The sequence below is a fragment of the Pinus tabuliformis genome, chromosome 8 (genome assembly GCF_031772625.1).
Source record: "Pinus tabuliformis cultivar Carrire ecotype Pingquan chromosome 8, CPIR1, whole genome shotgun sequence".
NCBI classification, from domain to species: Eukaryota; Viridiplantae; Streptophyta; class Pinopsida; order Pinales; family Pinaceae; genus Pinus; species Pinus tabuliformis.
Window position 1 is genome coordinate 1,754,425,642 of NC_142294.1, and position 288,358 is coordinate 1,754,713,999.

The 288,358-nt window shown below is 38.9% G+C and overlaps 1 protein-coding gene and 2 pseudogenes across 1 annotated transcript; 2 read left to right on the forward strand and 1 right to left on the reverse strand.

Moving 5' to 3' along the window:
* The first annotated feature begins 79,629 nt into the window (after window positions 1-79,629).
* Window positions 79,630-182,512, forward strand: LOC149243125 (uncharacterized; annotated as a pseudogene).
* A 179-nt stretch (window positions 182,513-182,691) lies between these two features.
* On the forward strand, window positions 182,692-209,206 carry LOC149243126 (LRR receptor-like serine/threonine-protein kinase RGI1; annotated as a pseudogene).
* Window positions 209,207-210,857: 1,651 nt separating this feature from the next.
* Window positions 210,858-212,555, reverse strand: LOC149243127 (uncharacterized). Its single transcript, XM_089371128.1, has one exon. It carries the CDS (start codon window positions 212,553-212,555, stop codon window positions 210,858-210,860), a length of 1,698 nt encoding a protein of 565 aa, XP_089227254.1.
* Between the last annotated feature and the right edge of the window lie 75,803 nt (window positions 212,556-288,358).

A 288,358-nucleotide genomic window follows, 5' to 3' on the forward strand; every position in this document is an offset into this window, starting at 1 on the left:
AAACAATAAGCAAAATATGGTAAAATTGCATGCAGACTTTCTACAGGAAGCTCTGTGTTCTACAGGAAACTTCCTGTAGAAGGGTTGAAGATGTTCTATGGAGGAGAGGAAACCCTTCAACTCAAAACCAAGGGTCCATATCATACTGTCAGGGGACCTCACCAGCACCTCCTCCAAGGATACCCATGTTTTTTTCAAGGTATGTGCAATTTTATCATGGTTTGAATCTTCTACAGGAAGATGCAGTCTTTCTACAGGAAGACGCGGATTTTCTACAGGAAAGTGCAGACTTTCTACAGGAAGCTCTGTGTTCTACAGGAAACTTCCTGTAGAAGTTTGGGACGGCCCAGAATTCATTGTAAAAGGAGATCTAGCAACTACGGATTGGTTTGGACGCATGCAAGCCTCTGTTGGCACCCATGCACAACGCTGTTACCTTGCTCCACCATCCTTGTCGACATGCAACCAAGTCCCCTGCACCAACAAAGCAGATCGATGAGTTCTCGCGGGAAAAGCCATTTTCAAAGATAAACAAGTGCTGAGATCTCATACCACAGGCATCAGAAGCTCCGGGAGCGTGATCGAAAGGCCAGATCCTCCGTCGTGCAGCATGCACCCAAGGAGGAAGAACTGTTACGAGACACCCCGCGGGAATCCTGTAACAGTTCAACCTGCTAGAGTGGATACCGTTCACAGCACCGCCATCTACAATGAAACGCGGGCGCACGCAACCAAAGCATCCACTCCATCGTCGGCAGCCTGTAACCATGAGCTTCCGGGTCTGTGTAAGTTCGCATGCAGCAGGTAGATCCACTCACCATCGTCCAAAAACTGGAAAAATCGTGTGCAGCCACGCAGGTAAGTGTCTCGACCCTTCCTTCCATCAAATCGCATGGATTTTACTTTGAATTGTTTGCACAACATAAAAGTGAATGGTTGAGCGGCCGTATGGCCAGTCGACTGGCCACGTCGGCTAGTTATGGTATAGTTGGATGTTTGGGTGGCGGCCACGACAAAGAGAATGAGCAGCACGCACGTGAGAACACTCCCGTCGGAAGCAATGAGTTTAACAGAAAGAAGCGGCGGAAGATCTGTGGGAATGGATGCGGCAGCAAGTGAATACGCAGGCGAATGATGGATGACGTCGCCCAACGGTCCGGCGGGGACAGCTCACCCCCCGCGCCACGGATTGCGTCGATTCAAAATCTAATCGGCTAGATTATGCGCATGCATTTATCAACCACCACTTCAAACTCGAGTGGCTATTCTGATCTCCTCTGCACTTTGATACGCCGAGCTTTTGGCTACCAGAACGCCGGTGAAGCACACCTCGAGCGCAGTCCAATTACAGTCCTCCCCGAAATTTGCGCACTGCTCCTACAGGAACACAGTTCTACAGGAACGCAGTTTCTACAGGAACGCAGTCTCTACAGGAACGCAGTCTTCTACAGGGAAGCGGGTGCCTCACGAAAAAGGTGGCCAATTAAAGAGGTAACCCTGAACTCTTCATGCAACTGGTTAGTAAGAGTGGCAAGATCGTCGTCCACAGTCTGGTCATAAAGATATCGGTGAAATTGTTGTTTGCTGTGCCTATACTGTCGTTCTACAGGATGTCAGTATAATTAGACTGTGTTGAATTTTGTGGATTATGTGCATGCTCTGTCTCAATAGACCAAATCTCTTTCGCATTTGCCACCTTTAGTTAAAACAACCGTGTTCATCATGCCGGGTGGGTTTATAAGACGGGAACCCACTGATTCAACCAAATTAAGGGAAAACCAGGAAGTGGTAGAGCTCTTTACACGAGCACAGTGGATGTCTTTTTGTGATAAGCTGCAGGGTTACGATGATGAAGTGGCCGAAGAATTCTTGCAGGCTCTGAGGCCGAAATCCCAGACACTGGCCACAGTGAACTTCAGAGGCCTAAGCCTCAAGCTCACCCCGCAACATATCAGTCAGATCACAGAACTTCCTATGGGTTTGCCATGGGATAAGGACGAAAGAAAGCTGAGCCAGCAGGCAAAGAAAGAATTCTTTCCACCTGAGGAAGAATTCTCGAAGGACAAAAATGGGGTGCGAAGAACGAGTCTATTGCCACCATGGAATGAAGTCAGTTTGCAAATCATGAAATATATCAGTTGTGAAGGCTATTTTAGCATCGTGTATGCATATCACTTTCAGTTGCTCACTGAATTGAGGCACCGGATTGATCTTCCTGTAGAACAGAAACTGAGCATCCCCTATTTCCTATTGCAGTCTCCAATGGAGTGTGCCACAAAGCTAAGAGAGGGCATACCAGATCAGATAGCCCACCATGGGTTGATCAAGCTTCTTGTGGAGGATGCGCTGCATTCATATAAGGTTCCCCTCTCATGGGAATCCTTCCGTAATTTGACAAAATATGGAGACATTAAGATGTTGATCGAAGAAACGGGTTCCTCCAGCAGTGAGGAACAAGAAGCAGTGGCCGAGGGACAGAGAGAAAAAGGCCAGAAGACCCCGACCACGGTGCAGAAGAAAGAACAAAAGAAGAAGCATGAGGAAAAGGAGGACAAAGAAAAAGGTGGCACACCGATCTTGTCGACAAGAGAAAAGAGGCTGAAGAGCAGAATGGACAAAGCTGAGGTGGTCCACGTCAGCCCAAGTACCTCAACAGTACCTGCAACCAAAGAAAAAAGCAAAACTCAGGCAGGTAAGTAAGCAAAGACGGAGAAACCTGTGCCTACAGGAAAGCAGAAACAGGCTTCTACAGGAAGCCCGAAAATCATTAAGAAACAGGCTTCTACAGGAAGCCCGAAAACAGAGACAAGGGCTTCTACAGGAAGCCCGAAGTTGGAGAAAGGGGCTTTTACAGAAAGCCTAAAAATCATTGAGAAACAGGTTCCTACAGGAAGCCTGAAGACAGAGAAAGGGTCTTCTACAGGAAGCCCGAAGATTACCAAAGTAGGGGCTTCTACAGGAAGCCCGAGAGTGGCTAAAACCGGGTCTTCTACAGGAAGCCCAAAATCGGGAAAGAAAGGATCTTCTACAAGAGGCCCGAAAGTGGGCAAAGCAGGGGCTTCAACAGGAAGCCCGAAATATGAAAAGGAGGGGCCCTCTACAAGGAGCTCTGAGAGAGCAAAACACAAGAAAGAGAAAGCTGGTATTCTCGAAAAGGAGGCAGCAGCGGCACTGGCCGCCCTCAGTACACCTCCAAAGCCAAAGGAGAAGAGAGAGAGGGAGACCCCTCTACCATCTGAAGCCAGGAGAAGCAAGAGGATAAACACGGGCAAGCCACAGCCTCCACCCAGCAGCCAAACCATTTTAGGGGATGTCCCTACTTCACCCAGTGCAAGAACCCCCTCTAAAACATCAGCCACCCCCGAGAGGGGAAGCCCAAAAATAACTTCCTGGACAGGAAAAATAGGCCAATTGCCTTCCAAAGCCCGGCTCAAGGAAATGGAAAAGGGGGAAGAAGCACCACCCTCGTCACCACCAGGGGCAGAAAAGGCAGGGCCACCAAAAGCAGGAAAGGAAGAGCATGCTCCTGGCTCTAGTTCTCGGCCAAAGACGAGGAGCCAGAGCAAAGTTGCTCAAGGATGAGCAAATATTTTAGCTGGGGGGTGATGATGAGCCCCAATTTTTGGTACAATTTGGGCTCATTTGGCCTACTTGCTTTGCTCAAACCATTCATCTTTTATTGCTTATGCATTCATTTCTTGGTTTATTCGTGTTGTTTGTAGGAAGAAGGGTAGGCATTCTATCTACGTGACTAATACATGATGCTTTCAGGTTTTTGGCATTAAAAGGGAGCAAAGACCACGAGAAAGGATAAAAGGAGACAGTAAGGTGGCACTGCTGGTTTTTAGGAGAGGATGTCCACAGTCTTGGGGACCTTCCTCCTGATTCCCACCATAGCTCCGAGCTCCAACCAATCTCCCCACCGAGCTTAGAGGCAGCCAACCGTTCTACAGGAACAACAGTTCCAACTGTTATACAGGATCAGCAGTTTAACCTTCAGTTGGACAGTCGAGCTCCACAAATCAAGGAAACCTGTTGGATTATCATTTTGCATAAATACTGAGGCCGTAGCCTTTGATAGGAGCTTTTTGAACTTTTGTATTACTCTTGTAATTTCGAAGTACGAGCTACAGCTCGGTGTTGGTTCTTTTTGTAAGCCAGTTTTGGCATGACATCAGATTTTTGGTTATGAATAAAGGCAGGCAGATTTTGATCTCATTCTGAGTTTCTAAGGGAGCTATAGCTCTCAGGTTAGGGCCCAACCTGAGAGCAATAGACCTCCTCTGTGTTGTAATGTTATTTTCCTTTCGTTCCAGCACTTCGTTCTTTACTTTGACATGCAATTTGAATTTACAGTTTGCTGATTTAGTTTTTATAAGATTGAATAGGCTTAGTTTATGGTGAATTTGCTTCCAGTTGCTTAGGTTAGAAGAGGATAGTTATAATTCATTGGAGCTCTAGAAAAAGGTTGTTAGAGATCACTGCCATCTCTGCTTAGGGATTGGGGTGAAGTCTATATCAACCACCAAAAAGAAACGCAGTTCTTTCCACTTCCATGCAAGCTGCAACATAGTCATTTTCGTTGAAGATCCATCCATGCACTGTTGATATTGAACCATACTTCTTTATTCCACTTCCATGCATGAATTTCCTTCACAATTTACATTGCTGTTCACTGAGTTTATATCACAAGTAGCTTAGGTTAATGAACTTTCGTTTTGGTGACATTCATAAGCAATTTGTTTCATTTACACTGCTCCACATCATTCCACTTCCTTCCTCTTCTTTTCAACCACACCTCAAGTCACCTTCTCGACCTCTGTTCAGCTCGTTTACCTTCCAGCTCTTCCATTACTCACGTAACTCCATTTACTTGACCTTTCATTGATCCCATCCTTCCAGCCATCAACCTACAACATGCACTCTTTCTCCATCTGACTTCTCTGCTCCTGAGCCATCACCAGGTCCATCTCCATCTCACCTATCCTCCCACACCACTCCATCACTTCACCATCTCCCAAAACTCCCACGGTCGACCATCCTGTAGAATTTCACAGACTTCCTGTAGAACCCCTGAGTTTCCTGTAGGATCCCCTGCAGACTTCCTGTAGAAGCCTGCAAACTCGGTTGCTGAGCATCCGAATGTGGTAGACTTCTGTGGACTGTTGCTAGAGACCCTCTGGGACCTCCCCTAGCCATCCTAACCTTGCCCATGCTTTCCTTCCATTTGAACCGCTCTTGCACAGTCAAACCCTAATCAAAAGCACCATCACAATAAATCCAACCACTTAATGACAAAATACAAAAACATGTCTTTTCAGATGAAAATAGCTTAGATTCTTGTATTTCAACTCACTGCAAGTAATGGCATCATTGGTAGAAGTTTCATTCACATTTTTGCATTGTAAGGGTCAAGCTAGTTAAATTAGGGTTTATTAGGGTTTCCATGCTTTGTTGGCTTTCAATTTCCTTTTTGCAAAGTAGGTTAGCTTCCTTCAAGATAGCTTTCGTCCATCACTCATAAAGCTTCTTCTGAGAGCATATAGAAGTTGGCTTGAGCCCTAGCGGACTTGTGCCAGCTGACCAAGTGACAGCTGCAACAAGAGCTAGTACTTGTGCATACAACACCGTCGCTTCCAAGTTTGTACGAACTACCGGGTTGATAAAATTAGAGATAGGGAGCTCCAGGAGTTGTAGCATTATTGCTACAATACTGGAGCCCACCAGTACTTCAAGAGTCAACATAGCGGATGGCGATTGGGCCAAATCTTCCACTATGTTATAATGCTGCGCCGCTCTAGCGCGAGGATTAAATGTCAACTTAATGTACTACCCCCTTTGGCAGTTTTATTGTCAATTCAGGGATGGTGGGTGGTACAACTTCTGTCGAAGTTGTTGTCGAACTACTTGGTTGATCTTTATCCTTATTGTTCGACAGCTGAGGATTCCCGTAATCTTTTTTCCTTGTCTAAATCAAAGCATCATTTTGTTGCTTCGAAATTGACAACATTAGCACTTGAGACGGGGAAGCATTTCCTCTTTCAACCATATTTGTTCCTGGATTCGGAAACGGATCGGTTAACACTGCTGAGGTTTTCGAACTTTTAAAGAATCTCTTAAGCTCAGCTTTGTATGGACATTCTCTTGTCCAATGATCCTCATCGCATATCATGCATCTTGTAGAGGGTTTCCTATTTCCAAGAGGGTTTGAAGAAGATTTTTCGGGAGATCGCTCATCCTGTCTCTTTTTCTTCCCTTTTCCTTTCTTCTTGCTTCCTGGTTGTTTGGTTTCTTTGCCTTTATCTGTCGATACAACATTTGCTTCCAAAGCAAGAGGTTCGTCTTTTGCATTTTGACCTGAAACCTTACGGGCCTTTTTGGATGTGGCCCTTTTCAATTTCATGTCTGTCGTGCCAATCACGCCATCGCCGACATGAGAATCATTGTTTGATTTAGGAGAAGGAGGAATCGAGGATTCCGGTCTAGGGGCATCAGGTATTTTGTCGTAGAGCGTGCCGGACTGAGTGTAAATCAAATCCAGATATTGTGCACGAGCGATCACTTGCTCTTCTGTTACGACTCCCCCCTTTGCGACATCTTCCGTGATGGATGGCAGTAATGATTTGATAAACCATTCAGCTAATAGCTGATCGGGAACGTACGTTTTTACCATCCTACGACGACGCCGCCACTCATGTATATGATCTGATATGTGTGTGGCTGTTGTCTGTTTAAAGTTGGTAAGAAGTTATGTTCCCGTTTCATACCTTATCGGTAATTGAAAATGGGTTTAAAAGGTTGTGGCTAAGGAGCTGAAGTTGTCGAACGAAGCTCTAGGCAATTCAATGTACCATTTTGCCGCTGGACCTGTTAGTGTCCTCTGAAAAAGGCGAAGCCTTATCGAATCATCATTTAAAGTGTTTGATGAACACCATAGATGAAACGTCATCACTGTTAGGACTCCAATATGTACCATTTTGTTATATATTTTGATATCATTTTGCCCTCAAAACTATGAGCTTCAATGTCTTTTTCATTCACTATATCCTAAGGTATATGGAAACCTTCTCTTTATTATATGGTTAATCTGTTTTACATTTAATTCCATAATACTCTTATATTTTATCAACTATTGAAGTGCATTGTTGCTAACATAAGTTGAAGATCGCAGATAAAGTTATATGCCTTGATGAGAACGAGCGGCTGTAGCTGAAACAGCTGACTAAGTTGCGGGAACAGCCAACTACTTGCTGAAACAGCTGGTCCCGTTGCTGAAACAGCTGGTCCCGTTGCTGAAACAGCTGGTCCCGATGCTGAAACAGTTAACTCAGCTGCTGAAACAGCCGACACAGCACGCAAATTCCATTTTGCGTAATTTGCGATTCTGAAGAACTTTTTGTGGATAATAGTAGCAAGCCGAGGATATGGTTACCGGAATTATTGTAAAGATAGCATGACTGTTGTAACAGTAACTCTTTCTAAAGAAGAACAGAGTAGTTTTGTTTTGAACAGAATCAAGATATCCGCTCTTGTGTAAATTTGTAAATGATGTCTCCTCTTTAAAAAGAGGAGACATCATCATTAGAAGGGAGCGAATTGTATTTTTGAGAACAGCATTGTGTGAACAGGAGCTAGTCTCCTTCTTGTATGTACCAGTTTTCTTGACAGATGAATAAAGACTTGTTTTGAGCATTCTCGTTTAATTCTTTCTCTCGGGGAATCTTGTGAGAAGGAAAGGGCCCGCCTTCCTCACAAGATCCACCCCTTTATTCTGTAGTTGTTTATTTCTTTGCATTGTAGTTAATTCTGTTGCTGAAACACTAGTTACATGGTTTGTGATGCTCTGTTTCTTAGCGCTACATGTATTGATTGCACGAGTGGATGATGAGAGCATGTGCTGAAGATCTCTGTACATAGAGATAGGGTCTTGCTCCCATTGATTGCCTTCTTTTACTTGCAGTGTGATTGGAACGAGAGGCTAAGTGCTGAAGATTCCTGTTCCTGGGAATAGGGTCTTGACCTCTTAAGGTTACTTCTTTTGCAGTGTGATTAGTGCCAGGCAGCAGGTGCTGAAGTTCCCACTAAGGAATAGGGTCCTGTTCCTGCTATAGTTGAATGATTTCTTTTTCCATACATTTATTTTCCCTTTGCTGTAACAGAGAAATCGTGTCTGCTATAAGTTAATTTACTTCAGCTTTAATTAAGTAGACTGTGAATTAGTAGATTGCTGAATTTAACAGTTGTGTGTGACTTTCTCTTACTACAACATTGAACTGCTTTCGAAATTGAGCATATCCAGTGCGTTATTACCTTTGGAATAAAAAGACCTTCTCGGGTTGACAATTTATGTGGAGCTCGAATTGTGAAAACAATTAGAGCGGCCAACATTTTGGCGCCGTTGCCGGGGAAGGTAATTATAGATTTCAAAAAGCATTTATCTATTTGTCCTAATGTGCAGATTGTATGAGAGGACGAGGAAACCAGAAGAAAAATAACCGCGCAGGTGGCAAGGGCTGGGGAGGACGAAAAACGTTTATTGACGAGATTGTATCAAAAGCTGAATCATCACAAAGATTGAGTTCTCGGAAGTCGAAATTTCAGCGTTCCCCTCAGTCGGATTACAATACAGAAGAAGTTGTGGGTCCTGAAAATACAGAAGAACCAGCAGTCAGCGCTGAAGAACCAGAGGAAAGTAGCAGAATAGAAGAATACATCGAGGAGATAGTAGAAAGCGCTGGACGACCAGTAGTAAATATTGAAGAACCAATAGAGGATTCTGACGATCGAGAAAGTGCAGTAGGAGGACCAACAATGGAAGACAACAATGAAAATCTCCTCTTTGGAGGAGGACGTACAGGTCCTGAAGAAGAGAGAAGGGATGAAAATTCTCTTTCTACCTTGGGATTTCCCATCAGTGATCTGCCTGCAGGAACAATGAAAAATATCCCATTGTCTACCCTACCTAACTTTCATGGTTTATCTACTGAGGATCCTGATGAGTTTCTTTTTGAATTTGATATTTTATGCAGAAGCTATGATTATGTTACTAATGCTCAAAAGTTGAAACTGTTTCCAGCCACCTTAAAAGGGAATGCCTTGAGATGGTTCATGAGCCTTGGAAGCCAGGTAATCACAACATGGGAGCAAATGAAACAAAAATTTCTGCTTAAATATCAGGACTACTGCCGGACGAGAGAGAAGAAGGATGAATTATTCAATATGGCACAAAAATCGGACGAAAGCTTGGAGGACTACATCGAAAGATTGCAATACAACATACAGAGATCCGATCATCCAGATATAAGTAAGGAAATTCGCAAAACAATATTACTTAGAGGGTTAAGGGATGATTGTTTAAATATGTTAAATATGCTTGCTAAGGGAGATATATCTAAAGAATCATATGATGAGATTTGTGAACTTGCTAAAAGATGTTCTAGGGGAGCTGCAAGAAACAGAATAAGAGATTCCACCTATTCAAGGGTACAGAAATCAGCCAATGGAGGAGCAACAAGAGCAGAGATAGGTAATTTGCTTGAAGAATTTAAAACCGAAATGCTAAGTTCTTTTGCTTCACAGATTGACACTTTGCAGGTTAAGAAGAAGCAGGCTGAGGCAGAAGCAACTCTGGCTGTTTACTGCCCGAAATGTAGAGATAAACATCCACTAAGGGAGTGCCCAAGAGATAAAGCACCAGTTTGCACCCTTTGTGAGAAAGATCATGAGACAGAACAATGTCCATCTCTACCAGGGATAAAAGCAGCGATGCAGCCAACAGAGGAAGAAGCTGAAGCAGTCTACCTTCTAACTCAAAGAAGACAGTGGCAACCTAAAGGGCAAGGTACGAATTCTGGTATGCCATTTAATCGTTGGAACAATTATTCTGCTTTTGGCCAAACAGGCTATCCCCCCTTCAACCAAATGCAATATCCACTTTTCAATCAAATGAGTTTCCCACCCATGCAAATGCAAAACCCTCCCTTTGTTGATCCTTCCATGTGGACTCCTTGGCCTCCACAGCAACCACCTCCTTTCAATCCTTGGAACCCAAGTTGGAATAATCAATCATACCCAAATCAGATGCCGCAATTCCAACAATCACTCTCTCTGCCATCAAATGCCCCACCAAACAACCAAATGAGACCCCAACTACCTGCGCAACCAAATCCTAACCCCAACAATAAAGCTGTGCAAGTTATTGAAATTCAGAATCAGTCTATATCCCCTACTATGCAATGTAATGATATTCACTTGAGATCTGGAAGAGTAGTAGAGCCTATTATTGATGATGTAACTGATTCAGATAAAAATGAAACCGAAAAGCAAAAAGAAGCTCAACCACCGTCTAACAAAAATGTTGAATTAACTGAACCTCCATTCCCCGAGCGTTTGGTTTTAACCAAAACAGCTGAAACACCTGCTTTTAATTTTATGGGGGAATTGCAAAATTTGTATATTAAGATTCCACTTTTACAAGCATTAAAAGATGTACCAATTTATGCCAAAACATTAAGGGATATTTGTGTGAAGAAACCTGGTAGGAAAACCAAGGATCCCCTTACAGTACATGTGATGGGAGACTTGTCTGCATTAATGTCTGGAAAAACCCCTCCTGTAAAATATGGTGATCCTGGCCATCCTACTGTTACAGTTCAAATAGGTAAAGCAGTAATCCCCCGAGTTTTGGTAGATTTAGGTGCAGCAATTAATATAATGACTCTGGAAACTTCACAATTGTTACAACTGAATAACACAATCAGAGATACACCCACCATTCTAGAGTTAGCTGACCGTTCCACAATTAAGCCAGAAGGGGTTGTTGAAGACCTGCTCATATCAGTTGAATCCTGGAAATATCCAGCTGATTTTGTTGTATTGCAAACTAAAACAAAGCTGGGGGGACATCCCTTAATTCTAGGAAGGCCATGGTTGGCCACAGCTGATGCATTTATAAGTTGTAGATCTGGTTCAATGACAATTTCTAATGGTTATGAAACAAAGCAGTTAACTCTTTATCCTCACGCTACGCCAGTAGTTAATAATGAAGATTCTATATGGATGGATTATGATGATAATGCTGTTCAGCCAATTCTAACTATAGGACAAGCTTTAACTCTTAAAGACAATACAGAAGATGAAATAATTAATAACTTTATTTGTGAACCTTCTTCTGTCATTGCTGAAACACACAATCAATTAACTGCAATTTTTGAAACTGATATACAAGAAAAGATTGAACCTGAAGATTCAGCTCAAACTTTAAACACGATCCCATCTAAGAGCGTAACGGTTGAAATTGAACCCGGTAAGACATTAAACATAAATCCTGATTTAACAGACACTGAAACAGAGCAGCTAATGAAGTTATTACACAAATATAAGGGGGCATTTGCCTGGGATTACACGGACATGAAAGGTATTTCTTCTGAATTATGTACTCATAGAATTTACATTAAAGAAGGATGCCGACCTGTTTGTCAACCCCAAAGACGAATGAATCCTAATTTACGAGAAATTGTTAAAGAAGAACTTCAAAAATTGCTTAATGCAGGGTTTATATACCCCATATCTGACAGTGAATGGGTTTCCCCGTTAGTAATTGTTCCTAAGAAAAACGGGAAATGGAGGGTATGTGTTGACTATAGGGCTTTAAACAAAGCTACCCAAAAGGATCACTTTCCCTTACCTTTCATTGATCAGGTGTTGGACAGTCTTGCAGGGAAGAAATTCTTCTCTTTTCTAGATGGATTCAGTGGTTATAATCAGATAAAAATTGCACCCCAGGATCAAGACAAGACCACTTTCACCAGTCCTTGGGGAACTTTCGCCTATAGAGTTCTCCCATTTGGATTATGCAATGCACCAGCAACCTTTCAAAGAGCTGTTATAGGAATTTTCTCAGATATGCTGAATGACTGTATGGAAATATTTATGGATGATTTTACCCCCTATGGTGTTTCTTTTGAAGAGGGATTACAAAACCTTGAGAAAGTGCTAAAAAGATGTATTCAAGCCCACCTTTCCTTAAGCACCGAAAAATGCCACATGATGATGAGTGAGGGAATAGTGCTTGGACATTTTATTTCATCTCTAGGTATTCAGGTGGATCCATCTAAAATATTAGTCATTCAGAATCTTTCTGTTCCTAAAACTCAAACTGATGTGAGAAGTTTTTTAGGACATGCTGGTTATTATAGGAGATTTATTAAAGATTTCTCTAAAATAGCTTCTCCATTGTTTGTATTGCTTATGAAAAATGCTGAATTCAAGTGGAATAGCTCTTGTCAAAAAGCTTTTGAAGAATTGAAGCATCAGCTGTCTACTGCTCCTATTTTGAGGGGGCCTGACTGGAATCTTCCATTTCACATATCCTCTGATGCTTCAGACAGTGCTATTGGAGCAGTCCTGGGACAAGAGGAAAATCATCTTCCTTATGCTATATACTTTATCAGTAAGAACATGACCTCTGCTGAGCTGAACTATACAGTTACCGAGAAAGAGTTCCTTGCAGTAATCTATGCCATTAATAAATTCAGACACTATATTACTGGTTATCCTACGTTTGTGCACACTGATCATTCAGCTATTAAATACTTAATGAACAAATCTGTTACAAATGCTAGAGTTACCAGATGGCTATTACTATTGCAGGAATTTGATATTACAATTATAGATCGGCCTGGTAAAGAAAATGTGGTGGCTGATTTTCTTTCACGGTTAAAAACTGATAATGATATTCCAGTAGATGATAGTTTTCCTGACGAATATTTGTTTGCAGTTTCTGCTCATTCTCCATGGTATGCAGATATTGCTAACTACTTGGTTGCAGGGAAACTACCAGCACACCTGTCATATAGGGAAAAAAGAAGAATTGTTCAACAAAGTGCCAGGTATAGCTGGATCAGCGGATGTCTCTTTTATACTGGGCTTGATCAGGAGATTCGAAGATGCATTAGAGAAGATGAAGTGTATGACATACTGAAAGCTTGTCATGATGGCCCTTGTGGAGGCCATTTTGCTGATAAAAGAACAGCGCATAAAATTCTGAGGATGGGTTACTATTGGCCCTCACTATTCAAGGATGCAAAGAAGTATGTAAGGGCTTGTGATAGCTGCCAGAGAATGGGTCAACCCAATCATAGAGACCAAATGCCACTTAACCCCCAGGTAGTTTCTGAACCATTTGAAAGATGGGCCTTGGACTTCATAGGACCCATTAACCCTCCATCCAATCAAAGAACCTATATATTAGTCTGCACAGACTATATGACTAAGTGGGTGGAAGCCAAAGCACTTATTAGAGCCAATGAAGAGGCTGTTTTGTCCTTCTTGTTTGAAGATATTTTCACTAGATTTGGAATCCCCAGAGAGCTAGTTACTGATGGAGGACCTCCATTCAATTCTCATGGTTTTAAATCTACTCTTCACAAATATCATATTCAACATAGAATGACTACACCATACCACCCCCAGGCCAATGGGCAGGTGGAAAGCACAAACAAAGTTTTAGAGGCCATTCTAACTAAAACAGTGAAGGACAACCGAAAGGATTGGTCCCAAAGGCTCCCTGAGGCATTATGGGCTTACAGGACTACTTGGAGAAACACTACCGGTTTTTCTCCCTATGAATTGGTTTATGGTAAAAATGTTATTTTTCCTGTGGAATTTGAAATTAAAACTTTAAAGACTTCCTTAGCTGTTAATCTTGATTTGAATGATGTGCAGACAGCTAGATTGCAGCAACTTTTGGAGTTGGACGAAAAGAGATTGGATGCCATTCACCAAACAAACATGATTCAGCAACAAAGGATGAAATGGCATGACAAAATTATCAAACACAAGCAGTTCCAAAAAGGTAATTGGGCCTTGCTGTATGATTCACGGTTTGAAAATTTTCAGGGAAAGCTACGCACACGTTGGCTTGGACCATATGAAGTAGAAGATGTCTTTCCAAATGGAACGGTAAGACTTGTAACAATTGATGATGCTAAAACACCTCTACTAGTCAATGGCCATAGGCTCCGTTTATATGAGCGCCCTGTTTCTAGAGAAGATTTCAAGACTGCTTGCATGACTGATATTCATTATCTTTTTCCAGGGGAGTCTTCTGCTCCTCACAGCACTTAATTTTCTGCACTATATTTTTAGTAGTAGATTAGATTTAGCACTAATAATCCCTGTCAAGGATTGGCATGTTACAATTGAATTTTGCAGATTCTGGAAAGGCAATAAGGAGGACTGATTCATCATGAGAAGATCTGAAGCTTTAAATCAAGAAGCTTCCGCCCATCATTTTATCCTCTTCCCTAATCATTCCCACCACTCCCGAAATATCTTCTTTCAGTCTGCGTTACCCATCCCTTACTGTTGAAATAAACCCTTATCATTCACAGACCTAAGTCAGTTATCACAATTTCCTGATTTTTCCCGTGGCTGAAACACCTGTTTTAGCAACGTAACACCAATTTTTCCCGTTGCTGAAACACCTGTTTCAGCAACGTAACACCAATTTTTCCCATTGCTAAAACTCCTGTTTCAGCAACATAACACCAACTTTTTCCGTTGTTGAAATACCTGTTTCCGCAACATACCATTGATTCTACCCATTGCTGAAACACCTGTTTCAGTAATACATTATCAATTTCCCCCGATTGATGAAACACCTGCTTCAGCAATGTATCGTTCGTTGTCAGTTGCTCAAACATCAGTCTCAGCAACTTGATTTTATCAAAGCAACATCTCTCTTTGACGACATATAAGTTTTCTGGTCCTTCATAACCATATTTCAGATCCTTTTGGTGAAAAATTACTTGCAGTATACCAGAATCAATTACACAGACTCTTCTATGATCATTCAAGGCTATTGCAACCAACACTTCGAGTTATTAATTAAAGGTAAAGTATGAGGTATATGGTTTTAATGTAATTCGGTTAAAACATATTAAAAGAGAAGATTTCATGTCATAAATGATTGCATATCTCCCCGCGTCCAATCACTATCATACCATACGTAGGAGGGGGAATTCCAAAAATGGAATGATTATTTCGCATGCACCAACCTGCTGCCGGCTATCATACCCATTTTTGCCGTCATTTAGACTACGCAGCCATTGTTGCAACTACTAAGTCTGATCAGGGTCTGAGAGTACTGAATTGTGCTTCTGCGGAAAAACTCAGAGCTTTAGCCATGGGAAAGGCGGCCATTAGAAATGAGCCCGGCTCCATAAGTCTTCTACAGCTCTTTCCTGAAGCATATCAGATCTTCCAACGAGCAGGGTGGACAGCATATTTCGAAAGGTTGGGAGATTTTAACGCAGAGGACGTATTAGAATTCGCACAGAACTTTGAAGGCAATTTCTCAGTGGTCCGAGGGGTTCGAATCTCAGTGACAGAGGATGACATAGTTCAGGTATCAGGGTTGCCAGCTGAGGGCATTCGCTGGTTCAGCAGGAAGACGGTCGTTCTTAACGCGCAACAAGACTTTTTGCGCCCGGACGAGCAAGTGGAACCTAGAGGCCGCGGGGTCAGTCTGCATTCACTTCCTCAACCATGGCCATCAGTGGCAGAATTCGTCAAACACTACCTCACATGCGAAGGGCGTTATCAGGTAGTGTACAATCACGACTTTGTTCTGCTGAATCATTTGAGAAATGGAAGATTGGTTAATATACCCTATTACCTGCTTGGTTGTATTAAAAATATGTCGTATTACTGTAAGCAAGCCAAAACTCCCATGACATCCCTTACCCATCATCGCTTATGTCAGCTGTTAATACAGAGGGGTTTTGCTCAGCAAAATCCCCCTCTGCAGGTCCTACCTGAAATTCCTCTCCAGGCCCTACCTGAAATTCCTTTGCAGGCCCCACCTGAAGCTCCTCTGCAAGCCTCACCAGAAATTCCCCAACCACCTGAAGCCCCACCACAAATTCCCCAACCACCTGAAGCCCCTTTTCAAGCCCCACCCGAAACCCCTCAACAGGAGAAAACGTCCCAATTGTCTGAAAATCCTCATGAAAAACAACAGGAGGAAACCCTGAATTCTCCCGTCAACCCAACCCCGAGCTCGCCACAGTTAGCAGAGCTAACACCCTCTACTATTCCTGTCCCTAGTGATGATTCTCCAACACCCCCTTCTTCACCCATTAAGAAAAAAAGGAAAACCCCAGCAGTCACAAGTTCTAGACCACGGACAAGGTCCACATCCAAAATTCCTATCTCTCCGCAAAACCCTGTCCTGAAGAAAAAGCACTCCCATTCGAGAAAAAGGAAAGGCAGCGATTTTGCTGCCTTCCTACCAAAAAGAAAGAGGACAAAGACTGTTGAGGCAGAATTTACCTCCATTTTCCCTAACCCTGCCACTATTGTATTGAAACCCTTATCCCCATCCCGAACTCCTCAGCCGGCTTCGTCCGAAGACACTGTCCCACAAAAATCAGTACCTCGGGATAATACGACAATGGTTATGAATCAAGAAGTGACTGCTCCACAAGAACCAGTCACTTGCCCAGCGACTGTAACACAAGAACCAGTCGCTGAGGAAGAAGAATACACCAAGCAGGTTGATAACGGGAAATGCCCAGTGACTGTTCCACAAGAACCAGTCACTGAGGCAGCAGAATTTACAGAGCAGGTTGATATTGAAAAATGCCAAGTGACTGTCCCACAAGAACCAGTCACTGAGGCAGAGGAATTTACAGAGCAGGTTGTTAGTGGAGAATGCCCAGTGACTGTTCCACAAGAGCTAGTCACTGAGGCAGAAGAATTCACAGAGCAGATCAATACTGAAGAATGCCCAGTGATTGTTCCACAAGAACCAGTCACTGAGGCACAGGAACACAACAAGCAAGATGATAGTGGGAAATGGCCAGAGATTGAAATGACAGAACTAGAGACTGAAATGCCAGAACTAGAGACTGAAATACCAGAGCTCGAGATGGAAATACCAGAATTGGAGATTGAAGTGCAGGAATCCATTCCTAACCCGGTGGATGAAACACAAGAACCACCCACTGTGGTACCAGAACTGGAAACCGGAACACAAGATTCCATTCCTAACCCGGTGGATGAAACACAAGAACCACCCACTGTGGTACCAGCATTAGTCACTGAGAAGCAAGAATTCATAGGGGAAATACAAGCACCACTCACCGTGGTATCAGAACTAGTAGCTGAGGAACAAGGATTCATTCCTGACAGAGCACGAGGACTATTTACTGTGGTATCAGAACTAGTTTCTGAAGAACAAGAATCCATTCCTGGCACGATGGATGAAACACAAGAGGCACCCATTGTGGTGCAACAACCAGCTACCACTGGGCACCAGCAAAATATTCCAGCAGAAACAACTAGCATACAAGGCCCACATACGATGGCATCTCTACTGCAGGAAAATGAGTTCCTGAAGTCTGAAATAGAAGCCTACAAAGCTGAGTTAGCCATGGCTCGAGAGGCTTTTGAAAAAGAACTCAATCTCCATACATTAGCACAAGTAGCCTCAATGCAGAACAGGGAGACATGTATAGAATATATGTGCAAGGAGTGTGGCACAATTTATCAGAATGCAGGCTATAAAGTAGTTGAAATTTCACTCCCTGAGACAATTATGACAGAGGGAACACAAGAGGAATGCCCCACTGCTCCACAAGAACTAGTAGGACCTCCTGTGATGCAAGAAGAAGAAGAAGAAATCGAACAAGAGATATCTCATCCCTTGGGGACTGATGCAACAATCCCGGCAGAAGAAACACTGCCAGAGCACACCACTATTGATTCAGACATTCCAGCAGAAGAAACATTGCCAGAGCACATGACTATTGATTCAGATATTCCAGCAGAAGAAACATTGCCAGAGCACATGATTATTGATTCAGATATTCCAGCTGAGGAAACATCGCCAGAGCATACTACTACTGAAACAGCTGTTTCGGCAGAAGAGACACTGCCTCAGCACACTACTGGTGCAAGTATCCCAACAGAAGAAATAATGCCTCAATGCATTTCCTCTGAGGCAGCCATACAGACAGAGGGAATAGTGCCTAAGCCTACTACTTCTGTTAAAAAGACACAGACTCGGCTATGGGACCCATTGGAACAATTCAACAGATGGAAGAAGGAACATGCTGAGAAACAGGATATAGTATTACAACAGCATAAGTTGCAATGGCAAAACTTTGTATACACTAACTGGGAGAACTTAGAGCAATTACTGCAAGAGCACAGGGAACATAAGAAGGAAGCCAGACAGTCTAAGGAACGGATAGCCCTGATGTTTTCATTGGTAAGGAAGTTGATGGTCACACACAAACCTTCTGTAAATTATGCTCTTTTTCTTGCTGAACGACTAGCTTATTTTCAAATTAAATCACTAGCACATGGTAGACCACATGACGTATTGACTTCAGAAAATTTTGTTGAGACCTTCAAGGAGGCCCCTGAAAGCGACCAACATCTGCTGTGCGAACTCTACCTTCATAATGAAGCCATGCCTGAAGAAAGAAGAATTAATCTTATTCCAATTGCAGGGGACATACAAATTAGGGCATTTTCTTCATTTTTGTCTAATCAGCTCACTTGGTAGACTGCATTCAATACAAGCAGTCATAATGAGGAGAATAAACTCCTGTGGATTAGGCCAGAGCCGGCAAGCCCAGCCATGTTTATAGCACAGTACTATGAGTTCTTGCAGAAGCCAGGTATGAGCGAGCACATAGAGAAATTACAGGCTTCAATCCTTTTCAAGTGTCAAGAGCATATTCGAATGAAGGGTCCTGCTGCACTAAAGGCCAATGATCTCTTTTGGCAGCATTCAGATAAGGAAAGACAGGACTATCATCCTTTTAACCCTCTCAATTTTCATGCTGCATTGTATAGAGTCCCTAAGTATATTGATTGCATTCAGCATTGTGGAGTCAACTGGATTGGGTATCATTTCCGTTTTCCAAGCTTATGGCTGCCTTCTGAAAAATATCAAAATCATTACTTGTTGACTGACGAAGAGGACGCCTCGGCATGGCAACAGTTGCAGACCAACAGCGGATTTCGAGCTCCTACAGATGCCACTTTCTCCAGCTACTGCTTGAGTAATCTGCATTGCCAGTCCCAGTACTCAGACTCTGATTCAGACGAAGGGGTTGCCTGAGGACATGCAACATTTTTAGCTGGGGGGGATGTTAGGACTCCAATATGTACCATTTTGTTATATATTTTGATATCATTTTGCCCTCAAAACTATGAGCTTCAATGTCTTTTTCATTCACTATATCCTAAGGTATATGGAAACCTTCTCTTTATTATATGGTTAATCTGTTTTACATTTAATTCCATAATACTCTTATATTTTATCAACTATTGAAGTGCATTGTTGCTAACATAAGTTGAAGATCGCAGATAAAGTTATATGCCTTGATGAGAACGAGCGGCTGTAGCTGAAACAGCTGACTAAGTTGCGGGAACAGCCAACTACTTGCTGAAACAGCTGGTCCCGTTGCTGAAACAGCTGGTCCCGTTGCTGAAACAGCTGGTCCCGATGCTGAAACAGTTAACTCAGCTGCTGAAACAGCCGACACAGCACGCAAATTCCGTTTTGCGTAATTTGCGATTCTGAAGAACTTTTTGTGGATAATAGTAGCAAGCCGAGGATATGGTTACCGGAATTATTGTAAAGATAGCATGACTGTTGTAACAGTAACTCTTTCTAAAGAAGAACAGAGTAGTTTTGTTTTGAACAGAATCAAGATATCCGCTCTTGTGTAAATTTGTAAATGATGTCTCCTCTTTAAAAAGAGGAGACATCATCATCAGAAGGGAGCGAATTGTATTTTTGAGAACAGCATTGTGTGAACAGGAGCTAGTCTCCTTCTTGTATGTACCAGTTTTCTTGACAGATGAATAAAGACTTGTTTTGAGCATTCTCGTTTAATTCTTTCTCTCGGGGAATCTTGTGAGAAGGAAAGGGCCCGCCTTCCTCACAAGATCCACCCCTTTATTCTGTAGTTGTTTATTTCTTTGCATTGTAGTTAATTCTGTTGCTGAAACACTAGTTACATGGTTTGTGATGCTCTGTTTCTTAGCGCTACATGTATTGATTGCACGAGTGGATGATGAGAGCATGTGCTGAAGATCTCTGTACATAGAGATAGGGTCTTGCTCCCATTGATTGCCTTCTTTTACTTGCAGTGTGATTGGAACGAGAGGCTAAGTGCTGAAGATTCCTGTTCCTGGGAATAGGGTCTTGACCTCTTAAGGTTACTTCTTTTGCAGTGTGATTAGTGCCAGGCAGCAGGTGCTGAAGTTCCCACTAAGGAATAGGGTCCTGTTCCTGCTATAGTTGAATGATTTCTTTTTCCATACATTTATTTTCCCTTTGCTGTAACAGAGAAATCGTGTCTGCTATAAGTTAATTTACTTCAGCTTTAATTAAGTAGACTGTGAATTAGTAGATTGCTGAATTTAACAGTTGTGTGTGACTTTCTCTTACTACAACATTGAACTGCTTTCGAAATTGAGCATATCCAGTGCGTTATTACCTTTGGAATAAAAAGACCTTCTCGGGTTGACAATTTATGTGGAGCTCGAATTGTGAAAACAATTAGAGCGGCCAACAATCACATGATTCGATGGGTCTTCACCCGGATTTCCATTAAATTTAGGAATATTCGATGGAAGTTTGTGTGGAATCGCTGGCCAACAAGGGGCGTAAGCAATTGGATCGTTTGTTAGCTGGTTTAAATCAGGTAACTCTAAAGTTGCCACGAATGGTAACTGCTGATTCAGGTTAGGTGAAGCATACCCAGGATACGATGGAATCGCCTGAGCAACTGGTCTTTGCATACCGGCATAATGCATTTGATGCTGGTATGTTTGGTAAGGTTGGTGGACTTGACCATTATAAAATGGTTGATATTGACCATTTTGAATGTATGGCTGTCCACTGTTTGCAAAGATCTGTTGCTCAGCACCTTGGTATACTTGCTGGAATTGTGGTTGTTGGTATTGCACCAGCCACGGTTATTGTTATAGACATTTTTGTGCCTCGCAGCATGGAGCATGAAATGTCAATAATTACAGGGATCCAAAGTCCCTAAACATGTTGTTCTTACCCCTAGAAGAACAAGGTCAGCAAACCACAGCACTTCCTATCAGTTCTCCACCTGAAAACACTCAAAAACAGGTAATTTTAAGTTCATGTCAACTGCTCCACTGAGCATCTGCGCTGAATGTCAACTGTCCCACTCTGTACCTGCGCTGAATGTCAAAAGAGCTGAAGGCTACCTGCGCTGGGCGAGATTGGCCAAGTGGCACAGCCATTCTGCAAGGTGTCAGATGCCCAGGAAGCTTCCAGAAGACACTTGGATCAGCAAATTCGCCCTATGATGAGTAAGAGGTACTTGATCTCCATGTGGAAGCAAGGATCTCCAAGTGGACTCAAGAACTGAAGTTTAACTGAAGAGAGAGAGGACACAAGGCAGCTTCATGTCAGTCTCAAGCTGACTCATCCTTTCTCCATTTACCCTATATATAGAGCTCTCTTATGAGGTCTAGGGAGGCTGGAATTTTGTGCAAAGTAAGGAAGTGCTGTTGGTTTGAGTTTATAGCTATTGGGTGATTGCTTTGAAGGAGGACAAGAGGAGATTTCTTGCTGCTGGGAGGTGCTGCTGGATTGGGCCTTTATGGTTGTAACCCTCTCAGAACTTTACTTCTTCCATTAATAAAGCTTTTGAGGTTCCTCTATATACTTGTATTACAATGATGTATTGTTTCTATCTGTATATTTGATCCATTCTAATCCATGAATTAGTTATGAATACATGCCTCTTGTAGTTTCCCTCTCTTGTTTTTGCAGGATCTTTGTGTAGCTGGGCCCGTGAAAGAGTAAGGAGCTGGGAGCAAGCGGCAAGGAGAGAAGACTGGATCAACACTAGCGAAAGACATCGGTTGGTGGATCTCTTTCTCCTCTCTGTATTCTCATAAAGAAGAAATATCAAATAGCTTTGCTTTCTGTTGTTGCTAAGGAACTATCACCCTTAGAGTAGGGATAGGGTCATTCCGAGTCGGATACTTTTCCCCACAACAAATTGGCGACTCCGCTGGGGACAAGCTGTATCTTGTTGGTTAGTTGTGTTTCTTGCTATTCATTTCATAAACAAGGGGAGTACTGAATCGAACTGCAATTGAGCCTTTCAATTGCAAAGTAGAGGGCAGCTACTCTAGCTCAGTTTCTGGGCAAGTTTATGATTTGAAGAGCTGATCCACAAGGACTCTTGAGCTCTTTGTGATAGCTTTTCATCCTCCTAATTGTCCCTTAGTGTGTACTTGACTGATAGCTTCTGATTTGAGCAAAAACTGTGAATTTTTGAGCATTTTATGACCCGGAAACTGTAGAAAACGCAACTCTCGTTCTTCAGTGCAGGCTGTCCAAAGGCAGTCTGCATTTCAGCGCAGGTAGCCCCTTCGGGAACTGCGCTGAAGGTCAATCTGACAGACCAGAGCCTGCGCTGAACCAGTTAGGCAGTGTCTTACTGAGGTTTCCCACTGTGTCTTTGCCCTGTTTTCACTGTTGTTTTGCTGCTATTGCTTGTCATTGTACCTTGCTGAAACCAACTGTCCTTGCCATTATTCCGCCTCAATTGTGTGATGAAACTGTGATTGTTCTTTTAGTATTTCTTGTTTCATTTACAGTTTCCCATTGTGAAAGGCGAACCAGTCTAGCTGTGGCCTCTTAGATCCAGATCTGTGAAAGTGTCGTAGTGGTCTTGAGAGTTAGTAGCTGGTTGAGTTTGTTTGCTTTCATCTTATGGTTTGAGTTCATACATTTCTAGTGTCGAAACAAGTCAATCTTAAGGTGTCTTTCGATTTTGGACAAGCTTGTTTGTTTTCACTTGAAATTAGATTCAAAGTTATACAACAGCTTTCTTTTTGTAATACATCAACATTAAGAAAGAGAAAAGAAATACCTGCATTGTGCATATGCATTATTGACAGCTTGCATGTTGATTTAGGGAAAAGTGCATTTAGTGTGTGTTCTATGATCTGTGTGAAAAGTTGATGTCTTTCTTTTCCCTCAGTAGTTAAGATTTTCAAAGTTGAAAGGTTGAAAAGCTTGCTTCTCATCTTAGATTGCATCTAGGAAGTTGTATATACATCTCGTGGTGATCCTTAAAGGCAAATTGCTAAGCAAGATCAACATTAAAATGAATTGAATTTACATAACAATGCATTGAAACATAACACAAACACATAGAGGTCTAAGCTAGAGACGTGTTCCGGCATCGTTAAACGTGATATCTTAGCGTTGAGTGGTTGGGTGATTCCTCCACGGTGAAGCGATAAGTATCAATACGGACTTGTGCTCCCGCGTACCGTCGCGTATATTGGGAGACCCCTATAGGAACAAAGCCTTTATCCTTAGGAAGCCGTGTCGGCCGCCCTACTGATCGAGATGCAGTGAACACAGCATTCACGAAGATCGACCACCCGTACCATAAAACGTATTCTGTGGTTTCGCGAAAGGTTTGGCACACCCTCTGCCTAGATCTCCAGAGCAGTTTCTTTTGGCCTTTTTCAAACTCTATAACTGAAAAAGTCCATCCGAGCATTTGTCACTTCGGGCTCGTTAAAACATCGAAGGAGACTAGAGTCATCTTTAGCTTTTTCTCGACTCTTAAAAAGTGAAAAAGCAAGTTGTGTCTAAAAAGCGTCGTTATAAAATTCATTTTAAACGGAACATAATCACCTCTTATTCCCGCGTTGATCTGTAGGTTGAGAGCATGGAACGCCCCAACCAAGGAAGTCCACAAGATGGAAATCCTAGTCCTTTCTCCTCTTGGGGAGAAGTTGGTGCGCCCCATATGGCCACATTGTCGCTTCCAGGACTGACAATTGGCCTGCCAGTTTGGCTTTTCTCAACCAATGTAGTTCAGGCCACCATGGTTCCTGATCAATCGAGTCAACAATTAGATCAGTCTAGAGCTGCCCACCAGCCTTCTACTTCCAATGACTCTTCCTCCAATCCTTCATCTTCGCAAGGTAGAGCCGGCAAAAGCCAGCCTCCCAAGGAGAAGAAGGAGAAGAAGAAGAAAGAGAAGAAGAAGAAGGAGCCTAAGGCGACTGGGGGCAAGCAAAAGACATCTGACAAAAATCCACACACAGCACAGACCGGGCCCAAATCGCCATGTGTCATATGTAGAGGAGACCATTTCCATAGAGATTGTCCCTGTATTCCCCGGATACTAAGGGACTGGTCCCCTCGTCTGCACAATTCGGGGGCATCAACCTCTGACAGTCAGGTTGAATGCTTACCCTCAACCAGCGAAAGTGAAGGATCAAGACAAAAGGGAGGAGTAAGATCCCCCTGCAGATTGTGTGAAGGCGGTCACGCCATCCACCGTTGTCCCTTCTTAGACGAAGCGAAGAGAGTTTTGGAAGATCGTCCGGTTTCACCGGTAAGACTTCCTCCTGGATACAAAAAACTCGTGCCAAGTCCTTCGTTGGTTGAAAATACAGCTGGCCCGCTCAAGTGGTCGGCTGAAGCGTCAGTCACTGAAAATGAACCTACTGAATCCAGACCGGACGAAAGTCCAAAGGTCGATACGACAGTTGACCCGGTTCTACCTTCAGAAGTTTCATCTTCAAATGACACCGTCGCTGAAGAGTCATCTTCAAGCGACACCCTCACTGAAGAGAATAAGGATGACACCATCCAGGTTCTTTTCATCAGCACCGACTCTGATGAGCGTCAGGGAAATGCGCCCATTCCTTTATCGCAGGAAGGAACATCATCAGGGTCATATCCGGCCGTATATTCGGTCCCACCACCAAGCAACCTGGTTGTATCCTTTGATTGGAATCAACTAGGCAGACCCCGGTTACCAGCCAGTATACCATTCAGAATCATTGTCCAGATCTATAGAATGATTATGGCTGGTACTATCATTGATGAAGGGGCGTCTGTGAGTATCCTTTCCTCTGTTGCTTGGAAAGCACTGGGTTCCCCGGCGTTTTTACCTGAGTTAAGAAATCTCTCAGGTTTTGATAAAGGAACCAGTCGACCATTAGGGATCCTCCCCAATGTGCCTGTTACATTGAAAGGGAAGACCGTTAATATCAACGTGATGGTCGTCCGAGGACCCTTGGATTATAACCTACTCCTTGGACGTGACTATATTTATTGCATGGGAGCGATAGTCTCCTCACTCTTTAGAGTAATGTGTTTTCCACACAAAGGAAGGGTGGTCAAGCTCGTAGACCAACTTTCATTTCCGGGATCACGCATCGCAAATAGTCAAATACCAACCCTTAATGGTCTATTCACTCAAGAAATGTCTCCACCCCCAGTCCTCCTTACCGATGAGTGCGAGTGATTCGGAAAGATGGACTGGAACCTAGGGGGCATGCATCCTAGTCTGCTTCGGGCAGAAGAAACCCTGGGTATAAGGTAGAATTTTCGCAGAAGAATAAGACTAGTCCGTACCCCGTCCGTGGATGGAAGAGGGGTTGCTCTAGAATAGGATTCTTTTGTTAAAGTTATGTGTTTGGAAAAAGAGTCATTCACCTTTGTCTAAATAGGTAGGCAATACCAAAGAAGGCCATTCCCTTATTGCAACGATCTTTGAATAAAAGGCAAGCCTCACCCATTAAAACAAATGTTTTAAAGGATAAGTAGGGGCAGCCTCCAAAGAAAGGGGTTCCTTTGTTGCGACAGAGGGTAACCATCTTTGAGTAACCTAATGATAGACATCGCCGAAGAAAGAGATTGATTTGCGGCAGCAAATAGAACCGTCTTTGGATAATAAGAAAGAGGCAAGCCTCCCTCAATAACACCAATGATTTGTCTTTGAGTAGTGTTCTTCTCTTGTCACAAATAGATGTTCATTAAAGTTTAAAATAACGAGAAGACAAGTATCGTTAACATTAGATTGGCAAGATGACAAGTAGCTGGGAACACCCAAAGAAAAGCAGAAGTGGGGGAGAGGAGGGGCAGCCTCGAAATTCTATCCTATACCTGGGGGCATGCAAACCTTTTGGAGTGCAAGCTAGGGGCGGTTATTTATCTGGTTTTAAGATTAGCCGTTTTCCGAACTTGCATAAAGGAAGGATGAGTTGGAGCATAGCTTTGGTAAGGCGCAAGCTCTATAAAAAATGGAATCTTACAGGAGACATTCTTATTTCATGACTGGTATTTCGAGCAGTTTTAGCATAAAGTTCATGCTCGTTAAAAAATAAATGCAAGAATCGAGCAGTTTTACCGTGGAATTTATGCTCGTTAAAAAATATAAAAGCGTGAGCAGGAGTTTCCACCAGAGTTCAAGCTCATTAAAAAATGAACCTATCTCGGTAAATAACCATTGCGATCGTAAATTTGTTAGCCTTGAAAACCTTGGTCGTGTTTTCATCCACCACCTCCACCGTCATTTGGCCGATTGTTCACCCCCATATGATTGTTTACCCATTTTGAGGAACATCTGCGAAGAGTGATTTCACCTAGCCATCCTTGTGACACTGCCGTGATTGGAAAATTCCAACTTGTACCTGGAATCAGTTGCTATCCCTGTTTATCACTCGTTCCTCAAAAGACGAGTCTTCTTTGAGCTCTTTTCTGACTCGTAAAATATGAAAAGTTTGCCGAGTTTTGGCCTTCCAGCTCGTTAAAGGGACCGGAAGAGCTATCCCTCATTTAGACTTTAATCTTTTTGGACTTGAGGGATTATTACACAAAAAGATCGAGCGCTTGTTTTGTTCGGCTCGTTAAAAATACCGAACATCCATCCCTTCTGTATTGTTTTATACTTTTTCGGACTTAAGGGATTAGATGACGAAAAAGGAATTTTGGAGTTAACTTTTTGTACCTTTTCAGCCTCTCTAAAAATGAAAAGGACCGAGTTTTCCTTGTCGTTAGACTCGTTAAAATGATTAAATAGCGACAAACTTGTCTTTAGACGAGAACGAGTTTCCCTATCGCTAAGCTCGTTAAAACATAGTGATGGGCTTGCCCGAAGGGCAGGTTATAGAAAAAGCATATGTTATCCTCCTCAAGCTTGACAAAAATAAAGAGGTACTGGTCAGAAATGACTAGGGAAAAATTGGGAGAACCTCAAAGCTTTAATGGTAGCAAGTCGCTCTTGAACATGACACTTTTCCTCTGTACCACATCGGGTTGGGTTGTTTCATTCACCGGTCTCATCACCATGGTCTTCGCCAAACCATCCACATTTGGGGTAATGCTACCGATCCATCGCATCAGTGTCGTTATATGTTCAAGAGAGGTCATTTTGAAAGTGTCAACCGTGTCCCATCCACTGCCATACATTATCCTTCATCCGTCCATGATCGCCACCCTGAATCATACGTCACAGTTTGTTTTCACCTCCACTAAAATCATTAGCTCCGTTCCGTGTCATTGATGGGGGATTCATTAAGGCCCTCCTTTGACGGATCGCTTATTGTCGACTTCAGCTCATTATCCAAGAAGTTGATCTAGGAACAACCCCTTCAGTACTTTGAATCTTGCATGCCTCAATGGAAAGTTTCTCACTTCCGGTGACAGGTATACATCAATGACCTTCGACCAGAAGATTTTGCGTGGCGTTCGACGCCAAGTCCTTTATTCACGCCACGTGAATTGTACTGCAGTACCTTGAGGGTCATTATCATTATCGGTGATTCCTCTCGCGCTTGTTAACGGTTTTCATCATTGACTGGTAATCAAGCGATGTCTTTCCATGTTCGACTTCAGCGCAATTCTCACATGGATCGACTTGTACTTAGAGTGAAGATCAAACGAGTTTGAAGACCCCGGATCTAGTTTCATCCATCCGGGCTGTGATATATATTCAGGAAATATAAAAGCATTTGCTATATACATCATTGCAGCAGATGATCATCCTATCCAAAGGATGATAATTTCAGCAGAGAATTATCAGTCTATCATCAGACGATCATCTGTTCTATGTACCAAAATGTATTTATAAATCTGAGCATGGGAATGCCCGCCTCAGCTAGATCATGAAAACAGAATGAAAAAATAATGTATTGTATTGTATTGTATTACAGGGCACCTCTCAGCACTTGAATGAACTTCGGATCCTCTGGATAAAGCATTTCACCCGATAAACGACCTCATACTTTAGGGGGCAACTGTTATAGACATTTTTGTGCCTCGCAGCATGGAGCATGAAATGTCAATAATTACAGGGATCCAAAGTCCCTAAACATGTTGTTCTTACCCCTAGAAGAACAAGGTCAGCAAACCACAGCACTTCCTATCAGTTCTCCACCTGAAAACACTCAAAAACAGGCAATTTTAAGTTCATGTCAACTGCTCCACTGAGCATCTGCGCTGAATGTCAACTGTCCCACTCTGTACCTGCGCTGAATGTCAAAAGAGCTGAAGGCTACCTGCGCTGGGCGAGATTGGCCAAGTGGCACAGCCATTCTGCAAGGTGTCAGATGCCCAGGAAGCTTCTAGAAGACACTTGGATCAGCAAATTCGCCCTATGATGAGTAAGAGGTACTTGATCTCCATGTGGAAGCAAGGATATCCAAGTGGACTCAAGAACTGAAGTTTAACTGAAGAGACAGAGGACACAAGGCAGCTTCATGTCAGTCTCAAGCTGACTCATCCTTTCTCCATTTACCCTATATATAAAGCTCTCTTATGAGGTCTAGGGAGGCTGGAATTTTGTGCAAAGTAAGGAAGTGTTGTTGGTTTGAGTTTAGAGCTATTGGGTGATTGCTTTGAAGGAGGAGAAGAGGAGATTTCTTGCTGCTGGGAGGTGCTGCTGGATTGGGCCTTTATGGTTGTAACCCTCTCAGAACTTTACTTCTTCCATTAATAAAGCTTTTGAGGTTCCTCTATATACTTGTATTACAATGATGTATTGTTTCTATCTGTATATTTGATCCATTCTAATCCATGAATCAGTTATGAATACATGCCTCTTGTAGTTTCCCTCTCTTGTTTTTGCAGGATCTTTGTGTAGCTGGGCCCGTGAAAGAGCAAGGAGCTGGGAGCAAGCGGCAAGGAGAGAAGACTGGATCAACACTAGCGAAAGACATCGGTTGGTGGATCTCTTTCTCCTCTCTGTATTCTCATAAAGAAGAAATATCAAATAGCTTTGCTTTCTGTTGTTGCTAAGGAACTATCACCCTTAGAGTAGGGATAGGGTCATTCCGAGTCGGATACTTTTCCCCACAACAGTTATGAAGCCATGTGTTGTTGCCCGATACTAACCGTTTGACCAAGGTGAGGGGTAATTGTACCCGTTCGGGCCTATGTCGACCCACTAGTAGGCGATTGTGGTTGAGTCGCAGGGTCAATAGGCTGTTGCATTACAACCTGAGAAACTTGAGGTTGACACACAACAGGTAGTGCTTGAACTTGCGACACAGTCACAATAGCTGGCGTAGTGGGTATGTTCGACATAGGTACGCATTGTTGCATCGAATATACAACCCTTGGTTGTTGGGGTAGTATAGGTACCCAACCACTTGATGTAATTCCAGTATAACCTGAATGCTGTTGTGAACTCCCGTATGGATATCCTCCCGGAGGTGGTAATGAAAGGGCGTACTGCCCCCCATACGGTGGTAATCCAGAACTAAAGGGAATTGTTTGCCCTTGGGGACTGGACTGCCCAAATTGACCTCCAAATGGATCAATTTGTTGAGACTCAACATAAGAGTTTCTGGGTATAATTCCGGATGAACAAACAGGAACGGACCAGAATGTCGAAATAGTCCCTAGATGGACTCCTTCTAGCGGTTGTGAGCTAGTCGGGACAGGTGGTACGCCGACAAACATTGTCGGAGTGACAGCAGGGAGCTCCACCGTCGCTGTGTCAGAAGACACAGTCCTAGATGTTGACGGTTGTTTAGACATTTGTAGTCTATCCAAAAGATTACCTAGCAATTCTACAGGAACTTCTGTTGGTGGTAGACTAACTTCTGATGTCGAAGGAAATAGAGTGCCCCGACTCCAAAATGTGTTGGAGTACTTGCTTGCAGATCTTCTACAATTTCCTCTATCGCAATAAAACCAGGTGGAAGGGGAAGACCGTCAGGTCCGTAAAATATTTCTGGTGCCGAAGAGGCAGCGACAAATGTTTGAAAAGTAAGACTCTCTGAACCGGTTATGGATGGAACTAGTTCAGTAACACAAGTGCTTGATCTCAAACTAGGATCAATATCACTATCCTTCTGTGGCTATCGAACTTCTTCTGTTGAGGCAGGGATTCCAGAAATGCTTGGAGTAACCGGAGTTTCTAATGTCATTGGAACACTTGTTCTAACTTTGATTGGAGACTTGGATCCGGTTAAACGAGTCCACTTTGTCCGTACTGGTTTCACTTTCGGAGACAAAGACGGTTGACTCGTAAGCCTCCGCAAACGATGGGGTTTCAATTGAATTTCTTCCACGATTGTGGATTACTCGATCAACTAAAATAAAAGGGGAAGTATGTTTCCATGTTAAATGAATTTTAGACGCTTTTGACACAACTTGCTTTTTCAGTTTTAAAGAGTCGAGAAAAAACAAAAGATGACTCTAGTCTCCTTCGATTTTTAATGAGCCTGAAGTGACAAGTGCTCAGATGGACCTTTTCCGTTAAGGAGTCTGAAAAGGAACGAAAGGGACTGCTTTGGAGATCTAGGTAGAGGGAGTGCCAAACCAATCGCAAAACCGCAGAATACTTTTTAGGGTACGGGCGGTCAATCTTCCCGAATGCTGTGTTCAGTGCATTGCGATCAGTAGGGCGGCCGACACGGCTTCCTATGGATAAAGGTTTTATGCCTATAGGGGTCTCCCAATATATACTCGATGGTACATGGGAGCACAAGTCCGTACTGGCACTTATCGTCTCAAAGTGGAGGAATCACCCAACCAACAGTGAGGACAACAGTTACCAGGCTTTACGATGCCGGAATACGTCTCTAGCCTAGACCTCTAGATGTTGTGCGTTAAGTTACAAAGCGTTGTTAAGTTCATTGAATTTATTTTAGGTTGATCTTTCTTATGAAGTTTGCCTTTTGGGTTCACCACGCGATGTAGCTGTAATTCCTAAAATGCAGTCTAAAGATGATAAGCAAGCTTTTATCTCTTTTCAGCAATGAAAATCCTAGCTACAAGGGGAAAAGAAAGACACAATCTTTTCTCAAAGAGCAAAGAGCACACTGTAAATGCACTTTTCCTAAATCAAGCCATACAAACTGTCAATATGCAAATGCAATTGTGCATGTATTTGTTTTTCACTTTCTTAATATTGATGCCTAAAAAGAAAGTTGTTGTACAAATTTGAATTCGATTTCAAGTGAAAAACACAAACAAGCTTCTTTTCGAAATCAAAAAAGTAGAGACGATTACGACACTTTATGATTTTGAAGTAAACACTTGTTTCGACACTAGAAATTCACAAATTCAAACCAAAGGCAAAAGTAAAAGCGCAATCAACTGTAAACAGCAAATAAACTTTCTCCTAAGATCAAAACGACACTTACGACAGATCTAGATCTAAGGGTGACAGTATGACCAGTTTACTTTTGCAATGGGAAACTGTAAATGACGTAACAAATACACAAAAACAAATACAGTTTCTTTTATACAACTGAGGCGGAATTAAGGCAAAGAAAAGGGGCTTTTAGACAGACAAACACACTGATCACAGGCTACAAAAATTAGAGGCAAAACTGGAAAAGATGAGCAAAGAACCTCAGCTAGACAGGGCTAGGCTGATCAACGCACCTGCTACATAGAGAAACTGAATTGCAACGCAGGTAGCCCTCTCGGGAACTACGCTGAAATGCAGAGTCTCTTCACAGAGCCTGCGCTGAAGCAGAAACGAGAATTTTCTCTGGGTTCTGGGTCACGGTTTGCAATTTAATCTATGGTTTTTGGCCGGATAAAAGCAATCAAATGTGCACAATCAGAGGGTTGATTTACAAGAGGTTTGAGAGCTATCACAAAGGGTAATCAGATCATTTGTGAGTCAACTGTTCAGATCATAAATAGGCCCAGTGAATGGACTAGAGTAGCAGATGTCTACTTTGCATTTGTAAATGGCAAATGCAGTTCGATTCGCCACTCCTAAGTTTATGAGATGAACAACAATAGAAACACAAATAAACTAACTAGACACGATTCCCCAGTGGAGTCGCCATTTTGTTTTCGGGAAAAGTGTCTGTTCAGAACGACCCTATCCCACAGGGTTGTGACAGAGACCTCAGAAACAAACAAGGAAAACTACTCTTGTATTCTTCTTTATGAACTATAAACGAAGATGATTAAGATGAACCGACCTGTGTCTTGCACTAGTTGTTCGATCCAATATATACTCTCTTTGCCAGCTTCCACCGATCTGCTCCCTCACTTGCCCAGCGTCACCAAGTTCCTACAAGTTCACAGAAAAGAGAAACTACACAAAGACATAGATTTATGTTCATAAAAAGCTTAGGATCAGATTTAAGCTAAACATACAAATATAACACACATCAGATATACAAGCATGTAGGAGAAACTCAAGTAGTTTTATTGATAAAACAAGAAGATCCAGGAGGAGTTACAACCGATGAGTCCTGATCCAGCATCAGCCTCCCATCATAGAATCCTTTCTTCACCTCCAACAAAGCATAAATCACCCAATACTCTGATATCAATCACAAAACCAACAACAATTCTCTGCAATGTACAAAATTCCAGCCTCTGGATCTCTTGGTGAGGGATCCATATATAGATGTATGCAAAGGGGATGAGTCATCCCATGAGTTGATTAGTGGCTTCTCTCTGTCAGTTCTTGCTTCCACTTGGAGACTGAGAGCCTCTTACTCATCACTGGTCGAATTCAGTGAGGCAAGTGTCATTGGAGAAGATTCTGGAAGCTTCCATTATCTCTCCACCTCGTTGAATGACTCTGCCACTTGTCATTTCCCGCTCAACGCACCCTGGTAGTGCATTCAAGTGCGTTGCAACGCACCTAGCCAGTGTATTTGGGTGCTTTGCAATGAAGGCAGCTAGTGGAGCACTTGAAATGATCCTGTTTTGACTAGTTTTGAGCAGTTTCTGGTGGAGAACTTCTGGGAGAAGCTGTAATTTGTTGACCTTGTTTCTTTAGGAGCTGGAACAACATCTTTAGGGACTTAGGATCCCTTGGTTTATGGACATTTCATGCTTATAGCTGTAAGGCACAAAAATGTCTATAACACATAGAGACAAAGGAAATTGTCAGATCCATCCAAGAAAGACCTTCCTGGAGTTCCTTTCACAGAATATTATAAATCAATAAGAGATTTCAACAGCCGTTGTTTCTTCAGTGCTTCTATAAACAATAACCTGCCATGCCACAAGATGGTAAAAGCATTCCTAGTGTCAGTGCTTCTATAAACAATAACCTGCCATGCCACAAGATGGTAAAAGCATTCCTAGTGTCGTCTCAACGCACCACCACTCGCAATAAAAGGATAGAGAAAAATTACTGCAGTCCTAAAATATGTTTGAAAATATCAAAGGTAAAGAATTTGGAGGGCTACGCTTGCAAGCACGAAAGAAAGAGTGTCACAAACGCCTCAGGTTCGACCCTGGCGCAACTTACACAATACCTTCAAATATTTCTAAACTACAACAAGTATACAAGATTTTAGAGGCTGAAAATTTTCCTTTAACAGTAGACATGCACATATTACAGATTACAAGGTTTCAGAGAATACGATTATAATGAGAGCTAGAAAACTGAAATGAAAACTTAAACTACACCGCCACGCAAAGGATCGCCAGAAATTCCCATTATTAACCAACTCTGAAGTAGGAAACAAAGTATCAAGGATCCGTCTGAACACAATAAAACAAAATAGTTAGACAAGTACCACCGCCAGAACAGAGTACCAAGCAATTCATTTAAATGGGTCGCCAATTAAGCTAACATTTTAACGAGAAAAGTGACACATTACCTTGAAGTCCTGGGAAATTTCCCTCACAAGCCTTTGAAATGGCAGCTTTCGAATTAGCAACTCCGTGCTCTTCTGATACTTTCGAATTTCTCTGTTCAGTCGATTAAACAATTTGCAATAAGATACATATACTGTAAAGAAAACATTGTAAACATATCAATAGAATCCAAAGCAAATTTACACTGCGTGTACATACTGAAGAGCAACTGTTCGGGGACGATATCTATGAGGCTTCTTCACACCTCCAGTTGTGGGAGCAGATTTATGAGCAGCCTAATTTAAAAAAGGAGCTTCAGAATAAAATGCCACAATAAAAACAACACGCCTCAATTAACTCCACCAAAGATGCAACGGAAGAAATATAGGAAAGTCGTTACCTTTGTTGCGAGCTGCTTCCTCGGAGCCTTTCCTCCTGTAGATTTTCGTGTTGTCTGCTTCGTACCAGCCATGATTCATAGAAAAGAGCGATCTACAGCACAGAGAACAAGAACGAAAGCATAAGACCAAAGCCCAAACATCAAAACAGAAATTCCAAAACCACAACAAAAAAATACTATCAATCTCTTTCAAAAAAACCACTTTTAGGCAATGCAATCGCGATCACACCGCCTTAAATAAAATGGAGATTTTTACTGGAGTTTCCGCAGGGGCTTTGACTGGGGAAAAAATAAACATACATATATGCGATTTACATAGCCTTGCTTGTTATGAATTTCATGCAGTCCAATGTGGAAAAATGTCCACTGCTTGGAGTTTCTGTTGGGGATTTCACTGGGGAAAAAGTAAACATGCATATATGGGATTTACATAGCCTTGCTTGTTATGAATTTTATGGTCAGTAGACATATCGACTACCTCATAGCAAAAACAGTATAAGCAGAAGAGATCTGGAAAGAGCCATTCAAGTTCTGTAGGGCTTTGATGATCATATGTAAATCGTTGTTACTATCTCTTGTGTATTAATAAAAACAGACATTATATCTAATAAATCCAGGGGATGTTAGTGGGTCCATTGGGTCATGGTGCAACAGCGAGTTGCACAAGGATGACCCAGATTCAAAACCATTCTATCCTAACACAATTTTGACATGAATTGTCCATAGAAAACTCTGATGGAATAATCATCCTTTCACGCCCTCTCTAATCAATAATAATACACTAACGAAGAAGAAAGTTCATGGAAATTTGTGCACTTACATCTTGGAGCCAAATTCTCTCCGAGCTCGAAGACGTAGTGTCCATCTTTATCATCTTCACGCCATGGAGGAGAAATACCGCGCTGAACCGCAGGTCCCTTCTGACCACCGAACACAGAAGGCGGAGGATGAGGAGGAGGAGCACGCTCTAACCCTAGCCCTGCCGAAGAGGAAAGGATTCGAACTTGGTGCTGGGCATCATGGGCGCCACCATTATAGAGTAGCATTGGCTGAGCCTACACACAGCCAGCGACCCGTTTCCCACAGTCAAATTTGACCCACTAGCAATCCAATCCAATCCAATCCAAACAACATACACAGAGTGAGTGAGAGCAGTTCAGTTGAGTTGGGGGTTTCCCGGTCTCTAAGAGGCTCGAACCCTTGACCCAATATCTGGAGAAAACCACAAAGACACCACAACACACAGACCAACCTCTTCTTCGTCATGGGGGGCAACGTCCCACGTCAATCTGGCGCGTTTCCTCGGCCGTTTCTCCATTTCTGCAACACATTCCGTGGCCATCTACAAAACACCCACAAGATTAGCCCTGCCTCAAATGGGTAAAATAAATATACTTCGCATAAACCCTCGCTGAATTCTGAGGGAGAACGGCTATTTTTATGGGATTTTCAGAGCATAAAACTTCGAGCTACGAATTCAATACCAAGTTGCTCCGGAACTTCGTGGTGGAGGCTATTCAGTGGGAAATCAAGAACCGGCTAATGGTGGTGCTCAAGAGCGCATGCGAAGGGGGAGAGATCATAGACTTGCAGGACGTTTTGATGAGGTTTGCAGTCGACAATATCTGCAAGGTGGCGTTCGGTGTCGATCCCGCTTGCCTCCACCCTTCTCTGCCTAGGTCCCAATTTGCATAGGCTTTTAACGATGCTCTTGATATTAGCGCTGGCAAGTTTTTTCCATTTTCCCCTTTCTGTGGAGAATCAAGCGAAAGCTTGACATCGGTTCTGAGAGGCGGTTAAGAGAAGCCATAAATGTAGTGAACAAATTTGCCATGGACATTATTCGTTCCAGGAGAAGTGAGATCTCTGAAGGGCATCTGAGGGAAGACTTGCTTTCAAGATTCATGGCGGCAGCTCTGTCTGATTGGGAGCTATTTGAGACAGAATGCGATCAGAAAGGTTCGCAGAAGATGGCAATGGCGGGCGAAAAATCGGAATTATTCATCGGAGATATGATGGTTAGTTTTATGAACGCTTCCGAAGAAAACGTCACGAATTTCTCAAACGCCAACTAAAAATTAAGTAGCCGTAGAACCGCCTTCATGAAACGACGAGTATAATCGCTCGCTTTCAGAACTCTACGGTTATGCCCGCTCTATGCTCGACACCAGGTGTGAGCCTGAGAAAAAAAGGGACAACGAAAGTCCCTATCAAAGGAAGGCCTATCGGCCTAACAAGTACATATAAGAGTGAGGCAGGTCAGTTGAGTAATAACAAGACTAGATAAGAGTGACGGTCATACGAGGTCACAAGATAGGGCTTTGACGATAATAGACACCACTAATTCTTTGAAGGACAACCCTTTAAACAATCACACTCGCAGGCCAAAACGCAATTTATCAAACATAATATTGTGGGTAGTGAACTTGTACCAATTAATATTCTCGCACCCATAACCAGCATTAGCAGGCATAACCTGTAACACAAAAAATCATCATCTTTACATGGACTGGAACTTTACAACAAAAAAAATTTATAACTCATAAATATAATAATCTACAATCTAAATAAACATAACAATTCTCAACTATTAAGCCTACGGCCATTTACTCTGACATGAAAATTAAGTGCACATGAAATTAAACCAAGTTTAAAAATTACGAGCTCATGTGCAAAACCAGTCCATCCGTGTGCTATTATTAGTTGAGTGTCCTCTTCTTATTAATAAGACAACAATGTAGTAGCTGGCGACTATGTGTTTTTCTTCGTTGGTGTATGAGCCACGGATCTAATAGCTCTGAGTGTAAAGAAGTTGAGTGTGCAAGAGGGCGGAGATTTGGAGATGCCATTGGTGGTAAAAGTTGGCTTGATTTCTGCTTCTCGCTTTTTGAGAACTATTATTTCATGCAGAAACAAGATTTGGAAGGAAATATTAATTACAATTTAAATAATGTTTCTGAGGAAGTTGTGGTTGTATGGAAGAATGTGCTGAGGAAGTATGTCTGGAGAAACAAATGAAGGTCAAATGCTAGATTTTGCTTTCATTAATTGGCAATAGGGTAAAGGCATGGACTATGTTGCATTGAATCTATTAATCTTATTATAACTAATATTTTATTTTTAATATAATATTTTTTATTATTATATTCTGTTATTAGTTGGAGTTGAATTTGGGTAAAATGGATAATAACAATTTCTCTAAACCACTTAAAATGAATTAAATGGTCTAATATATTTATTATATTATGTTATTAGTGGGAGATAAATTTTGATTAAATGAATAATAATGATTTCTTTAAACCACTTAAAATGAATTTAGTTGACTAATATATTAATTAATATATGTAATACTATAATGAGTATTGATTTATATTGATTTATAGAAAGAAATTATAATAAATAATTTTTAATTATATAATATTTTTCTTTTCTTTTCTAGATAGTGGGAAAATTTATTATAATTCTGTTGTCAAATTAAGAATGGGGACAAGCATAATTTGCTACTATCAACGAATTATTCTAAGAAAACCACTTCACCTAAATAATTGATTAGTGATTCCTAAGAAAGCAAGTTTTTCACTAATGCCTATGTCCAAAAATATGCTCTTACCCAAACCAAAGCAATGTTAAAGAACATTCCAAAACCAGTTATACAACCTATTATAGTGTTCGTATTTTTCTTTAAATTTTAGTTATTATTTTTAAATATTAATAATAACTTATAATCACAACTTCCTCATATATTATTATTATTATTATTAAATTAAAATTGTTCACATCAATTTTTATAAAAAATTAAAATATAAATTAAATATATATTATATTTATAAAATTAAATTTATTCTATATATTAGAACTTTAATCCATTCAAGAAGCTCTAAGATTTATTTCTAATCCATTCAAGAAGCTCTAAGATTTGATATAGAAATAAATAGTGATGAATGAGTCCATTGAATAATTTTATAGGTTCGTCACTAGATCCGAGTAAAACAATGAAGGTGACGAAATTGTTTCCATGTAAATTAACTATCTCATATATGTTATGAGAAGATGAGCCTAACATGCACACAACTATATTTTTTGCGAAAACATATTGACTTAATTTAAAGGACAAATATAACTTGTCAATGGAGTATCATGGTAATTTAGGAAAATTGATGAAAGGTTGAGGTAGAGTTATGTGAAGAGCATAAATAAGTAGAAGAAAAAAGTAAAAGGACTAACATGAATGTTGCAAATCAAAACTTTAGAGGAAATTATGAAGTTCTTAGATGTAAAAGAAATTTTAGAGGTAGAGGACTTTGATGGTTCAATGGAACTTAGTTCAAGTGTGGAGAATAAGGGAATCAATTTTATGAGTGTTAGAAGAAGTTAGAATCTAGATGGAAATAGAAAGTAAGTGAGAAAGAATAGTACACATCACTCAATGAGTCATGATTGTAACTAGATTTATTGTTGAAAATAACATCAATGGATTCCAACAAGGGTATAGAGAGAATCTCATGTTCTACAAAGTGTTGTTCAAGCTAAACAGGTAGAATAAAGAAGGGTTAGAAAAACCAAAAATTGTCCTTAAAATTAAATGTAAGATAAAGGAGTATTCATTTATTATTGATGGAGGTAGTACAAATAATTTAGAATCTGGAGAGAATATGATTATAGAGTCTCTTATTTGCAAAAGGGAATCTCACCACTATCTCATTGCAATGCTTCATAAGTTTCCATGTAGGGAATGACTTGGGCCAAGTTCTCTGTGATACTTTTTTAATGGATTCTGGTGACCTTTTCTTAGGAAGTTTGTGGCAATTTGATCACAAAGTTGATAATTTTTAAAGTAATAAGGTTCTAATGGATAAGGGTGGAAAATTATTTAGATTGTTTCTCATGAAATAGGAAAAGGGGATGACAACAATAGCAACAAAATTACTAGAGTTATCTTATGTACAACAATGGATTTTTGGAAGGAGGAAAAGAAGGCATAATGTTGCTTTGCACTTATGCTCAAAATATTTTAGTAAGTTGGAATTGGAGAAAGGTGAGATAGTTCACATAGATTGAAAAGCTACTAAGAGAATTTGTGGTAGTTATTTCAAATGAATTTATGAAGGAATTACCACACATGAGGAGTATTTCTCATCAAATAGACTTGATTTAGGTTCATGTTTGTGAAACAAGGTACCACATTGATTTAGATACTAAAGGTATCAAGAGGTAAGTACAAGAAATATTGGGATCTAGGATCAATCTTGAAAATATTGAGTCCTTGTGTAGTGCCTATTATATTAACATTGAATAAAGGAAGAGAATGAAATATCTGCATTGATTCAAGGCCATCGAAAAAATAATTATTAAATACCAATTTATTTAAAAAGGGAATATCACCAATCTAAATTTTAAAAAGTGATATATGGAAGACATCTGGGCAACACTACTAACCCAGAATTCAAAATTCACCAAAACTTCCAAACCTTGGCTAAATTCCAATGCCAACTAGGTATAATTGTGCCTAGTGGCCTATTGTGACCAATAATTGCATCCAATTACACCGCAATACCTCATTTATGCAAAAATGAGCCCATAATGCATGATACCCATGAGTTGTATAATGGAAGACTTAGCAATTAACCTAGATGTGTAAAATTTGGCACACCACAAACATAGGAAAATATACATATATATAGATTGTCATAATAATCATAAATGAAGCATGGTCCAATATTTGTTGCACAAACCCTAGGAAGCATATCCAATATTGATATAACCAAAAACAATTAGAGCAGGTTCAAACCCAAAAAAAGTCAAACCCAACAATATATTCAATATGCAGGGAATAATTTTCAAGCAATTAACCCCTTGGAGCCCATTTTCAGCATAACCAGGTACCATATATGAATTCAACATTTAATCAAACATTATATTAGAAACTATGTACATTAATTATTTCTTTCACAATGTAATTATCATAAATTCAAAACCCATACAAGGGTTTACAAGAAAACACGACACATGAACCTAAATCATTACACATGGTAGATGAACACATGTCTATAATAGAAATCCAACTGGATGTGGGCTCCCACATTCCTCCTAGTCATAGACCACGTGGTTCATAAATATCAACTAAGAGTTAGCCCCGAGTCAAGGCTACAACTCCATAAGAAATGATATGAAACTAGATAACCATCATTACATCATTGTTCAAGGTACCAACCCAGTAGCCAGTTCTCCAACCATAGGCTCATGCTTCCCTTGAAACTTGCCCCAAAGTGGCACACCCCTTCTCTGCACTTTGTAGTCCCTTGATAATGGCCACCCTCTAGAGAACCTTATAGCTAGAAAGGAATGGTCTCAACTCTAGGATTCTAGAAGCTCATGCTACTCTCAAGGCTTCAAGTTATCCTTCTAAGCCATAAAACTGACACGACTCCTAGTCGGTTCTAGAACCTAAGCACAAGGTTGACCAACTGGTCAATAGAAACAAAACAGCCATCAACCAGTTCTAGAGTTCAAGCACATGACTCACTAGTTGATCACCAAAATCCATGTTCACTTGAACTCTAGTGAGTTCGAAGACTAAACCCAAGACTTACTGACTAAAACTCATATTCAGTTACAAAACCCAAGTGCAAGGATTGATGATTGATCCATAACCATCAATCATTATCCAACTGAATGCAAGAATGAAAGAATGAATTACCTCATAGGAAAACATACACCATTAAATATGCATGACCTTCCTCTGCCATGTGGCACCCCCTGAAAACACGTGGGCCCCAGGTGTCCTTTTCACTAATGCTTGTCACATCACACCATTTTCTTTGCTGCTATGGAGTTGCTTGCCCCCCATACTCTTTATTGTGGAGTGGTTTCCACAGCCAAATTATTTTATTAATAAAATATGAGTACAAATGTTTACATCATTTTTAGAATCTTGGTCCTCTAGCCACACAACCAAAATGACATATATACCTAGGCACAATGGCCCCAAAATGTATCGAACATATATACATGGGAACACAGACCATATAATATAACTCGACTCACTAGCCTATATCATATGTATCTAGCTCACCAGCCTAAATATCATGGTCCTCAGACCCATTACATAGGAAATCAGGCCTTAACATGTCATAAATTGGACCATCGGCCTAATTATGTGGGATATTTAGATAGAAACTCTAGCTTCAATATCCACATGTGTACATTTACAACATAAGGGTTGGGCAGGGCATTACATCCCCTCCCCTTAGAAAAACACCATCTTTGGTGTTCCTTTGCCTTTAGCAGTAAACACCTACTATCAGGTTCCTGGTCTTTAATGTTATTCTCTTCACATCCCTTAATTTATTCCATTATTGCGAGATGCCTCCCAATGGTCATAGTTTCTTAGCATAGACCTACAACATCTAATAAGTAAAAAACATATTACAACCATGTCTATAAGAAAGTAATCTATCTACAAGTATTCTATTACTAAGAATTTCAATTCATAATTCATATGTTCATAACACAAAATAAGGCATGCAAATTGAATCAATACTTATCTATATGAGTATATGGAACATTGACTTCATGGGGCATTTACTTTACCATCACTAGGTACATACCCAATACCTTTCATTGGCTAGGTACCAAATCCCTACAACCTCCAACCTATAGATTCACACCCACCATCAACGTGCACCCAAGTGGTGCACCCCTTCGCTTCCCCCAACAATCCCTTGGGTTCCATGCCACCATCTCTAACCAAAATTATTGTCAGATAGGTTTGTTCGCAAAGTCCATGGCTCCAGGAGTTCTCGTTTCTTTTTCGGGGCCTACAAGTATGTTTCAGGCCCTCAAGTGATCCACTTTGTGTTCAAGCACATAGAAGGTTCAATTAAATCATATTTTATTTCAACACTCGCCCTTATAGGTTTAGGCATCCCCTTCATTGGTTAACAGTCCTTCGGTAAATCTATCTTGTCAAGGCCTTGACATAAAATAAGAGTGTAGACCTATAAGGCCAGTTGTCTGTAAGGTTGTTGTCTCACAGTCGCATCAACAACACAACAACAATGATTAGTCCTTATGTAAAATATTCCACTGATACCACAACATATCATTGTCAATTAGCATGGAATCATCACACACATCCTCAACAAGCTATATACACACGCAATACATCCTTCAAAATGAAAAATAAATTATAAAGATAGTTGGCTTGATAAACAAACCTAACACTTTTATGAATTTAATTAATAAAATTTGATAAGATAAAATTAATAGTATTACCATCATAACATAATCAACCATACATTTTAAATCTATTCAAATGTATGTATCACCATTATACATTTGAGATAATTTCAAGGGAAACTCATAATATTATGAGCATGCAACACTTGACTGTTGGGCAACTTTCTTTGCTAGAATCATATTAATTATATCTTTGATCTAGCCTACCTTGCTCATAACCAACTACAATTGCACTCACCATACTTTACTTTTTAAACTTAATCCATGGGTAAACCAAACCTCAATCCTCTTTTGAAAATAATTATGTTTCAAATTTGGTGAAATTTTCTTAGATGCATATTGCAACTTTCTTGATTTGACTCTGGTTGAAGATTTTGGCCGATTATAAAACAAACTGAAATGTGAATTCCTCTTTTGAAAAGTTACCTCTCATGTTCTATCATTTCTCCTCATACGAGAAACAACATGAGTACCATGTAGTTAAGACTTTTTGGTTGTCAAATTCATACTACAGATCCAATAGAAACACTGAGAATGAATTGATGCAGGTTTCCTAACTGCAGAAATGTTTTGGGTTGGTGCATGTATTCCAAGAAAATATTGTTGATGTCAAAGATATCTTATGTACTAAAGGGACATCAAAAAAATCTAGAAAACAACAAGGACTCGACATTGACCATGTAGATCCCCAAATATCTTAACATGATCCTTAATTTTCAAAACACTAGGTTCTCAAACAAAATTTCTTTCAACACTTTCACAAAGCAATTGCTTGCACATAGGGGTTTCTAGACATGTATCATTAATAAATATGTTCAAAATTTATTTCTACACTTTTACACAAGGGTGAATGCATGAAGATGGGTTACACTTTTGGGCCAAATGTGGCGATGAAATTTCAAGTTTTTCCTCTTTTATCGAAATGGAGCCCTCAAAATTCATATAAGCACTATGAATTTTGGTTTGGTTTAAAAAGATAAAATGTGGAGAATTATGTTATTATCCTAATTATATTTTTTGAAAAATTATTTAGTGTCGTATAATATGTCAATTTTCCATTAAATGAAATGTTTGTTCTTGCAGATTTTTGCACACCTTAAGAGTTGTGTGTGTTCATGTAGAATAACTTATTCTAAAATGTGTACTCTAAAAACAGATATATATATATATATATATATATATATATATATATATATCTATATATATATATATATATATATATATATATATATATATATATATATATATATATATATATATATATGAGCATGATCTACATGGAGAGAGGTGAGATTTTCATATTAAAAATATATTTTTTCTGCAAAATTACAATTTTTATTATTTTTGAAGTTGTAAAAGTAATATTTCAATTGTGTTTTGCATACACGTGTTCACGTAAGGTTTTTTTCAACTATTTAAATAAATTGATAAACCAAGAGTACCCTTTTGAAGAGAATTCGTAAACAAAGATAATCGTATTTTTTAGTTTTCTTAGTTGTGTATATTTTATGATATTGATTTTTTATTCAACCTCTTTAAAACTCTTTAAAGAAATTTCAAGCGTTATATTTAAAAGAAATTATATAACAAATATCATATGAATTTGAAAATGTCAAACTCATATGCCATCGGGTAGAGGGTTCCTTCCTGAATCCAGCATGATCAACTCCACCACATAAAGACAAATTATGCTTGGAGTCTGCTAGGGTATAAAATAGTGTTGCAAATAAATCTTCATAAGATGAGCTAAAAGTCTATTTTTTAGGCCCTCAATAGCTCAATCAAGCCCTTAACATGGTTAAACAGAGGCTTGATCAAGCCTAAAAGTCAATCGAACTATCATAATTATCTTTAAAGAAATAAGAAGAAAATGAAGCCGCTCAATAAAAAATTATTCATTCCACAAAAATATTTTTTATAAATATTCAAATATATTTCAAACTCTAATTTTCCTTAATTATAAATCCATATTATTTGTTTATTGTTTTGATTTTAAATATAAATAAAATTATAATAAATAAATAACAACGAACTAAACTATACTAAATTTTATAATATTATTATTTTGAAAATAATTTCATACGCACATTTAAATCTAGATTACTCAAATTCAAACTAGTCAAATAATGTTTTAAAAATTGTGATTTCCTTATGTTTTTATCATTTTAAAAATATATATTGCAACCCTAAGTTAAGAGTAAAAAATTCTATATATACTTCGCACTTGTGCAAAATGGGGACATAATTGAGTGCAATTACACTTTACTGGTTGAGAGAGATTTATAACTGCGGATACCATTGCATCCATTACAACTATATTAGTTATAACTTATAACTATTACAACTATGCTTATCATTACCACACACATTTCTTTTTCTGAACAAGTTGATATTATTGTGTTGACGGTTCTATACCCGCCAACATGTCAGGAGATCTCCCCGGTAAGAAGTCCCAACTAGACCTCAGACCATTTCATGTAGGAGTCCAAGCAGTGGGTTGTACAATATTGCCTTGATCGATGTTGCGTGCAGAGGTAAGTAATATGTCCTTGTTGGTAGAAAGGGTCTGACATATGCAGCAAGTCAAGGAATGTGCATTAGCGGTTATAACACATGGAGGGTGAGGTGAGTGTGCCCCTTGGAAACCTGTGAAAGCACAGAGTTAAGAAGGGAACACACGAGCAAAGATGCATCACAAACTGGAAGGCAAGTAAGCTAGCAATCCAAAGTGATGGTTAAACCAACATCACATTTCAGTAAAATTCATACATACTTATATAGGAAAGCTATACATGCATGTGTAAGCAAATAGATACATATATCATTTAGAGTAAACAAGATAGCTGAAATATAATATGACATATGCATGAAACGTGTTGGCTCTATTATATTAAGAAGTGAAAGTTCCAATCATACAATACAACCATGACCAACCACTAGTGTCGACAACGGAACGTTACAGTCACTGTCACCTACTCCTCCAAAAAGATATACTATCTCTGCACAGTGGAGAAGCCAAGCTCATTACAATACTCTCCAAGCTTTCTCTAAGAAAGTCATATCAGAAGCTTGGCTGACCAAAAGCCTCTACAATGAGTTATAAGGGAATATATATAGCAAAGGGTGGGGTGACCCTTGATATTCCCCTTTATGATTGTTCATATATCGTCATGACTCTTCAACTACTCTATGACAATTACATCCAACTATCGACACTTGAACTTCCACTTGACAAGAAGTTACATACAATCTGCACATGTACCCATGTGAGACAAAATGGGCTTGAGCAAGCCATTCAAGACATCACTATGATTCAGACAACTGTGGGAAGACCAACTCTTCGACATCCTCATGATGGTCGACGATGGTGAAATGGACAAGCTTGGTAGTCCGCAATGGTGTTCGTGTACTATGTGGTGACATCTTTCTGGAAACAAACTCTTGCGTCCCTTGCATCCGTGTACATTTCTCTAGCTCCTCTGTCCAACTCATCTAATAACATGTGCATCATTGTCTTAAGTGCATCTAGACCAGTGACATACTGATGCATGGTGTCTGCACTAATCACCAAGTCTACATTGGTGGCTATGCGCATCAACTCATCAAAGTATGAGTGAAGCTCTAGTCAGACTTGTGCCTTCGTCTTTGCCTCGGTGAGTGTCCCAATAGATGGAATCGCATGTGCACGCACAACAACATCCATACTCCTAAATACCCATGCATGGGAAGCTTGTAGACTAGTGATGAGCTGTGAGAGGTCTTCATAGTTCTACATCTGACTCCAGATGCGTTCCTTCATCTCGACTGCTCTGGGCTTCATCATCTTGGGAAAGTGTGATGGGTCTCACTTGTATCTCATTGTCCATGTTTGCATGTAGTCTATAGCAGTATGCACATTTGATAAGATACATGCTCTCCTAGCACATAGTTGTTGCCAACCATTGAGATGGAAAATTTCCTTATGCACGATACCAAACTTGGAAAACAACGTCTGCATGACTGTCTCAAGGGAAATTACTTCATCCAGTATCACCTTCTTCAACTCTGATTAGGCGGATGCTGTAACCAGTTCTCCTCCTTGCTTGGTTGTCTGTAACTCCTTAGTCATTTTCTCATTCTCCGCTATCAAGAAGATAACACTCAAGCTAGTGGCTTTAGCATATGCTCTGGTAGCATTGGTCAATGATACTGGATGCTTGCACATGTTAGACATAATCACTCATTCTTCAAACTATGCAGTAGATGTGTTGTCAGCTAGAGTAGACACTCTGCGTGATTGCACAACTCTATTTTGTGACTCGTCGAATGATATGTTGTGCATCTCTCCTTCCAAATTGTCTCCAAGGATCTCAATATCTCCTTGGTCACTTGGGACTTGCTCTGCTTCTGGATCTAGTGAAGTTGGTGGGTCAACCTCTTGGTGGTGAGGCATGAGGTCGATGTTTTGCTCTAACTGTTGCTGCTCCATATCTATATCCATCTGCTCAAGTGCTTGTTCAATCTCTTGAGCGAAGTCCTGCTCCTATGACTGCTCACCTTGTCTACTTGGTGCTAGCTGTTCGAATGAGTCTACTACCTATACAGGCACAGTTTCATCTATCTATACATCTTTCGCCCCCTGTTGTACTAGTTCATGCTGTGCTTCCTTCTCTTGTCTACGCAGCTCCTGTTCCTTCCAGAGTTTCTCCTTCAACTTATGCAACTCCTTCACTATCTCCTTCATCCTTTGTTTTCTCTCTGCCTTTTCGCGTTCCTCTTGTTGTGTTTTTGCCTGTTTGCATCTATTTCCAAAGTTGTTTTTTTCACAAGTGGGTATGCTCTGAACTTGCAGCTTTGTTCTGCCTCTCTGCTATCGACAATCTTCCTCTTTCCTTTGTCGCGCACCGGTATATTTACCTCTGCTGTTGTTGTTGTTGGTGGTCTCCTAGATGCTGCTTCACACTGCTTCGCTAACCATTCCACAATGATGCTAACCATTTCATTGGGCCTAGAGAAGTTGTAACAATATCTCCATGGGTCTTCCTCCACCCAATGACATGCCTGCGGATCCACTGAAACTGTACTATTGCGCAGTGTTCTTTCACAATACAATGTGGGTCATACGGATTGAAGCTTCAGATATCGAAAGGATATTTCTTGATCTCCTTTGTTTCGACATCTGCATGCTTGAGGTTCCGTATCTCATACAACCTGATCAGCAGCGAAAGAGTGGGCCAAGGTTCCTTCTTCTTCCGGTGCAGCCTAGCTGACAGTCTTGCCGAGATGTGGTATGATACTTCTTGCATGATAATCTTGTCCATGGCAAAGTTTGGCAAAACATGTGAAGGCTTCTCCATGTTGTACATATGTATGAAGGTGTTGGATAGTGAGGCATACCAATCCGCTATATTAATCAGTGCCTCCATCGCTGACTTTGAAATGTAAGGTGGATCCTGCTCAAATATCATCTTGTACACCAGGGTGACAAAATGATCTGACAACTATGTGATAACTCCTCTGAAGCTGCATTTGGAAAATAGTTTACAATAAGTATTGACAGAGGTTTCTGCCAATGTCCATGCCCACTTCATGCCCAGGAACTCCTGACGGGCACTGATTTCATCCAAGATGTAGATGAACATGTAGATTTCTGCTCTTTGGGCAGCTTCCGAGCTCCTGTGACCTGTTCCTTCAGCCTGTGAGCCAACATTTTGGACTAGTTGCATGCATTTCCTTCACTAGCTAATTAGTCCAATGCGATAACCCAACTCTGCGATAAGGTCTCTGTGCTGTCTTTGCCATACAAGTGACATGGAAAGATGACCAAGTATTGATACACCTTCTGTAGTACCTTCGTCTTGTAAATATGGTTGGGTGTCATCCTGAATTTGGCCAGCTCCTTTACCCAGTTCTTCAAGATATCCCTGGAGTTGGCATTGCTTCTGGGTAGGCTGAAGGGTGTCTCCACTATGATCATTGGATTTGACAAATGGTACATCTGTTGATAATCTTGTGCCTTGAAGGCAGAAATCTTCATCCCGCTGACACTGATCAATGTCATCGTCTCAGGATCAATGTGCAAGACGATCCAATGTATCATGTTCATGCATGGGAATGTGAGATACCTGCATGTAATTTGGTACAAGTCAGACTTTTGAATGTTCACATAGACTTGGCGGTCTTCGAGATCTTCCCCAAATGTGCCTGAGAATGTATCATTGACCTCTTTCCATTTCAGCTTGATGTCTTTGCCTACAATTAGTCCAGTTTCTTCGTAGATCTTCAAACTCGTAGACACTCACTCAACTTCTACACCAGTTGCACTTCTGTCGGTGTCCTTTGATCCTGCTCTCTTGGAGGCCATTGATCCTAAACTGCGGAGAGACGAATGAACACCTACTATATCTAGAGATGTGGCGACATGCATGGAAAGAAATATTTCAATTGAAACCAAAGCAAACTTGAGGGATGACATGCTACATACCTGGGGATTGACTGGCAAGGTTTGCACAATCTTCACTGGGAGGCCGGTAGACTGACTGTCAGAACTATGCAAAAGGCAGTCCTAACTATTGAGAGGTTGGTTGGCTGCTAGAATTGTGCAATACGCAATCCAAACTGTCCTGCTAAGTGTTGGGATTGCGCAATACACAATTTCAGCTCGCAAGTGCTGCAGGCCCAGGGACTGCATTGTGAAATTTTTTGGGCCAGCAATCACTACCTCTCATAATTGCGTAAGGCAAGAATGGAGGGTAGTCACTGTCCATAATTTCACATTTTTGGGGAGGAAGGCAGAGCCTTCTGTCTGACAATTGCGCAATGTTTGCTTGGTGAGGCAGAGTCCACGCCAAGGTTACCCGGACTCGCAGACGGGCAACTGAAATAAAATGGGGATGTGAATGAATGGTGATATTGAGTGTAAATAGAGGTGAATGATCATGCATGCAAACAGTGAATGCAAGGTTCAAAAAATGGAACAACATGCATGAGTGTGAGATGAGTCGCCGAATCGGCGACCGTTCGTGTAAAACGAAATAATGCATGTGACAGTAGTGAGATGCTAACAAAACTAAAATGGTGCTTGTACAAGCTAATATGCATGAAAATGATAGCAAGCGTTCATAGAAATCAAGCAGATAGCACTCACACAAGCCAAAACACAAAAAGCAACAAAAATGTTGCAAAAGACAACTTAAGCGGACTTACCCGGAAATAGTTGAGTTGAATGTGTTGAAGACTCTTGGATGTGTTGTGGGATTTCAGATTGCCAAGATCGATGTGAATAATGAGCTCTGAAACATCGAATAAATAATTTTTAGTTTCATGACACGCATGCCACAAATCTAGGAAAAAACGACATTTGGAGGAAAGTTTCTAAAACGATCTTTGCATGTAACCTTCAACTACTAAAAATAGCTCCCTAAAATCTAGGGATTTTTTTTCATAGTGCCTTTTTCTATTTCGGGAAAAAGAAGCCCATGCATGCAAGTCAAGTTTTCTCGGTCCTGGGTGGAACCAGTCAACCTGAAGGCACATGCAACAACCTGCTTGACTAAGGAAGATCTTTGTGCAATTTCTAGGAGGAAGTTGGGCTGGCTATCTAGAGGGATTACGTAATTTCTAGGAGTAGTTGATTGCTGCCAAAAATTATGCAATGTATAGATTGAGCAGCACTGTTGGGCCAAATTACACAGTTTTCGCTTAGAAGGCTGTCTGACAGGATTGCACAGTTTCTGAGCCCACCAGGCCGCTAGTCAAATTTGTGTAATTTCTAGAGGGAAGGTTGGTTCCCTCCATAATTGCACAATTTCTTGAGGGAGCTTCCCAGCCAATAGCTGGACAAAGTCCAGAGTGGCATCCTGTGAGGGGAGTGAAGCAATCTATCATGCATAGGCTGGAAAGCTATTAAAAAACCAATGAAGCTCATGTACTTGACAGCGCAAGACATGTTATTGATGATGGTTGGTAGGAAGGCTACAAAATGAAGCTAAGGAAAAAATATGGAGGGTGGTTGTAGCCGCTACAACACTTAGCAACACACTAGTAGAACTCCAGCTCTCTGAATGGACCTCGTTCATGAAAAGGAAGTCTAACACATCTGGAAGTATTGTTCATTCTCTGTTCGTCTTGGTTTCCACACTTACTTGATTGTAAGATGTAGCATCTGCCAAGCCCTTGGTCGGTTGACACACATTCCAAGCGAAGTAAACACAGTTTTTTTGACTAGGGTGAGGGGTATATTGGTGCACAAGCAGTAAGATTGTCATAGTTTTAGTTTCATCTCTAGTGTTGTTCCACTGCCAGCAGGCGTGGACAGTACCCCGATGGAGTCACACAAGAACACAAGCATCACTCTGCTACCAGCGAGCCTAGTCAGTACCTCGGGGGAGTTACTTGCATCACTTCTCTGCACAGGGAGCCTTTCTATTCTTTTTCCTTATTCATTTTTCATTTTTTTCGAAAATTATCACCTTTTCATTTTTCATTTTTCATTTTCATAATTGTGCATAACACTTATTCATTTCAGAGGCGGAAGAGGGATCTTGACTTATTGAGAGCAGAAGAGGTTGTTCCTTTAGAGAAGTAGTTTATATATACCTCTGATGTGCTTGTTAAGGTTTCCCCCCTCACATTACTCTACTTGATAGAGCTAACAAGGATTAATCCAAAAAAAATGACTAGAGTAGGTGACACTAGTTAGAGTGCAAACATTGTGTTTTAACCAAGGTTCACTTCAATCAGTATGTATTTTCCATCGATGTATCATGGACTAAAGATAACAAGTTCTTGATACAGAGGTAGGAAGATAGATAGCCAAGTATTGATAACTGCACAAGTCCTCTTATACTTTACCCACCTTGTTTCAAGAGTCACACGTGGTTTCATGCAAAACTAACCTACGGACAAAAAACAAGCAAACAAACACAAAACTAAGCAAAAGAATAAGTAAATGTGAAATCAAAACGGGTAAGAAAACAAGCATGCAAGAAAACAAACACACAAAGAAAGTAAGCAAACAAACCAAAAGAAAACACTACTCCTACTCATAAGCTAACGGTGCATGGGCCTGATCACGTGAAGTGATACTTCCAACGTAGCCACCGGCGCATTGGTCAACCCATGTTGGTGAAGGCATGGTTCGTGAACAAAACAACTGTGAGAACCAAAAAACATTAAAGATATAACAATTAAGACATGCACACTCCAAGTTTAAATGTGTCCATAGAACATAAGTGAGTGCAACTGCATGACATGCAATCTGTGGACTTATCATGGTGATGTGCAACACTACATGCAGTTGTTAATCATATGCATACACTTGACTATGACATGCAGGAAAATGAAGGAAACAAAGACAACTTGCATCGTGCACATGTGCTTGCTATGTAAGATTCCTCCAATACATGAGTGACTGGATCTTGTAGTTCAAGTGGAGGAAGAATAATCATTGTGTGAGATTGATCTTCAATGCATACATATGAGTGATGAGGAGTGTTGGGTGTTTCAACAATTTCCTGATCGGAAGCGAAACCAACCTCAGGATATTTAGGGCCTAACATAACCATTAGCTCAGGATGAAGTGCCTCAACAGTCTATGGGGTTTCCACTTCGTCAACAGATAGGTCATCATAAACAGGTGCCTTCGAAAAATCAACTGTGATATAATCATCATCGTGATTGAATACGGGAGCAAATAGATCATGACAACTACGATCAAAAAAATAAATGAATTCATTGGCATCCTCATGATCTAATGAACCAGACAAAGGGGTAGATGAGAAGCAAACAAATTCACCCTCTTTGTTTCCAGAAAAGGTAGATGAAAAATCAAGTGGATTTTTGGTGAATAATTGATCCTCTTCGTTGTCGGATGATGGAATGAAATCCGGTGTGTTCTATGAATGATAAACAATGGGAGCATCTGTAGACAGAGATAAACATGCAAAATCATGGATGGAAGAATCACCAAAGATGTCAGGAAAAAACGGAGGAGGCTCGGACATAAGGGAGTTGTCCTTTGCCGAGGATTGATGCTCAAGCTCCAAATCATACTCTTCACGAATGAAAGCGTAGGTTGGTTGTGTAACACAAACTCCGTCGAGAGCTTGATCCTAGTTCAAAAAAAGTGTAGAGTCCGGAATGGAACAACACAAGAAAGTGCAATTCGGAGGATCAGCAAAACACGAAGATGGAGGTTGAGGTACAAAATGCATGTGATAACCCAATGGATTCACAACCAAGCTTGTGCGAAAATCAAAAGGAGCGATGTCGGGAGGATGTGATGGTTGAACAGATGTGTACGCCTGCTCTCCCACATCACTCTGCGATGGTGGAGTTGTTTGATGAGGGGACGGTAGACAGTCACTTGTGACAGCGACCGTGTCTGTCTATGATTGCGCATCTCCATCACCGAAGTATGCTAAGTGGGGCTTGGACTTGAATTTCTTCTTGGGATGGACTGATTTGTTAAGACAATATTTGAATCTATCCCAAAGATATGGAAATTTCATCTGACTTTTCGAAGCTTGAAACTGCAACACACAAAAGCATTCCCAAAATTCCATAGGTGATTGATGTCGACCCTTTTGTTGTTGTAACATTTTTTGGTCAAGAGTTTCTGGATCAAAATGATGGAAAGTAGATTCAAAGAGATCACAAAGCTGCTCAAGTGAGTGAACGCTTCCAGGAGGCAGAATGCAGTACCACTGTTGTGGGGATTCACGAAGTGTGTATGATAGCAGCAGATTGATCTATTATGCATAGAACTCATCTGCATTATCAAGGAATGCATAGAAGTCTTCTAAGTACTCAGGCCAGGCTACTTCGCCTTCACCATCATACGTGAATTTGGAGAAGAGATCAAAAGAATCCCTCGTGATCTTGAGAGTTTAGGCATGTGAAAGACATTGTGGAGGGATGAATGTGATGGAATCCATGATAGATGTGCAAAGGTTCAAAACCGAATGAGAGGAAACAGCTTTTCATCTGGCCCTCCTTCTAGCGCCAGAAATGTTGACAGTGCTAGACCAGACAATATGTCAGGGGATCTCCCCGATAAGAAGTCTCAACTAGACCTCATACCGTTTGGTGTAGGAGCCCCAGCAGTGGGTCATACAATATCGCCTTGACCGCGGTTGCACGTAGAGGCAAGTAAGATGTCCCTGTTGGTAGCAAGGGAAAGACATATGTAGCAAGTCAAGGAAGGTGCATGAGTGGTTCTAACACATAGAGGGTGAGGTGAGTGTGCCCCTTGGAAACCTGTGAAAGCACAAAGTTAAGAAGGGAGCACACGAGTAAAGCTGCATCACAAACTGGAAGGCAAGTAAGCTAGAAATCCAAAGTGATGGTTAAACCAATGACACATTTCAGTAAGATTCATATTGTTGGGTGTGGAGCCTGATTATCTTCTTTATTTAGACGTATCACCACATGGGACACCAGTTTGTAATGTGGCGGCAACACCACCCATAAAATTGCCTTGTAAAATGTTGTAATTTCGTAGTCAATCTGGGCCATTCATTAGGCGGAGATCTGACGGTAGAATATGTTTAATTTAGGGTTTTTTTCTCTAGAAGGGAACCCTGCGCTATATATCAGGGAATTTTATTGCATCTATGGAGATCTGTATTTTGATTGAGAAAGAGAGAGGAGATTGTGTGAGAGCGAAGAGGGAATTACAGCGGATCTGCTATAGGTTGTATCTCTTTAGTTTGCTGGATAATATAAAAGGAAGGACTGGCTATTTCTTTGTCGACGTAGCCCAAATTGGGTGAACCATGTATATCTGTGTCTCTCTTGTTTGATGTGTTCTCTATGTTTGTATTTCTGCAATATATTTTTTGTGTTTTGTTGCTCTATAATATATAATTTTCTAACACATACATACTTATATACGAAATCCATACATGCATGCGTAAGCAAACAGATATATATATCATTTAGAGTAAACAAGATAGATGAAATACAATACGACATATGCATGAAATGTGCTATCTCTATTATATTAAGAAGTGAAAGTTCCAGTCATACAATATACCATGACCAACCACTAGTTCCAACAGTGGAACATTAAAGTCACTATCGCATGCTCCTCCAAAGAGATATACTAGCTCTGCATAGTGGCGAAGCCAAGGCTTGTTACAATACTCTCCAAGATTTCTCTAAGATACTCCTATCGAAAGTTTCGCGGACCAAAAGCCTCTAAAATGAGTTATGAGGGACTATATATAGCAAAGGGTGGGGTGACTCTTGACATTCCCCTTTATGATTGTTCTTCTATCCTCATAACTCTTCAACTACTCTATGACTGCTACATCCAACTATCGACACTTGAACTTCCATTTGACAAGATGTTACATACAATCTGCACATGTACCCATGTGAGACAAACTAGGCTTGAGAAAGCCATGCAAGACATCACTATGATTCAGACAATTGCTGGAACAACATCTCTTCGACATCCTCATGATGATCGATGGTGGCGAACTGATCCCAAGCTTGGTAATCCGTAATGGTGTCTGTGTACTAAATGGTGACATCTTTTTGGAAATGAACACTTTCCTTCGTTGCATCTAGGTACACTGCTTTACCTCCTCTATCCAACTCGTCTAATAACATGCGCATCATTGTCTTGAGTGCGTCTAGACTAGTGACATATTGATGCATGGTGTCTGCACTGATCACCAAGTCTACACTAGTGGCTATGTGCCTTTGTCGTTGCCTCGGTGAGTGTCCCAATAGATGGGATTTCATGTGGACGCACAACAACATCCATACTCCTAAATACCCATGCATGGGAAGCTTGCAAACTAGTGATGAGCAACAAGAGGTCTTCATAGTTCTAGATCTGACTTCGGATGTGTGCCTTCAGCTCACCCACTTTGGGCTTCATCATCTTGGGCAAGTGTAATGGGGCTCCCTTGTATCTCATTGTCCATGTTTGCATGTAGTCAACAATAGTATGCACGTTTGACAAGATACATTCTCTCTTAACACATCATTTTTGCCAACCATTGAGATGAAAATTTGCGTTATGCATGGTACCAAACTTGGAATACAATGCCTGCATGACTATCTCAAGGGGCAATACTTCATCCAGTATCGCCTTCCTTAACTCTGCTCAGGCGGATGTTGTAACCAATTCTCATCCTTGCTTGGTCATCTATAACTCCTTAGCCATTCACTCGTTCTCAGCTATCAAGAAGCAAACACTCGAGCTAGTGGCATCGGCATATGCTCTGGTATCTTCGGCCAATGTTGTTGGATGCTTGCACACGTCACACACAATCACCCATTATTCAAACTACGTAGGAGACATGTTGTGACTAGTCGAATGATGTGCATCTCTCCTTCCGGATTGTCTCCAAGGATCTCAGTATCTCCTTGGTCGCTTGGGACTTGCTCTACTTCTGTATCCTGTGAAGTTGGTGGGTCGACCTCTTGGTGGTAAGGCATGAGGTTGATGTCTTACTCTAACTCTTCCTACTCCATATTTGTATCCATCTGCTCAAGTGCTTGTTCAATCTCTTGAGCGAAGTCCTGCTCCTGCGAATCCTCACCCTGTGTGCCTGGTTCCAACTGTTCGAATGAGTCTACTACTTGTGTGGGTGTAGTTTCATCTATCTATACATGTTGCGCCCCCTGTCGTACCTATTCTTGTTGCTCTTCCTTCTCCTGTCTGCACAGCTCTTGTTCCTTCTAAGTCACTCCTTCAACTCATGGAACTCCTTCCATGTCTCATCCATCCTTTGTTTTTCTCTCTGCCTTTGCATGGTCCTCCTATCACATTGTTGCCTCTTTGCCTCTATTTCCAAAGTTGCTTTTTTTAGAAGTGAGTCTGCTCTAAACTTGCAGCTTTGTTCTGCCTCTACACTGTCGAAAATCTTCCTCTTGCCTTTTTCATGCGCCGGTATGTTTACCTTTGTTGTTGTGCTCTCCTGGATGCTGCTTCATGCTACTTCGCTAACCATTCCACAACGATGCCATATGATTCATTAGGCTTGGAGAAGTTGTAGCAATATCTCCATGGGTCTTCCTCTGGCTAATGACATGCCCTATGGATCCACTGAAACTATACTCTCGTACAGCGGTCTTTCATAATACAATGAGGGTCATACGGATTGAAGCTTCGGACGTCGAAAGGATATTTCTTAATCTCCTCTATTTCGACATCTGCATGCTTGAGGTTTCGTATCTCGTACAACCTGATCTATAATGGAAGAGTGGGCTAAGGTTCCTTCTTCTTCCGATGCAGCCTAGCTGAGAGTCCTTGCTGAGATGTGGTATGATACTTCTTGCATGACGAGCTTGTCCATGGCAAAATTCAGCAAAACATGTGGAGGCTTCTCCACATTGTACATCTGTATGAAGGTGCCAGACGGTGAGGCATACCAATCTGCTATATCGATCAGTGCCTCCATCGTTGCCTTTGACATGCAAGGTGGATCCTGCTCAAATATCATCTTGTACACCGGGGTGACAAAATGATCTAATAGTTGTGTGATAACTCCTCTGAAGCTGCATTCAGAAAACAATTTACAATAAGTATTGACAAAGGTTTCTGTCGATGTCCATGCCTAATTCATGCCTGGGAACTCCTGATGGGCACATATTGCATCCAAGATGTAGGCAGACATGTATATTTCTGCTTGCTGACCTTTGGGTGGCTGTCGAGCTCCTGTGACCTATTCCTTCAGCCTATGAGCCAACATGTCAGACCAGTTGCATGATTTTCCTTCACTAGCCAGTTGGTCCAACATGATCACCCAACTTTTCGGGAAGGTCTTCGTGCTCTCTTGGCCATACAAGTGACATGCAAAGATGACCAAGTATTGATACGCCTTCAGCAATATCTTCGTCTTGTAAATCTCATTGGGTGTCATCCTAATTTAGTCAGCTCCTTTAAGTAGTTCTTCAAGATATCCCTGGAGTTGGCATTGTTGTTGGGTAGGCTGAAGGGTGTCTCCATGGTGATCACTGGCTTCGACAAATGGTACATCTATTAATAATCATGTGTTTTGAAGGTAGAAATCTATGTCCCACTGACACTGCTCAATGTCGTCATCTCGGGATCAATGTTCGAGACAATCCAATGTCTCATGTCCACGCATGGGAACGCGGGATACATGCATGCAATCCAGTACAAGTCGGACTTGTGAATTTTCACATAGAACTAACTATCTTCGATGTCTTCCCCAAAATTTCCTAAGAATGCATCATTGACCTCTTTCCATTTCAGCTTGATGTCTTTGTCTACAATCATCTTGGTGTCTTCATAGATCGGCAAACTAGTAGACACTCATTCAATTGTTGCTCCAGTTGCGCTTCCGTCTGATCTGAAAATGGGGCACTAAAGCTTCTTGTCAAGCTTATAAGAACCTCTCCCACTTCCAAAGCTTAAATATTGCCAAGTCCTTATGATTAACCAATTGCGAAATTAATAATGCTTGAAAATAAGTGTATGCTTATGTTTGTTTCTAACTGTTAAATGCTTTAAATTCTATTGTTTGTGCTAATATATAAATACATGTGATGGTAAATAATGCAGTCATAAAAAAACACACAGAACAACAATATAATATGGAGTTCACCCTAAACTCTTGGGCTACGTCTCCTTGAGCTCTAGTCAACTTGACTAGGCTCTCTGGGATTATGGCATAAGTTCTTTCACAAGCTCCACGCTCAACTCCAATGGTTTACATAGAACACAACGGGCTTAGAACACCATCTTATCCCTATATCTAAAGCTCTCAGCTTTCTAACTCTGGCTCCCAGCTCTAGCTCTGGCTCTGGCTCTCGCTTTCGCTCTAGCTCTCGCTCTTCGGCTCTGGCTTCTCTGAGCTCTCTCTCTCTCGGCCTCTACGTGCATCACTAGTTTGCTCAACCTCCAAGCGACCTTTAGCAACCTTCCAGCGACCCTCTTCAGCAACTTTCAACTCTCTCTGGTTTTTCACTCAACCTCCAAGCGACTCGAAAACTCCCTTAATTGCTCTGAGCATTCCTCTTTCTACTTTCTGCACTTAGCTATCTCGTCAATTAAGCTTTCTGGCTTCTTTGAGGCATTCTTCCAGCTCTGCAGCTTCCCCAGCCATTTCTCTCTGTGTAATCATCCCTCTGCAGCTTTTCGGCTTCTCTGCTCCTTGTCTGTTCGACTGGCCATCTGGCTCTGTGGCTCAGTACGTTCCCAAATGCATCATTATCTGCAAAATGCCCACTTGCAGTGTGGCACAATGATCAAGAGATGTTACCAAGGGATCGGGGCCTTTTTCCAGGCAAAAACCCAAAAATGGACAAAATTTCCAATACACAGAGATTTTCTGAAAATTACACTATCAGGTGTGAATTTCGGACTTCAAATTCCCTGAATCACCCCTATAAACCCTATCGGGTTCGCCATTAGTCGCATATCGCATCGCATAGCGTATTGGCTAAAAAATCCAATATACAGGAAATACAAAGAAATCCCGCATTTCCAAATTTCAAATATTATGAAATCGCACTGATAATCCCTATCGGGTCCGCAATATCTCAGTCACATCGTCGCATGGCCAAAACCTAGTTACACGGGAATACATTGAAATACATTGAAAAATATGAATTCTTGGACTTCAAAATTTATATAATCAGTTCCATAATCCCTATCGAGTCCGGCCCTTATCGCATGGCATAGGGCTTAAAAACCCAATACATGAATAATACACAGAAAATCCGAAAAACCCGGATTTCAAATTTGAAACAATCGGGTCTATAAATCCTATCAGGTCTGGCCTTTTATCGCTTATCACTATCGCATAGGCCTAGGGGTCTTTCCTTTGTACCAAGGCATACGTCGACGCCGATAATCGGCAATCGCAATGTCACATTGGCCCGAGGGTCCTTCCCTTTGAATACGTCGATCGGCCGACGCCGATATCGCAATCACTCCATCGCATAGCCTGCGGTCCCAATATCGGGCGAAGGCCTACCTCCAATGCAATAAGTTGGAGGTCACAGTCAGGGGTTCCTTCCACCCTTTCCTTAAGTCCACCCATGGAACCTTTCCAATGTGATTTCCTTTATAAGGCCTTTTTTGCCATTTTTCAAAGAATTTGCCTCCTTTTCTAAGGATAAGGGGCAATCTTATTTTTGCCATAACTCCTTCATCCGAAGTCCATTTTAACCCATTCAAATTGCAGTAGATTCAGAATGAGAATATCTATGCAATGGGACTATTACCAAGAGTAGCCCTTGACTTTAATTTTCCTCTGTGAGGAACAGTTTAGACTTAGAAATCTAAGTCAGATCCATTTTTGGATCACGGCTTCCAACTAAAATAACTTTTGGTCCCCAAAAGTCTCATATACTGATTTAAACAATAAATGAGAGTACCTCACGCTCTTCTTTCAGCCTCCATACACTTGCCTCTACATAGTGCCTCTGAACCAAAGTCTTTGAGCACTTTCCTTCCTAGATGTGTTGGTCCTCCTGGGGAAGAATTTCTTTCCTCCTTGACTTCATGTAGAACTCCTATTGAGAAGGTCACAGAAGGTAGTTTGAACTTCTTTGCCTTGTTCATTAATCCAAGGTGGGTCAAAACAATGTGAAGTTACATCTACTTCATAAAATTTTCATTTGTACCTATTTGGCAAGTTGTCAACAACAATTGTTAACAACAACAGAAATACAAACAACAACGGGATGGTCTAAACTCCTGCTTCAACAAAAGAAACAGATTTCACATCTTGTGAACACCTCCATGTATTACATCTACATACAAATGATAGACTAGACAATAAGCCCTCAAAACATGCCTTTAAACAAATGACCCTTCAATTCAAGCATGTTAGAAAAAGACCATTAGGACTCTTTTTCAAAAGATGAAACACTTCATCATCATCTCCATCTTGGAGACCAAATCAACTTCTCCCAAGTCCATATAGCATCACATGCATGCCAAAGCAATCAACCCTGCAAGTTAATTACACATACATGTTCAAATACAAGGAAATCATCAACATCCCTGTGTGATGAAACACTTCATCATTATCTCCATCTTGGATACCAAATCAACTTTCCTCAAGTCAATATTGCATCACATGCATGTCAAAGCAATCAACCCTTCAAGTTAATTACACACACATGTTCAAAAACAAGTAAATCATCAGCGTCCATGTGTTCATGCACATCATCTCATGCATGCATTTCACCCTTCAACTTTCGCTTAAGCACACTGTACTTTCGAAGCTGAAATGAAATATAATGTTGTAGCAATAAAGTGAGTCTCATACTCAACTTTTCCATTCACCTTCTTGGTAAAATCCTGCAACTTGCATCTCATTAACAAAGAAATGAAAATAGATGCATTATATCAACAAGGAATTGCATTCTATTGATTTGATGCATTTTTAAAAGACATGCAACCTTAATTCGATAAGAACTCTAACCATTTCTTACCAATCCATTTCAAAGGTCTTTCATTTGTCTGCACATCAACATCAACATGTGAATCATCCTGACACACATCATTCATGGAAACTTCCTTTCCATTTCTACCATCTTCTCTTTCCACCTTCTTCTTTAGCTTTTGTGGAAGCATTGTTGGATTTAGAGTCCAACACTTTTCAGCAAGATGCCCTTGCTTATGGCAGTAAGTGCAACACATGTGCATCCTCTTGACAGCATGATTTTCCTTGTCCAATGGACCTTTGGCTTCTTGCTTCTCTTCCTTTAAAAGTTTCCTATATGTGGCCATTCTCTTCCAACATCTAGAAACATGATGGTTATCCAAACCACAAAAGGAACAAGCAATTCTTTTCCAATGCCTATGTGGAAATTTATCATGCTTAACACAATCAAAAGGAATGTGTTTAGAACCAGATTTATACCTACCTCTTTCACCTTTATTTCCTTCATGAGGAGGTGAAGCAAGTGAAGAAGTGGCTCCCTTTGGAACACCATCAATCGCTTCAAGGCTTTCAGAGTTTCCACAGCTCTCTGATTCAAGTGTGTGCTTCTAAACACCTGCATCCTGTAAATGATGTTTCAAGCTATTGCATTCCTCCTGAATACAATCTTCACACTTCTAAGGTAGAGGACCTGCAATGAAATTCCTTATTGGAACTGTTTCAATGGCCTTCATGGCAGCTTTGGAACTCTCTCCATAAGACTGTCCATAGCCAAGACCCAAATACTTAGGCCTTTCCTCTACCATTATTGGCTCAAAAATACCTTGTGCATGTTTACCCAAGCCTTTTCCTTCATAGCTCATATTGGACATTAACTTGGAACCTATGCCTTTGGTATGCTTTTCAAAAGAACCAATACAAGCATTATTAAAAGAATTAAAGACAAACTAGAATGGTTTACCTCTTCTTCAAGCCGGTACTTGACCAAGGCTTCTTTAGCAACAAAGATTTGTGTCTCCAACTCATGCATCCTTTCCAAGTTCATATTTGAAATATGAAGTTGCCTCTCCATTTCCTGCAATTTGTCAAAAAGCAACTGCTTCTCTTCCTTCATGGAATTCAACTGCTCTCTAATTATGTTTCTCTTCCTTCCATCCTCATACATTTCTCTCACCTTTTCCATCATGATGAACAAGTCTTTCTTCATGTCTCCATCAAAGATTCTTGTGATGAAAGAGGAATTTGAGGATACACTTGTAGAATTTGTCATTATGCAAATGAACAAAAGAAATTCAAACAAGATTAACAAAGAGCTTATTCAAGAAACCTTTTGCAACAAACCTATTGTGCTTCAAGTATTGCCTTGAGGTCCTTTTGGATAAGAAGAATGCCTTCAACCCTTCTTTCTTCTTGTCCTTCCTGGACTGAGCTATCAATAGCTTTCTCATCACCTCTGCAAACTCAAACAATAGTCAGTCTGCAAACAAGAATATAATAAATCAGACAATCAATCCTTGACTGCCCAAACACCTTTCAGACAAGCAATCTTTGCTCTGTCAATCAAGCATTTTGCTTCATGATACCACTTGCTCTGGTATAACCACCTCTGATATCACTTTCTTGACGGCGGGGTTAACCAATCTTAGGCTCTGATATAACCTTCTTTGAAGGTGGGGTTAATCAACCCTCTCTGATACCACCTGATCTGAAAATGGGGCACTAAAGGCTTCTTGTCAAGCTTACAAGAACCTCTCCCACTTCCAAAGCTTAAATATTCCCAAGTCCTTATGATTAACCAATTGCGGAAATAATAATGCTTGAAAATAGGTGTATGCTTATTTTTGTTTTTAACTGTTAAATTCTTTAAATTATGTTTTTTATGCTGATATATAAATACATGTGATAGTAAATAATGCAGCCATAAAACAAACACACAGAGCAACAATATAATATGGAGTTCACCCTAAACTCTGGGGCTACGTCTCCTTGAGCTCTAGTCAATTTGACTAGGCTCTCTAAGATTATGGGATAAGTCCTTTTACAAGCTCCACACTCAACTCCACTGGTTTACACAGAACACAATGGGTTTAAAACACCATCTTATCCCTGGATCTGAAGCTTTCGGCTTTCTGGCTCTGGCTCTCAGCTCTACCTCTGGCTCTGGCTCTGGCTCTGGCTCTTGCTCTTGGCTCTGGCTTGTGGCTCTGGCTCTGGTTCTGGCTCTTTAGCTCTGGCTTCTCTAAGCTCTCTCTCTCTCGGCCTTTGCGTGCATCAATGGTTCACTCGACCTCCAGGCAACCTTTAGAAACCTTCCAGCAACCCTCTTCAGCAACTTTCAGCTCTCTCTGGTTTTTCGCTTGACCTCCAAGCGACTCCAAAACTCCTTCAGCTACTCTGCGCATTCCTCTTTCTGCTTTTTGCACTCAGCTATCTCGTCAATTGAGCTCTCTGGCTTCTTTGAGGCATTCTTCCAGCTCTGCGGTTTCCCCAACCATTTCTCTTCATGTAATCATCCCTCTGTGGCCCTGTGGCTTCTCTGCTCCTTGTCTGTTCGACTAGACATCTGGCTCTGTGGCTCTTTGGCTCTTCGTGTTCCCAAATGCATCATTGTCTGCAAAATGCCCGCTTGCAGTGTGGCACAATAATCAGGAGTTGTTACCAAGGGATCGGGGCCTTTTTCCAAGAAAAAACCTGAAAATGGACAAAATTTCCAATACACAGAGATTTACCAAAAATTACACTATCAGGCATGAATTTCGGACTTCAGATTCCCTGAAATCGCCCCTATAAACCCTATCGGGTCCGCCATTAGTTGCATATCGCATCGCATAATGTATTGGCTAAAAAACCCAATACATAGGAAATACAAAGAAATCGCGCATTTTCGAATTTCAAATATTATGAAATCATGTTGATAATCCCTTTCGAGTCCGTAATATCGCAGTCGCATCGTCGCATGGCCAAAACCCAGTTACACGAGAATACATTAAAATACATTGAAAATTCGAATTCTCGGACTTCAAAATTTATAGAATTGGGTCCATAATCCCTATCAGGTCTGGCTCTTTTTGCTTATCACTATCGCATGGCAGAGGGCTTAAAAACCAAATACACAAATAATACACAGAAAATACGAAAAACCCGAATTTCAAATTTTATACAATCGGGTCTATAAGTCCCATCGAGTCCGATATTTTATCGCTTATCGCTGTCGCATAGGCCCGGGGGTCTTTCCTTTGTACCAAGGCATACACTGACACTGATAATTGGCAATCGTAATGTCGCATCGGCCTTGGGGTCCTTCCCTTTGAATACGTCGATCCACCGATGCCGATATCACAATCGCTCCATCGCATAGCCTGGGGTCCTGATATCGAGCGAAGGCCTACCTCCAATGCGATAAGTCGGAGGTCACAGTCGGGGGTTCCTTCCACCCTTGCCTTAAGTCCGCCCATGGAACCTTTCTAATGCGATTTCCTTTATAAGGCCCTTTTTGCCATTTTCCAAAGAATTTGCCTCCTTTTCTAAGGATAAGGGGCAATCTTCTTTTTGCCATGAATTCTTCATCCGAAGTCCATTTTAGCCCATTCAAATTGCAGTAGATTCAAAATGAGAAGATCTATGTAATGGGACTATTTCCAAAAGCATCCCTTGACTTTCATTTCCCTCTGTGAGGAACAGTTTAGACTTAGAAATCTAAGTCAGATCCATTTTTTGATTACCATCGGTGTCCTTTGATCATGCTCTCTAGGAGGCCATCGATTCTGAAATGCTCAGAGATGGACGAACACCTGCTATATCCAGAGACATGGTGACATGCATGGAAATAAATCTGTCAGTTAAAACCAAAGCAAACTTGAGGGATGACATGCTATATACCTAGAGATTGACAAGCAAGGATTGTGTAATTTTCATAGGGAGGTCGAGAGACTGACAATCGAAATTGCGTAAAATGTAGTCTGGTATATAGAGACGCTGGTTCGCTGCTGGAATTGCACAATGAGTGATCCAGACTGGCTTGCTCGGTGTGGGGATTACGCAATAAGCAATTTCAGCTAGCAAGTGTTGTAGGACTAGGGACTGCATTAAGCAATTTTCTGGTCAAGTAGTCACTGCCTCTCATAATTGTGCAACGCAAGACTGGAGGGAAGTCACTGGCCAGAATTGTGCATTTTCTGGGAGAAAGGCAGAGCCTTACCTCTCAGGATTGCGCAATGCTATCTTGGTGAGGCAAAGTCCATGCCAAGGTTTCCCAGACCCGCCGACGAGAAATTAAAAGCAAATGGAGATGTGAATGCATGGTGATACTAAGTGTCAGCAGAGATGGATGATCATGCATACAAACAGTGAATACAAGGTTCATAAAATGGAACAACATGCATGTGTGTGAGATGAGTCGTATTATCGGCGACCGTTCATGAAAAACGGTGTCATGCATGTGAAAACAGTGAGATGCTAACGAAAACTGAAACAGTGCTTGTAAAATCTAATATGAATGCAAGCGGAAGCAAGCATTCATAGAAATGAAGCAGACAACACTCACACAAGCCAAAACAAAAAAAGCAATAGAAATGTTGCAAAAGACAAGTTAAGATGAATTACCCGGAAATAATTGAGCTGGATGTGTCGAAGACTCCTAGATGTATTGTGGGATGTCAAATCTCCGAGATTGATGTGAAGAATGAGCTCTGGAACATCGAATAAATAAGTTTGAGGGTCATGACGCGCATGCCACAAATCTAGGAAAAAGCGACAATTGGAGGAAAGTTTCTAAAATGGTCTTTGCATGTAACCTCCAGCTACTAAAAATAACTCCATAAAATCTAGGGATGCTTTTTGCTTGTTTGCTTTTTCTATTTTGGGAAAAAGTAGCCCATGCATGCAAGTCAAGTTTTCTCGGTCCTAGGTGGAACTGGTCAACTTGAAAGCACATGCAACATTGTGCTTGAACGAGGGATATTTTTGTGCAATTTCTGGAAGGAAGTTAGGCTAGTTGTTCAGAGGGACTGCGCAATTTCTGGGAGGAGCAGTTGACTCGTGCCCAGAATTGCGCAATTTCCAGCCTGAGCAGCACTACTGGGCCAAATTACATAGTTTTCACTTGGAAGGTTGTTTGACAGGATTGTGCAGTTTCTGAGCCCAACAAGCTTCCAGTCAGATTTGTGCAATTTCTAGAGGGAAGGTTGGTTCCCCTCTAGAATTACGCAGTTTCTTGAGGGAACTGCCCAGCCATCAATTGGACCAAGTCCGGAGTGGTGTGAGAGGAGTGAAGCAAGCTATCATGCACACTTTGGAAAGCTGCTCGAAAACCAATTAAGGTCATGTACTTGACAGCGTAAGACATGCTGCTGAGGATGGTTCGTAGAGAGGCTCCAAAATGAAGCTAAGGCAAAAAAAATAGGGTGGTTTTAGCCACTACAACATACTGATATATATATATATATATATATATATATATATATATATATATATATATATATATATATATATATATATATAGTAGTGTGGATTTGAATAGAAATGGATGATTTTGGGAGAATTAAGTTGTGAAAAATTAATTAAAACAGGATATGGGATACAAAAGATCTAAAGAACAATACTTGGGTAACTGATGTTGGCTACCTCTCTCTTTAAAGAAAAAGCACTTGAAGTTAGTTTTAGTTGAATTGGTTACCGAGCTTCTAAATATCATTCTCTCACACACTAATTCTATCTTCTTAGAAGTCACATTGTTATTTCAGTGTCCCAACATCTTTTGATGCTTTTGCTTTTGTCTTAATTGAATTGCTTTTCAGGATTTTGAATGATAATTCTTCCACTAATTTCATATTTGCATAACGAACTTTGTTATTTCAAATTCACTTAAAGCAACAAATGGATGCCCATGGACACCTCAATCATCGTCTAATAATCATGTGATAATTTTCTGAAGTAATTATGGGTATATTTACTTATTAGTATAATTATATAAATAATTATTCATATAATTACTTATTAGTGTAATTATATAAATAATTATTCATATAATTACTTATTAGTGTAATTATATAAATGAAATGGTTGATAAATGTGAATACGTATTAATTAGTTATAATAAATATACAAATATTTATTTTATAATATATCTTACATAATGAAAGATTAAAATAATTATAAAAACTATCTTTTTTTTTATTAATTAGTTTTCTTCCATTACATCATGATTTCATTGTGATCTTCCTATATTACTTTGATGGCATGGCCCGACAAATTTTTTATTTGTCAATTCAGGGAAATGGAATGAAAACATTTGTTCCTATGACCTCTAGTATGGTGAGGGTCTAGGACCCATTCACATACTTCTTCTTGAGTTTGTGAATCTAAGTGGGTATTCTAGAAAGTTGTAGCCTAGGCTTCAAGTTGGTAGATTTCTTCTTAGACTTTAGTATAGCGATAGAAGATAAATTTCAACTGTTTTATGAGCTTTAGTTTGAGCTGTAGGGCTTCTTAAAGAAGCTTGGACTACCAAAACCATGCCTTGGGTCCATTATTTTCCTCATCATGACTCTAACTGGTGGTTGGAAACCAAAACTAGGAGATTCTAGCTATGGATGTGAAATATGGGTTTGAGAACTAAAGGGAGGTTGAATCAAGGCAACCTAATAGAAACTCATCCAAATTGTAAGGAAAAACGACAATGAGAACCACGAAAGAATCAACAATAAAAGCTAGACAATGGGAGGTAGTGAGAGGGAATTTCGCATGTTGGGATAAGCAAGGAGGACTAGGATGACAAGAGTAACAATATATTTCTCAGTCTCAACGTTACCACACAGAAACCTAGAATAGGGAATCATAAGCACAAACTTGTGAAGATAATGCCAACAACAAGCGATGAAGTGCCAATAATATTAATGTTAATGACATCAATTAATTTTCAAGAATGAAGCCATATAAGTTGCATTACTTCTTTCCTCATAGAGTAGTGATCAATTGAAAAAAGAAAGGATAATAGAATTCCCACTTAGATTTTATTATTTCAAGTGACATGTATTAGCTTTGAAATGAATGAAAGTGCTTCGTAGAATGGGTTGATCAATTTAAATTTAGATATATTTCTTAATATAAATATATTAACAATATGTGATTTTAATCAATTTAAAAACTTATTTATAAATTCTTGAATATGTGTTCTTGATGGTGAATGAAACATTGCAAAATGTTTTCTCTTCACGCTTTCACTCCCCTAGAATACACAACAACTTATTAGACATGATAAAAATTAAAACTTAACATAAATATGGTTTGAATCTTACATCTATTTATATTGAAAATACAGAATGGTTAACTTCCAAACTTTTTGTTATATCAATTATGGTGTCATCATTTTCATTTTTCTTACTGTTCGTTTTCAACCACATTTTTTTACACTAAACTTATTTAATCTCAAAATGTATAATCACAAATTTTAATAATTAAAACTCAACAATTTTTCCACCAATACATTTTTTTTAATTCAGTAATTGTGTTATCCTCCAAAATATCCCAAGGTTGAGAAAGGAGATCGAAGGAGGTAACCTCAAACCACTTAGGGTTCAGCAACTAGCCCTACTAAACCAGAGAGGGCTCTCTCTATGATCTCAGAGCCAGTGATGACTGGAGTGGGAAAATATATTAGGCTAGGTCTGTTTCAATTCTAGGGTTTATAGATTTTAGGGTTTTGCTAGATCATGAGTCAAAATGAAGGAACTAGATCACGTCTCAAGGGTTTAGTTGCAGGAAATATAAAGGATCAGGTTAGGTATGCCTTTGTGATACTTTGAGGCTTTGTCGATGTAGTGTAGGGTGGAAAAGAAAAGATTCAAAATGAGCATGGAAAGCATGAATTCATTTATCAGAAGATAGGTAACATAAACATGAAATTCCTAACAAAATAGAGCTTAAATTTAAGAATTATGTTTAAAACCTCTTAGGAAAATCACTGAAGAGCATAGATATGGAAAGGAGATGAAATTATCATTCATATAAGCTATTAATAGAAGAAAAACATTATCACAAACTCATACCACAAGAATTCCTAGATAATAGCTACAACTGGCCTTTGATTTCATGTGAAAAGATGATGAATACAAGCTCCAAGCCTTTCACTCTCTGATGTCCAACCTACAATACTTCAAAATCTGAAGTATTTATACAATTATTTACAGAAAAATATCTTGAAACAGAATTCAAGATTTGTTACAAAAATTCATAAAAATAGATCAAAACTATTAAAAATATCATTTGGCTGATATTTGGTATTGCTCTGGGCATTTTGGTGTAATAGAGGTCTCGAATAAACACTTTTGTTAGTCCCGCTGATGAATTACGTCATTGTTCCACTTTTTCTACATTTGGTTCTGAAAACTGTTGTAATAAATGTGCAATGCCGACTCCTTTTGTTGCTTAAAACTTGCTAAAAAGGTCTTCATTGTCCTTCGAGCGGCAGAAAAATGAGTGATCAGGTGCTCTGTGAATGGAGGCCATGGTCTTTCAATTTAGAAATTACATTAAAGACAACGAGAAATCGCAGCTAATGGCATGAAAAACTGAACTGATATTGACCATTAGGAAGAATTATGAGTCGTCAGTCTGAGTTGTTTGATCCGGGCCAATCAAATCTAGGTCATTGACTCTCATCATAATCGCACCCAGGACGAGCTTGTGTCGTATCGCAATCGCAATAAAGATAAGGGCCTTTATACAAATTTTTCTTTCTTTACAAAAAGTCAGACCTGAAAATTTAAAAACTGCAATACATAAGATATCACATTTGTAGGTCTTATCGAAATTGCATCCGGGACGAGGGACTTTTACCATGTTCCATAGTGCTTTGCCAACGGATCGGACCCAATAGCCCATTAAGTCGTAATATATAAAATATTGCATCTGGCAGGACTTAACCACAAACCCAAACATGAAGCTTTTCAAAATCCAATTAATAATCTTGGCAGGTCTTGGAAGGGGGCCGTGTATTGTATCATTATCACAACCAAGAGAAGGACCACGTAGGGGGAGGGACTTAAATTTGGTGCAATTTCCGGGGTCCAGGCAATCGGGGGTCGAGACTGATTGCGGGATGAGGGTCGATTGCGGGATCAGGGGTCGATTGCAAGATATTGCAATAGCAATCAGGAAGGGGTGAGGATCGTTGTCTATTGTTCATGTAATATGCGTCGATTGCAGGCTCCAATCTTTAAAGGGACTTCAACATAGTTTAAATTGGTGCGACTAGAGTTAATACCAAATGGACTTTCGGCTAGAGTTTCAATGTATAACAATGGAAATGCAACTAGAAGAATATACAAAGGGACTTTGGGATATGGCTATATTTTCAGGAATTTGAATATGGAATATGAATGTTTCTAAGGGAAAAAATGGGTTTTGACTTAGGATTTAAGGATTTTCTCAAGGAAAAAGGGTTTTAGATGGAATGAGGGGATTTATGAGGGAAGGTTGAGGGAGTTATATGAAATATGAATGGGGATGTTGAAACAAGCTAAAATATCCTTGTTTGATTTTTTGTGACCATTCTCGATAGTTCTCCTTCCCAGTGAGAACCACTCCCACAATAGATATCAATGAATGCATTTAAAAAAAAATGTACCCTGCTGCCAATATATAAAAAAGGCACTTCTTGTGTTTAAAAATTGCACTCTGATATATTAAAAACAAAGGTATTATTTTGGGGAGGTAATATATGGGGGAGGGAATATTTGGGAAGGTGGTATATGGGGACAGAATTATACCAGACAAATCATGAAGTGTTACTTCCAACCAGTGGAGAAGGACGATTCCTTCAAAAAGCAGAAGGATCAGCTTACAGGCAACACCTCTCACTCTTCTCATCCAACAAGCAAAAGGATAGCACTGCCACCACAGGCAGAAGAAGCAGATGGCAGCGTGAAGAAGGAGCCCCTCAAGTTCATGTCATGGAACGCAAACAGTCTTTTACTGCGACTCAAGAAGAATCGAACCGAGATTGTCGATTTCATTCAGCGCCTTGACCCTGACGTCATTGCGATTCAAGAAGTGCATATGTCTACTGCTGGAGGTAATATATGGAGGGAGGGAGCACTTAGTGGAGAAACGCATATGATAGTGCACTATTCAGGCCTCTAGAGCATGACAAAGGTGTCAGTTCTGAAAAATAGGCAGAGCATAGGCCAGGAGGGAGTTACAAGGGAAAACTGTGATGCCAAAGATAGAGCTGGATCTGATACCATGTCAGGCCAGGAGGTAACTCCTTAAATGAAATTGTGTTATTCATTTAGGCTGTCCATTATTAGGTGTCAACATTCCCCCCCTTAATCTGAAGGGATGTTGGTGAGTCCAAGCATCGTTCTGAATCTTTCAAGCTTTTCTCTTCCAAGCGCTTTGGTGAAGATGTCTGCAATCTTCTCATTAGTGGAACAACGGCAAAGATGGATTGTTTTGGCCTCAACATGATGTCAAATCAGATGATATTTTGTATTGATGTGCTTCGTTCGATCATGGAACTTTGGGTTCTTGGCAAACTTTATTGTCGAGGTATTATCAATCATGAGTGGAGTCGATTGTACTTGTTTTACCTACAAATATTCCAGAATTTTTCTGAGCCACACAATTTCTTTTGTTGCCTCAGTGGTTGCCACATATTCTACCTCTGTTGTGGAATCTGCTAGAACTAATTGTTTACGTGATCTCCAGGCAACAGCTCCTGATCCAAGACTCATAACATAACCCAAAGTAGATACCCCAGTTTCTTTGTCTCCGTCGAAGTCTGAATCAGAGTATCCAATCAAGTTGAAGTCGCCCACCTATGTATACTTGATTCCAAAGTCTTGAGTTCCCTTCAAGTACTTTAGAACTCTTTTTATAGCAGACCAATGTCCTTCACAAGGCATTTGCATAAACCTGGAGAGGATTCCAAAAGCAAACGAAATGTCTGGTCTGGTAGTAGTTAGGTAGTTGAGACTTCCTACAAGCTATCTATACTTTGTTGCATCCTCAAATTCTTTTCCGTCAATGGATGTGAGCTTTAAGTTTTGTTCCATTGGAGTAGTCAGAGGATTACATTCAGTCATGCCAAACCTGTTCAACAGATCTCCAATGTACTTCTTTTGAGAAAGGAATATGGACTTCAGATGTTGAGTTACTTCAATTCACAATCATAAGAAACATCCATATACGCAGGTGAATCAGAGTCATCTACATCACCTCCATTTTGTTGGGTTTAATTTCTAGTTCCTGTCTTTCCAACCTCATCAGGATGAACACTTTCAAGTGTCTTTGTCAGCCACTTTGGGGGACCTTTCTGAGATGGTCCAGGATGCTCTGTTGATTGAGTTGGGACTGAATCAAGATTGAGTATCCCAATTTTGTCAATCATATCACTCAAAGTATCATCCATTGTTGGAGTTTCATACGAGGGAGAGAGTGCTTGAGAAGAAGATTCCACAAGCTAATATAGTAAAGGAATCCCCCCTTCAAGATGTGGAATCTGATTATCAAATTCTTGAAATGATTCTGCATTTGCGAATCTCTCTAAGCGATCAAGTTGTCGCTCAACAACATTGTCAGTTTTGGATGATTCAAGAAAGATTACATATCTAGATACAACAAACTTTTTATTGACTTCATCATAGAGACAGTATGCTTTGGAGGTTTTTGAATACCCCAGGAAGATACGCTTACGACTTATTGCACCAAGTTTGTTTCTATGTAGCTTTGGTATCAAGGCATAACATGTGGAACCAAAGACCCTAAGATGCTTTACCGAAGGAATGTGCCCATACCACATTTCATAAGGATTCTTGTTTCTAATAACATTATATGGATATCTATTCTTTACATATACAACACATAGAACTGCATCAACCCAAAACATCAATTTTACATTTTTGAAAAACATCATGGAGCACACCATATTTAATATTGTCCTACTCATTATTTTAGCTACTTCATTATGTTGGGGATTATAAGGCACAGTTGTTTGATGTTTGATCCCATGTTGGAGAAGATAGTTTTCAAATTCATTTGAAGTGTATTCTTTTCCATTATCAGTGCAAATAGAGCCAATATGAGATTTTGCATCATTTTCAATCGATGTATGAAAGTTCTTGAATGTTTGAAAAGCATCAGATTTGTTCTTCAATAAATAAACCCAACAAATTCTGGTGTAGTCATCAATAAATGTCATCATATATTTATTTCCATTTGTAGAAGGAACAAACATTGGACCACATAAATCTGAATCAATGAGTTCAAGTTTTCTATATGCTCTGGAATGTGAATCATGAAAAGACTGTTTGCTATGCTTTCCTAGAATGCAAGCATCACATTTCTTAAGCTTCCTAAGAATTGTAGGCAAACCAGTAACACCATTTTTCTTCAACAAGCGGAGGCTGTCATAGTTCAAGTGTCCAAATCTAGCATGCCATAATAAACTTGATGGAAATGTACCTTCTTCATAATGATAATTGTATGAGAAATTTTGTGCACAACCAAAGGTACCCTGCAGCTTGAGAAGCCTTTCTTCTTCTATCCTCATCATGACAAGTGAGTGGTTTGATGATTTTCTCACCTCAAGCTTACCATCAAACATATGAAGGAGTGTCCTTGCTGGCGGATGTGGACCAAGGAAAACAAGTTTATCCTCTGTTGTGGGAGATATAAAATGTGATGTAGAAGAAAGAAGACCAAGCAATTTAAGCTTGTTTGTGCCAAGCACTAATGGCATGAGTTTTGATTTGTCTGCAAAGTATACTACTCCATCAACATTGTCAGTGAATTCTTCAAAAAAATCTTTTCTAAAATTCATGTGGCAACTTGCTCCTGAATCAAGCAACCAATCATTTTTCCAAGAAGCAAGCGAAGCATGAAATAAGTCTTCATTTAATCCAATATTACAGTGTGCCACAACATAGTGAGCAGATTCATGTGCTTTACCTTTCTCTTTGTCATTAGTTTTACCTTTGGGTTGGTTTCTTTCATGCTCAATTCTGTCCCAAGGCAACTTGCATGTGGATGCATCATGTGATCCATCTCTTTTGCAGCGTATGCAATGCAAATCTGACTTTTCTGAGTGTCTACCCCCCTTGCCTCTGAAATTTCTTCCTCTTCCTCTGCGACTACCTCTTCCTCTGGAAGAATCTTGAGCAAGATTCTTTTCTCTATGTGCAAGGCACACAACCTCTTCAGAAGATTGAGGAGTTGTCTTCTTCCCAAAAGCTTTCTCTCTTTCAACAATTTTTTTCACAAGGGAGTCAAAGGTAATATCTTTGAGGTTTCCATTTTCTTGCAATGACTCAAGATAATTTGAGTAAGTGGGATAAAGTGCCTTGAGAAAAGCTATCAGAGGAATGTCCAGTTCAACATTAGTGACTTTGATATCATGCATAATAGATTTTACTTCTAATGCAAGAGCAAGAGGATCATCATTTTGTAATTCAAGGGTGAACAATTTAATCATGAGTATAACAACTTCAAGTGTAGAGTGTGAGTCATAGAGTTCCTTCAGTTTTTGTAAGGCTTGAAAAGAATTTGAAAATGGAAAAATAAGGTGACTTACCTCTTCATTTACTGATGCTGCAATCAATGCATAAGCCTTGCTGTTCTTATTTTCCCAAATGGCGAATTCCTTGTCTGAGGTAGGTTGTTTTGGCTCTTTGTCTTCGTTTCCAACACACACTCCTTTCCATAGCTCATTAAAAATGAGAGTGTGTTTGATTTTTCGTGACCATTCTGGATAGTTCTCCTTCCCGGTGAGAGCCACTCCCACAATAGATATCAATGGATGCATTTAAAAAAAAATTGTAGCCTACAGAGAATCATGAAGCGTTACTTCCAGCCAGTGGAGAAGGATGACTCCTTCAAAAAGTAGAAGGATCAGCTTACAGGAAACACCTCTCACTCTTCTCTTCCAACAAGCAATGGGACAGGACTGCTACCAAAAGTAGAAGAAGTAGATGGCAGCGTGAAGAAGGAGCCCCGCAAGTTCATGTCATGGAACGCAAATAATCTTTTACTACAACTCAAGAAGAATCGAATCGAGGTCGTCGATTTCATTCAGTGCCTTGACCCTGACGACATTGCAATTTAGGAAGTGAGGATGCCTACTTATGGAGGTAATATATGGAGGTAGGCAACGCTTAATGGAGCAGTTCATGTAACTGTTGGCTGCATATATGGAGCAGCGCTTTGATACCATACACCAGAGAGTCAACATTCCCCAATCCATATTAGGAATAGAAATGCATATGACAATGCACTATTCAAGCCTCTGGAGCATGACAAAGGTGTCAGTTCTGAAAAATAGGTACAACATAGGCCAGGAGGGAGTTATTAGGGTAAACTGTGATGCCAAAGATAGAGCTGGCTCTAATACCATGTCAGGCTAGGAGGTAGCTCCTCAAATGAAATTGTGTTATTCATTAGGCTGTCTATTATTATATATAAGGGAGTGATTTTTCAGTTTCATCTGCCGATAACTCTCCATTTCCTCTATTATTTATTTACACTTATTTACATTTGTTCACACAATCCCTATGATTAAGTGTCAACAGTTCGACTGAAAAGCCTAGGGTTTGTTTAGTTTTTTGGTCCTTTTTCTACATTAGGACAACAGCCAAAGTGTGCTTGGAAGCAAATGAAAATATGATGAAATCTAAAGTATAATTAGGGCTGATCAAGGTGGGAGCACAAGACAATGAAAATTTAACTGCATTGAATGATTTATTTGCATCTTCTGACCATCTTACCTCACTGTCCTTCTTCAGCATATTAGTCATCTCTCTCAAGTGTTCAACAAGGTTGGGGATGAATCTCCTCAAAAAGTTGATTTTTCCATTAAAATATTGAATCTCTCTTTTGTTTCTTGGGAAATCTAACTGTTGGATTTCTTCAACTCTTGCGGGGTCGATGCAAATACCATCTTTTGAAATAATGTGCCCTAACAGTTTGCCCTCCTCCATGGAAAATAAGCTCTTCTTTGGATTCAGTGAAATGTCAAATTTCCTACACCTCTGAAAAACAATCCTTAGATGATGCAAATGCTCTTCATCATATTTGGAAAAAATTGTAAGGTCATCCAAGTAAATAACCAGAAATACATCTTTTTCATTGGCAAAAGCAATATCCATTGCTCACTGAAATGTAACCCCTGCATTCTTCAACCCAAATGGCATCTTGGTGTACATAAAAGTACCCCACAGTGTCGTAAAGGTTGTTTTCAATTGATCATATTCATGCACCAAAATTTGGTTGTATCCAGAGTATCCATCAAGAAGTGACATCCTTGAAGCCCCAACTACCCTCTGCAAAATATGGTCCATCTTCAGAAGAGGATAATTGTCCTTCAAGGACACTTTGTTCAAATTCCTGAAATTAATACAAAGATGAATCCCCCTCGTCTTTTTCCTTATCGGCACAATATTTGACATCCATTCAGAAAAATGAATAGGAACTATGATACCAACTTTGTAAAGTCTATTTACCTCTTTCTCAATGGATGGCAGCAATTTGGGATTAATCCTCCTCAGCTTCTGGTGGAATGGCTTCTGATCAGGCTTGACTGGTATAGTATGTTGGATGATGTTCTTGTCATACACCTTTAAATTTGAATATTCCCAAGAAAATACATCAAAAAATTCAGCCATTAAAGTAGTGTATTTACCTTTCATCTCAGGGGATAGAGACTTCGACAACTTGACCATTTTTGGCTTGTCAGTTGTGCCAATGTTTATATTTTCAACACCTGTTTCTGTGGGGACCATTGTTGGCTTTTTTGTGACATCATCGCAATCAAATAACTCTTCCAAAGGTACGAGACCTCATGGAATGTTATTTTCTTTCAGCTGCAACACTTCAACCTCGGTGGCCTCAATTACCTGATCATTCTCATCATACACATCATCAATATGGGAATGCAAGAATTCATCCTCCATTTGCAGAAAATTATTAATTTGCTTATCATCCCAAAACACCTGCCAATATCTCAGATTGTCAGGGATAGCTGGACGATGCTTGACATTAATTGAAAACTTCTTATTGGAGTGCATGGGGATCTTAAACATACTTGTTGCAGTGGCAAGGGAATCAGCCATAAAATTCTGACTTCTAGGAATCAAAGACAATGTATATTCTAAAAATAATTTTGAGAATATCAAGGAAAACATTTCGATAAGCTCGCATCCTTGGATGCTTGGCCTAGTACTCCCCTTTTACCTATTTAATCACCAACTCGGAGTCGCCATAAACTGAAATCTTCTTTGCTCCTAGCTTTTTGAGAATTTTAAGGTCAGCAATCAATGCTTCGTACTCTGCCTCATTATTTGAGAAATCAAAAGCCAACTTATATGAGCTTAATATTACATTGCGAGGGACTTTACCTGATTGATTCAAGGGACCATGAATCCACATGCCAATCCCAACTCCTTCCTTTCCCAATGCTCCATCAAACTGCAAGGTCCAAAGACCATCTTCTTCATTGGGAAACTGAAATTTGGAGGGCTGATTTATTTTACTTGTTGGAGGATGACTCACTGTCTTGACAATTTCTATTTCTTGCACTAATTCAACAATCTTTTCAGGTGAACTTCCCGGCTGCAAACAGTCTACATCCTGTTTCTCTTTTTCTGCAATCAAATCCTTATGTACACTACTTATAACTTCTGAAACTTCTGAAATTTCAACAATCTGACTATCATCATCTACTGAACTCATATCATTATACAAAATAAAGGACTCTAAGTCAGTATGTACAACATGGATTGGGTGATTATTAGGTCTCTCTTTGATACTAATCATAAACTTCATCTTTTTCTGTCGGTACAATTTTCTAAGCTACCCAAACACCAGTATAGTAGTGTAAGAGAAATCAAGTTGTAGGGTTCCTTTCAAATTTTCTCCCCAAGACCAAGAGAGCGGCATGCTAAACCTTAGAGGAATATCAAAAACAAACACATCCATCAACACATTCTTGGATAAAATCTGGTCCATAGACACTACCAAATCTTTGATAAGACCAAGACACTTCACCCTTCCCGAATCAAAAGAGTAAAGATCATGATATGGTTAGGTGATATCTAATCCTAGTTTGTCCATAATGGCTTTAGGCATAAGTTTGTATGAGGCCCCAGAATCTAACATGGCATTATGAAGGATAAAATCATGGATTTTCAGACTAAGGTAGAATGGTGGGACTTCACTATCTTCTGGACTCCCATCTACGACTAGACCAAACATAATTGTAGGGTGATCATCGACAAAATTAACCATATTTGACATCTAATCTACCTTTAACATATTGGAAATATGAAACTTATATTTATCATTCTTGACTAGTTCAGTTAGAGGGATAGAAACTTTCAACTTAGAAATTTCATTCTCTAAACTAAACAAGTTAGATTGCTTCTCTACCTCTTTTGAAGTGGTGTCCTTCTTTTCAGGTTGTCCTTTGGTATAAGACTCCTTTCTCTAACCTTCACTTTGAGTCTCCTTATCCTTCCTTGCATTGTTGGTAGAGGCTTCATTGGTCTTGTCCCAACTTAGAACAACAATCTCCTTTTCTTTGTTTTGATCGGCAGGGGTTGTTTCTTTGTCTTGGGCATCTCTCTGAGCACTTTGCCTCTTCTGATTCAATGTAATAGGCACATTTTTGCTCCTCAAATTGTACTTCTTTTTCACATGGATGAGAGCATTATGATAACCCCTTTGGTATTCTTCGGTCTGCACTGCCCATACATCATCATTTGAGAGGACAAGTTGTTGATCACTTGGTGCAAAAGAATCCTGAGAGAATTGATCTTCCTCAGTTAGAAAAATAGGTAGTTGATCATGTTGATCCTCCTCAAAGAAATGGTTTGCTTCAACAATCTCTTCTTCTTCTTCTTTCGGGCCTTGAGTGTAATTTTTTTGAAACGGAGTTCTAATTTGTTGTTGTCCCTGAGGATCTTGATTCTTCTACTCTTTCTACTTATTTCTAAATTGTGACTGTTGTTGACCCCTATAATTTGGATTCCTTATTGAAGGCTCCACCTATCAGTTTGCAATGGTCATTCTCTCCATCATTTTTTCCATGGTTTTTATAAGAGTGTCGAGTTTACCATCAGAAGAAGAGGAGGACTCCTCCTTTATGGTAACTTTCTTCTTTGACTTTATTTTGGATTTCTTAATCAGCAAATTAGCTTCAACACTCACTGCATTTCTCTGCATGTCTTCTAAGGTGGCAGGGTTTCTCTCCCTAAGCTGATAAGCCATGTCTAGGTCAAAGGCATCAGGATAGTGGAGGAGTGCTAAACCAGGGGGAGGTTTCATGTCATCAAGGATAGAATTGTACACCTTATTGAATCTAGTTGTGAACTCCTGCATTGTTTCATTTGGATGTCTCTTCATGGAGTTGTATTCAGCCAAAATCTATAATGGATTCTTCTTTTCTTCCCATCAGGCTAAAAACAACTCTGTCAGCTGCCGAGAGCTATTGATGGAACCAACTGCCAAACCACGAAACCACTTCTTAACCTCTCTAGAAAAGCTTTGTGCTATAATTCTCATTTTAGCATCCTCATCATCAACCTCTTCGAGATCAATGAAATCCACCAATTTGTCAACGTGCTGCTGAGCTGTGATTTCTGAAGTTCCATAAAAAAAGAGGAAGCCTTTGGCCATAGTTTTGAGGTAGGGAAGCAAGTTGACCAGGTAATGCTAGAGGGGAAAACCTTGCCATGACTGCTGGAGGAAGTTGTACAGGAACTACAACTGGTTGTGTTGATGGGGATGATGATATCAATGGAGGTGGTGGTGATGGATTAGCAATGACAGATGATGTGGCTGATGTATTTGGAGGTATGGTAGAGGAAGTAGCAGTAGACATATTCTCAAGTTGATATTGAATGTAGGCATTTTCGGTGGTGATTTGAAGCTGGTCAGCTAGACTTTGGAGCTTATTAAAGTTTGACCAAAGTTCATGATCAGATTTAGAAGAAGGCAAGTAAGAATCAAAATTAATAGGGTCGAATACTACTTCTGAAAGGAAATATTCAGACTTTGATCGGAAAAGAGATAGCTCAAAATGGATATCAAAAGAAAGATCTTCGACAATAAGCAATTGATTAGGCAAAGAAGTAGTTCTTACCAATTTATGAGCTCCACTTTCGGGAAGAGGAGATTTGAGTTTCCTTAGCAGTTTCTCCAGATCATCAACAACAGGAGGTGGATTTGGGTCAGGGTTTGACCTCGTGTGTCTTTCAGGAGCCAGAATTTTGCACCTTAACTTGATGTGATTTAGATCAGCCTTCTTTGAGTACTAGAACTTGTCACCCACAAGACCAGTCTTGAATGCACTTGCAAAACTAATCCCAGGGAAGATATATCACTTGTTTCCCTGGCAACGATGCCAAAATTTTATCCTCCACAATATCCCAAGGTTGAGAAAGGAGATCAAAGGAGGTAACCTCAAACCAATTAGGGTTTAGCAGCTAGCCTTGCTAAACCAAATAGGGCTCTCTCTATGAGCTCATAGCCAGTGATGACTGGAGTGGGAAACGATATTATGCTACATTTGTTTCAGCTCTAGGGTCTAAAGATTTTAGGGTTTTTTTGGATCAGGAATCAAAATCAGGAACTGGTTAAGGTCTCAAGGGCTCAGTTGTAAGAAATATAAAGGAGCAAGGTAGGTATGCCTTTGTGATACTTTGAGGCTTTGTAAATGTAGTGTAGGGTGGAAAACTAAATATTCAAAATGAGCATGACAAGCATGAATTCATTTATCAGAAGATAGGTAACATAAACATGGAATTCCTAACAAAACATAACTTAAATTTAAGAATTATGTTTAAAACCTCCTAGGAAAATCACTGAAGAGAATATATATGGAAAGGAGATGAAATTACCATTAATATAAGCTATTAGCAAAATAAAAAAATTATCACAAACTTATACCACAAGAATTCCTAGATTATAGCTGCAACTGGGCTTTGATTTGCTATGAAAAGATGATGAATACAAGATCCAAGCCTTTCACTCTCTGATTTCTGACCTACAATACTCCGAAATTTGAAGTATTTATACAATTATTTACAGAAAAATATCTTGAAATAGAATTCAAAATTTGTTACAAAAATTCATAAAAATAGATCAAAACTACTAAAAATATCATTTGGCTAAGCTCTGGTACTGTTCTAGGCATTATGGTGTAACTGAGGCCTTGAATAAACACTTATGTTAGTCTTGTTGGCTGATGAATTGCGTCGTTGTTCCACTTTTTCTGCATTCGGTTCTGAAAACTGTTGTAATGAATGTGCAATGCTGCCTCCTTTTGTTTCTTAAAACATGCTAAAAAGGTCTTCATTTTCCTTTGAGTAGCATCGAATTGAGTGAATGGAGGCCATGGTCTTTTAGTTGAGAAATTACATGAAAGTCAGTGAGAAATCGTGGCTAAGGGCATGAAAAACGGAACTGATATTGACCATCAGGAAGAATTATGAGTTGTTTATCTAAGTTGTCTGATCCAAGGTGATCAAATCTAGGTCATTGATCCTTATGGAAATCACATCTCAGATGGACGTGTTCCATATCACAATCGCAATACAAAGGGGCCTTTACACTAATTTTTCCTGTTTTACAAAAAGGCGGACCTGAAAATTTAAAAACTGCAATACATAAGATATCACATCTGGGATGAGGGACTTTTACCTTGTTCCATAGTGCTTTGTCGACGGACTGGACCCGATAGCCCATTCAGTCACAATATATAAAATATCACATCCGACAGGACTTAACCACAAACCTGAACCTGAAGCTTTTCAAAATCCAATTAATAATCCCGGCGGGTTCGGGAACTGGGTCATGTATTGTATCGCAATCGCAACTGGGAGAAGGACCATGTGAGGGGAGGGACTTAAAGTTTATGCGATCACCAAGGGCCAGGACTTATCGCAATCAGGGTCCGGGATTAATTGTGGGATGAGGGACTGATTGCGGGATGGGGGGTCAATTACGAGATGGGGGGCCGATTGCAGGATATCGCAATTGCAATCAGGAAGGGGTGAGGAGCGTTGTTTTATTGTTCATGTAATATGCACCAATTTCGGGCTTGAGCCTTTAAAGGGACTTCAACATAGTTTAAATGGGTGCGGCTAGAGTTAATACCAAATGGACTTTCGGCTAGAGTTGGAATTTTAGAAGGGATTTCGACTAGAGTTTCAATGTATAATAATGGAAATGCGGCTAAAGGAATATACAAAGGGACTTTGGGATAAGGCTAGAGTTTTGGGAATTTGAATATGGAATATGAGTGTTTCCAAGGGAAAAAATGGGTTTTGACTTAGGATTTAAGGATTTTCTCAAGGAAAAAGGGGTTTTAGATGGAATGAGGGGATTTATGAGGGAAGGTTGAGGGAGTTATATGAAATATGAATGGGGATGTTGAAACAAGCTAAAATCTCCTTGAACATTTTTCCCTATTACTACTCCCATGATGATGACATAAGGTGATGGCATAACCCCTATATGACTCATTGATGATATGACCAAGACACTCTTTATTGACAAGGAGTGATGACAAGACTATGATGGAATTAATTGACCTTGAGAATGGAGAGAGTAGTAATGACCTAGAACTGACCAATGATCAAATTTTATTTGAAAATATAACAATTTGACCTAATAACCCTATCAACAACTTTGAAAGAGTACATTTGATCACTGGTGACTAGTAGGATTGATAGACACTAACAAATTGCAAAACAACATTGCTTTCACCAAACTACATAGTTTTATACCAAATTCACCATTAAGCATCACATACAATTTTTGACAACTTTGAATTCCTCCCAAATAATTTTGAAAAAAAACTCAAATCTGATATTCTTAAGAGAAAGTAACTCAATTCCAATGTTGAATTCCCTATACCTCTGATATATTTGAAAAATACTTAAATATCCTAAAGATAATTTCAATAGAAACTCACAATATTTTTTCCTTATACTCCTTGAACCTTAGTTAACCTCCTTTACTATAATCACATTACTTATGTCATTGGTCTAACCTAAATTACTCACAACCAACAACTGTGGATGGCTCCAACATATGTTAGCTTTGAAATTTTTATGCGTTGCGCCTTATGTTAGTCAACTCATCCTGGTGATTAGGTTTTTGTTATGCTGAATGGTTATTATAGTCCAAGAAGACCAGGAAATTGGATTAATGGTTTCTTTATACATTTATTTGTACATTGTGTACATCATTATTTGAGATCAATAATTAATATAATTTTGAGTTTGGTTTCCAATTTTTTGTCTTGTAATGGTATCAGGGCAGAGGTTTATCCATTTTGCTAATTTTGTTGAGCCACTTGTTTTGTGGCCTTCCTGGGCGCCCCTCTTTTCACATACTTTGAACTCTTTTAGAGCAATCCTTCTATGGCATTGTGAAAAATATAGATGATTGATAATGTGTGGAGATCTTGGTGCATCTTTGAATTAAAAGGGGAAATATACAGTGGAATCTATGTTGAAGCAAGAAGAATGGGTTACCTAGAGAACTCTGTAATGGAGAAATAGTGTTGTAGCATAAATAAAAGGTACAAATTATTATTTTAATTGAATTAATTTTTTATTAACATTCAACTAAAAAAGAAGTGTGGCATAGAGGCATTGTGATAAAGAAAGTGCAATCGAAGAGTGGGAAGGCCCTTTCAAGAAAGTTATTTTTTTTTTTTAATGTTTTGGACAATGGAGGTTAAAAGGATATTTTAAAGTAATATTTTAAATATATTTTGCATGCTAGAATTGGTGAAGAAATTGTGGCAAAGATTTATCAAAGGGTAAAAGCAGTAAAAGAAAATTAACGGAATTTTCAAATTTTATACGAGGTATTTTCAAGAATTTTATATCAAGGAATATATTTCTTTGAATTTTATTATTACTTCAAGGTTCATAGGAATTCAAATTTAATGGCTATATATAGAGCATGGAGGTATGAAAATTACAGAATTAAATATAATATAATATAATATTGTTGTTGTGTTATCATTGAAAACAAACGACGTTGGAAGAAGTTAATCACTCAAGGTAAATGACACAATCAAGCAAGAGTAACAGTTTATAACATTTATTTATTTACTGGTTGTTGATTGGATACTGTGTATAATGTTTAGTGGTAAAACATTAAATTTTTTGAAGTGAAATAAGAAAAGTAAATGTTCCTCGTGAAATAATTAAGTACAAAAATTTCAAGTTTGAGTGAAATTTAAGTGGAAAATGGTTGAACATGAAGTGTATCTTAAAAGAACCCTGAATTGGTGAAATATATTACAATAGGCTCTAGTGCCGCCTTCCTTCTCCTATTGTGTCATATTTGTAAATCCTTCAATCCTATCCCAAGTTGTTCTTAAGGGGAGATGTTAGGATATTCCGACACATAGGAAATAGTTAAGTGCAACTTCTTAGGATTCTTTGGATTTGGTTGCTGCTGGGTGGCTAACGCTTTCTTAGAAGTGTTTCCAAGATGAAGAAGACCAAGGTGTAAGAGTTTTTCTTGTTCTCTTATTAAAGAATCACAAAAAGAATCAAAGGAAGGGGACTTGTAGGTTTGTCCTTGAGAAATGAAGGCTTCTCTTGTAGAATGGAAGGTGGAAACAAACACAGAATAGTTTGGTCCCAACTTAGTAAGAATGGAGTAGATAAGGCTACTATCTTCTTTCTTAACCTTGACACCTTCCAAGAGAAGTCTAAGGGTCTTGAACTTGGACAAAAAATCTTCAATGTAAGAAAAATTATTGGGGTCCAATGTAAGCAATTCATTTTCAAGTTGATGGGCTTTAAGTTCATTTTTAATTCCAAAGACTTTAGTAATCTGTTTCATTGCTTCATCAGGAGTATCAAGTTCTGCAATATGGAATCTAAGATCTGGAGAAATAGACATCCCTATCAACCCACGTGCTTGGTCTTGTCTATTTTCCCATTTAGATGCCTTGTCTTCATCTTTCGGTTTGGTCTCTTGGCCTGTGGCTATTCTGTAAATACCTTTACTTCTAAGTAAATCCACAATGTAGGACCACCATTGGAAGTAGCTAGTGCTGTCAAGAATAACTTGGCATGGACTTTCCACTTTAAAAAAAAAACTGAAGCTATAGATGCTGAAACTAAGTGTTGCAATGGAAAGATCTCGAAAAATTAGTCTGTTTCAAAAAAAATGGTTCTGAAAACGGCTTCCGGATGAAGAAGTTATGGCTTTTTGAAGAAAATTTGATGAAGTCGTCGACGAAGTGCGGGAATGTGCGGAAATGAAAAATCTGCCCCCACAAAATGGAGATTTCAACCCAAGACCTCTACTCTCATAAATTAGCTTTGCACCAAGTGAGCTATACAAAAAGTTTGAGAGAGAGAGAGGGGGGGGGTTGATGCTTTGGGTTGCGTGCTTGCTTTGAGAAAGCTATTTTTCCCTACAAAACAAAAAACACAAAACCCAACACGGACATACAAAAAAAAACGAACCTTGCGGCTCGAAGTTAGCTTTAACTGGAAACTAAATATTTTCCTCAATGTTTTTGATTTTCCGAGATCACACTAAGGTGCAGCGGAAAAGAGCATACGCATGAGAAAAATCCTTCCTTTCTGTTTCTGATTTGCCCAGATCGCACAGAGTCGTAGGGCAAAGAGCATATGCAGAAATGAAAGGTATAGATCCGGTAATAAAAAAAGCTAAATAAACCGAAAACCGAAATAAACAGAGAAAAAATAACTGTAAACTACAAATAGACATTGTATACCTCCAGATCTTAAAAATGACGCAGCTAGGGTTACCGAAAACCTTTTCGCGTGAAATGAAAGGGGTTCCTCACTGGAACAGATGCTCACAACACAACAGAGCATTCCTCTCGGCCCGAAAGCAGTCAAAAACAGTAGATCTAGGAAACGGTAGTCGGATGCAGTTCTACCGGCTTCAGATTTGGATCACCAATGGACGTGGCCCTCAAATAGCTCTGATACCATGTAGGAATTTATAGAGTAAGTTCCTCAGATAGAACACCAAAGGACACCACTCACAAACAGATCACAGATCAATACATCAGTATTTTGACGTGGTTAAAACCCTCAAAGAGGGAAATAGTCCACGGCCTGAGCCAACGCGGCCACTTCAGGCAATTTATTAATAAAAAATGAAAATTTACATATGCTTCTCTCATAGACGGATTACCCTACAAATGACCCTCCATGCTCTTTAAATAGATACCATGGACCAATCGGGTGTTAAGCCACCGATCAAGTGCCGGTAATACCGAGGAGAGAATGAACCATCGGATCACTACATATCGTGACCGTCGGATTGTAAGTTACAAAATGTACATAGTAAAGAAACACACTTTACCTAACTCTATACTAGACCAAGTTGTACTTAATTATCTCCTATGTGTCGGAATATCCTAACAATTACCCTTCAAATATATTGTTGAATACGCAGTCCAGCCTTAGTAAGTAGATGTTGTGTGTTAAAATTGGTACAGAAATGATAATAAAAAAATTGGAGAAATTTAAAGTTTGTAGAATAGTTGACTTTTCTTGCCATTAAGGGAGTTTTTTAAATAAAGAATGGTCAATATTTTTTGTGACTCTGAAATTGAATGGCTGCTAAGAAGAAATGGTTTTGTGACTTTGAAGTTGAATGACTCCTCAGAATAAATGGTTTGACTATTTATGGCCAAATAATTAGAGTATTTGGGATGCATAAATGCATGATGAAATTGAAATTGTGAAGAAGACATTTTGGTTAGAAAAATTTATATAGTTATATGGTATATTAAAGGTCAAATATTTGTTCTTGATAATCTATGTTTTCAAACAAAAAAAAGTTAATTTTGGAGGTTGTGATATTGGCTACACTGGTTGGGAAGAGCACATTTTGATTACAACAATTCCAATTTTATTTGAGCATGTCACTATTTGTTATTTGGTGAATTTTTGTTTTCATTTTACATTGTAAAACAGGTGCATTTTCAGTCGAACCCAACACTCGAGATTGACAAAAATGGCTCAAATTAAAAATGTATTAGAAATTTTAAACAATCTCATTAGTTCCACTACTGATGAAACTATAAATATCAGCAAAGTAAGTCTTATTGATATTAGAGTTCATTTACATGATGCATTTGAGGCAATTGAATTTCTCCAAATTGAGTCTCAAGTACAGTGAGGCGATCCTATTCCAAACAGTAGTCGAAGAGTAATGAAACCACTTCAAAAGAAAATTTGGATGCAATGGAAAGTCATGTTCAGGAGAGGATATGCAAGAGGAATTTACATACATATGTGAATTATGTCGTTCCCAAAACACTTATAAGATCGTGCAAAGAAATTACACAAAAAAACACATAATTAGTTTTGGATATAACAAGGATTTCCTAGATGTATCTTTTCATATCCCTGATTTTTCTAAACCTATACAATTTTGTGTGCTATATTTCTAGATAAGATTGTTCAAGAACAAATTGATCAATGTCAACAGTGTAATAGAGTTGTACATTTGAAAGATCAGTGTTTTGATCTTCACCCATGTGAGCATTGTGGAAAGCGCAATCACCATTCAAACAAATGTTCTAGAAAGAATATTACTGCAAGAGAAAAACTAAATTTCGGATGGATTTCTTCTTGGGATTGGTCGAAAACCACCAAGAAGATTTACAGGTCATACAGAGGATATGTTCGAGAGTGTTGATAAACCTTGCAGTGAAGAATACTTCTTATGGCCCTATATCTGACAAGGGGGGAATTATTGATGGTCTACTACAGGTTTAAATATTTTTCAAGCGATCCTGAGTCAGAGACCCACAAGTGAGCCAGAGCCACAACCTATACTAGTTAAAACCATAGTTGTAGCCAGAGAGTCTTTTGTTTTTGTTGAATAAGTTGTATGTGAACGAGCACTTTCAAATTCAAAATTGTTCAAGGAACTACATTGATGTTTCCAAAGTTGAAATCTTTTATTGCTCTGAGAACTGCGATGAAGGTTCCAGACATGGGTATCATTTGTGTTTTTCTCTTAAAGACCACCATTCTTGGTTTGTGGTCATCCTTTGAAAACCATTTCCAAGAGACATTCAGCGCTTGGCTGATATGCATTTTTGCATTTTTAGCTCTCATTCTTAGACTTTGATATATCCCTTCAAATTAAGGGGGGAATGTTAGACAACTAATCATCGGGATTAGGTATGTGTTATAGTGAGTTGTTATTAGAGTCCAAGAAAACCCAGAAATTGAATCAATGGTTTCTTTATGTGTTTATATGTACATTATGTACATCATTCTTTGATATGAATAATTAATATATGTTTAAGTTTGGTGTTGTCTTACACCTTAAACCATTTAATAGTTATCACAATGATCTAGGAAGGTTCAATTATCATTTTTCCCAAGAAGGAAAATATCATTGTTTTATATTAAACAAAAAAAAGAGTATAAGGTCAAGATACATGTGTAATACACTTTTATACGACACTAGCATTTGTTTCAGAAATGAAAGAAACATAATGTAAGGAAAAGGAATATTCAAATAGCATGAGTTTCATAAAAATAGATTAAATAGTTCGGTATCTTCAAATGTGTTGTCTACTGGGGTCACAATTTTCCTTGCACGCAGAAATTCTCCCAAAATCTGGTGATTTTTTTTTTGAGAAATCTAATTTAGGGTGTTTGAATTATTTTTTTAATGATGTAAATGATTTAGCAACATCAAAAACCCCATGGGACACCCAAAATATTGAAGCCTGATAACAGATGATTTCAAAAAAAATGTACCAAATTTCATTCCCAACAGGTTTTCTTTTTAATTAACTTAATTATGTACAAATATTCATTTATTTGACTAAAAAATGCATTGTAAGTGTGAAGGTTTTTTTAAGTCATGGATCTGAATAAATAACATTCACATGATCAAATTCATTATGGATCTGAATAATTAACATTCACATCATCGAGTTTATTGTAGTGGAATTGAAGGACACCTTGTCAATCGAGTAACCTATTCAACAAACAAGCCTTACCTCCCTTTGGCCAAAATTTCCATTTTAAATTTGGCAAAATTTTGCTTCGATTCCACTTCAATATTGATGGAATGAAACTTTGATAATTTAACTTGGGTTTGAGATGGGTTTTGGTCGGTTCTAAAACGAGAGAAACAATCTTTTCTCTTGAAAAAATCAATTGCCCTCTCATCTCCCAGTATTTCTCCTGTTAGAATATCTAATTCCTACTTGTCTCTAGTTGTGATTCTCACTAAGTAAAGGAGTATATTCCTAGTAGTTAGGAACCATTTCCTAGTTTGGTGTGTGGTTGAGAGATTTCCTCAACCAACAAATTGTGTGTCTAAAATAGTCTCCCTATCTTAAGACAACACTTTGTATATATGTAATTGTATTTGATTAATAATATAAATCTGGATTCTCAGTTTTTATCTTGGTATCAGAGCCCGTGAGGGCCTGGCCCCACTTGGGCTTGGCCCCTCCTGGGCTCAAGAAATAAAAGAGCGTATTTGTTTTTCCTTTAATGTTTCTTCAAAGCAGGCACTGGCAGTGGGCTCAAATTAACCGCTGGCTTACTTTGACTCGGTTTCTAGATACGCTGATTGGAACCGCAGAGCACCAAATCCTGGCCTCATGGCATCAGGCACAGAAGCCTGAAACTCGAGGATAGCTCGGGGACGAGGGTGAATGGCAAGAGTTCGAATCCTGTGCTCTCCACAGGTAGAGATAATGATAGCAAGCTACAGATGCAGCCAGAGCCAGAGAGAGTAGACAGTCCAAATCAGGCTCTGAAGAGAGCGTTATTTGAGAAGAATCCCATCGTGCGTACCCTGTCCGTGAAAAGGCATTCAACGAATGGAAATCATCTCTCTGTCACGTCGTAGAAACCCTATCGGCACCTGTCTGCTCTGCTCGTGAGGGACATCTCCACAAATCTCCAGTGGGAGAAGGCATACCAATATGAAATTTCGGTCTTGGCATGGGTACTTGCTATCAATTAAGTGGATATTTTAAATTGGTGTAGTGAAGCCAAAGTTCATGAATTCTCCAAGTCCAACATCCTTGCCATTACCCAGTTTTTCGATCAAGAAATCCAACCAAGAGTTGGCTGAAATCGATAAATTTGCAACAAGGGATTTGAAGCGCCTACTCACTTTGGATTAAGCATGTTGCCTCTATTCTAGCCTCTAATTTTCCTGGATGTCGAGGTAATATTATAGGTCTTCAAGCGCTCTCCAGTTATAATGTTCTTCCAATATTTTTGGAGTGAAGAATCTGGTCCTGTAAACTTCCAAGATTTCTTGTGCCAAGATGTGGAGCACATTCTTACACGGTAGATTTTGAACAAAGTCAATAGCGGAAACAGCATTCGTTCTGTCATAGCAGTTCCATCCCAAGGGGGATATGTTGGTTGTAGCTGGAGGAGGTAGCAAACAACGATCATAATCGAGTTCCGGGAGTCCCAATTGAGCTTGAATGCGAGGAATGACAAAGTCTTTAGAGCTAGAATGGTGTTCAGTGTTGCACTTGGGCTTCAAAATTTATCAAACTGCAGAGATAGAGAAATTTGATGCTTTGTTAATCTGAAAGTTATTTTTTTTTATTTCTTGGAATTATGGATAAAATTATTGTGCCTTATTGAGCCTAGCTAACTCAATCTAGGTAAAGTTATTTTGTTAGAACTCGTGACTCTAACAAATGACGGCAGGTTAAGCATGGAGTTCCAAGATTTAATTGACAAAGAAAAAGGTGCCCAAGATGTGAAACAAGAAACAACAACGATCAAACTATGATGGACAACAAGGTGAAAGTGTGAATTTGTTCATGTTTGTGGAATAGACTCTATTATGTTGTCATGTGAATCACAGTTGTAATGTAAACAAGTCTAGGATGTTTTATTATGGTCTTTGTAAACTATGTACCTGGTAACTCCATAGTTGGAGTGTGAAATGTAAGCCTTGTAAGGCATGTGTATCCCCATACAGTTCGTGGTAATCTAAAAACCACTAACATTGAGAGCCCTTGGTGGCATGGTTGAGGGTGATCCATTAAAACCCAGAGCATGGTTACGAGTAATCCGACAAAACCCGGGTTAACAATGATGGAGGGGGATTTACAGGTACAGGTACAGGTGTGCAGTTATAATGGTTGGAAGAACCATGTATGCGAAGGACATCCTACAAGACTAGCGGTTGTAGCGGTTAGGACCCATGCATTCCGGTGGATGCTTGCTCCTTTATATGGACATCAGCATATTCCTTTTGGTATATTTGACCACAACTAAATTTTTACAAACTGATATTGAGACAAGTACTCATTAAGGGGGAGTGTTGGAATATCTAATTCCTACTTGTCTCTAGTTGTGATTCTCACTAAGTAAAGGAGTCTGTTCCTGGTAGTTAGGATCCATTTCCTAGTTTGGTGTGTGGTTGAGAGATTTCCTCAACCAACAGATTGTGTGTCTAAAATGGTCTCCCTATCTTAAGACAACAATTTGTATATATGTAATTGTATTTGATTAATAATATAAATCTAGATTCTCAGTTTTTATCTTCTCCTTATGAGAGAAATAATAGCATGAGTACCATGCAATCAAATGTTTTGTTTGTGAATACCACACAACAAATCCAACAAATGCATCTTTACCAACAGTAGAAATGTTCTGCATCGATGCACGTCTCCTTAGAAAATATAGTCAATGTAATTGATATCTCTTCTAGTTAAAAAACACCAAACCCGTTAAACAAATACACGAGATCTCCAAATAGACCATGTAAATTCCCAAAGATCTTAAAAAGATCCTTAATTTGTAAAATTTCTCAAACAAAAATTCATTTTGCACTTTACATAAGTCTTCTATTTCACTACAAATTTAAAATTAAGGAATTGGGTACGTAGGCAAAAATTTTGCCTACATATCCAATTTTCATCTAGTCATTATTTGTATTTTACAAAAAATTCCACTGTTTTTTGAATTGTTTTTTATGGTAGAAATAGATTTAGCCCCATCAAAAATCCCTTAAGCACCCAAAATTTTGAAGCTTGAGAGCTATAATCTAAATTTCCAAAAAAATCTGGTAAATTTTATCAAAATACTGCGAAAATTTCCATTATACCCTACACCTAAAATAAATTGCTAAGCACGAGTTTCCAAACACGTGCTATTAATAAATATGTTGTCTATTGATTTATTTCCATCAGCATGTCTAATAACTTTGTCGCAACAGCGATAGTCTCAGGAGTCTTATAGCTCGCTTAGAAGATCGTCATCAAGCAAATCTGATTTAACCCTAAATTGTTGTGAATACTGGAAATGTTGGAATATTTTAAAAATCTAGGGATATGAGAAAATTAACAGTTTGTCCAATACCATAGTAAAGAAAATACTTCACCCAAAAAATTAGTCGTATGGAGCCACAAGTTACTCTTATTTTTTAGTAACTCCATTGCACCTTAAATTGCTATTGGCAAATTCGTCACCAGGTACCCACTTCGTGCATTTATATTGGGAATTCCAAATGAAATTTAGTGAATTGACCATATTTAAGGTATATAATGCAAAATATTTGCGTTACCGTTGATAAGTATGTGAAGTTTTGTGACATTTGTTCACATAGCTTTTCCCTTTTATTAGGTTTATTGTTCGTAGCTTTGTATAATGTCAGTTATATATATGCATTGAAAATATTAGTAATTTCCTTCAAGAGCATATTGAGTCCAATTAGGTTTTGTTGATGCATACGTAAGTATGCATTTTGATGTAAAGTTTTCAAATAAAAAAATTGAGATCCTTGAGAAAAGGAATATGATACATTCCACATAACTAGTATTCAAAGTTTCTAAATTATCTAGTACGTTTTAAAAGTTGTGCATGTAAACATTTGCAAGTCAACTGAAAAATCAATTGTGATCCTACAAACTATAATATAGGTTTTTATAGTGTCAACAACCCATAAAGCATTTAAGAAATAAATAAGAGTCACTGAGTCAGTTTTTGTGGTGTGCATCAGGGGCTTCTTCTATGAAAAGCCAATGGTAATTTTCAATATGATCATCATATAGTTGTTCAAATATCTTCCATATCTCCAAAGTCTGTGCAACACCCTCCTGAGAAAGTGCATCAATAATTGTATTTCACTCCCTGTAGATATCGCAGCATGATATATTATAAAAATGCCTTTCAATTAATACAACATCTTCTAAAATAGGAAACAAAAATTGATTGTGCCATATTTGAGTCTCCTTGAACTGATTTATAACAAGAATTGAATCTCCAAAGATCTGAAGGGTCCGATAGTATTTCTTAAGACAAAACACGAGAAGAAGTTTGAGAGCAAGAATTTATGTAAAGTTTTTTGTGTCTTTTCCTAATCCCAATTAAAGTTTATAAAAATGATGTTCATTGAGATGTAGGACGGTGACCCATCGAAATATGCACATGGCCATTTAATGTCAATTTCTATTGGTAGGATTAAACGACGAGGTGGACTAATGTGCTTAGCAGAAAAAGGGAGAATATTGCGAGTGTTTGGGCTACAAATATTTCTGAAGATGAGAATTTATTCTACAATATGATCCTATTTGTGGCTATACAAACCACCTTTTGTCACTAAATCTTGCACCTGTAGCACAAGTGTAGCAGGAGCCAAGGAAAACTCCCTAGAGACAACCTATGGGTTGATTGTAGACTAGTGCCTAAGACATCTTAAATAGAGGGGTGCTTGTAAAGTTATATGCGAGGGGTTTCATCACTCCAATCATCATGTAAAAAAAAAGGAATGATGGGGCTTGGTTCATTCCTCCAAAGGTATGATTTATGTACCTCAAGTATTCCCTCACACACACAGTTCCCAGAAGTATCACTTAGAATAGCGAAGGCAGATTACTTCAAAGGGGATTACAGCTTAATAGGATTTGTTGGGTAAATGGTAGAGGATTAGGAGGAAGAGTAACTCATCCTAGGGAGCTTACAACATCCAAAATCCTATGCATAATACATAGAGCTTGTAGCTATAAGAATTCCAATACTTATTCGAGTCAAAAGCAGATATAATGGGAAGAAGATAGGTTGGGTGTTGTGATTCATGAAGAGAAGTTGTTAAAGATATGATTTCAATAATATAGACAAGCACTAGCATTAATAATGTCAATACAAATGGATCTGTGAGGAACTACAGGCACATGCATAACATATTGATACCAGCGAGTCTGTGAGGAGATCTTGAGATATTTCTAACAACAGTAATCACATGAATTCAAAGAAGAATATAAACATAATGGAATTAACAAGAGGAAAAACATAATGTAATGCTAAGAAGGGGAATCACCACCATTTCGGTTATATTCCAACAAATCTCCATGAGTAAAGTAATTCAATCTTAGATAACAATCATTCACTTACAGAGTTATGAGCCAAATTGGTATCATAGAGCTCAGCCCTCGCGGGTGAGAAATTTGGGAACCTTTGTATAATATTGCTTTCGCCTATTTATAAGAGGAGGGGGAGCTATAATTATAGTCTACAAAATATCTGAGCCTAAGCCCCAGCTGTCCTACTAGACTAGTTGTCTCAGTCAGTGTTAGGCTCTGTTGTGCCAAAAAGATTACAATTGGGATCGAATCCCTTTTTAGAAATAAACAGAAAGAAAATGAACAGAGAAAGAAAATTAAGAGAAGAAGAAAGAGGTGTCCCCTTGTTGTTTGAGTGGAAGCCCCTGATTTAGCCACATCACTACTGTTATCATGCCTCTTACTACTGTTGATGTGGTTCACTGCTACTCAATCGTTTCCTATCCATTCTGCCTTAACTACCTGAGTGATTTGTTCAGTGGAGTAGGAAGTTGAGTGGGAGAGGCGTGTGCCCGAGTGGTCCTTTTCTGTGTAGAGGGATGGGGTACCATGTCATGCCATTAAGTCTTCATGAGTTTACCCCATACTACTCTGCATCTGTGCCACGCTCCATTAACTATTGTAGTTGTCAGCCCATCCACTCATTTAAAGCTTTGTATCGTGCCCTCGGGGCCCTACTGTATTATAACTACGAAGTTTCTCAGTCATAGGCCTTTTTCCTTAAAATATGAAGAAACAGGCAGGCACTATTAATTTCCCCTTTAGCCCCCTTATTACAACCCTTCTTGTAAATTTTTGTATATGACCAGGGGGCTAGAACGAAGGCCTTATCCCTCAGGTGCTAAGGCCATCGGACCCTTGTTCGGGATCCTTTTCCTTTGTTATCACAAATCTCTCATATTAGGGCTTCTCTATGTTTCACTTGTGGCACTTCCCTTTGTCCTCTCGATTGCTGATCCACGGGGTCAAGCCTACCAAAAGATATTGCAAATGCAACCGCAGAGGGGGGGGTGGCTCTTTACCTTTTTCTTTGGAGTTGCCCGACAGTCTGAACACGAGATCGTTATAGACCCTGTCGTAATAATTTATCCTATCCAGGGGGGAAGTCCCACATATCACAATCATACTGCACTGTTGTTTAAAGCCTGTACCCCTTTACTATTGTGATTGCCGATTTGCGGGGTGATGTCATTACAAAAACGTGCCACCCTGTGAGTGGTGAAATGTGGCACCCAGAAATGGTCCCATGTCACCCTTGAAAACACTCAAACAGGGTGACATGTGTCCTCTGCCACATCATCAACCGCACTGCCACATCACTACCGAAGTCATTTTCCTTGTCAACTCTGAAGACTAATCGCATTCTGCCACATGGTCTCCGGGAGGAGAGAGAAAGTGGCCCACTGGGCCTTGGTTTTTTTAATCAATTCCTTTGTTAGCGAATTTTCAGCCTTCTCGACAATTTTGTATTAAATTGTGGAATCAACGGTTTCCATTGTTTCAGAGTTGCGACCCCCACCGATCGTCGATGCCACGTGGAGGAGAGAGAAAGGGGAGGTTCGACCCTTGTTTTGTAAAGCATTTCTTTTGTATTTGGTTTTCTCGGGCCCCCGACGATTTAATGTTAAAGCCTAGTTCTTCAGAAATTCTCACGATATCAGCATTCAGCGATGGTTCTGGCCCTGCGCTGGTGTGCATCCATTTGTGCCTACGATCACCAATCTGCGATATCAGCGCTTGGCCTTGAAACCCACCGATACATTCCACCTGGACCCATGACCCCTTCAATAGCCGATTTGTGATGAATATTCCGCTCAGACTTGCCGACTACTGATATGCATTATTGGCCATCGGCAGATTGCTGTTTTCGTACCCCACCAGTATTCCTTGCCCACCAGAAATCCCTGTTAGCGATTACGATTTGTCCCTGGGTATTGATTGCGATTTACCCCCCATACTTAGCCATTTTCTTGGTTTGCTGGCCTTTTCCAAGGTGGACCTTAAAAATGCTTTATCTTTTGATTCAGGAGTCCATTTTTGGACTTCTACAGACCACCAGAAAGATTATTCTGAGCACTACACAATGGAGAGGGTACCCTTAAGCTCTGATAGCTTATGTGGCTCAAAATTTGGCATAAAAAATAACTACTATTTGGATTTTGAAGCGACTAAATACTGATGAAGCAGTGATTGACAACATTGGCTCCTACTGGGGAAAGTGCCTTACTTGCAAGGTGCTGAGAACCTGCAGACCAGTATCCTTCACCATTGGGCATGGAGTCAGTAATAAATGCATCTTTGTAATCAACAAAATCTCCATGGGACTTTCCTCCTCAATCTAGAATGCAGAAATAAAAATTTTAACAACTGAAAAGTAAATGCTCAATTGGTGAGCTTATTTATGTACAATCCTACTTATGTATAGTACTCAATTCAGCTAAGCATGTTCAATTTTCCAATAGAACCAGGCGAGCATAAGAATACTAGACCACATGCCTTCATACTAATGAAAAATAAAAATTAAAATAGGCAGGCAACATGAAAAATCTAAAAATATGGAACTTGTTGCATGCTCTTCAAATTACCTCTAGTGCTGACTGAAGGATATGCTTATGTACTCAGCCACAAGGTCATGGAATAGACAATGAATGTTTGCAACAACCCCTTCTTCACATACGACCTATTGACCAATATCCTCTTGGCTAGGGCAACCACAAACGCCACTTGGCTCTTTGGCTTCTTCACAGATGAGTCAGGAAGGGGAGGATGACTTCTCTTCTTTTAGGACTTTTGGCTTAATTCCATTTGTATATAGAAGTCTCTTTCCCTTGTCAACGGCCTTGGTAGGCTCCTCGGAGGAAGTACCTTTGTTTTGGTCATGTCCCATTGATGTATTTCTGGATAACCAAAGAGCAATTCTCTTTTGCAACCGAGCCATCATGAAATCGGAGAACTGCCTGCAGCAATCATCCATCTCATCATCATTTAGTGTTACATCAAAATCATCTTCCTCTTCTTAATGTGCCCTAGCTTCTTGTTCTTTGTTAGAGGAAGAGGAATATTATCATCAAAGGCCTCTATTCTCTAACTCCAATTCCATCACTTTATATAAGGAGTTATTTATTAATCTAACCTTCTCTTCCATCATCTCTTCCATTTCTTGACAATTGTAGTAGCCAAAGAGTTTACAATTAATATTCATACAATGGAGTTTTCAGGATGTTTACCATAAAATTAATCAATGGAGTTGCCAAGGTGAGATAATTTCAACCCACACTTCCCTTTCTAACCTAATAGAGGGAATGTAAAACTTTGTCTTACCCACGAAAAAATATTCTAATTCATTCCCCATTAACAACGCCAGAAAGAAGTTGTTGCTAAATCTTGCACCTGCAGCACAAGTGCAACGAGAGGCAAGGAAAGCTCCCTAGAGACAGTCTATGGGTTGATTGTAGACTAGCGCCTAGGACATATTAAATAGAGGAGTGCTTGTAAGGTTATATGTGATGCATTTGCAGCACTCCAATTGTCACGTAAGAAAAAGGTATGAGGGGGCTTAGTTCATTCCTCCAAAGGTATGAGTTATGTACCTCAGGTATTCCCTCACACACACAGTTCCGAGAAGTATCACATAGAATAGTTGAGGTCGATTACTTCAAAGGGGATTACATATTAATAGGGTTTTGTGGGTAAATGATAGAGGATGAGAGGAAGAGTAACTCATCATAGTGAGCTTATAGCATCAAGAACCCTATGCATAACATATAGAGCTTGTAGCTCTAAGAATTCCAATACTTATCTGAGTCAGAAGAAGATGTAATGGGAAGAAGAGAGGTTTGGTGTTGTGATCCATGAACAGCAACTGTTGAAGATGTGATTTCAATAATCCAGACAGGCACTAGCATTAACAATGTCGACTCAAATGGATCTGTGAGGAACTACAGGCACATGCATAACATATTGATACCAGTGAGTCTATGAGGAGGTCTTGATATATTTCTAATAGCAGTAATCACATGAATTCAAAAAAGAATATAAACATAATGGAATTAACATCAGGACAAACATACTGTAATGCTAAGAAGGGGGGATTACCAAGATTTCGGTGATAGTCCAACAAATATGCATGAGTAAAGTAATACAATCTCAAATAATAGTCATTCACTTACACAGTTATGAGCCCAATTGGTATCACAGAGCTCTGCCCTCGCGGGTGAGAAATTATGAAACCTCTGTATAATATTGCTTCCCCCTATTATAAGAGGAGGGGGAGCTGGAATTAATATCTACAAAATATCTGATCCTGAGCCCCAGATGTCATGCTAGACTAGTTGTCTCAGTTAGTGTTATGCTATGTTTCCCCAAAAATATTACAATCGGGATCGAATCCCTTTCTGGAAATAAAAACAAATAAAATGAATAGAGAAAGAAAAATGAAAGAGGAAGGAGGAGATGTCCCCTTGTTGTTTGAGTGGAAGCCCTTGATTTAGCCACATCCCTACTATCATCATGCTTCTTACTATGGTTGAGGTGGTTCACTGCTGCTCCACCAGTTTCTGTCCATTTTGCCTTTAACTTCCTGAGTGATCTGTTTGGTGGAGTAGGAAGTTGAGTGGGAGAGGCGTGTGCCTGAGTGGTCCTTTTCTATGTAGAGGGATGGAGTACCATGTCGTGCCATTAAGTCTTCCCAAGTTTCACCCACACTGCTCTGCATTTGCGCCATGCTCCATTAACTATCGCACCTGCCAGCCCATCCACTCATTTAAAGCTCTGTATCATGCCCTCGGTGCCTTGTTGTAGTGTAACAACGAAGTTTCTCGGGCGTGGGACTTTTTCCTTAAAATATGACGAAACAAGTGGGCACTTTAAATTTCCCCTTTAGCCCCCTTATTACAGCCCTTTTTGTAATTTTATGTATACGACCAGGGGGCTAGAACTAGGTGCCTAGCCCTTAGGCGCTGAGGCCATCAGACCCGTGCCTAGGAGCCTTTTCCTTTGTTATCGTAAATCTCGCATATCAGCTTTTCACTATGTTTCACTTGTGGCGCTTCCCTCTGTCCTCCCGATCGTCGATCCACGGGGTTGGGCCCGCAAAAAGATATCACAATCTCAATGTGGAGAGCAGGGGACTCTTTACATTTTTCTTTGGAGCGAGCCGACAATCTGGACGTGAGATCTTTATAGACCCTACCGTAATAATTTATCGCATTTGGGGGGAAGTCCAACATATCGCAATCACAATGTAGTGTTGCTTTAAGCCTTTAACCCTTAATTGTTGCGATCATCACTCTTCGGGTGACGTCATTGTTGCCACGTGTCACCCTATGAGTGGTGACATGTGGCACCCAGAAATGGTCCCATGGCACCCCCGAAAAGACTGAAACCGGGTGACACATGTCCTCTTCCATGTCATCAAATGTACTTCCACATCACTACCGATGCCAACTTCCCTGTCAACTCTGAATACCAATCACATGCTGCCACGTGGCCTCTAGGAGGAGAGAGAAAGTGGCCCGTTGGGACTTTGTTTTTTATGAATTCCTTTGTTAGCAAATTTTCAGCCTTCCCGATGATTCTGTATTAAATCACAGAATCGACGGTTTCCATTGTTTCGGAGCTGCGACCCCCACCGATCGTTGATCGTCAATTATCGATGCCACGTGGAGGAGAGAGAAAGGGAAGGCTCATCCCTTGTTTTTTGAAGCATTTCCTTTGTATTTAGTTTTCTCAATGCCCCGACGATTTAACACTAAAGCTCAGTTCTTCAGCAATTCCCACTATATCAGCATTCGACGATTGTTCTGGCCCTATGCTGGTGTGCACCCCTTTGCGCGTGCAATTGTCGATTTTTGATATGGGCATTCGGCCTTGAAACCCACCTATGAAATGTTCCGCATGGACCTGTGAACCTCCAATAGCCGATTTGCGATAAATATTCCCCCTGGACCCACCAACTGCTGATATGCAATATCGGCAATTGGCAGATCATCGTTCTCCCCACCAGAAATCCCAATTAGCAATTGTGATTTGTCCCCGGGTCTAGATTATGATTTACCCTCCATACTTAGCCATTTTCTTGGTTTATTGGGTTGTTCCAAGGTGGACCTTAAAAATTCTTTATCTTCTGCTCCAGGAGTCCATTTTCGGACTTCTATACACCACCAGAAACCTTATTTTGAGAAGTACGCAATGGAGAGGGTACCCTCAAGCTCTGATAGCTTTTGTGGCTTAGAATTCGAAATCAAACATCACTGCTATTTGGATTTTGAAGTGACTGAAGATTGATGAAGCAGTGAGGGACAACATTGGCTCCTACTGGGGACAGTGCCTCGCTTGCAAGGTGCTGATAACCTACAAACCAGTATCCTTCACCATTGGGCATGGAGTTATTAATAAGTTTATCTTTGTAATCAGAAAAATCTCCATGGTACTTTCCTCCTCAATCTAGAATGAAAAATAAAAATTCTAACAACTGAAAAGTAAATGATTAGTTGATGAGCTTATTTATGTACAATCCTACTTATGCACAGTACTCAATTCAGATAAGTACGTTCAATTTTCTAATAGAACTAGGCAACATAAGAGTAATGGAACACATGCCTTCATACTGTTGAAAAATAAAAATTAAAAAAGGCATGCAACATGAAAAATCTGAAAATATGGAACCTGCTACATGCTCTTGAAATGACCTCTGGTGCTGACTAAAGAATATTCTTATGTACTCAGCCACAGTGTCATGAATCGAAAATGAATGTTTGCAGCAGCCCCTTCTTGACATACGGCTTGTCGATTAATATCCTCTTGGCTAGGGAAGCCACAAACACCACTTGGCTCCTTGGCTTCTTCACAGATGAGCTAGGAAGTGGAGGGTGACTTCTCTTCTTTGACGACATCGGGTTTAATTCCATTTGTATCTAGATGTTCCTTTCCCTTGTCAGCTGGCCGTGGAGGCTCCTCACTGGAAGTGCCTTCGTTTTGGTCGTGTACCATTGATGTATTTATGGATAACCGAAGAGAAATTCTCTTTTGTAACCGAACCATCATGGAATCGGAGAACTGCCTGTAGAAATCATCCATCTCATCATAATTTAGCATTACATGAAAAACATCTTCCTCTTCTTAATGTGTCCTGGCTTCTTGTTCTTTATCAAATGAAGAGGAATATTTTCGTCGAAGGCCTCATTCTCTAACTCTAGTTCCATCAATCTATATAAGGAGTTCTTAATTAATCTAACCTTCTCTTCCATCGTCTCTTCCATTTCTTGACAAATGTAGTAGCCAGAGAGTTTACAATTAATATTTAGACAGTGGAGTCACAAGGATGTTTACCATAAAATCAATCAGTGGAGTTGCCAAGGTGAGATATCTTCAACCCAAACTTCACTTGCTCACCTAATAGAGGGAATGTAAAACTTTGTCATACCCAGGAAAAATTATTCTAATCCATTCTCCGACATCAGCGCCAAAAAGAAGTTGTCACTAAATCTTGCACTTGCAGCACAAGTGCAACATGAGGCAAGGAAAGCTCCCTAGGGACAGCCTATGGGTTGATTGTAGATGAGTGCCTAGGACATCTTACATAAAGGAGTGTTTGTATGTGAGGGGCTTGCAACACTCCAATTGTCACATAAAAAAAAGGTATGAGGGGGCTTCGTTCATTCCTCCAAAAGTATGAGTTATGTACCTCAGGTATTCCCTCACACACATAGTTCCAAGAAGTATCACATAGAACAGCGGAGGTCGATTACTTCAAAGGGGATTACTCCTTAATAGGCTTTGTTGGGTAAATGATAAAGGATGAGGAGGAAGACTAACTCATCATATGGAGCTTACAGCATCAAGAACCCTATGCGTAACACATAGAGCTTGCATCTCTAAGAATTCCAATACTTATTTGAGTCAGAAGCAAATATAATGGGAAGAAGAGAGGTTGGGTGTTTTGATTCATGAAGAGAAGATGTTAAAGATATGATTTCAATAATCCAGACATGCACTAGCATTAACAATGTCGATACAAATGGATCTGTGAGGAACTACAGGCACATGCATAACATATTGATACCAAAGAGTCTGTGAGTAGGTCTTGAGATATTTCTAACAACGGTAATCACATGAATTCGGAGAAGAATATAAATAGAATGGAATTAACATGAGGACCAACATACAATAATGCTAAGAAGGGGGAATCACCACTATTTTGGTGATACTTTGACATATCTACATGAGTAAAGTAATACAATCTCATATAACAGTGATTCACTTACAGAGTTATGAGCCAAATTGATATCATAGAGCTTAGCCCTTGCAGGTGATGAATTTGGGAACCTATGTATAGTATTGCTTCCCCATATTTATAAGAGGAGGCGGAGCTGGAATTATAGTCTACAAAATATCTGAGCCTGAGCCCCAGTTGTCATGCTAGACTCTGTTGCCCCAAAAAGATTACAATCAGGATCGAATCCCTTTTTGGAAATAAACAAAAATAAAATGAATAGAGAAAGAAAATTGAGAGAGGAAGGAGGAGGTGTACCCTTGCTATTTGAGTGGAAGCCCTTGATTTAGCCACATCCCTAATGTCATCATGCTTCTTACTACTGTTGAGGCAGTTCACTACTGCTCGGTCGGTTTCTGTCCATTCTTCCTTAACTGCTTGAGTGAGTTGTTCGATGGAGTAGGAATTTGAGTGGGAGAGGCATGTACCCGAGTGGTCCTTTCATGTGTAGAGGGATGGGGTACCATGCCGTGCCATTAAGTCTTCCTTATTTTCCCACATACTGCTCTACATCTGCGCCATGCTCCATTAACTATCGTAGCTTCCGGCCCATCCGCTCATCTAAATCATTGTCTTGTACCCTCAGGGCCCTGCTGTAGTGTAACATCAAAGTTTCTCGGCCGCAACCCTTTTTCCTTAAAATATGATGCAATATGCGGGCACATTTAGTTTTCCCTTTAGCCCCCTTATTACAGCCCCTTTTGTAAATTTCCGTATACGACCGAGGGGCTAGAACCAGGGGCTTAGCCCTCAGGCGCTAAGGCCATCAGACCCATGTCTAGGAGCCTTTTCCTTTGTTATCGCAAATCCCACATATCGATGCTTCATTGTGTTTCACTTGTGGCACTTCCCTTTATCCTCTCGATCGCTGATCCACAGGGTTGGGCCCACCAAAAGATATCTCAATCGCAACTGCAGAGAGGGGGGACTCTTTACCTTTTTCTTTGGAGCAAGCTAACAGTCCAGGTGTGAGATATTTATAGACCTTGCCATCATAATTTATTGCACCTAGGGGGGGAAGTCCCGCATATCGCAATCGCAGCCGAGGAGGAGTCCTGCATATCGCAATCGCACTACATTGTTGTCTTAAGCCTTTACCCCTTAACTGTTGTGATTGTTGATCTGCAGGGTGACTTCATTACTGCCACATGTGACCCTATCAGTGGTGACACGTGGCACCTAGAAATGGTCTCACGTCACCCCTGAAAACACTGAAACCAGGTGACACATGTCCTCTACCATGTCATCAACCATAACGCCACGCCACTTCCGACGTTAGCTACCTTGTTAGCTTTGAAGACCAATCACATGTAGCCATGTGGCCTCTGGGAGGAGAGAGAAAGTGGCCCGTTGGGCCTTGGTTTCTTTTTATGAATGCCTTTATTAGCGAATTTTCAGCCTCCCTGGCGATTTTGTATTAAATCGCAGAATTGGCGATTTCCACTGTTTCGGAGCTACAACCCCCACTGATCGTCGATCATTGATGCCGCATGGAGGAGAGATAAAGGGGAGGCCTGACCCTTTTTTGTAAATCATTTCCTTTATATTTGGTTTTCTCGGGCACCCAACAATTTAAAACTAAAGCGCAGTTCTTTGGCAATTCCCGCGATATCTGTGTTCGATGATGGTTTTGGCCCTGCGCTGGTGTGCACCCCTTTGCACCTGTGATCACTGATCTATGATATCGGCGCTTGGCCTTGAAACCTACCGATAAAACATTCCTCATGGTCCCGGGACCCCCCTGATAGCCTATTTGCAATGAATGTTCCGCCTGGACCCACCGACTGTCGATTTGCGATATCGGCGATCAGCGAATCACCATTCTCGCACCCCATCAGTATTCCTTGCCCACCATAAAGCCCGATTAGCAATTGTGATTTTTCCCTGGGTCTCGATTGTGATTTACCCTCCATACTTAGCCATTTTCTTGGTTTGCTGGGCTTTTCCAAGGTGGACCTTAAAAATGCTTTATCTTCTGCTCCAGGAGTCCATTTTTGGACTTCTATAGACCACTGGAAAGCTTATTCTGAGAACTGCGCAATGGAAAGGGTACCCTCAAGCTCTTATATCTTCTGTGTCTCAGAATTTTGCATCAAACATCACTTCTAGTTGGCTTTGGAAACAACTAAAGATTGATGAAGCAGTGAGCGAAAACACCCCCCAACATATTAAAAGAGGGAGATTTTCAAAACTATTTACATCTGATGCATTCCACCAAAATATCCAAGCTTCGAGCAAATTCTTCCCTTCTCAATTAAGGCCTAAGTCCATACTTCTCTTAAATTTAACCCAAACCTCCTTTGTGAAAGGGAAGATCAAGAATAAATGTCCAACAATTTCCTCTGCATTTTTGCATAGTGGGCACTAGGTGGGCCCTTCATTTTGTCTCTTGCAAATACGGTCCTAGGTAGGGGGTTTTTCTTATAAGGCACCACATAAGTAGTCTGCGTTTGGTTGGGCATTTTAATTTCCACAATTTTTTCTACCACCATGCCTATTCCCCCAACTTTTGTTTGCACTTATTAAGTGATTGTACCCTGATTTGGGGATGTAATCCCTCAATGGAGAGAAGAACCAGCTCAAAGAGTCTTCTTGTCCCTAAACTAAACGTGAGATAAATTAAGAGCTAAAATATAATCAACCCAAGCCCCCACAAGATCTATTAAAATATTCAACTAATTAATAGATAACTAACCTTGGACTCAAAAAGATGTAAGAGCGTGGTCTACAACCTGATTCAATGTATACTAGCCATTCCTATAAAGAAAAATCACCATATTATACTTATATACTTTTTTATATACTTATATATTATTAATAAGAAATTGAAATGATTAACCTCAATCTTTATAAAAAAAATTAAATATAATACAAATATATTATATATCTATAAAATCTAATATATTCCATATATTACTGCTTTAATCTATTCAAAAAGCTGTAAATTTTGATATATCAAGATGGTGGTGAAGGAGTGCGTTGAAGAATATTACAGGTTCTCCATTAGATCCGGGGAAAACAATGAAGGTGACGAAATTTCTTCCATGTACATTAACTATCTCATATACGCTATCCAAGACGAGCTTAACGTGGAGGCAACAAGGTTGATTGTGAAAGCATATTGACTTAATTTAAGGGACAAGATAAACGGCAATGAAATATCATGGTAATTTAGGAAAATTGATGAAAAGTAGAAGTAAAATCGTGTGAAGAGTATATATAAGTGGAAACAAGTGAGAGACTAACTCGAATGTTGCAAATCAAATTTTTAGAGGAAACTATGAAGTTCCCAGATGTAAAGGAAATTTTAGAGGAAGAGGAATTTTGATGGTTCAATGGAACTTACTTTAAGTGTGGAGAATAAGGGAATCGATCCTTATGAGTATTAAAAGAATTAAAATCTAGATGGAATAGAAAGGGAAAGAAAATAATGTATATAGTTCAAGGAGTCATGCTTGCAAATGGATATATTGTTGGAAATAACATTAATGGATTCCAACAAAGTTATAGAGAATATTATATTCCACAAAAGTGTTTTCAAGCTAAAGAGATAGCATTAAAAAAAGGCTAGACAAACTAAAAATCATCTTGAAAACTAAATGTAAAGTGCTCTTTATTTATTATTGAGGGAGGTAACACTAAGAATTTAGTATCTCGAGAGCATATCTCTAAGTTGCAAAAGGGTATCCGACCACTATCTCATAGCAATGCTTCACAAGTTTCCATGTACACAATTACTTGGGCCATGTTCTACTTATATCTTTTCAATGGATTAGGAAGGTTGTGGCAATCTGATCACAAAGTTTATTGCACGTTTATTAGTATCAAAATAATAATTTTCTAATGGATAAGGGTGGAAAAAGATTTATATGGTTTGAATGAAGAGGAAAAAGGGGAAAACAAATCTTATTTACCACAATGGATTTTTGGAGTGAGGAAAAGAAGACATAGTGTTATTTTGCTTAAGTTCAAAATATGTTAAATTGGAATGGGAGAAAGGTGAAATAGTTGGCATAGTTTAAAAAGCTACTAAGAGAGTTTTTGGTGGTTATTTCCAATGAATTTATAAGTGAATTACCACCTGTGAGGAGTATTTCCCATCAAATAGATTTGAGTTTGGTTTCGTGTTGGCCAAACAAGCTACCACATTTATAAGAAACTAAAGGGATCAAGGGGCGAGTACAAAAACTATAAGGACCAAATATCAACAAAAGAAAACTTGAATCCTTGTGTAGTAGTAGTTGTAAAAACGTACTGGATCGATGCACGTCTCCCACCAAAAAAAATGATGGTCAATGTCAAAGATATCTCCTATATTGAAGGGGCACCAAACCCATCTAGTAAACAGAGGAGGAGGTTTCCACATTGACCATGTAAATTCCCAAAAATCTTAACAACATCCTTAATCTGCAAAACACTAGGTTCAAACAAAAATTCTCTCCTATATTGAAGGGGCACCAAACCCATCTAGTAAACAGAGGAGGAAGTTTCCACATTGACCATGTAAATTCCCAGAAATCTTAACAACATCCTTAATCTGCAAAACACTAGGTTCAAACAAAAATTCTCTCCTATATTGAAGGGGCACCAAACCCATCTAGTAAACAGAGGAGGAGGTTTCCACATTGACCATGTAAATTCCCAGAAATATTAACAACATCCTTAATCTGCGAAACACTAGGTTCAAAAAAAATTCTTTCTACCCTTTCACAAAGCAGTTGCCTACAAACTGGAGTTTCCAATCACAAGCCATTCATAAATATGGAGTTTCCAGTCACAAGCAATTCATGAATATGTTGGATACAATTGACATTTTCCTGTGAATAACTTTATTCCAGCAACAACACTTTGAGGAGTTCCCTAGCTTACTTAGTAGAAGAATATGGAGTTTCCAGTCACAAGCAATTCATGAATATGTTGGATACAATTGACATTTTCCTGTGAATAACTTTATTCCAGCAACAACACTTTGAGGAGTTCCCTAGCTTACTTAGTAGATCGTCTTCAAGCAAATATTTTTCCAACATTAATTTTTTTTTAAATCATTACAGAATAGTTCACCCAGGAACTTGCTTGCTAACATGCAGCTACTATTCTTGTTCACAACTCTATTGCACCTTAAATTGGTACTAGAAAATTCGTAGTCGTACCCTTACATTGCCTTTAATAAACAAAGCCTCCAGACATGAATACACATCTTACGCTATTGGTACTTATACTTTTAGTAGCTTCTGAAGGAGAGTTTATTCTGATGTGATTCATGACAAAGACTATAAAGAGAACGCAGTCTGATAAAAAAATAAAAATTGAAAACGAGGTAAACATACCATGACAAAGAGAACAAAGTGAATATGTGGTAATAACTGTGTAATTTCATGCCATCTCTTCAAAAGCTACAGCAAGCAAAGCATCTCTTCAAGGCAAAGACAAAGAGAATCAACCACGCTCGTTTTCATTATAGCTTGATGCTTATTCCACATTGATAAGCTATCTTTTTCTTTTTTAACAGGAAACATAAAGTACAATTTGTATAATTAATGACATATTCGTGTATAAAGGTAGGTGTGAAGAATTATTATTATTTTTAGTTCGTTTAATAAAGTGACTAAATTCAAGAGTATTAATAATTTTCAGGATTGTGAAATGTTAGATTTCATTTGATAGAAAAATTTAGATTTCGAAGTATTATACATTAAACAATGGTGTTGATTAAAATAAGATGTTTATTTGTTATTAATGTTAATTGAACACTTACGGCCTAGATTGCTTGGCATCAACATTTACTTATATACCCTACTTATAATATACCTTTTAACTATTAGGGCTCACATTCAATTATCTAAAAATAATGATGAAGTAGTGTGCATTTTAATGCCTATGAGGGAACTACATGGAAAATGGGATATGTGGCTGTGTAGTAATTAATTCTATGGAATGGATAATAGTGGACAAAGGTAGTCTACAAAATAAAGGACTCTTTGTAAGGTATTATTTTCTTTTGGCTAGTGTGGAAAGAATGGGTGTTGACATGGGATTGACATTAATCGAGAAATAAAATTGGGTTTGACATGTGTACCTTGTTGATTGTAGTATATGGTAGACTAGTAGACCAACATTTAATTATCAATCCGGGATCAGTGGACTAATAAAATAAAAAGAAAAAAATTACTATACAAATATAACTAGCAATTCCACTTGTTTCAAAGGAAACACCGTAAGGTGGTACTATAGGAAACAATAACATAGAAGAACATTGAACCCTTCTAGATGCATGATCTTCCATTGATAATTTTTTGGACATGCCTCAACAAATTCCAACCCTCTCCTAAATTAGCACTAGAACTGTAGTTATAAGTCCGCCCTCATCCATGGAGTTGTGACAAATGGAGGAGAAAACTTATAAGAATGTGCATTTATTAGATCAACATTTTTAGGAATAAATTATTGCTTGATTGAGGGGATCGTTGGTAGTTTGGATAAGACATGGTCAAATAAGCATGCGCTAAATGGAGTAGTCCACACCTTGTGTTGATTGATAGAAGTTGACCACCTTAGGAAATGCTCCTAAATGGATAGAAATGGGTTAAAGATAATTTGCAAAATATACAATGATATTATTTTTTTGCAATGCCAAATAGTGTGTCATTTTAAGCAAGCATCACAGACTCAGAAGAATGAACTCGTTTTGGAGATTTCAATTTGTTAGGTCCCTATACTACTAGTGTAACCCCTTACTGTTATTAGTGAAACCCCCTTATATATTGTTGTGCCCATGTAGTCCCCATATTATTATTATTATGCCCCATAGAAGCCCACTATTGTTATTAGTGTGCCCTTACATTATTATTGTTATGTTGGCTCTGATTATATTATGACCCCTTAGACTCCTATATATGGAAAGGAGGCCTTGTCATTTGTATCATCCAAGAATTGTTCATATGTGTAATGTAAAGGAGGTTTCCCCCTCAAAGAGGCTTATTTCTAAGGCATTTATCTCTCTTTTCTATCTTTTTGTGAGCTGGTTTCATAACATTTGGTATCAGAGCTTTGGATTCTAGGGTTTTGCTGCTCCAAACAGGTCATCATGGCATTTTCGCTATAACTGTTTTTCCGCGACATTTTGGAAGCTACAAAAAAAATCAATTTGAGATGAAATCGCTTTGAACTCAGCTCCGAATTTCAGATCTTGTATCACTATATGTTCAGAGATCTAATCTAAGGAATTTAGATATTTTGCAAGCCCCAGAATTCCATCTTGAACAGATATAATTGTTTTTCTACGAAGTTTCAGACTTTGACATTAAAACCCATTTGAATTGAAAACATGGTAAACCCCAATCCTAAATTTCAAATCTTGTTTCGCTATATTTTCGGAGATACAGTCCAAGACATTTAGGATTTCTGCATGCTCCCAAATTACATCCCAAATAGGTGACCTTGGGAAAATCGTCATACCTTTCTCTCTGAGTATTAGATTGAATATTCGTAAATAGTGACAGAAAGGAGACGAACTGTAGTTTGTTGGGTATCATTTTCAGAACCTCAGGTCAAAATAGTGACATGTGGTAGGTCATACAAGTTCGCTCTCCTGAACTAGTCTATAATCAGGTCATCGTAGGAGATTTGGCATAACTCTTTATTGAAGAATCCAATATTGATTCGACTAGTGGCATTGGAAAGAGGACATGGAGGGCTACCACATGTCACAATTTCATACATTGGAGATCCGAAATTTCAGAGATACAACAAATTCAAGATCGATATCCTAAAAGCAAGAAAAAGAATTACTTGAATCAAGAAAATAGAAACACCTAGTAATCAAATTTTGATGGATGATTTGAAGAATGTGATCGAAGCTAAGATAAATAGTTTTATCTATGCCATGGAAGCTGATATCGATGGTATGAAAGCATATTGGAAGAAAGACATGGAAGATTTGAAGAAAGACATGGAAGGTTTGAAGGAAGGTGAGACAAAGCTACTACAAGGAAGGCCTCCTAATGGCAAAAAGGTAGTAGAGGAAACTCATGATGAAAACAAAAGTAATTTTAATCATGATTTCATAGAATCTAACGTTGGATTGAAGACCCAACATATTCCAAAGATAGATATGAGGACGTTCGATGGCAAGGATCTCGTAACATGGATACTATAGATGGAGAAATATTTTGATCTACATAATGTGCAAACACACACAAAAGGTACATATTGCATCTTTATATTTAGAACCGAATCAGTTTGTATGGTATAAAGGGATTCGTTCTCATAAACAACTTGTCACCTGGTCGATTTTCACAGAGGAAATGATAGCACATTATGAGGATACAAAGAGCAACACATTCTTTAGCCAACTGATAAAACTCAAACAAAAGGGTTTAATGGCAGAGCACATTGAAGACTTCCAAAAATTGAATATAAGGGTAAATGATATTCCAGAGAAGCAAAGGATTGATGTCTTCATAGGGACTTTAAAGGATAACGTTCAACATGAGGTTCGTATTTGGGAACCTGATTCATTGGAGAAGGCATTCAGGTTGGCAAGAAAAATGGAAAGAAAAATTATGGTAACAAGGAAACCTACCACTCACAACTATAAAGATGGAAGTGTTGTTGCCCCTAGCCTTCCACAACCTACAAGGTTGACACCACAACAATTGGAAGAAAAAAGAGAAAAAGGGCCTTGTTACAACTGTGATAGAAAATACACTAAAGATCATAAGTGTGTTGAGAAGAAATTATTTTACATAGATTGTGAAGAGGAGGAAGAAAAGGATTAAGAACTGTCAACCGAAGAGGATATACACCATGAACTAACCATAGAGAAAGAAGAAATGAATACGACCATATCTTGTAAAGCATTGGCAAGAATTACCACTCCTCAAACTCTCAAGATAGAAGGACATATTAAGAAGAAAAAGGTTGAAGAAGTGAAAAATCACATCGAGCATCAAGAAATGAATCTGACCATATCTTGTAATGCATTGGCAGGAATTACCGCTCCTCAAACTCTCAAGATAAAACAACATATCAAGAAGAAAAAGGTTCAAACAGTGAAATATCACATCGAGCGTCAACAACAATCTGTCCAACTTTTAAAGGATAACCCTGCTTTGGTGCAGAATTAAATGAAACAACAAGCAGATCAACATCGCAGTGAAAGAAATTTCGATGTAGGCGACTGGGTATTTTGAAAGCTACATCGATACAAACAAATTTCCCTCAAGCAAGCTAAGAAGGATAATAAATTATCACCAAATTACTATGGTCCTTACAAGGTGATGCAAAAGATTGGTACTATGACATACAAATTGGAGCTTCTTGCACCTTCCCGAGTGCCCACAGTTTTCCATGTTTCATGCTTAAATGAAGCTATAGGTGACAAGCTCCCAGTTCAAACAATATTGTCAAAACTTGACGAGGAAGGAAAAATCATATTGGAACCTAAATCAGTCATGGAAACAAGAACCTGAAAGCTATGAAATCGATCAATTTTAGAGTATCTCATCAAGTGGAGGAACTTAATGGCTGAAGATTCCACATGGGAGGACAATACTTTTATATAGAAGCATCCAAAACTACTCAAGCATTGAGGACAACACTTTTTGAAGGAGAGAGGCATGTTAGGTCCCTATACTACTAGTGTAACCCCTTATTGTTATTAGTGAAACCCCCTTATTATATTGTTGTGTCCATGTAGTCCCCATATTGTTATTATTATACCCCATAGAAGCCCACTATTGTTATTAGTGTGCCCTTACATTATCATTTTTATGTTGGCTCTATGATCCAGGTGGATATTTAGACATAGTGGCATGGGAAAAGCTCAAAATTCAAAGTGGCAGAAAAGCAATTATATTGACATCAGATCGAAGTGCTCGTCGCCCTGATTCCAATGGTGTGAACGACACTCCAATCCGAGTCTGAACGAAGGAGACAGAAGGAGTCAAAGTTCTGGGTTGACTTGCATGAAACAAGGGAAAATGAAAGTCCAAGGATGCTTCTGGAGATAGTCTCGTTGCGTAGATCTTTTCATTCTAAATCTATTGCAACTTGAATGGGCAAAAATGGACTTCGAATGATGAAGTTATCACGAAAAGAATTTGCCTTAATTCCTTTGAAAAAGGAGGCATTTTTCTTAAAAATGGGCTTAAAGGCTTCTAAAGGGAATCGCAATCGAAGGAGTTCAAAAGGAATACTTAAGGTTATGTGGAAGGAACCCCCGATCAGTGACATGCGATATCAGCGATCGGTATCGGCGATCGGAGGAGCATAAGGCATAGACCCCACCGATTCGATACGTGAGATGCGATATCGGCTATCGGTGGATCAACATATCGGTGATCGGCATGTTGGTGATATCGGTGATATCGACGATTGGCAATCGGCGATCAGCAATTGGCGATATTGGCGATCAACAATCGGCGATCGGTGGATCCCCACCACAAGGGCCATTGAACAGCACGATATGCAACTTGCAATGAAAGGGCCAGCCCCGATGGATTATAGACCCGATCTAATGAAATTTGAAGTTTGGATTAAAGGCTTTGTGGTTGGATTTTCCCGTGTTTCCATGTATTATGGTTTTAACGGAAAGAGGCCTATTTTCGGGGTTTGGTTGTGCCCATCAATCCTTCCATTCAATGGCTGATATTCTAAACAAACCAACCTCTGATCTAAGCACGCTTGTAACAAAGGAAGTGTTATAAAACCCAATGCACGTGGAAAAGTGCAGGGGGAGAGGAATGGCACGCAATTTGAGGCAAAGCTTGCAGGAGGGGTGAAAGTCATTTTGTCTAGATTTTGACAAATTTTATATGGTGTCTACCTTTCTCGACGCCACGAATGCAGTGGTGAAATGTGTTTCTCCATCTAAGTTCTGCATTTCTCAGTCATTTTCCAGAATGGAGGTATAAGACTCCTTTTATGTAACTGATGATTGTATTCTCTTCTTTTCATGCCATTTAATGAATGAAGGCCTCCCCATTGATCGAGCAGGGCCTGGAGACATAGTCCAAGTTGGACAAACTCTGTTATCAAGTCTTGTTGTCTTCTTTTCATGCCTTTATGTGTTTCTTCTTCTTCTCTCGTGTGCACATTTGATTTGTGTGGTTAAGCTGTAATTTTTCCATGTGATTCTTTAATACATCTATAAGCGAAAGATCACTGGATCAAGTGGTATCAGAGCAAGTATTTTTAGATGTGAATTTCATGTCTGTATGCTAACAAGAAACAGGCTCCGAAGAGGCAAAGGGAAACTAGAGCCTTTCGATCCTGAAGCAGGGCATGCACATCGAAGGAGAAACATGGCAGAAGATGAGGCTCGTATTGAAGAGGAGAGCAATTTCCATAAAACCTTCTATTCAATGGTAGAGAATGTCAGTCAGTTGCTTTCAAGGCTGGAGAAACAAGAAGAGAGAAACCCAGAAGAATAAGGTCTAATGCAGGGAAATGGTGGAGAATAACCCCCTCCTTCTCCTTCCACGAGTGAAAGTTCTTCTTCCTCTCACCACCATAATCATAGAAATTCAAGGGATGCATCTAAGAAACCTTTCTTTAAATTAGATGTCAAATTTGATCTCCCCATGTTTAATGGTGAAAGTAATTCAGAAAAGCTTAGTAATTGGATTAGGCAGATTGAGATCTACTATAGGATTCAGCAGATCGTGGAGGATGAGGCAAAGATTCAGATGTCCTCTCTACGGCTGAGCAACACCGCTCTCGTTTGGTGGGAGAGAAAATTGCAAAGCAGTAAGAATGTTGTTAACCTCTTTTCGTCATGGACTGATTTTATTTCTATGTTAAAGGAACAGTTTTATCCCTTGGGTTACAAGCAAAAACCATTAATGAATTGGTAGTATTTAAGGCAAGGCAAAGGTCAAGATGTTCAAAGTTTTACAGAGGAGTTTAGAAAGAAAGCACTTAATTTGGGTATTGCACTTGATACACGTGAAGTAATAACTAAGTACATTGGATCATTACATAGTTACATTAGGCATTCATTATTGTTGTTTGAACCAACTACTATTGACTCCGCCAGTGTGAAGGCAATTCATATTGAGAATAGGGGCAAAAATGAAAGAGATGATCATTCCAAGAAACCATCTTTCAAACCTCCCAATGGCAAACCGAAAGCGAAATGGAAAGGAAAGGAGAAGAAGAAGACATCAACCAAGAAGGAAGAAGGAGAAAGGCCGTATTTCACTCACTGCAAAAAGGAAGGTCACAATGATGATCACTGTTGGAAAATACATCCAGAAAAGAAACCAAAGAAGTATGGAGGAAAAGGAAAGCAGAAGACAGTGGCAACTGCGCAGTAAGACCTTGGATCCAATTCAAGGGATGAAGCATTACTCACAGCAACAGGAACAAAAGGTACTCTTAAACCTCATGATAATTTTGAATTGCATGAAGGCACTAGTTCAGTAAATGAGTAACTTCCTAATGAACGAAAAAAAATTGAGTTATTTCATATTAGAGTTGTTGTAAATCATACTAAAGTGGAAACTCTATTTGATACTGAATCCCAAGAAAACTTAATTGTAGAATCCTTGGTAAAGAAACTCGGCTTAGAAACAAAACCACATCCAAAACCTTACCCGCTTAGATGGATACATGATAAAGAAAAATTGAATGTAACTAAGTAGTGTAAAGTAAAATTTTGTGGTCCCATTGGATATCTGTGGCATGGTGTTAGGGAGTCCATACCTATATGATAGAAAAGTAATCTTCTTTCGTCATGAAAACAAATACAAAATCACAAAAGATGGGGTAGAATATATTGTAAGCGTTCATCAAACTAAAATCAATGCCAGTCTTGTAAGTGCATGACAAATGAATAGGTTGGTAAATTCCAGTAAGGGTTGCATGCTTATGGTTGTAAGGGGAAAAGATGCAGAATTAGCCGATGCTTTCTAGGGTTGTGATCAGGAACATAAAAAGGAATTATGTGAATTAATTTCTAACTATGATGAGATGTTTCAGGAACTGAAGGGATTACCTCCAAAGAGGGAAATCCAACATGAGATCCATTTGTAGCATGACACTCCTTTACCAAATATTGGCATGTACAGGATGTCGACCATTGAGATGGAGGAAATCAAAAAGCAGGTGCAGGAATTGCTGGACCAAGGGGTCATCAGGCCAAGCACTTCTCCATGTGGCTCACCGATTGTCTTAGTGCCAAAGAAAGATGGCACATGGAGGATGTGTGTAGATTACCAAGCACTAAACGAAATCACAATGAAAAATCGTTACCCTCTTCCACACATTGATGACTTATTAGATCAATTAAAGAATGTTGTCTATTTCACCAAATGAGATTTGCATAGTGGTTATCACTAGGTTCGACTTGCAGAGCAAGATGTGTGGAAAACCACCTTCAAGACCAAACAGGGGTTGTTCGAATGGATGGTGATGCCATTCGGACTTTGCAACGCTCCAACCACTTTCATGAGGGTCATGAATGATCTCTTTAGGCCTTTCATTGATGAATTTGTTCTTGTATATCTAGATGATATCCTTGTCTTTAGTAAAAGTTGGAATGAACATGTGTGTCATGTGAAGAAAGTGCTTGATGTATTGAAAAAATAAAAACTCTATGTAAAATTGTTAAAGTGTGAGTTCGGGAAAACCTCTTTGGCTTACCTAGGTCATATTGTTGGTCATGGTCAGTTAACAATTGATCCTTCTAAAGTTGAAGCAATTGTAAATTGGCCAAAGCCCCTAATGTAACCAAGGTCCGCAGATTTTTAGGTGCAGTCTAGTATTGGAGGAGATTTATTGCCAATTTCTCTGTTATTGCAGCACCTTTGCACACATTGACAAGTGTGAAATAGGTCTTTCAATGGGGAGGAAAATAGCATAAGTCCTTCGAAACATTGAAGGAAAATATCAGCACCACACCAATCTTAGCCTTACCAGATCTCCAACATCCATTCAAGATCGAAACGGATGCCAACGGATATGCCATGGGAGCTGTATTGATGCAGCAAAAGAAGCCAATATGTTACCATTCTGAGAAGTTCTCTCAAGTTTTGATAAACTATCCCACTTATGACAAGGAGCTTTATGCCTTGGTTCAAAGTGTGAAAAAGTGGAAACACTACCTGACCAGCAAGGATACCATCATCCATACAAATCATCATCCCTTGCAATACCTTTAGTCACAAACCAAGTGGCAACAATCTCGTCATTTTAGGTGGACAGGTTTTCTTCAACAGTTTCTTCTGGTAATAAAGTATAAGAAGGGCACTAGCAATAAAATGGCTGATATGTTATCTCACCGTCCTATTTCTGCTTCTGTTATTTTGCATAATGCTTCGTTATCTTTTGAGAGCTATGCTGAACAATATGCTAATGATGATGACTTTAAAGAGATTTATGCAAAACTAACCCATGTTTCACAGGTGGACAACTATTACTTGCAGGGGAAACTGTTGTATCACCTTGGAAAATTTTGTATTCCCACAGGGGAACGAGTACATGTAATTCTAGAGGCCCACACCTCTCTTGTGTTTGGTCACTTTGGTGTTGAAAAGACTTTATGTCATGTAAAAAGATTTTGTTTTTGGCCTCATATGAAGAACATTGTGACTCGCTATGTAAAGGGTTGTGTGATGTGTTCTGTTTCAAATCCCTCTAATAGAAAACTCGGGCTCTACACACCACTCCCTATTCTGAGTCGTCCATGGGAAAGTGTGTCGATGGACTTTCTAGGAGGTTTTCCTTTTTCTAGAAAAGGTCATGACTATTTGTATGTTGCCATTGACCATTTTAGTAAGATGTGTATTTTAATGCCTTGTAAAAATAAGATCACTGCAGAGCAGAATGTTTATCTTTTCGTTCAACATGTTTGGGTCCATTTTGGGCTGCCCACATCAATTGTGTTAGATCGGGACTCTCGCTTTCTCGGAGATTTTTGGACCAACTTGTGGAAGATGATGGACAACAAGTTGAAAAGAAGCACGACATTTCATCCACAGACTAATGGACAAACAGAGGTTGTCAATCACACCATGGTACATTTGTTGCGAGGCTATTGTGGGAAACATCCTAAGTTTTGGGATGAGCATCTTCCATATGTGCAACATTCCTACAACTGAGCAGTGCACTCATCTACACAACGTTCACCATTTGAGACATGTTTTGGTTACCTGCCAAAAGACCCTTTTGATATGGTCTTTGGAAGGGAAGATGACTCCAGTGGGTGTAACGATAGGGACAAAGCACAACAGTTCATTCAGCGGATCCAGTTGATTCACCAAGTAGTACAAGAGAAGTTGGAGAAAAGTCAAGCCCATTACAAGGCTCGACATGACAAACACCGAGTCAACCATCAATTTCAAGTGGGGGACAATGTGTGGTTCCATATTAGCAAGGACAGGATGAAGGGATAAGGAAAGAAGCTGCGACCAATCTGGTATGGTCCATTCACCATTTTGGAGAATATCGGAAACAATGCCTTTCATCTCAATTTGCCGATATATATGTAGATGTACTCCATAGTGAATGTGGAGAAATTAAAGCTGTATGAGCCACCTTTGGTTATGGACACCGAAGAGGTGGGAATAGTTACTACAGTTGATGATTTTGCACTAGAGTATCTCTATCAGTTACCAAAATACATCATCCTTGACAGAAGAACCAAGACTTCATGATGAGGAGATGTGGAATATCTTCTAGTTGGTTTCAAGGGATGCACCCCAGCAAGGCAAAATGGCTGGAGAAGGAAAGAGTGAGGGAAAAATTCCCTCACTTGCCAATTGACTGATAAAGATTTTGGCAGTCCAAAATCTCCTCAATGGGGAGGATTGATCCAGGTGGATCTTCAAACAGTGTCATGGGAAATGCTCAAAATTCAAAGTGGCAGAAAGGAAATTATCTTGACATCGAAGTCCTCGTCGCCCTGATTCCGATGGTGTGAACGACACTCCAATCCGAGTCCGAATGAAGGAGATAGAAGTATTCGAAGTTCTGGGTTGATTTGCAGGAAACAGGGGAAAATTAAAGTCCAAGGACGCGTTTGGAGATAGTCCCATTGCATAGATCTTTTCATTCTGGATCTACTACAACTTGAATGGGCTAAAATGGACTTCAGATGATGAAGTTATTGCGAAAAGAGTTTGCCTTTGTTCCTTTGAAAAGGGAGGCACTTCTCCTAAAACTGGGCTTAAAGGATTCTAAAGGGAAATCGCAGTTAGAGGAGTTAAAAAGGCGGACTTAAGGCCAGGTAGAGGGAACCCCCGATCAGCGACATGCGGTATTAGTGATCGGTATCAGCGATCGACATCGACGATCGGAGGAGCAGAAGGCATAGACCCCGCCGATCTGATACGCGAGGTGCCATATCGACAAGGGGCGGATCGGCATATCAGCGATATCGATGATCGACGGTCGGTGGATTCCCGCGACAAGGGCCATTGAATAGCGCGATATGCAACTTGCGATGAAAGGGCCGGACCCGATGGGTTTATAGACCCGATCTAATGAAATTTGAAGTCTGGATTAAAGGCTTTGTGGTCGGATTTTATCGTGTTTCTGTGTATTATGGTTTTAATGGAAAAAGGCCTATTTTTGGGGTTTGGTTGTGCCTGCCGATCCTTCCATTCAATGACTGCTATTCTAAATAAACTGACCTCCGATCTAAGCACGCTTGTAACAAAGGAAGTGTTATAAAACCTGATGCACGTGGAAAAGTGCAGGGGGGGAGGAATTGACATGTAGTTTGAGGCAGAGCTTGCAGGAGGGGAAAAAGTCATTTTGTCCAGAGTTTGACAAATTTTATATGGTTTATGCCCTTCTCGACACCACGAACGCAGTGGTGCTATCTATTTCTCCATCTAAGTTTTGCATTTCTCAGTCATTTTCCAGAATGGAGGTATAAGGCTCCTTTTATGTAACTGAAGATTGTATTCTCGCCTTTTCATGCCATTTAATGAATGAAGGCCTCCCCATTGATCGAGCAGGGCCCGAAGACGTAGTCCAAGTTGGATGAACTCCGTTATCAAGTCTTGTTGTCTTCTTTTCATGCCTTTATGTGTTTCTTCTTCTTCTCTCGTGTGCACATTTGATTTTTGTGGTTAAGCTACAATTTTTCCATGTGATTCTTTGATACATCTATAAGCGAAAGATCACAGGATCACTCTGATTATATTATGACTCCTTAGACTCCTATATATAGAAAGGAGGTCTTCTCATTTGTATCATCCAAGAATTGTTCTTTTGTGTAATGTAAAGGAGGTTGCCCCTCGAAGAGGCTGAATTTAAGGCATTTATCTTTCTTTTCTCTCTTTTTGTGAGCTGCTTTCATAACACAATCTCACAAGATTTGTGGATCCAATTTTCCCTTTTCCATTTATACATATAATGTTGGGAACTAAAATCTAATAAATAGTGAAAGGCATAAATTAAAATTTTGGTTACAAATAAGTGCTCACCTTTGCAACCATGGTGTTATGGAAATCCAAATGTAGTTTATTAAAAACCAAATGTGACAATTTTTAGCTGAATTCTCCTCGGATATATTCTAATTCTACTTTAACTCTGAAGAGAGAAAAGGTAGATAATTTGTGGGAAGACATGCTTATGATTTCTTCTCCCTTTTCGATGAACTGGGTGGCGAAATGATTCTTAAAGTCCCGACCGCTAAAATGGATTTGATGAAGGGAGTAATCTAATAGACATGCAGGTACTCCCATGTATTGTGTCGATTATTGACATATGCTCAACCAAATGTCTACAAGTAAAAGAATCCAAATTAAATGTAAACCTAAATATAGTAGTGGCATATAAAGTCCAAGCAAGAGCAAAATGTAAATCAAGTGTCAGAAATGTCAAGTGAGAAAAACTAATGAAAAAATAGAAAAAAATTGCAAGCTTATAATTACATATCTTTAGTGTATAACTGTGGCCTCATCATTTGTAGACAAGAAGGGTAACTTCAACATAGATTTTTTGAATTCAGAGATGTCTCTCACACACTACACTAATTTAGTAGAAAGTTGCAACCAGGATCTCGATGATAACATGTGTCTCAAGGTTTAATGAAAAAGTAAAATAGGTGGAAATCCATTTTTTTAATGAGGAAATTTAGCTGTAGCCTGAACTTGGTGAATTACAAGTTCGAAGAGAAAAATTGACACAGGGTTACCCCCGCTTACACCCACAATATGCATGTAATATGAATAATCCTGTATGTCCCAGGAATTTAACTCACAAAGGAGTCAAATATTCAATTCTTAATGAATGGTTAAGACCCCTTTATTAAACTCTTATGCGGAGTTATTCATACTATAGCCCAGTCTTTTCTTTAATCATTTCCTTCTATCGGGACTTTATCCACCTTCATAAACCTTAGTTTAAAACCTTAACCCACACATTAAACCTTGGTAATGTTGGACTTACACATGAAACCCTCATACCGGCGCTATTTCTATTGTAATGTTTATATAATAGAAATCACATAAAACATGTGTAAATTTACCTTTTCGCCTTTTTCCTCGGTCTTTATCGGGCTTCAAAAAGAATTCACCCGTGTTCATAACTTCATCGGGACTGCTCCATCGCTATCGACGCATCGGTTAACAACATTCCATCGCATCGTCACTTAACCTTCCCGAAATGCGATCAGCGATTAAATCTTCACCGTTGAACCTTTTCCTGATCCAACGGCCGATGCCTTCTCCCGCTCAATCAAACCTGCACGACACTCCTCTATCGTTGATCTGCGCTTAGTGGATCCGAAATTCCACATCGATTTCGAGTAGACAACAAGTGCGAGGATTGACCGCCCGATAAAGCGGTTTCCTCTCTCCTCCTCACTGCTATGTGTCCTCTGCTGAATGGAATCGGGTGACTACTCTTTTTTACCACTTATGGTTTTTACCTCGCTCGAAATACCACTTCCTCTTATAAACCCACCTTTCTGCTTGGTTAAATTTCGGACTTGTTCGCGCCTGATGGTCGTAGATCTTCAACCATCGACAGTTGCGACGGCTCCTCTAGATTCTTCTTTCGCTAGCTGATAAGTTAATCTTCATCGTTCCTTTCTTGATTCCCTTCTACGTAATTTAATCATGATCATTTATTTCCTTCAACCTCGTTCGTTGATCTCCGAGATCCAACGGTTCCCATCCATCGACGACTTGCTTCTTCGTTCGTCTCTTTACTTTGACTTTACTTCATTTCTTCAATGTTTACTCTGTGGTTTCGGGTTTTTCTTCAGTGTTAACTCTGCGAATTCTCACTTCGCTACCTCTCCAGAGCTTCACTCTGATCCCTCAATTGGACTCAATGATCCATTATGATTCCTCCGAATCATTCTTCTCCTCTGTGTATTCTACAGAACTCTGCATGCACACACATATTATACAGAATTTCGATGCACTCATAAAACATCATAAAACACACTCCTTTATATAGTTTCAGGATAAACCTCTATATTATATAAGTTCAAACAATTGATTACATATCGAGACTCTCTGTCTCTTAGGCCTGATCTTCAATATCAATGTCCTCCTTCCTCTCACTCTGCTCGTAGGCTTACATTTCTACTAGAAAGGTTCTGTTGAACTAATTCTAGTTCAAACCCTTAATCTATTGAACTGACTCCTAAATTTCCTCTAAGTCCACTTCTAACTCCAGTTAATCCCTAAGAACTCTCTCTAGTTCCTCGAATCATGAAACTTCCTTAAGAGTTATAATTGACTTCTAACTCTCTTGCCACTATTAACCACTCATGTTTTCCTTAATTCGAGAGCATTTACAACATCCTCACAACATCTAATTAATTCTTATCCTACTCACTCAAAAGCCTAAATATTACATTAATTCATCACTTAGGAATCCAAATTCCTTAAAACGCATGACCCCCTATGTCTACTATAATACAATGACTTTCTCTTGGGTTGAATGCTCCTACATCAGACTCCCAAAGTAGAAAATATTCATGATCTCATGATCATGTGTTTCCATGTGTTGATAAAAACCTCCAAGGTCCCAAACTTTAGTTTGTAGCTGCCCAAATGTATTGCACCTTTGCTGCTGTTGTATTTCTATTGTATTCTATTTCATCTTCCTTTCCTTCTCAATCAGGTTCAAGTTCAGATTGATCATCCTTCCTACTGCTATCAATTTCCTCCACATGGACTATTTCATCATCAACAGCCATAATTCTTCAATCTCTGTCTCCAGTTCATCCTTGGACTGGTCCATATTCTACCTCTTACTTCTTCCTCTTTCTCTTTTCTTCAGGTTGTTGTTGTTGTCCACTAACTCTTCAAACTGTTGTAGGTTATTTTCACTTTGTAGTTGCTGGTTTACTTTTTCTTCTACTTTTGATCTTGATCCAACTTTTTCTGCCCTAGATATTGTTGTATTTACTACTCTAGGTACCACTGTAGGCATTGCTTCCACCCAAACTTCCTGAATATCCTTAAGAATATTTCCCCCTGCAACATCTAATTTCTACATTGGATTCTAACTTTCCAGCATTCTCTCCAGCAATTGAACATATCTGTTCCATGGATTAATTTCTTCCACAAAATATTCTTCTTTCATCTTTATTTGGCTGTTCATCTGTGCCAAATTTTCTCCAGCATCTGCAACTAAACCTGCATTAACAAAACATTTGTTAAAATCATAAACATAGGGCTTATGTGCCTTATTTTCCTTTGGCAACACTTCAGTTTGCTGCTCTGTTTTCTCCTCCTCTGTTAGTGCATCAATATGTTGATTTGAATTCTCAAAAGTATTCATAAGACTGTCAACTAGTCTCTCCTCCACACTATATATTCTAATGATGTCTTTCTGTCCCTATCCACTGTAATGAACTTCTTCATTCTTGTTCAATTCTGATTTTACAACCTGAACACTTACTTTTTGGTTTTCTAGCCTTTCTTCCAAAAGACTTAACTCATGCCACAAATTTTCCATCTCGCTTGGAATTTCTCCCAAAAGTTCTATACAATCCTCACTATCTTCTTCTTTGTCACAAGAATAACTTATTGACACTATTTCTTCATTCTCGATTAGAATAAAATTCTGATCCTCTATCTCTTTGATAGTTTTAGATGTTTTTCCATCACTCTCCCTTTGATCATTTAAGAAAATCAATTCCTTGTTATTCTCTTCAATAGCAAATTTCTTATCATCGGATATAACTATCTCATCCTCACTGAAGATATTTCCTCCATTAAGCATGGAATTTATGAACTCCTTTTGTTGTAATAAGTCAACTTGATCTTCATTTGAAAGGCAATCATCATCATACTTTACCTTGCAATTTTCAGCTTCATTCAAGACATTTCCATAAAATGGTTTATCTTCTGCAATACCTACATTCAAGCACAACTTGTCAGTTGTAAAACCACAAGATATCATGATCTCATCTGATGATTCAATCACCAATTTCTCCTATTGTTCCAAGTCTTTACATGACTTAGGAATATTTCAATGGTCTTCTCCTCAATTTTCTCAAGCCCTTCACTCGGTTGCTTGATATCTTTCCCCAAATGTATATGAGACCTATCTATCTCATCTTCTTCCAGAACAGAATTTAGATTCTGCCTGTATTCTTCCTTCTTTATGATAATATCAGCAAATTGTCCTTCTTTACTTGTTGCACCTGCAAACATACACAAATTGTCAGATTAAAAACCATGTGACCCTTTGGCCTCACTTGAAGTTTCAGTCTTCAATTCTTCATCTTTACTCAGAACTTCACCCTGTTCTGCTTCACAAATGGATACTTCCATTTTCATTTCCAACTCAGCTTCTCTGAGTTTTTCCATCAGCCACCTTACTTGCCTCTGTTGTAGCCTTCTCTACAACTTATGCCACTTCACTGGCTTCTTCCTCAATACCCAACCTAGTCTCTGGCTTTCCTCTAGTATCATCATCAATACATCAAGTTGTTCTTTCATCTCTGCAATTTCCTTGTCAATTTCCTCTTGACTCATCCTCTTTCCATTTTCCTTGGCATCTTCTTTCTTCATCTTTCTTCTATTGTGGGCTTCCTCATAACCCTTTCTATGACTATCAGTAACCATCTTCCTCTCTTCTCTCTTCATGAGCTCCTCACTCACTCACTATGAGTTGCATTAAAACCTCTGCAACAAGAAGTCCTCATTGTTGCAACTTACCTCACCAAGCTTTCCTCTGTACTTGGTATTTTGGCAAGCCCTTGGTTCTCTATCTCTAGAAGCTATTTTGAGCACTTCTCTCTGCTCCTTCTAGGCTTCAACTCATCTGCACCTTCTCAAGAACACAATTTTCCTCTTGTATTTCAATCATCATGAAATAATTGGTTCTGACCACTTCTTATTTCGCTTAGAAAGTCTTACTAGCTTCCTTCATTACTTAGCAATTCTACCCACATCCTCTGTGGAATTACCTTTGTGATCTGCAACAATACCTCTGTAGTAACAAGTCTCCTCCTTGCTACATATGCCTCACTAAGCTTCTTTCCTTTGAGCTCAGTATTTTAGCATCTCTCTGGTTCTTTCCTTTGGAACCAATTCAGGCACTCCTTGTTCTAGATGTTGCAACCTTCTCACCTTCTTTATGCTATCACCTGCATATCAATGTTACTCAAGCCAAAGATCCTTCCCAAGCTTTCAAAAGCTTGCTTCTCAGTTTCCTTTTGAGAATACCCTTATCCTCTTTGTCCAACCTTCAATTGGATTCTTCAAGTTCACATTTGAGTGAATATCCACTTTCCTCAAGGAACATCATCACGATGTTTTCCTTATGTTGCTACCTGTGCATTAGTGTAAAAACACACATTCTCCAATCAAATCAAAACAAAACATATCATCTCACCTTCAAGATCTCTTCATGATCTTGTTCCACCATTCCACTTGTACCTTGAATGGATTGTCCTATGTTTCTTGCATCTGCAAGTTCTGCTACACATCACCTTTGTGTGCCTACTTTCTGTCAGATTAGAATCTGATCCTTCCTTGCCTGCATAAACATCTTTGACACATAACTTTGTTCTCAATTCTTTCACATAGAATTTCTTTGTTCTGTTTTAACACCAATTGTTTCAATTACAATTCTGCTCTGATACCAAATGATGCAAGGTTACCCCCACTTACACCCACATTATGCATGTAATATGCATAATCCTGTCTGTCCCAGGAATTTAACTCACAAAGGAGTCAAATCTTCAATTCTTAATGAATGGTTAAGGCCCCTTTATTAAACTATTATGCAGAGTTATTCATACTATAGCCCGTCTTTTCTTTAATCATTTCCTTCTATCAGGACTTTCTCCACCTTCATAAACCTTAGTTTAAAACCTTAAGCCCACACATTAAACCTTGGTAATGTTGGACTTACACATGAAACCCTCATACCGATGCTATTTCTATTATAATGTTTATATAATAGAAATCACATAAAACATACGTAAATTTACCTTTTTGCCTTTTTCCTCGGTCCTTACCAAACTTCCAAAAGAATTCACCCGCATTCATAACTTCTTCGAGTCCGCTCCATTGCTATCGGCTCATCGCTTAACAACATTCCATCGCACCATCACTTAACCTTCCCGAAATGCGATCAATGATTAAATATTCACCGTTGATCCTTTTCCTGATCCAACAGCTGATGTCTTCTCCTACTCAATCAAACTTGCACAACACTCCTCCATCGTTGATCTGTGCTTAATGGATCCAACGGTCCACATCAATTTCTAGTAGACAACAAACGCGAGGATTAACTGCCCAATAAAGCAGTTTCCTCTCTCCCCCTCGCTGCTATGTGTCCTCCACTGAATGGAATCAGGTGACTACTCTTTTTACCACTTATGGTTTTTACCTCGCCCAAAATACCACTTCCGCTTATAAACCCTCCTTTCTGGTTGGTTAACTTCTGGACTTGTTCGTACCCGATGGCCGTAGATCTTCAACCATCAACAACTGCGATGACTCCTCTAGATTCTTCTTTCGCTAGCTAATAAGTTAATCTCCATCGTTCCTTTCTTGATTCCCTTCTGTGTGATTTAATCCTGATTATTCATTTCCTTCGACCTTGTTTGTTGATCTCCGAGATCCAACGGTTCCCATCCATTGATGACTTGCTTCTTCATTCGTCTCTTTACTTTGACTCTACTTCGTTTATTCAGTGTTTACTCTCTGGTTTTGTGTTTTTCTTCAGGTTTCCAACCTTCTGCTCTTTCGCTATTCAACACTCTCTGAGCTTAACTCCGTGAATTTTCATTTCGCTACCTCTCCAAAGATTCACTCTAATCCTTCAATTGGACTCGATGATCCATTATGATTCCTCCGAATCATTCTTCTCCTCTATGTATTCTACAGAACTCTGCGTACACACAAATATTATATAGAATTCTGATTCACTCATAAAACTTCATGAAACACACTCCTTTATACAGTTTTGGGATAAACCTCTATATTATATAAATACAAAAAATTGATTACATATCGAGACTCTCTGTCTCTCAAGCCTGATCTTCAATATCAGTGGCCTCCTTCCTCTCATTGTGCCCGTAGGCTTACATTTATACCAGAAAGGTTCTGTTGAACTAATTATGGTTCAAACCCTTAATCTACTAAACTGACTCCTAAATGTCCTCTATGTCCACTTCTAACTCCAGTTAATCCCTAATAACTCTCTCTAGTTCCTTGAATCATGAAACTACCTTAAGAGTTATAATTGACTTCTAACTCTCTTGTCATTATTAACCACTCATGTTCTCCTTAATTCGAGAGCATTTACAACATCCTCACAACATCTAATTAATTCTTATCCTACTCGCTCAAAAGCCTAAATATTACATTAATTCATCACTTAGGAATCCAACTTCCTTAAAACACATGACCCCCTATGTCTACTAAAATACAATTATTTTCTCTTGGGTTGAATGCTCCTGCATCAAAAATGATAATAAGATTGGAACAAAATTTTTGAACAATGTGAACGGCTGTGAAGGAACACATGTTCCCATTTCTAAATTTCACGAAACACCATCCAAAATGATTTCATCTTGTCACAATGAAGCAATGACCAAAATGGTAAACTGTAAAACCTTGCTACACTAGAAAACCTCAACTCTATGGATACTTAGTTAAATTCATCCCTACTTCTAGGGTCTAACCTTGCAAATTGTAGATTTTTCCATTGCCTCCTCCTCAAGCATTTACTCCCATGGCTTAGAAATATTTCTTCTACATTAAATATGCCATCAAAGCAACATAAAAAGTAAAGTAAAGGATGCAAATGGAGAGGCAAAAAACTGCTTAAAGGTTAGTACAGAAAATGAGCATGAAGCTAAAATGCAAGCTCTATTTCAATCCTAGTCTCAATGGGAGTGTATAAAGAAGAATGATTCTTAAGAATTATCTCCTCAAACTATTGGACGATAGCGTTAATATTTGATCTCACCAATGGAGAAGGTGCACATCAACCCATGGAAAATTGAAGTGCTCGAAGTAACCCATCATCTACAAGACTTATCAATCCCCTCAATATATCAACATCAAACATCTCCAACATACTCTTCTCCAATACAACTGTCTTCACAATAGAAGGAAAATATACAAATTCATCATAACTATCATTTTTTATTGGTTCCTTGCAAATGAGTATTTGAAATAAGATAATGCCGGAGTTGTATATATCTTTCTTGGTACTAGTTTGCTTCACCTTCTAGAGCTCGGGAGCCTTGTATTCATCAAGTGTAGTTGCATTCACCATCTGAACGGCAGATGACAGAGTCATTAACCGATCTAGACTATAATCAGTCAAATGTGCCAAATAGTTGTTATACACCAAAACATTATTGTATTTGAGGTTTCCATGAATGATATGTGTTTCAAGCCCAATGTGAAAGTGGGGAGGTCCTCTTGCTATGCTAAGAAAAATCTTGTTCTTGTTAGCCAAACTCAAATAGGACCTCCCACCTCAAGCATTTTCAAAAGCAAGGATCTTTCTGCATCTGTGAAACAAAGTAATGACCCAACCCATAGATCTAAAAGATGATGATTTCCCATAATGGAGGAGAGAGAATTGCAAAGACTTCACATTGAATCTAGAGCCTAACTTATGTGTATGTGAGATAAAAAATTATTTTGAATTCTTCATTTTTTAAATATATGGTTAGACCTTAGCATCTTGAATCTTACAATGCACACTTGTTAAAGATTGAATCTTGAATATTTTATTAAAGCTCTAGATGTTGAGCCATTTAAAAAACTTCAAATGTTGCACACCCTATTGTTTTCAGATCATTTGTTCCAACATCTACACCACACTTAGCTGTTGGTTTCTCACTAGCTCCCTATTCCATTGAAATTGAAGTGTTATCAGAGAAAGAATATGATGGGGAGAAGTGCAACTTGTTTTCCTGTGTTCCTTCAATTTTTTTGTCATTTAAATTCTTGGTTAACTTGTGTATAGTATTTTACTTCAATCATAAGTTTTTATAATAGTGTGGAATCTGCCTGTATTTTTCTTTAGTGTGTGTCTTCTATGTATCTGCATCCTTCCTCATGTGGCATTTACATAGTCGAATTCGGCATCATTAGTGTCAAAATCCAGACAAGGAAAAACACTGGAGTGGCATTGAATGTCTATGTTTATGCTTAAATGTGTCATTTAAATCTAAATGTTCTCTCTTCTCACATATTTGATCTGAGATATTGCGTGTCTTTAATGCCCAGGAGCACATGGCTCTTAAAGAGGTTGGCTACACAACTTTCAGCCCGCACATTTGGTTGGAACACGAGGGAACTTCAAGATTGCCATTGCAATTATTGAACTTGAGGCAACAAGTAGTTAGGTGAACCATAAACCAGTATTTGCATCTCTAGGTTCAACGTGTATTTGTGATTTGTGATAATGGTAGCACCTTTGTATCATATCAGAGTGCCCAAGATTTTGCTGCATGCTACCTTTATAATGGGATATGTAAATCATTCCATCGCCAATGTTTTAGGGTTTTTTAAGGGACCTGTTGAAGTTGTGTGGCCAAATCATGATACAGTGTCAAGGTTTCTTTTATGTTACAGAAAGAGCTTTAGATTGAAACATATGGTGTGATATAGGAGGAATTGGGAGATGTGCTTAAAGAAGGACCTTATGTGTGTTATTTTCCCGAGTGATTTTGTAAAGGATGAGAAGGTCCTGCTGCTCACTAATTGTTGTCACGTTTACCATGAACTTTGTTTGAGGAAATGGATTGATGTCCAACAAAAGAGATTCCCTCTTTGTAGATCCCCCTTAACTACAAATTGAAAGATAAGAAAAAGAGTCCTTTGTTTACAGAACAATGATGAAGTAGGTATGTTTACCGTCCATGTCGGCGTGTTGTATTTGTATGGAATAAAAGTAGTTGTGTAATAATTTTTGTTTATATCAATGCAGGCCAAGGATTTACTATAGTCTATTGGGATATGTAGTTTAGTACTAAATTGCATAGCAAACTCCCTCATTGTCACGCTTCCAACTCCAACACTTGGATGATAAGTGAAAAAAAATCATATTGAATGAACTTAATAAGTTGATCTAATTTGATTTTTTCTTGCTGCAAAAAGTTTCAAGAAATACACCAAAATTTCAACTTACTACTTGACAGAAACATATATGAATACTATGGAACTGTGTTGCTTGATGAATATATGAAAACTATTTTTTCCTATTATAAGATATATGAATACTATATGAGAATGTTGCTTCATTTTATTGATTTATTTTAATTCACTTTGATTATGTTGTAGATGCCTATTTGGAGCATGATGGTTGCTGATGAGTATCATGATTTCGCTACAAAAGATACGTCATTGTTGAAATCCTTGTTTATGGTTATGGATTTCATGTATTTCCCTTGATGTAAAGGTCATGAAAATACCGATGTTGTAATCATTGTAAAAATCAGTGATTTATGGGCCATTGAGATCAAGTCAAGTCATGTATATTTTGGGTGATTGTTGTAAAATATGGATCAAATGTGTAACCCCATTATGATGGGTAATTGATCATAGAGTCATTGGTTATAGGAGCATTTAGGGATATCCATGTATTTGAGTTGTAAAGTATTTTACTTATATTTCATATCTCTAGAAGGCCTTGCATATGCTCACAGGGAGCATGATCAGCATATCAGCAGATCATCCTTACAATGATAAGCACTACAAGGGAAAGTATTTCACTGAGTCTGGTTTTGCCTTTTACCCTTTATGTCAAAGGAGGAGAGAATACTTGGTGTTTGCAGGTGATTTCCAAACACCAAAGTGGTTGCCATTAAGTCCAAAGGGGGAGATTATTGGCATTATGGCTAATGTGTTTTCCTTGATAGAATCATGCTTGAAAAATATCCCTTGATGTCAACTTGCTTATAATATTATGATTATAGAAATTTTAGATATGAAATGATTGATGGTACAAATTTTACAAAGGATATGGAAGAGAATTGGAAGCTCAGTCACAAGATGCGTGAAAAGTGTGAAATTTTAAAAGTATATGCACCTCTATGTTGACTCACACAGAGAGAGACCCCCCTCCTGGCTTGGACTATGCAATCCCTATGGGGAGTTTATTTTCTTCCTATGCTGCACTTCGACTTCCCTCCTTCTCTTAGGCATTGGGCTCTTCTAGATGTACTCTCTTGCTTCACTTTCACCTCTGATACCATGTGAAAATTTGGAAGACCCAAATTTCTACTGCAACAATTGATTAAGTTCCTTCAATTTGTTAATTACTAAAAAAATTATTTACTCCATCCTACAACAAATACTGAAACTAATACACTACAACCTTAACCAATTAAATAAAATGCGGAAAATAAGAAACTGAGCAAGAAACACATTACATTGTTAATTTTTTAAAATTGTCCCCAGAAAAACCCAATGTTGGAAAACCTGTGCAGTAGCTTAGGGTTTGTATGATTAAGCAGTATTTGTATGAATACAATTCATTGGAAGCCCAACTATCTATTTGATATAGAGAGAAACTGGACAAAAAGAGTAGTGAGATGATCTCACCCTTTCGCTAGAAGAACCGACATTGATCTACATTGGAGGTGAAAATGGATATGAGTATGTTTCGAATGACTTCAAGGAATTTTCTGCCAAAGAAGGAATTCAAAGAGAGTTGATAAATCCCCACAACCTACAACAAAATGGGGTAGCTAGGAGAAAGAACCAAACTATTGTGGGAGCAATAGTAGCTATGCTACATGACCAAGGCCTACCACTACATCTGTGGGCCGAAGCATGTAATGCAACTTTCTACTTGTAGAACTAGAGTCCTCATCGAATTCTTCATATGATTACACCAAAGAAAGCTTTCATGAGAAGAAAGTTGGATGTGTCACACTTCAGAATTTTTGGATCCTTTGCTTACTGCCATTTCTCCAAATATTCAAGGAAGAGACTTGAGCCAACAATAGAGTTGGGATCTTTGGTGGTTACACCGAAAATCCACACAATTACTGGGTGTAATTATCTTCCCTTAGATTGACAATTGTGCCAAGGGATCTAAAATTTGATGAGGAGAAAGAAATGAGGTTCTCTCTCGAGAGGGAGCTACAAATCCCACTAGAAGACCAAGAACATTTGATTCCAAAGGATGAACCTCAAGAAGTTGTGGAGCATCCACAAATGGAGGATGAGAGAGGAGGCAGAGTGGAGACATCCACTTAGGGAGAATCATCTAGAGAAGGGAGAAAAAGAACCAGGGAAGTTGATAGATTAGGTCAAGATGCAAGGCAGAATTGTGAAAATTTCATCTAGTACCCTTGAGATACCTCAAAATCCATTTTACTGCATACCAATTTTGTTTGTCTGGATTGGCAAGGAAGTTTCTCACTACTCCAACTGAATATGCAATGTATGGTCGTGTACATACCATGGCATACATCAAGCTGCCAACTACTAAATCTTAAGGAATATTTCTAGTTTCTTCCTTCTCCTTGTCATCACTAGGACATAAGTCAGTACTCAACCTGAAGTGGGCTACAAGGGGTGTATCAACTGGCTTGGCATCCTTCATATTAAACCTGTTAAGCACCTTCATGATATATTTTTCTTGTGACAACCACAACGTTTTGTTTTTCTTTTCATGCATGATCCTCATGCCCAATATCTGTTGTGTTGGACCCAAATGCTTCATTGCAGTGACATAGGTAGTGTGAATTGACAGTTGCAGTATGTGGGTGCAGTTCCAGCTAGACGATTCCCAATGCAGAGCTTCACAATTCAGTTTCCAGTGTAGGAGGACAATATGAGTTTCCATGAAGGGACAGAGAGATTTCCGGGAATCGAGACTCTAAGGGAGTGTAACTTTAGATGGAGTAGCCCTATGGAAGCTAACTCTTTAGGATCTAGGGAGATCAGACTTATTATTTTAGTAGTTGCAGAAGTAGTGTGGAAGCATCAGCAGAGGAATAGTAGTAGCAATATAAGTAGATCATATTTTGCTATGTAGTGAGGTGGGGTGATATGGAGTTATTGTCCCAGAGTTACAGAGTTTGGGTAGGTTCCATTGAGGTGTTCTCATGGATTAGTACCTTTCTATAGGGTCCAACAATATTTAGTAGGAGGATGGATCAGCGGTAGCTTTTGCAATCAGTACCAGAGTGACAGTTGCATACTAGTAGCATTCAGGTGTTGAGTTTTTCAATGCATTGTTGACAGTAGAATAGGTAGCTCAGTAAAGAGTTGGCAACAGTGCAGATTCCTTGGTGGATAGTGCAATGGCTAGTAGTAGTCAGGACTTAAGAGATAGATGCATCATAATGAACATATTTGATTCAGTATTTATGATACTTCTTAGTTTCAGTAGTTGCAGTTGCAACAAAAACAAATGAGAGGGAGTTGCAGTGCAGAGGCAGAGTTGGCAGCAGTACAACAGTGTCAGCAACAACATATATGCAGCATCAGAGTTGCGCAGTGGTTTTTGGGAATTATTTCCAGACACTAGTAGTGTGACATGAGACGATGTTAGCACTTGGATTGAACCTCAGGCTAAAGGAAGGCAATGCCAGGGTAACCACAAACCACGCTTAGCCAAATTGCTAGCCCTCCTATGCCAGGAGAGGGCTCTCTTCGTAAGGATCTCAGCCAAGATGAATGGATTAGGAAAAGGATATTAGGCTAGGTATAGTAGCACAAGTTTTGATTTGATTTTGAAGGGGTTTTGTTGGATCAGGAAGAGAGACGGACAGTTAGGGCTAGGAAATTTGGTCAAAATTGCAAGGTGTTCAATGGCGCAAGGTAGGTAATAAGGCTTAGCACTCTAGGGCTTGATGGGTGAGGTGTTTAAGACTAGTGAGAAGCTAAGAAGAGCATGTGATTACCATGGATCCTTCCTAAACTGTAGAAAACATAAAATGGTGAATATTTCCCCAAAGCAGAGCAGTGATGTTATGGATTTTGCCTATCAACTTTAAAACATTCACTCAGAAGAAACGAAATGATTAATGAAGTACACAAAACATTTTAACATATGATCATAAGAGAAGAAACTGAACTAAACTTCCTACCACATGGATCCCAAAGAAATATCTACAATATTTATTAATCTCCTGCTAAACTGCTACAAAATGATGTACAATCAAGGCATGAGCATCCAGCTGAGTCCAACCCTTTATAATGAGAAAGAAGAAGAATATATAGACATTGTTTTAACCTCCTCCTATACTCAAGGGTCGAATCCCTAAGATGAGGAGCTAATATAACCAATACTGAACAAGAAATTGGAATCTAGGCATCCTAACAACATGCTCTAAAAGTGAGGAAACTGATTCATTTGTGCTCAAATTGACTTTTAATCTAATGAATCTACCCTCTACTACTAATTATCCATCATATTTACAAGAAAAGTCATCATTTACATCAGTAAAACATCCTCCATGAGAGAAAATCCATGAACACAGTCAAAACTCAGAAAAATGGCCATTCTGTGCAAAATTTGTCCTACGCGCAGCGCAACTTTCAGGTCTGTTTTGGAGGCCTTCCTGGCATCCAAATTGACCTCATGATATCGCATTGGAAATATATTCAAGTCTACTTTCCAAAACACATGGAATTTCTTAATTTGAAGCTCATTTGACCCCTCAAAATTTGATTCGCCCAAGACTACTTCTGTGTGTCCAAAAAGTGGCAGAAAGGTCATTTTTAGGGTGTTTTTTGACTTTTTGGTGGACCATTTCTACCCAAAAAACTTAGAAAATCCAAAGGGTGCATGTAATCATCACTCTGAATCCAAAAATTCAAGCCATTTGTCCATTGGGTGGCCCTAGGAAAAGCGCAGTGCTGGTGGCATTGCACATTGAGCCAGATTTTCTATGCATGCAATTTCCAAAATTTGCAAAAAACAAAATCTCCTCCAAACTTGACCAAACTTGGTGAGAAGCACCATCATCAAGTATCATGATGAGCCAAGGAATCTTCAGCAAGTAACTTAATCTTATCCTCCTCTTTTTTACCCTTTAGAGCTTGTCTTAGTCTTGCTTTCATCTATTTGACCCTCATGTTGCAAATTTTGTTCTGGGTCCTGTAGTGATAGGCCATGTGCCTGATGATATGGTTGTCCCTATTGGCCTTTTGAAACAGCTTCTCCAAGTGAAAATTTACTCTTTCAAGCCAAATCTCCCTATCACCCTCAATTTCCTTCTCAATGGGAGTCAACGTGACAGGTGCCTCTTCCTCTTGCATAGCTGATTTACCCTTGTCACCTGTCTTTCTATCTTGAGAAGTTCCAGCTCCATGAGGACCTTCTTTTCACTGAGTTGTTTGTTCTCTTGTTCCAGATATGTGATGTTCTCTCTTGTCTGTGGTTGGTCCCTCCCGTCTGCGGTTCGAGCTGCGGCTCGTACGCGGTTTGAATCTGCGAAGGGTTTCTGATTCGTCTCTCCCGTGTGAAGGGTGTCTGATTCGTTTCTCCCGTGGGAAGGGTGTCTGATTCGTTTCTCCCGTGGGAAGGGTTTCTGCAAAGGGTTTTTGCAGAAATACTCAACATTATACATGGAATAATCGTATTACTATTATCCGGTTCGAAGGGTTTCTGCGGAGGGTTTTGCTCTTCATGATTCATCTCTGCGATAAGAAGGATTTTTGATTCGTATCTCTGGCGCGAAGGTTTTTCACCGTGCGAAAGGAAATTCAAATTTTTGGGAGTTGGATCTAATCTGTGGTTTGAGCTGTGGTATAGATCTACAAATTCTTGCTCGTGTCAATTAGATCTACGGTTTGAGCTGCGGCTCATCTCTTCAGATCTGCGGTTTGGCTCTCGATCTGGTGCAGATCTGCGTAAAATATGGCTCCGAGCTTCGCAAAAATAACTGGTGGCTCATCCGCCTCTGGAGGGCAATCTCCTACCCATATCGTGAGTGAAGCCCCAGCTCCCACTATCCAAGTGGTCCAGGACTCACTCGATGAAGCTTTGAAGTTCTCCGAAAGTGCCCTAATTTGCCGGTTCAATGGTTTTTGGCCGCGGCTGATAGCACTCCACAATTGGATCTCGGAGGTATGGAAGCCTATCATTTCTGATGAAATTAATATCTACCCCTGTGCTAGAGGTTTCTTTATAGTAGATTTTGAAAATCCTGAAAGCAGACAATGTATTCTAGATTCCGGCCCTTGGTTTTGGGAAAAATCAGGCCTATTCATGAAGCCATGGAACCCATCATTCGATCCCTCTACAGCAGTGATAACCTCAGCACCAGTTTGGGTGAGATTGCCAAGCCTACCCTTGCATCTCTGGAATCTCTCCTCGCTAAAAGCCATCGGAAATGCAATTGGGAAATTTTACTGCACGTGCCCAGAAACAGAGGAATATGCCAGAACCACCTATGCACGCATCTGTGTGGAAATGGATTTCAGTGCCGGATTCCCAACTGAAATAAACCTAACAAGTAAAGACTATGTGTGGAACCAGAAGCTTGATTATGAAAGTGTCCTCTTCAGATGTCGATCGTGCTTTGAGACGGGGCATCTAGCCAAAAATTGCCCAAAAGCCTCTGAGAAAAATTTTGCTAGAAAAAACCACCACAGATCTACATGGTGGGAAGGAGCACAAAAAGAACACTACACTGTCATCAAAGAAGAATATTCTAGAGAAAACTCTGAGTCACAAGAAATCAAGGAAGAACGAAACAACTCTCAAAGCAAGCAAGGAGAAAGCCCGCCCCAACAAATCAACAGTTATGAGGATTTGAATAACGCAGAAAATAAATCTTGATTTAACAGCAAAGTAGATCTCCTAAACCAAACTTCTCCGACTATAGATCACGAAGCTAAGACACCAATGTCCCAAGAACCAGAAGAGATGAAGGAGATGCAAGACAAAGGAAGTTGGAAGACCGTAGAGAAAAGAAAGAAAGCTAGAACACCAATTTCGCCAAGAAAGACGAGGAGCCAGACAAGTAAAAATTAAGAAAATTGTAGGTCCGATAGACCAATTTGGTCTCAGTGGACGTTAACCATCATCATCATCATCATCAATAAATAATAAATAATAATAATAATAATAATAAATAATAATAAATAATATTAAATAATATAATATAATATTAAAATACAAGAAAATAAACAATAAACAATAAATAAAAAATAGTAATAGTAAATAAATAATAAATAATAATAAAATAATAAATAACAATACTAAATCTCTAAATAAATATAAATATAAATAAACAAAAAATAGTAAAAATCAATAAAGCTATCAAAAAGTAAAAACAAAAGAAATAAAACAAGAAAGCAGTAAAAATCAGTAAAGCTATTAAAAAGTAAAAACAAAAGAAATAAAACAAGAATGCAGTAAAGTTGCATGTGGACACATGGAGTGTGTGCATGTGGTTTTCCTTCCAATGTTTGCTCTATTTAATAGATGGTGAGGAAGATGAGAGGCATTCCATCATTCCATGATTCCGACCATCGTCCTCAAAATAGTGTCAATTTGCATTGCTGCAGTCTTTGGGTTTATTCAAAGACTGCAGCAATACAAATTGGCACTATTCCGAGGATGATGGTCGGAATCATGGAATGATGGAATGCCTCTCATATTCCTCACCATCTATTAAATAGAGCAAACATTGGAAGGTAAACCACATGCACACACTTCATGTGCCCATATGCAACTTTACTGCTTTCTTGTTTTATTTCTTTTGTTTCTACTTGTTGATAGCTTTACTAATTTTTACTGCTTTCTTGTTTTATTTATTTTGTTTTTAGCTTTAGTATTGTTATTTATTATTTTATTATTATTTATTATTATCATCCATTCTCTTGGGAGAATAGTGTTGTGAGACAAAGGATTCCCTGGCAGTAGTACGTTGATTGAGGGCTCGAGGGTGGCTAGTTGTAGCAAGATTTTTGCAATTGTGCCTACGGTTGGGTGGAGAGTCATCCCCAAGACTTTATTGCAATTAGCGGAATTCAACTAGCGTTCAACCTTGAAATCACAGATAAGAAACATCATTTCCACAGGTAAGTTGTCTCTACTCATGTTTTTGAAATTTGATGTTAATTAGTTGATAAATTGTGTGTTGATTATAAAATCGCATGATTAATCTAATTAATTACAGGTTTTTATTTCGGGTTGTTACATGATGACATACTTGTCTCTCCCTAAATTGTCCATCAATGCTTGGACTTGAGCCTCCTTTTCCTGTATGATGATGTCCTTTATTGTTTCTTCATCCTGAGCCTCTAAGTAAATTGTTTCCATGCCATGATGAGTATAATGCTTCTCCGGCTCATCATGCTTTGTCAAATCAAAGTCTCTTTCTTCCTCCTCATCATCAAAACTTTCCTCTGGCATCTTTTCTTTCCCTTTGTGCAGTTTTTGCACCTGTTCCTACTGTGTTGATGAAGAAGGCAAAGCCCCTTCCACATCTTGTGGAGCAAGCATTTGCCTATGAGTTGATGAAGAAGGCAAGGTCCCTTCAACATCTTGTGGAGAAAACCTTGCCTATCAACTGCAAACAATCTCCTTGTGCCCCTCTAGTATGTCATGTAGGTCCTAGGCACTTCAGTAGCTTTAGTTTCTTTGGCATTCTCATATGTCTTCACCTGAGAATTGCTAGAAGGTCCTCCTGATTCTTGGAATATTGGTGGAGGAATTTGAGGACCCATGAAGATGTCATGAGCAATAAATGTCTCCCAAGAGATGTTGAGGAGGCTAAGATGATGAAGCAGAATCATCTTGATCAGGGAATAACAATAAATACTACTCATCTGCTGAGGGTATGGCTTTTTCTGCACAAAGTGGGCCATCTTCTCAATATTCCTAAACAAGAAATAAGGGAGGTTTAACAACCTCATCCTGGTAAAATGCATGAGAATCCTGATGTGATAGGTGTATAGTCTGGAAAATCTACCCTCACAAGTGAAATATTTCATGATGATTTTCATCATGGGGGCAAACTTGTCTTCAAGAAATCTAAAAGGAAAAAGCCTTTTTGCTTCATTTCTATACCTGGGTTTGATGTAAGGCTCATAATAGTGTTCATCCAGGTCCTGTGCCTTGTACCACTTATCCCCTACATTTGGAATCCTGGTTTCATTTTCAATGATGGAGGGTGAAACTGTGAATGTCACCCTAGTAAGAGTCACCTTGTTGTCCCGAAGATTGGCTACAAAAAGCCTGGTGAGCTCAGGGTGGTGTTGAACTCTCTCTACCTGCTCACAGAACTCATAGCACTGTAGATGCCTGAAGCAAGTGACAGCAATATGAGAGGCCTACAACTCTCTGAAGTTTGATGGCTCTTCCATAATAATTCTGCCTCCCTTATGTGGTTTTCTTTGATGCCTAGTTCTATCTGTTGAACTATCACTGCCGGTGTTTTCCTCCTCATAGTATTTGTCCTCTCTGTCCATGTTTGCAAATTTTTAGGTTGTGCACTCCTAGAAAAGGGATGAAGGGAGTGAGCAAGAGTGATTAGGAATAAGGGAATGGGAGATGACCTTGCGAGGTATTTGGTGGGTTAAGAAATGAATGGGAGGGTAGGAATCATGAAAATGAGGGAGAGGGGCTTGGGTCCTTTTTGAAGTATAGCTTGTGGGATGAAGGATGAAGGGGTATAAAATGTTATGGAATGATATAGGGGAGGGGTTCGGGGCTTTACTGATAGGTGTTGGGAGAAATAATGGGGGTTAGGCTTTCTATGGTGCAATTGAGGAAGAATCTAGGGTTTCACTTTTTCCAATGTAAATTACCTTCAAACACTCCAATTGCAAATCAATGATGAGGTATAGTAAGGACACTTACTTGCTTGAGGGATGAGAGGGTGATTTTCGACGTTTTTAGGAAGCTGGAAGCTCTTTGGGCCCTTGCTGCTCAACGTGCAACGCTTGCTACGGGTGCGCAACGCCCTCTTGAACACGCAGCGCAGTGTTATTTTACACTTCTAGAATTGCCCTACTTGAAACTCTCATCCTGTACGCGTAGCGCTCCGGCCTGAATGCATAGCGCCACCTCCACTACCTCAAAGGTGTAGTACCAACCTCCAGAAGTGCAGCGCCACTTCTCCTTGGCCCAAAACTCACTCAACTTCTCCTCTTTTCTTCACCTTTTGACTCCTTCTTTGCCAAATGAGAATGATGAGTTTGAAAATGAAATGTGACACCTTATATAGGAGTAGATTTTTATTTTTCACTAGAAAAACCCACTTTCTAATGTTTCTTGACCTTTTTCAAATCTTTGTTTTAATCCCTTTTCTTGTTTGTTCCTTTTCAGGTGGATGATGCTCAATTTGAACTGATTTCTGCAGTGATTCTTTGTCTTGTAGAAAGGAGATATGCATTGGTGCAGCAGGGATCATTTATTACATAAAGTGACTTAAAATTACATAAGAAATATAAATTAACTCAAAATACTCTATTTTCACCTCAAAAACATGTTTTTCGAGGTGAAAATTACATTAGTTAAAAGGATAATAGTACAGTGATTATGACTTACTAGCCATCATTCTTGATTTATTTATCATCCTCATCCCCTTGCTGCCCTTTATATACACCTTGAAATAATTCCTTTGACCTTGGAAATGAAACCCTAAGACCTAATGAAAACATGCCCTAAGACCTAATGAAAACATGCCTTGAGACCTAATGAAAACATGATTGTATTTTGACCACAAAACCATGATTGAATACAACCTGAAGATGAGGTCAGCAAGTGTACTTTATGAGAGAGAGATTAGATTTTCTGAGGAGAAGACAACCATTAGTGGATCAGCTTGACATGACCTAATGAAATAATGTAAAAATTTCAGTACGGGACCCCTAAAATGAAAATGCAAAGAGCAAATTTGATCCCTGATGGAAGTATGCAGATACTGACTCTAACAGACAACACAGAGACAATGTTATGATAGGGTGTGAAGCACTATAATGCAGTGCTCGCTAAGAGGGAGTGTTACTTTTTGTAGCATGGGATGTGTTCTAGTCATAAAACTTGGTGGAGAGGCTAGAATGCATGAGATATTCAAAATCTAGAAATCATTTTTGGAAATTCCACCTAGAGATGACTTAATTAGATTATTAACATATTTTTTATTGTTTCCTAAGTATAAACTTAGGAAAAGTGGTTAATTAATCTTAATTAATTAAGTCAAGGTGAGAAGAATCTAGAAACTCACACAGATCAACTTCAAGATGATCTTATCCCTTGATTAAGTTTTAATATCGATTGTTGGTGCTCTGACAGACAACTAAATGGCTCTATAAGATCAAGCATGGTGCTGCTGGAATTGCTGAGAAGTTCAAGGCTAGATTTGTTTCTCGAGGCTTCTCTCAAAAAGAAGGTGTAGATTATGATGACATATTTGCACTTGTTTCTCACTACACCACCATCCATTCAATTATAGCCCTTGCTTCCTCGCAAGGATGGAATCTACACCAGATGGATGTTAAGAGTGACTTCTTGCATGGTTCACTTAAGGAGGAAGTCTATGTGGAACAACCTGAGGGGTTTGAAGTTCAAGACCATTAGGCACATGTATGAAGGTTGAAGAAATCCCTCTATGGGTTGAAACAAGCACCCCAAACTTGGTATGAGAGGATCGATAACTATCTGATGAATTTGAGATTTACAGGAAGTGAATTTGATCCGAACCTTTACTTTAAGGTTGAGGATGATAGACCTCTCATCTTGGTACTCTATGTGGACGATCACTTTCTGACAAGTGCAAGCCCTCTTATTCATCAATGTAAGAGAGAGTCGGCTTTTGATTTGATATGAAGGACCTAGGACTGATGCATTACTTCCTAAGGTTGGAGGCCTCGCAAAAGCCAGGGGATATTTTCCTTTCCCAAGGAAAATATGTTGTGAAGCTACTTGAAATATTTGGGATGGTGGACTGCAAGTCTTGACTACTCTGAAGGAACTTAACTTCAAGAAGTTATGCGGAAGTGTTGTCGGGCCTGATTTAGGAAATCCTTCTGAGTATCATCAACTCATAGGGGCCCTAATGTTCTTGATGAACTCACGTCCAGAGATATGTTTTGCAGTGAACACATTGAGTCATTTTATGGTCGAGCCTCATCATATACATTGGATTGCTTCCGATAATCTCTTGAGATATCTCTTGGGCATAATCACTTATGGACTCAGATACACTGTCACGAATATGAGACTCCATGGTTACTCTGATGTAGACTGGGTTGGCAGTGTGGTGGATCGCAAAAGCACATCAAAATGTTGCTTCTCTCTAGGTTCTACTTCAATATCATGGATGAGCAAGAAGCAGAAGTTGGTTGCTTTAAGCACCGCTGAGGTTGAATACATCGCTACTAGTTTGGACTCCCGTGAAGTTGTCTAGTTGAGGAATCTCTTTAGTGAGATGCTTGGAAATGTGATGGATACCATCATGATCTTATGTGACAACCAGAGTGGGATTCATCTTTCTAAGAATCCCATGTTTCATGATCGCTCCAATAATATTGAAATTAGGTACCACTTTATCTGAGAATGGTACAACGGGGAGCAATAAGTCTCCATCATATTGGGACCGATGAGTAGGTAACCAATATTCTTAAAAAGCCCCTTGGGAAGGTCATATTATTAACCTTTCATGAACGAATTGGAGTCATGGAGTTACCTTCTTGTGAGGGTCCTGTATGATATGGATAGTGAGCTCTGGGAGCTCTAGGGGGGTCGGGGTCTATGGTGGCCCATAGGGAAGCAAACTTCGTGGCCTCAGGTAGGTATGGATCATGCTGAGGGAACCAAATTTCCTCGGGCATCCTCCATGCCACCAACATGATCAATAAAAAAGGTCATGCATAGTCAAATGCCTTGCCCTCATCCTCGGCCTCCCTACAATCCTCCAAAAATTCATGACACAAGTATTGAACCCAGTTAGACTAGACTCCTTTGGTGCATTGCGAAGCCAAAGAGACTACTGGCGCTGGTACTTTATCCACGTGACAATGTCGCATGATTTTCCCAGCCAAAACTTGTGCAATTAACTGCACTGCGCCATTGGATATGGAACTTATGGTGTAGCCGCGTGACTTCTTCATCGACTCGAAGTTTTTTTTTTCATTTGATATGCCCATACTTAGTCGCTAGTTAGTTGACGCTGTCAGTACAGGGCAAGATGAAGACCGTGCAGCAGACACAGAGAACCGTGGGCCTTGCAGTAGAAGGCCCCACCACCGAAAAATTGGTTGAAGAAGTCCGTCAAGCCGCTACGCAAGGGACAACATACCTGCAAGTGTTGAAAATTGAATTCAATGAGTTGCAGGCGAAGATTGAGGCACCTCCAACAGAGTGACTTGAGGACGAGTCACAACTTTGTGTTGGGGACTTGTTGGGACAGGATCCCCTGGGGTCCATTTTGTAAAAGTTTTTGTTATTTTTGTAAAATCTCTGCATTTTGAGGAGTGGAGCGCGAAGGTCCTTAGGAGTCAAAAGGGATTTAGGAAGGTCAAAGCCCCTTAGTGTGTTATACGTTAAGTTGTTTTGTGACGCACCCATGGTTCGCGAACCATGATATTGTAAAGAAATATGCTATAAAATGGAGTCATAGCGAGTCATAGGAAATAATCAGTCATTGAAGATCTATGTATGGGCTAGTGATTTAAGTCAGAAGAGTCTATTTTTTGTACTTAGGCGAAGGGGAAGGCTCCTGAAGTTGTGTGCGTAGGGAAAAAGGAATCTGTAACATAAGGATTGAACTTAATAAAGACTATTTTGGAGAAACATCTGCGAATCTTTGTGTTTATGGTTACTTCTACATCTATTGTGAAATCACTCTGTTTATTGCAATTATCACAAGAAACACTTAATGAGTACACGAAAGTGTTAGATTTGTTACTTTACTTGATGATATGAATGTTTAAAGAATCAACGCGGCCCACACCCTCCCCATCCCATTATCCCCTCCTCCCCTGCCTTAATTTCCATAAAACTTTGTGTGCCTTCCACACCCGGATGGCTTAAAAAGATTCACAGCTTGACATTCCAGATTCATTCACCATTCAAACTCCTCCCTTATGCTCCAATAATTGACCATTGTAATTTAGATGGCTCCATCTCGGTAGGCTTGCATTTTTCTTCTTCATAACAACATTGAAGGGAATCTTGAGTCTGTATGGCCATGTATATTATGTTCCTTTACGAAGTTTTGCATCACTATTTGAGTCAGCTTGGCTGTGGTTTTAACTTTATCACTTAATGATCAATGAATGAGTAATATTCCTCCTAAATTCAACTCAATTGATTGTTTGAGTCAATCTTACAATGTCTATTGGAATATTATAAAGGGTTTAACTAATATTTAACACTTAGATGAATATTATAGAGACATAATAAGAAATTCTGACAATTCTTATTAATAGTGGAAGACATAAGAATAAACTCTAAAAACTAAACTCTTAGAGCTTGTGGAATTAGATCTCGGAAGCAACATGTTATATAGGCCTAAAGAGTGGAGCTCTAGAAGTCAGAAAAATCCTTTATTCGAAGTAGTCTAGCTATGAAGGAATAGGGAATCCCAACGAGAGGCAATATGTTGTTGTCAAGAATGGAATTTGAAACCATCCAAATAATTCTCTCTTCAGCCTCCATAAAAACTACCATGGTCCACAATAGAATTCTCTCTTTAACCTCAATCATCACTGCCATGGTGCCACCCTTCGAGCACAAATCCAAAAAATAGCCATAAGCCAGCCTAGTTATTGGTGCTATTATTTTTCCTTAGCCTCGAAAAATAACTGTCGTTGTCCAAGCACAATTCCAAATGACAACTATGCACAAGAATCCCAACAATAGCTAGTTTGTTTCTTACAAGAATGGAACCTGATACCTATATCCAAAGAATATTCTGTTTAGTCTGGATTGATATTGACTTCCACGAGTGATTTCTCTCTTGAGGTTGGATAATGCAATCACTCTCTAAGTAAAAAATTGAAATGATAACTAGACCAGTCGATGTACAACACTGTCATAAGATTGTGAAAACAAACCAATTTCTCTCTTTAGCCTTGATAATCTCTGCGATATTCCAATCATGATTTCCAAATGACAATCTGCTTTGTTAATGGCTATTGCAAATGTGTTGTTGTTGAGGATGGAATTTGAGATCTAAATTCAGAGAATTCTCCTCTTTATCTAGTTGATATTCTGTTGTCACAATAGACGTTGCCACCTGTAATTTTTGATTCTATACCAAACTAATCAGTGCACAATATTAAAATTCTAGAGTGCAATTCAAAAATTGTGAAAACAAACTAAGCTCATTATTTTCTAGAGGCTTGAATAAAAACTTAAAGAAAATTAAAAATCATAAGTTTACTAATGTGACAATAGTATATGACATCTATTATAGCGAAGGAAGGCTAAGCTCTCTTTCTATCCACTAAGCTAGAGGTCTAAATGGACAAATAGTGTTGGGAATCACTGTTGGTGGGTCTAGGACATTAAGTGATCCATTGCTTCACTACTGCATTAGTGTTGACGCTTATCAAGTTATTAGTATAACTTCTATGTGATTTATGAATTAATTAGGTTTTAAAATGGGTTATTTTATTCCTTCACAGCCAGACTACTTCCATAAGCAGCCTGTCAACTAAAGATGAATATGCTATCACTCAGGTTGTTCCCTTTGAATCCTAAGGGAATATGGCCGAGGTAACCACAAACCAATCTTTGGATCACAGGTTCTAGCCTACCTGCAATCAGAGAGGTCTCTCTCTTTAGAATTTAGCTTTGTTTAGTAATGTTTTAGGCTAGCTATGATGCACTGAATTTTGTTTTAAAGCTTTTGGTTGAATGATATCTTCTAACGGCTAAAATTTAATGTTCAGGGGTTTTAGTCCATTGGGCATTGGAGTCTGTGATTATGTGTTGCTTGAGGTATTTGGTGAGAATGGTGATACTGCAGGGCCAGATGGGCACTCATGAAACAATCTTCAAATTTGGGAATATGGATTGTTACCAGCCAGTGAGAGGCAACTAAGAATCTTTCACTATGCTGGTGATATGGAGAAATGAAATATTACTCAGGAGCAAATCAGAATTCCTGAACAGTATTTACTATGAAAGATTCAGTGTAAATGTGAGCAATTAAGAATTTCACATTCATAACTAATTCTGAAGAAGACATAAATAACAACAGAGATTGAGTTTAGGGTGTTCAATGAACAAATCCTGAACTATTCTTTTTCTCTAATGCTAAGCCTAAGAAACATACAACATAAGCGGATTATGAAAGAGAGGAAAACATAATAACACGGTTCAGAAAACTTATTGTGACATGAAATAACACAGGAATCCTGCAGCAACAAGAAAGCTCATCACAACACTTCAAACAACTCAGAACTTCAGAAGTTCCATCAGCTTCTTGTATTAAAAGTCTGAAATTACAGTATAGCTTTTTCAGAAGAGAAATCAACAACCCCAACAAATTTATGCGTGGGGATATATATATACAACCGTTTTTACAAAAATATCTTAACGATGAGTCATTTGCTCAATAAATGTCTTTACCAACTCTAAAAAATGGTAGATGCAATAGTTATTGCCACTTTAAATGAACAATGAATGACTGTTCACTTCTGTCAGAAATCCTTTGACTTTTGGAGGCAACCGGGTCGGTCGAGTGCTTTGCATTGATTTTGAGAAATCTGCCCTTTACTGCTTTGTCATGGTGCGGCTGCCTCAGCCCCGTCATCTGCATTTGTAGGTCCTGCTTTGGTTGCCAAATTTGATTGTTGAGTTGGCCTTTTCCACTCCTTTCCCAGTCAGAGCAAATATATTAATATTCTGAAAATGCTGACTTGTGATCGATACACAAAAACCTGGTGAATAAACCTGTTTCTTCACAGCAACGTTTGTATCATGCCCATCCACCATTCCTGTGTAGGCAATTGGTGTCTCAGGATTTTTCCTAAGGTCTCATCTGCCTCAGTGTATTTGTAATAGTTTGGAGGCACTTCAAAAAGATGTCTAATCTCATTCATAATAAAGAATAAATTCTCTAGTTTGTCATAGAGACTCTGCCCAGATGGAGGCCCTGTTTCCTCTGGGGCACTTGCTGATGCAGTGATCTGGTTTGTGGCATATGTATTGACTCTTTTGGCATAGTTTTCATGAGATAGTAACCTTCCTGCACTGGTTACCAAGCTGGGAAGACCTCTGTTATGCAATGTTGTGATTTTTTCAATAAATTTGTTCACATCTGCCTGCATTTCTTGACACCTTCTGTCCAATGTTTGTACATGATTTCTCAAGGTAAGCACTCTCTTTACTAGTAAAATGGTATCAGTTCTGCTGGTGATACCCATTGCTGCCAGCTGGGGGCCAATGCGATTGTTAAGGACACTGATCATCCTGTTGGCTATTTCAGGCATATTCCCTAGAGATGCCCTAGCTCTCTGATTTTGTGATTGGGCCCTGCCTATGAGATCCATATGCTCATGGATAGTTTCGATATACTGCCACTGGTCTGTAATAGATTGACCAATGTTGGCCCATAGGATCTTCTTAATTTCAACTATAACCTTATCAAGAGAAAGCTCTTTTTCCAGTTCCTTTATTCTTTTTTCAAGAGCCCTTACCTCTCTTGTTCTTTCAGTTATGCTCTGCTTTGATTTATCATATTTTTCTTCAATAGTAGCCAATTTATCTTTGGTCTCTTTTAGTTCAGCCATCTGTGCTTCTAGTGCTTCAAGCTCCTTCATCATATTCTGCATGCTGAGGTTGGGTCCTTGTTCTGATGTTGTTGTTGGTGTTGATACTCCTGTAGCTGGTGTTGAGCCTGAAGGGCCTGCCTCTGATGTCTGTCTGGTGGGAGGACCTGTTGTAGATGTCTGTGCTGGCTGACTTGGTACTTCACCTTGTCTTGTCTTCAATGCTACCTCCAATGCACTCTCTGTTTCCATCAACCTCTTGTATAAACTCAGGAGTAAAGCAACCACATCCTGATATTTCTTTTGCTCTGCCACCTCTCCAGTCTGAGGGTGAAGGGTAGCTGGCAGCTTGATATGCTTTCTCATAGCTGCTATGTCTTCATCTCTTTTCTTCAATAGTGCCTGCACACCCCTAGGGTCCTTTGGATGATGCCCCAGCTCTATAATAATCTCTTCCAATGGACTTAATTCTGTTGTCCTTGGCTTGAGATGATGCCTTTTCTAATTCTAGTTGAGCAGCAGTATTGTGTAAAGAATTTTGCAATTGGTGTGCCAGTAGGGTTTTATCAGCTAATGTGGAATAGAGCATCTCCCCTGTTTGCCAGTGTAGCTTGATTTGGTCCATGGGGTGGATGTCTTTGGCGAAAATCTCCAAGTTAGTTCTGATATAATCAGCAACTATTTGAGGTTGCTGCATAGTAGGCCTAAAATGACTAAGAGTCATTTTTTGTTCTTGAATATCATAAGCAGACATTAGCCTCTGCTGATTAGTTGGTGCCATTTTCAAGAGTTGATTGTAGATTTGGTACTTGAGAGGCTCATTTCTTTTCTTGATATCTATGAATTGCTGTTTGATGCTAGAGTCCGCCTTGGATCGCTGCCTTGAAGAACTCTCCTCTGCCCCATGTGGCATGTCTTGTCCTTGCTGTAAGGAACTGGCTGATGTTTCAATGCTAGGAGGGAGCATAGTATCTGTTGGTCTCTCTGTCAATTCCTCCTCTTAAAAGGGATTTAGCATCTGTCTTTTGTCACCTTGCTGGTTTATTGAAGTAGTAGGAGGAGTTTCCTCTTGCCTATCCCTTTTCCTTGTTCTTTCCTCATTAGTAGGTGTCTGTAAAACTGAAGATTCGACTGTTACCTACTGCCTTGGAAGGATTTGCTCTTGTGTTTGTTGCTTTGTGGAGGCAGGTGCCTTAGCCATGCCTTCTTGCTATTCTACTTGTTGTTCTACATTAGGAGGTGACTCCTCTTGTTGTACTACTTTGCCTTTAGCCATGTTTGCTGCTTGATCAGTTGTTTTGGCAGCCTGCTGGGGAACAGTGGACGAAGAGGCAGCTTCTCCAAGATGCCGAGGGGCTGAAGACCAAACCTGTCCAAAATATTCCAAGTCAACTGCCATTTCTAAAGTTTTAATGGCTCTTTCTGCTAATTCCTCTTCAGAATAATCCTCCACTAATGTGCCTTTCTTCCACTCTAGTTGGTTAGCATGTTTTTCAATTTCTGGAATGCTAAAGTGATCATAGGTGGCAAGCCTATACTTGATTCTTCTTAGGCTTATGAAATGGTTAGGGTCATAGGGTGCCCAATGGAAGCTTGTCTTGAGGAGGAGGCCCTTTAGAATTTTGTCTGCCTCTTCCCAAGCTTCTTCCCTCTTGTTAAAGATAAATGGACCCAACTAGTGCTTAATTTTCAGCTGTTCTTTCTTGTTTCTGCAATGAAAGTGGATCATATCTGCATTGCCGAACTGCCTGAAGTATTCTAATGCAAAGAGTCTCATGGGAACATACTTTGGTAGCCTGTATGGGGCTAGCTCACAGCCATATATTCTGATCACTGTGTGGTCTTGGTAAAAGTACCAATCTCCAATGCTATAGTTCTAAGAAAGTTGGAGGATTTTCTGCATATCATCAGTGAGTCTAGGAGGAGGGGAACTCTGCAGCAGGGACAATGCTGGGTGAATGAAGAGGTCAATAAATTCATAGTAGTTGTATGGTGAATAATGAATATGATGGCAAACTGATGTCCAGAACATTACAGATCTTCTGTTTCCCTTTGCATCTAACTTCTTGAGGAAAACAGGAAAGCTATCAGGCTGATTGTACAATAGCAGATGATATATATAGGAGGTGTATTTGAATACCCTCTCTCTCTCCAGGTTCATCAACTGTTCATGAATCTTATCAGCTATAAATGTAGCATAGTCATATTGGACAACAGGGGGCTGTCCTGGGGTGAACATGGATAGCATTACCAAGGTTGTCTCATCCACAAACTCACTGGTTTTGAACCCTAAGATGGAGGATATCATGTCTACTAGCAGTCTCCCAATGTCATTGAACCAGACATGTAGATAAGGGGGAGGCTGCCTGGGTTGGAATTCTGGAAGCATAAACAATTGACCAATTCTTGTAATTTGTGAGTTGGAGAGCTTGGCACCTTGCTCTAGTAAAAGCTGCATAGAAAGAGGAGTTAGTGGCTTTGCAGATTGAAACTATAGCATTTGGTTGATGGCTTCAGGAGTGATATGGAATAAGACTGAGCCTGAAGGACTCAGAACAGCCCTTTGATTGGGGTCATAATTTGTGCAGCATTGCTGAATCAAATCAGGGAACTCATTGACCTGAGGGAGATAATAAATTGGCAAGTGGGATTTCCAGATTCCCAAGAGGTCAGTACCATCTCTGTGCTTCTTCTTTAACTCACAAACTGTTTCTATGTGGTATTTGTTACACAGCTCTACAGTTTCTCTCATCTGATAATCTCTGTCAGCAAGGGCCAACCATTCTAGGTCCTTATGTGGGGCATTGAAAGGTGCAATATTTAATGCCACAGGGGTCTCCATTGTTAACTATTATTTGGAGTTGTATTTGAACTTGACTTTGTAGAAAAAGTAACACAGGGCAGTGAATTTCAATGAACAGGGCAATTTGCAGAGAAGAAACAGGTAAAGTGGGGTGAAACAGAGTTAAAATGCTCCTGAAAGAGGTTTAAAGAGCAAATGCTGGGACTGAGTATTGCTTTTCAGTGGATTTTATTTGGCAATGGCTTTAGTTTGCAAATGCGCAATAAGCTGTGGAAATCTTGGTAATTTTGAGCAATGGGGGTCCCCTACAGGTGAATTTGGGGATTACAGTGGGGGATGGAGGTTCTTCCTACTCAGGATTTTTAGTAATTCTTATGTTTTCCCTCTTTTCTCGTTCGATTTAGTGAATTTTGCAAGGACCAAGGTATGCAGAGGGAATTTGATAAGTACCTGGGAACAGTATGACGACGGTGTTGAAGGTCAGGTGAACACACGGCGCCAGCAGCTAGGGAGCAAGCTTCGAAGTTGGCGGACAGGCGATGTAACCGATCATGCAGGAATACAGTGCGTATATGGCGAAAGAAATGGAAAAAACAACTTTTGCGCAATAATATAGGAAATTTGGTATTTGGCGCCTTTTTAGTGGATGACGTCAGCATGACGTCATTGGTCCGGTCGGGTACGGAGGAGTGACGTGGCGGCTGGTGATTGGGAGTGACGTGGATGAGCGATGTGGCGGACAGGTCGGAGAAATGGCGGAAGGTGGGGTGACGTAATGCTGATGCGGAGATGACGTGGGGTGGGAGCGGGACAATGGTAATGAAAAGTGGTTAGTGGTATTATCGGACCGCTTAGTGTACGGGCCCAGTAATGGTCAGAGGTCGCCCACTCCAGTAACAGGCCGGCACGTGTCCCTGGCTCTACGTCACCCTCTGACAGATTTCGGGCGGTAAAGGACAGACGGAGGGGGTGGTCCGAAATCGTTGTGGGCCATTGCATGGGAGGGCCCGGATCCGACGGACGACGGGCCGCAAACATGTGGACGCGATACGGCGGGACCCGACGGATAATTTTTTAATGTTTTTTGCTTTTTGGTGGGGCGCGCCGAAATACAGACTTTGGGAAAGCGGCTTATAAGTGGGTTTTTTACAAAATTTATACAATGAGCGGGGATAATGCAATATTGTGGTTTCATAAGGCGGATAAGGGTTATTGAACCAACCAAATGTTAATTCAATCCCCAACTATAGAATGAACCAAATACAAGAAAACCTTTGATTCTGTAACCTTTGCCGAACTTTGAATATATGGCTATAATGCCCAAGGGGGGGTATTTACATATTTTTTGGGTCTTTTCACAATAGTGCTATAGTAGTAGGGAAAAGGGGTACTTAGGGAGTTAGATAATAGGGTTAGAAGTCAGTGTGAATTGGGGACGTGAAAGATTGAAAGTGAGGAATAGAGAACTAAGTTTAGTGAGTAAACCTAGATTTAGAAGTAGATGGGGAATGATTCTACACAAGAAATGTGGTTTTTTTTGGAGAAGAAGGTGAAAACTTGTCATGAATTTTTCCAAGGAGAAATACAAGGAGGACTATTTAGGGAGGTCCTAAAGTCCTCAAGGGGATGTTAGAAAGGGAGTCTTTGGGGGAAAACAGGGGAAGTTAGACATGCTCCTATATTTTGTCTTCAAAATGCTGCATAGATACCTCTGCAACTGCTAACATGTGCCTTCCTGATCAAGGCCAACACTAAATAGGATCAGGCTTCTGCAACTTCTGGCTACCTACCCAACTTAGTACCTAGCATTTTTTGTTACTTCAAGGAGGGTGCACTTAAACTTGCAAACCCTCATATGCTCTTTTCTTTTTGCTGTCCTCCTATCTAAATCTACCCTTATATCTTCCAAGGGCCCAGATTAAGCTGATGGGCTCCTTCCTTTCTCTATCTAGCTAGTCATCTGTCAATATTGAACTGTTTGAACAGGTACTCATTCCCTAGTCTAAAACATGCAATTTAAAACATGGCATGGCCCAGTTTGAACTGTTGAGCCATCCATCAAGATAGCAGTGGCATTTGGATTGGCCACTTTCCTGGTCTTTCTTTGGGGTTCATTTCAATTATTTTTTCTGACCAATTCATTTTCTTGCCCTTTGATTATTCTTTTAAGGCATACCCTCTTTACATGTTTTAACTTTTTGCTTCATTCACAAAAAATGGAACCTTTGCATCATCAAAGATGAACATTTTTGGCATTTCCACTGTCAATCATGAAATATGAAACCCTATTGGTATAGGAGGCTAGCAGTGGATCCACTTGGGGATGACTTTTCCAGATGAATAGTCAAGATCAGCAGGTCAGATTGCCTTCTTTTTTCAGTCTTTTTGCAGTCTAAAACTTTCCATTTGTTAAAGACTGTCCATCTGAATCTATGAAACTTGCATGAAATATTCATTAAGTTGATCTGCTGTGAAATTACAGTACTGTTCTTACTTTTCTTCTCTGAGTGTTTCTCATCTCCTAGATAGTTTCCAAGTACCTTCTCTTACTTTCCCATGACAAGGTGAATAATATACATCAAAAGAATGCAGCACCTTAGTCTTTCTCAAAATCTACTTTATTTGGACCTTCATCTATCCGCTGTAAATAAACATACTGAAAATACAAATTTATGTACAATATACAATTGAGCAGTGCTTGATCAGAGGGGATCAAAATAATGCTTGAGCATCCTCCCATTGACTGGGCCTTCCTCAGTGTTTGAGCCATCCAAACTCTTTAGAAAATAGGTGTTATTACCTTGTACAACATAAATTACATAAGGTCCCTTCCACAAGAAGTCAAATTTACCATGTTTTCCTTTGTCCTCCCTCCTGGAATCCCATCTCAACACTTTGTTTCCTATAAAGAAGTCTTCAGCTTTGGTTCTTTTGTCAAATATTCTTTTGAGCTTTTCTTGCAGTACTTGGGTTCTTTCATAGACTTCCTCTCTTGTTTGCTGTAGGTGAATTGTCTGATTAATCCTTCTTTGAATGTCATTGGGCTCAGCTTGTATTTCTTGCAGCAACTTGATCACAAGAACACCTAAAGATGGAGGAAACCTTGCTTCCATTCCATAAACTAGTTCATATGGACTTGTACCAATGGATCTCTTGGTGGTCAATCTATCTACCCACACTGCATTCACCAACTTCTTATGCCAATTCTTTTTGTTTTCCTCCAAAACTTTCTTGATGATGTTGATGAGGCTTTTATTGGAAGACTCAGCTAGGCCATTACCTTGAGGATAGTAAGCAGTGGAATGACCTAGGGTCATATGATATTTGTGACAAAAGTTGATCATTTTTTTGGACTTGAAAGTGGCAGCATTGTCTGTGATAATTTTGTCTAGACAGCCAAACCTAGACAAGATGTTGGTTTCTAGAAATTGTATGATAATGGAGTCATTGGCCTGCCTACAGGGGACAACTTCTATCCATTTGGTGAAATAGTCTGTAGCAGTCAGAATCCACCTATGCTGGCCAGAGGATGGAGGGTGAATTTCACCAATAAAGTCTAAACCCCATTGCTAGAATGGTCTCTCAGTTGAAATAGGTTTGAGTGGTAAAGGCAGCATCTTTCTCTTGCCTTCAAAAATTTGACATTTGTGACAAGACATTACAAATTTCTTTACATCAGTAAACAAGGAAGGCCAATAAAATCCAGCCCTTAGGATTTTATCAGCTGTGGATTTCCAGTATAAGTGTCCTCCACAGTCACCTACATGAAATTCTTTGAGGACATTGTCAGTTCATCCAATGTTAAGCAATTAAGTAAGATTCCTTCATGATTTCTCCAAAACAAAACATTGTCTATAATACAAAATTTTGATGCTTTCATTTTCAAGAACCTTTTCTTAGTTCTGGACAACCCTGGAGGAGCTTGCAGGTTTAACAATACAAAACATATATCAGTATACCAGGGAGATTGCATAAAGGCTTGGTTGATCTATGGAGTCGCCATCTCCTGTTCATTGTCCAGTTCATTAATGTCAAGGGCTTGGAAATTGGTTTCAGCCATCAGCTTGGCTAGACCTTGTCCTTTTATCAGTTTGGTAGGCTTGATTTCCATGTCATACTCTAAGATTTTGGCAATCCATTTGCCCCTTCTACCTTCAATTCCTTCTTGGGTTAAAATGTCTTTAACCACTGCATTTGGGACATAGGAAATGACATGAGAATAGAGGATATAGATTCTAAAGTCTTTGATTGCTTTTACCAATGCATAGGCTTGTTTTTCCATAATCTGATACTTCAAGGGGGCATCTCTAAGGGCTCTGCTAAAAAATGCAATAGGTTTTTCACAGCCTTGGTCATCTTTTTGTAACAGAACAGCAGCAATTGTATGCTCAGATGCAAAAGAAAAAATGATGAAATCTCTATCAAACCTAGGGCTTGTTAGGACTGGTGTGTTTGTCAATGCTCTTTTGATATCCTCAAAGGCTTGTTTAGCTTCCATGGTCCATTTGACCTTGGAATCCTTTTTCAGCATATTGTTTAACAGTCTTGTGAGCTCAGCCAAATTAGGAATGAACCTTCTCAAGAAGTTGATTTTTCCTAGAAAGCTTTGTAGTTCTTTGATGTTTCTCGGATGAGGTACTTGCAGGATAGCTTGAATTCTGTCTGGATCGATCCTAATACCATCTTTTGAGATTATATGCCCTAGGAGTTTACCTTCCTCCAGACCAAACAGTGATTTCTTTGGGTTTAAAGATATGCCATATTTTCTACAAATTGTGAAAACCTGCCTCAAGTGTTCTAAGTGTTCTTGGTCTGATTTTGAAAAGGCAGTAAGATCATCCAGGTAGACCACCAGAAAATCATGGATTTCCTTGGCGAAGGCTATATCCATTGCTCTTTGGAAGGTGGCCCCTGCATTCTTAAGCCCAAAAGGCATTTTGACATATTTGAAAGTTCCCCAAGGTGTTGTGAAGGCAGTTTTGTCTTGATCATCCGGATGTACTAGAATCTGATTGAATCCAGAGAATCCATCTAATAATGAGATCCTAGAGGCTCCCACTACCCTTTGTAGGATATGATCCATTTTTGGTAAGGGGTAATGGTCTTTGAGAGAGACTTTATTCAAATTTCTTAGGTCAACACACAGTCTGATCTCTCCTGTCTTTTTCCTAGTAGGCACTAGGTTTGAAATCCATTCTGAGAACCTGATTGGAGCAATGATTCCTGCTTCATACATACGTTTCACTTCCTTTTCAATGAGGGGAAGGAGCACAGGGTTCACTCTTCTAAGTTTTTGTTTGAAAGGCTTTTGGTTTTCTTTTAAAGGTATGGTGTGCTGGATGACTGAGGTATCATAGGATTTGAGGTCCTCATAGCTCCAGGAAAAGACATCTTGGAACTCTTTAAACAACTCAATGTATTTCAATTTCTGATCAGGTGGTAATGCTTTAGATAATTTTATCATTTTGGGATTTTCTGTAGTTCCAATGTTACAATCTTCAATTTCAGCATTCAGCGGTTGCATTTTTGGTTTTCTTGAGATATCATTTGAATCAAACAGGTCCTCCAAAGGGGTTAAACCTGTGGGTAGAAAATTATCTTTTAACTCAATTACCTTTGCTTCTATTTCAGCCAGTTCATCTCCATCTATTTGCTTCAATTTTTGTATAGTTTCGATGTTAAAGGTGGTAGGATGAAAAACTAGATTAGCTGTTTCAACTGATATATTCTGTGTAATTGTGTGTGCCTGTTGTTGATCATCTCTAGTGGTTGAATCAATGTTAATGCCAGAGAATTCCTCTTTTAGAGTGAGGAAGTTATTTATCTGTGTGTCACTCTCAAAGACTTGCCAATTCTTGATGTTGTCCGGAACTGCAGGTCTATGTTTGATTTCAGCAGTAAAAGTATGATTGGGTTTGAAAGGCAGCTTGCAAGTGCTGGCAAAGGTTGCCAAGCTATGAGCATGTAGATTGAGTTCTCTAGAAATTTTAGTCAACTGTGATTCTGAGAAGGTATCAAGTACCTGTATAGCTGCTCCCTTATATGCTCTCAACCTTAGATCATTTGTGGTAAAGTTTCCTTTCATCTGTTGTATGATTAGATCTGAATCTCCTAAGATTGAAACTTTGGTTGCACCCAAATTTTTTATGAGTTTCACACCTAAAAAAAGGGCCTCATACTTAGCCATATTGTTTGTGCATCAAAAGTTTAACCTATATGCATGACCCTCAGCCTAGTCATTGTGCATATTATGGATCCAGACTCCTACCCCAGCTCCTAACTTATTTACAGAGCCATCAAATTCTAAGTACCATAAGGTTTCATGATCAAGATTTGGATTGAGGTATTTAGAAAATTGTATCATGGGTAGATTGTTTTCCTGCAAGTTGCTTGATACATCATGCTCCTTCTTTATATCAGTTATGCCTACAGTGTTTTGGTGTTGAGGGGAAAATTGTTCATTTAATTCCTCTGTCTCTGCTGCCATTAATAGTTCAGAATAAGCCTGGTTGCAGATGTCAACATTATAGAGAATAAATGAATCCATGTCAGAATGTATTGAATAGATTGGGAAGTTTTGGGGCTTCTCCTGACTGCTTACCACATATTTCATCAATGTTTCGCGGTATAATCTCTTTGGCTGCCCAAAGACTGAAATGGTAGCATAGGACATGTCTAATTGCAAAGATCCTTAGAGTTTGGCCCCCCAGGATCTGGACAAGAGCATACCATACTTAGGAGGTATGTCAGCTACTACTACATCCATCAAAATTGTCTTGGTTGGGTATTGGACCAGGGAGACACATAAATCTTTAATCAATCCTAAGCACCTGACTTGGCTTGAATCAAATGAGAATAGATCTTTATAAGGTCTTGTGATATCTAAGTCGAGTTTTTCCATTACAGATTTGGGCATTAAGTTGTGTGAGGCCCCGGAATCAAACATTGCATTGTGTAGAACCTTATCATGAATGTTTAAACTGACATAGAAGGGTGGAACCCCTCCATTTTCTGTTTTTCCATTAACCTCAGGGCCAAACAGTAACTCTGGTTGATCATCTAGGACATTCACAACATCTTTATTGTCTGATACTTGGAGTGACTTGTTAATCTGTTGTCTGTATACTTGATGTTTGGCCAATTCAGAAAGAGGGACTGATATCTTCAGCTTACTTATTTCTGTTTCCAAGTTAAAAGGCTTTTCCAATTGAATTTTGGCATTAAGTGCAGCAGGTTTTTCCTTTTCGGCTGGGTTGTCAGTGGTCTTTTGTTCATGGTTGGTATGATTTTGAGTGAAATTGGTACCATGTTTGTTTCCCAAGGTGGTATCTGCCCTTGCCTTTGCAGGATGGACTGGAATTGGTTGGTTTTCAGAGGGCTGTTGTTCTGAGATGTCCTCCACAGTGACTTCTGTGGTATGTGGGTTTGAGTTGCCAGCTGATTGTGGAAGAGTAGTCTTGTCATTGGTCTTTTTTGGCTGCTTACTGTCCCTTGGTTTAAGAGGTTCAGGTACATCTATAGTTCTAGTCCTTAGTTTATACTGTTTGTGTACCTCATAAACTGCTGCATCATAACCTTCTCTGAAATAAAACGATTCTCCTGACTTGGTGTGGAATTGATTGTCATTATAAATGTCTTGATCTTCTTGTGTTAAAAAGACCTGATGTTCACTGTCCAAACCCATTAGGTTGATGTGAGGTTCCTCAGTTGGTTCATTAGATGTTGAAGCCTCAACATAATTTTCTTGGAAAGGAGGTCTGATGTGCTAGTCTGGATCAGCCCTTCCAACATTAGGATTTTGATTCTTTCTAAAATTTGGGTTTCTAACATTGCTTGGTTGACCTTCCCATGATGATTTTCTTTCTATGGTTTCTACCCTATCCCCAAGTCTGTCCATACCTTTAATGATTGCATCTAGCTTTTGCTCAAATGATGAGGGTTCTTCCTTAAAAGTAGTTCTTCTCTCAGTTCTTGCCCGATTTCTTTTAGCAATCAGATTTGCCTCTACACTTACAGCTATGTTTTGCATGTCTGCCAGGGTTGCAGGGGCTCTTTCTCTTAGTTGATATGCCATATCAGCATCAAACCCATCTGGAAATTTGATTAAGACTAGATCAGGTGGAGGTATAAGATTTTGAGGAATGGCATTATAAACAATGTTGAATCTGGTGCAATAATCTAGGACAGTTTCTTGTGGGCCTCTCCTTATGGTGTCATATTCAGATAAAATGTGTAGGGGATCCTTTTTCTTTTCCCATCTATTTAGGAAGGACTGATAAAGGGCACCCGAATCAGCTATGGAATTTGCAGCAAGTGCTTTGAACCACGTTCTTACTTCACCTGTTAAACTTTGGACAAAAATTTTCATTCTCACATCATCATCATCTATTTCATAGTTTTCAAAGTAATCTTGCATTTTCTTGGTATGTTGTAAGGCAGTGTATGTATTGGTTCCATCAAAATAAGTGATCTTAATTTGGTAGTCCTGAGGCATAGCCCCAGGATTACCATGTAGTTGAAGGGGAGCATAACGGTTGGCCATATTTGCAGGAATAAATGGGACAACAGGTAGAAAGGGAACAACTGGAACAACAGGGACACCAATACCAGTTTGCGTATTAGGTGGGGGTGTGAATAGTATGTTTTGGGAAGTGGATGAGGAAGAGGGGGAAGAATGGGTTATGTGAGGATGAACCGATGGTTTGACAGGTGTTGGGATATAACTTTGTTGAACTGCCTCAGGGCTGGACTCAGCAGATTCTTCTGGTTCTTTTTGGTTCCTAAGAGTCTTGGGAATCAAATTAGGATTATCGAAAACAGGTGGAGGATTTGGGTCAGGATTTGACCTGGTATGCCTAGTTCTCTTTTTAGGAGCCAGCTTCTGAACTTGTTTTTGGTATTTTTGAGAATATTTTTAGAATGGTCAAGGGACTGCTTAAATTTTGGAACCACTATCTAAAGCAGACAGCAGTTGAAACATTCGTTTTGTCCCCAGTGGAGTCGCCAGTTATGTTATCACTCAGGTTGTTCCCTTTGACTCCTAAGGGAATACGGCCGAGGTAACCACAAACCAATCTTTGGATCATAGGTTCTAACCTACCTGCAATCAGAGAGGGCTCTCTCTTTAGAATTTAGCTTTGTTTAGTAATGTTTTAGGCTAGCTATGATGCACTGAATTTTGTTTTAAAGCTTTTGGTTGAATGATATCTTCTAACGGCTAAAATGTAATGTTCAGGGGTTTTAGTCCATTGGGCATTGGAGTCTGTGATTATGTGTTGCTTGAGGTATTTGGTGAGAATGGTGATACTGCAGGGCCAGATGGGCACTCATGACACAATCTTCAAATTTGGGAATATGGATTGTTACCAGCCAGTGAGAGGCAACTAAGAATCTTTCACTATGCTGGTGATATGGAGAAATGAAATATTACTCAGGAGCAAATCAGAATTCCTGAACAGTATTTACTATGAAAGATTCAGTGTAAATGTGAGCAATTAAGAATTTCACATTCATAACTAATTCTGAAGAAGACATAAATAACAGTAGAGATTGAGTTTAGGGTGTTCAATGAACAAATCCTAAACTATTCTTTTTCTCTAATGCTAAGCCTAAGAAACATACAACATAAGCGGATTATGAAAGGGAGGAAAACATAATAACACAGTTCAGAAAACTTATTGTGACATGAAATAACGCAGGAATCCAGCAGCAGCAAGCAAGCTCATCACAACACTTCAAACAACTCAGAACTTCAGAAATTCCATCAGCTTCTTGTATTAAAAGTCTGAAATTACAGTATAGCTTTTTCAGAAGAGAAATCAACAACCCCAACAAATTTATGTGTGGGGACATATATATACAACCGTTTTACAAAAATATCTTAACGATGATTCATTTGCTTAATAATTGTCTTTACCAACTCTAAAAAATGGCAGATGCAATAGTTATTGCCACTTTAAATGAACAATGAATGATTGTTCACTTCTGTCAGAAATCCTTTGATTTTTGGAGGCAACGGGGTCGGTCGAGTGCTTTGCATTGATTTTGAGAAATTTTCCCTTTACTGCTTTGTCATGGTGCGGCTGCCTCAGCCCCGTCATCTGCATCTGTAGGTCCTGCTTTGGTTGCCAAATTTGATTGCTGAGTTGGCCTTTTCCACTCCTTTCCCAGTCAGAGCAAATATATTAATATTCTAAAAATGCTGACTTGTGATCGATACACAAAAACATGGTGAATAAACTTGTTTCTTCACATCAACGTTTGTATCATGCCCATCCACCATTCCTGTGTAGGCAATTGGTGTCTCAGGATTTTGCCTAAGGTCTCATCTGCCTCAGTGTATTTGTAATAGTTTGGAGGCACTTCAAAAGGATGTCTAATCTCATTCATAATAAAGAATAAATTCTCTAGCTTTTCATAGAGACTCTGCCCAGATGGAGGCCCTGTTTCCTCTGGGGCACTTGCTGATGCAGTGATCTTGTTTGTGGCATATGTATTGACTCTTTTGGCATAGTTTTCATGAGATAGTAACCTTCCTGAAGTGGTTTCCAAGCTGGGAAGACCTCTGTTATGCAATGTTGTGATTTTTTCAATACATTTGTTCACATCTACTTGCATTTCTTGACACCTTCTGTCCAATGTTTGTACATGATTTCTCAAGGTAAGCACTCTTTTTACTAGTAAAATGGTATCAGTTCTGCTGGTGATATCCATTGCTGCCAGCTGGGGGCCAGTGCGATTGTTAAGGACACTGATCATCCTATTGGCTATTTCAGGCATATTGCCTAGAGATGCCCTAACTCTCTGATTTTCTGATTGGGCCCTGCCTATGAGATCCATATGCTCATGGATAGTTTCAATATACTGCCACTGGTCTATAATAGATTGACCAATGTTGGCCCATAGGATCTTCTTAATTTCAACTATAACCTTATCAAGAGAAATCTCTTTTTCCAGTTCCTTTATTCTTTTTTCAAGAGCCCTTACCTCTCTTGTTCTTTCAGCTATGCTCTGCTTTGATTTATCATATTTTTCTTCAATAGCAGCCAATTTATCTTTGGTCTCTTTTAGTTCAACCATCTGTGCTTCTAGTGCTTCAAGCTCCTTCATCATATTCTGCATGCTGAGGCTGGGTCCCTGTTCTGATGTTGTTGTTGGTGCTGATACTCCTGTAGCTGGTGCTGAGCCTGAAGGGCCTGCCTCTGATGTCTGTCCGGTGGGAGGACCTGCTGTAGATGTCTGTGCTGGCTGAATTGGTACTTCACCTTGTCTTGTTTTCAATGCTACCTCCAATGCACTCTCTGTTTCCATCAATCTCTTGTATAAACTCAGGAGTAAAGCAACCACATCCTGATCTTTCTTTTGCTCTGCCACCTCTCCAGTCTGAGGGTGAAGGGTAGCTGGCAGCTTGATATGCTTTCTCATAGCTGCTATGTCTTCATCTCTTTTCTTCAATAGTGTCTGCACACCCCTAGGGTCCTTTGGATCATGCCCCAGCCCTATAATAATCTCTTCCAATGGAATTAATTCTGTTGTCCTTGGCTTGAGATGATGCCTTTTCTAATTCTAGTTGAGCAGCAGTATTGTGTAAAGAATTTTGCAATTGGTGTGCCAGTAGGGTTTTATCAGCTAATGTGGAATAGAGCATCTCCCCTGTTTGCCGGTGTAGCTCGATTTGGTCCATGGGGTGGATGTCTTTGGCGAAAATCTCCAAGTTAGTTATGATATAATCAACAGTTGTTTAAGGTTGCTGCATAGTAGGCCTAAAATGACTAAGAGTCATTTTTTGTTCTTGAATATCATAAGCAGACATTAGCCTCTGCTGATTAGTTGGTGCCATTTTCAAGAGTTGATTGTAGATTTGGTACTTGAGAGGCTCATTTCTTTTCTTGATATCTATGAACTGTTGTTTGATGCTAGAGTCTGCCTTGGATCGCTACCTTGAAGAACTCACCTCTGCCCCATGTGGCATGTCTTGTCCTTGCTGTAAGGAATTGGCCGATGTTTCAATTCTAGGAGGGAGCATAGTATCGGTTGGTCTCTATGGCAATTCCTCCTCTGAAAATGGATTTAGCCTCTACCTTTTGCCACCTTGCTGGTCTATTGAAGTAGTAGGAGGAGTGTCCTCTTGTCTATCCCTTTTCCTTGTTCTTTCCTCATTAGTAGGTGTTTGTAAAACTGAAGATTCAACTGTTACCTCCTGCCTTGGAGAGATTTGCTCTTGTGTTTGCTGATCTATGGAGGCAGGTGCCTTAGCCATGCCTTCTTGTTGTTCTACATTAGGAGGTGACTCCTCTTGTTGTACTGCTTTGCCTTTAGCCATGTTTGCTGCTTGATCAGTTGTTTTGGCAACCTGCTGGGGAACAGTGGACGAAGAGGTAGCTTCTCCAAGATGCCGAGGGGCTGAAGACCAAACCTGTCCAAAAGATTCCAAGTCAACTGCCTTTTCTAAAGTTTTAATGGCTCTTTCTGCTAATTCCTCTTCAGAATAATCCTCCACTAATGTGCCTTCCCTCCACTCTAGTTGGTTAGCATGTTTTTCAATTTCTGGAATGCTAAAGTGATCATAGGTGGCAAGCCTATACTTGATTCTTCTGAGGCTTATGAAATGGTTAGGATCATAGGGTTCCCAATAGAAGCTTGTCTTGAGGAGGAGGCCCTTTAGAATTTTTTCTGCCTCTTCCCAAGCTTCTTCCCTCTTGTTAAAGATAAATGGACCCAACTGGTGCTTAATTTTCAGCTGTGCTTTCTTGTTTCTGCTATGAAAGTGGATCATATCTGCATTGCCGAACTGCCTGAAGTATTCTAATGCAAAGAGTCTCATGGGAACATACTTTGGTAGTCTGTATGGGGCTAGCTCACAGCCATATATTCTGATCACTGTGTGGTCTTGGTAAAAGTACCAATCTCCAATGCTATAGTTCTTAGAAAGCTGGAGGATTTTCTGCATATCATCAGTGAGTCTAGGAGGAGGGGAACTCTGCAGCAGGGACAATGCTGGGTGAATGAAGAGGTCAATAAATTCACAGTAGTTGTATGGTGAATAATGAATATGATGGCAAACTGATGCCCAGAACATTACAGATCTTCGGTTTCCCTTTGCATCTAACTTCTTGAGGAAAACATGAAAGATATCAGGCTTATTGTACAAAGCAGATGATATATATAAGAGGTGTATTTGAATACCCTCTCTCTCTCCAGGTTCATGAACTGTTCATGAATCTTATCAGTTATAAATGTAGCATAGTCATACTGGACAGCAGGGGGCTGTCCTGGGTGAACATGGATAGCATTACCAAGGTTGTCTCATCCACAAACTCACTGGTTTTGAACCCTAAGATGGAGGATATCATGTCTACTAGCAGTCTCCCAATGTCATTGAACCAGACATGTAGATAAGGGGGAGGCTTCCTGGGCTGGAATTCTGGAAGCATAAACAATTGACCAATTCTTATAATTTGTGAGTTGGAGAGCTTGGCACCTTGCTCTAGTAAAAGCTGCATAGAAAGAGGAGTCAGTGGCTTTGCAGATTGAAACTGTAGCATTTGGTTGATGACTTCAGGAGTGATATGGAATAAGATAGAGCATGAAGGACTCAGAACAGCCCTTTGATTGGGGTCATAATTTGTGCAGCATTGCTGAATCAAATCAGGGAACTCATTGACCTGAGGGAGATAATAAATTGGCAAGTAGGATTTCCAGATTCCCAAGAGGTCAGTACCATCTCTGTGTTTCTTCTTTAACTCACAAACTATTTCTATGTGGTATTTGTTACACAGCTCTACAGTTTCTCTCATCTGATAATCTCTGTTAGCAAGGGCCAACCATTCCAGGTCCTTATGTGGGGCATTGAAAGGTGCAATATTTAATGCCACAGGGGTCTCCATTGTTAACTGTTATTTGGAGTTGTATTTGAACTTGACTTTGTAGAAAAAGTAAGACATGACAGTGAATTTCAATGAACAGGGCAATTTGCAGAGAGGAAACAGGTAAAGTGGGGTGAAAGAGAGTTGAAATGCTCCTGAAAAAGGTTTAAAGAGCAAATGCTGGGACTGAGTATTGCTTTTTCAGTGGATTTTGTCTAGCAATGGCTTTAGTTTGCAAATGCGCAATAAGCTGTGGAAAGCTTGGTAATTTTGAGCCATGGGGGTCCCCTACAGGTGAATTTGGGGATTACAGTGGGGGATGGAGGTTCTTCCTGCTCAGGATTTTTAGTAATTCTTATGTTTTCCCTCTTTTCTCGTTCGATTTAGTGAATTTTGCAAGGACCAAGGTATGCAGAGGGAATTTGATAAGTACCTGGGAACAGTATGACGACGGTGTTGAAGGTCGGGTGAACACACAACGCCAACAGCTAGGGAGCAAGCTTCGGAGTTGGCGGACAGGCGACGTAACCGGTCATGCAGGAATATAGTGCGTATATGGCGAAAGAAATGGAAAAAACAACTTTTGCGCAATAATATAGGAAATTTGGTATTTGGCGCCTTTTTAGTGGATGACATCAGCATGACGTCATTGGTCCAGTCGGGTACGGAGGAGTGACGTGGCGGCTGGTGATTGGGAGTGACGTGGACGAGCGACGTGGCGGATAGGTCGGAGAAATGGTGGAAGGTGGGGTGACGTAATGCTGATGCAGAGATGACGTGGGGCGGGAGCGGGACAGCGGTAATGAAAAGTGGTTAGCGGTATTATCGGACCGCTTAGTGTACGGGCCCGGTAATGGTCAGAGGTCACCCGCTCCAGTAACAGGCGAGCACGCGTCCCCGGCCCTACGTCACCCTCTGACAGATTTCGGGCGGTAAAGGACAGACTGAGGGGGTGGTCCGAAATCGTTGTGGGCCATCGGATGGGAGGGCCCGGATCTGACGGATGACGGGCCGCAAACGTGTGGACGCGATACGGCGGGACCCGGCGGATCATTTTTTAATGTTTTTTGCTTTTTGGTGGGGCGCGCCGAAATACAGACTTTGGGAAAACAACTTATAAGTGGGTTTTTTACAAAATTTATACAATGAGCGGGGATAATGCAATATTGTGGTTTCATAAGGCAGATAAGGGTTATTGAACCAACCAAATGTTAATTCAATCCCCAACTATAAAATTAACCAAATACAAGAAAACCTTTGATTCTATAACCTTTGCCGAACTTTGAATATATGGCTATAATGCCCAAGGGGGGGTATTTACATATTTTTTGGGTCTTTTCACAATAGTGCTATAGTAGTAGGGGAAAACGGGTACTTAGGGAGTTAGATAGTAGGGTTAGAAGTCAGTGTGAATTGGGGATGTGAAAGATTGAAAGTGAGGAATAGAGAACTAAGTTTAGTGAGTAAACCTAGATTTAGAAGTAGACGGGGAATGATTTTACACAAGAAATGTGGTTTCTTTTTGGAGAAGAAGGTGAAAACTTGTCATGAATTTTTCCAAGGAGAAATACAAGGAGGACTATTTAGGGAGGTCCTAACGTCCTCAAGGGGATGTTAGAAAGGGAGTCTTTGGGGGAAAACAGGGGAAGTTAGACATGCTCCTATATTTTGTCTTCAAAATGCTGCATAGATACCTCTACAACTGCTAACATGTGCCTTCCTGATCAATGCCAACACTGAATAGGATCAGGCTTCTGCAACTTCTGGCTACCTACCCAACTTAGTACCTAGCATTTTTTGTTACTTCAGGGAGGGTGCACTTAAACTTGCAAACCCTCATATGCTCTTTTCTTTTTGTTGTCCTCCTATCTAAATCTACCCTTATATCTTCCAAGGGCCCAGATTAAGCTGATGGACTCCTTCCTTTCTCTATCCAACTAGTCATCTGTCAAGCTTGAACTATTTGAACAGGTACTCATTCCCTAGTCTAAAACAGGCAACTTAAAACATGGCATGGCCCAGTTTGAACTGTTGAGCAATCCATCAAGATAGCAGTGGCATTTGGATTGGCCACTTTCCTGGTCTTTCTTTGGGGTTCATTTCAATTATTTTTTCTGACCAATTCATTTTCTTGCCCTTTGATCATTCTTTTAAGGCATACCCTCTTTACATGTTTTAACTTTTTGCTTCATTCACAAAAAATGGAACCTTTTCATCATCAAAGATGAACTTTTTTGGCATTTCCACTGTCAATCATGAAATATGAAACCCTATTGGTATAGGAGGTTAACAGAATACACCATTAACTTATCAATCATTAAGAAAATACAAAACTAGTTTCCCCAAGTATTGTTTTGAGGGGCCTTGAACATTTGAGGGGCATTGAAATTCCATCCAAAAAACAAGTACAAAAACAAAAGTATAATTCTTGTCCTACTGCTATGATGTAGATCAACTTGTCTTTATCTTATAGTGAGCATTCCATTTCGATCATGTTTTGCGTGCAGCCCGACCATAACCATGATCTGCAACAACGTCACACCATATCTCTCAGAACATAATTCTTCTATCGAAACTCTCGTTTCTCTTAGCAACAATTTTTAGCAGTGACATACCATAGACGCAGTGCCAAGAGGCCATGTCATTCCCAGGTGAATGTTTTAATTGGTGGTTAAGGATTAAGATTGTGTCTAAGTGATTATATGGTGCATGCCCTAACTCCATTCCTCTGAACTGCACCGCTCCACCCATAACGGATCCCTGAAGCCCATATATTGTTTTGAGTTGTAATTAATTAATTCAGTTTAACTGAGTTAAATTGAGTTAAACTAGTTCTAATTAATGGAGGAACTTGTAGGAGGTCAGACAGTGGGATGTTGCTTCATGTGTTCAACCAGTTAACTACTGATTCACTCATAAATAACTCATGCATATCATATCTGAGAGTTACTCAGTTGAGATTGGAGTTCAAGGGTTGTGTTCTATCATTTGTATAATCATCTAAATTGTACAGGTGGTGCATGCAGTTAGAGGAAGGCCTATGAGGATTGTGAAATTCTAATTGAGGAATTTCCCTAATTAATAGGGGCTAATTACCAAGGAAATAGTGCAAGGAAATAGGGACTTGGGAAAGAAGAAAATTGATTACGTATTTGCCTAGGCTTGTCTAGGAAGCAGTGAGACAGATAGAGATAGTGTAGAGGTTGTCTGGGCTAGAGAATAGGATTGTAATCTTCTCATATTTTCTTACTAATGCAATATATAGATAGCAGGGGCTTTTAGATGTTGATCTCCCCAGGAAATAATTGTGTAATGTGTTGGTTAGATTATTTCTCTTGTATGCTTCATGATTTATCGATCAATTAATTATTTCTGCTGATGAGTAGAGTAGATTTAAGTATTTTGTTTTAGCATGTTACATAAGCAGTTTGGATCTACAAGGAATTTCTACATGGTATCAAAGTCGGAATCACTAAAGAGTAGGATTCACATTAGAACTATTCATTCAATTCCTCATGTACAGTGATCATTAAAGAACTAATGAGTTGTTAGGATGCAGAGTTTATGGAGCCCTAGTTTGGGGCAGGTCCAGAAGACCCTATGTGCAGACTTATTAATGGAGAAAGAAGGTTTCTAGTGGGAAGATCAGTGATCCAATGTTTAGTGACACAAAAAGGAGTTGTGATCATTGATATGGGTATATTGGGGGAAAAGATATTTTCCATAGGGAGACCGAGACTCAGAGGGAGTCTAGTTTCAGAGGGAGAAACCCTGTGGAAGCTAGTACTTCAGGATCTGGGGAGATAAGACTCATTATTGTAGTAGTTGCAACAGTAGCGCAGAAGAAACAACAGAGTAGTAGTAACAGTAATATGAGTATATAATATTTTTCCATGTATACAACCATACCTCCAATATTGAGGTGGGGCGATGTAGCTCCTTAGTCGAAGATTTGCATAAATTTGGGTAGGGTCCATTGAGGTGTTTTTGTCTCATCAATAATTACCTTGCTACAGGGGCCCATAGTATTCAATAGCACAAGGACTAATGTCAGTCATATACTGAGGAATGCAGAGTAGAGTTGAAAACAGAGCAGGAGGCTCAGTAGCAGAGTCATCAGCTGAACAATTTTCCTATTAGATAGTTGCATATTGATTTAGTGATTATTGATTTATTTATTTTTGGATTCTTTTCATTTGCAGATGTTGCAGTAGAAACAACAATAGTGAGAAGTGTTACATGAATTACATTCCAAACATGTTGGATCAGGGTAGATGTGAATCCCTTTCTTTTTGAGAGGGAGAGTTGAAAATGCAACAAAAAAATCTCGATTTAATTTTTTCCTTGAATTAATTAGGAATAAAATTGTAATTCCACATCACGAGACAACTTGTACAAGTTAAATAAGTTAATTTGAGTTAATTGGTTTAGTTAATTTGATTTTAGTGTCTAACTTGAGTCATGTACAGTGTCTCCTACTTTATAGGATCCCTGGTTGAGTTTATTTTGAGTTCTAATTAATTAATTCAGTTTAACTGAGTTAAAGTTAGTTAAACTAGTTACAACCAATGGAGGAACTAGTAGGAGGTCAGAAAATGTGGTGTTTCTTCATGTGTTCATCTAGTTAACTAATGATTCACTCATAAATAACTCATCAATGTCAGATTTGAGAGTTACCTAGTTGAGATTTGTGAAAATTTGGAAGACCCAAATTTCTACTGCAACAACTCATTAAGTTTCTATTTGTCAAATAACTGAACAAATTATTTACTATGTTATACGACAAATATTGAAACCAATCAACTGTAACCTCCACTAATTAAATTATATGCAAAAATAAGAACTAAGCAAGAAATAAATAACACACACAAATGACACCATTGTTTTTGGACCAATGTCCCCGGAAAAAACCCAGTTTGGGAAAATTGATGCAGCGACTGAGAGTTTGTATTATTAAGTAGTAATTTCTGAGTACAATTCTTCAGATGCCCAAACTGGAAATCCTATACAAAGATCTAAATGGAAAAAATAAATAGTGAGATGTTCTCACCCTATTACTGGAAAATTTGACACTGATCTGCGCTGGAGGTGAGCCTCTGCACTACCTCTGCGTAGTCTCTGAGCAGTACTACGTCACTCCCATGTGGTTACTGCATCACTTCTTCTGGGGACTACGTTGCAAATCCTTTGATCCATGTTGGTTAGAAACTTCGGCCTTTTTTCTTCCCAGTCTCACACCCCGGCTCCAACAGTTGGTCCTGATTGTTTCTCAATAGAATTTTGGAATCCTTCTGAAGCTGTACATTGCAACATCGTAACTTTGTGTGGCCTTGCATCAGCCTCTCTAGACGTCTTTTTGTCTTCTCTACCTTGCACTCTCTGCCTCAGGAAAGCTTCCTCCGGAAAATTATCTCTTCCCCTCACTGCAAGAAATCTCCTCGATGATCTCTCCACAACTGTTGTGATGCTCTCTTGAGAAATCGATCTCTTGATCTTTTACTCGATGTAATTTCCAAATGCCCATCAAGCCTTCTCTTGTAATCTTCTCGTTGAGAACCAACGATCCAGATTATATTCTAATCAATGGATTGGATCATTTTGTCTTGATCATATTCTTCTTCTAGAAGTTTCGCCCTTAGTTTAATTGATAACCTTTAATTATTATAATTCCCTAAGTTTAGACTTGGGCATCCATTAAAAATAAATAATTATTTTAATAAAACCTTCTCTAGGTGGAATTTCTCGAAAAAAATTCTTGGTATTCTAGAATACATGTATCGAATCCTCACTGCAAATTTTGAGGCTTAGATCACATATGATGCTACAAGAAATGAACACTCCCTCTTAGCAAGGAATGTACTATAGTAATGCAACCTGCTGAAGCATCACCCTAACTCTATAACATCCCTCTGCTTTGCTAATGTCTAGCATCACTGCCCACCATCTGCTGCGCAAATGCTGCATCTGTACCATTTCTGACCCTACCACTGCCAACACTGCATTTGTACTAAAACCTTCTCCAACTGCTATTGCTACTACATCAGCAACAAAAAAGAATCCAAAATTTTTTGAACAGGTGTTCAGTATGATGCATCTATTGTTGGAGTTTTGACCGCTGCTAGTCTCTGCGCTGTCACTGAATCCACTATGTTGTTGTTGACTCTCCTCTATGCCAACTACACTACTGCCAACACTAGCTCTGTGCTACCCTAATTCTGGCACTCCTAGCCACTGCAATTGTCACTCTGACACTCATCTACATCAACTGACCTAGTTCATCCTGCTACTTCTGATATGGTCTCCTGTAGAAAGGTAATGATCCCAGAGGTGGAATCCTCAAGGATCCTGCCCATCTGCAGTTATTTTGAACTACAGTACTAGATCACCCCACTTCTTCCTTGGAGGTGTTTGAGCAATCATGGTGAACTCCTCTTCCTCGATCTTTGCAGCTGCAGCCTACGTATCATGTTTCACGTCCTTGTCCTTCTTCTTGAGAGGACACTATGTAGTGTCGTGACCAAGTTCACCACACCAGAAGCAATTGATCTTTGAGACATCCTTCTTCTTTCTCCACTACTCGTGCTGCCCCTTTGATGCAAGGGCTGCATTTTCTTCCTCCTCTTAGGCTTTGTCCCACCATTATTGTTGCCATCTAGTGCACACTTGACTAAGTCTCGCTTCATCTCTTCCTACTGAAGAGTGGCCCAAATTCATTCCTAATCTGGAAATTTCTCTATGCCCACGATACTTTGTACAAACACTTGCCATTCTTATGAAACTGAATTCAGGGCCAACCTCAACAACTCTATAGGTTGAGGTGTTGATCCTACAACTGCCAACTAATCTCGGACTTCCTGAAGCTTTGACAGGAACGGATCAATGCATTCACCTTTCTCCATCCTAATTGATCTAAGCTTCTCCTCCAAGTACATCTTCTGTTGCTTGGAAGATACTCGATATAGGCGTAGCTAAGGCATCCCACATCTCTTTGGCCATCCCTTTGACAGCGACGTGACATACTACGTGAACCCTCACTCCGTTGAGGATCAACCGCTTCGCCTTCACCATATCAGCCTTGCACTTCTTGAGTGGATCTACATCAATGGGTATAACTACCACACTATCGACATACGTCTTGAGATCATGCTCATCCATAAGGCATGAGATCTTAGCCTTCCAGATCACATAGTTAGATACCATGTGAAAATTTGAAAGACCCAAATTTCTATTGCAACAACTGATTAAGTTTCTTTTATTGTCAAATAACTGACAAATTATTTATTGTGTTCTATGGTAAATATTGAAACCAATACACTACAGCCTCCATTAATTAAATTATATGTGGAAACAAGAACTGAGAAAGAAAGAAATAACACACGCAAATGACACCTGTTGTTTTTGAACCAATGTCCCTGGAAAAACCCAATGTGGGAAAACATGTGCAGCAGCTGAGGGATTGTTTCATTAAGCAGTAATTTCTGAGTACAATTCTTCGGATGCCCAAACTGGAAATCCTATATGAAGATCTAACTGGAAAAAAAGATAGTTAGATGATCTCAGCCTATTACTGGCAAATACGGCAGTGATCTATGCTAGAGGTGAGCCTCTATGTTGCCTCTGCATAGTATCTACACACTACTACATCACTCCCACACAGTTAATACATCATTGCTTCTGGGGAATGTGATGCACCTCCTTTGATCCTCTGTTATCTGGAAACTTCGGCATTCTATCCACCTGGTCTCACACCTAGGCTTCGACACTTGATCCTGATTGTTCCTTTGCAGAATTTTCGACTCCCTTTGATGCTATGCACTTTCACAGCGTAGCTCTTTGTGGCCCTCTCTGCCTTGCACTCTCCGACTTAGGAAAATTTCCTCCAGAAAATTATATTTTCCCCTCACTTCAAGAAATATCCTCGATGATCTCTGTAGAGACTACTACGCTTCTCTCTTGAGAAATTGATCTCTTAATCTCTTACTTGATGAAATTTTCAAATGCCCATCAAGCCTCCTCTTATAATCTTCTCGTTGAGAACCAAAGGTCCATATTAGATTCTAATAAATGGCTTATATCATTTTCACTTGATCCTCGTCTTCTTCTAGAAGTTTCACCCTCATTTTAATTAATACCCTTTAATTATTTTAATTTCCCAAGTTTAGACATAGGCCTCCGTTAAAAATAATTATTTATTTTAATAAAACCTTCTCGTAGTGGAATTTCTCAAAATGATTTCCAGGTATTATAGAATACATGTGTCCAAGGCTCCCTGCACATTTTGAGGCTTAGAACACATCTGACGCTACCAGAAATCAACAAGATTGGAGTTCAAGGGTAGTGTATTATTAGTTGTATAATCATCCAAATTGTACAGGTGGTGCATGCAGTTAGAGGAAGGCCTGAAGATTGCGCAATTCCAATTGAGGAATTTTCCTATTTAATACGTGCTAAATCCCAAGGAAACAACACAAGGAAATAGGGACTTGGGCAAGCATAAAATTGGTTAAGTATTGGCCTAGGCTTGTCTAGGAAGCAATGAGATAGATAGAGATAGCGTAGAGATTTCTCGGGTTTGAGAAAAGCATTGTAATCTTCTGATATTTTATGACTAATGCAATACAGAGATAGAGAGGATTTTTAGCTATAGATTTCCCTAGGAAATCATTGTGTAATGTGTTGATTGAATTATTTCTCTTTTATTCTTCGTGATTTCTCACTCAATTAATTATTTCCATTGATGAGAAAAGTAGATTCAAGTATTTTCTTTAGCATATTACATAAGTAGTTTGAATCTACATGTAATAGGTCCAAACTTGCGAAATTTTGTAAAACAATTACAAACTCTGGTGTTGGGTCTTGAAAATATCATTCATTTCCATTACACTTTCACTATTATGTCCATTATATCACCTCCATTTCACTACTATGTCACTACATTCATCCCACTTTCATTATCACTGGGCCACATTTATGTTTTTCCAAACTTTATTAATTCTTAGCCTTTTTAAGTGAATTTGTGGTTAAAACTTAGAAAATAATGTGCATATGCTTATACTTAACAGGTGGGTTGAGATTGTTGACATGTGTAGGTAAAAAGAAGGCTTCTAGAAGACCTTTATGTGGCACCCTAAGGCCAAATTCGAATTTGAGTGGAGAAAATCATGGGATCATGAGGATATGTGTCACATCTCCTAATTGTATTGAAACTCTAAGAAGACATGTGTCTTATCAGTTCCTATTTTGATTAGGACTCTAGAGGTAGAGGGAGAGATTCATAGACTCTCGTTAATGAGATGGCTTCTCATCTTTTTGTATAAATAGGAGATCTCTCTCCTTCATTTTTTTAGCTTGGCTTTTTAGTTCTTTAGCTTGTAGCTTTTTGGTAGCTCTTTAGCTTGGAGTTTTTAGTTCTTCCTTGATGGCTTTGGAAAGCTTTGGAGAGCTTTGTTGTACTTTGTAGTTTTGAAGAATTTGAATAAAGCTTTGATGTTCTCAACATGAAAAGAGATGTGAAGTAGATGTCATGGATCATATTAGAATGTAAGGTAGAGTAGATTTTGCTTTGTAGTTTTTCTTTGATTTCATTCAAGTATGTCATTTTATTGCTTTCAAGTTTGATAGTTTAGATTTTTCATTCATGCAATTTTAGTTCATGCAAGTGTGTTCAACCGGTTGATTGTAGATTAGTTTTTCTTTACATGTTCTTGTATTTGCTTATTAGATCATTATCTCATGCTATATGATGATGATTTCTGGAGCCTTTAGTTGATAACTAATTTGCAAGTAGTTGTTGGCAAAATTGGTGAAACATTATGATTATGGATGGGAAAGTTAGATAGTTTAATGTCATTCTCTCATGCTATATGATGATATTTCCGGAGCCTTTAGTTGATAACTAATTTGCAAGTAGTTGTTGGCGAAATTGGCGAAATATTATGATTATGGATGGGATTATTGGCTTGCTTTTCATTAGTGTAAAGTTAGATAGTTTAAATGTCATTCTCTCATGCTATATGATGATGATTTCCGGAGCCTTTAGTTGATAACTAATTTGCAAGTAGTTGTTGGCGAAATTGGCGAAACATTATGATTATGGATGGGAAAGTTAGATAGTTTAATGTCATTCTCTCATGCTATATGATGATATTTCCGAAGCCTTTAGTTGATAACTAATTTGCAAGTAGTTGTTGGCGAAATTGGCGAAATGTTATGATTATAGGTGAGATTATTGACTTGCCTTTCATTAGTTTAAAAGCAGTTTCAAGTTTTACTTTTGCCTTTAGTTTAATTGCAGTAGTTTTATTTTTTCTTTCTTGGATTTCATTTAGCTATTATCATTTTTGTTGTCATGTCATAGATATTTTTCCGGCTTAGATTAATCTAACTGTTCAAAGTTTTGATTTGTTTCATTTTCTCCTTTCTTTAGAAATTAGATTCTAACATAAGAAACAAAACCCCAAAAACAATATAAACTATAAAACAACGAAGTAAGAAAAAAGGGTTAACTAAGCACATATGGTGCACCACACTTTCATCAGTTTACGATACTCAGATTGATAATTTATGTAGAGCAATTTAGGACACTAAATTGACTAGGCATTTTGGCGCCGTTGCGGGGGACATGTAATTAGCAGACCTTATTTCTTACATCTAATACTACTACTACTACTACTAATAATAATAATAATAATAATAATAATTTCTTGAGTATGCTCTCCTCCTGCACTTTATGTGGTATGGAAGATCAAAAAAGGAATTGTTATGCTAAATAAATAAATAAGAGAAAAAGGGGACAAAATAAACTTCATCATTTCATTTGATTCAATAATAAAAATAAAATAAAAAATAAAATGAAACCCAACTGCTTTGATAGGTTTAGTTGTCCAAGATTGACTGGTTATGGTTTGTAGTGGTCCTCAAAAAACTGTGTCCTGTTTTAATAAGATTCTGCAAATTAGCTACGGAATGCAACCTGATTCTGCAACTAACTGTGAATTCCACAGCTAATTCCAAGGTTTAGCAGGTTATAGGCATCCAATGAAGAAACCAACCACATGGGCATCTCCGGAATTGTCCCGACATGGATTCTATCCTAGTCATCCAGCCCAAATTCATAAAAAATCAACTTAAGACCTCAGTCAAAGTCTTGTTTTTAGCATATTTACCTTGAAGTCTTTGCTGCCTGAAATTGAAAATCATTAATCATTCTTATAAAATTTCACAATTTCAGAGAAAAGAAAAAGAAAACAATCAATGGCTATCCCCAATTCTAGTTTCCACTGTGGCCTCAATAAAAAATCTGCATTCCTGTTTGAGCTTTGGCCTTGAAACAAACCTGCAAAATCATAAAAAAATAATAATATATATATGCAAAAGCCTCCTCTAGTTGTTTACTTGACTCTTATAATCAGTAGTAGCAGGCCAATGTTAGTGAAAATCCTCTGTTTAGCCGGAACATCCCAACTGAGACCATACCTATATGGAGATGCGTGCCAACATTTATGAGAAAATCAGTGGCCTTCCAATATTGTGTACTGGTTAGTTTGTAGGTATTTACGGTGTAGGACTTTTGCAACAAAATTGTGAACGAAAGAAGACTCTAGAAACCAAGCTGCTTTTCATTATTCGCATCTGTGGTATTAATGATATACATCAAAAGACACGAAAGATCTTACAACTACTACGTTTGAGGCAGATCTTCAATGGCGTCTCCCTGAAAGTGAACAAAGCAACTGTGAATATGTTGCAGAGGAGTGAAACATATGTGACTTATGGCTATCCTAATTTGAAGAATATTAGAGAGCTAATTTACAAGACAGGTTATGGAAAGGTAAACACGCAGAGGTTTTAGGTCAGTATGGAATCATCTGTATTAAAAAATAAGTGTAGGTTTCTATGAATCATTGAAGGTTCTAGACACTCTAGATTGATTAACATTATGCACATTCCAAAATACATTACCCCAATTCTTCAGCCATGTCATTGCGCCTGTGTAATACACCTGACAGACAAAAAAATGCATAATAGCTGAAAAAACGTCAAACTTTGAATACAAATTCCGACCAAACAAAACCAAATTAGGAAAAACAAAAACATGGGTTTTTTCAACAATAGGGTCAATTAGATAACCCAGAAATAGGTTTAAGGAATTTGAAGCAGTATGGGATATTTTCACAGTTCTTCGAAGCCCATTTTTGCAGGAAAAAACAGAATTTAAATTAATAAACTGGTAGTTTGATTTAATTCGGCCGCCTAGGGAGGAGAATTCCGATTTGGAATCAACTGTATGCTGACCATAAATCATGATTACACGTTTTCCATCTTTAATAATTCATCTCACACCTGTCAGATGTGTCCAAATCGAATACAACTCTGTTTAACTCCATTGCGTGAACCAGTTGTATACGGCTCTTTAGAGCCGATTAATAAGACGTGGCAAATTATTCAACGTGGCAAAGTATTCAAAGTTGCTGTTAAGGATCTCAAGGTGGTTACATGGCATCTGATTCCAAGAATGATCCAGCAGAGTGATTGGGAATGGAGGATTGCGTGCTGCATTTCAAAACTGATGGTTTACTGTCTTTTAGCTGTGGAATGCAGCCTCATTCCGTAGCTAACTGGCAATTCCGCAGCGATTTTCATACTTCTATATGTTATAGGTGTCAAGAGATGAAACGAGCCACATGGGTAGCTGGGAAAATGTCAGTACAGGGATGGTGTCCTATCCATTTGATGCAAATTGATGAAAAGACCCCAGTCAAAGGGAAGTCGAGGTGTGTGTTATCACTAAGTCACCACACTAAGTCGCCGCATGTTAAGAAGAAAAACAATTTTGAATCAATGAAATGAATAACTTATTTTCTCACTTTTCTGAAGGTATTGATTAATTTTGGACTGATGATGAAAGATGAATGGCTAAATTTTTATTCAAGATTTTTAACTACAGAAACTGTGCACATTCCGCAGCTAAAGTTCAATTCCACAACTGTTCTCCAATTCCGCAGTTGAAAAACCTCATTGTCCAAATCAGCCTAACTTTCTCATACGAAATCAGATTTTGATGATTCAAGTATCATTGGAAATATCTCAACAAGATCTACACAATGAGAAATCCATCATTAGAGTTTGAAACAGTAAATAATGAAATAAATTGCTGAAAGAAGCAACATTCAACTTGAAGCACTAATTCCAAAGCTAGTATAAATTCTTTTGATTTTTCTTTTGAGAACTTATTTCATTAATACAAATTCTTAGTTTTGTGTGTAAATATCATAACTAGAGAGATTGATAACCTCTCTCCTTTGATAATCTTACATTCCATTGCAGAAGAAGTATTAGTTTTTTTGCAGGTTCCAAGAGTAAGGACAAATGACTACAAGAGAATAGTGTCTCTATAAGAAACCAATTTGTTTCATAAAAGGATAATCAACAACAAAGAGGAAATATGTTGATTCAAAATTAGATCCAAACACTTGAAAAACTTTCAGATACTATTGTCTCCATCACATCCATACCTCATAATAAACCATTCACCTCATTTCACTTCATATTTTCCATTTACATTCACATACACTTTCCATCTCTTTTTGTCCATTCATAACCCACAAATAAAAGCAAGAGGCTCATTCACATGCTTATTTCTCATTGCCATTTATGCTCTCCATTGCCATCTTCCATTTTCATCTTCCCTTTCCTGTCATTTTCATTTCGCAAATAAGCCCTGCTTCAATGCAAATTATTGAGTCCATAGTCCTTTGAGTCTAAGTTCCTTGTAAAAACACGTTGAGGCTTGCATGCCTTAATGGCAAGTTCTCATGCTAACAAACAATGAGAATACATTAATTTCCCTTGTTCATCAGATCTTCTAGGTGACTTGACATCGGCAAAACTATTCGTACCTAGCAAGATGTGTCTGGGCATCTTGACTCTCATTGTCATCAATGGTGACAGTTCTCATGTTGACTAGTGGCATCCGTTAATGGCCACTAAGTCAACAATTTCCTACTATGTTCAACATCAAAACATCTTTTCACATAGTAGGAATTGTGCCAATGAGTTTTGAAGACATGAAGACTATTATTTTCAGCAATTTGGCGCAGATTCAACAAGTTTTAGTAGAAGCAATAAAAAGTCATCTTAACTCTTTATCCATGACTCTTCTTGTTCAGCCACTTGAAGAAGAATATGATCAGAATTTTGCAGCCACTACACATAAAACTCATCCATTCCAAAGGGTAAGTTAAGGTACACCATTTTCTAACTTTTGACCATAGAATTCCATAAAAAGCTAGAATGATAATTGTTGAAAAAACATTTCTCTTCCTCATTTCATAAAATTGCCAATATCATCAGTTGGGGGGGAAGGAATACATTCATATTCATATTAATATCTTGCCATGTTCATATCATATTCAGGAGCCCACATACTTCCAAAATATATTAACTATTACATTGTTATTATGAGCATACAATGGCTTTTCAAAAAGTGCTTAAAGGATAAATTGGATACAAACACAATCATGGTTGTCACACAAGAACCAACCATCATGCAATCCAATAAAGATATACTTTGCAACAATAATCAAAATATCATTATGCAAAGTTCAAATATCAAAATAGAATGCAACAACAAAATATGGTTGTTACACAAGAACCAACCATGTTGCAATTCAAGAAAAACACTTTGCGAAAGTATGAAGTTATCAAATGATATCATGCAAAGTTAAGCCAAAGCTCAAGGGTCAAAAGAATTAATGTAATATATAGTGCATGAGGACATGCAATAGCTTCAGTTGGGGGTATGTTGGGTCTTAAAAATTTCATTCATTTCCATTACACTTTCACTATTATATCCATTATATCACCTCCATTTCACCTCCATTTCACTACTATGTCACTACATTCATCCCACTTTCATTATCATTGGGGTACATTTATGTTTTTCCAAACTTTATTAATTCTTAGTCTTTTTAAATGAATTTGTGGTTAAAAATTAGAAAATAATGTGCATATGCTTATACCTAACAAGTGGATTGAGATTGTTGACATGTGTAGGTCAAAATGAAGCTTTTAGAAGACCTTTATGTGGCACCCTAAAGCCAAATTCGAATTTGAGTGGAGAGAATCATAGAATCATGGGGATATGTGTCATATCTCCTAATTGTATTGAAACTCTAAGAAGACATGTGTCTTATTAGTTCCTATTTTGATTAGGACTCTAGAAGTAGAGGGAGAGATTCATGGACTCTCATTAATGAAATGGCTTCTCATATTTTTGTATAAATAGGAGATCTCTCTCATTCATTTGTTAGCTTGGGCTTTTAGTTCTTTAGCTTGTAGCTTTTTGGTAGCTCTTTAGCTTGGAGTTTGTAGTTCTTCCTTGATGGCTTTGGAAAGCTTTGGAGAGCTTTGTTGTACTTCGTAATTTTGAAGAATTTGAATAAAGCGTTGATGTTCTCAACATGGAAGGAAATGTGAAGTAGATTTTATGGAGCATATTAGAATGTAAGGTAGAGTAGATTTTGCTTTGTAGTTTTTCTTTGATTTCATTCAAGTATGTCATTTTATTGCTTTCAAGTTTGATAGTTTAGATTTTCCATTCATGCAATTTTAATTCATGCAAGTGTGTTCAACTGGTTGATTGTAGATTAGTTTTTCTTTACATGTTCTTGTATTTTCTTATTAAATCATTCTCTCATGCTATATGATGATGATTTCTGGAGCCTTTAGCTGATAACTAATTTGCAAGTAGTTGTTGGCGAAATTGGCAAAACATTATGATTATGGATGGGAAAGTCAGATAGTTTAATCTCATTCTCTCATGTTATATGATGATGTTTTCGGAGCCTTTAGTTGATAACTAATTTGCAAGTGGTTGTTGGCGAAATTGACAAAATATTATGATTATGGATGGGATTATTGGATTTCTTTTCATTAGTGTAAAGTTAGATAGTTTAAATTTCATTCTCTCATGCTATATGATGATGATTTCATAAGCCTTTAGTTGATAACTAATTTGCAAGTAGTTGTTGGCGACGTTGGCGAAACATTATGATTATGGATGGGAAATTTAGATAGTTTAATGTCATTCTCTCATGCTATATGATGATATTTCCGGAGCCTTTAGTTGATAACTAATTTTCAAGTAGTTGTTGGTGAAATTGGCAAAATGTTATGATTATTGGTGAGATTATTGACTTGCCTTTCATTAGTTTAAAAGCAGTTTCAAGTTTTACTTTTGCCTTTAGTTTAAATGCAGTAGTTTTATTTTTGCTTTCTTGGATTTCATTTAACTATTATCATTTTTTCTGTCATGTCATAGATATTTTGCCAGCTTAGATTAATCTAATTGTTCAAAGTTTTGATTTGTTTCATTTTCTCCTTTCTTTAGAAATTAGATTCTAACATAAGAAACAAAACCCCAAAAACAATATAAACTATAAAACAACGAAGTAAGAAAAAGGGTTAACTAAGCACATATGGTGCACCACACTTAATCAGTTTACGATACCCATATTTATAATTTATGTAGAGCAATTTGGGACACTAAATTGACTAGACATCTGGAATAGGAAAATCAAATTGTGGAACCTCTCTATAAAAACAGAATTTGAAACCTCTTTAAGGAACAACTTGAAAAATATCATAGAATGATCTAGTTGTCTGAGTGTGCGATTAGCCTAACTGTCCTAATGATTACACAACATGCTTGATTGTTTTCTTGAAAATGCAACATTAACAAAACATGAAAAAACATGAGGTGTCATTACTTACACAGAAAAATATCTCCATTGTCGATTCCTTTGATTTCCTAAGGTGGACTTAGGCTCCATTATCGGGTTCATGGTGGGTTTATGATATGGCCATGCCTTTGCCGTTATATTCCTTCCATGGTTACATGTCAATTCACTTGTCATTTTCTCCCTCTAACTTCTTAAATTTCCGCTTTTTGGAACTGGTAGTGACTTGGTGTGGTGGCATTGAAGGTGCTCTACATTGGTTGATGGCTGAATGAAGCTGATAGTTTTCAACCCATTCATCCTCCATACACCTTTGTACTACAATATCAGAGCCTTAACATATCGTAACTCTATTAAAAGAAACGTTACGAAGTCACATAATTCTGATTAGAGAGAAATTGGAGATTACAACAAATTAGTGTTGTTAGATATGTGTGGAAATAGACTAATAGGAAGTATACCCTCGAATATTAGTAAGCTCAAGAATCTTCAGACCCTTATTCGCAACCCCAATGAACTCGAATGAACCATCCCTCCAATCTTGGCAATTTCTCGAGTCTGGTCAATTTTCTTATATTTGATAACCAACTAAGTGGCAAGAATCAAGATACCACTAGATATTGGCAAGATATAGAACTTGAAAGTTCTTTTTTGGGGTGGGAATCCAAACGTTGAAGGTAAAATTCCCCCTAAACTTGGAAAATGTAAGAATCTTACTATTTTGGGGCTTGCAAAAACGAGGATTTATGGAAAAATCCCTCCTTTGTTTGGATCATTAAGAAAATGATATCACTTGCAATTTACACAAATCTACTATCAGGTTCAATTGACCTAGGCTGAGAACTTGTTCTAAACTTGTATATATATATCTCTATGGAAATAGTATATCAAGTTTTCTACCAAAGGATCTTGGTATGCTGCAAAAGCTGGAAAATAGGAAGTATACCATCAGAGCTTGGTAACAGTGCAAGCTTGGAGGTTATAGACCTATCATTGAATGATTTTTCTAGAATCATTCCTAACACAATAGGCTACTTGAATAATCTGGCTAAGCTTGAACTCAGTGTTAACAATAGTACTGGTTCAATACCTTCTTCCCTTGTTAATTGCACTAGTCTTTCTCAGCTCCATCATGGTAGAAACCAAATATTTGGAGAAATACCTGATACATTAGGACAACTCAAGAATCTGATGTTGCTACTTTCTTGGCAGAATAAGTTGGAAGGAATAGTTCATCCCAGTATAGGTAATTGCAAAGCACTTTAGGCTTTAGATCTTACTGATAATACATTAATAGGAAGCATTCGTCCAAGCATATTCCAATTGAGAAATGACATAAAATTGGTTGTTCTTTCAAATGATCCCATTGGTTATATTTGTCCAAATATCAGTAGTTGATAATATTTGATTAGGCTTAGGCTGGGTGACATTAAGCCTAAATCCAAAAAGAGGTTGGGAAACTAGAAAATTTGGACTTCCTTGATTGATCCAAAAGGGATCCAAGAACTCTCTAAGTCTTCAAAAATCATTTAAAATATAAAAACAATCGCATGGGAAGAACCCTTAGAAACATCAGAAAACACTATCGGCAGCCAAAAACATAGAGAAAACATTGAAAAACAGAGTATCGGCGGATTAAAAGTATGTTGCATGAGAGTCGTCAGATATGGCTGATCAACGGTCCAGATATAATTGGTGAATCGCAATCGGCGGTGGAAAAGGGAGGCTATTGGCAGAGACCACAAGGAATATGCGACAGTGATCAGTGGGGTCTGTTAGCCTCCTGCTGTAGCAGGTTAATCATCTTTCATGATCGACTTTTTTACATGCCAAATATGTCGTACTATGCATGCTGTAATGCTCCATATTTGCTACAGATGACCAGAGAAGTATCCATGAAGGTGTGCCAATTTTAATGCTACTTCTTTGTTCCAGTTTTGATAAGTAATCCATTTTTATCAGTTTTGAGTTAAGGGTAGGCCAAACAGCTTAATCTTGACCTCCCTAGGTTTCAATTTCTTGTTGTAGAATATAAAGAATAACTATCTGTCCAAACAGCTTAATCTTGGCAGATTTGTAGATAGGTAGAGAAACAAGGGTGCTCAATAGCTTAATCTGAGCCCCTGTGTTATCACTAAACAAATTTCAAAGGAAAAGGGTAAGGTAAGAAAGATTTGGTCTTGGTTATTGTCATGCTCCTTTCATGCATAAGAAGCACTTGGAAAACTCAGGGTCAGCATACATAAAAGTTCTTTGAAGGCTCAAGCAAGGCAAGCAAGTTTCAAGGTAGATGAGAAGGACATTTCAAGATAAAGAAGCTCAAGACAGTCAAATTTGGCATGTAAGCTTTTTTTTTGAAATTACACAGCAGTTTCGTAGCGTGCTAGGAAACTGCTGTAGGTGATGCCTAATGCACAGCAGTTTCGTAGCATGCTACGAAACTACTGTAGCTACATATTATCATTCGATGGGCCAATTTTGAAGAAAAAATGGAAATATTTTTGGAGCAAGGTACACCTGGCATGGAAAACAAAATAATCAAATGCATTTTTATGCAAATTAAAAGAAACAAAGAAGGACATTTGTGAACTCCAAAATTTCATGTTACGAAAACAACAGCCAACTTCCAAGGGGATTACCAAGCAATGGAAACCTCATCTCTGAAAAGTGAAAGAGGTTTTCACTATTAAGATACTTAAGTACAAAAGCCTCCTTCAGTTTCCTCAAATCCATTACGATCTGAGAGAAATTAATGACCAAAGTTGCGCTCCGAAACTGTTGTAGGTGCAGTTTTTCATCTCCTGTTTTACACCTGGTTTTCAAAGACACATTCTGGGCGGTAGGGAAGGTGTTTCAAAAAACCAAGATAGGTTTTTTTTCAGCATGGATTGGTTCACAAAAGCCTCCTTCATGTTTTCCAAATACGTTTTTTGTGAGAAGTTGTGAGCTCTGTCCTAAGACCTATTTTTCAGCCAAAACAGAGCAAGGGATAGTCTCCTAGTTTCTAGGAACAGCAAAAAGATGAGTCATCAAGGGCCAGCTGGAAGGTTATGAGCACCATCAAATTCGACTTCATGGAGTTTTAGGTGTCAAATAATGTTTTAAATTTTTAGATAAGGTTGTTGTAATCATAATAAGGAGTTACACTCCTAGTTGTATTAGGTCTCTAGGACTCCTAGTTAGCTGTCCTTTGTATTAAATAGTTAGTTTTAAGTGTCAATAGGTGTCAAATTAGGAGGAGTTCGAATTCCCCTCATGCTGGAGGAAGGAATCTACATGAACTCTATATATGGGAGAAGAAATAATGTATTAGGGGTTGGAAAATGTTAGAGAAAAAGACTACTTTTGTAAATGCTATGTAGGGATTGATATATACAGAAGCAGATGGACTTTTCTGAAGCTGAGATTCTTAGTGTACTTCAGTGAGCTTCATCTTTTATATTTGAAATGCTTTACTTCCATAGTCTTAATACTTTTTACTCAGGATTCATGAAGGATTTTTTATGTTCAGAATATGTGATGTTGTCCTTTCCTTAATTCTTACAGTGGTATGGATGTATAATCACTCAGAATTCACTGAATGTGCTCTGACTTCCTGTATACATTCATAAACTGTGTGGTCCCATATGAGTTTATGTTCTGAATGTTTAAATGATGAATGCCCTGACTTCCATGCAGGTATTAAACTCTGATCTATCACTTTAAATTCTTTCCTTTCGAATACCTTGATGTATCATTACTCAGAATTCATGCCCACATGCTCTGACTCCTATGAACTTCAAGTTATTGAGACTTTCTTGAATGTGTCACTCTTTCATTGAAGTATATACAAGCCTCAGTTTTATAAGAATAGCTATTTGTTATCCTTATCTCTGTCACTGACTCCATAGCCCAATGGTAGCAAGTCTCCATCTTCCAATCTACAAACATATAAAATCGCAAACCATATAATATCATTAACCGTTTGAGAGAGCCCTCTCAGGCTAAGGAGGCTAAACCTTAGCTAAAAGATTGGTTTGAAATAGTTACTTGAAGTCTTCCTGGTCTGTAGCCTTCCAGGGCCTGATTTTGAGATAACATTTTGGTGCTTCTGCCGGGAGTCCGAAGATTATTCATTCCCGAAATCAAGAGACTGAACTTCTGAAGGTAGCAGGAGCTCAGAAATATTTTTGAGGCTGCAAATCTACCTTGGCGACTCCATTGTTGAAGAATTCGAAATTCATAGATTCATGGTGATTCCACTGGAGTTATGAAGGACCCAGATGCTACCATTCTTATTTCAAGGTATGCATGCATAAATTTTTCAGGAATTCATGGTTGCCCAAATCATTTTCCCAAGGATGCATATTTTCTAAGGAATGGTCCAAAATTCAATGGAGAAGATTTGAGTTTAACTTTGAAGCATATATCAGATTTTTGTGATTTTACAGAGCTTCTTAGAGTTAAACATGAGGATGTTTGCATTATGTTGTTCTATGATTCATTTCAAGGGAAATGTAAACAATGGATTGAAAGCTTTCCTACCAAATCCATTAAGTCATTTGAAGACTTTTGGCTTATGTTTTTGGAGGAATGGATGGATAGATCAGATGCGGTGGCAAACTCTCCTTCAATTCAAGGTTTCAAACAGTGGAATGATCATCATTTTAATGAAGAAATAGTTGAAAATTTTTCTTTGTCCTTGTCTTCTTATCTAAAATCATTTGACTGCAAGGCAGAGGATAAGATGAAATTTTTGGATGAATTTGCCAAAGACATTGAGAAAGATATTAAACATTTACAAGGTCAAATTCAACCATATAGTCTTCGTGGTTGTGATCATTCTTTTCAAAATATTTTTATGGCAGCACATAAGGAGAGAGTGTTGTTTCCTTTCTCTTTCACGATTGAGGAAGAGTACACTGTTGTTGAAGATCAGTTTTCACAACCATAAAGTTACAAGAATCATCAAGCTGATCATGTATTCTAGGATCCTATAGCCAAATATATGGAAGAGTTTTACAATCCAGTGTTTCAGTTTTTCTATGAAGATCAGAGGCAATTTCAGTGGCAGTGGTCATCACAATATCATAGTGGCTCTGAACTCCGATGCAGTCAAAGAAATCAAACATCAGATAAGACAAATGATTGGCTACATTGGAAATTTCACATTGATTGAGCTGAAATAAGTTTGAAATTGATAGGGTAGGTAGGTAGGAAAATGAAAATAAGCTCAAGGTTGACTGAGCAATTTTTTTTTAGTAGATGTAGATTTCTTTTTCCTACACTGATCATCAAGCTTAAGCCTGAGGTGAAGGCCCCAGAAGCTTGAAGGGGATGCTTGTCAAGCAAATTTCAGTTTTTCATAAATGGATAAAGCACTGGACCTGCGAGTTCTTAGTGTACTACAGGAGCACACTATCCCAAGTGGAGCCACTGTTATCACTAAACAAATTTCAAAGGAAAAGGGTAAGGTAAGAAAGATTTGGTCTTGGTTATTGTCATGCTCCTTTCATGCATAAGAAGCACTTGGCAAACTCAGGGTCAGCATACATAAAAGTTCTTTGAAGGCTCAAGGAAGGAAAGCAAGTTTCAAGGCAGATGAGAAGGAAATTTCAAGATAAAGAAGCTCAAGACAGTCAAATTTGGCATGTAAGATGTGTTTTTGAAATTACACAGCAGTTTCGTAGCGCGCTACGAAACTGCTGTAGGTGATGCCTAATGCACAGCAGTTTCGTAGCATGCTACGAAACTGCTGTAGCTACATATTATCATTCGATGGGCCAATTTTGAAGAACAAAGGGAAATATTTTTGGAGCAAGGTACACCTGGCATGGAAAACAAAATAATCAAATGCATTTTTATGCAAATTAAAAGAAACAAAGAAGGACATTTGTGAACTCCAAAATTTCATGTTACGAAAACAACAACCAACTTCCAAAGGGATTACCAAGAAATGGAAACCTCATCTCTGAAAAGCGAAAGAGGTTTTCACTATTAAGATATTGATGTACAAAATCCTCCTTCAGTTTCCTCAAATCCATTACGATCTGAGAGAAATTAATGACCAAAGTTGCGCTACGAAACTGCTGTAGGTGCAGTTTTTCATCTCTTGTTTTACACCTGTTTTTCAAAGACACATTCTGGGCCGTAGGGAAGGTGTTTCAAAAAACCAAGATAGGTTTTTGTTCAGAATGGATTGGTTCACAAACGCCTCCTTCAGTTTTTCCAAATACGTTTTTTGTGAGAAGTTATGAGCTCTGTCCCAAGACCTATTTTTCAGCCAGAACAAAGCAAGGGACAGTCTCCTAGTTTCTAGGAACAGCAAAAAGATGAGTCATCAAGGGCCAGATGGAAGGTTATGAGCACCATCAAATTCGACTTCATGGAGTTTTAGGTGTCAAATAATGTTTTAAATGTTTAGATAAGTTTGTTTTAATCATAATAAGGAGTTACACTCCTATTTGTATTAGGTCTCTAGGACTCCTAGTTAGCTGTCCTTTGTATTAAATAGTTAGTTTTAAGTGTCAATAGGTGTCAAATTAGGAGGAGTTCGAATTCCCCTCATGCTGGAGGAAGGAATCTACATGAACTCTATATATGGGAGAAGAAATAATGTATTAGGGGTTGGAAAATGTTAGAGAAAAAGACTACTTTTGTAAATGCTATGCAGGGATTGATATATACAGAAGCAGTTGGACTTTTCTGAAGCTGAGATTCTTAGTGTACTTCAGTGAGCTTCATCTTTTATCTTTGAAATGTTTTACTTCCATAGTCTTAATACTTTTTACTCAGGATTCATGAAGGATTTTTTATGTTCAGAATATGTGATGTTGTCCTTTCCTTAATTCTTACAGTGGTATGGATGTATAATCACTCAGAATTCACTGAATGTGCTCTGACTTCCTGTATACATTCATAAACTGTGTGGTCCCATATGAGTTTATGTTCTGAATGTTTAAATGTTGAATACCCTGACTTCCATGTAGGTATTAAACTCTGATCTATCACTTTAAATTCTTTCCTTTTGAATACCTTGATGTATCATTACTCAGAATTCATGCCCACATGCTCTGACTCCTATGAACTTCAAGTTATTGAGACTTTCTTGAATGTGTCACTCTTTCATTGAAGTATATACAAGCCTCAGTTTTATAAGAATAGCTATTTGTTATCCTTATCTCTGTCACTGACTCCATAGCCCAATGGTAGCAAGTCTCCATCTTCCAATCTACAAACATATAAAATCGCAAACCATAGAGTTAGCCATCTATCCATATCTTTAATCAATATCATTAACCCTTTGAGAGAGCCCTCTCAGGCTAAGGAGGCTAAGCCTTAGCTAAAAGATTGGTTTGAAATAGTTACTTGAAGTCTTCCTGGTCTGCAGCCTATCAGGATCTGATTTTGAGATAACACCCTGGATGCAATAAGTGTAGTTGTAGATAGGAGGACAGCAAGAAGAAAAGAACAAAAAGCTGGGTATGCTAGTTCAAGTGCACCCAAACCAAAAAGAAGAGAAAATGCTAGGTGAGTAGGTCGGGTAGGTAGCTTTGTGGTTGCAGAATCATGGCTTGTGATCCATTTCATATTGTCAAGTGTTATATCTATCATATCACAAGTTGAAGGTGATTTTTCAGTTGAAGAACTTCAAGAAATGCATGTCTAACTTCCCCTTCTCCCTTTTTCCCAAATAACTCACTAACTTCTCCTAAAGAGGTCAAGATCTGCTTGATACCTCTTAATTTCATCATTCTCCATATCATCTGCCTTGGTGAAGATCTGCTTCACTAAAGGAACATTCACACTTCTTCTATGAATCATTTTCCCCCTTAATAGCCTAAGATCTGCATACTTAGCGCTCTCTGATCATTTGTCATGTTAACTATTAACTTTACTATGTACCTCCCTATCTCTTTACCCCTCCCCTACTAAAACTATGTATATAACTCCCCTATATACTTATCCCCTCCCTCTGGTTGAAAAATAACCATTAGTTCGCTTGGGAATCGCTAAGTTTACCTGAAACTTAGCAAGAACCCTCATTGCCCCCCCAAACCATCTTCTAAATGCATTTGGACTTCTTCCATTTGCATAAAAACCCTTCCTCCGATGTAAAAATCCCTTCATTAACCTTGTTGTTACCCTTTTCAAGGCAAAAACCCTCCTCTGATCGGAGAGGCTTTCCCCGATCGCAATGTCCCTTGTCCGAATACATATACATTCTTCCGATCCCTTTGGATCCCCCTCTGAAGCGATATTGCTGTCGGGAGGTGCCCCCATCATATTTCCCTTTTATATATATATATATATATATATATTTCCGCATTTTTGTAAAAAACCCGCTTTATTGTATTAAACTAAAGTTTTTCATAAAACTTAGTTATAACATAAACCCCGCTTTACCGCATATCACATCGCATTATACATATAAGGCCTCACCCCCGGTTTTCCCCATTTGCGATATAGCGATTAAATCGCCGTCGTCGGATCCGGGCCCTCCCATCCGATGGTCCTCGGCAATTTCGGACTGCCCCTGATCGCCGTCCTTTAGCGCCCGAAAAGTGTCAGAGGATGACGTTTGTCCATGGATGCATGTCAATTTCTTATTGGATCGGGCGGCTTTCGACACAAACCGGGCTCGTACCAAAAGCGGTCCGATAATACCGCTTACCGCTCTCCCTTTCCGCTCCACGCCGATTACCGAAATGCCGAGTTAATCGCAGCCGCCCATTCTGGGCCCCCGAATCAACGGCCCATATTCAATCGCATCGCTCCACATATGGCTCCGACCAGCGGAGCCAAAATATTATAAAAGTGTAGCATATAGTATATCGGGTCCGCTCACCCATTTTTACCAAATCCGCCGATATGAAAGCTCCGATGGGCCGGACCCGATCTCCATAAAGAAAGAGCATATAAGCATTTCGGGTCTGCCAGGTTCATCACTTTTCGGAGGTTTTATGTGTTGGGACCAATGGTTCGCCCCGATGCGATTTAGCGCCAGCTGTTGGATCGGCCCGCGCCGAATCCAACGGCCAGAATTTAAAGTTTTGAACAGTGTTCGCTAAAAGCACCATTTTTGTTAAAAATCATGTTTTTGATGCGTTCTACGTATTAAGAGAAGAAGGCAGTATTTCAGTGTTATTCATGCGGTGCCCACGCCCGCCCATGGTTTAAAAGAAAGGATGGTTTCCTTGGCATTTCTGGAATCGCTCGTTTCCCAGAGCATGCCCAGTACAGGGTTTTCTCTTCGGCGTACCTACAGAGCCCCCTTTTCATCATTTTTGTAGCGATTTATCAGATTAAAGGCAGTTTTTGGATCGGCAAGGGCCGATAAGCTTCCAAAGGCCACGGAGGACATTAGCAGCTGTTATTTTTGCATTAAAAGGCAGAAAGGGGGCAATGGGACAGTCTAAAGTGTATCAGCGGTGAGAAAGAGTCCACATTCAGTAAAAGAGTATCAGTGTTGCGGCAAAGTGTATCAGTGAATGTTTTTTAGTGGAAATCTTTATTTCCAAGGCAGATGAGCATTGAAAAACCTCCATCAAAGTCAAAGAAAGTGGCAAAGGCCATTCAAAGCTCACCAGATCACAGTTAATGTGCGTTAAGGCCACCCAAGAGCAGCAAAGCCGAACATAAAGAAGCAGGACAAGTGTTAAAGCATAGTTATGATAAATTGGCCAGCGCAGAGCTCAAAGGACACCATATTTACTCATGTTGAATGCTGCTGCCTCCAGCGCAGCTTAAATAGATATTTTGTGCATTTATTTCAATACAGATTAGGTTAGAAGCAGTTATTTCATAAGATCTGTCTGAGATCTGTATATTGTAGATATTTTGCCTATATAAACCACACTGTGCATTGTTTAAAGGGTTGGTTGGTTGATAACTTCCTCTCTAGACTTGCACTGTATTTTCTGAGAGTCTCTATAATCAAAGATCGCTGGAATGTTTCGGAGATGAACTGACTGTTGTGTTTTGATGTCTGAAGAGTGACTATGGAATCCTAACGCTTTTACATAGCCCAATAAGTGTTTCTTATCTTTGTTTACAGTTTATATGTGTTTATGCCATCATTGTTTCACTATCTAAATAGCAGAAAGAAAGAATAGTTCAGAGCTCACTTAGTTGTATCCTGTTCTCAATTTCTGTGATTTATCTATGTTTTCCTCTGAATTAGTCCTAAATATGGATACTGATTTGCTCATATTTACACTATTTCCTTCATATACGAATGTTGTTTAGGAATCCTTGATTGCTCCTATATAAATGTTCATTCACCTTCCCTCTGTTAGCATAATGAGAGCTACTTAGTTGCCTTTCATTCACTGACCTTCATTCCATCCTTATTCCAGCTTGATATTGTTTTATGTGTAGCTATCTTGCTCTGTATTCCTCTTGTGACCAAGAAAACGCAACATCAAGCCTAATCCACAACTCCATGCCCAATGGTTTGAACTTCTCACACTATGCATCCCAACTCTGTTTGAAAGAATCCTCCATCCCACCAAAATCAAAACAAAACCCAAGAAAATCATAACTAGCCTAAAATCAACCCAAAACAAAGCTAAATTATAAAGAGAGAGCCCTCTCTGATTGCAGGTAGGCTAGGACCTGCAGTCCAAATATTGGTTTGTGGTTACCTCGGCTGTATCCTTTAAGGAGCTTTAAGGACAACCTGAGTGATAACATAATGGCGACTCCGCTGGGGACAAATCTCGTTTTCTGGAGAAAGTGCTCCTTTTCTTCAGAACTTTTTCATGTTTAGTTCTGATCTTTGATGGTGGACAGAGATCAGGCACTTCAAAGTTAAGTCATCCACCTGACGACTCCACATCATTTTCAATCAAGACTCCACTGGAGGAACGAACCTGAAAGAGAAAATCTTTAAGTTTCCTCTGAAACAGTTCGGCAAAGCTATATTCCAACTCCTTCTATTATTTCCTCTTCCATCCCCACTGTTCCAGTTGTTCTGTTTCTTCCTGCTGTTCCATTTTTCCCGGCAAATATGTTGAATCGTTATACACCTTTACAGTTACCTGCTAATCTTGGAGCTATGCCTCAGGATTACCAAACTAAAATCACTTATTTTGAGGGAACTGGGTCTTACACAGCCCTGAAACATACCAAAAAAATGCAGGACTATTTTGAGATTTATGAAATAGATGATGATGCTATAAGAATGAAGATTTTTGTCCAAAGTCTTAGAGGTGATGTTAGGCCCTGGTTTAGAGCTCTTCCTACAAATTCCATAGCTGATCCAGAGGCTCTTTACCAAACATTCCTTAACAGATGGGAGAAAAAGAAGGATCCCCTACACATATTATCAGAGTATGATACTATCAAAAGAGGCCCTCAAGAGGCTGTCTTCGACTATTGTGCAATATTTAATAATGTTTATAATGCAATCCCACAGAACCTCAGACCTCCACCTGATCTTGCTATGTATAAATTCCCAGATGGTTTTGATACCGACATGGCATATCAACTAAGGGAAAGAGCCCCTCAAAGCTTAGCAGACATGCAGAATATAGCTGCTAGTGTGGAGGAAAATCTGATTGCCAAGCGAAACAGAGCAAGAGCTGAGAGAAAAACTACTTGCAAAGATGAAACTTCAGTTTCTGAGCAATATATGGATGAATCTCCCAATCTATTGTGTGAGGATAATTTCTCTCCTTCTTTCAGTTGTCTGCCCAAATATCACCAATATGATGAAGATTATGCGCCCAATGTCCAAATCAGCCTTGCAGAGGAGTCAGAGCCTATTTTGGCAGAAAGCACAGTTCAGGATCAGCAACCTGAACCCAGTGGTCAACTTGCCTGTTTCAACTATGAAGAGGAGGTGGAAAAAGCAGAGAATTTTGATTTCAGTGAAGAAACTTTACCTTTTTGTTTTGAATCTTTTCAGTTTATCAAGGATAATTATCATGCAATTGGTAACCAAGTATCATCAAGTGTTAATATTGGCCATCTAGAGGAGAGTCAAATCCTTGCTCCTGATGCATTACCTCTAGATTTGCAGCCCCAGAGTGCCATTGAATGTCAGATTGAAGAAGAAGACTCGGAAGCAGCAGCATGTGATCAAGAAGTCCCAGATGATTCTCTGTCGCTTTGTTTTGAATCATCTGAATTATTTAAAGAAAAGGAGGAGCAGCAAGTGCAAATCTGTCAAGTGCCATCTGAGCCTGTTTGTAATGAGTTGCAAGTATCGCTCCAAGTTTTGTGCAATCCATTAGATGGCAGGCTGAGTGATGAAATAAGTCAGTGCTCTTCTCCATTAGCAGGCTGCAAGGCTCAGTATCAAAATGATGATGGTTTCCACATTCCAAGGCATGATAATGATCCTAAACCTTTGTACAGTTTTTTATTTCAGCTCAGCACTATTGTATATATGTTGCAGGACCCTTTTTTACAGTCTTTAGGTTCAGCGAAGGAGATCAGTAGCTTCCTAATCTTCTCAAAGATTAACAAAGCCACATCAGATTGCAAGATCTCAGATGGTCTCACCAGCAAGCACAAGCAGCAAAGCCCTCTCATGATTTTATTGCTTAAGTGGCTGCATTGGCTATTTCACTTCACCTAACAGCAAAATAAGTGCTGGTTAGGGTAGGTAGGTTGGTAGGATCAATAAGGCAGCCAGCCAAGGGAATTTTGCAGAGCACAGCACTAATTGAATACAAGGCAGTCTGACCTACTATTCTTGGCTTGTCACAAGGAAAAGCCATCCCCAAGTGGAGCCATTGTTAGCCTCCTGCTGCAGCAGGTTAATCATCCTTCATGATCGACTTTTTTACATGCCAAATATGTCGTACTATGCATGCTGCAATGCTCCATATTTGCTACAGATGACCAGAGAAGTATCCATGAAGGTGTGCCAGTTTTAATGCTATTGCTTTGTTCCAGTTTTGATACGTAATCCATTTTGATCAGTTTTCAGTTAAGGGTAGGCCAAACAGCTTAATCTTGGCCTCCCTAGGTTTCAATTTCTTGTTGTAGAATATAGAGAATAACTATCTGTCCAAACAGCTTAATCTTGGCAGATTTGTAGATAGGTAGAGAAACAAGGGTGCTCAACAGCTTAATCTGAGCCCCTGGATGCAATAAGTGTATTTGTAGATAGGAGGACAGCAAGAAGAAAATAACAAAAAGTTGGGTATGCTAGTTCAAGTGCACCCAAACCAAAAAGAAGAGAAAATGCTAGGTTAGTAGGTAAGGTAGGTAGCTTTGTGGTTGCAGAATCATAGCTTGTGATCCATTTCATATTGTAAAGTGTTATATCTATCATATCACAAGTTGAAGGTGATTTTTCAGTTGGAGAACTTCAAGAAATGCATGTCTAACTTCCCCTTCTCCCTCTTTCCCAAATCACTCACTAACTTCCCCTAAAGAGATCAAGATCTGCTTGATACCTCTTAATTTCATCATTCTCCATATCATCTGCCTTGGTGAAGATCTGCTTCACTAAAGGAATGTTCACACTTCTTCTATGAATCATTTTCCCCCATAATAGCCTAAGATCTGCATACTTAGCGCTCTCTGATCATTTTTCATGTTAGCTATTAACTTTACTATGTAGCTCCCTATTTCTTTACCCCTCCCCTACTAAAACTATGTATATAACTCCCCTATATACTTATCCCCTCCCTCTGGTTGAAAAATAACCATAAGTTCGCTTGGGAATTGCTAAGTTTACCTGAAACTTAGCAAGAACCCTCATTGCCCCCCAAACCATCTTCTAAATGCGTTTGGACTTCTTCCATTTGCATAAAAACCCTTCCTCCGATGTAAAAATCCCTTCATTAACCTTGTTGTTACCCTTTTTCAAGGCAAAAACCCTCCTCCGATCGGAGAGGCTTTCCCCGATCGCAATGTCCCTTGTCTGATTACATGTACATTCTTCCGATCCCTTTGGATCCCCCTCCGAAGCGATATCGTTGTCGGGAGGTGCCCCCATCATATTTCCCTTATATATATATATATATATATATATATATATATATATATATATATATATATATATATATATATATATTTCCGCATTTTTGTAAAAAACCCGCTTTATCGTATTAAACTAAAGTTTTTCATAAAACTTAGTTATAACGTAAACCCCTCTTTATCGCATATCCCATCGCATTATACATATAAGGCCCCGCCCCCGGTTTTCCTCGATTGCGATATAGCGATTAAATCGCCGCCGTCAGATCCGGGCCCTCCCATCCGACAGTCCTTGGCGATTTCGGACCGCCCCCGATCGCCATCCTTTAGCGCCCGAAAAGTGTCAGAGGATGACGTCTGTCCATGGACGCGTGTCAATTTCTTATTGGATCGGGCAGCTTCCGACACAAACCGGGCCCGTACCAAAAGCAATCCGATAATACCGCTTATCGCTCTCCCTTTCCGCTCCACGCCGATTGCCGAAACGCCGAGTTAATCGCAGCCGCCCATTCTGGGCCCTCGAATCAACGACCCATATTCAATCGCATCGCTCCACATATGGCTCCGACCAGTGGAGCCGAAATATTATAAAAGTGCAGCATATAGTATAGCGGGTCCGCTCACCCATTTTTACCAAATCCGCTGATATGAAAGCTCTGATGGGCCAGACCCGATCTCCATAAAGAAAGATCCTATAAGCATTTCGGGTCCGCCAGGTTCATCGCTTTTCGGAGGTTTTATGTTTTGGGACCAATGGTCCGCCCCGATGCAATTTAGCACCAGCCGTTGGATCGGCCCGCGCCGGATCCAACGGCAAAAATTTAAAGTTTTGAACAGTGTTCGCTAAAAGCACCATTTTTGTTAAAAATCATGTTTTTGATGCGTTCTACGTATTAAGAGAAGAAGGCAGTATTTCAGTGTTATTCATGCGATGCCCGCGCCCGCCCATGGTTTAAAAGAAAGGATGGTTTCCTTGGCATTTTTGGAATCGCTCATTGCCCAGAGCACACCCAGTACAGGGTTTTCTCTTCGGCGTACCTACAGAGCCCCCTTTTCATCATTTTTGTAGCAATTTATCAGATTAAAGGCAGTTTTTGGATCGGCAAGGGCCGATAAGCTTCCAAAGGCCACAGAGGACATTAGCAGCAGTTATTTTTGCATTAAAAGGCAGAAAGGGGGCGATGGGACAGTCTAAAGTGTATCAACGGTGAGAAAGAGTCCACATTCATTAAAAGAGTATCAGTGTTGTGGCAAAGTGTATCAGTTAATGTTTTTTAGTGGAAATCTTTATTTCCAAGGCAGAAGAACATTAAAAAGCCTCCATCAAAGTCAAAGAAAGTGGCAAAGGCCATTCAAAGCTCACCAGATCAGAGTTAATGCACGTTAAGGCCACCCAAGAGCAGCAAAGTCGAACATAAAGAAGCAGGACAAGTGTTAAAGCACGGTTATGATAAATTGGCCAGCGCAAAGCTCAAAGGACACCATATTTACTCATGTTGAATGCTGCTGCCTTCAGCGCAGCTTAAATAGATATTTTGTGCATTTATTTTAGTACAGATTAGGTTAGAAGCAGTTATTTCATCAGATCTATCTAAGATCTGTATATTGTATATATTTTGCCTATATAAACCACCCTGAGCATTGTTTAAAGGGTTGGTTGGTTGATAACTTCCTCTCTAGACTTGCACTGTATTTTCTGAGAGTCTCTATAATCAAAGATCACTGGAATGTTTGGGAGATGAACTGACTGTTGTGTTTTGATGTCTGAAGAGTGACTATGGAATCCTAACGCTTCTACATAGCCCAATAAGTGTTTCTTATCTCTGTTTACAGTTTATATGTGTTTATGCCATCATTGTTTCACTATCTAAATAGCAGAAAGAAAGAATAGTTCAGAGCTCAGTTAGTTGTATCCTGTTCTCAATTTCTGTGATTCATCTATGTTTTCCTCTGAATTAGTCCTAAATATGAATACTGATTTGCTCATATTTACACTATTTCCTTCATATATGAATGTTGTTTAGGAATCCTTGATTGCTCCTATATAAATGTTCATTCACCTTCCCTCTGTTAGCATAATGAGAGCTACTTAGTTGTCTTTCATTCACTGACCTTCATTCCATCCTTATTCCAGCTTGATATTGTTTTATGTGTAGCTATCCTGCTCTGTATTCCTCTTGTGACCAAGAAAACGCAACAGCAAGCCTAATCCACGACTCCATGCCCAATGGTTTGAACTTCTCACACTATGCATCCCAACTCTGTTTGAAAGAATCCTCCATCCCACCAAAATCAAAACAAAACCCAAGAAAATCATAACTAGCCTAAAATCAACCCAAAACAAAGCTAAATTATAAAGAGAGATCCCTCTCTCATTGCAGGTAGGCTAGGACCTGTAGTCCAAAGATTGGTTTGTGGTTACCCCGGCCGTATCCTTTAAGGAGCTTTAAGGACAACCTGTGTGATAACAGGGTCAACGAGGACCGTCGATCAAGCGTGCAAATCGACAGCCCACGTTGCATCGCAATATCGCATCGACAAACCACAGAGGAGTGGAGTTATATACATATACATATATGTGATGCGATGACCAGACCTGATAACATTATAGCCGATATTCTATATATTTTGAAGTCCGGAAAACGTCAATTTCCTTTGTATTTCACATTTTCGCCAAATGAATGGATTACAAAGGAAATGCATCTGATGTGACATTATGGACCCGAAAGGGTTTATTAACGTTGTTGCACACTATTTCAAGTCCAATATGAGTGGGATTTCATGTTTTAATGTATTTTTAATATAAAAGCGAAATCACAAAACAGGCAGGATTTCTGGAGGACCCAAGGTGGTAAATGGTTTGGGCCGGGCTCCGCCTGATCCCATACAATGGCTGCCACATGTCCAAGCTGAGGAGAGAGGAAACCACCCTTATCGGACGGTTAACCTCCGTACGAAACAACCGCCTGAAATGAACCACAGCCATTGGATTTGGATCTCCTAGATCAATGATGGAGATGCGATATCACTACAAAGGCGGACTCGATAGGATTTATAATGCGGATTTATAATATTTGAAGTCCGATGAATAGTGTTTTGGTGGATTTTTCCGTGTTTTACAGCATTTCTCTGTGTAAATAGAAAATGACCAATTTTTGGATTTCAAAGGCCCGATGACCCATTCCGTTACAGAACAGGTGGCCACCATCCCTGAAAGCATTTAGCAATGATTGCTAATGCTCAGAAGGGGATCTGGGTGGACAAAGGTCGGGAAGCCAGAGAGACCGAAAAGGAGAAATGAACAAACAAAACAGATTGGATTTAAAGCCACAAAAGACAGAAGACATGAGCAGGCAGTGCTGACACAGAGAAATAGAGAAAGAGAGTCAGTGAGGAGAGTCTGTGTACTCATAAGAGACTTGGGGGATCCAAGTAAAGCCTTATTTTTTGTATCTATTGTGTGAGGCGCAAATTGAGCTCACTGTTGTACAATTCTGTTTTAAAGACATAATAGAGGGGTCACCACTGAATGCTGGACCAAGAGATGTAGCCCAAGAGTATTGGGTGAACTCCTTATTAAACGTGTTGTGTTTATGTGTGTTGTCGATTATTTTTCTTTTACTACTTCATTGTCTATGTATTTCGCAATCTTATCGATCCATTGCACAAAGTAACATAGGCAAATCCATGCACATGAGTCTGTAATACCTTAATAATTGTTTAAGATCTCATTTTCAGATCAAGTGGTATCAGAGCTTTAGGTTTGCTAAGGTTAGACAAGCTTGTGCTGGATTATTGAATGCTAACTAGGTCAAAGCTCAAATTAGGAGAAGGAGAACTAGTTGAGGCTAACCCAGAAATTGGAAGAGTCTATCATAGGAGGAAAATGGTAGAAGATATTCCATTGGAATCAGAATCTCAATTCATGGATACCTTCATGACCATGAGAGCCATGGTAGAAGAGATGTATCAAGAATTCAAGAAAGGTCGAGGTGAAAGTACTTCAACCTCCAAACAAGATAAAGGAGCAGAAGAACCTTCTCTATATGCCCCAGAAGGCAAAGGGAAAGGGGAAAATCCTCCTCCATCAACCCCTCCTTCTAGCCCTGAAAATAAAAAGAAGAAAACATATTTGATTGAATTAGATGTAAAATTTGATTTTCCAATCTATGATGGAGAATTAAATGCAGAAAACCTAGATAACTAGATTAGACAGATTGATGTGTATTGCAAGGTGCAGAACATCAATTCAGAAAGGAGAAAGATTCAGCTGGCCAGCCTTCACCTTGGAGGAACTGCCCTAGTGTGGTGGGAAGGCAGGACACAAGTTGATTTGAAGAAGCATGGTAAAAGTCTATCTACCTAGAGTGAATTTGTTTCTGCCATTAAAAAAAAAATCTATCCACTAGCTTATATGCAATAAGCGATTATGAGTTGGAAAACTCTTCGCCAATTAAAGGGGAAAAGTGTACAAATATATACCCAGGAATTTAGAAAAAGAGCTTTAATTCTAGGCATTTCTCTAGACTCGCCTGAAACTTTGCTGAAGTATATAGGTGGTCTGCATAGCTATTTGAGGCACACCATTCTCATGTTTAACCCTACTAGCATAGATGAGGTATTTGTTCAGGCTACACATCTAGAGGCTAGAGGCAAGAATGTGAACCCAGAGATTGGGGGATCATCAAAACCCACTACAAGCAAGAACAAGGAAAAGAAGAATAAAAAATGGAAGGAGAGGAAGGCAAACGTTGTACAGAAGAACAAACCTTCATGCACTCACTGCAAGAAGGATGGACATGATGATGAACATTGTTGGTCTTTGCATCTAGAGCTAAAACCCAAGAAGTTCGATGGCAAGAAGAAGAAGGCTATTGCTGCTATTCAGAAGGATTTGGGGTCAAACTCAGGTGATGAAACAACAGTCATAGCCACAGGCATAAGAGGTAAAAATTCTGAAGAATCTACTAGTAATTCTGCACAAACTGTTGATAGTGAAGAAAATGAGAGGAAAAGACATGAGCTTTTTCATATTACAGTTATTTCCAAGCATCAAAAGATTGATACTTTATTTGAAAGTGGCTCAAAAGTAAACTTGATTTTTGAAGCAATTGTAAAGAAGTTGGGATTACTAACCACACCTCACAAGAAGCCATATCCATTAGGTTGGGTATGTGATAAAGCAAAGCTACAAGTGACTAGATAATGTAAACTTAGGATTTCTATTGGGTCAGCATTTATAGATGAGTTTGAGTTAGATGTAATTCCCTTGGATATATGTGGTATTGTTTTAGGAAGTCCTTACTTGTATGATAGAAAATCCATTTTCTATAGAGCTGAAAATAAGTATCAACTCACCAAAGATGGAATAGAATATATTGTAAGAGCTCATAAACTAAAAAATAATTATACTCTCATAAACTCAGGGCAAATGAAAAGAAGTGTAAATTCATGCAAGCAATTTTTACTGATGGTTGTAAAGGAAAAGAACCCTGATAAAACCAATATATTTGAGGGTTGTGATGATAAACAGAAAGCTGATTTAGAAAAAGTTGTTTTAGAATATGATATCATATTTCAAGAGCCTAAAGGTATGCCACCCAAAAGGGAAATTGTACATGATATTCATTTGCAGCAAGATGTTCCATTGCCTAACATCAGAATGTACAAGTTATCTGCTTTAGAGAATGCAGAGATCAAAAAGTAGGTACAGGAGCTACTCGAAAAAGGGTTCATAATACCAAGCACATCACCATGCAGATCTCCAATCGTGTTGGTGAGGAAGAGAGATGATTCATGGAGGATGTGCATTGATTACAGAGCACTGAATAAAATAATGATCAAGAATTGTTATCCCCTTCCTCGCATTGATGATCTATTGGATCAACTGAAAGAAGTTGTTTACTTTTCCAAGTTGGACTTGCGTAGTGGCTATCATCAGGTCAGAGTAGCAGAACAAGATGCATGGCATACTACTTTCAAAACAAAGCAAGGGCTGTATGAATGGCTAGTTATGTGTTTTGGCTTAGCTAATGCTCCTGCTACTTTCATGAGAGTTATGAATGATGTACTCAGGCTTTATATTGACGATTTTGTAATTGTATATTTAGATGACATTCTTGTTTTCAATAAAACATGGGAAGAACATTTAACGCATGTAAAGCAGACTCTAGATGTTTTGAAAAAAGAAAATCTCTATGTTAAGTTATCAAAATGTGAATTTGGCAAAACATCTTTAAATTATTTGGTTCATATTGTAGGGGGTGGTAAATTGAAGATAGATCCCTCTAAGGTTGAAGTCATTGTGAATTGGCCTAAACCCAAATCTTCTACAGAAGTTAGAATCTTCCTAGGAGTAGCACAATATTGGAGAAAGTGTATTGCTAACTTTTCCTTGATTGTAGCTCCCTTACATGCTTTGACAGGATTGAACAAGGTGTTTCAGTGGGGAGGCAAACAACAGAAAGCCTTCGACACCTTGAAAGAAAAAACTAGTACAGCACCAGTACTAGCATTGCTAGATCTTCAAAGACCATTTGAGATTGAAACAGATGCAAGTGACTATGACATGGGAGCAGTGTTGATGCAACATGGTAAACCTATATGCGATCATTCTGAGACATTTAATTCTGCAGTAGTTAATTATCCCACATATGATAAAGAGTTGTATGCATTAGTGCAGAGCATGAAAAAGTGGAAACACTACCTATTGGGCAAATAAACAGTGATACATACTGATCATCAACCACTTCAATATTTACCCCCACAAGCTAAATTTCAGCAATCAAGACACTATAGGTGGATGGGTGTTCTACAACAGTTTCATCTTGTCATCAGGTATAAGAAGGGCATACACAATAAAGTTGTAGATATGTTATCTAGACCAATTATAAATGCATCTACTATACTTAAGCATAACTCAATCTTGCATGAAAGCTGCATTGAACAATATGATCAAGATATAGATTTTAAAGATGTATATGCAACTTTAAGTCATGGCAAACAAGTAGAAGAATTAAATTATCATGTTAAGGACCAACTCTTGTATCATTTGGGAAATTTATTCCTCAAACTGAAAGAGTTAACATAATCTGAGAAGCACATACTTCTCTAATATCAGGGCATTTTGGTGTAAGTAAAACAGTTGCACAGCTGCAAAGATTCTGCTATTGGCCAAGAATGCATGAAACAATTTCTAGATATATTAAAGGGTGTACCGCGTGTGCTAAAAGCAATACCAACAATAGAAAACTAGGCTTGTACACTCCACTTCCAGTTCCTTATTGTCCTCCGAAAAGTGTTCCCGTGGACTTTGTTGGGGGATTGTCAAAATCTAGAAAAGGTCATGACTATTTATATGTTATTTTGGACAGGTTCAGCAAAATGTGTATTTTAATACCTTCTAACAAGCATATTATAGCTGAACAAATAGCGAAGTTGTTCTTTCAACATGTTTCGGTGCATTTTGGGTTACCCACTTCCATAGTATTTGATCGAGATTCCCAATTTGTTGGGAAGTTTTGGTCAAGTCTGTGGGAATTGATGGACACCAGACTAAAGAAGAGAACAAACTTTCATGCAAAAATAGATGGCCAAACAGAGGTGGTCAATAGGACAGTGATCTAGTTGCTCAGGGGTTATTGCAGCAAGCATCCCAACATTTGGGATGAACATTTATGTTATGTGCAACATGATTACAACTGTGCCAATCATTCTTCTACATAGAGATCTCCTTTTGAGACTTGTTTTAGTTTCACACCAAGGTATCCCTTGGATTTTTTCTTTGAAAAAGACATAGCAGTTGATGGACACAATGATGTGGACAAAGCAACCAAGTTCATTGAACATATCTAAGAAATTCACCACGCAGTGCAAGAACAGCTAGAAAAGAGCCAAGCCAAGTATAAGGTAAGGCATGATAAGCATTGAATGAAGCATAGCTTCCAAGTTGGTGATCAAGTCTGGTTGTATATCAGCAAGGATAGAATGTAAGGTGAAGGAAAGAAGCCGAAGCCAATAAGGTATGGGCCTTTCAAAATACTTGAGAAAATTGGTGAGAACGCTTTTCGCCTTGATTTGCCAGCTTACATGCACATCTATTCAGTAGTTAATGCAGAGAAGTTAAGACTATTTGAACCTTCATTGATTGAAGATCCCGAAGAGCAAAGTCAATTGCCTTCCATTATTGATCTGTTGCCTGAATATCTCAATGAGTTGCAAGTAGATACAATTTTGGACAGGAAGGTGATAACTACGCGCAGAGGGGATGTTGAGTACCTAAGAATTGGACTCAAAGGTTCCAAACCTAGCATTGCAAAATGGATAGAGATTGGACAAGTGAGGAAGTTGTATCCTCACTTGATCGATGCTTGAAAACCAAATTTTGGTGGTCCAAAAGCTTTTTCACTGGGAAGGCGTGATCCAAAAGGGATCCAAGAACTCTCCAAGTCTTCAAAAATCATTTAAAAGATCGAAACAATCACATGGGAAGAACCCTTAGAAACATCAGAAAATAATATTGACAGCCAAAAACATAGAGAAAACATTGAAAAAAGAGTATCGTGGTTTAAAACTATGTTGCATGAGAGTCGTCGGATCTGGCCGATCAACGGTCCAGATTTGATCGGCGAATCGCAATCGGCGGTGGCAAAGGGAGGCTATCGGCAGAGACCACAAGGAATACACGACAGTGATCAGTGGGGTCAACGAGGACCGTTGATCAAGTGCGCAGATCGACGGCCCACGTTGCATCGCAATATCGCATCGGCAAACCACAGAGGAGCGAGGCTATATACATATACATATATGTGATGCGATGGCCGGACCCGATAACATTATAGACGATATTCTATATATTTTGAAGTCTGGAAAACATCAATTTCCTTTGTATTTCGCATTTTCGCCAAATGAATGGATTACAAAGGAAATGCACCCGATGCGATATTACGGACCTGAAAGGGTTTATTAATGTTGTTGAACACTATTTCAAGTCCTATATGAGCGCGATTTCATGTTTTAATGTATTTTTAATATAAAAGGGAAATCAAAAAACAGGTAGGATTTCGAGAGTACCCAAGGCAATAAATGGTTTGGGCCGGGCTCCGCCCGATCCCACACAATGGCTGCCACATGTCCAGGCTAAGGAGAGAGGAAACCACCCTTATTGGGCGGTTAACCTCCGTACGAAAGAGCCGCCCGAAATGAACCACAGCTGTTGGATCTGGATCTCCCAGATCAATGGTGGAGATGCGATATCGCTACAAAGGCGGACCTGATAGGAGTTATAAGGTGGATTTATAATATTTAAAGTCTGATGAACAATGTTTTGGAAGATTTTTCCGTGTTTTGTAGCATTTCTCTGTGTAAATAGAAAACGACCAATTTTGGGATTTCAAAAGCCCGATGACCCATTCCGTTATAGAACAGGTGGCCACCATCCCTGAAAGCGTTTAACAATGATTGCTAACGCTTAGAAGGGGATCTGGGTGGATAGAGGTCGGGAAGCCAGAGAGCCCGAGAAGGAGAAACGAATAGACAACACAGTTTGGATTTAAAGCCACAGAAGACAGAAGACAGGAGCAGGCAGTGCTGAGACAGAGCAACAGAGACAGAGAGTCATTGTGGAGAGTCTATGTACTCAGAAGAGACTTGGGGGATCCAATTAAAGCCTTATTGTTTTGTATCTGTTGTGTGAGGCTCAAATTGAGCTCACTGTTGTACAATTCTGTTTTAAAGACATAATAGAGGGGTCACCACTGAATGCTGGACCAAGAGATGTAGCCCAAGAGTATTGGGTGAACCCCTTATTAAACTTGTTGTGTTTATGTGTGTTGTCGATTATGTTTCTTTTACTACTTCATTGTCTATGTATTTCGCAATCTTATCGATCCATTGCACAAAGTAACATAGGCAAATCCATGCACATGAGTCTGTAATACCTTAATAATTGTTTAAGATCTCATTTTTAGATCATTGAGATGGCAGATAATCAATTTACAGGAACCCTTTTTCTAGAGATTGGAGGATGCACTGCACAGCAAATGTTGGATCTTCATGGCAAAAAACTTACAGATAATCTATCAAGCACACTTGGTTTTCTAAAAAATATTCATGTGTTGGATTTATGAATGAATATATTTGTGATTCCATACATTGGGAAATCTCATTTCACTAGACAAGTTGGCAATGAATGGAAATGATTTGTCTGGAGTGATACCAAGAGAGATTTTGTTGTGCACTAAGTTACAATACCTAAACTTGAGCGAAAAAAAATTGATCGATGGCATAATATTGGAAGCATAAAATAATTGGACATTGCAATGAATCTTAGTTGGAATTATCTCTTAGGGACCATTCCATTGAAATTTTCTACACTCATAAAACTAGAAGTGTTGGATATAGTTTTGCAGGATAAAATGGCACTTTCTAATCAATGCCAAAATTTTGAGCATTGATAGACTCAATATGATAAGAAAAGTATTATGAGAATAAGCAGTTGGATGACTTATTAAAATTTACAATGCTATCCTGACTTGTTTCAAGAATTGTGAGGAATGCCTCCTATCTGTGCAATTGAAAACAATAATGACCTACACTAGGTAGTTGTTCTACTAAACGAGATGTTTAACATCTACATTGTACTTGATATATCATGATTTTCAATGGGTCTGCACTAATTTCAAACATGGTTTATAGGACAATGACTTCTACTTATCAAACAAATTTCCTACAGACTTGGACACCCACATGTTTTATAGGAGGCACCATGATAACATATGATTTGCAAGGTAAAATAATTGACTGTTATAGGAAGTTTTGGTATTAACAAGGCACTTGCAACACTCTAGAAAAAAAATTATTAGTGTTCTATGAGACATCATTTTTAATATCTCACTTACTCCTATATTCCTTGAAACATTTCCAAGTCATTGGGCAAGAAATTGGGTATGTCTACACCTCTTCTTATCCTTTCACAACCATGGGGGTTGACAATTATGAATTTCATATTTGGTCTACCTTTAAATAAATACATGTCTATGTCTATGTGATTTTTTATCACTTTTAAAAGATGACAATCATGGTCCCATGTATTAATTCTATTAGCACATCAAAGGCTGCTAAATTGTTCTTCCTACATGTCTAGTCACACTTTAGATGCTAACATCCATATGTCTAATTGAGACCTTGAATTTAGAAACCATTTCTGGAAGTATTTGTGGACTATAATTTACGATTGCCTCAATATATCCACAATGTGACACCCAAAAAGATATTATTAAATCAAATTTATCAAGTAAACATGAGTTTAGGTACTTTGCATGTATGGCTATGTGCATCCTCGCGGTTAGGATGAAAACATAACTTTCATTTAGCATGTCTATAATAGGTCTCCTCACAACTCTATAGGTCATACTATGTCTTATCCTTTTTGGGTATTCAACCTTTGGCACCACTTGACAATGCTTTTCAAGTTGCATGGACATTAGTGCCCCAAAATAGACTAAAAACAAGACATAGTAGAGATTTTTTTTTATAAAATTCAGTAAATACATTAGTAGGGATAGGACATATCGATTCAATAACAAGTACATGGGGCCACACAACATACTTTAGAAATCACATCAATTTCAATTCAACGATAGGGTCTGGATGCATTTGCAAAAAGATAGTGTTACAGGATCATATCGGAAGATCAAGCCCACTTTTATATGGAACCGGTATAATAATTTGAGTGGCATGAGAAAACTCCTTTGTACTTGATTTGGCATCATACTTACACATACATCTAGTATTTAATTTTCACTTTATTTGACCTCATACTTCCTTTGGTTGAACCCCTGACTATGTCACAGTTGATAGCTCTTTATTCAAAGTACCTTGTTATAGTCTTGGTCATTGCCATCATCCACTAAAGAACGAAAGTGAAATGTTATATATAGTAAAGGATGAAAAACATTTTCATCATGCTAAGTGGTACACAAGGAAGCATATGAATACATATTTAACACAACTATACCATGATGAAAACTAGGGTCCATTGTTCACCAAGGTGGGTGATGAGAAGAACATGAACTGAGGCTACATGTTAGAACTATTTTGTGTTATATTTGACATGACAAAGGTTGATACCAAACAATCTAGAGGTTGATAATTGAAATCAAAAATACAATGATAGACCTCGACAATGACATTATGACATTAGAAAACCAATCAAATTGAAAGTTAGACAATTGATTGAGAAGGTGAAGAAACAATCACTACCATTTGACCTCTAAGTGCCATATGATAGTAGTAAACTATAATTTTTTGTTGTTATCTTTCTATGTATAAATACTTGTACTATGACATACAATTTCACTTAGGTAGCCTCACGTAGCTCACTTAGCTGCTCTTACTAGATATTTTAGCTCAACCCTTCTTAAGCTAAAAACTAGAAATTCTTCATTGTATGAGCACATCGACCTCATGATGCCTAAGTGGACTCCTATGACAAAGTGTCATTTCTCTAGTTCTTTGTTTGTTTTCTGCATTTAAGTTTGGACTCCATTCTTCTATTTAATGCAAGTGTATAGGGAAGGTAGGAATTACTCTGTGCACTATGTTACCCTTGAAAATGCATGCTTTATTTTGCATTTTCATTGGCTTTCCTCTCTCACTAAGAACAAAAGAAGACCCTCGGAGATTAGTATTAGTTACAGGTTGACAAAGACTTTTCTAAAGCACATTACACCAGGAGAATCCATTTAGTTACACTTGGCATAGTTCCCGAAGGAATCCCTAGAACAAGAATACCCTACTATATTAGGGGTACAAAGCATGATTTATGGAAAAGTTAGAGGGTCACATACAACCAAAATTAGGAATCACCTACACATGAGAGGTTCAAAGGATGAAGTACGATAGGGAGTGTTAGCACTTGTGTTCATACTAAAGGGTGGTCAAATTAGGTGCTCGAGCGCTTAGATGGTTGTATAAGGGTGTGTGAGGTGCACATGACCGAGAGATCAAGCTCATAGTTAAGGAGTGATCAAATCGGATGGAGAAGGACAAGATCGATGATAGAGAAAAATTCCACATCAAAAACATGTGTGAATGTTATTTTAATTTGACATGGAATAGAAATTGGGAAAGTGTAACTTGTGTGGGGCCGTTAAGCAGATCAAGATCAATGATCCAATTGAATTCAACATTGTCAATGTGCTCATACGTTATTTTCATTGGCACATTATCTCATAATATGCTAGTTGGGAATTTTAGTATTCTTGGCTAGCTACCAAAATCAGGTGTCCTTCAATGTTTCATACAATAATTTCTTTGGTTATCTACACGACGCGAATTTTTTCAAAGAATTTCCTGCAAGAATTTTATATGGAAATGCAGGTCTTTGTACTTCGTGGACTAATAATTATTTTGAGTAATTAGGGGCTAAGTATCCTAAAGGGAATTCCAGAGTTTTTAATGTTTAGATAATCATATGACTCTTTTTAGTGCTATCGGAATGATGTTGTTTCTCGGGATATGTGTTTTGATAAAAGCCAAGATAATACCTTAGCAAGACTTCGAACATTCAAAAATTAGGTGGCCCTGCAAGATGACACTATTCCAGAAAATCAATTTCTGTATAGAAGATGTTGTTGATTGCCTGGTTGAAAAAAATATCATATGAAAAAAAAATTTAGATGTTGTTTATAGGCCTAAAATTCCTAATAGATATGGCATTGCAGTGTAGAAGCTATGACTTATAAAAAGGAAGGACAACATAACAGATACTCATTTGGTGTAGAAGTGAAGACATTGGGCTCTATTAGGAATACAAGCAATGTGAGACTTCTTGGTTTTTGTTCCAACAACACAACCAAGTTTCTCATGTATAATTACATGCCCAACAGAAGCTTGGGTGGTTCATTATAAGAGATGAGAGGATCATTGGACTGGGAACACATATATAACATCATTTTGGGAGAAGCACAAGGGCTTCAGTATCTACATCACCACTATGACCCAACAATCATTCACCGTGGTGTCAAAGCTAATAATATATTTCTTTTTTTTCATTTCAAGCCTTACCTTGCATATTTCAGCCTGGCCAAGCTCGTTGATTCCTCAAACAATTACACCAAATCTTCAACAGATGTGGTTGGATCATATGGATATATTGCTCCCAATATGTATTGTCAAATCCTATGTTGCCTTCATGTGTTATTAAGAACTAGTTATAAGATTTGTCTCCATAAAGTATAGGGAGCTTAAAGATATTTGTTAGGCCAAAATAAATCATGACAACTATATACACATAATTTACCAAGCATTTCATGTTGTAGCATCTTGTACATTCATAATCAACCTTTAAATTCATTAATAAATAATCTCACGTAGTTTAATTTACATATAATTTACCAAGCATTTCATGATATAGCATCTTGTACATTCATAATAATCTGTGTTTTTAATGTTCTTTTTATACATGCTCTTATAATTCTCTTATCATCTATTGAACTTTGAATTTGCCCAACATAAAACAAGCATTCCATGTATAATGGAGGGATGAAGCAGGGCATCGAGTGCTCCAAGTTGCGAACCATTCTAAACAAATCATTTTGGTTGTAAAGCCCCCCATATAGTTTATAATTCTCTTTTCATCTATTGAACTTTGAATGTGCCCAACATAAAACAAGCATTCCATATATAATGGAGGGATGAAGGAGGGCATCGAGTGCTCCAAGTTGTGGACCATTCTAAACAAATCATTTTGGTTGTAAAGCCCCCCATATAGTTTATATCTTAGATATTTTTGCTATAGATGCACCTTTATGCTTATCAGTTAGTGCCTTACCCATGGTGGATTTCGACCCCACTAGTGAAACGAGGCCCCATTGTTACAGACTAAACAATCTCCTTTATGGCATGCATATAGTTATAGTTATGGATTTGAAGGTATATAATTATTGGGTGTTAGAAACAATTATACAAAGCAGAATATACATGAAGATTCCATTGTACCTGAGGCCACCTAGTGTTATTTTCGTATGAGAACATAATTTTGTGCTCTTATATGGATCAAAAACTCCCACTCATATGTTATGTTATGTAGAAATCAATACTAAATCAAATGTGGGGTATAAAACATGCAAAATGCATAAAGCACATTACCATCTAGTTTATCCTTTACCATGAGTTATTATATTGCAAACTAAGCTAGTTATAAAGCCTTGCATTCTGTTATATATCTGATCAACTTCTTAATTATTATTATTTTGATCTGGTATTCCATAGTTGCGTAACTTTTTCTTATAATTTTTATATTAGCTTCTAATTGTGTGAATGCCATACCATATCGGATAGTTGAGTTCCAATGTTTAATATGGTTACTTGACCTTGCCATAGAATTTTTATGTGCTTCACCTTAAACCATTTAATAATTATCACAATTACAATGGAAGATTCAAATATTGTGAGTTGCATAAATATTGATTAAATCGTTTAGGATCCTCACCGAAGATAGAGGTGTTATAACGTTGATAGTTTGAGAGAGGCGTTTGGAGATTCGGTGAGGATACCAAATGATTTAATATATCTTTATTGAACTCATGATGTTTGAAGATTCCATGGCAATTGTGGGCATTATTAAATGGTTTAAGGCGTAACATTTTTTTGTTAACTTAATATGTGTACAAAACTTCATTCCTGTGATCGAAAAAATAATTTTAAATGTAAAGATTTTTTTAAGTCGGGAATTTAAATAATTAACATTCAGATCATCGGATTCATTATGGATTTGAATAACTCGGTTTTATTTTAACGGAATCGAAGGACACCTAATCAACAGTAAAAGGACAATACAGCATTGAGAAAATGGTTTCATAATGAAATTAAAAGGACTGAACAAATTAATTTATCGAATACAATTACAATTATGAATACACCCATTTGGCTCGGACTCCGGCCAATACAGCATTGAGCATGAATGCAGAAGAGTACATATACATGCCGCCTCCTCCCGCCACCAACTTGTTCCTCCATAGTCTGGAGGATACTGACCAAGAAGATAGCTGCCAATTCCCCACTTCACCCAAACAAGAGCTTGCAGAGAGCTATATAGCCATCTCCTAAAACACTTTATACCCAAAACACCTGCTATTGCGCTCCCTGATACGATGCACATTATTTCCAAAACTATCACTGCACAAAGCAGAAGAGTCTTTTTCCTATACCTGGAGAATCCTCTGTTTAGATAATACAAATTCAAGTCGAAACAGTCCATGCCCAAAGCAATAGCTACAGCTGCTGCTATCACAGCAACTCTAGGTGTGGAGAGTGGCATGGAATGCGTATTATACCATTTATTACTACCTCCTTCCAATGCAACCAGTACTGCCCAACTAACAGAGCAAATTAAGTTGACACAACCCACTGTGAATGATAAAGTTCTGAGGCTTAAAAGATTAGCTCTGAAAGACAACACTTGGCAAAAGTTGGTGCTATTGGCATTAGATCTCACCTCAACCAGGCTCATAAACACATGGGCAGCAAACCCGCTTCCTCTGTTGTCTAAAATGTAATCTCTCACTGCCCTTCGACTTACTAGAGCGCTAGAGAAGCCGTCCACTTTGAACCAGAAAGTGAGCACGAAGTTGATTAATATTTCTGTCAACCGTGACACTATCAAGGAAGCCGTGTTGTATTCTTCTTTTGCATGATATTCACCAGCCGTGGAGTTTTCAAGGGCATCTGAAACGCTGCTAAAAGCATGTCTGATTATGGCTCCTCTTGTTTCGTTATCTTTAGGCTTGAATGATCTGATCAACATCTTTGTCCATTCAGATCCTTGCACTGGAATGCAGATGCAAGTAGCTGACCCTCCAAGGAAGGATTCCTTAGAAATGTAATCGAGTGTTAAACAGGCTGCAGCAGGTGATTCCACATGCAACAGGCCCTGGTTGCACCCATGACAGCGATTTTTCAGGCACTGTCGAGATGGCAGTAGGCACTGGGAATCCGACACTGCTTTCAGTGTTCCAGGCATCCGTTCAGCAAGCATAACTGCGATTTCATCTTTCGTGTCTCTCCAGAAAACAATGCATCCACATGTTGTGATGTTGCTTTCGCTAGGGGAACAATTGCATGCCTCTACTGTGTGCTCTTCAGGATTTAAAGGGAGACATTGCAGAAGAATGGACCGCACATTATAAACATTGTAGACATATTTGATAAATTGAGCCATGGAAAAGTTTGGCGTCCCGTGTGACAGTATTACGACTGAGCATTCCCTTAATCCTTCCCCTTCTTTATGTGTGGAGAGTGCAAAACAATTATTACCATTTATTTTCTTCAGTTGAGGACCTGCTAGGATGGCCATGACATCTCTGGCACCAATCTCTAAATCAAGCCTACCTCTTAAAAAACTTGTAAAGAAAACAGCTAAATTGCCTATACAAGTTAGTCCTAAATCAGGAAAACTAACTGAACCTGTCACACTTTCACTTATATCAAGTTGTCCAAACACAGTATGAGTTAGCCATCCCAACCAGCAAATTAGCTTGACAAATTGTATCATGTATCGCCTTCCATGCCTATTCTGGAAAACAGCCATTTCGCAATAAAATCCAACAGACAAACAGTTTCCCAAACTGTATAAAAATACCTCCTGTACTTCGACTCTTAATTTTGCATAAACTGAAGGCATTAAGAATAACTATATAACAAAGTGAAGGGATAAGGAATATATCTTTGTACTAAAATACGGGCCAACAAAAAATTTTCCTCGAAATTCCAGTGCATTGCCTTTAATAAACAAAGCTTTCATGCAGGAATATGTGAGTCTTACGCTATTGGCTCTTCTAAAGAAAGTGAATGGCATATAACTTTCGGTAGCTTCGGCAGAAGAGTTTGTTTTGATGTGATCACAAAGAGAACGCGATGATTTAAAAAAAATAAAAACAAACCCATATAAATATACCCCTCACAAAGGGTCCATAGAGAATATATATTCAATGCGGATAAAGAGAATAAAAGGAATATTTATATTAGAATTATGTAATTTCATGCAACCTCTTCGAAAACTACAGCAAGCCAGGTATCTATTCCCGGCAAAGAGAATCAACAACTCTCGTTTTCATTTTAGATTTATGCTTATTCTACATAGGTAGGCTTTCTTTTTCTTTTTATCTTGAGTAGTTTATAGGAAACATAATGTACAGTTCGGATGATCAAATGACATATTCGTGTAAAAAGTAGATAATGATTTATTTTATTTTATTTAAATTTGTTTAATGAGGTGAAATTAACTAATAATTTTTAAGATTTTTAAAGTTTAGATTTTATTTGTCAAATAATTTTAGATTTCAATGTGTTATGCATAAAACAAAGTTGTTAATCAAAAGAAATAAGGTTAGTTGAAGACTTAATTTTGAAGTTGTTTGGCATCAATGTTGTGTTGTTACTTATATGGAGTAATTTTGAAGTTGTTTAGCATCAATGTTGTTACTTATATGGAGTTATTTAAGGTTATTTAATTATTTGAAATTAATGAAGGTTATTTAATTATTTGAAATTAATGATAAAATAGTGTGGATTTTAATGATATTAGAGGGAACTACTCTATGAAAATGCGATATGTGGCTATGTACTACTTAGATCTCTCAATTGACAAAGGTAGTTTGAGAAATAAAAGGTTTTTTGAAAGTTATTATTTTCTTTTGGCTTCTGTTGGAAGAATGAGTGTTGACATGGGATTGAATTTAATGGATCATAAAATTGGGCTTGACGTGTGAACCTTATGCATGCGTAATATGCACCTATTCTTGGAATGCCCCTTCACAAGACAAGTTTGACAAGAGATTGAAATTCAAATTCAAGAAAAACACTTATGGGATGCCCCTTCAACAATCAATTAATTTCATGTGCTTTTCACTAAGAGCTCTTGTTGAGGCAAATTAATTACTCATCATTTAATTGTCAACCCGAGGGTTTGGTAAAACTTGCGATGCATGCGTGCACTGTATATGCTAGAAATTAACTTTCAATTTAGATCAATCTAACTATGAAACCAAATAACGACAAACCAAATTCACCTATTCTAATTCAACAACCAATTCAAAAGAAATTATAGTACAATGCACAGAATCGAAATCTTAATCTTTCAATCTTGCAGGAACTGAAAAGCACACCACTCTTTCAGAAATGAAAGCAAAAACAATCATTCTTAACCTCTCACACAGGAAAATATATGAAATCAAATAAAAAGAATCACTCTTAACCTCTCACACAGAAAAAGATATGAAAGCAAATAAAAACAAACGCTCTTAACTTCTAGGTAGAAAGAAAATAAAGACAATCACTCTTAACCTCTCACACGTGAAAAGATATGAAAGAAATAAATCTTAATCTATGAAAAACAATAAATCTCACACATTGTAGGTGGCCAATCCAAAAGCATGAGAAATGGCACGTTGAGAGGCTCCAAATGCAAGCATAACCAAATGAAGGTGAACATCACTCATGAGCATGGTGCCAAATCCAAATTCTATATTCAAAACATGAGCATTTCCCCAACTTTAATTGCCAACCCGAGGGTTTCGTAAAACTTGCAATGCATGCATGCACTGTATATGCTAGAAATTAACTTTCAATTTAGATCAATCTAACTATGAAAACAAATGACGACAAACCAAATTCACCTATTCTAATTCAACAACCAATTCAAAAGAAATTATAGTACAGTGTGCGGAATTGAAATCTTAATCTTTCAATCTCGCGGGAATTGAAAAGCACACCACTTTTTCAGAAATGAAAGCAAAAACAATCATTCTTAACCTCTCACACAGGAAAAGATATGAAAGCAAATAAAAACAATCACTCTTAACCTCTCACACAGGAAAAGATATGAAAGCAAATAAAAACAAACGCTCTTAACTTCTAGGTAGAAAGAAACTAAAGACAACGACTCTTAACCTCTCACACATGAAAAGATATGAAAGAAATAAATCTTAATCTATGAAAAGAAATAAATCTCACGCATTGTAGGTGGCCAATCCAAAAGCATGAGAGATGGCAAGTTGAGAAGCTCCAAATGCAAGCATAACCAAATCAAGGTGAACATCACTCATGAGCATGGTGCCAAATCCAAATTCTATATTCAAAACATGAGCATTCCCCAACTTTACACTTGGCTTTTAAAGGAGAAGGCTCTCCTATTTATACAAAAACATAAGAAGCTACCTCATTAATGGAGGTCCATTATTCTCTCCCTCGATCCCTTGAAAATCTCATAGAGTTACAACTTAAATAGGAAATGATGAGACACATATCCTCTTTGAACCTTATCCAAATCTTCTTCCATATCTTGAAGGGAATTCGAATTTTAGCATTCGAGTCCACATAAGGGTGCCTTGGAAGCTTCCAAATGACCTACACATGTCATGAAACTCAAACCACTTTTAAGTATTAGCAAGTATATGTCATTTTTCTAAGTTTTAACCATTTAATTCACTTATAATACCAGAAATCATTAACTTTTGGAAAACACAAATGCAACCCATATAATTATGAAAATGGAGGCTAATAAAAGATTATATGTCTATGGGTTGCGACATGTGAGTGAAATGGTGGCGATAAAGGTGAATGTGGATGATATTTTGAATATATTATGGAGGCTCTATAGCTCTCTAAAATCCTTTTGAGTGTGGTGATTCCAATTCCTTGGGGGGTATGGTTGGTTAGTAATGCCAACATATTTGACGATATGCTTTGGCCCTCCTTCAAGGTTTCACAACAAACTCTAGTGTATTCCTTGCATAAGCCCTCTCAAGCCCTAAAGAAGTGGCACATAGGCTTGAAGAACTTCATATAAATAAGGAGGTCATGGGGGTTTTTTGATAGGGATAATTAAGAGATTGCTCATTTTTGCAAGCTAGGTTTTGTTTTATATTTCACATCACATTAAAGTTAAAACCAATTTGGGACATGATACAAATAACTATAATGATTTTAATGCCTTGTTTTCTCTTCTCAAATGTGCAATGTATAGAAACATCTTTATTTTGCAAGTTTATGACAATTCCAAGCTCATTATTAAATGGGTGAAGGACAAGATATATGTGACAAATATGGGACTTCTTCATATTTCTTAATAACCAAGATTATCTCAAAATAGTTTCAACATATTTGATACACCCATGTTTATCGAGAATTAAATTCCATTGTTGATGCACTCAAAAAGGATGTTTTGACAGTGGATATCAATATAGTGTTTTTTTTGTTGTTGAAGCATTCCATGAAGGGAAATCAATTTCAAAGAGGGAATGTTAGTTCCAAACATAGTACTTGTATGAGACCAATCTCTATAATGGTCCATTTGGATGTACTTGTTTTTAGATATTGTGCCCTAGATGACCTCAATATTCTCTTTGTTTATGTTAGAATTTTGAAGTTTAAATATGCTAAATCAATAATGAATAGCATTATGCCCCTAAGGATTTTTCTTTCATTTACTTTAAAATAAAATTATGTTTTTGGTGGGAAAAATCTAAAAATACATATTATAATATTCATAAATAGATAGTCATTTCTAGCTATTGGCTTGCCACTTGGGAAGCTAGACCAGTACCATAAGCTCAAAATTTTACTATTGTGTATTTTATGGTCTACCAAACTATCTTTCAAAATGAAAGTAAAACCATAAAACAAAATCTACCATGAGGTGAAAAATATGACAATAGTTGCATTATGATAGATATTCTTCATGAAACATCTAGCTCACTTTCTCATCATTTGGTCTGGGAATCCATCGGAGTAAGTGGTTGGGGATCACTATCATTGTTCAAAGAGGGGAAATCAAAATATTCCAATTTATTGGCCATAATCGAGACCCTCTTGCCAAGTCTATCCACTTGTCTATTAATTTTATCATGCCAATGATCATTGCTTGTGGATAGTTTACTATGTCAGTAAGAACTCTTTCCACGAAAGTTTTAATATGTCAATATAGATCTATGGTTTGCATGTAAGATAAGGTGTATGTTGTGGTAGATCTATCCATTTTAGGTATCCATTCACTAGTTTCATGGTCCACTTGTCTGTTTATATTAAACCTTTTGGCTTATCCAACATGTTATTCCACATTAGAGATTACTCTTTGGACTACTTGAGGGAGAATTTCCATCTATCAGGTCATAGCAGTTCCAGTTGTTGATTAGGCTTAGGTCTAAGTAATAGAGGGGCAAGTAGGGTTAGGGGCAAGGGAGGGACATGATTGTCCTCTTCTATCTCAAAAATGGGTATAGGAGAGATGACATCTTTCCATGACACAAGGACACGAGGGAGGGGATGAATAGATCCTAGAATCTTAGGAAGGGAAGGGGAAATTGAAGACAAAGTCTAGAGAGAGGAGAGGTAGAAGAGAGAAAATAGGAACTTTAGGAGGGGGCATAGAAGGATAACCTAGCATAACAATGAATAGGGTACTCCTGTCAAAGAGAAACGAGGAAGGTATGGGATAAAATGAGGGTCGAAAAATCTAAAATGGAAGTCGTAAAAGGACACCCCCTAGAACAATATGTCCCAAAGGACGGATAAATAGAGAGAAGATGATTAACCACAACTCCTGTAAAATGTTGAAAATTGTAGTGAGAATGGATTCCTTTTTTTGTGACTTAATTCAAGGAGCCTTAATGAGTTTATCCTTGAGCATGCACGAGTTCCTATGAGTTAGGAGCTAATCCCTAAAAAGTAGGATGAGTTCCTAAATTTAGGGCGAACCCCTAAAATTTAGGAAGTGTTCATGAAGAAATTAACTGATGTGTCAAAGTGGAAGTTTGAGTTATCCGTCTTCTAGTGCAAGTTAATTGACGAAAATAACTTGTGTTAGATTCTAAAGATATAGGATGAGTTGCATGAGTAGTTAACTCATTCTAACTAAAAAATCACAAAATCAAGCCCCTTAATTAAAAACTCACAAAATTTGGCCATTCAAATTTCTTTAAAAGGAGGAGCGAAGGCACATTGTTACTCATTGTTTTGTGAGCTTGGGTTGGTGAGACAAAACAATAGGAGTATGAAAAAGGTTGTGTGTGAGCTTGTGAGGAAGAGTGTGCAAGAGAAACTTGTGCATAGAATTATTTTGAGGAAGAGTTCCCTTGGGTAGTGCGCAGAGAAATAGGAGGAAATTATGATTTAATAGGAGCACCTATTACGCAAGGATTTAGGGAGCAGATCAGGCTACAACAAGTGTGTTTTTCAAGCCTAAACAAGGTAGGGATAATGGTGTATTCTCAAATGAAAATAAAGAGAGATAATTCCTCAATTTCTATCAATAATATTCTCAACAAGAAGATGGTTTTCCCAGTTTATTTCCCTAGAAATTATATGTCTTGAATTTTGTGAATTGTGTTTATTTTTGTTCGTATTCTACTGCAAATTTTAGTAGAGAAATTATGTGTTTATATGAGAATAAATTATATTTTAGATCACTCTTATTAGCATAATTTTTTTTTTATGGATTTTATACAAAAAACACTCATAGAAAAATGTCTACAAATGAAGGGTTATGCATGGTAAAAATTACAGTTGCAACAAACTTGAGACTCACATAATAGAAATTACAGTTGTAGAAAACTTGAGACTCCTTCCCCAATTTCATAATGAATCAGAGGTAGTGCACCTTGGACTGAATATTTTCTAGCTACAAACTATCAACAATCTTACATACAACAGAAGCTCCATCGTAGGATTGACATTAGCCTTCCTAACATGTAATTTCTAAAAATAATAGGATTGTAAAATGATGGGAGTGCCCATGAGCAATGGTTGGATGGAACATGATAAATTGCGGCTAAAGCTTCAACTCTCCCTCCCTTATCTTGATTACACTATCATGTGTCATGATATGATATTATCATCTTGTTAATCATCATAATTATCATTCATGTTCTCCTGCTTTCAGAATTCAAGACAAATTTTCCTTCTCCGAACTCCCATGCAACTAAAGTTATTATCGTAGCTCCCTCCCAAAATCTAACCAAATTACCACATAGTTGCAATTTTATTCTAGGCCATGCATAACACCATTCGGTGGTTGCTCAACCACCCCATATTAAATACATGACCATCATGTCAATGCGAGGAGGTCACCCCACCAAATATGCACTTAGCTTTAGGAGCTTTGTCCATTTCTACAATTTCTTTGCATATGGTTATTAATGCATTAATAAGAGGTTAGAGCCAATTTTATCCAACATATCTACATTGTAGCATAGACCTTTGTTGGCCAATTTATCTACCAGTTTATTTCCAGTTCTTTGAATATGTGATAAAACAAGGGTTGTTATTTCTTTGAAGAGGACTTTAATTCTCATTAAGCTTGCTATTATACTTCATCTATTTGAGGCCTTGGTAGGGTTGGATCCATTCTACAATTTTTTTTTTATCATTAAAACTATATTTCTAGAATCCCCTTCAATTATCAGTTTTTGACAATTAAGACACTTGGCTATTATTAGTCCTTTCTCCAGGGTTGAGAGTTTTTCCACACTATTAGTGTCATTACCTAGATTTTTGGCATAAATGTGATTGATTATCCCATGATCATCTCTAAATACCCCTCCAAAACTAGTAGGGTTAAGATTTTGTGTGGAGGCCCTGTAAAAGTTTAATTTTAAGAGGCCAACAGGGGGTGGTTTTCATTTATTACGACATGAAGGAATGGGTTAGCGTTTTGGAGCTTGAAAGTTTGTAAGGGATTGTTTAAGTCCCAAAAGTGCAAGAATGCTTGAGTCCTTGGAATTGCATTTCCAACCTTGTGCGGATCAGGGGGTTGTGAGGATTGTTTCCCATAACCTTCCCATTATGGAGCTCCAAATAGTGTCTAGATTTATTGATTGATCTTTGAAGATACTTTTGTTCCTTGCCTTCCATATTTTCCATAAATCCTCGGAAGAGTTGCCAAACCCTATTCACTATAACACTAGTAAAAGTTCCAAACTTCCATTCTTCACATGTTGAATGAATATTGGTTCTTTTAAGATGTGAATGTTAAATGATGGCAAGTTAATCCTACAAAAAATACATAGATTTTGAATAATGGTTCACGAATATAGTGTTTATTTCATGATACACTACTTAGAAGATGAAAATGTGAGTAATTAAAAAGGATTAAGGTATGATTTTCTTTTGCAAGTCAAGGGTTTTTCATTTATGAGGAAAAATTACATCCACATATCGACAAAATGTTGTCATCTTCACTCCTACTGAATTTGTTAGCGAGTTGTAAATTTTCAAAAATGCTAGATTTGAGCCATATATAGTTAGTTATCCAAAAATTGAGAGGGAGGGTGGTGGGCTCTAGTATTGCAGCAATAATGCTGCAACTCCTGGGACTCCCTTCTTTACTCTTATCAACCCGGTAGTTCGTAACAAACTTGGAAGCGACGGTGTTGTATGCACAAGTACTAGCTCTTGCCGCAGCTATCACTTGGTCAGCTGGCACAAGTCCATTATGGGCTCAAGCCAACTTCTATGAACTCTTAGAAGAAGCTTTATACCTGATGGATGGAAGCTAACTCAAAGGAAGCTGATCTACTTGCAAATAGAAACTGAAAGTCAAAGAGTAACATAAACCCTAGCAAACCCTAATTCTACTAGCTAGTCCTACTGATGCAAAGGAGAGGATGCAAACTATTGAAAAAGATGCCATTACTTCTACAAAGGTGAAATGCACATGCCTATGCTATCTCTATCTAAAGAACACATCTTTTTTGTATTTTGGATTACATTATCAAAATTATCATACATGTACTTTTAACTAGCCTCTTACTGTGCAGGGGTGGATCAAGGAGGTGAAATGCTTGGAAAAGGTTGGGAAGGTTCAAAGAGGGTCTAAGGAGTCCCTAACACCCTTCCAGAGAGTTTCACCAAGTTTGGCTATCCATCAACCTCACTTGTGAGCTTCTACAGGAAGTCTGCAGGGGTTCTACAGGATGTTTCAGGGATTTCTACAGGATGTTCAGAAATTTCTACAGGATGTTCTAACATTGGATTTTGGAGGATGGGTGAGTGAAAGAGGATGCGTGAATGGATAGGGAGGTATGGTAGGGGTCTGAGATGACCCAGTGACTGATGGATGAAGTGATGAGAGGGTGTGGAGAGCTAACTTGTCTTAAGGAAGGCTATGGCAATGGAAGAGCAAGAAGGTAGGGTTACGTGGACAGAAGAGGAGTTGTGAGATGAAGAAGCTGACTAGGAGATGGAGCAGCTGGCCTGGACGAAGCTTAGGTGGATGAGAGAAAGATGGATAAGCCCTGCACAGTGTGCACTTAACTGAATCAACCAAATCCTGCATACAATCGAAATCTTAGCTAATCTATCCAAACTGTCAATGAAACAAATGAACAACAGCTTTATTTCCAAAGAGAACCATGTACAACACTTAATCAAAGGAACATCTAAAAAGTTCTAAACGCATGACTAACTTCTACAAATGAAAAACATTACACCAATGATTGCATGGTCAAGCAAACTAGTGTTTTTGTTGAGCAGCACTAGCTCCACAATTCCAGCCCCTGATCCAATAAGGGAGAGGTGAAACTGAGAGTGCAGGCAACCCTTTTATGGAGCTTTTATCAATCTTTATCTTATCAATCTTTTCTACACATCTGAAGTAATTCTATTCCTCAACAATAACCTACTTAACCAACACAACTAAATCTAGCTCAACAAACTTCGTTTCAGATGCATAAAAGGAAAATCACAGTGCTGAAAGGAAAGATAACAATACAAATAAGGAGGCCCTAGGCTCTCAGGTTGGGCCCAACCCTGAGAGCTATGGCTTCTATAAAAAACTCAGAGCTGATATCAAATCTGACTGCTTCCCATTATCAAAAAATAATCATAAGTCAAGAGTTATGCCAATAATGGCTACAAAAGAACAAAACAGAGCTAGCAACACGTAGTGCAGAACATGCAAGAGTTTCTCAAAAGTCCTCTTCGAAGGCTGAAGCCTTAACATTTATACACTACGAGGCCCTAGCTGGCCTCCTAAATCTATGGGACTTGGCTGCCCAAACTGTGAGTGAAGAGCTCCTTCCAAGAAATCTTCTTGGCTGCCTTCTAGATCCAGTTTTGGTGGCCTTTGGAGCTCAGATTTGGGGGTGAAGATCCCGAGGGAGGCTATTTAATGCCATAGACAAACCCCCTACGAATCCTCAACCCAAGCTCGGTTGTGTCCTAGCCCATGTCTGCTCGGTTTTGCTTCAACATGTGTCAAAAAATCCTGAAATGAGCACGTGTTAGCCACCTAGGAATAGTGACTACCCTTATTCGTACAAATGACATAAACATACTAGAAAATAATGCATAAGTTATGAAGAATGAAGGATTGAACAAGGGTAGTTAGGCCAAATGAGCCCAAAATGTTACCAAATTTGGGGCTCATCATCACCCCCCTGCTAAAATGATTGCTCATCCTTGAGCAACTAATCCAGCTCGTCGTCCTTCATTGCTTTAACTGCCACTCTCACATCCCAGGCTTCTGAAGTAGTATCCTCTTCACTGTCATGGAACCCGACCTTCTTTTCCACCTCTTCCCATTGCTTATGTTCTTCTTTTTTTGTGCTTCCTTCTACCAATCCCAGAAGCAAAGGTGGGCTTAGCTTGAGGCCGATCCAGCTGGCCTGGAGGTTCTGCATGGACTTCTTGTAGAGAGGTACCCATACTAGGCCCTCCCTCATTCTAGTTGGAGTGTGATACTCCCTGATTTTGAGGTTGTGGGACAATGTGTTCCACCTCTGGGTGCAAGCATGAACACAATTGTCCCCTAGTAGTTGCTCCATATCCTCGAAATGTGTTATAGCTTGAGCCTGCTGATCCATATATTTTAGTAAAGCCTGCGGGTTGGTTGTTAGGTGTTGGTGGGCAGATATCAATGCAGTGGGGTCCCCTGGCTCTGCTCTGATTAACAGTGGTTCATGTAACTCCCGGTTCATAACATCTTTGACCTCTGTCGCTCTCTTTTCTTCGTGGTTTAACCATGAGGTAAATGCCATTAGCTGCATATCTCCCACAACTGTGTTGGGATCCCATGAAGTTACATTAGGAAGGGCCAAATTATGGAGGTAGAACTCTGATAGCTTGGCCTTGTCCTCTGAGGAGCTACTGTTGCATAAATCTGTGAACTGCTGGGGGTTTTGGATCTGGGAGATACCCCTTTGTGCTAATGCATTAATCTGGAATTGCAGCCACTAGTCCCGTAGGTATAGGCCATAAGATTTGTCCGGCTGCCTACATTGTAGAGCATCCATAGCCCAACTAGCCATGCAGGCCAGTTGTGCCTCTTTTTCTTGCAACTGCTGTTTGAGAGCTTGTATCTCTATGTCTGCTTGCAGTTCCCTTTCCTGTAGATGTTGGTTTAGTTCCTCAAGACCAGCTTGCATTCCTTCTTTGCCTTGAGGTTCTGTTGTAGTGTCCTCTGAGGTTGTGCCCCTTTCTTTCCTCTGTTCCTGTAGCTGCAGTTTGAGCTTCTCATTCTCTTCCTGTAGAAATACTCGCTGGCAGTTTCCCACGTGCTTGGCCATAGCTAATTCCCTTCTTGCCTCCTTGATTTGTTCCTCCAAGGGGCCTATATCTGCTACGCCTTTAGATTTAGCTATCCTCATCCACGTGTGGGTCCGTACTCTTTCTTCTTCCAATGCAAAGAAGAGTGGTACTATGAATTTTTGTGGGATAATTTTCTCAGCCTCCAAAAAGTTATAATAAGAGCTCAAGTTGGGCTGGGGGCTAGGCTCCATGATGTGTTCTACCTCTGCTTCCCTTTGTGGTGAGGTGGCTGCCTCCCCCTCCATTCTTTCGGTCTCCTTGAGCTTGGCTAAAGTTTCCTGTAGAACTACTTCAGCGTCCTGTAGAGGGGTTTTTGACGTTGACCTTTCCATTCTCTCCCTCCAGGTAGTTGTCTTGGGGCTCCCCCGCTCATAAGTGACTGATACTTTGCAGGGGGACTTCTCCCTTGGCGAGGTAGGGGTGTCTTCGATGGCAATTGGGTCTTTAGATGGAGGTTGGGGCTTGCTAGTTTTAATTCTCACACTTCTCCTCACTTTGAAATACAGAGGAATCTCCCTTTTGTGTTTCTCCTTTGGCTTGAGAGAGGTACTTAGGGTGGCCAGCACAGCTGTTGCCTCCCGAGAAAGAATTTCGACCGTCTTCTCCTTATGTGTTCTTTTCTCAGGACTTCCTGTAGAAAGCCCTGTAGTGGCTGATTTCTGGCTTCCTGTAGAAGTCGTTTTCAATTTTCCTGTAGAAACAGATTACACCGTTTTAGCCTACTTGGCTGAGGGTGTTTTTTCTTTCAATTTTGTTGAGGCTGCCTTAGAGGTGCCCTCACTGACATGGACCTTTTCAGTCCTTTCCACCCTGCTCTGTAGTCGTTTCTCCCTGGGAGTTAATGTGGTTTTGTCACCCTCTGTTTTGGCAGCTTGTTTTTCCTCTTGTTTTCCCTTGTGCTCTTTCTTTGGTGCTTTGGCCATGTTTTCTTAGCCTTTCTCTTTCTTCTCTGTTTGAATTGGTTCCCTCTCCTCCCTGCTGGAGGAGGTGAGCTCCTCAGCCAGCGCTCGGATGTCATCATCCTTAGTCAAATTTCGGAAGGTTTCCCAGGAGAGAGGGACGGTATACGTGTGAAGTGCATCTTCCACGAGGAGCTTAATGAGCCCATGATGGGCTATCTGATCTGGCATCCCCTCTCTCAACTTAGTGGCACACTCGGTCATGGACTGCAGGAGGAAGTAAGGGATGCTCAACTTTTTCTCTGAGGGTAGGTCCATTTGGTGTCTAAGTTCTGTGAGCAGCCGAAAATGGTATCCATACACGATGCTGAATTGCCCCTCGCACGTGATATACTTCATAATTTGGAGGCTGACCTCACTCCAGAACGGCTGTAGGCTGGTTCTTCGCACTCCATTCTTGTCTTCTGAGAATTGCTCCTCCGGTAAAAAGAATTCCTTCTTAGCCTTCTGGCCTAGTTTTCTCTCCTCCTTATCCCAAGGTAGCCCATCGGTAGATCACTGACCCTGCTAATGAACTGTGGGGTAAGTCTGAGGGTCAAACCTCTGAAGTTGACAACAGCCAACGTTTTGGATTTTGGTTGCAAGGATTGCAAGAATTCCTCTGCAACCTCGTCATCGTGACCTTGAAGCTTGTCACAGAATGACATCCACCGTGCACGAGAAAACAGGTCTACCACCTCAGGGGTTTCCCGTAGCTTCTTTGAGTCTGTAGGCTCTTTCTTGATGAACCCACCCGGCATGGTAAAAGCTTACTGTGGTGGCCTGAGCTGGCTGGCGCATATAAAAAGATGGACCTCTGGGATTTCCTCAGACAGAGCGCAGAGTTACGCCTCTATCATGCACACAGTTTATAAATTTACGACTTTCTATAGGTGAGCCTTGACAGTGGCTCAATTATGAACCAAACCCTGTAGAAAATCTCACATATACACTACGACGACAATTCTCATGTAGAAATAAGAAGACACTTGTGAATTCATGCACAGACTGAAATTTACGGTTTTCTACCCCTTTGATATGTCAACTTCACCACCTTTCGAACCAATTGCATGGGAGGACTATGTTTAGGCTTACCTCGTTCCAGACTTGCCACCTTTGACGTGAACAGTTTAATTTCTCCGTAACGTTGAGCTTCCTGTAGCACAGCTTCCTGTAGGAGTCGTGCACGGGTTCTGGGGAGCGCTTCAGTGGTTCTGGGCCTTCTGTGCAACAACAGGACGTTTGAACAGGCCAAGAACTCGGAGTATCAACCTTCAGGAAATTGTGGCTGCGTACTCGGCTGCAAAGTGGTTGGAATAAATGAGTGTAGTGTGCCATACGCGATCTAGCCGGTAGATTTGAATCTCTGCGGAACTCGTGGCGCGGGGGTGAGCTGTCCCCGTCGGCCCATTGGCCGACGTCACCTGTGATCATTCCACTGCATGTCTGCCTGACCGCCGAATCATTCCCTGCATATCTACCGCCGCCACTCCTGTTAGATCGCCGCTTCTCTCCAACTGGACTCTTCCCACGTGTCCATTTCTTGCCTCGTCGACACACCCAAAGCTTTTCAGATCGGACGAGGTCGTCAGGCTAGTTGTGGTGGCCAGTTGAATGACTACCCGACTTGCTCAACCCATTCATTTTCATATTTACACACATTTTAAAGCATTATTCATGTAATTTGACGAAACTGGGTGAGGCACTTACCTGTGCAGCTGTGACGTTATTTTTCTCATGCTTCAGGACAAGGGTGACGGATCCGCTTGCTGCCGCTCCGTGCACAAGCACGGGAGCTCCTTTTCGCTAACTACCACTGGTTACGAGACCGGTTGCTTGGCTGTGGATGGTGCATGCGCCGGCTCACGAGTTTCAGGTATCTTCATGACGTGCGCTCTAGCCGGATCAACTACTACAGGATTCCTGTAGGACATCCTGTAGTCGTTTCTCCTCCTCAGGTGCATGCTGAAATGGTGGAGTCACGTTCACGGTTGGAGGGTCTTTGGATTGCCTTGACAGGTGGCGCAGCGGCCTCTGCATGCTTTGTTTTTTCATTTGAAAATGATTTCTTCTAAAAGTCCAACGTTCTGGTTTGACTGCGCAGGTATTTCAATCGTATGGCAGCAATGGTGGTGGAAGGAGGCGACAGCAGTGGGTGATGGAGAAAAACATTGGTTGCATGCCTCCTTACTGGACTTCGGGCTTCAAATTCTTCTACACAGTCGGTCCTGACCCGTCCCAAGATACTACAGGAAGTTTCCTGTAGAAATACAAAACTTCCTGTAGAAAGTCCTGTAGCTTCCTGTAGGAGGCTAAACTATGACCAGACTGTGCCCAAACCTTGGAAGAGATGAGTGTTTCTGGAGGGAGTGCTAGTGAGGTCACCTAGTAGCATGGTAAGGACCCTTATCCTTGAGTTGAGAGGCCTCCTTTTCTGCATGGAATACCTGCAACCTGCATTAATTTCCAAAGCTTGAGCCTGTTTTTCTGAATCTGCCTCTTTTTTCTTTTCCTTGGTTTTTCCCTTTTTTTTTTTCTTTGAGGAGATAGTAGGGGTGCCTCAATGAGGTTTTCACCTCTACTATTTGCCTTGGGCGCCTCAGAGAGGTTTTCACCCAAGGGTCTTTTTTTGTTTTTATTCCAATTTTTTCAGAGAGACAGCAGGGGCGCCTCAATGAGGTTTTCACCCCTACCATCTGCCTTGGGAGCCTCAGAAAGGTTTTCACCCAAGGATCTTTTTATTATGATTTTTTTCTTCTTCTTTTTTTTTTGGATGCTCAGGGTATGCCCAAAACAGAGGCAGAACCCTTCTCTATGACCAGCACTGATTTTTCCACAGTTTTGATGAACTCTTGCCTCGAAAGAGGTTTCCTGTAGATCTTTAGTCGATGCCCATTGACGAGCATGGGGATGGCTTCCTCATCGATGGTCTGGATAAGAACAGACCCATTATCATTACACTTCTCCACTGCATATGGCCCTAACCATCTTGTCCTCAGCTTCCCCTTGAAATCCTTGTGTCTGGAATCATACAATAGTGCCCAATCTCCCGGTTGGAATTGCTTGTCATTGAGGTGCCGGTCATGCCATATCTTCCGCTGAAGTTGAACCACTTTTGAGTGGAGAAGGGCCTGCATTCTGTGTTCATCTAGCCCATTCAGGTGCAATAACCTTTCTTGTTGGGCTGGCTGAGATCTAGGTCCAGCTGAGCTGCCATCCTCAATGTGTTGTACTCGAACTCAATTGACAGCAAAGCTCTCTTCCCATAGATCAGTTCATAAGGTGTGAAACCGGTAGTGGTCTTCCAAGTGGTGTTATAAGCCTAGATGGCTTCAACCAGGCGATCTGCCCAATCCTTTCTGCTGCTGCTCACCACCTTAGTCAAAATCCCTTCTAATGCTCTATTGGTGACTTCCACCTGTCCATTTGCTTGAGGATGATAGGGGGTGGAAGTCCTATGCTTGATCTTGTGATGAGCAAGCAAATCTTCAATTAAGTTGGAGGTGAAATGGCTTCCTTGATCGGTGACTAGTTCTATTGGGTAGCCAAATTTGTAGAAGATGTTTTCTCTTAAAAACTCAGCCACCTTTTCTTCTGTCGCTGCTTTGATTGCCTTGGTTTCTGCCCACTTTGTCAGATAGTCTGTGCACACAATGATGTAAGACCTTTGCCTTGAAAGAGGATTGATAGGACCCACAAAATCCATGCCCCACTTCTCGAATGGTTCAAGAGTCACTTGAGGTTGGAGAGGCATTTCGTCCCTTGGGGTTGGCTTCCGCATCGTTTGGCATCGGTCACATTGGCTGATATATCTCTTGACATCTTGATGAAGCGTGGTCCAATAGTAGCCTGCCTGTAGAATTTTGAAGGCAGTCCTCTTGGCTGCAAAATGTCCTCCACAAGGCCCGTCATGACAGGTTAGGAGGATGTCAAAGACTTCCTCCTCCCTTACACAACACCTTAAGATATGATCAGGGCCAAGTTTGAACAGGTTGCCCCCGATCCAAGTGAACGAGGCACTCCTCCTTATAATTCTGCTTTTCTCTTTGGAAGATAGATGCGGAGGGAACTATGCTGAGACCAGATAGTTTGCTATATCAGCAAACCATGGGGAGAGTACTGAGATAGAAAACAGATGTTCATCTGACATCTGGTCGTCCACTGTTCCATCTTCACCTGTAGGTAAATCCAATCTAGACAAGAAGTCAGCAACAACATTTTCTTTACCTGGTTTGTCAACGATAGTCAAATCAAATTGCTGCAACAGAAGTAACCATCTAATAATACAAGCATTCACATCTGGTTTATTCATTAAATATCTAATTGCAGCATGATCAGTATGTACAAATGTTTGATAGCCAGTGATGTAGTGTCGGAACTTGTTCAGGGCATGGACCACAGCCAGGAACTCTTTCTCAGTTACAGTATAGTTCAGTTCTGCCTTGGATAAGTTTTTGCTGACAAAGTATATGGCATATGGGAGTTTTTGTTCAACCTGTCCTAAGGCTGCCCCTATGGCTTTGTTCGAGGCACCAGTGTGGATGTGGAAAGGTAGGGCCCAGTTTGGACCTCTTAATATCGTGGCGGACACCAACTTATCCTTTAATTCATTCAGATCCCTTTGACAGTCGTCTGTCCATTTGAACTCAACATCTTTTGCTAAGAGGCCAAACAGTGGCGAGGCTAGCTTACTAAAATCTTTAATAAACCTTCTATAATATCTTGCTAAGCCTAGGAAACTCCGAACATCTCTTACTTTCTGAGGAGGTGGAACCTTTTTTATGAGAGCAATTTTATTAGGATCCACCTGCAATCCCTGGCGAGAAATGGTATGTCCTAGCACGGTCCCTTTAGTCATCAAGAATTCACATTTTTCTGGACTAAGGGACAGGTTCATCTCAATGCACTTGGTTAGGACTTTTCCTAGATTGGACAATGCTTCTTGGAAGTTGGACCCATAGGGAGTGAAGTCATCCATATAGATTTCCACCGAATCATGGACCAGCTCAGAAAAGATGCTCAATACTGCTCTCTAGAAAGTGGCAGGAGCATTGCATAGCCCGAAGGGAAGGACTCGGTAAGCAAAGGTACCCCAAGGACAAGTGAAGGTGGTCTTATCTTGGTCTTCTGGGCTGATTTGGATCTGGTTATACAAGCTGAACCCATCTAGGAAAGAGAAAAACTTCTTCCCCGCCAGTCCATCCAACACTTGATCTATGAAAGGAAGAGGAAAGTGGTCTTTCTTGGTGGCTTTGTTCAGTTCTCGGTAGTCCACACAGATTCTCCACTTTCCATTTTTCTTGGGTACCAACACCAGAGGGGACACCCACTCGCTATCTGAGATGGGGTAGACGAATCCTGCATCCAACAGTTTTTGCAGTTCTTCTTTGACAATGTCCTTAAGGGCTGGATTCATTCTCCTCTGAGGTTGCCTGACCGATTTACAATCTTCTTTGATGTAGATGTGATGGGTACAGACTGAAGGGTGGACTCCTTTCATCTCCTTATAGCTCCAAGCGAAAGCATCTAGATGACTGGCCAACAGACTATACAACTCCTTTTCCTGGGAAGGAGATAGGGAGGAGCTGATATTTAACGTTCGCTTGGGGCCAAACTCCACATTTTTGACCCTGGGAGAGAGTGGATCGGTCACACAAAGGTCCATTAAGGTGATGGCTTGAGTATCTTCCACCAATTTCTCTAAGGACAATGCACTGGGAGGCGGATTCTGAATCAAGGTCTCAATCAAATCATCCTTAGTTTGAGGACCTCCCCTGATGGTCTCTAAGGTGCACAAGGGTGTAGAGTACACCTCATCCTCTTCTCCTTCTTCCAACCAAAGTGGTAAGTCATGCTCTAATAGAGGTTGGGCAGGAGGGTATAGGACTAGATGCTTGGACATAGGACAATTTTTTATGGTCATGTTTCCTGCTCGGAAGCTTATGTAAGCATCCACAGTGGCTAGCCAAGGTCTTCCCAAAATAATGGGGTATCCGGTAAGCTTTGCCTTTGGCTGAAGAACCAAGAAGTCTGCAGGATACTCCCAAGAGTCAACAGACACCAAGACATCCTCCACAATCCCTTCGGGAGTCATGGTGGAGCGATCTGCCAACTGCAGGACTGTCGAGGTCTTCCTTAAGGAACCCTGGAGGTTGAGTTTGAGCATCGTATCCCTGGTCATCACATTAATGGCAGCCCCTAAATCAATCAAAGTGTGGGGTATGATGGTGCCATTGATGTGGACATCAACTACATGACTCCCATGATCCAAATACTTTGGACAGATTACTTGCCCCAACATAAGATCAGACAGTTGTCCTATGACATTGATGGTTGAGGCATCTCTTTTTCACCTGCCAGGGTGCCTGAAACACTTTTACTTAACCAATTTGTTGTATATCGGTACATCTTTGATGGCTTGGAGAAGTGGTATTCTTACACACAACTGTTTGAGTTTCTCCCAGAAGCTCATTCTCCTCTGGGTCGGGTTTTGTGGTTACTGTTAGTCTCTCAGGAAAGGGTGGAGTGGTCTTGGGTTCACTTTCCTATTTGTCTTCCTCGTCCTCTAGGGGAGGAGGTTGGCGATCCGGAAGAGTCTTCCCGGATCGCAGGTTGATCTCCTGGATCTCCACAGCATAGGTAGGGCAGGTTGTTTCCCCGGTATATACCTGCTGGGTCTGTCGGTTGTTGGGGTTTGGGTTCATTTGAGCAGGCATTTGGGGTTGTCTCGGAGGAGCAGGAGGTAATGGTTGTGGTTGAGCTGGTGGTGGAGGCAAAATGGCGGGAGGAGTGTTGTACTGGGGCCTCCACCCCGGTTGAGGTGCATTCCACTGAGGCTGTGGCTGGACATGTGACTGAAACGAATGAGTAGTGGGCTAAGTATGGTATTGAGGTGGGTAAGACCATGGAGGAGGCACAGACCAGGGAGGATGATTAGGGGCCCCCCAAGAAGGCATAGGAGCAGATTGGTTGGGGCTATAATAGGCTTGGGATGTCCCTTTCATCCCCTGCTGGTAAGGTCTAGGTCCATGCGGCCTTCTTTAGTTGAGGAAGTAGAGAGGTTCAGTGGGTGCCTCAGTTCCTTGGTACATGGCCTTAAACCAAGGTAAGGTTGGGCATTGGTTTTTGGGGTGGTCCTCCTCACAAACGAAGCATACCTCTACCGAGTGTAAGGGACACTCGTTCTTAGGGTGCTTCCTTGTACACCTAGGACAGAAGATGGCCAAAACCCTCTCAGCTTCCTCTTTCTTTTGCTAGATTTGGAATGTATCAAGTTGCATGGCAATGGTCTGTCTCACCTCACTTTTGAGGTCCTCCAGCTGATTAACAAACTCATGCTTGGAGAAAGTAGCACTGGCTGAAAGGGGGTTTCCCCTACCTCTTTTCCGGGCTGCCCTAGAGTGGTTTCTAAACATAGTCTTTATATCCTCGTAAGGTAGTTGGTAGATGTCTCCTCCAGCTAGCATGTGAAGGGTATCTAGGAGGTCTTCAGGGACTCCTTGGAGCAGGACCAACTTGAGAGATTCAGGGTCAAGTGTGCACCTGGCCGGTTTATAGCTAAGTTGGAATCTTTCCTCATAATCTTCTAAAGACTCCTCATTTCCTATGGTCATCCGAAAGATCTCTCCCTTGGCTTCCTTGGACCTACAGTAGTCCTGGTATTTGGTAATGAAAGCTTGCTGCATCTGAGCCCAAGTGGTGATATTGTTTCCAGGTAATCCCATGAACCGACGTAATGCTGCATCCTTGAGAGTAGAGGGAAAGAGTTTCAGTTTTTTCTCATCTTCTGTATAGTCATAGGTTCGACAAAGGACAACAAACTCAAAAAAGAAGGTATCAGGGTCTTCAGTAGTCAATCCATGGAAGTGAGGTAAAGTGGAGGGGCTTATATTTTTCATTTTCATGTCTCCATTGGTCTCTCGGATGGGAAAGGCACCTTCTATTCTCTCATCTTCTCTTCCATCTTCAGCCATGGCTTCAGGTGGGATGGTTTCTAACTCTTCTTCTGGTATAGGATCTTCGTATGTCTCAGGAGGCTCGCCTATAGGTTCTTCTGGATCACTGTCACCAAAGAAGAGAGAAGGGTGACTCAGTGAAGTGGTGGGGGTGTTGGGTAGGAATTTGCTGGTTTTATCTCTGTTCCTACGAGGCATGAAATGGAAAGGCTTTTGATTGCTTTTTGCTTTTTCTGCTTGTACCTGCAAAACTAAAATAGATTGAACTGCAACTAGCTATCTTGCTGGAATGAAGATGCGGAATTGAAATGAGACTAAGCTACGTTGCTCAAATGAAATTGCAGGAATGAAATGCTAGTCTACGCTTGCAGAATTGAAATTGCTAGTCTACGCTTGCAGAATTGAAATTGCTAGTCTATGAAAGCAGGAAATATCTATTTTACTTTTGCGGAAATGAAATTGCAGAATGGAAATGAAATGAACTATTTAGCAGAAGGCGAGTGTAGAAAAATAGAAGAAAAGCAACAATCACCAATACTCTGACGCTTCCCCAGCAACGACGCCAAAAAGATGGTGGGCTCCAGTATTGCAGCAATAATTCTGCAACTCTTGGGACTCCCTTCTTTACTCTTATCAACCCGGTAGTTCGTAACAAACTTGGAAGCGACGGTGATGTATGCACAAGTACTAGCTCTTGCCGCAGCTGTCACTTGGTCAGCTGGCACAAGTCCACTAGGGGCTCAAGCCAACTTCTATGAGCTCTTAGAAGAAGCTTTATACCTGATGGATGGAAGCTAACTCAAAGGAAGCTGATCTACTTGCAGAAAGAAACTGAAAGTCAAAGAGTAACATAAACCCTAGCAAACCCTAATTCTACCAGCTAGTCCTACTGATGTAAAGGAGAGGATGCAAACTATTGAAAAAGATGCCATTACTTCTACAAAGGTGAAATGCACATGCCTATGCTATCTCTATCTAAAGAACACATATTTTTTGTATTTTGGATTACGTTATCAAAATTATCATACATGTACTTTTAACTGGCTCCTTACTGTGCAGGGGTGGATCAAGGAGGAGAAATGCTTGGAAAAGGTTGGGAAGGTTCAGAGAGGGTCTAAGGAGTCCCTAACACCTTTCCAGATAGTTTCACCAAGTTTGGCTATCCATCAACCTCAGTTGTGAGCTTCTACAGGAAGTCTACAGGGGTTCTACAGGATGTTTCAGGGATTTCTACAGGATGTTCAGAGATTTCTACAGGATGTTCTGACATTGGATTTTGGAGGATGGGTGAGTGAAAGAGGATGCATGAATGGATGGGAGGTAGGGTAGGGGTCTGAGATGACCCAGTGACTGATGGATGAAGTGATGAGAGGGTGTGGAGAGATAACTTGTCTTAAGGAAGGCTAAGGCAATGGAAGAGAAAGAAGGTAGGGTTACGTGGACAGAAGAGGAGCTGTGAGGCGAAGAAGCTGACTAGGAGATGGAGCAGCTGGTCTGGACTAAGCTTAGGTGGATGAGAGAAATATGGATAAGCCCTGCACGGTGTGCACTTAACTGAATAAACCAAATCCTGCATACAATCGAAATCTTAGCTAATCTATCCAAACTGTCAATGAAACAAATGAACAACAGCTTTATTTCCAAAGAGAACCATGTACAGCACTTAATCAAAGGAACATCTAAAAAGGTCTAAACGCATGACTAACTTCTACAAATGAAAAACATTACACCAATGATTGCATGGTCAAGCAAACTAGTGTTTTTGTTGAGCAGCACTGGCTCCACAATTCCAGCCCCTGATCCAATAAGGGAGAGGTGAAACTGAGAGTGCAGGCAACCCTTTTATGGAGCTTTTATCAATCTTTATCTTATCAATCTGTTCTACACATCTGAAGTAATTCTATTCCTCAACAATAACCTACTTAACCAACACAACTAAATCTAGCTCAACAAACTTCGTTTCAGATGCATAAAAGGAAAATCACAGTGCTGAAAGGAAAGATAACAATACAAATAAGGAGGCCCTAGGCTCTCAGGTTGGGCCCAACCCCGAGAGCTATGGCTCCTATAAAAAACTCAGAGCTGATATCAAATCTGACTGCTTCCCATTATCAAAAAATAATCATAAGTCAAGAGTTATGCCAATAATGGCTACAAAAGAACAAAACAGAGCTAGCAGCACGTAGTGCAGAATATGCAAGAGTTTTTCAAAAGTCCTTTTCAAAGGCTGAAGCCTTAACATTTATACACTACGAGGCCCTAGCTGGCCTCCTAAATCTATGGGACTTGGCTGCCCAAACTGTGAGTGAACAGCTCCTTCCAAGAAATCTGCTTGGCTGCCTTCTAGATCCAGTTTTGGTGGCCTTTGGAGCTCGGAGTTGGGGGTGAAGATCCCGAGGGAGGCTATTTAATGCCATAGACAAACCCCCTATGAATCCTCAACCCAAGCTTGGCTATCTCCTAGCCCATGTCTGCTTGGTTTTGCTTCAACATGTGTCAAAAAATCCTGAAATGAGCACGTGTTAGCCACCTAGGAATAGTGACTACCCTTATTCATACAAATGACATAAACATACTAGAAAATAATGCATAAGTTATGAAAAATGAAGGATTGAACAAGGGTAGTTAGGCCAAATGAGCCCAAAATGTTACCAAATTTGGGGCTCATCAGAGGGACACAGTGCTAGAAAAATATTAAGATTAAGACACAATAGATTACCATTAAGATGGAGAACCAAGGTGGGATGTGGTTGAAAATCACAATGCACATGTTTTCCCATATGACTCAACCAACCATCGATGTGATCCAAGCTTTCTTATAGACGTCATTGATTGTGATGGAGATGGGCCAGAATATCTTGAATGTGTAATTAGTTCCACTAGAGATTATTCATGAAGGAAATGAGTTCATTTATGTCATCATGCCTTGCCTTTCAAATCTACTCCATGGATACCTGATGTTGTCTGTGCATGGTAAGAATTTCTTTGAACACTTCAATATCTAAGCCATAACGTATGTCTTGACATGCAAACCCCTTTGAGCCATGGTGTTCTTCATGTCAATTAGGAGAATAAAGATCCTGGCTTGGGGTAAGTCCGAGTGGAATCTTTTCCTCTTGAGGATAGTGACTGGACTAACCCCTATTCCCACCACCCCAATGGATGAAGCCATGTTGGCAGGGAATTGTATAATTGGCTAGAACCCCAAGGCAGCTATAACTGTAAAGAGAACCTGAGACTATCTACTTAGCTAAGATACTTGTAGTCGTAAGAAAGTAAGAACCATAGCACTTGGTAAATCCCCAATTCTAAATGCGCCCAACCCGCTTGAGAAACTAAGGTAAGTAGGGAGTATGAATGTATTTCTAACCAGTAAGCACAAACCTAGCCACATCAAATTCAAGGTCCAGAACATACCACTACCATCCTTGACCCCTATCCACCAACCACAGACAAAGACTAAACACAAAATATGAATTATTTGATGAACCTCACATCTGAACTCCCACGTAGACACTTTGAACACAATAAAGTAATGATTTTTTCAAACTTCCCAACTTCCATAATGACTTGCAGTAAACTGTTGGCATTATGGCTAAAGTGTTGTCCTTGATGGCAACCCATTCAGGTGATAGACCAGTACTTCAAGTCAGCAGCAAAGATTGATGATCAGCTATCAGATTTTGAAGAAAATAAGGGGTACGCAGGTACACCTTGCATAAAGTGCGTACACGCAGGTCAGTATTACATAAAGTGCGTACATACCCGCAGTTATCCCGTTCAGGAGGTGCGTACCCCCAGTGCACACATTTTAAGGCAAAGAAATTCACATGTGGGGTTTTCTTATGTTTTACTCTTGGTATTTAGCCGACGGTATTGTGTTATTATGGTGTCGGCTCGTGGTATTGATCCATGATTTAAGGAAGAGCTTTCCTATATAAAGCAAAGGAGATCATTTGGCTTGAGCATGTTTTTGGTTGAATATCTTATGAGGGCGAGATCTGGTCTAGATCTAAATAAGGCGAATCTACTGATGGACCGAGATCTCTTCGGCGCATGTTCAGATCTGTAGATCTGACTGTTTGGGTTACTTCTGAAGTCTGGAAATCATCTATGCCCGGAGGTACGCAGGTGCAGTAAGAGAAAAGTGCGTACATACGCAGAAACGAAGCGTTTCAGGTGCGCCGGTACGCAGGCGCAGAAGGGTTCAGGTGCGCCGGTACGCAGGCACAGAAGAGCTGCAGGTGCGCCGGTACGCAGGTGCAGAAGGGTTCAGGTGCGCCAGCACGCAGGCACAGAAGAGCTGCAGGTGCGCCGGTACGCAGGCATAGAAGAGCTGCAGGTGCGCCAGTACACAGGCACAGAAGGGTTGCAGGTGTGTACATACGCAGGCAGTTCAATAGACTCAGAGCGAGGTACGTAGGCTAGCAGTTGAGCAGGGTGCGTCCGGGACGCAGGCTAGCAGTTGAGCAGGGTGCGTACTGTAAGCAGGCAAGCAGTTGAGCAGGGTGAGTACAGTAAGCAGGCCAGCAGTTGAGCAGGGTGCTTACGTAAGCAGGCAAGCAGTTGAGTAGGGTGCTTACTTCTCTTAAAATCTTTGTTTATCATTGTTGTGTTCTGATTGGGTGATTCTCTTATACTTGATGATCAATTGATGCTTATGGATCCAGTTTGAAAATTTATGAAAAGTGGTCCTTGTAAGAAAAGAAGTAGGGGGTTGTAGCTCCCTTCCAGGAGAGACTGGAAAACGAGAGAGAGTTGTAGCTCTCTGTAGGTTGTAGCCTGCGTACTGGTAAAGGACTGCACCAGTACAAAACCATTGTAAAAGGAGTTTCTAATTTGAAAGAAGATAGAGACATATTGCAGCAGGTGGTTTTCACCCACATTGGGTTTCCACCTTACATCTTGTGTTCTTTGGTGTGACTATCTGTTTTCTTTTGTTCATGCTCATTATTTTATGGTACTGACATGCAAAAAAAATTCAAAGAACAAATAAAGAAGATTTATTAAAAGAATTATATAATACTGATTCACCCCCCCCTCTCAGTATTATTTCCAACAATTGGTATCAGAGCAGGTCCTTCAGAGAAGCTTGATCGCTTGAAGGTAGATCGTTCATCATGAGCAACTACGAGAGAGAAGCATCAATCAGGCCACCGGTTTTTGATGGGACAAACTTCAATTATTAGAAGGTAAGAGTTACTGCCTATCTTCAATCTCTTGGTACAGAAGTTTGGGACATCGTAGAGACAGGCTACGCTTTTCCTTCAGCTACTCCTACAGATGCAGCCGAGAAAAAGAAGTATGAAACAAATGCGAAAGCAGTCAGTACTCTATTAGGATGTATATCTCAATCAGAATTCATGAAGGTAATGCACTATAAATCCACAAAAGAGATATGGGACAAAATTGTCACGAGCTATGAAGGAGATGAACAGGTAAAACGTGCTAAACTTCAAACTCTTATAATTCAGTATGAGACTCTCAAAATGTATAATGATGAAAGTGTGGCTAACTATTTTCTTCGGGTAGATGAGGTTGTTAACTGTATGAAAAATTTGGGTGAAGAAATAAAAGAGGCTGTTGTGGTTGAAAAGGTTCTAAGATCATTGTTCCCCAAGTTTGAATCTAAAGTATCTGCAATAGAAGAAAAGGAAAATCTATGAATTCTTACTATGTCTCAGCTACATGGAATTCTAACTGCTTATGAAATGAGGAAGGGAGGTCCATCAGACAGAAGAGAAGCTGCTTTCAAGGCATCAGGCAAAGGAGATTATTATGAAGCGAGCCACGTCCCAGAAGAAGAGGAAGAAGAATCAAATTTTGTCAGAAATCTTCGAAGGGGTTCTGGAAGGTTCATAAGTAAGTTACCTTTTAAATGCTTTGCTTGTGGAAGAGTAGGTCATTATGCTGCAAAATGTCCTTATAAGGATAAAGGAAAGGAACCTGCTAGATGGAACAAGAAACAGAATGCAAATAAGAAAAGCTACTACACTCATGAAGATAGTGATGGTCTATCAAACAGTGATGAAGATGAACAAGGTAATGAATATAAGTTGTTAATGGCATTTGAAGATGATGATTATATGGATGCTATAGATGTGGATAACCTTTATGATGAAATTACTAGACTCAAGAGATGTATAGAAGAAAAGAACATGATCATTGATACTCTACAATTTCAAATTGATGAAAAGGAAAAACATCTTGAAAAATTAGAAGGTGAAATTGTTTGTCTTAGAAAAGAGATTGAGAAAACAAAAGCTATTAATCTCAAGTTTGTCAAAGGATCTGAAACTTTGGATGAGATTATCAATGTGCAGCGGTCTCCTCTAAACAAGACAAGTATGGGCTATAATGGAGAAACCTCTCAAGCATCCACCTCAAAAAGTTATCTTGATGCAGCAAGAAGAAATGAGCAAAAGCACAATGAAGATCATCAGGTAAAGCAGGGACAAATTACAAACAGAAACTATCAGGGGCAATCCATCTTAAGGGTGAACAAAAGCTACAACCAGCCACAGGTAAAATCTTCTCAATTTGGTTCAAGAATAGATGACAATAGAAATTACAATCAATTGGCTGGTAGATTTGATAACCGCAGAAGTTTCTTCAATGGACAATGCTTTTCTTGCCATAACTTTGGTCACAAAGCAGCTCAATGTGTTGCATATAAAACGATCATGACTAGGGAAGCTCAAAAACAAAGAAGTATGATGGGGATTACAAAAAGGACCTATAACAACTTTTCGGTTCTTGAAAATGAAGTTGAATGTTCTATTTGCAATAACTTTGGTCATGAAGACTCTGAATGCAGGAGCAGGTTTCAGCAGAAAAAGGAACAAGCCTCAAGCACCAAAACATGGAGAATAAAGGAACCTCAAACAGAAAGATGTGGGATAGCATTTTATGCAGAGGGACAGGAAAATCTATGGTACATTGACAGTGGATGTTCGAAGCATATGACAGGTGATAAAGAAAAACTTGAGTCTTATTCTACTCTAGAAAAGGGAAAGAAAGTCTCTTTTGGAAATGATACTCCTGCAACTATAAAAGGAAAAGGCATTGCTCAGTTAAAAGAAAAGGTCAAGGCTGGAAATGTTTTGTATGTTGATGGATTGAAGCATAATCTTCTAAGTGTCAGCCAGATGTGTGATCAAAGAACCGAGGTTATATTCAGATCAAATGGATGTCTTGTTCGTGATCTTGATACAGGTAAAACAGTGATCAAAGGCAAAAGAACTCCAAATAATCTGTACATATTTGAAGAAGGACAACAACAATGCTATCTAAGCAAGGATGATGAGCACTGGTTATGGCATCGAAGGTTGGGACATCTAAGATTTTCACAAATAAGGAAAGCATGCAAATATCAGGCAGTTCGTGATCTTCCAGATATCAAAATTCCTGACAACACCATATGAAAATCATGTCAGTTTGGAAAACAAACCAGAACTAACTTTCCAGAGAAAGAAGGATCAGCTAGCATGCCTCTTGAGCTAATACATACAGATACATGCGGTCCTTTCAGGAAAAGAACACCTCGAGGAGAAGAATACTTGATATTATTCATTGACGATTTCTCCAGGTTTGTCTGGTTAGGACTTATGAAGCACAAAGATGAAGCATTCGAAAAATTCAAATCCTTCAAAGCCTTGGTTGAAAATCAATCAGGTCACAAAATTAAGTGCCTCAGATCTGATAGAGGTGGGGAATTTACTTCAAATGAATTTTTCGATTTCTGTGAAGAACATGGGATAAGAAGAGAATTCTCTACAGCAAGAACTCCTCAGCAAAATGGAGTTGTGGAAAGGATGAACAGAACAATCCAACAAATGGATCGTGCTATGCTTGATGAGTCAGGAACTCCCGCAACCTTCTGGGGTGAAGCTGCACATGCTGCGGTTGTTATTCTCAACAAAACAAATGTCCGGGTGAACAACACTCAAACTCCTCATGAGCTATGGAGTGGTAGGACTCCTTCGGTAAAGCACTTCAAAATCTTTGGGAGCAAATGCTATATCAAGAATACGGATGAGCAGCTTGGCAAACTTGAACCTAGAGCAGATGAAGGCATTCTTCTTGGTTACTCTCCACATAGCAAAGCATACAAATGCTACAATAAAAGACTTGGCAGAATTGTTGACAGCATTGATGTAGTGGTTGATGAAAAGGGATACATTCCTAGGCAAGTACATCATGAAGACATCGAAGAAGATGAAGGCTACCCCCAACGACAGAATGATGAAGAAGAAGAACCTCAAGAAGAACCTCAAGAAGAAGAACCAGAGGAGCAAACAAGAATAGAAGAAAAGACTCCATCCAGATATGTTCAGAAGAATCATCCAGAATCTCAGATTATGGGGCAGAAAGAAGCAGGTGTACAAACAAGAAGAACAGTTGCAGAAGCTTCAAGCTATTTGGCATTACTCTCCTCTACTGAACCACAAAATGTGAAAGAGGCATGCAAAGATGAATGTTGGGTGAAAGCAATGGATGAAGAACTTGAGCAGATCGAAAAGAACAACACTTGGGAGCTGGTTCCTAGACCAAAAGATAAGAATGTTATCGGAACAAAATGGGTCTTCAAAAATAAATTGAATGAAAATGGAGAAGTAATTAGAAACAAAGCGAGACTTGTTTGTAAAGGGTATGCGTAGCAAGAAGGAATAGACTTTGAAGAAACCTTTGCTCCTGTTGCAAGACCTGAGGCCATCCGAATGTTCCTTGCTCTCTCAAGTTTTCAAAACTTCAAAGTATTTCAAATGGACGTGAAATCAGCCTTTCTGAATGGAGACTTGGAAGAAGAAGTGTACATTGAACAGCCAGATGGGTTCATTCTTGGAAATGATCCAAATCTTGTATGTAGATTGAAAAAGGCTCTCTATGGTCTCAAACAAGCTCCAAGGGCTTGGTACTACCGTTTGGACAAATATCTTCATCAACAAGGCTTTTCAAAAGGATCAGCAGATAGCAATCTTTATATAAAAGTTGAAAATGACAAATTGCTAATACTTGTTGTATATGTAGATGACATTATTTTTGGGAGCAATGAAGAAGCTATGAGTCAAAACTTTGCCTCGGTCATGCAGAAAGAATTTGAAATGTCCTTGCTAGGAGAACTGACATATTTCCTTGGTTTGCAAATCCAACAAAAATAAGGAGGAATCTTTTTATCTCAAACCAAGTATCTCAAACAGATTTTGAAGAAATATGGTATGGAAGATGCAAAACCAGTATGTACACCCATGGTCACAGGATGTAGCCTCAGTGCAAATGATGAATCTGCAGCAGTACATCAACCAACCTACAGATCTATGATTGGAAGTTTACTTTATTTAATAGGTACCCGACCAGACATCATGCATGCAGTTGGAATAGTTGGAAGATTTCAGGAAAATCCGAAGGAGACTCATCTTCAGGCAGTGAAGAGAATTTTCAAATATCTTCAAGGGACTCAAAATTATGGCTTATGGTATCCTAGAGATACAGATCTTACACTTCATGCTTATACAGATGCAGATTGGGCCGGAAGCGTGGATGACAGGAAAAGCACAAGTGGTGGTGTGTTCTTTATGGGTTCCAGACTGGTATCTTGGTTCAGCAAGAAACAGAGTTCGATTGCCTTGTCTACAGCTGAAGCGGAATATGTTGCTGCTGCATCTTGTTGCACCCAACTCCTCTGGATGATGCAGACTTTGCAGGATTTTCAAATCACTTGTACACCACCAATCCCCATCTTATGTGATAACACAAGTGCAATCAGCATCTCAAAGAATCCTGTTATGCATTCAAAAACCAAGCACATACCAATCAAGTATCATTTTCTCCGGGAACAAGTGCTTGAACAGAAGGTCAAGTTGGATTATGTTCCTTCTAAGGAACAAGTTGCTGATATTCTCACCAAACCATTGCCCAGGGACACTTTTGAATACCTCAGGCAAAAGCTGGGGGTTGTTGATGCATCATCTTATTGCTGAATCTCTTTTGATTAATGGTACAGGTTCAGGGGGAGCATATAATGCATTGTTGGCATTATGGAGGATGTGCAGAAGGAGATCTTGGAAGTAGCTGCAATATGTCTCTATATCTTTCATGGTGGATTATGGTTCTTCGTTGCAAATCTGGTTCATAGGGGGAGCATGTTCTTAGGGGGAGCATAACCCTTTGCCCTTGATGTCAAAGGGGGAGAATGAAGCTGAAGCTTTGAGGTTGCCATCAAGTCCAAAGGGGGAGATTGTTGGCATTATGGCTAAAGTGTTGTCCTTGATGGCAACCCATTCAGGTGATAGACCAGTACTTCAAGTCAGCAGCAAAGATTGATGATCAGCTATCAAATTTTGAAGAAAATAAGGGGTACGCAGGTACACCTTGCATAAGGTGCGTACACGCAGGTCAGTGTTACATAAAGTGCGTACATACCCGCAGTTATCCCGTTCAGGAGGTGCGTACCCCCAGTGCACACATTTTAAGGCAAAGAAATTCACATGTGGGGTTTTCTTATGTTTTACTCTTGGTATTTAGCCGACGGTATTGTGTTATTATGGTGTCGGCTCGTGGTATTGATCCATGATTTAAGGAAGAGCTTTCCTATATAAAGCAAAGGAGATCATTTGGCTTGAGCATGTTTTTGGTTGAATATCTTATGAGGGCGAGATCTGGTCTAGATCTAAATAAGGCGAATCTACTGATGGACCGAGATCTCTTCGGCGCATGTTCAGATCTGTAGATCTGACTGTCTGGGTTACTTCTGAAGTCTTGAAATCATCTATGCCCGGAGGTACGCAGGTGCAGTAAGAGAAAAGTGCGTACATACGCAGAAACGAAGCGTTTTAGGTGCGCCGGTACGCAGGCGCAGAAGGGTTCAGGTGCACCGGTACGCAGGCACAGAAGAGTTGCAGGTGCGCCGGTACGCAGGCGCAGAAGGGTTCAGGTGCACCGGTACGCAGGCACAGAAGAGCTGCAGGTGCGCCGATACGCAGGCACAGAAGAGTTGCAGGTGCGCCGGTACGCAGGCACAGAAGGGTTGCAGGTGCGTACATACGTAGGCAGTTCAATAGACTCAGAGCGAGGTACGTAGGCTAGCAGTTGAGCAGGGTGCATCCGGGACGCAGGCTAGCAGTTGAGCAGGGTGCGTACTGTAAGCAGGCAAGCAGTTGAGTAGGGTAAGTACAATAAGCAGGCCAGCAGTTGAGCAGGGTGCTTACGTAAGCAGGCAAGCAGTTGAGCAGGGTGCTTACTTCTCTTAAAATCTTTGTTTATCATTGTTGTGTTCTGATTGGGTGATTCTCTTATACTTGATGATCAATTGATGCTTATGGATCCAGTTTGAAAATTTATGAAAAGTGGTCCTTGTAAGAAAAGAAGTAGGGGGTTGTAGCTCCCTTCCAGGAGAGACTGGAAAACGAGAGAGAGTTGTAGCTCTCTGCAGGTTGTAGCCTGCGTACTGGTAAAGGACTGCACCAGTACAAAACCATTGTAAAAGGAGTTTCTAATTTGAAAGAAGATAGAGACATATTGCAGCAGGTGGTTTTCACCCACATTGGGTTTCCACCTTACATCTTGTGTTCTTTGGTGTGACTATCTGTTTTCTTTTGTTCATGCTCATTATTTTATGGTACTGACATGCAAAAATAATTCAAAGAACAAATAAAGAAGATTTATTAAAAGAATTATATAATACTGATTCACCCCCCCCTTTTAGTATTATTTCCAACATAAACAAGAACCCCTCCCCTTCTCATATTTATTAAATGTCACTAAGAGAGAAATTCTAGGCAAGACGGGCTAAATACCAAGAGTTGTACACACAAATTTTCCTCCGCCCTATAAGATAGACAATTCACCAAGGAAAACAAACTAGACTACAATGGTAACCACTACAAGGACTCCAACTGAACACAAAAGCTAGAAAACACCCAAATAGAACCAAAGAACCAAGTAGAGAAAGGAATCCAAATTACCTCCAAGGTGTTTTGACTACTAGGAGAGGGGTGCCACTACATGCCTACCATCGGTGGAGGGAACGTGTCTTCATATCTCTGTAGCTCCCCAAAACACATAAACCTTCTAGGTCGAGGGTCATATATTTCACCCGCATGCCCATTTTTTTCTCAATAACACATGCAACATGGGGAGTAGAATAGGGAAATACCATTTCTTCCAAGCCTTAACAATTTTGTAGGGCCTGAATAGGGATGACCCTTTCACTCCTCTAAACACTAGCCCACCATTGATAACCAAAAACCACAACAAAGGACCTCCAACCACCTTCATAAGCTCAACATGCTTGATATAACTTGGTCATGCTTATTCTACATGGGGTGAGCATTCCACGTCGACCCCCGGCGCCCGCCCCCCCCCCCCCTCAATTAATGGCCTCAGGATCTGGTGGGGTGGATGCCACTCCCTCTTATCCCACTATATATTTGATTTCCATCCCAATTGGGGTAGGATTAAGGTATTATTATTTTAATTGATAAATTATTGTTTTTAAATTATAATCTATATTATATGGTATAATTTTGATTTTTCTTTAACTTATGAAAAATATTACATTTTATTGATGCATCATCATGCATTTTGAAAATATGTCTATTAAAAAATAAAACTATATATATCAAGTGTATGTTAAGCCCATGATCAAGTAGGATGAGCACTATAAAGTGTGCACATTTGTCCATAAATAGAAATGCAGCTACATACCATATATCAGTCTCTATCATGGTCTTAAAACATCATCAAAAGGCAAAAATATACATCAAATATATCAAGTCTTCCAATTATTCTGCTTGTTGGTATCCATATATAAAGAACCAATCATAGTATTCTTGTGCATCCTCTCCTACTTGCTCATTGATTTTCCATATACAAAGACTATAATTAATGCCAGCTCAAGATAAGGAATCTATTGTTGTTTTATGCTCCTTGTATATGTCACAACAAAAAATCGGGAGGGGGATGACCATAGAAAATGGAGTGCCAACATCCTGACTTCCTTGTGTTCCTGCAACCAACGAAACATAATATGCATTTTCAAAGCCCAAAACCTTCATCTTTGACACTAGATGATAAATCTACAAAACATGAGATGAGGGAACTCCTATCATATTTGTTTTTTCCCCTAGTAGCAACCCCCAATTTCATTCTCCGTGAGGAGCCCCTGCGCCTTTTTTACCTGTGAAGGCAAGAGAGAAATCCCTCATGACATGCCCATGGCAATGATACCTCTTACACCTAAAGGGGATACATTTATATTCTATAAATCAATGGTGAGAAAAAACCCTGTAACACAGGTCTAGATGTCCATATAACCCCTCACGCGTGAAGGTTTTAACCTTGCACATAAATTACCTATAAACTAATTCTTCATCTATACACACACACACACACACAATGGTGATAATATAAAATATGCACATATATTTTTCTCATGGAACCCAAAAATAGGAAAACTACATGGATTTTTCATAAATGCCTTTCAATGTTACAATACATTATATACATGTCAAAGCATTCATAAACCCCCAATCCATTAACCCTAGATTAGAACATAACCGTAGTTCCCTTGACCAAATCTACAAAATACCATGGGAAAAACCATTATGCAAAAAACCATGTGAAAAAGCATGGGTGGGTCTACTGCACGACATGTGGATTCGCCTAAAACGAAATCAAGCTATTTCCCTGAACCTTGTGCGCCCCTTTACAACCCCCTGTTATGCATGGCACAACATAACACTGCCTAGTATTGGTCGTGCAAATAATATAACACATACCCAAAAACACAGGTCCAAATTAACCAACACCCTTGCCATAGTCATGATTCTAGTGGTCCTGAATGATATATCTACTTCTAGAAATACCCCTGGTTTATTTCCTATGGCTCTAAACACATTCATCACCATAGTTGTGGTGGAAGACTAGGCATTCTAACCCATACATGTGCACTATCAAGTATTTCATTACTTGCATCAAGTAAAGGGTTCCATCTCTTCATCAACATAGGGCAAGATTCAATACTTCAATTTTTCCCTAGAGTCGAAGATACAGTGCCAATAAGGCAAAATATAAGAATGAACCAACCATGAAGTATAATACTTACCTCTGGAACCACCTCCAATGATTTTCGCCATTCTTTGTTGATCTAATCATATAGGAAATCTGCTAAGAAATGTATTCCTCTGGCTCACCTTACCACCAATAGCTCTACCATGGTCATTACTTCTCCCACTTGGACATCCTCCCCAAGTTCCAACTTTTAGTTATCACACTTTATTTTAGCACACCAACCTTTCTTTCTCTTCCTTTCTATGTAGTTTTTTACTTCATAATGCACCAAAACACTTTTAGCTTCCACAACTTCGTTTGCTCGCCTTCATAGTCCATACACCTTCCCTCACCTCCAACTGAAACAAAATCAACTACATTTTCTCCTCTAGGGTTTCCCCAAGAAATCCTAGTGAAATGTTGCCAAAGGGAATATCTTTCAAAGTAGTACCATAACTATTAGAAAAACACACATCTGGAAACACCTCCTTGAAAGCCCTCCTCTTGGATGTGATCAAAACCCACATAAGAAATCCCTCCATTTTGTTGTTGCTCAACCAACAACCACCCACATCAAAAATGTCCAATATTAAAGTCAAGTAAAGGGAGGGGAAAAATTGACTAGAGCAAGGAAGGATACCTAAGTCTCCTTCCCCAACTATGCACGAAAACCCAGACACCAAAAGATCCCACCGAGCCTATACATTGAGACACCCATAAGTAGAGACTAATGGGCTTTCAACTAGATCCAAAGCCTGAAGATGAGATGAACCCATGTTATCAAACAGGGAAACACCAACCATATCTTAGGCCTTGATTGTGCCTGGTTCTTTATTTTTGAAGGTTTTTATTAGTTTATTTATTCTCTATGTTCAAGCTTTTGTGATTCATATGTCTAGCGAAAATTATTCTAGTGAAATCACATCTACACTTATATGGTCAATGTGTTTCGAGCCACCCATTGTGGTTCATCATCAGGACTAAGATAGAAAATATGATCAAAGAATGCAATTACATAATGTAGAGATGCCAAGGTAAAAGAGTTCCAATGGTTAAATCAAACAATAATAAAATATAACATTTAATAATGTTTAATTTTATTTACAAATAAAATATTATTTTAATGTAACGTCTAAGAAGTTACCAAAATAATAAAAATTAATATTACAACACTTACATTTTTTTTCCACACAGAAAAATCATATATTTGCTATTCATAATAGAATCAAAGTATACATTAACAAGTCAATTTTCAAAGTAATCCTTGGTCAAAAACTTGACCAATGACAAAACAAGCATCAAGCATACAAAAGTATTATATCAATCTGCTAAAGTATTGACACAATTGTCTAAAAAAACAGAACTAGAATAACAAGAACTCCTTGGAAGTAATCAAAGACTCCCCAAGCAGCTCCTTTACACTCAAGGCACCTAGATCCAAATGCACAACTTCCTTAGAACATGAATTTGCAAGCCTATTATGACATCTATGAATATGTGAAATCCTAAGGTCCAGAAAACTCTCCTGAAGGGATCTGATTTTATATTGCCAAGGATGAAGAAGAAGTCACTCCAATATACCTTCTGAATTAAACTAGTTGATGAAAATTTGTTGATCCCCAAAATCTTGTAAGGACACTAACCCCACTAGTGTTCCAAAAACCAGTATGCCCCACAAACCTAAAATCTTAGCAAAATTATTTGTCCCCTTTCCTCCACCAATCAAAAGTTTAAACCAGTGATTTTGATTTGAAAACAATATCATCCTTGCCCCACAATTTCCTGTAGAAGAACAACTAGAACCATAAAAAAAACCCATGCATTGGAATGGTCGATCACTGGACTCATAAATTTATTTTTTGACAGAGTTTCAAAATACTTTTGATTCTTGAAACTATGAGGCCTGAAGACGATTTCATATTGTCAAAAATCACCCTATTATGATGAAGCCAAAGGGTCCATACAATAATAAATGGAAGTTCAAAACATGTCGACTTCCTCATATTCTCCAACCATACCTATAAGAACCCTAAAAAAGTATGGGATCTGTTATCACTTAGAACTAAAAATTTGATGCATATAATTGTCTATCCTAGTCCGATGACAAAGGTCTGTGTTAAGTTGATTTCATTTTATGTTTCCTCACTTAGGATTTGGAGTTTTTAAAGTTTTTAACTCAAACCATACTCGACTCCCATTGGTTCTCCTCCACCTATCATTGTTCCATAGTCATATTTTGTCTTATTCGAGTCACCGTGGCTTTTAGTGATTTCGCAGCGTAATCCCATTTGCCAGTTTCGCAGCGCAATGATGGTTAAGCAATTTCGCAGCACGTCATGATTAGGTCGTTTCGCAGCGCATCATTAGAATTTAAAACTAACAGCGCTGCGAAATCATGGATTCGTGCATTCCGCAGCGAATCTTTCCCAAAATGTCAAGTCCGTTAGGTGAGTCACCAGTTGTGTCCACTCATGTCATTTTATGTACCTCTCATATCACGTTTGAACGCTCATTAGCCACTACCCCACGACTACATATGTTGATATGTACAGAAATATTATTCCCGAGGGATTTTACCGTGCATAGACCTTAATGATAGTCGTAAGTGCTGCATGAGTGACAAATCTGCCTGATTATGTATTGAAGAGTTTTAAATGAAAGAATTTGAATTTCAAGCGAGGCTGATTTCAAGCGAGGCTGAATTAAAAAGGAGTTGAATCACCATTTCAACCAGAGCTGTTAGACTTTGTGTGTGAAGATCTCGAAGGAAAAATGGAGAAAAAAGAGCACAGATCCAGTAAATGCCAGAGGACTGAACCTGAGGGCTTGGACATAACACTGAGGGATGAAGTTGTGAAGAAATCGTTCAAAGATGCCGGGTGCTGGAACTTTTGTAAAAAGCTACAAGGAGGACATGCGCAGGTAACTAAAGACTTTGTGCTAAACTTCACTGGTTTAAATTCAAAGGTAGCCATTTTAGAAGTACAGGTTTCTCCAGAAGCAATATCTGCTGTGACAGAGATCCCAAGAGGACGAGAAGAATGGTTTAAAAATTTTAAGTTTGACATGAATCCTTGTAAAGAGTTTTTAAAGGAGGCATATGTAAACGAATATTTAACAAAAGCAGTGCCCAGGAATTATGTCAAGGAACATTATGCTCTTCTTCTTACATGCATACAGAAATACTTGACATGTGAAGGAAGGTACAATAAGGTTTATTCTTATCAATTCAAACTGCTTTTGCATTTCACGGGAAAAGTCTCCATAGACATTTCTTTTTATTTGTTTCGCAGTTTGAGTAAGATGTGTGATAAGGTGCAGCTGAGGAAAGAGGACTGTGAAACCTCTTTGTTTCATCATGGTTTGATCAAGTTGCTAGTTTTAGATGGCCTCCAAAAGATAGGCAGAGACTGGAACTCGTTTATTTTCATGGCTAGATTCCAAAGCAAGACTGGCCTTACTCCACAACCAGCCAGAGAATTCACAATAGCTGAGCTCCAAAAAGAGGCAAGAGCTAAAAATCAAACCAGGTCACAGCTAAGAAAACCAGTGAAGCCACTAATCATTCAAGATCAACCTCAGCAATCAACAAAGGAAAAAACTCATGATAAGAAGACTATACCTGAAACAAGCAGATCTGAAGCAGTCTCAAGGGTAAAGACAAGAAGCCAGATAAAGAAGGAAAAAGGTAAAGCCATAGCAGTTGAAGAGAGCCCAGTGTCTAAGGCAAGTTTGAATGATTTGTTACAGGCCATTGAATTCGAGCAGTCTGAACCAGTCCATATTGATTTGACACAGTCACCGCAGGAAGGTACCAAGAAGTCTAAGGCCTCAAAAAGGCTTAAATTCGATGAGCCAGGTGAAGAATTTATTTTTAAACCCAGAAGACCTATTACAAGGAAGCAAGTAAAAGAAGCGCTGCCAAGAACAGAGGAAACCGGGAAAGTTAGGCAAAAAGATACAAGCAGAACAGTCACCACATCTCAAGGAGATAATATAGCAGCCATAAAAAGGCAATTGGAAGCAGCTAGATATGACATTGCCAAATTGAAGAAAGCTGCTAGAAAACGGGCAGTCATGTATGCAAATTATCGTAAAGCTCTGTGGAAAGGGAGTGAAACCCTAGAAAACCAGTTAAATTCAGTAGTTGATGGCCATGCACAATTTCACACATGGACAGTACCAGCAATCAGAGAAGCCAGGTACATTAGAAGGATAAATATGCAACTAAGAGCTGGGAATAAAGCTATGAAGAAGAAAATTGAAGACCTGAAGGCACAGCTAGGCCAGTTACTTGCTAAATAAATTTTCTTTTCAAGAAAGGTTTTGCTCTAAGTTTTGTAAAATTTTCTTAGGCTTATTGTTCTGAAGAAATGTATATCCCTGTTATGCATATGAAAAGTTGAAGGGAATTTTTGGTAATCAAATGTTTGGGTGATAAAAATCTCGGGTCAAAGGCAAGCTGTTTCAAATAATTCAGCAGTTTCGTAGCGCGCTACGAAACTGCTGTAGGTGATGATTTTAACACAGACAGGTAGTTTTGTATTATGAGCGGGAATTTTGAAAGGGAAATGCCAAAAGGGTATGCAAGACATCAGCTGGAACAACAATAGTAAATCAGATCAAGATAGGTGGATGCTTTAAAAGGTGGAATATTTCGACCCAATTTTAAATTTCGGTTGTAAAGTCCCTTTATCACCGTTCAAGAGGGATCAAACGATTTGCATACAAGAAACTTTTGCCTGTACACATGTCCATCGATGCAGCTTACAACACATCAAGAACGTGGCAGTGTTCCATATTTTGGGTTATTAAAGGCTAGAAAGCATGCTTCTGTACATTCGAGCATTAAGAGGAAAATTGGAGCCGAGAAGCAAGGGAAATTTCCTAATACTTCTGAGCAGTTAAATGATTTAGCATTCAAGGTCAATATGGAGTATTAAACATCCAGCTCAGCCAAATCGAAAGAGGACCAGGTGTCAAAGAACAAGGAGAATCCATTTGCATGGAAAATGGAGTTAGAGTCATAGTTAATTTAGAACTCTTTCAAAACTCCAGTCAGCACTTTATTGTATTTATTAGTTAGTTAAATAGCTGATAGGTGTCATTAGAGGTAGTTATTGAATTCCCCTCATGCTGGAGGAGGAAGCTCGAATTAGTTAGAATAAGGATTCTATATATAGCTGAAGAAACAATGTAATGGGGGTTGGAAATTTGATGAACAGAGCATTGTTCTGGCTTATGTAAAGACAAAGTTTCAGTAATATAATTTAGCTGCTTTACTTCTCAGGATTCATGAAGGATTTCCATGTTCAGAATGTATGATTTTATCTTTTCCTTAATGTCTTTTACAGTTGCATAGGTGTACAATCACTCAGAATTCACTGATTGTGCTCTGATTTCCTGTGTGCATTTATGAGCTGTGGTTCCATATGTGTTGTGTTCTGAATATTCAAATGCTAAGTGCCCTGACTTCTATGTAAAGGCAGTACCATTGTTTACTGAAGTGTTGTTGACTCCATAGGCCCAATGGAAATTTGTTTGATGTTTTTCCAGCACCCATATTTATCACAGATATGTCACAAAGAGTTAGCCATCTTATCTTAAGTAAAAATCATTAACCCATTTAGAGAGAGCCCTCTCAGGTTGAGGAGGCTAAGCCTCAACCTAAAGTAGGTCTGAAATAGTTACTTGAAATCTTCCTGGTCTGCAGCCTTCCAGGGTCTGATTTTGAGATAACAGGATCCAAGAAAGGATGGGCAAATGTGAATAATAGAAATCTCCGACCAAATCTCTGTTGTAAATAGACATTTGATGAAGATATGGTCTACAAATTCTCCATCTCTTTGGCAAAGAGCACACCAATTAGTTCTGCATCTACCTCTTTTTTGGAGATTACATGATGTCATAATTATGTTATGACAACCAGCTAGATAAACATTATAATATTTAAAGAGCATTACCATTTTGCAAATATATTTCAACCATCTAGATATAGAATCTGATGCCTCTTTCTTCTCACACACCAAGTAAGATAATTTAATTGTCACCTTCCCATGCATCAGATTCCTTCTCCAAATGCATTTATCATTTTCCTTCAATAAAACAATACTTCTTTGATGAAAAATAGACACATACATGTTCCATTCCAATGCTAAATCTCCCATAAGTCCCAGCTCCAAAGCCCTCTTCCAACTCCCTTCCCCTAATTGATTTACCTTGAAAACATCGATAAGATAAAAGATACCTCTCATATTCAAAGTCAAACTAAGATTATAAGGCATAGCCTGCATTTCTCCTTCAACCATCCTGCAAGGTTCCCAACTCAGTTTTGTTGTTCTTCCATTACCTTTTTTCCATACTAGTCCTTTACGAATGATATGTAAAGCATTTATAAAGGCTTTCCATATGTTTTAACCATTCTTAACAGACTAAGTTATGTTGACCTAATCCATTAACTTTTCAACCTTTACATTGCTTATGAATATTTATCCTCAAAACCCTTTGTCAAAGAGCTCTCCATAATGCTTTTGTTGCAAGAGCCTTCCCAAAACTGAAGATGTTCTTTAGACCCTAGCCACCTTGTTTCTTTGGCTTGGCTATCTCCTTCCACTTCACTAGATGATAACCTGAATTTTTATTACCTCTCCATAAGAAATTGAAGGACAACCTTATGATTTTCTCCAATATTGACTTAGCCTACATTAGCATTTGATAACGACTAAACAATAATACTCTCCAGTAATAACTTAAAAAAAAAAGTCTTCCTCTTAAATAAAGATAATGATTATACCAATGTTCAATCCTCCTACTCACCTTTTCCACTAACCAATTCCAATTAGCTACCTTGTAGTTAATTGCTTTCAATCTAAACCCCAAATATTTTAAACCAATTTACAAAGATCTAAATTCCAAAGGCATTTTTTTCTTGAGTTCCTATAAAGAAATTCTGACAGCCCATGGTAGAGGACAAAAGACTTGGCGAAACTTACTTCCATACCAAAAGCACTGGAAAACAACTGTAAAATGTCCCATATTCTTACCCAAGTCTGAATCTCACCCTTCCCAAAAAGTAATATGTCATCCATAAAAAATTAATGAATATTTTTCACAAAATTAGTCACATTTATGCCTTTAATTCTTCCTACCTCTACTTCTGAAATCAATAACTGACTTAAACCTTCCACTGTCAGTAGAAAAAGGAAAGGTGACAAGGGGAAACCTTTCCTGATACCCCTTGAAGCTCGAAAGAAATCTGATGTTGCCCCATTAACTAAAACTGCAAAATTTGTTGATTGTACACAAGCCATTATCCAATTTACAATTTGAATTGTCAAATTGATTTGCAGAAGCAATAATCTCAGGTAACTCCAGTTAACCCTATCATATGCTTTCACAAGATCTAATTTCATAACAAGACCTGACAACTTTTTCTTCACCATTGTGTGTAGACCCTTCCAAGTTGCGCTTATCACATCCAAAATTTGACGATCTTTTAAGAATCCAAATTATTGCAAGGAAAGCCCTTCTGATAGAAACCCTTTCAATCTATCTGCCAGGATTTTTGAATTCAACTTATAAAAGAAATTACAGAGAGAAATTGGCCTAAAATCATCAAAAGTTTGTGGACTAGAAGTCTTTGGAATTAATGCTATGAAAGTGGCATTTAGTGCACCTGGAACCTTTGCCTCTACTCAAATCTTATTCAATGCTTCAACCAGGACATTTGCCAGAAGACCAAAAAATTACTAAAAGAACTCAGTTGTCCATCCATCTGGACCTGGGCTTTTTGACTTCTTCGCTTTCTTTAAAATATTTAGAGTCTCCTCTTTTTTTATCTCAACAAATATGATCTCATTTGCCTAATCCTCAACCAGGCTTGGAAAGGCTTGAATAACTTTTAATTGATCATCAATGTTGTTTATGCCTGGGTCCTTAATTTTTGTTAAAATGAAGCACTCCAGTATTTTGAATTTCTTCTTGATTGGTAATATTCCTCCCTTCTTGATCTTTTATGGACCAGATTGAATTCCGAGCCTTTCTATACTTAACATACTTGTGAAAAAATATAGTATTATTATCTCCTTCTTCTGACCATATAGCTCTGTTATGTATTCTCCAATTTGCTTCCTCTTTCTGTAAGATTCCTCCTATCTCTGTTCCAGAATTTGAAGCTATAGAAGGTCATCTTGGTCAAGAATAAAAGATTCCTTTTTTTTCACAAGAGCCAAATCTCCTTGCACACATTGTCTAAATCCTCTGTCTCCTTATTCTTCCTTCTCTCATCCCATTCAATTATTTTCTTTTTAATGTCTCTTAACCTCTGCATGAAATTTTCTGTCGAAGAGTTCTTATTCCTTGGGTCAAAAGATCTCCATTCCTTTCGAATCAACTCCATGAATGAATAATCTTTAATCCAACTTGTTTTGAATTTGAAAGGATCCTTTTTCCTTTTTGGTATACGAACCTGGAAATGATCTGAAACCCCCGTAGTCAATCTGTCCTTTAACACCCAACTCCTGTACCATCCAAATTAACTAAGCCGAAACCAGAAAACGATCCAATCTCTTTGCTATCCCTTCCTCTCTCGAACACCCATTCATATAAGTAGTCTGTAATGGAAAAGGCTCCACATCTACCAAATTACAATTATCAATCATATTTCTGAAGAAGGGAGCTAAAGGATAATCACGATCTTTCTTCCCCCATTTCTTATAATCAGGAAGGATAAATTTAGAGTCACCTCCACAGATTCTCTCAGGATCCTTTAAAATTCCATGAAATTTTATTTCTTCCCAGAAGTCTTCTCTACCCTAATAAGGTCCATAGCAATTCAATATATGAAAATCAATATTGTCACTAACAGAGTATCCATCAAGGTGAAGACCCACATTTGTACTAAAGGGATGAACCTGTGAAATTGAATCATTCCACAAAACAAACATACCACCAAACAAACCCTTTGCATTCAAGGAACTACAATGCTAATGAGGTAGTATTCCTGCCACAAAATTCGTCACTTTCTCACTATTGTTCATGGTTTCCTACAATAAGATAATATCTGGTTTCTTTCGGGCACTCCCAATGCCCCTAATGTTCCAAGAAAAGATTAACATCAAACCGCCTTTGTACCAGGCTTATATCCTCTAAACACCCGAAAATAGAAAGCATATTTACCCTCCTCCTCCATGTCCCACAATCTTCTCCTCATATCCCTCCTTCCCTTAGCATGAAGCCAGTTCCACACCCTCCCATTAACAATGCTATATTAGGTTTTTTTAATATATTGTGTAAAATAGAGTGAATATGTACATGAGAATTATGTAATTTCATGCAACCTCTTCGAAGCCAGGCATCGATTCGTGTAATAAGTAGATTATATATATATATATATATATATATATATATATATATATAATTTGTTTAATAAGGTGAAATTAACTAAGTAGATTATATGTGAAATTAACTAAGAAGTTTTAGTTTGTTATGTATAAAGCAAAGTTGTTGATTAAAAGAAAATGCAGATTTGGAATCAAGTTTAGTTGAAGACTCAATCTTGAGCATGAATATTAGAACCTATATACCTCTCAATTATTTAAGGTTCAGACTCAATTAATTGAAAGTAATGATGAAGTATAAAGCAAAGTTGTTGATTAAAAGAAAATGCAGATTTGGCATCAAGGTTAGTTGAAGACTCAATCTTGAGCATGAATATTAGAACCTATATACCTCTCAATTATTTAAGGTTCAGATTCAATTATTTGAAAGTAATGATGAAGTGTGGAATATAATGATACTAGAGGGAACCACTTTATGAAAATGGGATATTTAGTTATTCACTACTTAGACCCTTCATTGAAGGTTCAAAGTCAATTATTTGAAAGTAATGATGAAGTGTGGATTTTAATGATACTAGAGGGAACCACTTTATGAAAATGGGATATGTAGTTATTCACTACTTAGACCCCTCATTGGATAATGGTGGAAAAAGGTAGTCTGAAAAATAAAGGTTTTTTTGAAAAAAAATTTGTTTCTGTTGGAGGAATGGGTGTTAACATGGGATTGAATTCAATGGAGAAATAAAATTGGGCTTGACATGTGAACCTTATGGATGGGTAATATGCACCTATTTTTGGAATGCCCCTTCAGAAGACAAGTTTGACAAGAGATTGAAATTCAAATTCAAGAAAAACACTTATGGGATGCTCCTTCAACAATCAAATGATTTCATGTGTTTTTCACTAGGAGCTCTCTAAAATCGTTGAGTGTGGTGATTCTAATTCCTTGGGTGGTATGGTTGGTTAGTAATGCCAACGTATTTGAGGATAGGTTTTGGCCCTCCTTCAAGGTTTCACAACAAACTCTAGTGTATTCCTTGTATAAGCCCTCTCAAGCATTGAAGAAGTGGCACATAGGCTTGAAGAAGTCCATATAAATAAGGAGATGTACTGGGGATTTTTTGATATGGATAATCAAGAGATAGTTCATTCTTGCAAGCTAGGTTTTGTTTTACATTTCACATCACATTACAGGTAAAACCAATTTGGGACATGATACAAATAACTAAGGTGAGTTTAATGCGTTGTTTGTTCTTCTCAAATGTGCAATGTATAGAAACATCTTTATTTTGTAGGTTTATGACAATTCTAAGCTCACTATTAAATGGGTGAAGGACAAGATACATGTGACAAATATGGGACTTCTTCATATTTCTTAATAACCAAGATTATCTCAAAATAGTTTCAACATATTTGATACACCCATGTTTATCGAGAATTAAATTAAACTGGTGATGCACTCACAGAGAATGTTTTGCTGGTGGATATCAATAAAGTGTTTTTTATTTTTATTTTTTATGTTGAAGCATTCCATGAAGGGAAATCAATTTCAAAGAGGGAATGTTAGTTCCAAACATAGAACTTGTAGGATTGATATCAATCTCTATAATGGTCCATTTGGATGTACTTGTTTTTAGATATTGTGCCCTAGATGGCCTCCGTATTCTCTTTGTTTATGTTAGAATTTTGAAAACTAGTTGAAGTATGCTAAATCAATAATGAATAGCATTATGCCCCTATGGATCTTTCTTTCATTTACTTTAAAATAAAAGTATGTTTTTGGTGGGAAAAATCTAAAAATACATATTATAATATTCATAAATAGATAATCATTGCTAGCTATTGGCTTGCCACTTGGGAAACCAAACTAGTACCATAAGTTCAAAATTGTACTATTGTGTATTTTATGGTATACCAAACTATCTTTCAAAATGGAAGTAAAACCATAAAATAAAATATACCATGAGCTTAGAAAAGATGACAACTGTTGCATTATGATAGATATTCTTCATGAAATATCTAACTTGTTTGATCATCATTTAGTTTGGGAATCCACCAGAGTTAGTGGTTGGGGCTCACTGTCATTGTTCGAAGAGGAGAAGTCAAAATATTCCAATTTATTGGCCATAATCGAGACCCTCTTGATGAGTCTATCCACCTTATCCATTAATTCTGCCATGCAAATGATCATTTCTTGTGGATAGTTTACTATGTCAGTAAGAACTCTTTCCACGAAAGTTTTAATATGTCAATATAGATCGATGGCTTTCATGTAAGAGGAGGTGTGTGTTGTCGTAGATCTATCCATTTTAGGTATCAATTCACTAGTTTCATGGTCCACTTATCTGTCTATATTAAACCTTCTGGCTTATCAAACATATTCTTCCACATTAGAGATTACTCTTTGGAATACTTGAGGGATAATTTCCATCTATCAGGTCATAGGAGTTCCAATTGTTGATTGGGCTTGGGTCTAGGCAATAGAGGGGGAAGCAAGGTTAGGGGCAAGGGAGGGACCCGATTGTCCTCTTCTATCTCAAAAATGAGTAGAAGAGAGATGACATCTTTCCATGACACAAGAACACGAGGTAGGGGATGAATAGATCCTAGAATCTTAGGAAGGGAAGGGGAAATTGAAGACAAAGTCTAGAGAGAGAGGAGAGGTAGAAGAGAGACAATAGGAACTTCAGGAAGGGGCATAGAAGGATAACCTAGCATAACAATGAATAGGGTACTCTTGTCAAAGAGAAATGAGAAAGGTATGGGATAAAACGAGGATCGAAAAATCTAAAATGGAAGTCATAAAAGCACACCCCCTAGAACAATAAGTCCCAAAGAAGGGATAAATAACGAGAAGATGATTAACCACAACTCGTGCAAAATGTTGAAACTTGTAGCGAGAATGGATTCCTTGTTTTGTGACTTAATTCAAGGAGCCTTAATGAGTTTATCCTTGAGCATGCACGAGTTCCTATGAGTTAGGAGCTAATCCCTAAAAAGTAGGACGAGTTCCTAAATTTAGGGTGAACCCCTAAAATTTAGGAAGTGTTCATGAAGCAGTTAACTGATGTGTCAAAGTGGAAATTTGAGGTATCGATCTTCTAGTGCAAGTTAATTGACGAAAATAACTTGTGTTAGATTCTAAAGATATAGGATGAGTTGCATGAGTAGTTAACTCATTCTAACTAAAAATATCACAAAATCAAGCCCCTTAATTAAAAACTCACAAAATTTGGCCATTCAAATTTCTTTAAAAGGAGGAGCGAAGGCACATTGTTACTCATTGTTTTGTGAGCTTGGGTTAGTGAGACAAAACAATAGGAGAACACACAAGGTTGTGTGTGAGCTTGTGAAGAAGAGTGTGCATAGAATTATTGTGAGGAAGTGTTCCCTTGGGTAGTGCGCATAGATATAGGAGGAAATTCCTATTTAATAGGAGCACCTATTACGCAAGGAGTTAGGGAGAAGATCAGGCTACAACAAATGTATTTTTCAAGCCTAGACAAGGTAGGGAGAATTGTGTGTTCTTTATTGAAAACAAAGTTTTATTGTAAGATATCATTCCTTAGTTTCTATCAATAATATTCTTAACAAGCAGAGGGTTTTACCAGTTGATTTCCCTATAATTATGTGTCTAGAATTGTGTGAATTTTGTTTATTTTTGTTCCTATTCTGCTGCAAAGTTTAGTAGAGAAATTCTATGTTTATATGAGAAGAAACTATATTTCAGATCACTCTTATTAGTAGAACATAATTTTGTAGATTTTATACACAAAACAATCATAGAAAAATGTCTACAAATGAAGGGTTATGCATAATAGAAATGACAGCTGTAACAAACTTGAGACTCACATAATATAAATTACAGTTTTAGAAAACTTGAGACTCCTTGAGGTTGCGCGCCTTGGACTGAATATTTTCCAGCTACAAACTATCATCAATCTTGAATACAACCAAAGCTCCCTTGTAGGATTAACATTGGCCTTCCTAACTTGTAATTTCTAAAAATAACAAGATTGTAAAAGTCTGGGAGTGCCCATGCGAAATGGTTGCATGGAACATGATAAATTGTAGCTAAAGCTTCAATCCTCCCTCCTTTATCTTGATTACACTATCATGAGTCATGATACTTTATTATCATCTTGTTAATCATCATAATTATCATTGATGTTCTCATATTTTTAGAATTCAAGATAATTTTCTTTCTCCAAACACCCACACAGCTAAGTCTATTATTGTAGCTCCCTCCCAAAATCTAACCAAATTACCACATAGTTGCAATTTTATTCTAGGCCGTGCATAACACCATTTAGTGGGTGCTCAGCCACCCCATATTAAATAGATGACCATAATGTCAATGCAAGGAGGTCACCCCACCAAATGTGCACTTAGCTTGAGGAGCTTTGTCCATTTCTACATTTTCTTTTCTTATGGTTATTAATGCATCAATAAGAGGTTAGGGCCAATTTTATCCAATATATCTACATTGTAGTGTAGACCTTTGTTGGCCAGTTTATATACCAATTTATTTCTAGTTCTTTGAATATGTAATCGAACAGGGGTTTCTATTGCTTTGAAGAGGACTTTGATTCTTGTTAAGCTTGCTATTATGCTTCATCTATTTGAGGCCTTCATAGGGTTGGATTCATTCCACAATTTTTTTTTATCATTAAAACTATATTTCTAGAATCCCCTTCAATTATACGTTTTTGATAATTAAGACACTTGGCTATTATTAGTCCTTTCTCCAAGGTTGAGAGTTTTTCCACTTTATTAGTGTCATTACCAAGATTTTTGGCATAAATGTGAGTAATTCTCCCATGATCATCTCTAAATACCCTTGCAAAAGTAGCAGGTCTAAGTTTTTGCGTGGAGGCCCTGTAAAAGTTTAATTTTAAGAGGCCAACAGGAGGTGGTTTCCATTTATCATGACATTAGGGAATGGGGTAGGGTTGTGGAGCTTGAAATTTTGTAAGGGATTGGTTGAGTCCCAAAAGTGTGAGAAGGCTTGAGTCCTTGGAATTACATTTCCAACATTGTACAGATCAGGGGGTTGTGAGGATTGTTTCCCATAAGCTTTCCATTATGGAGCTTCAAATAGTGTCCAGATTTATTGACTGATCTTTGAAGATTCTTTTGTTCCTTTCCTTCCATATTTCCCACGTTATCAATCCTTGGAAGAGTTTCCAAGCTCTGTTCACTATAACACTAGTAAAAGTTCCAAACTTCCATTCTTCACGTGTTGAATGAATACTTGTTCCTTTTAGATTTGAGTGTTTCGATGTCAAGTTAATCCTAAGAAACATACATAGGTTTTCAATAATGGTTCATGAATATAGTGTTTCTTTTATGATACACCACTTAGAAGATGAAAATATTAGTAATTAAAAAGGATTAAGGTATATATATATATATATATATATATATATATATATATATATATATATATATATATATATATATATATATATATATATATATATATATATATATATATATATATATAGATATATATCTATCTATATATATATATATTTGCAAGTCAAGGGTTTTTCATTTATGAGGAAAAATTACATCCACATATTAATAAAATGTTGTCAACGTCACTCCTACTGAATATTTTGCCCAGTAGTAAATTTTCAAAAATGCTAGCTTTGAGCCATATATAGTTAGCTATCCAAAAACTGAGAGGGACACAGTACAAGAAAAATAATAACATTAGGACACAATATATTCATTAAGATGGAGAACCAAGCGGGAGGTGGTTGAAAATCACAATGCACATGTTTTTCCATATTTCTCACGCAACCATCAATGCGATCTATGATTTCCTATAGGCGTAATTGATTGTGTTGGAGATGGGCCACAATATCTTGAATGTGTCATTAGTTCCACTAGATATTATTCATGAAGGAAATGAGTTAATTTATGTCAGCATGCCTATCCTTTTAGAGCTACTCCATGGACACCTAATGTTGTCTGTTCATGGTAACAATTTCTTTGAAGACTTCAATATCTAAGCCATAAGGTATGTCATGGCATGAAAATCCCTTTAAGCATTGATGTCCTTCATGTCAATTAAGAGAATCAAGATCGTGGGTAGGGGCAAGTTCTTGTGGAATTGTTTCCTCTAGAAGATAGTGACTGGATTGACCCATATTCCCACCACCCTAGTGGATGAAACCATGCTAGCATGGCATTGTATAACTAGCTAGAACCCCAAGGCAACTAGAAATGTAAAGAGAACCCGAAACTATCCACTTAGCCGAGATACTTGTAGTTGTAAAAAAGCAGGAACCATAGCACTTGGGAAATCCCAAATTCTAAATGTGCCCAACCCACCTGAGAAACTCAGGTAAGTAGGGAGGTTGAATTTATTTCAAACCGATAAGCGCAAACCTAACCACAACAAAGTTAAGGTCCAAAACACACCATTGTCATCCTTGAGCCCTATCCACCAGCCAGAGACAAAGGCTAAACAAATAATATGAATTATTTAATGGGCCAAATATCCGCACTCCCACATAGACACTTAGAACCCAATAAAGTAATGAATTTTGCTAACTTCCGAACTTCCACAGTGACTTGTAGTGAAAAAGAAACCCTCCCCTTCTCATATTTACTAAATGTAACTAAGAGAGAATTTTTGGGCAAGACGAGCTAAGGACCAAGAGTTGTACCTAGAAATTTCCCTCTGCCATATAAGATAGACAATTCACCAAGTCAAAGACACTAAACTGCAATGGTAACCACTACAGGGACTCCAACTGAACACAAAAGCTACAAAACACCCAAATAGAACCAAAGAACCAAGTAGAGAAATGAATCCGACTTACCTCCAAGACCTTTTGAATACTAGGAGAGGAGTGCCACTATAGGTCTGTCATCGGTGGAGGGAATGCATCTTCATCTATATGTATCTCCCAAAAACACATAAACCTTCTAGGTCTCAGACCCTAGATTTCACCCATATGCCCATTTTCTCTCGATAACACATGCAACATGGGGAGTGGAATAGGGAAATAGCATTTTCACCAAGCCTTAACAATTTTGTATGGCCTAAATAGTGATGACCATTTCACTCCTCTGAACACCAAGCCACCATTGATAACCAACAACCATAGAAAATGACTGCAAAACACCTTCATAAGCTCAACATGCTTGATATAAATTGGTCACACTTATTCTACATGGGGGGAGCATGCCACGTCGACCCCACCCCCCATTAATGGCCTTGAGATCTGATGGGGTGGATGGCATTCCCTCTGATCCCACTATATATTTGATTTTCCACCACAATTGGGGTAGGATTAAGGTATTGTTATCTTAATTGATAAAATATTTTTTTTAAATTATAATCCATATTATATGGTATAAATTATTTAAAAAAAAAAAAATTATGAAAAAATTACATATTTCTAATGCATCATCATGCATTCTGATAATATGTCTATTAAAAAATAAAACTATATAGATCAGGTGTATGTTAAGCCCATTTTCAAGTAGGATGAGGCACTATACCAAGGGCACATTTGTTCATAAATATAAATGCAATTACATATCATATATCAGTCTCTACCATGGTCTTAAGACATCATCAAAAAGCAAAAATATACATTAAATATATTAAGTCTTCCAATTATTGTGCCTATTGGTATCCATCTATATACAACCAGTGATAGTATTCTTGTGCATCCTCCCCTACATTTTCATTGATTTTCCATATGCAAAGATTATGTTTAGTGCCAACTCAAGATAAGGCATCCAATGTTTTTTTATGCTCCTTGTATATGTCACAATAGGAAATCTGGAGGGGGGATGACAATAGAAGATGGAGTGCCAACCTCTTGACTTCCTTGTGTTCCTCCAACCAACGAAACATAATATGAATTTTCAAAGCCCAAAACCTTCACCTCTAACACTAGATGATCAATCTACAAAACATGAAATGAGGGAACTCCTGTCATATTTGTTTTTTCCCCTAGCAGCAACCCCCAATATCATTTTCCATGAATATCCCTTGCGCCTTTTTTACCTGTGAACATAAGAGAGCAATCCCTCATGACATGCACATGGAAATGGTACATATGACACCTAAATTGGGATACATTTATAGTTTATAGATCAATGGTGAGAAAAACCCTTGTAACACGGGTCTAGATGTGCATATAACCCCTCACGCATGAATTTTTTAACCATGCACATAAATTACCTATAAATAAATTCTTTATACACACACACACAATGGCGAGAATATAAATTATGCACATATATTTTTCTCTTGGAACCCAAAAATATGAAAACTAATTTTATTTTTCATTATATTCCTTTCAATGTTACAATACATTATATACATGTCAAAGCATTCATAAACCCCCAATCCATTAACCCTAGATTAGAACATAACCATAGTTCCCTTGACCAGATATACAAAATACCATGGGAAAAACCATTATGCAAAAAACCATGTGCAAAAAGATGGGTGGGTCTACCTCACCACCTCTGGGTTCACCAAAAAACATTTCAAGGTGTTTCCCTGAACCCTGTGTGCCCCTCTACAACCCCCCTGTTGTGTCTAGCACAACATAACAATGCTTGGTATTGATCATGCAAAGAATATAACACATACCCAACAACACAGGTCCAAATTGACCAACACCCTTGCCATAGTCGTGATTCTAGTGGTCTTGAATGCCATATCTAATTCTAGAAATACCTGCGATTTGTTTCCTATGGCTATAAACACATTCATCACCCTAATTGTGGTGGAAGACTAGGCAATTTGGCCCATACATGTGCATTATCAATTCTTTCATGACTTGCATCAAGTAAGGGGTTCCATCTCTTCATCAACATAAGGCAAGAGTCAATACTCCAATTTTTCCCTAGAGTTGAAGATACAATGCCAACAAGGAAAAATATAAGCATGAACCAACCATTAAGTAGAATACTTACCTCCGGGACCACCTCCAATGATTTTCCCCATTCTTTGTTGATCCAATCATATAGGAAATCCACTGAGAAACATCTTCCTTTGACTCACCTAACCACCAATAGCTCTACCATGGTAATTACTTCTCCTAGTTGGACATACTCCCCAAGTTCCAACTTCGAGTTATCACACTTTATTTTAGCACACCAACCCTTCTTTGTCTTCTTTTCTATGTAGCTTTTTACTTCATAATGCGTTGAAACACAATTAGCTTCCACAGACTTTGTATGCTTGCCTTTATAGTCCAGACACCTTCCCTCACCTCCAACTGAAACAAACTCAACTACATTTTCTCCTCCATGGTTTTCCCCAAGAAATCCTAGCGAAATGTTGCCTAAGGGGATTTCTTTCAAAGTTGTACCACAACTATTAGAAAACCGCACATCTGGAAACACCTCCTTCAAAACTCTCCTATTGGATGTGATCAAAACCCACATAAGAAATCCCTCCATTTTGTTGTTGCTCGACCGATGACCACCCACATGAAAAATGTCCAATATTAAAGTCAAGTAAAGAGAGGGGGAAAATTGACTAGAGCAAGGAAGGATACCTAAGTCTCCTTCCCCAACTACGCACGAAGACCAAAACACCAAAAGATCCCACTGAGCCTATACGTTGAGACACCCATAAGTAGTGACTGATGGGATTTCAACCAGATCCAAAGCCAAAAGCTGAGATGAACCCATGTTATCAAACAAGGAAACAACAATAGTATTTTGAGCCTTGATTATGCCTGGCTCATTATTTTTTAAAAAATTTATTAGTTTATTTATTCTCTATGTTCAAGCTTTTGCAATTCATATTGTTTAGACAAAATTCTTTTGGCGAAATCACATCTACACTTATATGGTCATCGTGTTTTGAGCCACCCATTGTGGTTCATCATCACGACTAAGATATAAATTTTGATCAAAGAATGCAATTAAATAAAGTAGAGATGCCAAGGTAAAAGGGTTCCAATGGTTAAATCAAACAATAATAAAATACAACATTTAATAATATTTAATTTTATTTACATATAAAATATTATTTTAATGTAACATCTAAGAAATAACCAAAATTATAATAACTAATATTACAAGACTTACATTTTTTTTTCCGCATAGAAATAATATACTTGTTATTCATAATAGAATAAAAATATACATTAACAATTCAATTTTCAAAGTAATCCTTGGTAAAAAACTTGATCAAAGACAAAAAAAAGCATCAATCATACAAAATTAGTATATCAGTCTGCTAAGGTATTGACATGATTTTCCCAAAAAAACAGAACTGGAATAACAGGAACTCCTTGGAAGTAATTAAAGACTCCCCAAGTAGCCCTTTTACACTCAAGACGCCTAGATCCAAATGCATAACTTCCTTAGAACATGAATCTACAAGCATATTATGACATCTATGAATATGGGAAATCCTAAGGTCCATAAAACTCTCCTGAAGGGATCTAATTTTCTATCACCAAGGATGAAGAAGAAGTCACTCCAATATGCCTTCTGAATTAAACCCATTGATGAAAATTTGCGGATCCCCAAAATCTTGTAAGGACATTAACCCCACTAGTGTTCCAAAAACCAACATGCCCCACAAACCCAAAAGCTCAGCAAAATTATTTGTCCCCTTTCCTCCACCAATGCAAAGTTTAAACTAGTGATTTTGATTTAAAAACAATATCATCCATGCCCCACAATTTCCTGTAGAAGAGCAGCTAGAACCATAAAAAAAACCCCATGCATTGTAATGGTCAATCACTGGGCCCTTAAATTAATTTTCTGATAGTTGGGCCCTTTTCAGTTTAAAAATACTTTTGATTCTTGAAATTATGAGGCTTGAAGATGGTTTCATATTCTCAAAAGTCACCCTTTACGATGAACCCAAAGGGTCCATAAAACAATAAGTGGAAGTTCAAAACATGTCGACTTCCTCATCTTATCCAACCATACCTATAAGCACCTTGAAGAAGTATGGGATCCAAGAAATGATGGACACATGTGAATAGTAGAGATCTCTGACCAAGTCTTTGTTGTAAATGGACATTTAATGAAGAGATGGTCTACAAATTCTCCATCTCTTTGGCAAAGAGAACACCAATTAAGTCTGCATCTACCTCTTTTTTGGAGATTATATGATGTCAAAATTCTGTTACGACAAGCCAACTAGATAAACATTCTAATTTTTAAAGAGAATTTCCATTTTCAAATATCTTCAACCATCTAGATATAAAATTTGATAACTCTTCCTAATCACACACCAAGTAAGCTAATTTAATTGTCACCTTCCCATCCACCAGATTCCTTCTCCAAATCCATTTATCGTTTTCCTCCGATAAAACAACACTTATTTGATGAAAAGTAAACACATACCTATTCCATTCCAATGCTAAATCTCCAACAAGTCCCAAATCCAAAGCCCTCTTCGAACTCCCTTCCCCTAATTGATTTACCTTGAAAACATCGATAAGATAAAATATCCCTCTCATATTCAAAGTCAGACTAATATTATAGGACATAGTCTTCAGTGCTCCTTCAACTATCCTACAAGGTTCCCAACTCAGTTTTGTTGTTCTTCCATTACCTATTTTCCATACTAGTCCTTTGCGAATGATATGTAAAGCATTTATAAAGGATTTCCATATGTTTTAACCATTCCTACCAGACTTAGCCATGTTGACCTAATCCATTAAATTGTCAACCTTTACATACTTACTTTTGATATTTGTCATCAAAACCCTTTGTGAAAGAGCCCTCTCCATAATGCTTTTGCCGCAAGAGCCTTCCCAAAATTGAAGATGTTCTTTAGACCGTAGCCATCTTGTTTCTTCAACCTAGCTATCTCTTTCCACTTCAATAGATGATAACCTGAATTTTTCTTACCTCTCCATAAGAAATTAAAGGACAACCTTATGATTTTCTCCAGTATTTACTTAGGAACATAATCAATTAACAACCAGTAAGGTGGAATACTTTCCAGTACTAATTTTAACAAAACAAGTCTTCCTCCTAAAGAAAGATAATGATTACACCAATGTTCAATCTTCTTACTCACCTTTTCCATTAACCAATTCCAATTAGCTACCTTGTAGTTAATTGCTTTCAATCTAAATCCCAACTATTTTAAAACAGAGATGTAAACTCCAAAGGCAATTTTTTCTTGGGTTCCTCTAAAGAAAATTCTAATAGCCCATGGTAGATTACAAAAGATCTGACCAAACTTACAACTAGGCCAAAAGCACTGCAAAACAACTGTAAAATGTCCCATATTCTTACCCAAGTCTGAATCCCACCCTTCATAAAAAGTAATATGCCATCCACAAAAAACAAATGAAGAATTTTCACAAAATTAGTCACATTTATTCCTTTAATTCTTCCCGCCTTTACTTCTAAAATCAATAATTGACTTAAACCTTCCACTGTCAGCAGAAAATGGAAAGGTGACAAGGGGCAACCTTTCCTGATACCCCTTGAAGCTTGAAAGAAATTTGATTCTTCCCCATTAACTAAAACTACAAAATTGTTGATTGTACGCAAGCCATTATCCAATTTACAATTTGAATTGTCAAAGCGATTTGCAGAAGCATTAATCTCAGGTAACTCGAGTTAACCCTGTCATATGCTTTCACAAGATCTGATGATGCAGGAGCATTCAGCTCAAAATCATTATTGTATTCTAGTAGACATAGGAGGTCTTGTGTTTCAAGGAAGTTGGTTTCCTAAGTATTGAATTAATGTAATTATTTAATGTTTTGAGTGATTTTAATGAGAATAGGAATTAATTGAATATTGTGACGCATAATTGTAAATGTTCTCGAATGTAGGAGAACATGAGATATTTAGGATAGTTGAGTAATGAGAGGTTTGAGAATTGTTTGTAAATCTTAGATTAGGAGTTATTTCATGATTTTGTGGATTTGAGAGAATCCTTAGGGATGAGAAAGAGATTTTAGGATTTTGTTGAGAAGCTTATGGATCTAAACTAGGAATTGGTTTTAGAATTCCTTTGTATAAATGTAAGCCTAAAAGGCATGGATAGAGGTTGGATAGGTTATATAGATAGAAGATTGGAGTGTTTGTAAGCCTACGGGAAGATAATGAACAAAGGCCATTAAATTAGAAGATCAGGCCGAGGAGAGATAGAGAGTCTTATTATGTAATTGTTGTTGATATATATATATATAATTGTTGTTGATATATATATATACATATATATAGATATAGATATAGATATAGATATAGATATGCACAGAGATTCAATTCCAATTTGTATAAGTGTGTTATCTAACATTGAATGATGAATGAATGAATTAGCATATTCTATGTAACAGAGAGTTGCAGGCGGAGTTCGACAAACACACAGAGAGAAGCATGAGAAAAAGGATTGTAGTGGACCTTTGAGATGGTTCGAAGAACCAAAGGATGTTCTGGAGAGACTGTGTTAAATAACACATGCGAAGTCAAGCTCAAGAGAGAGTCATGCAGTGGAAGGACTAGAACCATTGAAAACCAAAAACCATAGAGAAACATTGAAAAGTGGCATTAAAACTAAGTAAAGGGAAAAACGAGAAGTGAAGAAACGATGAACAACAACTGTTGGATCTTGAAGATCAACGGCCAGGATCCAATCACAGAGGAGACGGAGGAATATTGCATCAACAATTTTTAAACAGTGAAAGTGGATTTCGGGCGGCCTCAAAACCGTAAGTGGTATTGAGCGTGGCACACCCAATTCCATTAAGCGTTCGACACGTGGCAGCGAGGAGGAGAGAGGAAACCGCTTATCGGGTGGTTATTCCTCGCGTAAGTTGTCCGACCGAAAACTTTGTGGACCGTCAGATCTGTCGCAAGTTAATCGACGGTGGAGGATCAACGATTGGTTTCGTTGATCGGATGTAACGTCAACCATCGGATCGTGAGCCTGATCGATGGTTGAGATGTAATCGCATATTGCAAGGTTAGGAGCTGAAGGGCGGTGTGATAGCTGATAGCCGATAGCGATAGTCACTGATCGGAGGTCGGCGTTTTGGAGATCAGAGCAATAGTGCGGGAGGACTTGGTATTAATGGACCCGATGACATTTATGAACGCGGGTGTAAAACATTTGAAGTCCAGCCTTATATGGTTCGGAGCGGAGTTGTAATGTATTTCCTTTGTATTTCTATAAAGTGTTGTGCCAAGGGTTTTAATGCAAAGGTGTGATTTAAATGTTCTGATAGTCGAATATCGGAGTCGGAAGGGGTGATGAGGCATATATGTGGTGTGACCGCGAGGACTGCGATGAGCGATTGTGACAAAGGCATTTATCGATAACTGTGCAAAGGCTTATGAAAGGTGGAAAAGGTATGATCTATGTGGGTTTATGTGATAACTATTATAAAGGGTTATAATAGTATTAAAGCATCGATAGTGATTTGTGGATTAAGCCCATGTATGACCCAAAGTTTAATAATGGCTTAGAGGGATTGTATGAGTCCCGATATTAAAGGGAATGAAGGTTAAGGGGTGATTAGAGTCCTGATAACGGGGGTTTAGACTTTGGGTTAATCAATTAATAGGTTTCTGCGTGAGTTCTAATGAAAAGGGCCTTAACCATCATCATTACTAAAGATTTGACCGGGTAGGTCATATTAAATCCTGGGGAAAATGGTTTATGCGTAGGTCTGTATGCATACTATGGGTGTAAGCAGGGGTAACCCTGCGTCATTTAGTATCAAAGATGAACAAAGAAATCAGGTGTGAAAGTTTCTTTGGAAGAATTTAAAACAGAGATATGTGGAAAGATGTGTATGCAGTCAAGGGAGATCAGCTTCTACGCTGACAGCGAAGCAACTAGAGTAAAGTTGGGAGATTGTTAAGTCCTTAGAGGCAGGTGCGTAAGAATTAAGAAGAGATTGCAAGAAAATAAAGAATCCACAACGATGTTTTGAAGAATGGAGATTCACTCAGATGTGAAGAGTGGGTGGAGAAACCATGCAGGTATTGTTTTATTAACTCTGATTTCAGTTTGTTGGATAAAGAAATAGATGGAAGACTGATAGTTGCAGCTAATGAAGTATCTCAGCAAAAGAAGATCAAGCCTTAAGAAGCAGTAATGAAGGAAACTGTTAAGGATTTCTGAGTGGGAAAAAAACTCAACAAAGGTGAAATTGTTGCTGATAACTAACCTTTGCCAAGATAAAGCCAGAAGATTGGAAGAAAGAATCAGACTCTAAATCTGATTGACAGTGACTGAATATTGAGAATTTGTGCACTAGAAGCATGAAGATATGCTGAAACAGGTTTGTAGAAATGGTGAGATCCCGAAGGTAGTTGAAGGTATGGAAATTTGTATAATGATTAGCAGATATTGAATGAAGGATATTTAGAGAAGGATTACAATAGTTAAACTATAAGAAGGAATTTGTAAGTTCTTGAAGTAATAGAGTTTGAAGATACAACTAAAGGTTAGTGGAAAGGGCTGTCCATTCAAAAGTGCAGGTGAATGGGAGGAAAAGATCAGACAAAGATCTTGAAGGTAAGATGATATGGTTTTATTTTAATTTGATTTGAAGATTGGAAAGTTGTAGTCTTTTCATTAATGCAAAACTATTATTGCAACTCCCAAAGGCAATTCCACAAAGGGTGTGGGTAGAATTGTTAAGAGATAAAGGAAGCTGGTAAGAGTTTCTAAGTGAAAGTAGAAATGTGGCAGAACCTTGAAGAATTCCAGCCGAGATTGGATAAAGAGGATAGTTGTGTTATTGGAAAGTACAGATGAGTTGAAGCCTAGAAGGACCAGAGAATATTGCTCAAGGGAGGTTCCAGAGATAGAGAACCAATTGCTTGCCAAAAGACCGAGTACAGAGGAGAGCTTAGTGAGGTAAGTGGCAGTAGGGCAAACTTGTTGTTGTAGAGGCTTTAGTGCATCTCATAGTGAGTGAAGGAGGAACTCATAGAGATGGAGAGGATGATGACTAGTGACAGTCATAATAGAGGTTCTGAAAGAAACCGCAGCCAAGGAAAGAAGGAAGGAGATGCCAAGGAAAATGGCATACAGAGACAGTTAAGTAAAGAGGCATATGAGAGGGAGAAGGCTAAAATAGCAGTTTAGCTTGAAGTATTAATGAAAATGTTGCAGAGAAATGAGATGGACAAAAAATATGGTTATGTCATGAGAAAGAAAGTGAAGTGGCAGAGGCTACAAGAGAAGAAGAAAAAACAAGTGAACATGCAGTTAATAAAGGAGCTAAGGGAACTTGAACAGATTATAGAGAAGCTTGAAAGAGTTGAGCTATAGCAAAAGGGAGATGCTGAAGAAGATGTTGAAGTTTCGATATGTGAACCAGAACGTGGACCATTACTTTTTGAAAGTGATCAAGAGCTAGAGGAGTTGGAACATATGAATGGTTCAAAGTAGCTAGAAGACTTGATGACTGAAGCATCAAATGAGGCTGAAAGGTATTGTATTTTTAAATTTAATGATTTGTGTATGATTGCAGGTTTGGAAGAAGATAGGCAGTCTTTTAAAGCCATCAAAAACATGAAAGAATACCCTCCAGAAGATGAAAGTTATGAAGCAGAATATGACAAGGAGACTGGAAAAGAATCAGCTCACTACAATGGACAAGTGCTGAAAGACATCATTGAAACAAATGATGAGAAGGAGAGATTAGCTAACAGTCTCAAGGGTTCTTTGAGTTTGAATCAACATACTAATATGCTGACAGAAGAAGAGAGATCAGAGCAGTATACTGAAGTGTTGACAAAGGAAAAAGAGGTACATAAGCCTTACATTTTTTATTATAATGATTGTATTATAATTGAAGATTTTGTTGCAGAAACTGGAACATATTTGGCACAGGAGGACAGCCAAATGAAAGAAGAAGAGGAAGGATGTCTACTGAAGGATGTTAAGAAAGATTTAGTAGAGGAAGAAGGAAAATGTGATGATGGGTCAATAACAAATGAATAAATAGGAGATTGTGTAAAATTTCAAAAGTTTACGCCAAGTAAAATCGTTGAGTTATATAGAGAATTAGACTTTCAAAGGAGAAAGTTAGAAGAGTGGAGGATAAATTCTCAGGATAAATTGTTGAAGAAGGATGACAAAGAAGTTGTCATAAATAATAATCAAGAAGAAGTTGACAGGTGCAGGAAACAGAAGCAGGAAATTGTTCTGAAAGAAAATATAGCAACAACAGAAAAGGTGAAAAATAACAGTAAAGAAGAGGGTAAGGATGAAAAGGAAGCGATCAGGATAAGTGAAGAACAAGCAAGAATGGGATTTCAGCAATCAAGAGTTGAAGACAATCAACAAACAAAGGATATATTGGATAGAGAAATTGAACTGATAAGAAGGATAATGATGAAGGTGTCTCAGAAGAAGACAACAGCAAGAAAGGAGAGGAGTGACAACAAGAGGAAGACAACAACAGGCTATGAAATCAGAGCAAGTGGAGTATTGTAGCATAAGGTATGGAGACCTGGAGAACAACAAGACAACAAAAACAATAGAACAATTGACAAGCAAAGACAGATTACAAAATAAAGTCTGGGATCCAAGAGGAATCAATTATCCAGACTTATGACCAAGAGGTCATAAATTTTCTTACTTGTGGAGTCTGATGTAGAAGCATTTAGCTCAACATCATTATTGTATTCTAGTAGACATAGGGGGTCTTGTGATTAAAGGAAGTTGGTTTCCTAAGTATTGAATTAATGTCTTGAGTGATTTTAATGAGAATAGGAATTAATTGAATATTGTGAGGCATAATTGTAAATGTTCTCGAATGTAGGAGAACATGAGAGATTTTGGATAGTTGAGTAATGAGAGGATTGAGAATTGATTGTAAATCTTAGATTACGAGTTATTTCATGATTTTGTGGATTTGAGAGAATCCTTAGGGATGAGAAAGAGATTTTAGGATTTTGTTGAGAAGCTTATGGATCTAAACCAAGAATTGGTTTTAGAATTCCTTTGTATAAATGTAAGCCTAAAAGGCATGGACAAAGGTTGGAGAGGTTGGATAGGTTAGATAGATAGAAGATGGGAGTGTTTGTAAGCCTATGGGTAGATAATGAATAGAGGCCATTAAATTAGAAGATCAGGCTGAGGAGAGATAGAGAGTCTTATTATGTAATTTTTGTTGATATATATATATATATATATATATATATGTTATGAAACCAGCTCAAGAAAAGATAGAAAAGATAGATCAACGCCTTAGAATTCAGCCTCTTCGAGGGGGCAACCTCCTTTACATTACATAAATGAACAATTCTTGGATGATACAAATGACAAAACCTCCTTTCTATATATAGGAGTCTAGGGAGTCACAATATAATCCAGCCGACCTAACAATAATAATATAAAGCCACAAAATAACAATAGAGGGATTCTATGGGGCACAGAAATAACAATATGGGGGTAATAGGGGCACAACAATATAAATAAGGGGTATAACTACAATAGTAATGGGGTAATCACTAGTATTATAGGGACCCAACATGCCCCTCTCCTTCGAAAACGTGTTGTGCTCAACGCTTGAGTAGTTTTGGATACTTCTGCATAAAATTCTCATCCTCCCATGTGGAATCTTCAGCGGATAAGTTCTTCCACTTGATAAGATACTCTAAAATTGATCAATTTCGTAGCTGTCGAGTTCTTGTTTTTGTGACTGCTTCTGGTTCCAATATAATTTTTCCTTCCTCGTCAAGTTCTGGCAATATTGTTTGAATTGGGAGCTTGTCACCTATAAACTTCTTTAAACATGAAACATGGAAAACTGGGTGCAATCGAGAAGCTGCAGGAAGCTCCAATTTGTATGCCATAGTACCAATCTTTTGCAACACCTTGTACAGACCATAATACTTTGGTGATAATTTATTATCCTTCTTAGCTTGCTTTAGGGACATTTGCTTATATGGTTGTAGCCATAGGAATACCCAATCACCTACATCAAAACTTCTTTCACTGCGATGTTGATCTGCCTGTTGTTTCATTCTATTTTGTGCCAACACGAGGTTATCCTTTAAGAGTTGGAGGACTTGTTGTTGATGTTCGATGTGATGTTCCACTACCTGAACCTTAGAATTTTCTCTTAAATATGATGTGATGGATGGTGGTTGATACCCATAAAGTGCCATAAATGGGGTCATTTTTGTTGCTGTATGGAAGGAAGTGTTATACCACCATTCAGCCAGAGGCAACCATTTGACCCATTGTGTCTGTTTATCAGATACAAAGCAACGAAGATATCCTTCCAAACATTTGTTTACTATCTCAGTTTGCCCATCAGATTGAGGATGATAAGATGAGCTATGAGCTAACTGAGTACCAAGACAAGAAAATAATTCTGTCCAAAAATTTCCAGTGAAAATGGGATCTCTGTCACTTACAATAATCTTTGGGTTTCCATGTAGCTTTTGAACTGTTTCCATAAATGCAGTAGAAACTGTACTGGCTTTAAATGGATGTGATAATGCACAAAAGTGTGCATACTTGGTAAGTCTGTCAACTACCACCATGATGACACTCTTTCCCTCAGACTTGGGTAAACCTGTGATAAAATCCATTGAAACCTCCTCCCAACGTTGGCTTGGAATGGATAAAGGTTGTAATAGACCCGGTGTCTTAATTGTTTCAACTTTATTTTGCTGGCAAACCAAACATTCCGCCACAAACTTTTGAATATCTGATTTAAGGCCATCCCAAAAAAATTCCTTCTTAACCCTGTGGTAAGTTTTTAAAAATCCTGAGTGCCCTCCTAAGGGAGAAGTGTGCAATTCCATAAGAATCTTTTGTTTTAGCTGGGAATTCTTACAGAGGTATAAGCGATCTTTGTACCATAACGAATCATTTTGCCAGCTAAATGTATCAGAAGTACTGGAATCTTGTTGTAGCTTTCGAATAAGTGCCCACACTTCTTCGTCATTCTTCCATTCCTCCCTTTCTTCGTTTATCCAATCTGGTTGGATAATAGAAATGGCACACAACAATGCTTCCACATCCTCATCCTTTCTTGAGAGTGCATCTGCCACCACATTTTGCTTCCCTTTTTTGTAGATGATTTCAAAGTCATAACCCAACATCTTTGTGACCCACTTTTGTTGCTCTTCAGAGGATAATCTTTGTTCTAAAAAGTATTTAAGGCTATCATGATCCGTTTTTACCTTGAAGTGTCTTCCCATTAGGTAGGGTCGCCATTTCTTAAGTGCATGGAGTATTGCCAACATTTCCTTCTCATAAATAGCTTTTCTTAAAAACTTTCCCTTGATTGGACGACTTTCAAAAGCAATGGGTCTTTCATCTTGCATTAGAACATCACCAATTCCATTTCCTGAAGCATCACATTCCACAATAAAGGTTTTTGTGAAGTCCGGTGTAGCTAAGACCGGTGCTTGGCACATTGCCTCTTTAAGATGTTCAAAGGCCTTTGTTGCTTCCGGAGTCCATGAAAATGAATCTTTCTTCAATAATGTTGTTAGAGGTGCTGCTATTCTCCCATAATTCTTAACAAACTTGCGATAATACCCTGTCAACCCAAGAAATCCTCGCAGATGCTTTATGGATGTGGGGATTTTCCATTCCTTAATGGCTTTAATTTTGCTAGGGTCTACCTTAACTCCTTCATGAGATACAATATGACCCAAATATTCCACCTCCTGGACTCCAAAGAAACATTTGGATCTTTTTGCATATAATTGTTTCTCCTCCAATAGTTGTAGCACCCTGTCAACATGTTCAACATGATCCTTCCAAGACTTGCTGTAGATTAGTATATCATCAAAAAATACTAACACAAATTTTCTAAGGAATGGTTTGAAAATTGAATTCATCAAACCTTGAAATGTTGAAGGTGCATTGGTAAGGCCAAAAGGCATGACCAAAAATTCATAATGACCCTCATGAGTTCTAAATGTCGTTTTCGAAATGTCTTCAATCTTCATTCTGATTTGATGATATCCCGAACGAAGATCCAACTTGGTGAAGTAAATTGATCCATGCAATTCATCCAGTAATTCATCAATAACAGGAATGGGGAACTTATCTTTAATAGTGAGCTTGTTGAGCTCCCTATAATCCGGACACATGCGCCATGATCCATCCTTCTTGTGCACCAATACTACTGGAGCTGAGAAAGAACTTTGACTTGGTTGAATTATACCAGCCTCTAGCATTTCTGCAACCATACGTTCAATTTCACTTTTTTGGACATAGGGATATCTGTACGGCCTGATGTTTGGAGGAACACTTCCTGGAATCAGATGAATAGCATGATCATGATCACGCATAGGTGGGAGACCTTGGGAGTCTCAAATACCTTGGAATGATTGTCCAGGACTTTTTGGAGATCTGGAGAAATAGATGATTCCAATGTGGAAACATCTAGCGAGCATAATTGTGCAATTACACCTCTTTGCTCCTTTTTTAGAAGCTTTGTCATACCATGAGAGCTGATTATCTTTCCTGGTTTCCCTGCAATACCCCTTAATTCAACTTCCTTTCCTTCCGTAGAAAATTTGATGAAAATTCTTGAAAATTAAAAGCTATTGTACCCAAGGATTGTAGCCATTGGACTCCTAGTACAACATCCGCACCTCCCATTGGAATGGAAAGCATTGGGCTAGTCAATACATATTCTCCCATGGATAGCTTGATATTATGGCACTTTCCAGAGAAATTTATTGTTCCTCCATTTGCAATCATCACTTGACACTCTGGTGCTGGATATAGGAAGCAATTCAATTCTTTTGCTACCCTACAATGAATAAAATTGTGGGTGCTTCCTGAATCAATCAACACTATTACCTTTTTCTTCTTGATTTGTCCTTCTATCTTGATGGTTTGAGGAGTGGTAATTCCCGCCAATGCATTACAAGATATGGTCGGATTTATTTGTTCTTCATCTAGGCTTTGTTCTTGAAGTATATCTTCTTCTTTTGACCTTTCTTGCTCCTTTTCTTCTTCCTCTTCACAATCTATGTAGAATAATTTCTTCTCAGCACACTTATGACCTTTTGTGTATTTGCTATCACAACTGTAACAAAGCCCTTTTTCTCTTTTTTCTTCCAATTGTTGTGGTGTCAACCTTATAGGTTGTGGAAGACTAGGGGCAACAACACTTCCGTCTTTATAGTTGTGAGTGGTATGCTTCTTGGTTGCCATAATTTTGCTTTCCATTTTTCTTGCTAACCTGAATGCCTTCTCTAATGAATCAGGTTCCCAAAGGCGAACATCATGTTGGATATTATCCTTTAAAGACCCTATGAACACATCAATCCTATGCTCCTCTGGAATATCTTTTACCCTTATGTTCAATTTTTGGAACTCCTCAATGTGCTCCATTACTGAACCCTTTTGTTTGAGACTTATCAATTGGCTAAAAAAAGTGTTGCTTTTTGTATCTTCATAATGTGCTATCAATTCTTCCGTAAAAATTGCCCAAGTGATAAATTGTTTACGAGAGCAAAGCCATTGATACCATACAAACTGATTTGGTTCCAAATATACAGTTTCCATACGTACCTTTTGTGCGTTTTGCACATTATTGAGATCGAAGAATTGCTCCATCTGTAATATCCATGTGGCAGGATCCTTGCCATCAAACTTCCTCATATCGATTTTTGGAATATGGTGATTCTTCGATCCAACATTAGCATCTATGGAATCATGATTAACATTTCTTTTGTTCTCATCATGAGTTTCCTTTACTACCTTTTCACCATTAGTGACCCTTTCTTGTAGCAACTTCTTCAATTCTTCCATGTTTGTCTTCATATCTATCATCAAATCTCCCATGTCTCTCTTCAAATCTGTCTTCGAATCATCCATCTTAGCTTCCATTCCCTTTATCTTAGATTCCACGCCATTTATCTTAGATTCCACGCCACTTATCTTAGCTTCTGTTAGCTTTTGTGAGTGTGACATTTGTTGCACTTGTTCTTGTAATTTTGATATATCATGTAGCATTTCTTCCTCTTCTTCATGGGTCATGCTAGAACTTTCAGGTTCCTTACTAGGTGTTTTCATTTTCTTTCCTCGGGGCATCAGTTACTGATAATAATGCTTTACTATGCCCTTTGAATTCTGTTAAACCAAGCTTACACAAAAATTAAAAAAAAAACCACACACCTTTTTTCACTTTGTAGAAGCCTGATATTGAATCTGATGTATCTATGTAATTTCAGATCATCCAATTCTAAAATTGCTACCTGTAGTATCCTTCTGCGTCCTCTTTCCAATGCCACAAGTCTGAGCCAAATTGGATTCTCCAAGGAAGAGTTATGAGAAATCTCCCACAGTGACTTGTTTTTAGACTGGTTCAGTAGAGTGAACTTGTATGACATGCCACAAGTCACGGTTTCAACCTTTGAATATGAAACAAACACACAGGAAACTACAGTCCGTCCTCTTTCTGTACCTTCTTACGAAATTTCAATCTGATCCACAGAGAGAAAGTTATGACGATTTTCCCCAGGTCACCTGTTTTGAATTTAATTCAAGAGTCTGCAAAAAGGGCAACTTCCTCAGATCATATCTCCGCAAATATCGCGCGAAAAGCTATAAAATTCGGACCCAAGGTTCAGCGCGATTTCTTCTCAAATGGGTTTTTTTTGCGACTTCTGAAACGTCACAAAAAAAAGTTATAGTGAAAATTCCACGATGACCTGTTTGGAGCAGCGAAACCCTAGAATCCAAAGCTCTGATACCAAATGTTATGAAACCAGCTCAATAAAAGATAGAAAAGATAGATCAACGCCTTAGAATTCAGCCTCTTCGAGGGTGAAACCTCCTTTACATTACATAAATGAACAATTCTTGGATGATACAAATGACAAAACCTCCTTTCTATATATAGGAGTTAAGGAGTCACAATATAATCCGCCGACCTAACAATAATAATATAAAGCCACAAAAATAACAATAGAGGGATTCTATGGGGCACAGAAATAACAATATGGGGGTAATAGGGGCACAACAATATAAATAAGGGGTATAAATACAATAGTAATGGGGTAATCACTAGTATTATAGGGACCCAACAATATCTATATATATATATATATATATATATGCACAGAGATTCAATTCTAATTTGTATAAGTGTGCTATCTAATATTGAATGATGAATGAATGAATTAGCATATTCTGTGTAACAGAGAGTTGCAGGCGGAGTTTGGCGAACACACAGAGAGAAGCATGAGAAAGAGGATCGTAGTGGACCTTTGAGACAGTTCAAAGAACCAAAGGATGTTCTAGAGAGACTGTGTTAAATAACACATGCGAAGTCAAGCTCAAGAGAGAGTTGCGCAGTGGAAGGACCAGAACCATTGAAAACTGAAAACCACAAAGAAACATTTAAAAGTGGCATTAAAACTAAGTAAAGAGAAAAACAAGAAGTGAAGAAACGATGAACAACAACCACTAGATCTTGAAGATCAATGGCTAGGATCCAATCGCAGAGGAGACAGAGGAATATCGCATCGACAGTTTTCAAACAATGAAAGCAGATTTTGGGCGGCCTCAAAACCGTAAGTGGTATTGAATGCGGTGCACCCAATTCCATTAAGCGTTCGACACGTGGCAGCGAGGAGGAGAGAGGAAACTGCTTATCGGGCGGTTATTCCTCGCGTATGTTGTACGACCGAAAACTTTGTGGACCGTAGATTTACCGCAAGTTAATCAACGACAGAGGATCAATGATTGGTTTCATTGATCAGATGTAATGTCAACTATCGAATCGCGAGCTTGATTGACAGTTGAGATGTAATAGCATATCGCAAGGTTAGGAGCTAAAGGGCGGTGCAATAGCTGATAGCGATAGTCACTAATCAGAGGTCAGGCGTTTCAAAGATTGGAGAAATAGTGCGGGAGGACTTGGAATTAACGGACCCGACGACATTTATGAATGTGGGTGTAAAACATTTGAAGTCCGGCCTTATATGGTTCGGAGTGGAGTTGTAATGTATTTCCTTTGTATTTCTATAAAGTGTTGTGCCAAGGGTTTTAATGAAAAGGTGTGATTTAAACGTTCCGATAGTCGAATATCAGAGTCGGAAGGGGTGATGAGGCATATATGTGGTGTGATTGCGAGGATTGCAATGAGCGATTACGACAAAGGCATTTATCGATAACTATGCAAAGGCTCATGAAAGACAAAAAAGGTATGATCTGTGTGGGTTTATGTGATAAATATTATAAAGGGTTATAATAGTATTAAAGCGTCGATAACGATTTGTGGATTAAGCCCATGTATGACCCAAAGTTTAATAATGGTTTAGAGGGATTGTATGAGTCCTGATATTAAAGGGAATGAAGGTTAAAGGGTGATTAGAGTCCCGATAATGGGGGTTTAGACTTTGGGTTAATATATTAATATGTCTCTGCATGAGTTATAATGAAAAGGGCCTTAACCATCACCATTATTGAAGATTTGACCGGGTAGGTCATATTAAATCCCGGGGAAAATGGTTTATGCATAGATTTATATGAATACTATGGGTGTAAGTAGGGGTAACCCCGCGTCATCTGATTTCATAATAATACCTCGCAACCTTTTCTTCACTATTGTGTGTAGACCCTACTGAGTTGCGCTTATCACATTCAAAATTTGATGATCATTTAAGAATACAAATTGTTGCAAGGGAAGCCCTTCCGATAGTAACCCTTTCAATCTATCTTCTGGGATTTTTGAATTCAACTTATAAAAGAAATTATAGAGAAAAATTGGCTAGAAATCATCTATAAGTATTTGGAATTAATGCTATGAAAGTGGCATTTAGTGCACCTGGAACCTTTGCCTATACCCAAATCTTATTCAATGCCTGGACTAGGTCATTTGCGAGAATACCAAAAAATTTCATAGCTCAGCCTCCATTGACTGTGTTGCCACTGCCATACGTAGCCCTCACACTCGGCCTGCATACCACTATGGTTCCATTGTCAAGATTTGCGTTGCGCTTTCCTCCATACAAACTTACATATTCAGTTGTATATTAACACTGTGACACCCTACAGCACAGTGCAAACACTGCATACTCCAGTTTCCATACTATGGTTAATCTCCTCACCTCTTGCAAACGCTGCATACTCCAGTTTCCATACTTTGGTTAATACCACCATACATTAAAGAGGATGACCTTAATACCACCACCTTCACTCTCCACCTTTAATACCACCTTTCTTATATGAGGATGGCCTTAATACGCCCTTAAATACGCTCTCCGCCTTTAATACCACCATACCTTCCCATACCGTTTCCATACCTTGCCCATCCCTCTATACGTTGGCCTCTGTCCATACGTTGGTCAACCAACACCCTTTGACCATGTATTGCATTATTTATATGTTTATATTACACTGTTTATATTGCACTCTCCCCACATACCACCTACCCCAAGTAATAACTCCCCAAAGTATTACCTCTGTCCTACATATCAGAGTGATTTTTTTTACAATTTTACACCAGAATTGATTTTTTTTACCACTCGGAGTGCAAATTTTATACATTGGCAGTAGAAGTATTTTTTTTACAATACGCAAAATTTAAAATGTGTTCATTGATATCTATTATGGGAGTGGTTCTCACCGAGAAGGAGAACAATCCTGAGTGGTCTCAGAAGATCAAACATACTCTCATTTTTAATGAGTTGTGGAAAGGAGTTTGTGTTGGAGAAGGAGACAAAGAACCAGGAAAGCCTACCTCAGACAAGGAATTTGTCATTTGGGAAAACAAGAACAACAAGGCCTATGCCTTGATTGTAGCATCTACAAATGAAGATGTGAGTTTCCATATTTCTCCATTTTCGAATGCTTTTGAAGCCTTACAAAAATTGAAGGCACTCTATGACTCACACTCTGCACTTGAAGTTGTTCAACTGATGATTAAATTTTTCAACCTTGAATTGCAAAATGATAATCCTTTTGCTCTTGCATCAGAAGTAAAATTTATTATGCATGCTATCAAAGTCACTAATGTTGAACTAGACATTCCTCTGATAGCTTTTGTCAAGGCACTTTATCCCACTTATTCAAACTATCTTGAGTCATTACAAGCAAATGGAAACTTCAAAGAAATTACCTTTGACTCCCTTGTGAATAAATTTGCTGATAGAGAGAAAGATTTTGGGAAAAAGACAACTCCTCAGTTTTCTGAAGAAGCTGTATGTCTTGCACATAAAGAGAAGAATCATGCTCAATATTTTTCCAGAGGAATAGGTAGCCGAAGATGAAGAGGAAGAAGAAATTTTAGAGGCAGGGGGGGCAGAGACTCCAAAGGAGAAAAGTTTGATTTTCGTTGCATACATAGCAATAGAGATGGATCACATGATGCATCCACATGCAAGTTTCCTTGGGACATAATTGAGCAGGAAAAAATCAACCCAAAGGTAAAACCAATGACAAATAGAAAGGTAAAGCACCCGAATCCTCTCACTATGTTATGGCACATTGTAATATTTGAGTAAATGAAGACTTGTTTAATGCTTCACTTGCTTCTTGGAAAAATGTTTGGTTGCTTGATTCGGGAGCAACTTGCTACATGCCATTTAAAAGAGATTTTTTTGAAGAATTTACTGACAATGTTGATGGAGCAGTATACTTTGCAGACAAATCAAAACTCAAGCCATCAGGGCTTGGTACAATCAGGAGAGAAACTTGTTGTCCTTGGTCCACATCCACCAACAAGGACACTCCATTCATATGTTTGATGGCAAGGTTGAGGTGAGAAAAACATCAGATCACTCACTTGTCATGATGGGGATATAATAATAAAGACTTCTCAAGCTGCAAGGTACCTCTGCTCCTGCAAAAAATTTCTCATACAATTCTCATTATGATGAAGGTACATTTCCATCAAGTCTATTATTGCATGCTATATTTGGAAACTTGAACTATGACATCCTCCTCTTGTTGAAGAAAAATGGTGTTACTGGTTTGCCTACAATTCCTAGGAAACTTAAGCAATGTAATGCTTGCATTCTAAGATAGCATAACAAACAGTCTTTTCATGATTCACATTCCAAAGCACATAGAAAAATTGAACTCATTCATTCATATTTATGCGGTCCAATGCCTATCCCTTTTGCAAATGGAAATAAATTATGATGACATTTATTGAGGACTACACAAGAATGTGTTGGGTTTATTTATTGAAGAACAAATCTGATGCTTTTTAAACATTCAAGAACTTTCATACATGGATTGAAAATGACACACAATCTCATATTGGCTCTATTTGCATCGATAATGGAAAAGAATATATTTCAAATGAATTTGAAAGCTATCTTCGCGAACATGGGATCAAACATAAAACAACTGTGCCTTATAATCCCCAGCAAAACATAGTAGCTGAAATAATGAATAGGACAATCTTAAATATGGTACATTCCATGATGTTGTTCAAGAATGTAAAATTGATGTTTTGGGCTGATGCAGTTCTATGTGCTGTATATGTAAAGAATAGATGTCCATCTAATGCTATTAGAAACAAGACTCCTTATGAAATGTGGTATGGCCACATTCCTTCGGTAAAACATCTCAGGGTCTCTGGTTCCACCTGTTATGCCTTAATACCAAAAGTACATAGAAATAAACTTGGTGCAAGAAGTCATAAGTGTATCTTCTTGGGGTATTCAAATACCTCCAAGGCATACCATCTCTATGATAAAGTTAATAAAAAGTTTGTTGTATCTATATATGTAATCTTTCTTGAATCTTCCAAAGCCGACAATGTTTTTGAGAAGAAACTTGATCACTTGGATAGATTCAGAAATGTAAAATCATTTCAAGAGTTTGATAATTAGATTCCACATCTTGAAGGGGGGATTCCTATACTGGATCAATCTGTGGAATCTTCTTCTGAAGCACTCTATCCCTGACATGAAACTCCAACCACTTATGATACTTTGAGTGATGTGATTGACATAATTGGGAGACTCAATCTTGATTTAGTCCCAACTCAATCAACTGAGCTTCCTAGACCATCTCAGAAAGATCCCCAAAAGTGGCTGACAAAGACACTTGAAAGTGTTCATCCTGATAAGGTTGGAAAGACAAGAACAAGAAATTAAACTAGGCAAAATGGAGGTGATGTAGATGATTATGATTCACCTATTGATATGGATGTTTTTTATGATTGTGAACTGAAGTTTTCTACAGATTTTGAACCAACTTCCTTCAAATAAGATGCTTCTCATGATGAATGGAAAGAAGCGATGCAAAAGGAGTATGATGCCTTGATAAAGAATGGCACTTGGAAGCTGGTTGATCTTCCATTGGGAACCAAACCAATTCGTTGCAAGTGGGTCTACAAGAACAAGTATAAAGTTGATGGCTCACTTGACAAGCACAAAGCCAAGCTTGTGGCAAAAGGATTTGCACAAAAAGAAGGGGTTGATTATGAGGAGAATTTCCCCCCATATCAAAATGGGCTACCATCTGGACACTCTTTTCCCTAGCAGCTCAGAATGGTTAGAAAGCCCATTAAATGGATGTAAAAACTGCTTTCTTGAATGGAGATCTAAAAGAGAATGTTTTTATGTCCTAGCCTGAAGGATTTGTTATGAAAGGACATGAACATAAGGTATGCAAACTTGTGAAATTCTTATATGGCCTCAAGAAAGCACCACGACCCTGGTATGAAAAGTTAACTGAGCATCTTCTGAAACCCAACTTCAAACATTATGATATTGATGATGCGACTTTGTTTGTCAAGAAAGTTGGAAAACAATTGTATATATTGTGTTATATGTAAATTATCTTTTGATGATAGGGAACAATGAGAGCTACATTGCATCCGTAGAGAAGGAATTAATGAAATATTTTGAAATGACTGATTTGGGCTATTTTCATTACCATCTTGATATTGAAGTAATTCAACATCCGAAGTCTATATTCCTTTCTCAAAAGAATTACATTGGAGATCTGTTGAATAGGTTTGGCATGGCTAAGTGCAATCCTCTAACTACTCCAATGGAGCAAAACTTAAAGCTCACATCCATTGAAGGAAAAGAAATTGAGGATGCAACAAAGTATAGACAACTTGTAGGAAGTCTCAACTACCTGACTACTACCAGACCAGACATTTCGTTTCTTGTTGGAATCCTCTCCAGGTTTATGCAAAAGCCTTGTGAGGGACTTTAGTTTGCTGCAAAAAGAATTCTAAATTTCTTGAAGGGAACTCAAGACTATGGACTCAAGTATACACAGGTGGGTGACTTCAACTTGATTGGATACTCTGATTCAGACTTCGATGGAGACAAAGAAATTGGGGTATCTACTTCTGGTTATGCTATGAGTCTTAGATTATGAGCTCTCTCCTTGAGATCACGCAAACAATTAGTTCCAACAGATTCCACAACTGAGGCAGAATATGTGGCAAAAACTGTGTTAGGTCCATATACTACTAGTGTATCCCCTTATTGTTATTAGTGCAACCCACTTATTATATTTTTATTCCCATGTAGTCCCCATATTGTTATTATTGTGCTCCATAGAAGCCCATTATTGTTATTATTGTGTAGTTACATTATTATCGTTATGTCGGCTCTAATTGTATTATGACCCCTTAGACTCCTATATATAGAAAGGAGGTCTTTTCATTTGTATCATCCAAGAATTGTTCATTTGTGTAATGTAAAGGAGGTTTCCCTCTTGAAGAGGCTAATTTCTAAGGCGTTGATCTTTCTTTTCTATCTTTTTGTGAGTTGGTTTCATAACATTTGGTATTAGAGCTTTGGATTCTAGGGTTTCAATGCTTCAAATAGGTCATCGTGGAATTTTCGCTATAAATTTGTTTCTGCAATGTTGCAGAAGCTACAAAAAAAACTCATTTGAGACAAAACCACGCTGAATCTCAAGTCTGAATTTTAGATCTTGTCTCGCTATATTCTCGGAGATCTGATATGAGTAAATTAGGGTTTTTGCAAGCTCCAGAATTCCATCTCAAACAAGCCATCATGGAATTTTCGCTGTAATTGTTTTTCTACAAAGTTTCAGACTCTGAAGTTAAAATTCAATTGAGCCAAAAACTTGGTGAAGCTCGGGCCCGAATTTCAAATCTTGTTTCTCTATATTTTTAGAGATACAGTGCAAGACATTTAGGGTTTCTGCAGGCTCCCAAATTACATCCTAAACATGTGACCTTGGGAAAGTCATCATAACATTCTCTTTAAGTATTAGATTGAAATTTCGTAAGAAGTTACAAAAAGAGGACAGACTGTAGTTTTTTGTGTATCAGTTTTAGATCCTAAGGTCGAAACAATAACATGTGGCGCTTTGTACAAGTTCCCTCTACTGAAAAGGTATATAAGCAGGTCATCTTGGGAGATTGGGCATAAATCTTTCTTGGAGAATCCAATTTCGATCAGACTGGTGTCATTCGAAAGAGGATGTGGAGGGATAATTTAGGTTGCAATTATAGATCTTGGAGATCAAAAATTTTAGAGATACAACATATTCAAGATCAAGCTGATAAAAGCAAGAAAAAGAATGACTCAAATCAAGAAAATTGAAACACCTAGTAAGCAAATGGATGGATGATTTGACGAATGCGATCGAAACTAATATAAATAGTTTTATCTATGCCATGGAAGCCGATATCAATGGTATGAAAGAATATTGGAAGAAAGGCATGGAAGATTTGAAGAAATACATGGAAGGTTTGAAGGAAGGTGGGACAAAGCTACTACAAGAAAGGGCTCCTAATGGCGAAAAGGTAGTAGAGGAAACTCATGATGAGAACAAATTAAAGTTAATCATTCTTTCATAGAATCTAACGTTGGATTGAAGACCCAACATATTCCAAAGATAGATATGAGGAAGTTTGATGGCAAGGATCCCATAACATGGATACTACATATGGAGAAATATTTTGATCTACATAATGTGAAAAACACACAAAAGGTACGTATTGAAACTTTATATTTAGAACTGAATTAGTTTGTATGATATAGGGATTTGTTATTGTAAACAACTTGTCACCTGGTCAATTTTCATGGAGGAAATGATAGCACATTATGAGAATACAAAGAGCAACACCTTCTTTAGCCAATTGATAAATCTCAAACAAAAGGGTTCAATGGTACAACACATTGAGCACTTACAAAAATTGAAAATAAGGGTAAATGATATTTCAGAAAATCGTAGGTTTGAAGTCTTCATAGGGACTTTAAATGATAACATCCAACATGAGGTCCACCTCTAGGAACCTGATTCGATTGATATGTCATACAGGTTGGCAAGAAAAATTGAAAGCAAAATTATGGAAACAAGGAAGCCTACCACTCATAACTGTAAAGATGGAATTGTTGTTGCTCATAGCCTTTCACCACCTACAAGGTTGATGCCAAAACAATTGAAAGAAAAAAGAGCAAAAGGGAATTGTTACAATTGTGATAGAAAATACACTAAAGGTCATAAGTGTGCGAAGCAGAAATTAATTTACATAGATGGGAAAGAGGAGCAAGAAAAGGAACAAGAAACATCAAAAGAAGAAGATATACACTAGGAACAAACCCTAGAGAAAGAAGAAATGAATCCAACCAAATATTGTAATGCATTGG

What these genes read in the sequence shown, in the direction of transcription:
- LOC149243127 (XM_089371128.1), bottom strand. Translation starts at nt 212,555, where the DNA reads ATGGCTGTTTTCCAGAATAGGCATGGAAGGCGATACATGATACAATTT.